We start from the raw sequence: 288,358 nt of genomic DNA, 5'->3' as shown, positions 1-288,358 counted from the left end.
CCGACATTTAACACATTTTGAAAACTGCAGGGGGGTTTGGGCAAAATATGACCCATCGCCGTTTACAGTAATTGGCATATTTTCGATATGAAACGTCGTAATTTGAAACAGAAAATAGGTGCAGAGAGTCAGAATTCGGCTCAAAAATCACGCTCAGGAGTAAAATTTCCGACATTTCAGACATTTTAAAAACTGCAGGGGGGTTTGGGGCAAAATATGACCCATCGCTGTTTTCAATAATTGGCATATTTTCGGTATAAAAAGTCGTAATATGAAACAGAAAATAGGTGCAGAGAGTCAGAATTTGGCTCAAAAATCACGCTCAGGAGTCAAATTTCCGACATTTCAGACATTTTGAAAACTGCAGAGGGGTTTGGGCAAAATATGACCCATCGCCGTTTTCAGTAATTGGCATATTTTCGGTATGAAACGTCGTAATTTGAAACTGAAAATAGGTGCAGAGAGTAAGAATTTGGCTCAAAAATCACGTTCAGGAGTCAAATTATCGACATTTCAGACATTTTGAAAACAGCAGGGGGGTTTGGGCAAAATATGACCCAGCGCTGTTTTCAGTAATTGGCATATTTTCGGTATAAAAAGTCGTAATTTGAAACTGAAAATAGGTGCAGAGAGTCAGAATTCGGCTCAAAAATCACGCTCATTAGTCAAATTTCCGACATTTCAGACATTTTGAAAACTGCAGGGGGGTTAAGGCAAAATATGACCCATCGCTGTTTACAGTAATTGGCATATTTTGGTATGAAACGTCGTAATTTGAAACTGAAAATAGGTGCAGAGAGTCAGAATTCGGCTCAAAAATCACGCTCAGGAGTCAAATATCCGACACTTCAGACATTTTAATAACTGCAGGGAGGTTTGGGCAAAATATGACTCATCGCCGTTTTCTGTAATTGGCATATTTTCTTTATAAAATTCGTAATTTGAAACTGAAAATAGGTGCAGAGAGTCAGAATTCGGCTCAAAAATCATGCTCAGGAGTCAAATTTCCGACATTTCAGACATTTTGAAAACTGCAGGGGGGTTTGGGCAAAAAATGACCCATCTCAGTTTACAGTAATTGGCATATTTTCGGTATGAAACGTCGTAATTTGAAACTGAAAATAGGTGCAGAGAGTCAGAATTCTGCTCAAAAATCACGATCGGGAGTCAAATTTCCGACATTTCAGACATTTTGCAAACTGCAGGGGGGGGGGGGGGTTTGGGCAAAATATGACCCACCACCGTTTTCAGTAATTGGCATATTTTTATTATGAAACGTCGTAATTTGAAACGGAAAATAGGTGCAGAGAGTAAGAATTAGGCTCAGAAATCACGTTCAGGAGTCAAATTTCCGACATTTCAGACATTTTGAAAACTGCAGGGGGGTTTGGGCAAAATATGACCCATCGCTGTTTACAGTAATTGGCATATTTTCGGTATGAAACGTCGTAATTTGAAACTGAAAATAGGTGCTGAGAGTCAGAATTCGGATAAAAAATCACGCTCAGGAGTCAAATTTCTGATATTTCAGACATTTTAAAAACTGCAGGGGGGTTTGGGCAAAATATGATCCATCGTTGTTTTAAGTAATTGGCATATTTTCGGTATGAAACGTCGTAATTTGAAACTGAAAATAGGTGCAGAGAGTCACAATTCGGCTCAAAAATCACGCTCATGAGTCAAATTTCCGACATTTCAGACATTTGGAAAACTGCAGGGAGGTTTGGGCAAAATATGACCCATCGCCGTTTTCAGTAATTGGCATATTTTCGGTATAAAAATTCGTAATATGAAACTGAAAATAGGTGCAAAGAGTCAGAATTCGGATAAAAAATCATGCTCAGGAGTCAAATTTCCGACATTTAAGACATTTTGAAAACTGCAGGGGGGTTTGGGCAAAATATGACCTATCGCTGTTTTCAATAATTGGCATATTTTCGGTATAAAAAGTCGTAATATGAAACAGAAAATAAGTGCAGAGAGTCAGAATTTGGCTCAAAAATCACGCTCAGGAGTCAAATTTCCGACATTTCAGACATTTTGAAAACTGCAGAGGGGTTTGGTTAAAATGTGACCCATCGCCGTTTTAAGTAATTGGCATATTTTCTTTATAAAATTCGTAATTTGAAACTGAAAATAGGTGCAGAGAGTGAGAATTCGGCTCAAAAATCACGATCGGGAGTCAAATTTCCGACATTTCAGACATTTTGAAAACTGCAGGGGGGGGGGGGGTTTGGGCAAAATATGACCCACCACCGTTTTCAGTAATTGGCATATTTTTATTATGAAACGTCGTAATTTGAAACTGAAAATAGGTGCAGAGAGTAAGAATTTGGCTCAAAAATCACATTCAGGAGTCAAATTTCCGACATTTCAGACATTTTAAAAACAGCAGCGGGGTTTGGGCAAAATATGACCCATCGCCGTTTTCAGTAATTGGCATATTTTCGGTATAAAAAGTCGTAATTTGAAACTGAAAATAGGTGCAGAGAGTCATAATTCGGCTCATAAATCACGCTCAGGAGTCAAATTTCCGACATTTCAGACATTTTGAAAACTGCAGGGGGGTTTGGGCAAAATATGACCCATCGCTGTTTACAGTAATTGGCATATTTTCGGTATGAAACGTCGTAATTTGAAACTTAAAAAAGATGCAGAGAGTCAGAATTCGGCTCAAAAATCACGCTCATGAGTCAAATTTCCGACATTTCGGACATTTGGAAAACTGCAGGGAGGTTTGGGCAAAATATGACCCATCGCTGTTTTCAGTAATTTGCATATATTCGGTATAAAAATTCGTAATATGAAACTGAAAATAGGTGCAAAGAGTCAGAATTCGGATAAAAAATCATGCTCAGGAGTCAAATTTCCGACATTTAAGACATTTTGAAAACTGCAGGGGGGTTTGGGCAAAGTATGACCCATCGCCGTTTACAGTAATTGGCATATTTTCGATATGAAACGTCGTAATTTGAAACTGAAAAAAGGCGCAGAGAGTCAGAATTCGGCTCAAAAATCACGCTCAGGAGTCAAATTTCCGACATTTCAGACATTTTGAAAACTGAAGGGGGGTTTGGGCAAAATATGACCCATCGCCGTTTTCAGTAATTGACATATTTTCGGTATGAAACGTCGTAATTTGAAACTGAAAAAAGATGCAGAGAGTCAGAATTCGGCCCAAAAATCACGCTCATGAGTCAAATTTGCAACATTTCAGACATTTGGCAAACTGCAGGGAGGTTTGGGCAAAATATGACCCATCGCCGTTTTCAGTAATTGGCATATTTTCGGTATGAAAAGTCGTAATATGAAACAGAAGGTAGGTGGAAAGAGTCAGAATTCGGATAAAAAATCACGCTCAGGAGTCAAATTTCCGACATTTCAGACATTTTGAAAACTGCAGGGGGGTTTGGGCAAAATATGACCCATCGCAGTTTACAGTAATTGGCATATTTTCGGTATGAAACGTCGTAATTTGAAACAGAAAATAGGTGCAGAGAGTTAGAATTCGGCTCAAAAATCACGCTCAGGAGTCAAATTTCCGACATTTCAGACATTTTGAAAACAGCAGGGGGGTTTGGGTAAAATATGACCCATCGCCGTTTTCAGTAATTGGCATATTTTCGGGATAAAAAGTCGTAATATGAAACAGAAAATAGGTGCAGAGAGTCAGAATTTGGCTCAAAAATCACGCTCATTAGTCAAATTTCCGACATTTCAGACATTTTGAAAACTGCAGGGGGGTTAAGGCAAAATATGACCCATCGCTGTTTAAAGTAATTGGCATATTTTGGTATGAAACGTCGTAATTTGAAACTGAAAATAGGTGCAGAGAGTCAGAATTCGGCTCAAAAATCACGCTCAGGAGTCAAATTTCCGACATTTCAGACATTTTAAAAACTGCAGGGAGGTTTGGGCAAAATATGACTCATCGCCGTTTTCTGTAATTGGCATATTTTCTTTATAAAATTCGTAATTTGAAACTGAAAATAGGTGCAGAGAGTCAGAATTCGGCTCAAAAATCACGCTCAGGAGTCAAATTTCCGACATTTCAGACATTTTGAAAACTGCAGGGGGGTTTGGGCAAAAAATGACCCATCGCAGTTTACAGTAATTGGTATATTTTCGGTATGAAACGTCGTAATTTGAAACTGAAAATAGGTGCAGAGAGTCAGAATTCTGCTCAAAAATCACGATCGGGAGTCAAATTTCCGACATTTCAGACATTTTGAAAACTGCAGGGGGGGGGGGGGGCAAAATATGACCCACCACCGTTTTCAGTAATTGGCATATTTTTATTATGAAACGTCGTAATTTGAAACTAAAAATAGGTGCAGAGAGTAAGAATTTGGCTCAGAAATCACGTTCAGGAGTCAAATTTCCGACATTTCAGACATTTTAAAAACAGCAGCGGGGTTTGGGCAAAATATGACCCATCGCCGTTTTCAGTAATTGGCATTTTTTCGGTATAAAAAGTCGTAATTTGAAACTGAAAATAGGTGCAGAGAGTCAGAATTCGGCTCAAAAATCACGCTCAGGAGTCAAATTTCCGACATTTCAGACATTTTGAAAACTGCAGGGGGGTTTGGGCAAAATATGACCCATCGCTGTTTACAGTAATTGGCATATTTTCGGTATGAAACGTCGTAATTTGAAACTGAAAAATGATGCAGAGAGTCAGAATTCGGCTCAAAAATCACGCTCATGAGTCAAATTTCCGACATTTCAGACATTTGGAAAACTGCAGGGAGGTTTGGGCAAAATATGACCCATCGCCGTTTTCAGTAATTGGCATATTTTCGGCATAAAAATTCGCAATATGAAACTGAAAATAGGTGCAAAGAGTCAGAATTCGGATAAAAAATCATGCTCAGGAGTCAAATTTCCGACATTTAGGACATTTTGAAAACTGCAGGGGGGTTTGGGCAAAATATGACCCATCGCCGTTTACAGTAATTGGCATATTTTCGGTATAAAAAGTCGTAATATGAAACAGAAAATAGGTGCAGAGAGTCAGAATTTGGCTCAAAAATCACGCTCAGGAGTCAAATTTCCGACATTTCAGACATTTGGAAAACTGCAGGGAGGTTTGGGCAAAATATGACCCATCGCCGTTTTCAGTAATTGGCATATTTTCGGTATAAAAAGTCGTAATTTGAAACTGAAAATAGGTGCAGAGAGTCAGAATTCGGATAAAAAATCACGCTCAGGAGTCAAATTTCCGACATTTCAGGCATTTTGAAAACTGCAGGGGGGTTTGGGCAAAATATGACCCATCACCGTTTTCAGTAATTGGCATATTTTCATTATGAAACGTCGTAATTTGAAACTGAAAATAGGTGCAGAGAGTCATAATTCGGCTCAAAAATCACGCTCAGGAGTCAAATTTCCGACATTTCAGACATTTTGAAAACTGCAGGGGGGTTTGGGCAAAATATGACCCATCGCTGTTTACAGTAATTGGCATATTTTCGGTATGAAACGTCGTAATTTGAAACTTAAAAAAGATGCAGAGAGTCAGAATTCGGCTCAAAAATCACGCTCATGAGTCAAATTTCCGACATTTCAGACATTTGGAAAACTGCAGGGAGGTTTGGGCAAAATATGACCCATCGCCGTTTTCAGTAATTGGCATATATTCGGTATAAAAATTCGTAATATGAAACTGAAAATAGGTGCAAAGAGTCAGAATTCGGATAAAAAATCATGCTCAGGAGTCAAATTTCCGACATTTAAGACATTTCGAAAACTGCAGGGGGGTTTGGTCAAAATATGACCCATCGCTGTTTACAGTAATTGGCATATTTTCGGTATGAAACGTCGTAATTTGAAACTGAAAAAAGATGCAGAGAGTCAGAATTCGGCTCAAAAATCACGCTCATGAGTCAAATTTCCGACATTTCAGACATTTGGAAAACTGCAGGGAGGTTTGGGCAAAATATGACCCATCGCCGTTTTCAGTAATTGGCATATTTTCGGTATAAGAATTCGTAATATGAAACTAAAAATAGGTGCAAAGAGTCAGAATTCAGATAAAAATCATGCTCAGGAGTCAAATTTCCGACATTTAAGACATTTTGAAAACTGCAGGGGGGTTTTGGCAAAATATGACCCATCGCCGTTTACAGTAATTGGCATATTTTCGATATGAAACGTCGTAATTTGAAACAGAAAATAGGTGCAGAGAGTCAGAATTCGGCTCAAAAATCACGATCAGGAGTAAAATTTCCGACATTTCAGACATTTTGAAAACTGCAGGGGGGTTTGGGAAAAATATGACCCATCGCTGTTTTCAATAATTGGCATATTTTCGGTATAAAAAGTCGTAATATGAAACAGAAAATAGGTGCAGAGAGTCAGAATTTGGCTCAAAAATCACGCTCAGGAGTCAAATTTCCGACATTTTAGACATTTTGAAAACTGCAGAGGGGTTTGGGCAAAATATGACCCATCGCCGTTTTCAGTAATTGGCATATTTTCGGTATGAAACGTCGTAATTTGAAACTGAAAATAGGTGCAGAGAGTAAGAATTTGGCTCAAAAATCATGTTCAGGAGTCAAATTTCTGACATTCAGACATTTTGAAAACAGCAGGGGGGTTTGGGCAAAATATGACCCATAGCCGTTTTCAGTAATTGGCATATTTTCGGTATAAAAAGTCGTAATTTGAAACTGAAAATAGGTGCAGAGAGTCAGAATTCGGATAAAAAATCACGCTCAGGAGTCAAATTTCCGACATTTCAGACATTTTGAAAACTGCAGGGGGGTTTGGGCAAAATATGACCCATCACCGTTTTCAGTAATTGGCATATTTTCATTATGAAACGTCGTAATTTGAAACTGAAAATAGGTGCAGAGAGTAAGAATTTGGCTCAAAAATCACATTCAGGAGTCAAATTTCCGACATTTCAGACATTTTAAAAACAGCAGCGGGGTTTGGGCAAAATATGACCCATCGCCGTTTTCAGTAATTGGCATATTTTCGGTATAAAAAGTCGTAATTTGAAACTGAAAATGGGTGCAGAGAGTCATAATTCGGCTCAAAAATCACGCTCAGGAGTCAAATTTCCGACATTTCAGACATTTTGAAAACTGCAGGGGGGTTTGGGCAAAATATGACCCATCGCTGTTTACAGTAATTGGCATATTTTCGGTATGAAACGTCGTAATTTGAAACTTAGAAAAGATGCAGAGAGTCAGAATTCGGCTCAAAAATCACGCTCATGAGTCAAATTTCCGACATTTCAGACATTTGGAAAACTGCAGGGAGGTTTGGGCAAAATATGACCCATCGCCGTTTTCAGTAATTGGCATATATTCGGTATAAAAATTCGTAATATGAAACTGAAAATAGGTGCAAAGAGTCAGAATTCGGATAAAAAATCACGCTCAGGAGTCAAATTTCCGACATTTCAGACATTTTGAAAACTGCAGGGGGGTTTAGGCAAAATATGACCCATCGCCGTTTACAGTAATTGGCATATTTTCGGTATGAAACATCATAATTTGAAACGGAAAATAGGTACAGAGAGTCAGAATTCGGCTCAAATATCACGCTCATTAGTCAAATTTCTGATATTTCAGACATTTTAAAAACTGCAGGGGGGTTTGGGCAAAATATGATCCATCGCCGTTTTAAGTAATTGGCATATTTTCGGTATGAAACGTCGTAATTTGAAACTGAAAATAGGTGCAGAGAGTCACAATTCGGCTCAAAAATCACGCTCAGAAGTCAAATTTCCGACATTTCCGACATTTTGAAAACAGCAGGGGGGTTTGCGCAAAATATGACCTATCGCCGTTTTCAGTAATTGGCATATTTTCGGTATAAAAAGTCGTAATATGAAACTGAAAATAGGTGCAGAGAGTAAGAATTTGGCTCAAAAATCACGTTCAGGAGTCAATTTTCCGACATTTCAGACATTTTGAAAACAGCAGGGGGGTTTGGGCAAAATATGACCCATCGCCGTTTTTTGTAATTGGCATATTTTCGGTATGAAACGTCGTAATTTGAAACTGAAAATAGGTGCAGAGAGTAAGAATTTGGCTCAAAAATCACGTTCAGGAGTCAAATTTCCGACATTTCAGACATTTTGAAAACAGCAGGGGGGTTTGGGCAAAATATGACCCATAGCCGTTTTCAGTAATTGGCATATTTTCGGTATAAAAAGTCGTAATTTGAAACTGAAAATAGGTGCAGAGAGTCAGAATTCGGATAAAAAATCACGCTCAGGAGTCAAATTTCCGACATTTCAGACATTTTGAAAACTGCAGGGGGGTTTGGGCAAAATATGAACCATCGTTGTTTTAAGTAATTGGCATATTTTCGGTATGAAACGTCGTAATTTGAAACGGAAAATAGGTACAGAGAGTCAGAATTCGGCTCAAATATCACGCCCAGGAGTCAAATTTCTGATATTTCAGACATTTTAAAAACTGCATGGGGGTTTGGGCAAAATATGATCCATCGTTGTTTTAAGTAATTGGCATATTTTCGGTATGAAACGTCGTAATTTGAAACTGAAAATAGGTGCAGAGAGTCACAATTCGGCTCAAAAATCACGCTCATGAGTCAAATTTCCGACATTTCAGGCATTTGGAAAACTGCAGGGAGGTTTGGGCAAAATATGACCCATCGCCGTTTTCAGTAATTGGCATATTTTCGGTATAAAAATTCGTAATATGAAACTGAAAATAGGTGCAAAGAGTCAGAATTCGGATAAAAAATCATGCTCAGGAGTCAAATTTCCGACATTTAAGACATTTTGAAAACTGCAGGGGGGTTTGGGCAAAATATGACCCATCGCTGTTTTCAATAATTGGCATATTTTCGGTATAAAAAGTCGTAATATGAAACAGAAAATAGGTGCAGAGAGTCAGAATTTGGCTCAAAAATCACGCTCAGGAGTCAAATTTCCGACATTTCAGACATTTTGAAAACTGCAGAGGGGTTTGGTTAAAATATGACCCATCGCCGTTTTCAGTAATTGGCATATTTTCGGTATGAAACGTCGTAATTTGAAACTGAAAATAGGTGCAGAGAGTAAGAATTTGGCTCAAAAATCATGTTCAGGAGTCAAATTTCTGACATTCAGACATTTTGAAAACAGCAGGGGGGTTTGGGCAAAATATGACCCATAGCCGTTTTCAGTAATTGGCATATTTTCGGTATAAAAAGTCGTAATTTGAAACTGAAAATAGGTGCAGAGAGTCAGAATTCGGATAAAAAATCACGCTCAGGAGTCAAATTTCCGACATTTCAGACATTTTGAAAACTGCAGGGGGGTTTGGGCAAAATATGACCCATCACCGTTTTCAGTAATTGGCATATTTTCATTATGAAACGTCGTAATTTGAAACTGAAAATAGGTGCAGAGAGTAAGAATTTGGCTCAAAAATCACATTCAGGAGTCAAATTTCCGACATTTCAGACATTTTAAAAACAGCAGCGGGGTTTGGGCAAAATATGACCCATCGCCGTTTTCAGTAATTGGCATATTTTCGGTATAAAAAGTCGTAATTTGAAACTGAAAATGGGTGCAGAGAGTCATAATTCGGCTCAAAAATCACGCTCAGGAGTCAAATTTCCGACATTTCAGACATTTTGAAAACTGCAGGGGGGTTTGGGCAAAATATGACCCATCGCTGTTTACAGTAATTGGCATATTTTCGGTATGAAACGTCGTAATTTGAAACTTAGAAAAGATGCAGAGAGTCAGAATTCGGCTCAAAAATCACGCTCATGAGTCAAATTTCCGACATTTCAGACATTTGGAAAACTGCAGGGAGGTTTGGGCAAAATATGACCCATCGCCGTTTTCAGTAATTGGCATATATTCGGTATAAAAATTCGTAATATGAAACTGAAAATAGGTGCAAAGAGTCAGAATTCGGATAAAAAATCACGCTCAGGAGTCAAATTTCCGACATTTCAGACATTTTGAAAACTGCAGGGGGGTTTAGGCAAAATATGACCCATCGCCGTTTACAGTAATTGGCATATTTTCGGTATGAAACATCATAATTTGAAACGGAAAATAGGTACAGAGAGTCAGAATTCGGCTCAAATATCACGCTCATTAGTCAAATTTCTGATATTTCAGACATTTTAAAAACTGCAGGGGGGTTTGGGCAAAATATGATCCATCGCCGTTTTAAGTAATTGGCATATTTTCGGTATGAAACGTCGTAATTTGAAACTGAAAATAGGTGCAGAGAGTCACAATTCGGCTCAAAAATCATGCTCAGAAGTCAAATTTCCGACATTTCCGGCATTTTGAAAACAGCAGGATGGTTTGCGCAAAATATGACCTATCGCCGTTTTCAGTAATTGGCATATTTTCGGTATAAAAAGTCGTAATATGAAACTGAAAATAGGTGCAGAGAGTAAGAATTTGGCTCAAAAATCACGTTCAGGAGTCAATTTTCCGACATTTCAGACATTTTGAAAACAGCAGGGGGGTTTGGGCAAAATATGACCCATCGCCGTTTTTTGTAATTGGCATATTTTCGGTATGAAACGTCGTAATTTGAAACTGAAAATAGGTGCAGAGAGTAAGAATTTGGCTCAAAAATCACGTTCAGGAGTCAAATTTCCGACATTTCAGACATTTTGAAAACAGCAGGGGGGTTTGGGCAAAATATGACCCATAGCCGTTTTCAGTAATTGGCATATTTTCGGTATAAAAAGTCGTAATTTGAAACTGAAAATAGGTGCAGAGAGTCAGAATTCGGATAAAAAATCACGCTCAGGAGTCAAATTTCCGACATTTCAGACATTTTGAAAACTGCAGGGGGGTTTGGGCAAAATATGAACCATCGTTGTTTTAAGTAATTGGCATATTTTCGGTATGAAACGTCGTAATTTGAAACGGAAAATAGGTACAGAGAGTCAGAATTCGGCTCAAATATCACGCCCAGGAGTCAAATTTCTGATATTTCAGACATTTTAAAAACTGCAGGGGGGTTTGGGCAAAATATGATCCATCGTTGTTTTAAGTAATTGGCATATTTTCGGTATGAAACGTCGTAATTTGAAACTGAAAATAGGTGCAGAGAGTCACAATTCGGCTCAAAAATCACGCTCATGAGTCAAATTTCCGACATTTCAGGCATTTGGAAAACTGCAGGGAGGTTTGGGCAAAATATGACCCATCGCCGTTTTCAGTAATTGGCATATTTTCGGTATAAAAATTCGTAATATGAAACTGAAAATAGGTGCAAAGAGTCAGAATTCGGATAAAAAATCATGCTCAGGAGTCAAATTTCCGACATTTAAGACATTTTGAAAACTGCAGGGGGGTTTGGGCAAAATATGACCCATCGCTGTTTTCAATAATTGGCATATTTTCGGTATAAAAAGTCGTAATATGAAACAGAAAATAGGTGCAGAGAGTCAGAATTTGGCTCAAAAATCACGCTCAGGAGTCAAATTTCCGACATTTCAGACATTTTGAAAACTGCAGAGGGGTTTGGTTAAAATATGACCCATCGCCGTTTTCAGTAATTGGCATATTTTCGGTATGAAACGTCGTAATTTGAAACTGAAAATAGGTGCAGAGAGTAAGAATTTGGCTCAAAAATCACGTTCAGGAGTCAAATTTCCGACATTTCAGACATTTTGAAAACAGCAGGGGGGTTTGGGCAAAATATGACCCATCGCCGTTTTCAGTAATTGGCATATTTTCGGTATAAAAAGTCGTAATTTGAAACTGAAAATAGGTGCAGAGAGTCAGAATTCGGATAAAAAATCACGCTCAGGAGTCAAATTTCCGACATTTCAGACATTTTGAAAACTGCAGGGGGGTTTGGGCAAAATATGACCCATCGCTGTTTACAGTAATTGGCATATTTTCGGTATGAAACGTCGTAATTTGAAACTGAAAATAGGTGCAGAGAGTCAGAATTCGGATAAAAAATCACGCTCAGGAGTCAAATTTCCGACATTTCAGACATTTTAAAAACTGCAGGGGGGTTTGGGCAAAATATGACCCATCGCCGTTTACAGTAATTGGCATATTTTCGGTATGAAACATCGTAATTTGAAACGGAAAATAGGTACAGAGAGTCAGAATTCGGCTCAAATATCACGCTCATTAGTCAAATTTCTGATATTTCAGACATTTTAAAAACTGCAGGGGGGTTTGGGCAAAATATGATCCATCGCCGTTTTAAGTAATTGGCATATTTTCGGTATGAAACGTCGTAATTTGAAACTGAAAATAGGTGCAGAGAGTCACAATTCGGCTCAAAAATCACGCTCAGAAGTCAAATTTCCGACATTTCCGACATTTTGAAAACAGCAGGGGGGTTTGGGCAAAATATGACCTATCGCCGTTTTCAGTAATTGGCATATTTTCGGTATAAAAAGTCGTAATATGAAACTGAAAATAGGTGCAAAGAGTCAGAATTCGGATAAAAAATCACGCTCAGGAGTCAAATTTATGACATTTCAGACATTTTGAAAACTGCAGGGGGGTTTGGGCAAAATATGACCCATGGCTGTTTACAGTAATTGGCATATTTTCGGTATGAAACGTCGTAATTTGAAACAGAAAAAAGGCGCAGAGAGTCAGAATTCGGCTCAAAAATCACGCTCAGGAGTCAAATTTCCGACATTTCAGACGTTTGGAAAACTGCAGGGAGGTTTGGGCAAAATATGACCCATCGCCGTTTTCAGTAATTGGCATATATTCGGTATAAAAATTCGTAATATGAAACTGAAAATAGGTGCAAAGAGTCAGAATTCGGATAAAAAATCATGCTCAGGAGTCAAATTTCCGACATTTAACACATTTTGAAAACTGCAGGGGGGTTTGGGCAAAATATGACCCATCGCCGTTTACAGTAATTGGCATATTTTCGATATGAAACGTCGTAATTTGAAACAGAAAATAGGTGCAGAGAGTCAGAATTCGGCTCAAAAATCACGCTCAGGAGTAAAATTTCCGACATTTCAGACATTTTAAAAACTGCAGGGGGGTTTGGGGCAAAATATGACCCATCGCTGTTTTCAATAATTGGCATATTTTCGGTATAAAAAGTCGTAATATGAAACAGAAAATAGGTGCAGAGAGTCAGAATTTGGCTCAAAAATCACGCTCAGGAGTCAAATTTCCGACATTTCAGACATTTTGAAAACTGCAGAGGGGTTTGGGCAAAATATGACCCATCGCCGTTTTCAGTAATTGGCATATTTTCGGTATGAAACGTCGTAATTTGAAACTGAAAATAGGTGCAGAGAGTAAAAATTTGGCTCAAAAATCACGTTCAGGAGTCAAATTATCGACATTTCAGACATTTTGAAAACAGCAGGGGGGTTTGGGCAAAATATGACCCAGCGCTGTTTTCAGTAATTGGCATATTTTCGGTATAAAAAGTCGTAATTTGAAACTGAAAATAGGTGCAGAGAGTCAGAATTCGGATAAAAAATCACGCTCAGGAGTCAAATTTCCGACATTTCAGACATTTTGAAAACTGCAGCGGGGTTTGGGCAAAATATGACCCATCGTTGTTTTAAGTAATTGGCATATTTTCGGTATGAAACGTCGTAATTTGAAACGGAAAATAGGTACAGAGAGTCAGAATTCGGCTCAAATATCACGCCCAGGAGTCAAATTTCTGATATTTCAGACGTTTTAAAAACTGCAGGGGGGTTTGGGCAAAATATGATCCATCGTTGTTTTAAGTAATTGGCATATTTTCGGTATGAAACGTCGTAATTTGAAACTGAAAATAGGTGCAGAGAGTCACAATTCGGCTCAAAAATCACGCTCATGAGTCAAATTTCCGACATTTCAGACATTTGGAAAACTGCAGGGAGGTTTGGGCAAAATATGACCCATCGCCGTTTTCAGTAATTGGCATATTTTCGGTATAAAAATTCGTAATATGAAACTGAAAATAGGTGCAAAGAGTCAGAATTCGGATAAAAAATCATGCTCAGGCGTCAAATTTCCGACATTTAAGACATTTTGAAAACTGCAGGGGGGTTCGGGCAAAATATGACCCATCGCTGTTTTCAATAATTGGCATATTTTCGGTATAAAAAGTCGTAATATGAAACAGAAAATAGGTGCAGAGAGTCAGAATTTGGCTCAAAAATCACGCTCAGGAGTCAAATTTCCGACATTTCAGACATTTTGAAAACTGCAGAGGGGTTTGGTTAAAATATGACCCATCGCCGTTTTCAGTAATTGGCATATTTTAGGTATGAAACGTCGTAATTTGAAACTGAAAATAGGTGCAGAGAGTAAGAATTTGGCTCAAAAATCACGTTCAGGAGTCAAATTTCCGACATTTCAGACATTTTGAAAACAGCAGGGGGGTTTGGGCAAAATATGACCCATCGCCGTTTTCAGTAATTGGCATATTTTCGGTATAAAAAGTCGTAATTTGAAACTGAAAATAGGTGCAGTGAGTCAGAATTCGGATAAAAAATCACGCTCAGGAGTCTAATTTCCGACATTTCAGACATTTTGAAAACTGCAGGGGGGTTTGGGCAAAATATGACCCATCGCTGTTTACAGTAATTGGCATATTTTCGGTATGAAACGTCGTAATTTGAAACTGAAAATAGGTGCAGAGAGTCAGAATTCGGATAAAAAATCATGCTCAGGAGTCAAATTTCCGACATGTCAGACATTTTGAAAACTGCAGGGGGGTTTGGGCAAAATATGACCCATCGCCGTTTACAGTAATTGGCATATTTTCGGTATGAAACATCGTAATTTGAAACGGAAAATAGGTACAGAGAGTCAGAATTCGGCTCAAATATCACGCTCATTAGTCAAATTTCTGATATTTCAGACATTTTAAAAACTGCAGGGGGGTTTGGGCAAAATATGATCCATCGCCGTTTTAAGTAATTGGCATATTTTCGGTATGAAACGTCGTAATTTGAAACTGAAAATAGGTGCAGAGAGTCACAATTCGGCTCAAAAATCACGCTCAGAAGTCAAATTTCCGACATTTCCGACATTTTGAAAACAGCAGGGGGGTTTGGGCAAAATATGACCTATCGCCGTTTTCAGTAATTGGCATATTTTCGGTATAAAAAGTCATAATATGAAACTAAAAATAGGTGCAAAGAGTCAGAATTCGGATAAAAAATCACGCTCAGGAGTCAAATTTATGACATTTCAGACATTTTGAAAACTGCAGGGGGGTTTGGGCAAAATATGACCCATGGCTGTTTACAGTAATTGGCATATTTTCGGTATGAAACGTCGTAATTTTAAACAGAAAAAAGGCGCAGAGAGTCAGAATTCGGCTCAAAAATCACGCTCAGGAGTCAAATTTCCGACATTTCAGACATTTTGAAAACTGCAAGGACGTTTGGTCAAAATATGACCCATCGCCGTTTTCAGTAATTGGCATATTTTCGGTATGAAACATCGTAATTTGAAACTGAAAAAAGATGCAGAGAGTCAGAATTCGGCTCAAAAATCACGCTCATGAGTTAAATTTTCGATATTTCAGACATTTTGAAAACTGCAAGGAGGTTTGAGCAAAATATGACCCAACGCCGTTTTCAGTAATTGGCATATTTTCGGTATAAAAAGTCGTAATATGAAACTGAAAATAGGTGCAAAGAGTCAGAATTCGGATAAAAAATCACGCTCAGGAGTCAAATTTCCGGCATTTCAGACATTTTGAAAACTGCAGGGGGGTTTGGGCAAAATATGACCCATCGCCGTTTACAGTAATTGACATATTTTCGGTATGAAAAGTCGTAATTTGAAACAGAAAAAAGGCGCAGAGAGTCAGAATTCGGCTCAAAAATCACGCTCAGGAGTCAAATTTCCGACATTTCAGACTTTTTGAAAACTGCAGGGGGGTTTGGGCAAAATATGACCTATCGCCGTTTTCAGTAATTGACATATTTTCGGTATGAAACGTCGTAATTTGAAACTGAAAAAAGATGCAGAGAGTCAGAATTCGGCTCAAAAATCACGCTCATAAGTCAAATTTGCAACATTTCAGACATTTGGCAAACTGCAGGGAGGTTTGGGCAAAATATGACCCATCGCCGTTTTCAGTAATTGGCATATTTTCGGTATGAAAAGTCGTAATATGAAACTGAATGTAGGTGGAAAGAGTCAGAATTCGGATAAAAAATCACGCTCAGGAGTCAAATTTCCGACATTTCAGACATTTTGAAAACTGCAGGGGGGTTTGGGCAAAATATGACCCATCGCAGTTTACAGTAATTGGCATATTTTCGGTATGAACCGTCGTAATTTGAAACAGAAAATAGGTGCAGAGAGTTAGAATTCGGCTCAAAAATCACGCTCAGGAGTCAAATTTCCGACATTTCAGACATTTTGAAAACTGCAGGGGGGGTTTGGGTAAAATATGACCTATCGCCGTTTTCAGTAATTGGCATATTTTCGGTATAAAAAGTCGTAATATGAAACAGAAAATAGGTGCAGAGAGTCAGAATTCGGCTAAAAAATCACGCTCATTAGTCAAATTTCCGACATTTCAGACATTTTGAAAACTGCAGGGGGGTTAAGGCAAAATATGACCCATCGCTGTTTACAGTAATTGGCATATTTTGGAATGAAACGTCGTAATTTGAAACTGAAAATAGGTGCAGAGAGTAGGAATTTGGCTCAAAAATCACGTTCAGGAGTCAAATTTCCGACATTTCAGACATTTTGAAAACAGCAGGGGGGTTTGGGCAAAATATGACCCATCGCCGTTTTCAGTAATTGGCATATTTTCGGTATATAAAGTCGTAATTTGAAACTGAAAATAGGTGCAGAGAGTCAGAATTCGGATAAAAAATCACGCTCAGGAGTCAAATTTCCGACATTTCAGACATTTTGAAAACTGCAGGGGGGTTTGGGCAAAATATGACCCATCGCTGTTTACAGTAATTGCCATATTTTCGGTATGAAACGTCGTAATTTGAAACTGAAAATAGGTGCAGAGAGTCAGAATTCGGATAAAAAATCACGCTCAGGAGTCAAATTTCCGACATTTCAGACATTTTGAAAACTGCAGGGGTGTTTGGGCAAAATATGACCAATCGCCGTTTACAGTAATTGGCATATTTTCGGTATGAAACGTCGTAATTTGAAACTGAAAATAGGTGCAGAGAGTCAGAATTCGGCTAAAAAATCACGCCAGGAGTCAAATTTCCGACATTTCGGACATTTTAAAAACTGCAGGGGGGTTTGGGCAAAATATGACCCATCGCCGTTTTTAGTAATTGGCATATTTTCGGTATGAAACGTCGTAATTTGAAACTGAAAATAGGTGCAGAGTCAGAATTCGGCTCACAAATCACGCTCATTAGTCAAATTTCCGACATTTCAGACATTTTGAAAACTGCAGGGGGGTTTGGGCAAAATATGACCCATCGCCGTTTACAGTAATTGGCATATTTTCGGTATGAAACGTCGTAATTTGAATCTGAAAATAGGTGCAGAGAGTCAGAATTCGGTTCAAAAATCACGCTCAGGAGTCAAATTTCCGACATTTCCGACATTTTGAAAACAGCAGGGGGGTTTGGTCAAAATATGGCCCAACGCCGTTTTCAGTAATTGGCATATTTTCGGTATAAAAAGTCGTAATTTGAAACTGAAAATAGGTGCAGAGAATCAGAATTCGGATAAAAAATCACGCTAAGGAGTCAAATTTCCGACATTTCAGACATTTTGAAAACTGCAGGGGGGTTTGGGCAAAATATGACCCATCGCCGTTGACAGTAATTGGCATATTTTCGGTATGAAACGTCGTAATTTGAAACTGAAAATAGGTGCAGAGAGTCAGAATTCGGCTCAAAAATCACGCTCAGGGTCAAATTTCCGACATTTAAGATATTTTAAAAACTGCAGGGGGGTTTGGGCAAAATATGACCCATCGCTGTTTTTAGTAATTGGCATATTTTCGGTATGAAACGTCGTAATTTGAAACTGAAAATAGGTGCAGAGAGTCAGCATTCGGCTCACAAATCACGATCAGGAGTCAAATTTCCGACATTTCAGACATTTTGAAAACTGCAGGGGGGTTTGGGCAAAATATGAGCCATCGCTGTTTAGAGTAATTGGCATATTTTCGGTATGAAACGTCGTAATTTGAAACTGAAAATAGGTGCAGAGAGTCAGAATTCGGATAAAAAATCACGCTGAGGAGTCAAATTTCCGACATTTCAGACATTTTGAAAATTGCAGGGGGGTTTGGGCAAAATATGACCCATCGCCGTTTACAGTAATTGGCATATTTTCGGTATGAAACGTCGTAATTTGAAACTGAAAATAAGTGCAGAGAGTCAGAATTCGGCTAAAAAATCACGCCAGGAGTCAAATTTCCAACATTTCGGACATTTTAAAAACTGCAGGGGGGTTTGGGCAAAATATGACCCATCGCCGTTTTAAGTAATTGGCATATATTCGGTATGAAACGTCGTAATTTGAAACTGAAAATAGGTGCAGAGAGTCAGAATTCGGCTCAAAAATCACGCTCAGGAGTCAAATTTCCGACATTTCCGACATTTTGAAAACAGCAGGGGGGTTTGGTCAAAATATGACCCATCGCCGTTTTCAGTAATTGGCATATTTTCGGTATAAAAAGTCGTAATTTGAAACTGAAAATAGGTGCAGAGAATCAGAATTCGGATAAAAAATCACGCTAAGGAGTCAAATTTCCGACATTTCAGACATTTTGATAACTGCAGGGGGGTTTGGGCAAAATATGACCCATCGCCGTTTCCAGTAATTGGCATATTTTCGGTACGAAACGTCGTAATTTGAAACTGAAAATAGGTGCAGAGAGTCAGAATTCGGCTCAAAAATCACGCTCAGGGTCAAATTTCCGACATTTCAGACATTTTAAAAACTGCAGGGGGGTTTGGGCAAAATATGACCCATCGCCGTTTTTAGTAATTGGCATATTTTAGGTATGAAACGTCGTAATTTGAAACTGAAAATAGGTGCAGAGAGTCAGAATTCGGCTCACAAATCACGCTCAGGAGTCAAATTTCCGACATTTCAAACATTTTGAAAACTGCAGGGGGGTTTGGGCAAAATATGACCCATCGCCGTTTTCAGTAATTGGCATATTTTCGGTATGAAACGTCGTAATTTGAAACTGAAAAAAGATGCAGAGAGTCAGAATTCGGCTCAAAAATCACGCTCATGAGTCAAATTTCCGATATTTCAGACATTTGGAAAACTGAAGGGGGATTTGGGCAAAATATGACCCATCGCCGTTTTCAGTAATTGGCATATTTTCGGTATGAAACGTCGTAGTTTGAAACTGAAAATAGGTGCAAAGAGTCAGAATTCGGCTCAAAAATCACGCTCAGGGTCAAATTTCCGACATTTCAGACATTTTAAAACCTGCAGGGGGGTTTGGGCAAAATATGACCCATCGCCGTTTACAGTAATTGGCATATTTTGGTATGAGACGTCGTAATTTGAAACTGAAAATAGGTGCAGAGAGTCAGAATTCGGCTCAAAAATCACGCACAGGAGTCAAATTTCCGACGTTCCAGACATTTTGAGAAAAGCAGGGGGGTTTGGTCAAAATATGACCGATCGCCGTTTTCAGTAATTGGCATATTTTCGGTATAAAAAGTCGTATTTTGAAACTGAAAATAGGTGCAGAGAGTCAGAATTTGGATAAAAAATCACGCTCAGGAGTCAAATTTCCGACATTTCAGACATTTTGAAAACTGCAGTGGGGTTTGGGCCAAATATGACCCATCGATGTTTACAGTAATTGGCATATTTTCGGTATGAAACGTCGTAATTTGAAACTGAAAATAGGTGCAGAGAGTCAGAATTCGGCTAAAAAATCACGCCAGGAGTCAAATTTCCAACATTTCGGACATTTTAAAAACTGCAGGGGGGTTTGGGCAAAATATGACCCATCGCCGTTTTTAGTAATTGGCATATTTTCGGTATGAAACGTCGTAATTTGAAACTGAAGATAGGTGCAGAGAGTCAGAATTCGGCTCACAAATCACGCTCAGGAGTCAAATTTCCGACATTTCAGACATTTTGAAAACTGCAGGGGGGTTTGGGCAAAATATGATCCATCGCCGTTTTCAGTAATTGGCATATTTTCGGTATGAAACGTCGTAATTTGAAACTGAAAAAAGATGCAGAGAATCAGAATTCGGCTCAAAAATCACGCTCTTGAGTCAAATTTCCGATATTTCAGACATTTGGAAAACTGCAGGAGGGTTTGGGCAAAATATGACCCATCGCCGTTTTCAGTAATTGGCATATTTTCGGTATAAAAAGTCGTAATTTGAAACTGAAAATAGGTGCAGAGAATCAGAATTCAGATAAAAAATCACGCTCAGGAGTCAAATTTCTGACATTTCAGACATTTTGAAAACTGCAGGGGGGTTTGGGCAAAATATGACCCATCGCCGTTTACAGTAATTGGCATATTTTCGGTATGAAACGTCGTAAATTGAAACTGAAAATAGGTGCAGAGAATCAGAATTCGGATAAAAAATCACGCTCAGGAGTCAAATTTCCGACATTTCCGACATTTTGAAAACAGGAGGGGGGTTTGGGCAAAATATGACCCATCGCCGTTTTCAGTAATTGGCATATTTTCGGTATACAGAGTCGTAATATGAAACAGAAAATATGTGCAGAGTGTCAGAATTCGGCTCAAAAATCACGCTCAGGAGTCAAATTTCCGACATTTCCGACATTTTGAAAACTGCAGGGGGGGTTTGGGCAAAATATGACCCATCGCTGTTTACAGTAATTGGCATATTTTAGTATGAAACGTCGTAATTTGAAACTGAAAATAGGTGCAGATAGTCAGAATTCGGCTCAAAAATCACGCTCAGGAGTCAAATTTCCGACACTTCAGACATTTTAAAAACTGCAGGGAGGTTTGGGCAAAATATGACCCATCGCCGTTTTCAGTAATTGGCATATTTTCTTTATAAAATTCGTAATTTGAAACTGAAAATAGGTGCAGAGAGTCAGGTTTCAGATAAAAAATCACGCTCAGGAGTCAAATTTCCGACATTTCAGACATTTTAAAAACAGCAGGCAGGGTTTTAGCAAAATATGACCCATCGCCGTTTTCAGTGATTGGCATATTTTCGGTACGAAACTTCGTAATTTGAAACTGAAAATAGGTGCAGAGAATCAGAATTCGGCTCAAAAATCACGCTCAGGAGTCAAATTTCCGAAGTTTCAGACATTTTGAAAACTGCAGGGGGGTTTGGGCAAAATATGACCCATCGCAGTTTTCAGTAATTGGCATATTTTCGGTATGAAACGTAATTTGAAACTGAAAATAGGTGCAGAGAGTCAGAATTCGGCTCAAAAATCATGCTCAGGAGTCAAATTTCCGACAGTTCAGACATTTTAAAAACTGAAGGGGGGTTTGAGCAAAATATGACCGATCGTTGTTTTCAGTAATTGGCATATTTTCGGTATAAAAAGTCGTATTTTGAAACTGAAAATAGGTGCAGAGAGTCGGAATTTGGATAAAAAATCACGCTCAGGAGTCAAATTTCCGACATTTCAGACATTTTGAAAACTGCAGGGGGGTTTGGGCAAAATATGACCCATCGCTGTTTTCAGTAATTGGCATATTTTCGGTATGAAACGTCGTAATTTGAATTTGAAAATAGGTGCAGAGAGTAAGAATTTGGCTCAAAAAACACGTTCAGGATTCAAATTTCCGACATTTCAGACATTTTGAAAACAGCAGGGGGGTTTCTGCAAAATATGACCCATCGCCGTTTTCAGTAATTGGCATATTTTCGGTATAAAAAGTCGTAATTTGAAACTGAAAAAAAGGTGCAGAGAGTCAGAATTCGGATAAAAAATCACGCTCAGGAGTAAAATTTCCGACATTTCAGACATTTTAAAAACAGCAGGGGTGTTTGGGCAAAATAAGACCCATCGCTGTTTACAGTAATTGGCATATTTTTGGTATGAAACGTCGTAATTTGAAACTGAAAATAGGTGCAGAGAGTCAAAATACGGATAAAAAATCACGCTCAGGAGTCAAATTTCCGACATTTCAGACATTTTGAAAACTGCAGGGGGGTTTGGGCAAAATATGACCCATCGCCGTTTACAGTAATTGGCATATTTTCGGTATGAAACGTCGTAAATTGAAACTGAAAATAGGTGCAGAGAGTCAGAATTCGGCTCAAAAATCACGCTCAGGGGTAAAATTTCCGACATTTCAGACATTTTAAAAACTGCAGGGGGGTTTGGGCAAAATATGACCCATCGCCGTTTTAAGTAATTGGCATATTTTCGGTATGAAACGTCGTAATTTGAAATTGAAAATAGGTGCAGAGAATCAGAATTCGGATAAAAAATCACGCTCAGGAGTCAAATTTCCGACATTTCCGACATTTTGAAAACAGCAGGGGGGTTTGAGCAAAATATGACCCTTCGCCGTTTTCAGTAATTGGCATATTTTCGGTATAAAAAGTCGTAATTTGAAACTGAAAATTGGTGCAGAGAATCAGAATTCGGATAAAAAATCACGCTAAGGAGTCAAATTTCCGACATTTCAGACATTTTGAAAACTGCAGGGGGGTTTGGGCAAAATATGACCCATTGCTGTTGACAGTAATTGGCATATTTTGGTATGAAACGTTGTAATTTGAATCTGAAAATAGGTGCAGAGAATCAGAAATTGGCTCAAAAATCACGCTCAGGAGTCAAATTTCCGACATTTCAGACATTTTGAAAACTGCAGGGAGGTTTGGGCAAAATATGACCCATCGCAGTTTTCAGTAATTGGCATATTTTCGGTATGAAACGTAATTTGAAACTGAAAATAGGTGCAGAGAGTCAGAATTCGGCTCAAAAATCATGCTCAGGAGTCAAATTTCCGACAGTTCAGACATTTTAAAAACTGAAGGGGGGTTTGAGCAAAATATGACCGATCGTTGTTTTCAGTAATTGGCATATTTTCGGTATAAAAAGTCGTATTTTGAAACTGAAAATAGGTGCAGAGAGTCGGAATTTGGATAAAAAATCACGCTCAGGAGTCAAATTTCCGACATTTCAGACATTTTGAAAACTGCAGTGGGGTTTGGGCCAAATATGACCCATCGATGTTTACAGTAATTGGCATATTTTCGGTATGAAACGTCGTAATTTGAAACTGAAAATAGGTGCAGAGAGTCAGAATTCGGCTAAAAAATCACGCCAGGAGTCAAATTTCCAACATTTCGGACATTTTAAAAACTGCAGGGGGGTTTGGGCAAAATATGACCCATCGCCGTTTTTAGTAATTGGCATATTTTCGGTATGAAACGTCGTAATTTGAAACTGAAGATAGGTGCAGAGAGTCAGAATTCGGCTCACAAATCACGCTCTGGAGTCAAATTTCCGACATTTCAGACATTTTGAAAACTGCAGGGGGGTTTGGGCAAAATATGATCCATCGCCGTTTTCAGTAATTGGCATATTTTCGGTATGAAACGTCGTAATTTGAAACTGAAAAAAGATGCAGAGAATCAGAATTCGGCTCAAAAATCACGCTCTTGAGTCAAATTTCCGATATTTCAGACATTTGGAAAACTGCAGGAGGGTTTGGGCAAAATATGACCCATCGCCGTTTTCAGTAATTGGCATATTTTCGGTATAAAAAGTCGTAATTTGAAACTGAAAATAGGTGCAGAGAATCAGAATTCAGATAAAAAATCACGCTCAGGAGTCAAATTTCTGACATTTCAGACATTTTGAAAACTGCAGGGGGGGTTTGGGCAAAATATGACCCATCGCCGTTTACAGTAATTGGCATATTTTCGGTATGAAACGTCGTAAATTGAAACTGAAAATAGGTGCAGAGAATCAGAATTCGGATAAAAAATCACGCTCAGGAGTCAAATTTCCGACATTTCCGACATTTTGAAAACAGGAGGGGGGTTTGGGCAAAATATGACCCATCGCCGTTTTCAGTAATTGGCATATTTTCGGTATACAGAGTCGTAATATGAAACAGAAAATATGTGCAGAGTGTCAGAATTCGGCTCAAAAATCACGCTCAGGAGTCAAATTTCCGACATTTCCGACATTTTGAAAACTGCAGGGGGGGTTTGGGCAAAATATGACCCATCGCTGTTTACAGTAATTGGCATATTTTAGTATGAAACGTCGTAATTTGAAACTGAAAATAGGTGCAGATAGTCAGAATTCGGCTCAAAAATCACGCTCAGGAGTCAAATTTCCGACACTTCAGACATTTTAAAAACTGCAGGGAGGTTTGGGCAAAATATGACCCATCGCCGTTTTCAGTAATTGGCATATTTTCTTTATAAAATTCGTAATTTGAAACTGAAAATAGGTGCAGAGAGTCAGGTTTCAGATAAAAAATCACGCTCAGGAGTCAAATTTCCGACATTTCAGACATTTTAAAAACAGCAGGCAGGGTTTTAGCAAAATATGACCCATCGCCGTTTTCAGTGATTGGCATATTTTCGGTACGAAACTTCGTAATTTGAAACTGAAAATAGGTGCAGAGAGTCAGAATTCGGCTCAAAAATCACGCTCAGGAGTCAAATTTCCGAAGTTTCAGACATTTTGAAAACTGCAGGGGGGTTTGGGCAAAATATGACCCATCGCAGTTTTCAGTAATTGGCATATTTTCGGTATGAAACGTAATTTGAAACTGAAAATAGGTGCAGAGAGTCAGAATTCGGCTCAAAAATCATGCTCAGGAGTCAAATTTCCGACAGTTCAGACATTTTAAAAACTGAAGGGGGGTTTGAGCAAAATATGACCGATCGTTGTTTTCAGTAATTGGCATATTTTCGGTATAAAAAGTCGTATTTTGAAACTGAAAATAGGTGCAGAGAGTCGGAATTTGGATAAAAAATCACGCTCAGGAGTCAAATTTCCGACATTTCAGACATTTTGAAAACTGCAGGGGGGTTTGGGCAAAATATGACCCATCGCTGTTTTCAGTAATTGGCATATTTTCGGTATGAAACGTCGTAATTTGAATTTGAAAATAGGTGCAGAGAGTAAGAATTTGGCTCAAAAAACACGTTCAGGATTCAAATTTCCGACATTTCAGACATTTTGAAAACAGCAGGGGGGTTTCTGCAAAATATGACCCATCGCCGTTTTCAATAATTGGCATATTTTCGGTATAAAAAGTCGTAATTTGAAACTGAAAAAAAGGTGCAGAGAGTCAGAATTCGGATAAAAAATCACGCTCAGGAGTAAAATTTCCGACATTTCAGACATTTTAAAAACAGCAGGGGTGTTTGGGCAAAATAAGACCCATCGCTGTTTACAGTAATTGGCATATTTTTGGTATGAAACGTCGTAATTTGAAACTGAAAATAGGTGCAGAGAGTCAAAATACGGATAAAAAATCACGCTCAGGAGTCAAATTTCCGACATTTCAGACATTTTGAAAACTGCAGGGCGGTTTGGGCAAAATATGACCCATCGCCGTTTACAGTAATTGGCATATTTTCGGTATGAAACGTCGTAAATTGAAACTGAAAATAGGTGCAGAGAGTCAGAATTCGGCTCAAAAATCACGCTCAGGGGTAAAATTTCCGACATTTCAGACATTTTAAAAACTGCAGGGGGGTTTGGGCAAAATATGACCCATCGCCGTTTTAAGTAATTGGCATATTTTCGGTATGAAACGTCGTAATTTGAAATTGAAAATAGGTGCAGAGAATCAGAATTCGGATAAAAAATCACGCTCAGGAGTCAAATTTCCGACATTTCCGACATTTTGAAAACAGCAGGGGGGTTTGAGCAAAATATGACCCATCGCCGTTTTCAGTAATTGGCATATTTTCGGTATAAAAAGTCGTAATTTGAAACTGAAAATTGGTGCAGAGAATCAGAATTCGGATAAAAAATCACGCTAAGGAGTCAAATTTCCGACATTTCAGACATTTTGAAAACTGCAGGGGGGTTTGGGCAAAATATGACCCATTGCTGTTGACAGTAATTGGCATATTTTGGTATGAAACGTTGTAATTTGAAACTGAAAATAGGTGCAGAGAATCAGAAATTGGCTCAAAAATCACGCTCAGGAGTCAAATTTCCGACATTTCAGACATTTTGAAAACTGCAGGGAGGTTTGGGCAAAATATGACCCATCGCAGTTTTCAGTAATTGGCATATTTTCGGTATGAAACGTAATTTGAAACTGAAAATAGGTGCAGAGAGTCAGAATTCGGCTCAAAAATCATGCTCAGGAGTCAAATTTCCGACAGTTCAGACATTTTAAAAACTGAAGGGGGGTTTGAGCAAAATATGACCGATCGTTGTTTTCAGTAATTGGCATATTTTCGGTATAAAAAGTCGTATTTTGAAACTGAAAATAGGTGCAGAGAGTCGGAATTTGGATAAAAAATCACGCTCAGGAGTCAAATTTCCGACATTTCAGACATTTTGAAAACTGCAGGGGGGTTTGGGCAAAATATGACCCATCGCTGTTTTCAGTAATTGGCATATTTTCGGTATGAAACGTCGTAATTCGAAACTGAAAATAGGTGCAGAGAGTAAGAATTTGGCTCAAAAAACACGTTCAGGATTCAAATTTCCGACATTTCAGACATTTTGAAAACAGCAGGGGGGTTTCTGCAAAATATGACCCATCGCTGTTTTCAGTAATTGGCATATTTTCGGTATAAAAAGTCGTAATTTGAAACTGAAAAAAAGGTGCAGAGAGTCAGAATTCGGATAAAAAATGACGCTCAGGAGTAAAATTTCCGACATTTGAGACATTTTAAAAACTGCAGGGGGGTTTGGGCAAAATATGACCCATCGCTGTTTACAGTAATTGGCCTATTTTCGGTATGAAACGTCGTAATTTGAAACTGAAAATAGGTGGAGAGAGTCAGATTTCGGATAGAAAATCACGCTCATTAGTCAAATTTCTGACATTTCAGACATTTTGAAAACTGCAGGGGGGTTTGGGCAAAATATGACCCATCGCCGTTTACAGTAATTGGCATATTTTCGGTGTGAAACGTCGTAATTTGAAACTGAATATAGGTGCAGAGAGTCAGAACTCGGCTCGCAAATCACGCTCAGGAGTCAAATTTCCGACATTTCAGACATTTTGAAAACTGCAGGGGGGTTTGGGCAAAATATGACCCATCGTTGTTTTCAGTAATTGGCATATTTTCGGTATACAAATTCGTAATATGAAACTGAAAATAGAAGCAAAGAGTCAGAATTCGGATAAAAAATCACGCTCAGGAGTCAAATTTCCGACATTTCAGACATTTTGAAAACTGCAGAGGGGTTTGGGCAAAATATGACCCATCGCTGTTTACAGTAATTGGCATATTTTGGTATGAAACGTCGTAATTTGAAACTGAAAATAGGTGCAGAGAGTCAGAATGCGGCACAAAAATCACGCTAAGGAGTCAAATTTCCGACACTTCAGACATTTTAAAAACTGCAGGGAGGTTTGGGCAAAATATGACCCATGGCCGTTTTCAGTAATTGGCATATTTTCGGTATAAAAAGTCGTAATATGAAACAGAAAATAGGTGCAGAGAGTCAGAATTCGGCTCAAAAATCACGCTCAGGAGTCAAATTTCCGACATTTCTGACATTTTGAAAACTGCAGAGGGGTTTGGGCAAAATATGGCCCATCGCTGTTTACAGTAATTGGCATATTTTGGTATGAAACGTCGTAATTTGAAACTGAAAATAGGTGCAGAGAGTCAGAATTCGGCTCAAAAATCACGCTCAGGAGTCAAATTTCCGACACTTCAGACATTTTAAAAACTGCAGGGAGGTTTGGGCAAAATATGACCCATCGCCGTTTTCAGTAATTGGCATATTTTCTTTATAAAATTCGTAATTTGAAACTGAAAATAGGTGCAGAGAGTCAGAATTCGGCTCAAAAATCACGCTCAGGAGTCAAATTTCCGACATTTCAGACATTTTGAAAACTGCAGGGGGGTTTGGGCAAAATATGACCCATCGCCGTTTACAGTAATTGGCATATTTTCGGTATGAAACGTCGTAATTTGAAACTGAAAATAGGTGCAGAGAGTCAGAATTCGGCTAAAAAATCACGCCAGGAGTCAAATTTCCAACATTTCGGACATTTTAAAAACTGCAGGGGGGTTTGGGCAAAATATGACCCATCGCTGTTTTAAGTAATTGGCATATTTTCGGTATGAAACGTCGTAATTTGAAACTGAAAATAGGTGCAGAGAGTCAGAATTCGGCTCAAAAATCACGCTCAGGAGTCCAATTTCCGACATTTCCGACATTTTGAAAACAGCAGGGGGGTTTGGTCAAAATATGACCCATTGCCGTTTTCAGTAATTGGCATATTTTCGGTATAAAAAGTCGTAATTTGAAACTGAAAATAGGTGCAGAGAATCAGAATTCGGATAAAAAATCACGCTAAGGATTCAAATTTCCGATATTTCAGACATTTTGAAAACTGCAGGGGGGTTTGGGCAAAATATGACCAATCGCAGTTTACAGTAATTGGCATATTTTCGGTATGAAACGTCGTAATTTGAAACTGAAAATAGGTGCAGAGAGTCAGAATTCGGCTAAAAAATCACGCTCAGGGTCAAATTTCCGACATTTCAGATATTTTAAAAACTGCAGGCGGGTTTGGGCAAAATATGACCCATCGCCGTTTTTTGTAATTGGCATATTTTCGGTATGAAACGTCGTAATTTGAAACTGAAAATAGGTGCAGAGAGTCAGAATTCGGCTCACACATCACGCTCAGGAGTCAAATTTCCGACATTTCAGACATTTTGAAAACTGCAGGGGGGTTTGGGCAAAATATGACCCATCGCCGTTTTCAGTAATTGGCATATTTTCGGTATACAAATTCGTAATATGAAACTGAAAATAGGTGCAAAGAGTCAGAATTCGGATAAAAAATCACGCTCAGGAGTCAAATTACCGACATTTCAGACATTTTGAAAACTGCAGAGGGGTTTGGGCAAAATATGACCCATCGCTGTTTACAGTAATTGGCATATTTTGGTATGAAACGTCGTAATTTGAAACTGAAAATAGGTGCAGAGAGTCAGAATTCGGCACAAAAATCACGCTAAGGAATCAAATTTCCGACACTTCAGACATTTTAAAAACTGCAGGGAGGTTTGGGCAAAATATGACCCATCGCCGTTTTCAGTAATTGGCATATTTTCGGTATAAAAAGTCGTAATATGAAACAGAAAATAGGTGCAGAGAGTCAGAATTCGGCTCAAAAATCACGCTCAGGAGTCAAATTTCCGACATTTCTGACATTTTGAAAACTGCAGAGGGGTTTGGGCAAAATATGACCCATCGCTGTTTACACTAATTGGCATATTTTGGTATGAAACGTCGTAATTTGAAACTGAAAATAGGTGCAGAGAGTCAGAATTCGGCTCAAAAATCACGCTCAGGAGTCAAATTTCCGACACTTCAGACATTTTAAAAACTGCAGGGAGGTTTGGGCAAAATATGACCCATCGCCGTTTTCAGTAATTGGCATATTTTCTTTATAAAATTCGTAATTTGAAACTGAAAATAGGTGCAGAGAGTCAGAATTCGGCTCAAAAATCACGCTCAGGAGTCAAATTTCCGACATTTCAGACATTTTGAAAACTGCAGGGGGGTTTGGGCAAAATATGACCCATCGCTGTTTACAGTAATTGGCATATTTTGGTATGAAACGTCGTAATTTGAAACTGAAAATAAGTGCAGAGAGTCAGAATTCGACTCAAAAATCACGCTCAGGAGTCAAATTCCCGACGTTCCAGACATTTTGAAAACTGCAGGGGGGTTTGGTCAAAATATGACCGATCGCCGTTTTCAGTAATTGGCATATTTTCGGTATAAAAAGTCGTATTTTGAAACTGAAAATAGGTGCAGAGAGTCAGAATTTGGATAAAAAATCATGCTCAGGAGTCAAATTTCCGACATTTCAGACATTTTGAAAACTGCAGTGGGGTTTGGGCCAAATATGACCCATCGATGTTTACAGTAATTGGCATATTTTCGGTATGAAACGTCGTAATTTGAAACTGAAAATAGGTGCAGAGAGTCAGAATTCGGCTAAAAAATCACGCCAGGAGTCAAATTTCCGACATTTCCGACATTTTGAAAACAGCAGGGGGGTTTGGTCAAAATATGACCCATTGCCGTTTTCAGTAATTGGCATATTTTCGGTATGAAACGTCGTAATTTGAAACTGAATATAGGTGCAGAGAGTCAGAACTCGGCTCGCAAATCACGCTCAGGAGTCAAATTTCCGACATTTCAGACATTTTGAAAACTGCAGGGGGGTTTGGGCAAAATATGACCCATCGCCGTTTTCATTAATTGGCATATTTTCGGTATACAAATTCGTAATATGAAACTGAAAATAGGAGCAAAGAGTCAGAATTCGGATAAAAAATCACGCTCAGGAGTCAAATTTCCGACATTTCAGACATTTTGAAAACTGCAGAGGGGTTTGGGCAAAATATGACCCATCGCTGTTTACAGTAATTGGCATATTTTGGTATGAAACGTCGTAATTTGAAACTGAAAATAGGTGCAGAGAGTCAGAATTCGGCACAAAAATCACGCTAAGGAGTCAAATTTCCGACACTTCAGACATTTTAAAAACTGCAGGGAGGTTTGGGCAAAATATGACCCATGGCCGTTTTCAGTAATTGGCATATTTTCGGTATAAAAAGTCGTAATATGAAACAGAAAATAGGTGCAGAGAGTCAGAATTCGGCTCAAAAATCACGCTCAGGAGTCAAATTTCCGACATTTCTGACATTTTGAAAACTGCAGAGGGGTTTGGGCAAAATATGACCCATCGCTGTTTACAGTAATTGGCATATTTTGGTATGAAACGTCGTAATTTGAAACTTAAAATAGGTGCAGAGTGTCAGAATTCGGCTCAAAAATCACGCTCAGGAGTCAAATTTCCGACACTTCAGACATTTTAAAAACTGCAGGGAGGTTTGGGCAAAATATGACCCATCGCCGTTTTCAGTAATTGGCATATTTTCTTTATAAAATTCGTAATTTGAAACTGAAAATAGGTGCAGAGAGTCAGAATTCGGCTCAAAAATCACGCTCAGGAGTCAAATTTCCGACATTTCAGACATTTTGAAAACTGCATCGGGGTTTTGGCAAAATATGACCCATCGCTGTTTATAGTAATTGGCATATTTTGGTATGAAACGTCGTAATTTGAAACTGAAAATAGGTGCAGAGAGTCAGAATTCGGCTCAAAAATCACGCTCAGGAGTCAAATTTCCGACGTTCCAGACATTTTGAGAAAAGCAGGGGGGTTTGGTCAAAATATGACCGATCGCCGTTTTCAGTAATTGGCATATTTTCGGTATAAAAAGTCGTATTTTGAAACTGAAAATAGGTGCAGAGAGTCAGAATTTGGATAAAAAATCACGCTCAGGAGTCAAATTTCCGACATTTCAGACATTTTGAAAACTGCAGTGGGGTTTGGGCCAAATATGACCCATCGATGTTTACAGTAATTGGCATATTTTCGGTATGAAACGTCGTAATTTGAAACTGAAAATAGGTGCAGAGAGTCAGAATTCGGCTAAAAAATCACGCCAGGAGTCAAATTTCCAACATTTCGGACATTTTAAAAACTGCAGGGGGGTTTGGGCAAAATATGACCCATCGCTGTTTTAAGTAATTGGCATATTTTCGGTATGAAACGTCGTAATTTGAAACTGAAAATAGGTGCAGAGAGTCAGAATTCGGCTCAAAAATCACGCTCAGGAGTCAAATTTCCGACATTTCCGACATTTTGAAAACAGCAGGGGGGTTTGGTCAAAATATGACCCATTGCCGTTTTCAGTAATTGGCATATTTTCGGTATAAAAAGTCATAATTTGAAACTGAAAATAGGTGCAGAGAATCAGAATTCGGAAAAAAATCACGCTAAGGATTCAAATTTCCGATATTTCAAACATTTTGAAAACTGCAGGGGGGTTTGGGCAAAATATGACCAATCGTTGTTTACAGTAATTGGCATATTTTCGGTATGAAACGTCGTAATTTGAAACTGAAAATAGGTGCAGAGCGTCAGAATTCGGCTCAAAAATCACGCTCAGGGTCAAATTTCCGACATTTCAGACATTTTAAAAACTGCAGGCGGGTTTGGGCAAAATATGACCCATCGCCGTTTTTTGTAATTGGCATATTTTCGGTATGAAACGTCGTAATTTGAAACTGAAAATAGGTGCAGAGAGTCTGAATTCGGCTCACAAATCACGCTCAGGAGTCAAATTTCCGACATTTCAGACATTTTGAAAACTGCAGGGGGGTTTTGGCAAAATATGACCCATCGCCGTTTTCAGTAATTGGCATATTTTCGGTATACAAATTCGTAATATGAAACTGAAAATAGGTGCAAAGAGTCAGAATTCGGATAAAAAATCACGCTCAGGAGTCAAATTTCCGACATTTCAGACATTTTGAAAACTGCAGAGGGGTTTGGGCAAAATATGACCCATCGCTGTTTACAGAAATTGGCATATTTTGGTATGAAACGTCGTAATTTGAAACTGAAAATAGGTGCAGAGAGTCAGAATTCGGCACAAAAATCACGCTAAGGAATCAAATTTCCGACACTTCAGACATTTTAAAAACTGCAGGGAGGTTTGGGCAAAATATGACCCATCGCCGTTTTCAGTAATTGGCATATTTTCGGTATAAAAAGTCGTAATATGAAACAGAAAATAGGTGCAGAGAGTCAGAATTCGGCTCAAAAATCACGCTCAGGAGTCAAATTTCCGACATTTCTGACATTTTGAAAACTGCAGAGGGGTTTGGGCAAAATATGACCCATCGCTGTTTACACTAATTGGCATATTTTGGTATGAAACGTCGTAATTTGAAACTGAAAATAGGTGCAGAGAGTCAGAATTCGGCTCAAAAATCACGCTCAGGAGTCAAATTTCCGACACTTCAGACATTTTAAAAACTGCAGGGAGGTTTGGGCAAAATATGACCCATCGCCGTTTTCAGTAATTGGCATATTTTCTTTATAAAATTCGTAATTTGAAACTGAAAATAGGTGCAGAGAGTCAGAATTCGGCTCAAAAATCACGCTCAGGAGTCAAATTTCCGACATTTCAGACATTTTGAAAACTGCAGGGGGGTTTGGGCAAAATATGACCCATCGCTGTTTACAGTAATTGGCATATTTTGGTATGAAACGTCGTAATTTGAAACTGAAAATAGGTGCAGAGAGTCAGAATTCGCCTCAAAAATCACGCTCAGGAGTCAAATTTCCGACGTTCCAGACATTTTGAAAACTGCAGGGGGGTTTGGTCAAAATATGACCGATCGATGTTTACAGTAATTGGCATATTTTCGGTATGAAACGTCGTAATTTGAAACTGAAAATAGGTGCAGAGAGTCAGAATTCGGCTAAAAAATCACGCCAGGAGTCAAATTTCCGACATTTCCGACATTTTGAAAACAGCAGGGGGGTTTGGGCAAAATATGACCAATCGCCGTTTACAGTAATTGGCATATTTTCGGTATGAAACCTCGTAATTTGAAACTGAAAATAGGTGCAGGGAGTCAGAATTCGGCTCAAGAATCACGCTCAGGGTCAAATTTCCGACATTTCAGACATTTTGAAAACTGCAGGGGGGTTTGGGCAAAATATGATCCATCGCCGTTCAAAGTAATTGGCATATTTTCGGTATGAAACGTCGTAATTTGAAACTGAAAATAGGTGCAGAGAGTCAGAATTCGGCTAAAAAATCACGCCAGGAGTCAAATTTTCGACATTTCGGACATTTTAAAAACTGCAGGGGGGTTTGAGCAAAATATGACCCATCGCCGTTTTAAGTAATTGGCATATTTTCGGTGTGAAACGTCGTAATTTGAAACTGAAAATAGGTGCAGAGAGTCAGAATTCGGCTCACAAATCACGCTCACGCGTCAAATTTCCGACATTTCCGACATTTTGAAAAAAGCAGGGGGGTTTGGTCAAAATATGACCCATCGCCGTTTTCAGTAACTGGCATATTTTCGGTATAAAAAGTCGTAATTTGAAACTGAAAATAGGTGTAGAGAATCAGAATTCGGATAAAAAATCACGCTAAGGAGTCAAATTTCCGACATTTCAGACATTTTGAAAACGGGAGGGGGGTTTGGGCAAAATATGACCCATCGCCATTTACAGTAATTGGCATATTTTCGGTATGAAACGTCGTAATTTGAAACTGAAAATAGGTGCAGAGAGTCAGACTTCGGCTCAAAAATCACGCTCAGGGTCAAATTTTCGACATTTCAGACATTTTAAAAACTGCAGGGGGGTTTGGGCAAAATATGACCCATCGCCGTTTTTAGTAATTGGCATATTTTCGGTATGAAACGTCGTAATTTGAAACTGAAAATAAGTGCAGAGAGTCAGAATTCGGCTCACAAATCACGCTCAGGAGTCAAATTTCCGACATTTCAGACATTTTGAAAACTGCAGGGGGGTTTGGGCAAAATATGACCCATCGCCGTTTTCAGTAATGGGCATATTTTCGGTATGAAACGTCGTAATTTGAAACTGAAAAAAGATGCAGAGAGTCAGGATTCGGCTCAAAAATCACGCTCATGAGTCAAATTTCCGATATTTCAGACAATTGGAAAACTGAAGAGGGGTTTGGGCAAAATATGACCCATCGCCGTTTTCAGTAATTGGCATATTTTCGGTAAGAAACGTCGTAGTTTGAAACTGAAAATAGGTGCAGAGAGTCAGAATTCGGCTCAAAAGTCACGCTCAGGGTCAAATTTCCGACATTTCAGACATTTTAAAACCTGCAGGGGGGTTAGGGCAAAATATGACCCATCGCCGTTTTTAGTAATTGGTATATTTTCGGTATGAAACGTCGTAATTTGAAACTGAAAATAGGTGCAGAGAGTCAGAATTCGGCTCACAAATCACGCTCAGGAGTCAAATTTCCGACATTTCAGACATTTTGAAAACTGCAGGGGGGTTTGGGCAAAATATGATCCATCGCCGTTTTCAGTAATTGGCATATTTTCGGTATGAAACGTCGTAATTTGAAATTGAAAAAAGATGCAGAGATTCAGAATTCGGCTCAAAAATCACGCTCTTGAGTCAAATTTCCGATATTTCAGACATTTGGAAAACTGCAGGGGGGTTTGGGCAAAATATGACCCTTCGCCGTTTTCAGTAATTGGCATATTTTCGGTATAAAAATTCGTAATTTGAAACTGAAAATAGGTGCAGAGAGTCAGAATTCGGCTCAAAAATCACGCTCAGGGTCAAATTTTCGACATTTCAGACATTTTAAAACCTGCAGGGGGGTTTGGGCAAAATATGACCCATCGCCGTTTTTAGTAATTGGCATATTTTCGGTATGAAACGTCGTAATTTGAAACTGAAAATAAGTGCAGAGAGTCAGAATTCGGCTCACAAATCACGCTCAGGAGTCAAATTTCCGACATTTCAGACATTTTGAAAACTGCAGGGGGGTTTGGGCAAAATATGACCCATCGCCGTTTTCAGTAATTGGCATATTTTCGGTATAAAAATTCGTAATATGAAACAGAAAATAGGTGCAGAGAGTCAGAATTCGGCTCAAAAATCACGCTCAGGAGTCAAATTTCCGACATTTCAGACATTTTGAAAACTGCAAAGGGGTTTGGGCAAAATATGACCCATCGCTGTTTACAGTAATTGGCATATTTTGGTATGAAACGTCGTAATTTGAAACTGAAAATAGGTGCAGAGAGTCAGAATTCGGCTCAAAAATCACGCTCAGGAGTCAAATTTCCGACACTTCAGACATTTTAAAAACTGCAGGGAGGTTTGGGCAAAATGTGACCCATCGCCGTTTTCAGTAATTGGCATATTTTCTTTATGAAATTCGTAATTTGAAACTGAAAATAGGTGCAGAGAGTCAGAATTCGGCTCAAAAATCACGCTCAGGAGTCAAATTTCCGACGTTCCAGACATTTTGAAAACTGCAGGGGGGTTTGGGCAAAATATGACCGATCGCCGTTTTCAGTAATTGGCATATTATCGGTATAAAAAGTCGTATTTTGAAACTGAAAATAGGTGCAGAGAGTCAGAATTTGGATAAAAAATCACGCTCAGGAGTCAAATTTCCGACATTTCAGACATTTTAAAAACTGCCGGGGGGTTAGGGCAAAATATGACCCATCGCCGTTTTAAGTAATTGGCATATTTTCGGTATGAAACGTCGTAATTTGAAACTGAAAATAGGTGCAGAGAGTCAGAATTCGGCTCACAAATCACGCTCAGGAGTCAAATTTCCGATATTTCAGACATTTGGAAAACTGAAGAGGGGTTTGGGCAAAATATGACCCATCGCCGTTTTCAGTAATTGGCATATTTTCGGTAAGAAACGTCGTAGTTTGAAACTGAAAATAGGTGCAGATTCAGAATTCGGCTCAAAAGTCACGCTCAGGGTCAAATTTCCGACATTTCAGACATTTTAAAACCTGCAGGGGGGGTTAGGGCAAAATATGACCCATCGCCGTTTTTAGTAATTGGTATATTTTCGGTATGAAACGTCGTAATTTGAAACTGAAAATAGGTGCAGAGAGTCAGAATTCGGCTCACAAATCACGCTCAGGAGTCAAATTTCCGACATTTCAGACATTTTGAAAACTGCAGGGGGGTTTGGGCAAAATATGATCCATCGCCGTTTTCATTAATTGGCATATTTTCGGTATGAAACGTCGTAATTTGAAACTGAAAAAAGATGCAGAGAGTCAGAATTCGGCTCAAAAATCACGCTCTTGAGTCAAATTTCCGATATTTCAGACATTTGGAAAACTGCAGGGGGGTTTGGGCAAAATATGATCCATCGCCGTTCAAAGTAATTGGCATATTTTCGGTATGAAACGTCGTAATTTGAAACTGAAAATAGGTGCAGAGAGTCAGAATTCGGCTAAAAAATCACGCCAGGAGTCAAATTTTCGACATTTCGGACATTTTAAAAACTGCAGGGGGGTTTGAGCAAAATATGACCCATCGCCGTTTTAAGTAATTGGCATATTTTCGGTGTGAAACGTCGTAATTTGAAACTGAAAATAGGTGCAGAGAGTCAGAATTCGGCTCACAAATCACGCTCACGCGTCAAATTTCCGACATTTCCGACATTTTGAAAAAAGCAGGGGGGTTTGGTCAAAATATGACCCATCGCCGTTTTCAGTAACTGGCATATTTTCGGTATAAAAAGTCGTAATTTGAAACTGAAAATAGGTGTAGAGAATCAGAATTCGGATAAAAAATCACGCTAAGGAGTCAAATTTCCGACATTTCAGACATTTTGAAAACGGGAGGGGGGTTTGGGCAAAATATGACCCATCGCCATTTACAGTAATTGGCATATTTTCGGTATGAAACGTCGTAATTTGAAACTGAAAATAGGTGCAGAGAGTCAGAATTCGGCTCAAAAATCACGCTCAGGGTCAAATTTTCGACATTTCAGACATTTTAAAAACTGCAGGGGGGTTTGGGCAAAATATGACCCATCGCCGTTTTTAGTAATTGGCATATTTTCGGTATGAAACGTCGTAATTTGAAACTGAAAATAAGTGCAGAGAGTCAGAATTCGGCTCACAAATCACGCTCAGGAGTCAAATTTCCGACATTTCAGACATTTTGAAAACTGCAGGGGGGTTTGGGCAAAATATGACCCATCGCCGTTTTCAGTAATGGGCATATTTTCGGTATGAAACGTCGTAATTTGAAACTGAAAAAAGATGCAGAGAGTCAGGATTCGGCTCAAAAATCACGCTCATGAGTCAAATTTCCGATATTTCAGACAATTGGAAAACTGAAGAGGGGTTTGGGCAAAATATGACCCATCGCCGTTTTCAGTAATTGGCATATTTTCGGTAAGAAACGTCGTAGTTTGAAACTGAAAATAGGTGCAGAGAGTCAGAATTCGGCTCAAAAGTCACGCTCAGGGTCAAATTTCCGACATTTCAGACATTTTAAAACCTGCAGGGGGGTTAGGGCAAAATATGACCCATCGCCGTTTTTAGTAATTGGTATATTTTCGGTATGAAACGTCGTAATTTGAAACTGAAAATAGGTGCAGAGAGTCAGAATTCGGCTCACAAATCACGCTCAGGAGTCAAATTTCCGACATTTCAGATATTTTGAAAACTGCAGGGGGGTTTGGGCAAAATATGATCCATCGCCGTTTTCAGTAATTGGCATATTTTCGGTATGAAACGTCGTAATTTGAAATTGAAAAAAGATGCAGAGATTCAGAATTCGGCTCAAAAATCACGCTCTTGAGTCAAATTTCCGATATTTCAGACATTTGGAAAACTGCAGGGGGGTTTGGGCAAAATATGACCCTTCGCCGTTTTCAGTAATTGGCATATTTTCGGTATAAAAATTCGTAATTTGAAACTGAAAATAGGTGCAGAGAGTCAGAATTCGGCTCAAAAATCACGCTCAGGGTCAAATTTTCGACATTTCAGACATTTTAAAAACTGCAGGGGGGTTTGGGCAAAATATGACCCATCGCCGTTTTTAGTAATTGGCATATTTTCGGTATGAAACGTCGTAATTTGAAACTGAAAATAAGTGCAGAGAGTCAGAATTCGGCTCACAAATCACGCTCAGGAGTCAAATTTCCGACATTTCAGACATTTTGAAAACTGCAGGGGGGTTTGGGCAAAATATGACCCATCGCCGTTTTCAGTAATTGGCATATTTTCGGTATAAAAATTCGTAATATGAAACAGAAAATAGGTGCAGAGAGTCAGAATTCGGCTCAAAAATCACGCTCAGGAGTCAAATTTCCGACATTTCAGACATTTTGAAAACTGCAAAGGGGTTTGGGCAAAATATGACCCATCGCTGTTTACAGTAATTGGCATATTTTGGTATGAAACGTCGTAATTTGAAACTGAAAATAGGTGCAGAGAGTCAGAATTCGGCTCAAAAATCACGCTCAGGAGTCAAATTTCCGACACTTCAGACATTTTAAAAACTGCAGGGAGGTTTGGGCAAAATGTGACCCATCGCCGTTTTCAGTAATTGGCATATTTTCTTTATAAAATTCGTAATTTGAAACTGAAAATAGGTGCAGAGAGTCAGAATTCGGCTCAAAAATCACGCTCAGGAGTCAAATTTCCGACGTTCCAGACATTTTGAAAACTGCAGGGGGGTTTGGGCAAAATATGACCGATCGCCGTTTTCAGTAATTGGCATATTATCGGTATAAAAAGTCGTATTTTGAAACTGAAAATAGGTGCAGAGAGTCAGAATTTGGATAAAAAATCACGCTCAGGAGTCAAATTTCCGACATTTCAGACATTTTAAAAACTGCAGGGGGGTTAGGGCAAAATATGACCCATCGCCGTTTTAAGTAATTGGCATATTTTCGGTATGAAACGTCGTAATTTGAAACTGAAAATAGGTGCAGAGAGTCAGAATTCGGCTCACAAATCACGCTCAGGAGTCAAATTTCCGATATTTCAGACATTTGGAAAACTGAAGAGGGGTTTGGGCAAAATATGACCCATCGCCGTTTTCAGTAATTGGCATATTTTCGGTAAGAAACGTCGTAGTTTGAAACTGAAAATAGGTGCAGAGATTCAGAATTCGGCTCAAAAGTCACGCTCAGGGTCAAATTTCCGACATTTCAGACATTTTAAAACCTGCAGGGGGGGTTAGGGCAAAATATGACCCATCGCCGTTTTTAGTAATTGGTATATTTTCGGTATGAAACGTCGTAATTTGAAACTGAAAATAGGTGCAGAGAGTCAGAATTCGGCTCACAAATCACGCTCAGGAGTCAAATTTCCGACATTTCAGACATTTTGAAAACTGCAGGGGGGTTTGGGCAAAATATGATCCATCGCCGTTTTCATTAATTGGCATATTTTCGGTATGAAACGTCGTAATTTGAAACTGAAAAAAGATGCAGAGAGTCAGAATTCGGCTCAAAAATCAAGCTCTTGAGTCAAATTTCCGATATTTCAGACATTTGGAAAACTGCAGGGGGGTTTGGGCAAAATATGACCCTTCGCCGTTTTCAGTAATTGGCATATTTTCGGTATAAAAATTCGTAATTTGAAACTGAAAATAGGTGCAGAGAGTCAGAATTCGGATAAAAAATCACGATCAGGAGTCAAATTTCCGACATTTCAGACATTTTGAAAACTGCAGGGGTGTTTGGGCAAAATAAGACCCATCGCTGTTTACAGTAATTGGCATATTTTCGGTATGAAACGTCGTAATTTGAAACTGAAAATAGGTGCAGAGAGTCAGATTTCGGATAAAAAATCACGCTCAGGAGTCAAATTTCCGACATTTCAGACATTTTGAAAACTGCAGGGGGGTTTTGGCTAAATATGACCCATCGCCGTTTACAGTAATTGGCATATTTTCGGTATGAAACGTCGTAAATTGAAACTGAAAATAGGTGCAGAGAGTCAGAATTCGGCTCAAAAATCACGCTCAGGAGTCAAATTTCCGACATTTCAGACATTTTAAAAACTGCAGGGGGGTTTGGGCAAAATATGACCCATCGCCGTTTTAAGTAATTGGCATATTTTCGGTATGAAACTTCGTAATTTGAAACTGAAAATAGGTGCAGAGAGTCAGAATTCGGATAAAAAATCACGCTCAGGAGTCAAATTTCCGACATTTATGACATTTTGAAAACAGCAGGGGGGTTTGTGCAAAATATGACCCATCGCCGTTTTCAGTAATTGGCATATTTTCGGTATGAAACGTAGTAATTTGAAACTGAAAAAAGATGCAGAGAGTCAGAATTCGGCTCAAAAATCACGCTCTTGAGTCAAATTTCCGATATTTCAGACATTTGGAAAACTGCAGGGGGGTTTGTGCAAAATATGACCCTTCGCCGTTTTCAGTAATTGGCATATTTTCGGTATAAAAATTCGTAATTTGAAACTGAAAATAGGTGCAGAGAGTCAGAATTCGGATAAAAAATCACGATCAGGAGTCAAATTTCCGACATTTCAGACATTTTGAAAACTGCAGGGGTGTTTGGGCAAAATAAGACCCATCGCTGTTTACAGTAATTGGCATATTTTCGGTATGAAACGTCGTAATTTGAAACTGAAAATAGGTGCAGAGAGTCAGATTTCGGATAAAAAATCACGCTCAGGAGTCAAATTTCCGACATTTCAGACATTTTGAAAACTGCAGGGGGGTTTGGGCAAAATATGACCCATCGCCGTTTACAGTAATTGGCATATTTTCGGTATGAAACGTCGTAAATTGAAACTGAAAATAGGTGCAGAGAGTCAGAATTCGGCTCAAAAATCACGCTCAGGAGTCAAATTTCCGACATTTCAGACATTTTAAAAACTGCAGGGGGGTTTGGGCAAAATATGACCCATCGCCGTTTTAAGTAATTGGCATATTTTCGGTATGAAACTTCGTAATTTGAAACTGAAAATAGGTGCAGAGAGTCAGAATTCGGATAAAAAATCACGCTCAGGAGTCAAATTTCCGACATTTATGACATTTTGAAAACAGCAGGGGGGTTTGGGCAAAATATGACCCATCGCCGTTTTCAGTAATTGGCATATTTTCGGTATAAAAAGTCGTAATTTGAAACTGAAAATTGGTGCAGAGAATCAGAATTCGGATAAAAAATCACGCTAAGGAGTCAAATTTCCGACATTTCAGACATTTTGAAAACTGCAGGGGGGTTTGGGCAAAATATGACCCATTGCTGTTGACAGTAATTGGCATATTTTGGAATGAAACGTCGTAATTTGAAACTGAAAATAGGTGCAGAGAGTCAGAATTTGGCTCAAAAATCACGCTCAGGAGTCAAATTTCCGACATTTCAGACATTTTGAAAACTGCAGGGGGGTTTGGGCAAAATATGACCCACTGCCGTTTTCAGTAATTGGCATATTTTCTTTATAAAATTCGTAATTTGAAACTGAAAATAGGTGCAGAGAGTCAGAATTCGGCTCAAAAATCACGCTCAGGAGTCAAATTTCCGACGTTCCAGACATTTTGAAAACTGCAGGGGGGTTTGGGCAAAATATGACCGATCGCCGTTTTCAGTAATTGGCATATTATCGGTAAAAAAAGTCGTATTTTGAAACTGAAAATAGGTGCAGAGAGTCAGAATTTGGATAAAAAATCACGCTCAGGAGTCAAATTTCCGACATTTCAGACATTTTAAAAACTGCAGGGGGGTTAGGGCAAAATATGACCCATCGCCGTTTTAAGTAATTGGCATATTTTCGGTATGAAACGTCGTAATTTGAAACTGAAAATAGGTGCAGAGAGTCAGAATTCGGCTCACAAATCACGCTCAGGAGTCAAATTTCCGATATTTCAGACATTTGGAAAACTGAAGAGGGGTTTGGGCAAAATATGACCCATCGCCGTTTTCAGTAATTGGCATATTTTCGGTAAGAAACGTCGTAGTTTGAAACTGAAAATAGGTGCAGAGATTCAGAATTCGGCTCAAAAGTGACGCTCAGGGTCAAATTTCCGACATTTCAGACATTTTAAAACCTGCAGGGGGGGTTAGGGCAAAATATGACCCATCGCCGTTTTTAGTAATTGGTATATTTTCGGTATGAAACGTCGTAATTTGAAACTGAAAATAGGTGCAGAGAGTCAGAATTCGGCTCACAAATCACGCTCAGGAGTCAAATTTCCGACATTTCAGACATTTTGAAAACTGCAGGGGGGTTTGGGCAAAATATGATCCATCGCCGTTTTCATTAATTGGCATATTTTCGGTATGAAACGTCGTAATTTGAAACTGAAAAAAGATGCAGAGAGTCAGAATTCGGCTCAAAAATCAAGCTCTTGAGTCAAATTTCCGATATTTCAGACATTTGGAAAACTGCAGGGGGGTTTGGGCAAAATATGACCCTTCGCCGTTTTCAGTAATTGGCATATTTTCGGTATAAAAATTCGTAATTTGAAACTGAAAATAGGTGCAGAGAGTCAGAATTCGGATAAAAAATCACGATCAGGAGTCAAATTTCCGACATTTCAGACATTTTGAAAACTGCAGGGGTGTTTGGGCAAAATAAGACCCATCGCTGTTTACAGTAATTGGCATATTTTCGGTATGAAACGTCGTAATTTGAAACTGAAAATAGGTGCAGAGAGTCAGATTTCGGATAAAAAATCACGCTCAGGAGTCAAATTTCCGACATTTCAGACATTTTGAAAACTGCAGGGGGGTTTGGGCAAAATATGACCCATCGCCGTTTACAGTAATTGGCATATTTTCGGTATGAAACGTCGTAAATTGAAACTGAAAATAGGTGCAGAGAGTCAGAATTCGGCTCAAAAATCACGCTCAGGAGTCAAATTTCCGACATTTCAGACATTTTAAAAACTGCAGGGGGGTTTGGGCAAAATATGACCCATCGCCGTTTTAAGTAATTGGCATATTTTCGGTATGAAACTTCGTAATTTGAAACTGAAAATAGGTGCAGAGAGTCAGAATTCGGATAAAAAATCACGCTCAGGAGTCAAATTTCCGACATTTATGACATTTTGAAAACAGCAGGGGGGGTTTGTGCAAAATATGACCCATCGCCGTTTTCAGTAATTGGCATATTTTCGGTATGAAACGTAGTAATTTGAAACTGAAAAAAGATGCAGAGAGTCAGAATTCGGCTCAAAAATCACGCTCTTGAGTCAAATTTCCGATATTTCAGACATTTGGAAAACTGCAGGGGGGTTTGTGCAAAATATGACCCTTCGCCGTTTTCAGTAATTGGCATATTTTCGGTATAAAAATTCGTAATTTGAAACTGAAAATAGGTGCAGAGAGTCAGAATTCGGATAAAAAATCACGATCAGGAGTCAAATTTCCGACATTTCAGACATTTTGAAAACTGCAGGGGTGTTTGGGCAAAATAAGACCCATCGCTGTTTACAGTAATTGGCATATTTTCGGTATGAAACGTCGTAATTTGAAACTGAAAATAGGTGCAGAGAGTCAGATTTCGGATAAAAAATCACGCTCAGGAGTCAAATTTCCGACATTTCAGACATTTTGAAAACTGCAGGGGGGTTTGGGCAAAATATGACCCATCGCCGTTTACAGTAATTGGCATATTTTCGGTATGAAACGTCGTAAATTGAAACTGAAAATAGGTGCAGAGAGTCAGAATTCGGCTCAAAAATCACGCTCAGGAGTCAAATTTCCGACATTTCAGACATTTTAAAAACTGCAGGGGGGTTTGGGCAAAATATGACCCATCGCCGTTTTAAGTAATTGGCATATTTTCGGTATGAAACTTCGTAATTTGAAACTGAAAATAGGTGCAGAGAGTCAGAATTCGGATAAAAAATCACGCTCAGGAGTCAAATTTCCGACATTTATGACATTTTGAAAACAGCAGGGGGGTTTGGGCAAAATATGACCCATCGCCGTTTTCAGTAATTGGCATATTTTCGGTATAAAAAGTCGTAATTTGAAACTGAAAATTGGTGCAGAGAATCAGAATTCGGATAAAAAATCACGCTAAGGAGTCAAATTTCCGACATTTCAGACATTTTGAAAACTGCAGGGGGGTTTGGGCAAAATATGACCCATTGCTGTTGACAGTAATTGGCATATTTTGGTATGAAACGTCGTAATTTGAAACTGAAAATAGGTGCAGAGAGTCAGAATTTGGCTCAAAAATCACGCTCAGGAGTCAAATTTCCGACATTTCAGACATTTTGAAAACTGCAGGGGGGTTTGGGCAAAATATGACCCACTGCCGTTTTCAGTAATTGGCATATTTTCGGTATGAAACGTCGTAATGTGAAACTGAAAAAAGATTCAGAGAGTCAGAATTCGGCTCAAAAATCACGCTCATGAGTCAAATTTGCAACATTTCAGACATTTGGAAAACTGCTGGGAGGTTTGGGCAAAATATGACCCATCGCTGTTTTCAGTAATTGGCATATTTTCGGTATACAGAGTCGTAATATGAAACTGAAAATAGGTGCAAAGAGTCAGAATTCGGATAAAAAATCACGCTCAGGAGTCAAATTTCCGACATTTCAGACATTTTGAAAACTGCAGGGGGTTTGGGCAAAATATGACCCATCACCCTTTACAGTAATTGGCATATTTTCGGTATGAAACTTCGTAATTTGAAACAGAAAATAGGGGCAGAGAGTCAGAATTCGGCTCAAAAATCACGCTCAGGAGTCAAATTTCCAACATTTCAGACATTTTGAAAACTGCAGGGGGGTTTGGGCAAAATATGACCCATCGCCGTTTTCAGTAATTGGCATATTTTCGGTATAAAAATTCGTAATATGAAACAGAAAATAGGTGCAGAGAGTCAGAATTCGGCTCAAAAATCACGCTCAGGAGTCAAATTTCCGACATTTCAGACATTTTGAAAACTGCAAAGGGGTTTGGGCAAAATATGACTCATCGCTGTTTACAGTAATTGGCATATTTTGGTATGAAACGTCGTAATTTGAAACTGAAAATAGGTGCAGAGAGTCAGAATTCGGCTCAAAAATCACGCTCAGGAGTCAAATTTCCGACACTTCAGACATTTTAAAAACTGCAGGGAGGTTTGGGCAAAATGTGACCCATCGCCGTTTTCAGTAATTGGCATATTTTCTTTATAAAATTCGTAATTTGAAACTGAAAATAGGTGCAGAGAGTCAGAATTCGGCTCAAAAATCACGCTCAGGAGTCAAATTTCCGACGTTCCAGACATTTTGAAAACTGCAGGGGGGTTTGGGCAAAATATGACCGATCGCCGTTTTCAGTAATTGGCATATTATCGGTATAAAAAGTCGTATTTTGAAACTGAAAATAGGTGCAGAGAGTCAGAATTTGGATAAAAAATCACGTTCAGGAGTCAAATTTCCGACATTTCAGACATTTTAAAAACTGCAGGGGGGTTAGGGCAAAATATGACCCATCGCCGTTTTAAGTAATTGGCATATTTTCGGTATGAAACGTCGTAATTTGAAACTGAAAATAGGTGCAGAGAGTCAGAATTCGGCTCACAAATCACGCTCAGGAGTCAAATTTCCGATATTTCAGACATTTGGAAAACTGAAGAGGGGTTTGGGCAAAATATGACCCATCGCCGTTTTCAGTAATTGGCATATTTTCGGTAAGAAACGTCGTAGTTTGAAACTGAAAATAGGTGCAGAGAGTCAGAATTCGGCTCAAAAGTCACGCTCAGGGTCAAATTTCCGACATTTCAGACATTTTAAAACCTGCAGGGGGGTTAGGGCAAAATATGACCCATCGCCGTTTTTAGTAATTGGTATATTTTCGGTATGAAACGTCGTAATTTGAAACTGAAAATAGGTGCAGAGAGTCAGAATTTGGCTCACAAATCACGCTCAGGAGTCAAATTTCCGACATTTCAGACATTTTGAAAACTGCAGGGGGGTTTGGGCAAAATATGACCCTTCGCCGTTTTCAGTAATTGGCATATTTTCGGTATAAAAATTCGTAATTTGAAACTGAAAATAGGTGCAGAGAGTCAGAATTCGGATAAAAAATCACGATCAGGAGTCAAATTTCAGACATTTCAGACATTTTGAAAACTGCAGGGGTGTTTGGGCAAAATAAGACCCATCGCTGTTTACAGTAATTGGCATATTTTCGGTATGAAACGTCGTAATTTGAAACTGAAAATAGGTGCAGAGAGTCAGATTTCGGATAAAAAATCACGCTCAGGAGTCAAATTTCCGACATTTCAGACATTTTGAAAACTGCAGGGGGGTTTGGGCAAAATATGACCCATCGCCGTTTACAGTAATTGGCATATTTTCGGTATGAAACGTCGTAAATTGAAACTGAAAATAGGTGCAGAGAGTCAGAATTCGGCTCAAAAATCACGCTCAGGAGTCAAATTTCCGACATTTCAGACATTTTAAAAACTGCAGGGGGGTTTGGGCAAAATATGACCCATCGCCGTTTTAAGTAATTGGCATATTTTCGGTATGAAACTTCGTAATTTGAAACTGAAAATAGGTGCAGAGAGTCAGAATTCGGATAAAAAATCACGCTCAGGAGTCAAATTTCCGACATTTATGACATTTTGAAAACAGCAGGGGGGTTTGGGCAAAATATGACCGATCGCCGTTTTCAGTAATTGGCATATTTTCGGTATAAAAAGTCGTATTTTGAAACTGAAAATAGGTGCAGAGAGTCAGAATTTGGATAAAAAATCATGCTCAGGAGTCAAATTTCCGACATTTCAGACATTTTGAAAACTGCAGTGGGGTTTGGGCCAAATATGACCCATCGATGTTTACAGTAATTGGCATATTTTCGGTATGAAACGTCGTAATTTGAAACTGAAAATAGGTGCAGAGAGTCAGAATTCGGCTAAAAAATCACGCCAGGAGTCAAATTTCCGACATTTCCGACATTTTGAAAACAGCAGGGGGGTTTGGTCAAAATATGACCCATTGCCGTTTTCAGTAATTGGCATATTTTCGGTATGAAACGTCGTAATTTGAAACTGAATATAGGTGCAGAGAGTCAGAACTCGGCTCGCAAATCACGCTCAGGAGTCAAATTTCCGACATTTCAGACATTTTGAAAACTGCAGGGGGGTTTGGGCAAAATATGACCCATCGCCGTTTTCAGTAATTGGCATATTTTCGGTATACAAATTCGTAATATGAAACTGAAAATAGGAGCAAAGAGTCAGAATTCGGATAAAAAATCACGCTCAGGAGTCAAATTTCCGACATTTCAGACATTTTGAAAACTGCAGAGGGGTTTGGGCAAAATATGACCCATCGCTGTTTACAGTAATTGGCATATTTTGGTATGAAACGTCGTAATTTGAAACTGAAAATAGGTGCAGAGAGTCAGAATTCGGCACAAAAATCACGCTAAGGAGTCAAATTTCCGACACTTCAGACATTTTAAAAACTGCAGGGAGGTTTGGGCAAAATATGACCCATGGCCGTTTTCAGTAATTGGCATATTTTCGGTATAAAAAGTCGTAATATGAAACAGAAAATAGGTGCAGAGAGTCAGAATTCGGCTCAAAAATCACGCTCAGGAGTCAAATTTCCGACATTTCTGACATTTTGAAAACTGCAGAGGGGTTTGGGCAAAATATGACCCATCGCTGTTTACAGTAATTGGCATATTTTGGTATGAAACGTCGTAATTTGAAACTTAAAATAGGTGCAGAGTGTCAGAATTCGGCTCAAAAATCACGCTCAGGAGTCAAATTTCCGACACTTCAGACATTTTAAAAACTGCAGGGAGGTTTGGGCAAAATATGACCCATCGCCGTTTTCAGTAATTGGCATATTTTCTTTATAAAATTCGTAATTTGAAACTGAAAATAGGTGCAGAGAGTCAGAATTCGGCTCACAAATCACGCTCAGGAGTCAAATTTCCGACATTTCAGACATTTTGAAAACTGCATCGGGGTTTTGGCAAAATATGACCCATCGCTGTTTATAGTAATTGGCATATTTTGGTATGAAACGTCGTAATTTGAAACTGAAAATAGGTGCAGAGAGTCAGAATTCGGCTCAAAAATCACGCTCAGGAGTCAAATTTCCGACGTTCCAGACATTTTGAGAAAAGCAGGGGGGTTTGGTCAAAATATGACCGATCGCCGTTTTCAGTAATTGGCATATTTTCGGTATAAAAAGTCGTATTTTGAAACTGAAAATAGGTGCAGAGAGTCAGAATTTGGATAAAAAATCACGCTCAGGAGTCAAATTTCCGACATTTCAGACATTTTGAAAACTGCAGTGGGGTTTGGGCCAAATATGACCCATCGATGTTTACAGTAATTGGCATATTTTCGGTATGAAACGTCGTAATTTGAAACTGAAAATAGGTGCAGAGAGTCAGAATTCGGCTAAAAAATCACGCCAGGAGTCAAATTTCCAACATTTCGGACATTTTAAAAACTGCAGGGGGGTTTGGGCAAAATATGACCCATCGCTGTTTTAAGTAATTGGCATATTTTCGGTATGAAACGTCGTAATTTGAAACTGAAAATAGGTGCAGAGAGTCAGAATTCGGCTCAAAAATCACGCTCAGGAGTCAAATTTCCGACATTTCCGACATTTTGAAAACAGCAGGGGGGTTTGGTCAAAATATGACCCATTGCCGTTTTCAGTAATTGGCATATTTTCGGTATAAAAAGTCATAATTTGAAACTGAAAATAGGTGCAGAGAATCAGAATTCGGAAAAAAATCACGCTAAGGATTCAAATTTCCGATATTTCAAACATTTTGAAAACTGCAGGGGGGTTTGGGCAAAATATGACCAATCGTTGTTTACAGTAATTGGCATATTTTCGGTATGAAACGTCGTAATTTGAAACTGAAAATAGGTGCAGAGCGTCAGAATTCGGCTCAAAAATCACGCTCAGGGTCAAATTTCCGACATTTCAGACATTTTAAAAACTGCAGGCGGGTTTGGGCAAAATATGACCCATCGCCGTTTTTTGTAATTGGCATATTTTCGGTATGAAACGTCGTAATTTGAAACTGAAAATAGGTGCAGAGAGTCTGAATTCGGCTCACAAATCACGCTCAGGAGTCAAATTTCCGACATTTCAGACATTTTGAAAACTGCAGGGGGGTTTTGGCAAAATATGACCCATCGCCGTTTTCAGTAATTGGCATATTTTCGGTATACAAATTCGTAATATGAAACTGAAAATAGGTGCAAAGAGTCAGAATGCGGATAAAAAATCACGCTCAGGAGTCAAATTTCCGACATTTCAGACATTTTGAAAACTGCAGAGGGGTTTGGGCAAAATATGACCCATCGCTGTTTACAGAAATTGGCATATTTTGGTATGAAACGTCGTAATTTGAAACTGAAAATAGGTGCAGAGAGTCAGAATTCGGCACAAAAATCACGCTAAGGAATCAAATTTCCGACACTTCAGACATTTTAAAAACTGCAGGGAGGTTTGGGCAAAATATGACCCATCGCCGTTTTCAGTAATTGGCATATTTTCGGTATAAAAAGTCGTAATATGAAACAGAAAATAGGTGCAGAGAGTCAGAATTCGGCTCAAAAATCACGCTCAGGAGTCAAATTTCCGACATTTCTGACATTTTGAAAACTGCAGAGGGGTTTGGGCAAAATATGACCCATCGCTGTTTACACTAACTGGCATATTTTGGTATGAAACGTCGTAATTTGAAACTGAAAATAGGTGCAGAGAGTCAGAATTCGGCTCAAAAATCACGCTCAGGAGTCAAATTTCCGACACTTCAGACATTTTAAAAACTGCAGGGAGGTTTGGGCAAAATATGACCCATCGCCGTTTTCAGTAATTGGCATATTTTCTTTATAAAATTCGTAATTTGAAACTGAAAATAGGTGCAGAGAGTCAGAATTCGGCTCAAAAATCACGCTCAGGAGTCAAATTTCCGACATTTCAGACATTTTGAAAACTGCAGGGGGGTTTGGGCAAAATATGACCCATCGCTGTTTACAGTAATTGGCATATTTTGGTATGAAACGTCGTAATTTGAAACTGAAAATAGGTGCAGAGAGTCAGAATTCGCCTCAAAAATCACGCTCAGGAGTCAAATTTCCGACGTTCCAGACATTTTGAAAACTGCAGGGGGGTTTGGTCAAAATATGACCGATCGATGTTTACAGTAATTGGCATATTTTCGGTATGAAACGTCGTAATTTGAAACTGAAAATAGGTGCAGAGAGTCAGAATTCGGCTAAAAAATCACGCCAGGAGTCAAATTTCCGACATTTCCGACATTTTGAAAACAGCAGGGGGGTTTTGGCAAAATATGACCAATCGCCGTTTACAGTAATTGGCATATTTTCGGTATGAAACCTCGTAATTTGAAACTGAAAATAGGTGCAGAGAGTCAGAATTCGGCTCAAAAATCACGCTCAGGGTCAAATTTCCGACATTTCAGACATTTTAAAAACTGCAGGGGGGTTTGGGCAAAATATGACCCATCGCCGTTTTTAGTAATTGGCATATTTTCGGTATGAAACGTCGTAATTTGAAACAGAAAATAGGTGCAGAGAGTCAGAATTCGGCTCACAAATCACGCTCAGGAGTCAAATTTCCGACATTTCAGACATTTTGAAAACTGCAGGGGGGTTTGGGCAAAAAATGACCCATCGCTGTTTACAGTAATTGGCATATTTTCGGTATGAAACGTCGTAATTTGAAACTGAAAATAGGAGCAGAGAGTCAGAATTCGGATAAAAAATCACGCTCAGGAGTCAAATTTCCGACATTTCAGACATTTTGAAAACTGCAGGGGGGTTTGGGCAAAATATGATCCATCGCCGTTCAAAGTAATTGGCATATTTTCGGTATGAAACGTCGTAATTTGAAACTGAAAATAGGTGCAGAGAGTCAGAATTCGGCTAAAAAATCACGCCAGGAGTCAAATTTTCGACATTTCGGACATTTTAAAAACTGCAGGGGGGTTTGAGCAAAATATGACCCATCGCCGTTTTAAGTAATTGGCATATTTTCGGTGTGAAACGTCGTAATTTGAAACTGAAAATAGGTGCAGAGAGTCAGAATTCGGCTCACAAATCACGCTCACGCGTCAAATTTCCGACATTTCCGACATTTTGAAAAAAGCAGGGGGGTTTGGTCAAAATATAACCCATCGCCGTTTTCAGTAACTGGCATATTTTCGGTATAAAAAGTCGTAATTTGAAACTGAAAATAGGTGTAGAGAATCAGAATTCGGATAAAAAATCACGCTAAGGAGTCAAATTTCCGACATTTCAGACATTTTGAAAACGGGAGGGGGGTTTGGGCAAAATATGACCCATCGCCATTTACAGTAATTGGCATATTTTCGGTATGAAACGTCGTAATTTGAAACTGAAAATAGGTGCAGAGAGTCAGAATTCGGCTCAAAAATCACGCTCAGGGTCAAATTTTCGATATTTCAGACATTTTAAAAACTGCAGGGGGGTTTGGGCAAAATATGACCCATCGCCGTTTTTAGTAATTGGCATATTTTCGGTATGAAACGTCGTAATTTGAAACTGAAAATAAGTGCAGAGAGTCAGAATTCGGCTCACAAATCACGCTCAGGAGTCAAATTTCCGACATTTCAGACATTTTGAAAACTGCAGGGGGGTTTGGGCAAAATATGACCCATCGCCGTTTTCAGTAATGGGCATATTTTCGGTATGAAACGTCGTAATTTGAAACTGAAAAAAGATGCAGAGAGTCAGGATTCGGCTCAAAAATCACGCTCATGAGTCAAATTTCCGATATTTCAGACAATTGGAAAACTGAAGAGGGGTTTGGGCAAAATATGACCCATCGCCGTTTTCAGTAATTGGCATATTTTCGGTAAGAAACGTCGTAGTTTGAAACTGAAAATAGGTGCAGAGAGTCAGAATTCGGCTCAAAAGTCACGCTCAGGGTCAAATTTCCGACATTTCAGACATTTTAAAACCTGCAGGGGGTTAGGGCAAAATATGACCCATCGCCGTTTTTAGTAATTGGTATATTTTCGGTATGAAACGTCGTAATTTGAAACTGAAAATAGGTGCAGAGAGTCAGAATTCGGCTCACAAATCACGCTCAGGAGTCAAATTTCCGACATTTCAGACATTTTGAAAACTGCAGGGGGGTTTGGGCAAAATATGATCCATCGCCGTTTTCAGTAATTGGCATATTTTCGGTATGAAACGTCGTAATTTGAAATTGAAAAAAGATGCAGAGATTCAGAATTCGGCTCAAAAATCACGCTCTTGAGTCAAATTTCCGATATTTCAGACATTTGGAAAACTGCAGGGGGGTTTGGGCAAAATATGACCCTTCGCCGTTTTCAGTAATTGGCATATTTTCGGTATAAAAATTCGTAATTTGAAACTGAAAATAGGTGCAGAGAGTCAGAATTCGGCTCAAAAATCACGCTCAGGGTCAAATTTTCGACATTTCAGACATTTTAAAAACTGCAGGGGGGTTTGGGCAAAATATGACCCATCGCCGTTTTTAGTAATTGGCATATTTTCGGTATGAAACGTCGTAATTTGAAACTGAAAATAAGTGCAGAGAGTCAGAATTCGGCTCACAAATCACGCTCAGGAGTCAAATTTCCGACATTTCAGACATTTTGAAAACTGCAGGGGGGTTTGGGCAAAATATGACCCATCGCCGTTTTCAGTAATTGGCATATTTTCGGTATAAAAATTCGTAATATGAAACAGAAAATAGGTGCAGAGAGTCAGAATTCGGCTCAAAAATCACGCTCAGGAGTCAAATTTCCGACATTTCAGACATTTTGAAAACTGCAAAGGGGTTTGGGCAAAATATGACCCATCGCTGTTTACAGTAATTGGCATATTTTGGTATGAAACGTCGTAATTTGAAACTGAAAATAGGTGCAGAGAGTCAGAATTCGGCTCAAAAATCACGCTCAGGAGTCAAATTTCCGACACTTCAGACATTTTAAAAACTGCAGGGAGGTTTGGGCAAAATGTGACCCATCGCCGTTTTCAGTAATTGGCATATTTTCTTTATAAAATTCGTAATTTGAAACTGAAAATAGGTGCAGAGAGTCAGAATTCGGCTCAAAAATCACGCTCAGGAGTCAAATTTCCGACGTTCCAGACATTTTGAAAACTGCAGGGGGGTTTGGGCAAAATATGACCGATCGCCGTTTTCAGTAATTGGCATATTATCGGTATAAAAAGTCGTATTTTGAAACTGAAAATAGGTGCAGAGAGTCAGAATTTGGATAAAAAATCACGCTCAGGAGTCAAATTTCCGACATTTCAGACATTTTAAAAACTGCAGGGGGGTTAGGGCAAAATATGACCCATCGCCGTTTTAAGTAATTGGCATATTTTCGGTATGAAACGTCGTAATTTGAAACTGAAAATAGGTGCAGAGATTCAGAATTCGGCTCACAAATCACGCTCAGGAGTCAAATTTCCGATATTTCAGACATTTGGAAAACTGAAGAGGGGTTTGGGCAAAATATGACCCATCGCCGTTTTCAGTAATTGGCATATTTTCGGTAAGAAACGTCGTAGTTTGAAACTGAAAATAGGTGCAGAGATTCAGAATTCGGCTCAAAAGTCACGCTCAGGGTCAAATTTCCGACATTTCAGACATTTTAAAACCTGCAGGGGGGGTTAGGGCAAAATATGACCCATCGCCGTTTTTAGTAATTGGTATATTTTCGGTATGAAACGTCGTAATTTGAAACTGAAAATAGGTGCAGAGAGTCAGAATTCGGCTCACAAATCACGCTCAGGAGTCAAATTTCCGACATTTCAGACATTTTGAAAACTGCAGGGGGGTTTGGGCAAAATATGATCCATCGCCGTTTTCATTAATTGGCATATTTTCGGTATGAAACGTCGTAATTTGAAACTGAAAAAAGATGCAGAGAGTCAGAATTCGGCTCAAAAATCACGCTCTTGAGTCAAATTTCCGATATTTCAGACATTTGGAAAACTGCAGGGGGGTTTGGGCAAAATATGACCCTTCGCCGTTTTCAGTAATTGGCATATTTTCGGTATAAAAATTCGTAATTTGAAACTGAAAATAGGTGCAGAGAGTCAGAATTCGGATAAAAAATCTCGATCAGGAGTCAAATTTCCGACATTTCAGACATTTTGAAAACTGCAGGGGTGTTTGGGCAAAATAAGACCCATCGCTGTTTACAGTAATTGGCATATTTTCGGTATGAAACGTCGTAATTTGAAACTGAAAATAGGTGCAGAGAGTCAGATTTCGGATAAAAAATCACGCTCAGGAGTCAAATTTCCGACATTTCAGACATTTTGAAAACTGCAGGGGGGTTTGGGCAAAATATGACCCATCGCCGTTTACAGTAATTGGCATATTTTCGGTATGAAACGTCGTAAATTGAAACTGAAAATAGGTGCAGAGAGTCAGAATTCGGCTCAAAAATCACGCTCAGGAGTCAAATTTCCGACATTTCAGACATTTTAAAAACTGCAGGGGGGTTTGGGCAAAATATGACCCATCGCCGTTTTAAGTAATTGGCATATTTTCGGTATGAAACTTCGTAATTTGAAACTGAAAATAGGTGCAGAGAGTCAGAATTCGGATAAAAAATCACGCTCAGGAGTCCAATTTCCGACATTTATGACATTTTGAAAACAGCAGGGGGGTTTGTGCAAAATATGACCCATCGCCGTTTTCAGTAATTGGCATATTTTCGGTATGAAACGTAGTAATTTGAAACTGAAAAAAGATGCAGAGAGTCAGAATTCGGCTCAAAAATCACGCTCTTGAGTCAAATTTCCGATATTTCAGACATTTGGAAAACTGCAGGGGGGTTTGTGCAAAATATGACCCTTCGCCGTTTTCAGTAATTGGCATATTTTCGGTATAAAAATTCGTAATTTGAAACTGAAAATAGGTGCAGAGAGTCAGAATTCGGATAAAAAATCACGATCAGGAGTCAAATTTCCGACATTTCAGACATTTTGAAAACTGCAGGGGTGTTTGGGCAAAATAAGACCCATCGCTGTTTACAGTAATTGGCATATTTTCGGTATGAAACGTCGTAATTTGAAACTGAAAATAGGTGCAGAGAGTCAGATTTCGGATAAAAAATCACGCTCAGGAGTCAAATTTCCGACATTTCAGACATTTTGAAAACTGCAGGGGGGTTTGGGCAAAATATGACCCATCGCCGTTTACAGTAATTGGCATATTTTCGGTATGAAACGTCGTAAATTGAAACTGAAAATAGGTGCAGAGAGTCAGAATTCGGCTCAAAAATCACGCTCAGGAGTCAAATTTCCGACATTTCAGACATTTTAAAAACTGCAGGGGGGTTTGGGCAAAATATGACCCATCGCCGTTTTAAGTAATTGGCATATTTTCGGTATGAAACTTCGTAATTTGAAACTGAAAATAGGTGCAGAGAGTCAGAATTCGGATAAAAAATCACGCTCAGGAGTCAAATTTCCGACATTTATGACATTTTGAAAACAGCAGGGGGGTTTGGGCAAAATATGACCCATCGCCGTTTTCAGTAATTGGCATATTTTCGGTATAAAAAGTCGTAATTTGAAACTGAAAATTGGTGCAGAGAATCAGAATTCGGATAAAAAATCACGCTAAGGAGTCAAATTTCCGACATTTCAGACATTTTGAAAACTGCAGGGGGGTTTGGGCAAAATATGACCCATTGCTGTTGACAGTAATTGGCATATTTTGGTATGAAACGTCGTAATTTGAAACTGAAAATAGGTGCAGAGAGTCAGAATTTGGCTCAAAAATCACGCTCAGGAGTCAAATTTCCGACATTTCAGACATTTTGAAAACTGCAGGGGGGTTTGGGCAAAATATGACCCACTGCCGTTTTCAGTAATTGGCATATTTTCGGTATGAAACGTCGTAATGTGAAACTGAAAAAAGATTCAGAGAGTCAGAATTCGGCTCAAAAATCACGCTCATGAGTCAAATTTGCAACATTTCAGACATTTGGAAAACTGCTGGGAGGTTTGGGCAAAATATGACCCATCGCCGTTTTCAGTAATTGGCATATTTTCGGTATACAGAGTCGTAATATGAAACTGAAAATAGGTGCAAAGAGTCAGAATTCGGATAAAAAATCACGCTCAGGAGTCAAATTTCCGACATTTCAGACATTTTGAAAACTGCAGGGGGTTTGGGCAAAATATGACCCATCACCGTTTACAGTAATTGGCATATTTTCGGTATGAAACTTCGTAATTTGAGACAGAAAATAGGGGCAGAGAGTCAGAATTCGGCTCAAAAATCACGCTCAGGAGTCAAATTTCCAACATTTCAGACATTTTGAAAACTGCAGGGGGGTTTGGGCAAAATATGACCCATCGCCGTTTTCAGTAATTGGCATATTTTCGGTATAAAAATTCGTAATATGAAACAGAAAATAGGTGCAGAGAGTCAGAATTCGGCTCAAAAATCACGCTCAGGAGTCAAATTTCCGACATTTCAGATATTTTGAAAACTGCAAAGGGGTTTGGGCAAAATATGACTCATCGCTGTTTACAGTAATTGGCATATTTTGGTATGAAACGTCGTAATTTGAAACTGAAAATAGGTGCAGAGAGTCAGAATTCGGCTCAAAAATCACGCTCAGGAGTCAAATTTCCGACACTTCAGACATTTTAAAAACTGCAGGGAGGTTTGGGCAAAATGTGACCTATCGCCGTTTTCAGTAATTGGCATATTTTCTTTATAAAATTCGTAATTTGAAACTGAAAATAGGTGCAGAGAGTCAGAATTCGGCTCAAAAATCACGCTCAGGAGTCAAATTTCCGACGTTCCAGACATTTTGAAAACTGCAGGGGGGTTTGGGCAATATATGACCGATCGCCGTTTTCAGTAATTGGCATATTATCGGTATAAAAAGTCGTATTTTGAAACTGAAAATAGGTGCAGAGAGTCAGAATTTGGATAAAAAATCACGCTCAGGAGTCAAATTTCCGACATTTCAGACATTTTAAAAACTGCAGGGGGGTTAGGGCAAAATATGACCCATCGCCGTTTTAAGTAATTGGCATATTTTCGGTATGAAACGTCGTAATTTGAAACTGAAAATAGGTGCAGAGAGTCAGAATTCGGCTCACAAATCACGCTCAGGAGTCAAATTTCCGATATTTCAGACATTTGGAAAACTGAAGAGGGGTTTGGGCAAAATATGACCCATCGCCGTTTTCAGTAATTGGCATATTTTCGGTAAGAAACGTCGTAGTTTGAAACTGAAAATAGGTGCAGAGAGTCAGAATTCGGCTCAAAAGTCACGCTCAGGGTCAAATTTCCGACATTTCAGACATTTTAAAACCTGCAGGGGGGTTAGGGCAAAATATGACCCATCGCCGTTTTTAGTAATTGGTATATTTTCGGTATGAAACGTCGTAATTTGAAACTGAAAATAGGTGCAGAGAGTCAGAATTCGGCTCACAAATCACGCTCAGGAGTCAAATTTCCGACATTTCAGACATTTTGAAAACTGCAGGGGGGTTTGGGCAAAATATGACCCTTCGCCGTTTTCAGTAATTGGCATATTTTCGGTATAAAAATTCGTAATTTGAAACTGAAAATAGGTGCAGAGAGTCAGAATTCGGATAAAAAATCACGATCAGGAGTCAAATTTCCGACATTTCAGACATTTTGAAAACTGCAGGGGTGTTTGGGCAAAATAAGACCCATCGCTGTTTACAGTAATTGGCATATTTTCGGTATGAAACGTCGTAATTTGAAACTGAAAATAGGTGCAGAGAGTCAGATTTCGGATAAAAAATCACGCTCAGGAGTCAAATTTCCGACATTTCAGACATTTTGAAAACTGCAGGGGGGTTTGGGCAAAATATAACCCATCGCCGTTTACAGTAATTGGCATATTTTCGGTATGAAACGTCGTAAATTGAAACTGAAAATAGGTGCAGAGAGTCAGAATTCGGCTCAAAAATCACGCTCAGGAGTCAAATTTCCGACATTTCAGACATTTTAAAAACTGCAGGGGGGTTTGGGCAAAATATGACCCATCGCCGTTTTAAGTAATTGGCATATTTTCGGTATGAAACTTCGTAATTTGAAACTGAAAATAGGTGCAGAGAGTCAGAATTCGGATAAAAAATCACGCTCAGGAGTCAAATTTCCGACATTTATGACATTTTGAAAACAGCAGGGGGGTTTGGGCAAAATATGACCCATCGCCGTTTTCAGTAATTGGCATATTTTCGGTATAAAAAGTCGTAATTTGAAACTGAAAATTGGTGCAGAGAATCAGAATTCGGATAAAAAATCACGCTAAGGAGTCAAATTTCCGACATTTCAGACATTTTGAAAACTGCAGGGGGGTTTGGGCAAAATATGACCCATTGCTGTTGACAGTAATTGGGATATTTTGGTATGAAACGTCGTAATTTGAAACTGAAAATAGGTGCAGAGAGTCAGAATTTGGCTCAAAAATCACGCTCAGGAGTCAAATTTCCGACATTTCAGACATTTTGAAAACTGCAGGGGGGTTTGGGCAAAATATGACCCACTGCCGTTTTCAGTAATTGGCATATTTTCGGTATGAAACGTCGTAATGTGAAACTGAAAAAAGATGCAGAGAGTCAGAATTCGGCTCAAAAATCACGCTCATGAGTCAAATTTGCAACATTTCAGACATTTGGAAAACTGCTGGGAGGTTTGGGCAAAATATGACCCATCGCCGTTTTCAGTAATTGGCATATTTTCGATATACAGAGTCGTAATATGAAACTGAAAATAGGTGCAAAGAGTCAGAATTCGGATAAAAAATCACGCTCAGGAGTCAAATTTCCGACATTTCAGACATTTTAAAAACTGCAGGGGGGTTAGGGCAAAATATGACCCATCGCTGTTTTAAGTAATTGGCATATTTTCGGTATGAAACGTCGTAATTTGAAACTGAAAATAGGTGCAGAGAGTCAGAATTCGGCTCACAAATCACGCTCAGGAGTCAAATTTCCGATATTTCAGACATTTGGAAAACTGAAGAGGGGTTTGGGCAAAATATGACCCATCGCCGTTTTCAGTAATTGGCATATTTTCGGTAAGAAACTTCGTAGTTTGAAACTGAAAATAGGTGCAGAGAGTCAGAATTCGGCTCAAAAGTCACGCTCAGGGTCAAATTTCCGACATTTCAGACATTTTAAAACCTGCAGGGGGGTTAGGGCAAAATATGACCCATCGCCGTTTTTAGTAATTGGTATATTTTCGGTATGAAACGTCGTAATTTGAAACTGAAAATAGGTGCAGAGTCAGAATTCGGCTCACAAATCACGCTCAGGAGTCAAATTTCCGACATTTCAGACATTTTGAAAACTGCAGGGGGGTTTGGGCAAAATATGATCCATCGCCGTTTTCAGTAATTGGCATATTTTCGGTATGAAACGTCGTAATTTGAAACTGAAAAAAGATGCAGAGAGTCAGAATTCGGCTCAAAAATCACGCTCTTGAGTCAAATTTCCGATATTTCAGACATTTGGAAAACTGCAGGGGGGTTTGGTCAAAATATGACCCTTCGGCTTTTTCAGTAATTGGCATATTTTCTGTATAAAAATTCGTAATTTGAAACTGAAAATAGGTGCAGAGAGTCAGAATTCGGATAAAAAATCACGATCAGGAGTCAAATTTCCGACATTTCAGACATTTTGAAAACTGCAGGGGTGTTTGGGCAAAATAAGACCCATCGCTGTTTACAGTAATTGGCATATTTTCGGTATGAAACGTCGTAATTTGAAACTGAAAATAGGTGCAGAGAGTCAGATTTCGGATAAAAAATCACGCTCAGGAGTCAAATTTCCGACATTTCAGACATTTTGAAAACTGCAGGGGGGTTTGGGCAAAATATGACCCATCGCCGTTTACAGTAATTGGCATATTTTCGGTATGAAACGTCGTAAATTGAAACTGAAAATAAGTGCAGAGAGTCAGAATTCGGCTCAAAAATCACGCTCAGGAGTCAAATTTCCGACATTTCAGACATTTTAAAAACTGCAGGGGGGTTTGGGCAAAATATGACCCATCGCCGTTTTAAGTAATTGGCATATTTTCGGTATGAAACTTCGTAATTTGAAACTGAAAATAGGTGCAGAGAGCCAGAATTCGGATAAAAAATCACGCTCAGGAGTCAAATTTCCGACATTTATGACATTTTGAAAACAGCAGGGGGGTTTGGGCAAAATATGACCCATCGCCGTTTTCAGTAATTGGCATATTTTCGGTATAAAAAGTCGTAATTTGAAACTGAAAATTGGTGCAGAGAATCAGAATTCGGATAAAAAATCAACCTAAGGAGTCAAATTTCCGACATTTCAGACATTTTGAAAACTGCAGGGGGGTTTGGGCAAAATATGACCCATTGCTGTTGACAGTAATTGGCATATTTTGGTATGAAACGTCGTAATTTGAAACTGAAAATAGGTGCAGAGAGTCAGAATTTGGCTCAAAAATCACGCACAGGAGTCAAATTTCCGACATTTCAGACATTTTGAAAACTGCAGGGGGGTTTGGGCAAAATATGACCCACTGCCGTTTTCAGTAATTGGCATATTTTCGGTATGAAACGTCGTAATGTGAAACTGAAAAAAGATTCAGAGAGTCAGAATTCGGCTCAAAAATCACGCTCATGAGTCAAATTTGCAACATTTCAGACATTTGGAAAACTGCTGGGAGGTTTGGGCAAAATATGACCCATCGCCGTTTTCAGTAATTGGCATATTTTCGGTATACAGAGTCGTAATATGAAACTGAAAATAGGTGCAAAGAGTCAGAATTCGGATAAAAAATCACGCTCAGGAGTCAAATTTCCGACATTTCAGACATTTTGAAAACTGCAGGGGGTTTGGGCAAAATATGACCCATCACCATTTACAGTAATTGGCATATTTTCGGTATGAAACTTCGTAATTTGAAACAGAAAATAGGGGCAGAGAGTCAGAATTCGGCTCAAAAATCACGCTCAGGAGTCAAATTTCCAACATTTCAGACATTTTGAAAACTGCAGGGGGGTTTGGGCAAAATATGACCCATCGCCGTTTTCAGTAATTGGCCTATTTTCGGTATAAAAATTCGTAATATGAAACAGAAAATAGGTGCAGAGAGTCAGAATTCGGCTCAAAAATCACGCTCAGGAGTCAAATTTCCGACATTTCAGACATTTTGAAAACTGCAAAGGGGTTTGGGCAAAATATGACCCATCGCTGTTTACAGTAATTGGCATATTTTGGTATGAAACGTCGTAATTTGAAACTGAAAATAGGTGCAGAGAGTCAGAATTCGGCTCAAAAATCACGCTCAGGAGTCAAATTTCCGACACTTCAGACATTTTAAAAACTGCAGGGAGGTTTGGGCAAAATGTGACCCATCGCCGTTTTCAGTAATTGGCATATTTTCTTTATAAAATTCGTAATTTGAAACTGAAAATAGGTGCAGAGAGTCAGAATTCGGCTAAAAAATCACGCTCAGGAGTCAAATTTCTGACGTTCTAGACATTTTGAAAACTGCAGGGGGGTTTGGGCAAAATATGACCGATCGCCGTTTTCAGTAATTGGCATATTATCGGTATAAAAAGTCGTATTTTGAAACTGAAAATAGGTGCAGAGAGTCAGAATTTGGATAAAAAATCACGCTCAGGAGTCAAATTTCCGACATTTCAGACATTTTAAAAACTGCAGGGGGGTTAGGGCAAAATATGACCCATCGCCGTTTTAAGTAATTGGCATATTTTCGGTATGAAACGTCGTAATTTGAAACTGAAAATAGGTGCAGAGAGTCAGAATTCGGCTCACAAATCACGCTCAGGAGTCAAATTTCCGACATTTCAGACATTTTGAAAACTGCAGAGGGGTTTGGGCAAAATATGACCCATTGCCGTTTTTAGTAATTGGCATATTTTCGGTATGAAACGTCGTAATGTGAAACTGAAAAAAGATGCAGAGAGTCAGAATTCGGCTCAAAAATCACGCTCATGAGTCAAATTTGCAACATTTCAGACATTTGGAAAACTGCAGGGAGGTTTGGGCAAAATATGACCCATCGCCCTTTTCAGTAATTGGCATATTTTCGGTATACAAAGTCGTAATATGAAACTGAAAATAGGTGCAAAGAGTCAGAATTCGGATAAAAAATCACGCTCAGGAGTCAAATTTCCGACATTTCAGACATTTTGAAAACTGCAGGGGGGTTTGGACAAAATATGACCCATAGCCGTTTACAGTAATTGGCATATTTTCGGTATGAAACGTCGTAATTTGAAACTGAAAATAGGTGCAGAGAGTCAGAATTCGGATAAAAAATCACGCTCAGGATTCAAATTTCCGACATTTATGACATTTTGAAAACAGCAGGGGGGTTTGGGCAAAATATGACCCATCGCCGTTTTCAGTAATTGGCATATTTTCGGTATAAAAAGTCGTAATTTGAAACTGAAAATTGGTGCAGAGAATCAGAATTCGGATAAAAAATCACGCTAAGGAGTCAAATTTCCGACATTTCCGACATTTTGAAAACTGCAGGGGGGTTTGGGCAAAATATGACCCATTGCTGTTGACAGTAATTGGGATATTTTGGTATGAAACGTCGTAATTTGAAACTGAAAATAGGTGCAGAGAGTCAGAATTTGGCTCAAAAATCACGCTCAGGAGTCAAATTTCCGACATTTCAGACATTTTGAAAACTGCAGGGGGGTTTGGGCAAAATATGACCCACTGCCGTTTTCAGTAATTGGCATATTTTCGGTATGAAACGTCGTAATGTGAAACTGAAAAAAGATGCAGAGAGTCAGAATTCGGCTCAAAAATCACGCTCATGAGTCAAATTTGCAACATTTCAGACATTTGGAAAACTGCTGGGAGGTTTGGGCAAAATATGACCCATCGCCGTTTTCAGTAATTGGCATATTTTCGATATACAGAGTCATAATATGAAACTGAAAATAGGTGCAAAGAGTCAGAATTCGGATAAAAAATCACGCTCAGGAGTCAAATTTCCGACATTTCAGACATTTTGAAAACTGCAGGGGGGTTTGGGCAAAATATGACCCATCACCGTTTACAGTAATTGGCATATTTTCGGTATGAAACGTCGTAATTTGAAACAGAAAATAGGTGCAGAGAGTCAGAATTCGGCTCAAAAATCACGCTCAGGAGTCAAATTTCCAACATTTCAGACATTTTGAAAACTGCAGGGGGGTTTGGGCAAAATATGACCCATCGCCGTTTTCAGTAATTGGCATATTTTCGGTATAAAAATTCGTAATATGAAACAGAAAATAGGTGCAGAGAGTCAGAATTCGGCTCAAAAATCACGCTCAGGAGTCAAATTTCCGACATTTCAGACATTTTGAAAACTACAAAGGGGTTTGGCAAAATATGACCCATCGCTGTTTACAGTAATTGGCATATTTTGGTATGAAACGTCGTAATTTGAAACTGAAAATAGGTGCAGAGAGTCAGAATTCGGCTCACAAATCACGCTCAGGAGTCAAATTTCCGACACTTCAGACATTTTGAAAACTGCAGAGGGGTTTGGGCAAAATATGACCCATTGCCGTTTTTAGTAATTGGCATATTTTCGGTATGAAACGTCGTAATGTGAAACTGAAAAAAGATGCAGAGAGTCAGAATTCGGCTCAAAAATCACGCTCATGAGTCAAATTTGCAACATTTCAGACATTTGGAATACTGCAGGGAGGTTTGGGCAAAATATGACCCATCGCCGTTTTCAGTAATTGGCATATTTTCGGTATACAAAGTCGTAATATGAAACTGAAAATAGGTGCAAAGAGTCAGAATTAGGATAAAAAATCACGCTCAGGAGTCAAATTTCCGACATTTCAGACATTTTGAAAACTGCAGGGGGGTTTGGACAAAATATGACCCATAGCCGTTTACAGTAATTGGCATATTTTCGGTATGAAACGTCGTAATTTGAAACTGAAAATAGGTGCAGAGAGTCAGAATTCAGATAAAAAATCACGGTCAGGAGTCAAATTTCCGACATTTATGACATTTTGAAAACAGCAGGGGGGTTTGGGCAAAATATGACCCATCGCCGTTTTCAGTAATTGGCATATTTTCGGTATAAAAAGTCGTAATTTGAAACTGAAAATTGGTGCAGAGAATCAGAATTCGGATAAAAAATCACGCTAAGGAGTCAAATTTCCGACATTTCCGACATTTTGAAAACTGCAGGGGGGTTTGGGCAAAATATGACCCATTGCTGTTGACAGTAATTGGCATATTTTGGTATGAAACGTCGTAATTTGAAACTGAAAAGAGGTGCAGAGAGTCAGAATTTGGCTCAAAAATCACGCTCAGGAGTCAAATTTCCGACATTTCAGACATTTTGAAAACTGCAGGGGGGTTTGGGCAAAATATGACCCACTGCCGTTTTCAGTAATTGGCATATTTTCGGTATGAAACGTCGTAATGTGAAACTGAAAAAAGATGCAGAGAGTCAGAATTCGGCTCAAAAATCACGCTCATGAGTCAAATTTGCAACATTTCAGACATTTGGAAAACTGCTGGGAGGTTTGGGCAAAATATGACCCATCGCCGTTTTCAGTAATTGGCATATTTTCGGTATACAGAGTCGTAATATGAAACTGAAAATAGGTGCAAAGAGTCAGAATTCGGATAAAAAATCACGCTCAGGAGTCAAATTTCCGACATTTCAGACATTTTGAAAACTGCAGGGGGGGTTGGGCAAAATATGACCCATCACCGTTTACAGTAATTGGCATATTTTCGGTATGAAACGTCGTAATTTGAAACAGAAAATAGGTGCAGAGAGTCAGAATTCGGCTCAAAAATCACGCTCAGGAGTCAAATTTCCAACATTTCAGACATTTTGAAAACTGCAGGGGGGGTTTGGGCAAAATATGACCCATCGCCGTTTTCAGTAATTGGCATATTTTCGGTATAAAAATTCGTAATATGAAACAGAAAATAGGTGCAGAGAGTCAGAATTCGGCTCAAAAATCACGCTCAGGAGTCAAATTTCCGACATTTCAGACATTTTGAAAACTGCAAAGGGGTTTGGCAAAATATGACCCATCGCTGTTTACAGTAATTGGCATATTTTGGTATGAAACGTCGTAATTTGAAACTGAAAATAGGTGCAGAGAGTCAGAATTCGGCTCACAAATCACGCTCAGGAGTCAAATTTCCGACACTTCAGACATTTTGAAAACTGCAGAGGGGTTTGGGCAAAATATGACCCATTGCCGTTTTTAGTAATTGGCATATTTTCGGTATGAAACGTCGTAATGTGAAACTGAAAAAAGATGCAGAGAGTCAGAATTCGGCTCAAAAATCACGCTCATGAGTCAAATTTGCAACATTTCAGACATTTGGAAAACTGCAGGGAGGTTTGGGCAAAATATGACCCATCGCCGTTTTAAGTAATTGGCATATTTTCGGTATACAAAGTCGTAATATGAAACTGAAAATAGGTGCAAAGAGTCAGAATTCGGATAAAAAATCACGCTCAGGAGTCAAATTTCCGACATTTCAGACATTTTGAAAACTGCAGGGGGGTTTGGACAAAATATGACCCATAGCCGTTTACAGTAATTGGCATATTTTCGGTATGAAACGTCGTAATTTGAAACTGAAAATAGGTGCAGAGAGTCAGAATTCGGATAAAAAATCACGCTCAGGAGTCAAATTTCCGACATTTATGACATTTTGAAAACAGCAGGGGGGTTTGGGCAAAATATGACCCATCGCCGTTTTCAGTAATTGGCATATTTTCGGTATAAAAAGTCGTAATTTGAAACTGAAAATTGGTGCAGTGAATCAGAATTCGGATAAAAAATCACGCTAAGGAGTCAAATTTCCGACATTTCCGACATTTTGAAAACTGCAGGGGGGTTTGGGCAAAATATGACCCATTGCTGTTGACAGTAATTGGCATATTTTGGTATGAAACGTCGTAATTTGAAACTGAAAAGAGGTGCAGAGAGTCAGAATTTGGCTCAAAAATCACGCTCAGGAGTCAAATTTCCGACATTTCAGACATTTTGAAAACTGCAGGGGGGTTTGGGCAAAATATGACCCACTGCCGTTTTCAGTAATTGGCATATTTTCGGTATGAAACGTCGTAATGTGAAACTGAAAAAAGATGCAGAGAGTCGGAATTCGGCTCAAAAATCACGCTCATGAGTCAAATTTGCAACATTTCAGACATTTGGAAAACTGCTGGGAGGTTTGGGCAAAATATGACCCATCGCCGTTTTCAGTAATTGGCATATTTTCGGTATACAGAGTCGTAATATGAAACTGAAAATAGGTGCAAAGAGTCAGAATTCGGATAAAAAATCACGCTCAGGAGTCAAATTTCCGACATTTCAGACATTTTGAAAACTGCAGGGGGGTTTGGGCAAAATATGACCCATCACCGTTTACAGTAATTGGCATATTTTCGGTATGAAACGTCGTAATTTGAAACAGAAAATAGGTGCAGAGAGTCAGAATTCGGCTCAAAAATCACGCTCAGGAGTCAAATTTCCAACATTTCAGACATTTTGAAAACTGCAGGGGGGTTTGGGCAAAATATGACCCATCGCCGTTTTCAGTAATTGGCATATTTTCGGTATAAAAATTCGTAATATGAAACAGAAAATAGGTGCAGAGAGTCAGAATTCTGCTCAAAAATCACGCTCAGGAGTCAAATTTCCGACATTTCAGACATTTTGAAAACTGCAAAGGGGTTTGGGCAAAATATGACCCATCGCTGTTTACAGTAATTGGCATATTTTGGTATGAAACGTCGTAATTTGAAACTGAAAATAGGTGCAGAGAGTCAGAATTCGGCTCAAAAATCACGCTCAGGAGTCAAATTTCCGACACTTCAGACATTTTAAAAACTGCAGGGAGTTTTGGGCAAAATGTGACCCATCGCTGTTTTCAGTAATTGGCATATTTTCTTTATAAAATTCGTAATTTGAAACTGAAAATAGGTGCAGAGAGTCAGAATTCGGCTCAAAAATCACACTCAGGAGTCAAATTTCCGACGTTCCAGACATTTTGAAAACTGCAGGGGGGTTTGGGCAAAATATGACCGATCGCCGTTTTCAGTAATTGGCATATTATCGGTATAAAAATTCGTATTTTGAAACTGAAAATAGGTGCAGTCAGAATTTGGATAAAAAATCACGCTCAGGAGTCAAATTTCCGACATTTCAGACATTTTAAAAACTGCAGGGGGGTTAGGGCAAAATATGACCCATCGCCGTTTTAAGTAATTGGCATATTTTCGGTATGAAACGTCGTAATTTGAAACTGAAAATAGGTGCAGAGAGTCAGAATTCGGCTCACAAATCACGCTCAGGAGTCAAATTTCCGACATTTCAGACATTTTGAAAACTGCAGAGGGATTTGGGCAAAATATGACCCATTGCCGTTTTTAGTAATTGGCATATTTTCGGTATGAAACGTCGTAATGTGAAACTGAAAAAAGATGCAGAGAGTCAGAATTCGGCTCAAAAATCACGCTCATGAGTCAAATTTGCAACATTTCAGACATTTGGAAAACTGCAGGGAGGTTTGGGCAAAATATGACCCATCGCCGTTTTCAGTAATTGGCATATTTTCGGTATACAAAGTCGTAATATGAAACTGAAAATAGGTGCAAAGAGTCAGAATTCGGATAAAAAATCACGCTCAGGAGTCAAATTTCCGACATTTCAGACATTTTGAAAACTGCAGGGGGGTTTGGGCAAAATATGATCCATCGCCGTTTTCAGTAATTGGCATATTTTCGGTATAAAAAGTCGTAATATGAAACAGAAAATAGGTGCAGAGAGTCAGAATTCGGCTCAAAAATCACGCTCAGGAGTCAAATTTTCGACATTTCAGACATTTTGAAAACTGCAGAGGGGTTTGGGCAAAATATGACCCATCGCTGTTTACAGTAATTGGCATATTTTGGTATGAAACGTCGTAATTTGAAACTGAAAATAGGTGCAGAGAGTCAAAATTCGGCTCAAAAATCACGCTCAGAAGTCAAATTTCCGACACTTCAGACATTTTAAAAACTGCAGGGAGGTTTGGGCAAAATATGACCCATCGCTGTTTTCAGTAATTGGCATATTTTCTTTATAAAATTCGTAATTTGTAACTGAAAATAGGTGCAGAGAGTCAGAATTCGGCTCAAAAATCACGCTCAGGATTCAAATTTCCGACATTTCAGACATTTTGAAAACTGCAGGGGGGTTTGGGCAAAATAAGACCCATCGCTGTTTACAGTAATTGGCATATTTTCGGTATGAAACGTCGTAATTTGAAACTGAAAACAGGAGCAGAGAGTCAGAATTCGGATAAAAAATCACGCTCAGGAGTCAAATTTCCGACATTTCAGACATTTTGAAAACTGCAGGGGGGTTTGGGCAAAATATGACCCATCGCCGTTTACAGTAATTGGCATATTTTCGGTATGAAACGTCGTAATTTGAAACTGAAAATAGGTGCAGAGAGTCAGAATTCGGCTCAAAAATCACGCTCAGGAGTCAAATTTCCGACATTTCCGACATTTTGAAAACAGCAGGGGGGTTTGGTCAAAATATGACCCATCGCCGTTTTCAGTAACTGGCATATTTTCGGTATAAAAAGTCGTAATTTGAAATTGAAAATAGGTGCAGAGAATCAGAATTCGGATAAAAAATCACGCTAAGGAGTCAAATTTCCGACATTTCAGACATTTTGAAAACGGCAGGGGGGTTTGGGCAAAATATGACCCATCGCCATTTACAGTAATTGGCATATTTTCGGTATGAAACGTCGTAATTTGAAACTGAAAATAGGTGCAGAGAGTCAGAATTCGGCTCAAAAATCACGCTCAGGGTCAAATTTCCGACATTTCAGACATTTTAAAAACTGCAGGGGGGTTTGGGCAAAATATGACCCATCGCCGTTTTTAGTAAATGGCATATTTTCGGTATGAAACGTCGTAATTTGAAACTGAAAATAGGTGCAGAGAGTCAGAATTCGGCTCACAAATCACGCTCAGGAGTCAAATTTCCGACATTTCAGACATTTTGAAAACTGCAGGGGGGTTTGGGCAAAAGTATGACCCATCGCCGTTTTCAGTAATTGGCATATTTTCGGTATGAAACGTCGTAATTTGAAACTGAAAAAAGATGCAGAGAGTCAGGATTCGGCTCAAAAATCACGCTCATGAGTCAAATTTCCGATATTTCAGACATTTGGAAAACTGAAGAGGGGTTTGGGCAAAATATGACCCATCGCCGTTTTCAGTAATTGGCATATTTTCGGTAAGAAACGTCGTAGTTTGAAACTGAAAATAGGTGCAGAGAGTCAGAATTCGGCTCAAAAGTCACGCTCAGGGTCAAATTTCCGACATTTCAGACATTTTAAAACCTGCAGGGGGGTTTGGGCAAAATATGACCCATCGAAGTTTTTAGTAATTGGCATATTTTCGGTATGAAACGTCGTAATTTGAAACTGAAAATAGGTGCAGAGAGTCAGTATTCGGCTCACAAATCACGCTCAGGAGTCAAATTTCCGACATTTCAGACATTTTGAAAACTGCAGGGGGGTTTGGGCAAAATATGATCCATCGCCGTTTTCAGTAATTGGCATATTTTCGGTATGAAACGTCGTAATTTGAAACTAAAAAAAGATGCAGAGAGTCAGAATTCGGCTCAAAAATCACGCTCTTGAGTCAAATTTCCGATATTTCAGACATTTGGAAAACTGCAGGGGGGTTTGGGCAAAATATGACCCATCGCCGTTTTCAGTAATTGGCATATTTTCGGTATAAAAATTCGTAATTTGAAACTGAAAATAGGTGCAGAGAGTCAGAATTCGGATAAAAAATCACGATCAGGAGTCAAATTTCCGACATTTCAGACATTTTGAAAACTGGAGGGGTGTTTAGGCAAAATAAGACCCATCGCTGTTTACAGTAATTGGCATATTTTTGGTATGAAACGTCGTAATTTGAAACTTAAAATAGGTGCAGAGAGTCAGATTTCGGATAAAAAATCACGCTCAGGAGTCAAGTTTCCGACATTTCAGACATTTTGAAAACTGCAGGGGGGTTTGGGCAAAATAAGACCCATCGCCGTTTACAGTAATTGGCATATTTTCGGTATGAAACGTCGTAAATTGAAACTGAAAATAGGTGCAGAGAGTATGAATTCGGCTCAAAAATCACGCTCAGGAGTCAAATTTCCGACATTTCAGACATTTTAAAAACTGCAGGGGGGGTTTGGGCAAAATATGACCCATCGCCGTTTTAAATAATTGGCATATTTTCGGTATGACACTTCGTAATTTGAAACTGAAAATAGGTGCAGAGAGTCAGAATTCGGATAAAAAATCACGCTAAGGAGTCAAATTTCCGACATTTCCGACATTTTAAAAACTGCAGGGGGGTTTGGGCAAAATATGACCCATTGCTGTTGACAGTAATTGTCATATTTTGGTATGAAACGTCGTAATTTGAAACTGAAAATAGGTGCAGAGAGACAGAATTTGGCTCAAAAATCACGCTCAGGAGTCAAATTTCCGACATTTCAGACATTTTGAAAACTGCAGGGGGGTTTGGGCAAAATATGACCCACTGCCGTTTTCAGTAATTGGCATATTTTCGGTATGAAACGTCGTAATGTGAAACTGAAAAAAGATGCAGAGAGTCAGAATTCGGCTCAAAAATCACGCTCATGATTCAAATTTGCAACATTTCAGACATTTGGAAAACTGCAGGGAGGTTTGGGCAAAATATGACCCATCGCCGTTTTCAGTAATTGGCATATTTTCGGTATACAGAGTCGTAATATGAAACTGAAAATAGGTGCAAAGAGTCAGAATTTGGATAAAAAATCACGCTCAGGAGTCAAATTTCCGACATTTCAGACAATTTGAAAACTGCAGGGGGGTTTGGGCAAAATATGACCCATCACCGTTTACAGTAATTGGCATATTTTCGGTATGAAACGTCGTAATTTGAAACAGAAAATAGGTGCAGAGAGTCAGAATTCGGCTCAAAAATCACGCTCAGGAGTCAAATTTCCGACATTTCAGACATTTTGAAAACTGCAGGGGGGTTTGGGCAAAATATGACCCATCGCCGTTTTCAGTAATTGGCATATTTTCGGTATAAAAATTCGTAATATGAAACAGAAAATAGGTGCAGAGAGTCAGAATTCGGCTCAAAAATCACGCTCAGGAGTCAAATTTCCGACATTTCAGACATTTTGAAAACTGCAAAAGGGGTTTGGGCAAAATATGACCCATCGCTGTTTACAGTAATTGGCATATTTTGGTATGAAACGTCGTAATTTGAAACTGAAAATAGGTGCAGAGAGTCAGAATTCGGCTCAAAAATCATGCTCAGGAGTCAAATTTCCAACACTTCAGACATTTTAAAAACTGCAGGGAGGTTTGGGCAAAATGTGACCCATCGCCGTTTTCAGTAATTGGCATATTTTCTTTATAAAATTCGTAATTTGAAACTGAAAATAGGTGCAGAGAGTCAGAATTCGGCTCAAAAATCACGCTCAGGAGTCAAATTTCCGACGTTCCAGACATTTTGAAAACTGCAGGGGGGTTTGGGCAAAATATGACCGATCGCCGTTTTCAGTAATTGGCATATTTTCGGTATAAAAAGTCGTATTTTGAAACTGAAAATAGGTGCAGAGAGTCAGAATTCGCATAAAAAATCACGCTCAGGAGTCAAATTTCCGACATTTCAGACATTTTGAAAACTGCAGGGGGGTTTGGGCAAAATATGACCCATCGATGTTTACAGTAATTGGCATATTTTCGGTATGAAACGTCGTAATTTGAAACAGAAAATAGGTGCAGAGAGTCAGAATTCGGATAAAAAATCATGCTCAGGAGTCAAATTTCCGAAATTTCAGAGATTTTGAAAACTGCAGGGGGGTTTGGACAAAATATGACCCATCGCCGTTTTCAGTAATTGGCATGTTTTCGGTATAAAAAGTCGTAATATGAAACAGAAAATATGTGCTTAGTGTCAGAATTCGGCTCAAAAATCACACTCAGGAGTCACATTTCCGACATTTCCGACATTTTGAAAACTGCAGGGGGGTTTGGGCAAAATATGACCCATCGCCGTTTACAGTAATTGGCATATTTTCGGTATAAAACGTCGTAAATTGAAACTGAAAATTGGTGCAGAGAGTCAGAATTTGGATAAAAAATCACGCTCAGGAGTCAAATTTCCGACATTTCAGACATTTTAAAAACTGCAGGGGGGTTAGGGCAAAATATGACCCATCGCCGTTTTAATTAATTGGCATATTTTTGGTATGAAACGTCGTAATTTGAAACTGAAAATAGGTGCAGAGAGTCAGAATTCGGCTCACAAATCACGCTCAGGAGTCAAATTTCCGACATTTCAGACATTTTGAAAACTGCAGGGGGGTTTGGGCAAAATATGACCCATTGCCGTTTTCAGTAATTGGCGTATTTTCGGTATGAAACGTCGTAATGTGAAACTGAAAAAAAGATGCAGAGAGTCAGAATTAGGCTAAAAAATCACGCTCATGAGTCAAATTTGCAACATTTCAGACATTTGGAAAACTGCAGGGAGGTTTGGGCAAAATATGACCCATCGCCGTTTTCAGTAATTGGCATATTTTCGGTATACAAAGTCGTAATATGAAACTGAAAATAGGTGCAAAGAGTCAGAATTCGGATAAAAAATCACGCTCAGGAGTCAAATTTCCGACATTTCAGACATTTTGAAAACTGCAGGGGGGTTTGGAAAAAATATGACCCATAGCCGTTTACAGTAATTGGCATATTTTCGGTATGAAACGTCGTAATATGAAACAGAAATAGGTGCAGAGAGTCAGAATTCGGCTCAAAAATCACGCTCAGGAGTCAAATTTTCGACATTTCAGACATTTTGAAAACTGCAGAGGGGTTTGGGCAAAATATGACCCATCGCTGTTTACAGTAATTGGCATATTTTGGTATGAAACGTCGTAATTTGAAACTGAAAATAGGTGCAGAGAGTCAGAATTCGGCTCAAAAATCACGCTCAGAAGTCAAATTTCCGACACTTCAAACATTTTAAAAACTGCAGGGAGGTTTGGGCAAAATATGACCTATCGCTGTTTTCAGTAATTGGCATATTTTCTTTATAAAATTCGTAATTTGTAACTGAAAATAGGTGCAGAAAGTCAGAATTCGGCTCAAAAATCACGCTCAGGAGTCAAATTTCCGACATTTCAGACATTTTGAAAACTGCAGGGGGGTTTGGTCAAAATATGACCCATCGCTGTTTACAGTAATTGGCATATTTTGGTATGAAACGTCGTAATTTGAAACTGAAAATAGGTGCAGAGAGTCAGAATTCGGCTCAAAAATCACGCTCAGGAGTCAAATTTCCGACGTTCCAGACATTTTGAAAACTGCAGGGGGGTTTGGTCAAAATATGACCGATCGCCGTTTTCAGTAATTGGCATATTTTCGGTATAAAAAGTCGTATTTTGAAACTGAAAATAGGTGCAGAGAGTCAGAATTCGCATAAAAAATCACGCTCAGGAGTCAAATTTCCGACATTTCAGACATTTTGAAAACTGCAGGGGGGTTTGGGCAAAATATGACCCATCGATGTTTACAGTAATTGGCATATTTTCGGTATGAAACGTCGTAATTTGAAACAGAAAATAGGTGCAGAGAGTCAGAATTCGGATAAAAAATCACGCTCAGGAGTCAAATTTCCGAAATTTCAGAGATTTTGAAAACTGCAGGGGGGTTTGGACAAAATATGACCCATCGCCGTTTTCAGTAATTGTCATGTTTTCGGTATAAAAAGTCGTAATATGAAACAGAAAATATGTGCTTAGTGTCAGAATTCGGCTCAAAAATCACACTCAGGAGTCACATTTCCGACATTTCCGACATTTTGAAAACTGCAGGGGGGTTTGGGCAAAATATGACCCATCGCCGTTTACAGTAATTGGCATATTTTCGGTATAAAACGTCGTAAATTGAAACTGAAAATAGGTGCAGAGAGTCAGAATTTGGATAAAAAATCACGCTCAGGAGTCAAATTTCCGACATTTCAGACATTTTAAAAACTGCAGGGGGGTTAGGGCAAAATATGACCCATCGTCGTTTTAAGTAATTGGCATATTTTCGGTATGAAACGTCGTAATTTGAAACTGAAAATAGGTGCAGAGAGTCAGAATTCGGCTCACAAATCACGCTCAGGAGTCAAATTTCCGACATTTCAGACATTTTGAAAACTGCAGGGGGGTTTGGGCAAAATATGACCCATCGCCGTTTTCAGTAATTGGCATATTTTCGGTATGAAACGTCGTAATGTGAAACTGAAAAAAAGATGTAGAGAGTCAGAATTAGGCTAAAAAATCACGCTCATGAGTCAAATTTGCAACATTTCAGACATTTGGAAAACTGCAGGGAGGTTTGGGCAAAATATGACCCATCGCCGTTTTCAGTAATTGGCATATTTTCGGTATACAAAGTCGTAATATGAAACTGAAAATAGGTGCAAAGAGTCAGAATTCGGATAAAAAATCACGCTCAGGAGTCAAATTTCCGACATTTCAGACATTTTGAAAACTGCAGGGGGGTTTGGACAAAATATGACCCATAGCCGTTTACAGTAATTGGCATATTTTCGGTATGAAACGTCGTAATTTGAAACAGAAAATAGGTGCAGAGAGTCAGAATTCGGCTGAAAAATCACGCTCAGGAGTCAAATTTCTGACATTTCAGACATTTTGAAAACTGCAGGGGGGTTTGGGCAAAATATGATCCATCGCCGTTTTCAGTAATTGGCATATTTTCGGTATAAAAAGTCGTAATATGAAACAGAAAATAGGTGCAGAGAGTCAGAATTCGGCTCAAAAATCACGCTCAGGAGTCAAATTTTCGACATTTCAGACATTTTGAAAACTGCAGAGGGGTTTGGGCAAAATATGACCCATCGCTGTTTACAGTAATTGGCATATTTTGGTATGAAACGTCGTAATTTGAAACTAAAAATAGGTGCAGAGAGTCAGAATTCGGCTCAAAAATCACGCTCAGAAGTCAAATTTCCGACACTTCAAACATTTTAAAAACTGCAGGGAGGTTTGGGCAAAATATGACCTATCGCTGTTTTCAGTAATTGGCATATTTTCCTTATAAAATTCGTAATTTGTAACTGAAAATAGGTGCAGAAAGTCAGAATTCGGCTCAAAAATCACGCTCAGGAGTCAAATTTCCGACATTTCAGACATTTTTAAAACTGCAGGGGGGTTTGGTCAAAATATGACCCATCGATGTTTACAGTAATTGGCATATTTTGGTATGAAACGTCGTAATTTGAAACTGAAAATAGGTGCAGAGAGTCAGAATTCGGCTCAAAAATCACGCTCAGGAGTCAAATTTCCGACGTTCCAGACATTTTGAAAACTGCAGGGGGGTTTGGTCAAAATATGACCGATCGCCGTTTTCAGTAATTGGCATATTTTCGGTATAAAAAGTCGTATTTTGAAACTGAAAATAGGTGCAGAGAGTCAGAATTCGCATAAAAAATCACGCTCAGGAGTCAAATTTCCGACATTTCAGACATTTTGAAAACTGCAGGGGGGTTTGGGCAAAATATGACCCATCGATGTTTACAGTAATTGGCATATTTTCGGTATGAAACGTCGTAATTTGAAACAGAAAATAGGTGCAGAGAGTCAGAATTCGGATAAAAAATCACGCTCAGGAGTCAAATTTCCGAAATTTCAGAGATTTTGAAAACTGCAGGGGGGTTTGGACAAAATATGACCCATCGCCGTTTTCAGTAATTGGCATGTTTTCGGTATAAAAAGTCGTAATATGAAACAGAAAATATGTGCTTAGTGTCAGAATTCGGCTCAAAAATCACACTCAGGAGTCACATTTCCGACATTTCCGACATTTTGAAAACTGCAGGGGGGTTTGGGCAAAATATGACCCATCGCCGTTTACAGTAATTGGCATATTTTCGGTATAAAACGTCGTAAATTGAAACTGAAAATAGGTGCAGAGAGTCAGAATTTGGATAAAAAATCACGCTCAGGAGTCAAATTTCCGACATTTCAGACATTTTAAAAACTGCAGGGGGGTTAGGGCAAAATATGACCCATCGCCGTTTTAAGTAATTGGCATATTTTCGGTATGAAACGTCGTAATTTGAAACTGAAAATAGGTGCAGAGAGTCAGAATTCGGCTCACAAATCACGCTCAGGAGTCAAATTTCCGACATTTCAGACATTTTGAAAACTGCAGGGGGGTTTGGGCAAAATATGACCCATTGCCGTTTTTAGCAATTGGCATATTTTCGGTATGAAACGTCGTAATGTGAAACTGAAAAAAAGATGCAGAGAGTCAGAATTAGGCTCAAAAATCACGCTCATGAGTCAAATTTGCAACATTTCAGACATTTGGAAAACTGCAGGGAGGTTTGGGCAAAATATGACCCATCGCCGTTTTCAGTAATTGGCATATTTTCGGTATACAAAGTCGTAATATGAAACTGAAAATAGGTGCAAAGAGTCAGAATTCGGATAAAAAATCACGCTCAGGAGTCAAATTTCCGACATTTCAGACATTTTGAAAACTGCAGGGGGGTTTGGACAAAATATGACCCATAGCCGTTTACAGTAATTGGCATATTTTCGGTATGAAACTTCGTAATTTGAAACAGAAAATAGGTGCAGAGAGTCAGAATTCGGCTGAGAAATCACGCTCAGGAGTCAAATTTCCGACATTTCAGACATTTTGAAAACTGCAGGGGGGTTTGGGCAAAATATGATCCATCGCCGTTTTCAGTAATTGGCATATTTTCGGTATAAAAAGTCGTAATATGAAACAGAAAATAGGTGCAGAGAGTCAGAATTCGGCTCAAAAATCACGCTCAGGAGTCAAATTTTCGACATTTCAGACATTTTGAAAACTGCAGAGGGGTTTGGGCAAAATATGACCCATCGCTGTTTACAGTAATTGGCATATTTTGGTATGAAACGTCGTAATTTGAAACTGAAAATAGGTGCAGAGAGTCAGAATTCGGCTCAAAAATCACGCTCAGAAGTCAAATTTCCGACACTTCAAACATTTTAAAAACTGCAGGGAGGTTTGGGCAAAATATGACCTATCGCTGTTTTCAGTAATTGGCATATTTTCTTTATAAAATTCGTAATTTGTAACTGAAAATAGGTGCAGAAAGTCAGAATTCGGCTCAAAAATCACGCTCAGGAGTCAAATTTCCGACATTTCAGACTTTTTGAAAACTGCAGGGGGGTTTGGTCAAAATATGACCCATCGCTGTTTACAGTAATTGGCATATTTTGGTATGAAACGTCGTAATTTGAAACTGAAAATAGGTGCAGAGAGTCAGAATTCGGCTCAAAAATCACGCTCAGGAGTCAAATTTCCGACGTTCCAGACATTTTGAAAACTGCAGGGGGGTTTGGTCAAAATATGACCGATCGCCGTTTTCAGTAATTGGCATATTTTCGGTATAAAAAGTCGTATTTTGAAACTGAAAATAGGTGCAGAGAGTCAGAATTCGCATAAAAAATCACGCTCAGGAGTCAAATTTCCGACATTTCAGACATTTTGAAAACTGCAGGGGGGTTTGGGCAAAATATGACCAATCGATGTTTACAGTAATTGGCATATTTTCGGTATGAAACGTCGTAATTTGAAACAGAAAATAGGTGCAGAGAGTCAGTATTCGGATAAAAAATCACGCTCAGGAGTCAAATTTCCGAAATTTCAGAGATTTTGAAAACTGCAGGGGGGGTTTGGACAAAATATGACCCATCGCCGTTTTCAGTAATTGGCATGTTTTCGGTATAAAAAGTCGTAATATGAAACAGAAAATATGTGCTTAGTGTCAGAATTCGGCTCAAAAATCACACTCAGGAGTCACATTTCCGACATTTCCGACATTTTGAAAACTGCAGGGGGGTTTGGGCAAAATATGACCCATCGCCGTTTACAGTAATTGGCATATTTTCGGTATAAAACGTCGTAAATTGAAACTGAAAATAGGTGCAGAGAGTCAGAATTTGGATAAAAAATCACGCTCAGGAGTCAAATTTCCGACATTTCAGACATTTTAAAAACTGCAGGGGGGTTAGGGCAAAATATGATCCATCGCCGTTTTAAGTAATTGGCATATTTTCGGTATGAAACGTCGTAATTTGAAACTGAAAATAGGTGCAGAGAGTCAGAATTCGGCTCACAAATCACGCTCAGGAGTCAAATCTCCGACATTTCAGACATTTTGAAAACTGCAGGGGGGTTTGGGCAAAATATGACACATTGCCGTTTATAGTAATTGGCATATTTTCGGTATGAAACGTCGTAATGTGAAACTGAAAAAAAGATGCAGAGAGTCAGAATTAGGCTCAAAAATCACGCTCATGAGTCAAATTTGCAACATTTCAGACATTTGGAAAACTGCAGGGAGGTTTGGGCAAAATATGACCCATCGCCGTTTTCAGTAATTGGCATATTTTCGGTATACAAAGTCGTAATATGAAACTGAAAATAGGTGCAAAGAGTCAGAATTCGGATAAAAAATCACGCTCAGGAGTCAAATTTCCGACATTTCAGACATTTTGAAAACTGCAGGGGGGTTTGGACAAAATATGACCCATAGCCGTTTACAGTAATTGGCATATTTTCGGTATGAAACGTCGTAATTTGAAACAGAAAATAGGTGCAGAGAGTCAGAATTCGGCTGAGAAATCACGCTCAGGAGTCAAATTTCCGACATTTCAGACATTTTGAAAACTGCAGGGGGGTTTGGGCAAAATATGATCCATCGCCGTTTTCAGTAATTGGCATATATTCGGTATAAAAAGTCGTAATATGAAACAGAAAATAGGTGCAGAGAGTCAGAATTCGGCTCAAAAATCACGCTCAGGAGTCAAATTTTCGACATTTCAGACATTTTGAAAACTGCAGAGGGGTTTGGGCAAAATATGACCCATCGCTGTTTACAGTAATTGGCATATTTTGGTATGAAACGTCGTAATTTGAAACTGAAAATAGGTGCAGAGAGTCAGAATTCGGCTCAAAAATCACGCTCAGAAGTCAAATTTCCGACACTTCAAACATTTTAAAAACTGCAGGGAGGTTTGGGCAAAATATGACCTATCGCTGTTTTCAGTAATTGGCATATTTTCTTTATAAAATTCGTAATTTGTAACTGAAAATAGGTGCAGAAAGTCAGAATTCGGCTCAAAAATCACGCTCAGGAGTCAAATTTCCGACATTTCAGACATTTTGAAAACTGCAGGGGGGTTTGGGCAAAATATGACCCATCGCTGTTTACAGTAATTGGCATATTTTGGTATGAAACGTCGTAATTTGAAACTGAAAATAGGTGCAGAGAGTCAGAATTCGGCTCAAAAATCACGCTCAGGAGTCAAATTTCCGACGTTCCAGACATTTTGAAAACTGCAGGGGGGTTTGGGCAAAATATGACCGATCGCCGTTTTCAGTAATTGGCATATTTTCGGTATAAAAAGTCGTATTTTGAAACTGAAAATAGGTGCAGAGAGTCAGAATTCGCATAAAAAATCACGCTCAGAAGTCAAATTTCCGACATTTCAGACATTTTGAAAACTGCAGGGGGGTTTGGTCAAAATATGACCCATCGATGTTTACAGTAATTGGCATATTTTCGGTATGAAACGTCGTAATTTGAAACAGAAAATAGGTGCAGAGAGTCAGAATTCGGATAAAAAATCACGCTCAGGAGTCAAATTTCCGACATTTCAGACATTTTAAAAACTGCAGGGGGGTTTGGGCAAAATATGACCCATCGCCGTTTTAAGTAATAGGCATATTTTCGGTATGAAACGTCGTAATTTGAAATTAAAAATAGGTGCAGAGAGTCAGAATTCGGATAAAAAATCACGCTCAGGAGTCAAATTTCCGACATTTCCGACATTTTGAAAACAGCAGGGGGGTTTGGGCAAAATATGACCCATCGCCGTTTTCAGTAATTGGCATATTTTCCGTAAAAAAATTCGTAATTTGAAACTGAAAATTGGTGCAGAGAATCAGAATTCGGATAAAAAATCAAGCTAAGGAGTCAAATTTCCGACATTTCAGACATTTTGAAAACTGCAGGGGGGTTTGGGCAAAATATGACCCATTGCTGTTGACAGTAATTGGCATATTTTGGTATGAAACGTCGTAATTTGAAACTGAAAATAGGTGCAGAGAGTCAGAATTTGGATAAAAAATCACGCTCAGGAGTCAAATTTCCGACATTTTAGACATTTTAAAAACTGCAGGGGGGTTAGGGCAAAATATGACCCATCGCCGTTTTAAGTAATTGGCATATTTTCGGTATGAAACGTCGTAATTTGAAACTGAAAATAGGTGCAGAGAGTCAGAATTCGGCTCACAAATCACGCTCAGGAGTCAAATTTCCGACATTTCAGACATTTTGAAAACTGCAGGGGGGTTTGGGCAAAATATGACCCATTGCCGTTTTTAGTAATTGGCATATTTTCGGTATGAAACGTCGTAATGTGAAACTGAAAAAAATGATGCAGAGAGTCAGAATTAGGCTCAAAAATCACGCTCATGAGTCAAATTTGCAACATTTCAGACATTTGGAAAACTGCAGGGAGGTTTGGGCAAAATATGACCCATCGCCGTTTTCAGTAATTGGCATATTTTCGGTATACAAAGTCGTAATATGAAACTGAAAATAGGTGCAAAGAGTCAGAATTCGGATAAAAAATCACGCTCAGGAGTCAAATTTCCGACATTTCAGACATTTTGAAAACTGCAGGGGGGTTTGGACAAAATATGACCCATAGCCGTTTACAGTAATTGGCATATTTTCGGTATGAAACTTCGTAATTTGAAACAGAAAATAGGTGCAGAGAGTCAGAATTCGGCTGAGAAATCACGCTCAGGAGTCAAATTTCCGACATTTCAGACATTTTGAAAACTGCAGGGGGGTTTGGGCAAAATATGATCCATCGCCGTTTTCAGTAATTGGCATATTTTCGGTATAAAAAGTCGTAATATGAAACAGAAAATAGGTGCAGAGAGTCAGAATTCGGCTCAAAAATCACGCTCAGGAGTCAAATTTTCGACATTTCAGACATTTTGAAAACTGCAGAGGGGTTTGGGCAAAATATGACCCATCGCTGTTTACAGTAATTGGCATATTTTGGTATGAAACGTCGTAATTTGAAACTGAAAATAGGTGCAGAGAGTCAGAATTCGGCTCAAAAATCACGCTCAGAAGTCAAATTTCCGACACTTCAAACATTTTAAAAACTGCAGGGAGGTTTGGGCAAAATATGACCTATCGCTGTTTTCAGTAATTGGCATATTTTCTTTATAAAATTCGTAATTTGTAACTGAAAATAGGTGCAGAAAGTCAGAATTCGGCTCAAAAATCACGCTCAGGAGTCAAATTTCCGACATTTCAGACTTTTTGAAAACTGCAGGGGGGTTTGGTCAAAATATGACCCATCGCTGTTTACAGTAATTGGCATATTTTGGTATGAAACGTCGTAATTTGAAACTGAAAATAGGTGCAGAGAGTCAGAATTCGGCTCAAAAATCACGCTCAGGAGTCAAATTTCCGCCGTTCCAGACATTTTGAAAACTGCAGGGGGGTTTGGTCAAAATATGACCGATCGCCGTTTTCAGTAATTGGCATATTTTCGGTATAAAAAGTCGTATTTTGAAACTGAAAATAGGTGCAGAGAGTCAGAATTCGCATAAAAAATCACGCTCAGGAGTCAAATTTCCGACATTTCAGACATTTTGAAAACTGCAGGGGGGTTTGGGCAAAATATGACCAATCGATGTTTACAGTAATTGGCATATTTTCGGTATGAAACGTCGTAATTTGAAACAGAAAATAGGTGCAGAGAGTCAGTATTCGGATAAAAAATCACGCTCAGGAGTCAAATTTCCGAAATTTCAGAGATTTTGAAAACTGCAGGGGGGTTTGGACAAAATATGACCCATCGCCGTTTTCAGTAATTGGCATGTTTTCGGTATAAAAAGTCGTAATATGAAACAGAAAATATGTGCTTAGTGTCAGAATTCGGCTCAAAAATCACACTCAGGAGTCACATTTCCGACATTTCCGACATTTTGAAAACTGCAGGGGGGTTTGGGCAAAATATGACCCATCGCCGTTTACAGTAATTGGCATATTTTCGGTATAAAACGTCGTAAATTGAAACTGAAAATAGGTGCAGAGAGTCAGAATTTGGATAAAAAATCACGCTCAGGAGTCAAATTTCCGACATTTCAGACATTTTAAAAACTGCAGGGGGGTTAGGGCAAAATATGATCCATCGCCGTTTTAAGTAATTGGCATATTTTCGGTATGAAACGTCGTAATTTGAAACTGAAAATAGGTGCAGAGAGTCAGAATTCGGCTCACAAATCACGCTCAGGAGTCAAATCTCCGACATTTCAGACATTTTGAAAACTGCAGGGGGGTTTGGGCAAAATATGACACATTGCCGTTTTTAGTAATTGGCATATTTTCGGTATGAAACGTCGTAATGTGAAACTGAAAAAAAGATGCAGAGAGTCAGAATTAGGCTCAAAAATCACGCTCATGAGTCAAATTTGCAACATTTCAGACATTTGGAAAACTGCAGGGAGGTTTGGGCAAAATATGACCCATCGCCGTTTTCAGTAATTGGCATATTTTCGGTATACAAAGTCGTAATATGAAACTGAAAATAGGTGCAAAGAGTCAGAATTCGGATAAAAAATCACGCTCAGGAGTCAAATTTCCGACATTTCAGACATTTTGAAAACTGCAGGGGGGTTTGGACAAAATATGACCCATAGCCGTTTACAGTAATTGGCATATTTTCGGTATGAAACGTCGTAATTTGAAACAGAAAATAGGTGCAGAGAGTCAGAATTCGGCTGAGAAATCACGCTCAGGAGTCAAATTTCCGACATTTCAGACATTTTGAAAACTGCAGGGGGGTTTGGGCAAAATATGATCCATCGCCGTTTTCAGTAATTGGCATATATTCGGTATAAAAAGTCGTAATATGAAACAGAAAATAGGTGCAGAGAGTCAGAATTCGGCTCAAAAATCACGCTCAGGAGTCAAATTTTCGACATTTCAGACATTTTGAAAACTGCAGAGGGGTTTGGGCAAAATATGACCCATCGCTGTTTACAGTAATTGGCATATTTTGGTATGAAACGTCGTAATTTGAAACTGAAAATAGGTGCAGAGAGTCAGAATTCGGCTCAAAAATCACGCTCAGAAGTCAAATTTCCGACACTTCAAACATTTTAAAAACTGCAGGGAGGTTTGGGCAAAATATGACCTATCGCTGTTTTCAGTAATTGGCATATTTTCTTTATAAAATTCGTAATTTGTAACTGAAAATAGGTGCAGAAAGTCAGAATTCGGCTCAAAAATCACGCTCAGGAGTCAAATTTCCGACATTTCAGACATTTTGAAAACTGCAGGGGGGTTTGGGCAAAATATGACCCATCGCTGTTTACAGTAATTGGCATATTTTGGTATGAAACGTCGTAATTTGAAACTGAAAATAGGTGCAGAGAGTCAGAATTCGGCTCAAAAATCACGCTCAGGAGTCAAATTTCCGACGTTCCAGACATTTTGAAAACTGCAGGGGGGTTTGGGCAAAATATGACCGATCGCCGTTTTCAGTAATTGGCATATTTTCGGTATAAAAAGTCGTATTTTGAAACTGAAAATAGGTGCAGAGAGTCAGAATTCGCATAAAAAATCACGCTCAGAAGTCAAATTTCCGACATTTCAGACATTTTGAAAACTGCAGGGGGGTTTGGTCAAAATATGACCCATCGATGTTTACAGTAATTGGCATATTTTCGGTATGAAACGTCGTAATTTGAAACAGAAAATAGGTGCAGAGAGTCAGAATTCGGATAAAAAATCACGCTCAGGAGTCAAATTTCCGACATTTCAGACATTTTAAAAACTGCAGGGGGGTTTGGGCAAAATATGACCCATCGCCGTTTTAAGTAATAGGCATATTTTCGGTATGAAACGTCGTAATTTGAAATTAAAAATAGGTGCAGAGAGTCAGAATTCGGATAAAAAATCACGCTCAGGAGTCAAATTTCCGACATTTCCGACATTTTGAAAACAGCAGGGGGGTTTGGGCAAAATATGACCCATCGCCGTTTTCAGTAATTGGCATATTTTCCGTATAAAAATTCGTAATTTGAAACTGAAAATTGGTGCAGAGAATCAGAATTCGGATAAAAAATCAAGCTAAGGAGTCAAATTTCCGACATTTCAGACATTTTGAAAACTGCAGGGGGGTTTGGGCAAAATATGACCCATTGCTGTTGACAGTAATTGGCATATTTTGGTATGAAACGTCGTAATTTGAAACTGAAAATAGGTGCAGAGAGTCAGAATTTGGCTCAAAAATCACGCTCAGGAGTCAAATTTCCGACATTTCAGACATTTTGAAAACTGCAGGGGGGTTTGGGCAAAATATGACCCATCGCCGTTTTCAGTAATTGGCATATTTTCGGTATACAGAGTCGTAATATGAAACTGAAAATAGGTGCAAAGAGTCAGATTTCGGATAAAAAATCACGCTCATGAGTCAAATTTCCGACATTTCAGACATTTTGAAAACTGCAGGGGGGTTTGGGCAAAATATGACCCGTCGCCGTTTACAGTAATTGGCATATTTTCGGTATGAAACGTCGTAATTTGAAACAGAAAATAGGTGCAGAGAGTCAGAATTCGGCTCAAAAATCACGCTCAGGAGTCAAATTTCCGACATTTCAGACATTTTGAAAACTGCAGGGGGGTTTGGGCAAAATATGACCCATCGCCGTTTTCAGTAATTGGCATATTTTCGGTATAAAAATTCGTAATATGAAACAGAAAATAGGTGCAGAGAGTCAGAATTCGGCTCAAAAATCACGCTCAGGAGTCAAATTTCCGACATTTCAGACATTTTGAAAACTGCAGAGGGGTTTGGGCAAAATATGACCCATCGCTGTTTACAGTAATTGGCATATTTTGGTATGAAACGTCGTAATTTGAAACTGAAAATAGGTGCAGAGAGTCAGAATTCGGCTCAAAAATCACGCTCAGGAGTCAAATTTCCGACACTTCAGACATTTTAAAAACTGCAGGGAGGTTTGGGCAAAATATGACCCATCGCTGTTTTCAGTAATTGGCATATTTTGGTATGAAACGTCGTAATTTTAAACTGAAAATAGGTGCAGAGAGTCAGAATTCGGCTGAAAAATCACGCTCAGGAGTCAAATTTCCGACATTTCAGACATTTTGAAAACTGCAGGGGGGTTTGGGCAAAATATGACCCATAGCTGTTTACAGTAATTGGCATATTTTGGTATGAAACGTCGTAATTTTAAACTGAAAATAGGTGCAGAGAGTCAGAATTCGGCTGAAAAATCACGCTCAGGATTCAAATTTCCGACGTTCCAGACATTTTGAAAACTGCAGGGGGGTTTGGGCAAAATATGACCCATCGATGTTTACTGTAATTGGCATATTTTCGGTATGAAACGTCGAAATTTGAAACAGAAAATAGGTGCAGAGAGTCAGAATTCGGCTCAAAAATCCCGCTCAGGAGCCAAATTTCCGACACTTCAGACATTTTAAAAACTGCAGGGAGGTTTGGGCAAAATACGCCCCATCGCCGTTTTCAGTAATTGGCATATTTTCTTTATAAAATTCGTAATTTGAAACTGAAAATAGGTGCAGAGAGTCAGGTTTCAGATAAAAAATAACGCTCAGGAGTCAAATTTCCGACATTTCAGACATTTTAAAAATTGCAGGGGGGTTTGAGCAAAATATGACCCATCGCCGTTTTCAGTAATTGGCATATTTTCTTTATAAAATTCGTAATTTGAAACTGAAAATAGGTGCAGAGAGTCAGGTTTCAGATAAAAAATAACGCTCAGGAGTCAAATTTCCGACATTTCAGACATTTTAAAAATTGCAGGGGGGTTTGAGCAAAATATGACCCATCGCCGTTTTCAGTAATTGGCATATTTTCGGTACGAAACTTCGTAATTTGAAACTGAAAATAGGTGCAGAGAGTCAGAATTCGGCTCAAAAATCACGCTCAGGAGTCAAATTTCCGACGTTTCAGACATTTTGAAAACTGCAGGGGGGGTTTGGGCAAAATATGACCCATCGCAGTTTTCAGTAATAGGCATATTTTCGGTATGAAACGTAATTTGAAACTGAAATTAGGTGCAGAGAGTCAGAATTCGGCTCAAAAATCACGCTCAGGAGTCAAATTTCCGACATTTCAGACATTTTAAAAACTGAAGGGGGGGTTTGGGCAAAATATGACCGATCGCCGTTTTCAGTTATTGGCATATTTTCGGTATAAAAAGTCGTATTTTGAAACTGAAAATAGGTGCAGAGAGTCGGAATTTGGATAAAAAATCACGATCAGGAGTCAAATTTCCGACATTTCAGACATTTTGAAAACTGCAGGGGGGTTTGGGCAAAATATGACCCATCGCTGTTTTCAGTAATTGGCATATTTTCGGTATAAAAAGTCAAAATATGAAACAGAAAATAGGTGCAGAGAGTCAGAATTCGGATAAAAAATCACGATCAGGAGTCAAATTTCTGACATTTCAGACATTTTGAAAACTGCAGGGGGGTTTGGGCAAAATATGACCCATCGCCGTTTACAGTAATTGGCATATTTTCGGTGTGAAACGTCGTAATTTGAAACTGAAAATAGGTGCAGAGAGTCAGAATTCGGCTCAAAATCACGCTCAGGAGTCAAATTTCCGACATTTCAGACATTTTAAAAACTGCAGGGGGGTTATGGCAAAATATGACCCATCGCCGTTTTAAGTAATTGGCATATTTTCGGTATGAAACGTAATTTGAAACTGAAAATAGGTGCAGAGAGTAAGAATTTGGCTCAAAAATCACGTTCAGGATTCAAATTTCCGACATTTCCGACATTTTGAAAACAGCAGGGGGGTTTGGGCAAAATATGACCCATCTCTGTTTACAGTAATTGGCCCATTTTCGGTATGAAACGTCGTAATTTGAAACTGAAAATAGGTGGAGAGAGTCAGAATTCGGATAAAAAATCATGCTCAGGAGTCAAATTTCTGACATTTCAGACATTTTGAAAACTGCAGGGGGGTTTGGGCAAAATATGACCCATTGCCGTTTTTAGTAATTGGCATATTTTCGGTATGAAACGTCGTAATGTGAAACTGAAAAAAGATGCAGAGAGTCAGAATTCGGCTCAAAAATCACGCTCATGAGTAAAATTTGCAACATTTCAGACACTTGGAAAACTGCAGGGAGGTTTGGGCAAAATATGACCCATCGCCGTTTTCAGTAATTGGCATATTTTCGGTATACAAAGTCGTAATTTGAAACTGAAAAAAGGTGCAGAGAGTCAGAATTCGGCTCAAAAATCACGCTCAGGAGTCAAATTTCCGACACTTCAGACATTTTAAAAACTGCAGGGAGGTTTGGGCAAAATATGACCCATCGCCGTTTTCAGTAACTGGCATATTTTCTTTATAAAATTCGTAATTTGAAACTGAAAATAGGTGCAGAGAGTCAGAATTCGGCTCAAAAATCACGCTCATGAGACAAATTTCCGACATATCAGACATTTTGAAAACTGCAGGGGGGTTTGGGCAAAATATGACCCATCGTTGTTTACCGTAATTGGCATATTTTGGTATGAAACGTCGTAATTTGAAACTGAAAATAGGTGCAGAGAGTCAGAATTCGGATAAAAAATCACGCTCAGGAGTCAAATTTCCGACATTTCAGACATTTTGAAAACTGCAGGGGGGTTTGGACAAAATATGACCCATCGCCGTTCTCAGTAATTGGCATATTTTCGGTATAAAAAGTCGTAATATGAAACAGAAAATAGGTGCAGAGAGTCAGAATTTGGTTCAAAAATCACGCTCAGGAGTCAAATATCCGACATTTCAGACATTTTGAAAACTGCAGAGGGGTTTGGGCAAAATATGACTCATCGCCGTTTTCAGTAATTGGCATATTTTCGGTATGAAACGTCGTAATTGGAAACTGAAAATAGGTGCAGAGAGTAAGAATTTGGCTCAAAAATCACGTTCAGGATTCAAATTTCCGACATTTCAGACATTTTGAAAACAGCAGGGGGGTTTGGGCAAAATATGACCCATCGCTGTTTTCAGTAATTGGCCTATTTTCGGTATGAAACGTCGTAATTTGAAACTGAAAATAGGTGGAGAGAGTCAGAATTCGGATAAAAAATCACGCTCAGGAGTCAAATTTCTGACATTTCAGACATTTTGAAAACTGCTGGGGGGTTTGGGCAAAATATGACCCATCGCCGTTTACAGTAATTGGCATATTTTCGGTGTGAAACGTCGTAATTTGAAACTGAAAATAGGTGCAGAGAGTCAGAATTCGGCTCAAAAATCACGCTCAGGAGTCAAATTTCCGACATTTCAGACATTTTAAAAACTGCAGGGGGGTTATGGCAAAATATGACCCATCGCCGTTTTAAGTAATTGGCATATTTTCGGTATGAAACGTCGTAATTTGAAACTGAAAATAGGTGCAGAGAGTAAGAATTTGGCTAAAAAATCACGTTCAGGATTCAAATTTCCGACATTTCCGACATTTTGAAAACAGCAGGGGGGTTTGGGCAAAATGTGACCCATCGCTGTTTACAGTAACTGGCCTATTTTCGGTATGAAACGTCGTAATTTGAAACTGAAAATAGGTGGAGAGAGTCAGAATTCGGATAAAAAATCACGCTCAGGAGTCAAATTTCTGACATTTCAGACATTTTGAAAACTGCAGGGGGGTTTGGGCAAAATATGACCCATTGCCGTTTTTAGTAATTGGCATATTTTCGGTATGAAACGTCGTAATGTGAAACTGAAAAAAGATGCAGAGAGTCAGAATTCGGCTCAAAAATCACGCTCATGAGTAAAATTTGCAACATTTCAGACATTTGGAAAACTGCAGGGAGGTTTGGGCAAAATATGACCCATCGCCGTTTTCAGTAATTGGCATATTTTCGGTATACAAATTCGTAATATGAAACTGAAAATAGGTGCAAAGAGTCAGAATTCGGATAAAAAATCACGCTCAGGAGTCAAATTTCCGACATATCAGACATTTTGAAAACTGCAGGGGGGTTTGGGCAAAATATGACCCATCGCCGTTTACAGTAATTGGCATATTTTCGGTATGAAACGTCGTAATTTGAAACAGAAAATAGGTGCAGAGAGTCAGAATTCGGCTCAAAAATCACGCTCAGGAGTCAAATTTCCGACATATCAGACATTTTGAAAACTGCAGGGGGGTTTGGGCAAAATATGACCCATCGCCGTTTTCAGTAATTGGCATATTTTCGGTATAAAAAGTCGTAATATGAAACAGAAAAAAGGTGCAGAGAGTCAGAATTCGGCTCAAAAATCACGCTCAGGAGTCAAATTTCCGACATTTCAGACATTTTGAAAGCTGCAGAGGGGTTTGGGCAAAATATGACCCATCGCTGTTTACAGTAATTGGCATATTTTGGTATGAAACGTCGTAATTTGAAACTGAAAATAGGTGCAGAGAGTCAGAATTCGGCTCAAAAATCACGCTCAGGAGTCAAATTTCCGACACTTCAGACATTTTAAAAACTGCAGGGGGGTTTGGGCAAAATATGACCCATCGCCGTTTTCAGTAATTGGCATATTTTCTTTATAAAATTCGTAATTTGAAACTGAAAATAGGTGCAGAGAGTCAGAATTCGGCTCAAAAATCACGCTCAGGAGTCAAATTTCCGACATTTCAGACATTTTGAAAACTGCAGGGGGGTTTGGGCAAAATATGACCCATCGTTGTTTACAGTAATTGGCATATTTTGGTATGAAACGTCGTAATTTGAAACTGAAAATAGGTGCAGAGAGTCAGAATTCGGCTCAAAAATCACGCTCAGGAGTCAAATTTCCGACGTTCCAGACATTTTGAAAACTGCAGGGGGGTTTGGGCAAAATATGACCGATCGCCGTTTTCAGTAATTGGCATATTTTCGGTATAAAAAGTCGTAATATGAAACAGAAAAAAGGTGCAGAGAGTCAGAATTCGGCTCAAAAATCACGCTCAGGAGTCAAATTTCCGACATTTCAGACATTTTAAAAACTGCAGAGGGGTTTGGGCAAAATATGACCCATCGCTGTTTACAGTAATTGGCATATTTTGGTATGAAACGTCGTAATTTGAAACTGAAAATAGGTGCAGAGAGTCAGAATTCGGCTCAAAAATCACGCTCAGGAGTCAAATTTCCGACACTTCAGACATTTTAAAAACTGCAGGAAGGTTTGGGCAAAATATGACCCATCGCCGTTTTCAGTAATTGGCATATTTTCGGTATAAAAAGTCGTAATATGAAACAGAAAAAAGGTGCAGAGAGTCAGAATTCGGCTCAAAAATCACGCTCAGGAGTCAAATTTCCGACATTACAGACATTTTGAAAACTGCAGAGGGGTTTGGGCAAAATATGACCCATCGCTGTTTACAGTAATTGGCATATTTTGGTATGAAACGTCGTAATTTGAAACTGAAAATAGGTGCAGAGAGTAAGAATTCGGCTCAAAAATCACGCTCAGGAGTAAAATTTCCGACACTTCAGACATTTTAAAAATTGCAGGGAGGTTTGGGCAAAATATGACCCATCGCCGTTTTCAGCAATTGGCATATTTTCTTTATAAAATTCGTAATTTGAAACTGAAAATAGGTGCAGAGAGTCAGAATTCGGCTCAAAAATCACGCTCAGGAGTCAAATTTCCGACATTTCAGACATTTTGAAAACTGCAGGGGGGTTTGGGCAAAATATGACCCATCGTTGTTTACAGTAATTGGCATATTTTGGTATGAAACGTCGTAATTTGAAACTGAAAATAGGTGCAGAGAGTCAGAATTCGGCTCAAAAATCACGCTCAGGAGTCAAATTTCCGACGTTCTAGACATTTTGAAAACTGCAGGGGCGTTTGGGCAAAATATGACCGATCGCCGTTTTCAGTAATTGGCATATTTTCGGTATAAAAAGTCGTATTTTGAAACTGAAAATAGGTGCAGAGAGTCAGAATTTGGATAAAAAATCACGCTCAGGAGTCAAATTTCCGACATTTCAGGCATTTTGAAAACTGCAGGGGGGTTTGGGCAAAATATGACCCATCGATGTTTACAGTAATTGGCATATTTTCGGTATGAAACGTCGTAATTTGAAACAGAAAATAGGTGCAGAGAGTCAGAATTCGGATAAAAAATCACGCTCAGGAGTCAAATTTCCGACATTTCAGACATTTTGAAAACTGCAGGGGCGTTTGGACAAAATATGACCCATCGCCGTTTTCAGTAATTGGCATATTTTCGGTATAAAAAGTCGTAATATGAAACAGAAAATTGGTGCAGAGAGTCAGAATTCGGCTCAAAAATCACGCTCAGGAGTCAAATTTCCGACATTTCAGATATTTTGAAAACTGCAGAGGGGTTTGGGCAAAATATGACTCATCGCCGTTTTCAGTAATTGGCATATTTTCGGTATGAAACGTCGTAATTTGAAACTGAAAATAGGTGCAGAGAGTAAGAATTTGGCTCAAAAATCACGTTCAGGATTCAAATTTCCGACATTTCAGACATTTTGAAAACAGCAGGGGGGTTTGGGCAAAATATGACCCATCGCCGTTTTCAGTAATTGGCCTATTTTCGGTATGAAACGTCGTAATTTGAAACTGAAAAAAGGTGGAGAGAGTCAGAATTCGGATAAAAAATCACGCTCAGGAGTCAAATTTCTGACATTTCAGACATTTTGAAAACTGCAGGGGGGTTTGGGCAAAATATGACCCATCGCCGTTTACAGTAATTGGCATATTTTCGGTGTGAAACGTCGTAATTTGAAACTGAAAATAAGTGCAGAGAGTCAGAATTCGGCTCAAAAATCACGCTCAGGAGTCAAATTTCCGACATTTCAGACATTTTAAAAACTGCAGGGGGGTTATGGCAAAATATGACCCATCGCCGTTTTATGTAATTGGAATATTTTCGGTATGAAACGTCGTAATTTGAAACTGAAAATAGGTGCAGAGAGTAAGAATTTGGCTCAAAAATCACGTTCAGGATTCAAATTTCCGACATTTCCGACATTTTGAAAACAGCAGGGGGGTTTGGGCAAAATATGACCCATCGCTGTTTACAGTAATTGGCCTATTTTCGGTATGAAACGTCGTAATTTGAAACTGAAAATAGGTGGAGAGAGTCAGAATTCGGATAAAAAATCACGCTCAAGAGTCAAATTTCTGACATTTCAGACATTTTGAAAACTGCAGGGGGGTTTGGGCAAAATATGACCCATTGCCGTTTTTAGTAATTGGCATATTTTCGGTATGAAACGTCGTAATGTGAAACTGAAAAAAGATGCAGAGAGTCAGAATTCGGCTCAAAAATCACGCTCATGAGTAAAATTTGCAACATTTTAGACATTTGGAAAACTGCAGGGAGGTTTGGGCAAAATATGACCCATCGCCGTTTTCAGTAATTGGCATATTTTCGGTATACAAAGTCGTAATATGAAACTGAAAATAGGTGCAAAGAGTCAGAATTCGGATAAAAAATCACGCTCAGGAGTCAAATTTCAGACATTTCAGACATTTTGAAAACTGCAGGGGGGTTTGGGCAAAATATGAACCATCGCCGTTTACAGTAATTGGCATATTTTCGGTATGAAACGTCGTAATTTGAAACAGAAAATAGGTGCAGAGAGTCAGAATTCGGCTCAAAAATCACGCTCAGGAGTCAAATTTCCGACATATCAGACATTTTGAAAAGTGCAGGGGGGTTTGGGCAAAATATGACCCATCGCCGTTTTCAGTAATTGGCATATTTTCGGTATAAAAAGTCGTAATATGAAACAGAAAAAAGGTGCAGAGAGTCAGAATTCGGCTCAAAAATCACGCTCAGGAGTCAAATTTCCGACATTTCAGACATTTTGAAAGCTGCAGAGGGGTTTGGGCAAAATATGACCCATCGCTGTTTACACTAATTGGCATATTTTGGTATGAAACGTCGTAATTTGAAACTGAAAATAGGTGCAGAGAGTCAGAATTCGGCTCAAAAATCACGCTCAGGAGTCAAATTTCCGACACTTCAGACATTTTAAAAACTGCAGGGAGGTTTGGGCAAAATATGTCCCATCGCCGTTTTCAGTAATTGGCATATTTTCTTTATAAAATTCGTAATTTGAAACTGAAAATAGGTGCAGAGAGTCAGAATTCGGCTCAAAAATCACGCTCAGGAGTCAAATTTCCGACATTTCAGACATTTTGAAAACTGCAGGGGGGTTTGGGCAAAATATGACCCATCGTTGTTTACAGTAATTGGCATATTTTGGTATGAATCGTCGTAATTTGAAACTGAAAATAGGTGCAGAGAGTCAGAATTCGGCTCAAAAATCACGCTCAGGAGTCAAATTTTCGACGTTCCAGACATTTTGAAATCTGCAGGGGGTTTGTGCAAAATATGACCGATCGCCGTTTTCAGTAATTGGCATATTTTCGGTATAAAAAGTCGTATTTTGAAACTGAAAATAGGTGCAGAGAGTCAGAATTTGGATAAAAAATCACGCTCAGGAGTCAAATTTCCGACATTTCAGACATTTTGAAAACTGCAGGGGGGTTTGGGCAAAATATGACCCATCGATGTTTACAGTAATTGGCATATTTTCGGTATGAAACGTCGTAATTTGAAACAGAAAATAGGTGCAGAGAGTCAGAATTCGGATAAAAAATCACGCTCAGGTGTCAAATTTCCGACATTTCAGACATTTTGAAAACTGCAGGGGGGTTTGGACAAAATATGACCCATCGCCGTTTTCAGTAATTGGCATATTTTCGGTATAAAAAGTCGTAATATGAAACAGAAAATATGTGCAGAGTGTCAGAATTCGGCTCAAAAATCACGCTCAGGAGTCACATTTCCGACATTTCCGACATTTTGAAAACTGCAGGGGGGGTTTGGGCAAAATATGACCCATCGCTGTTTACAGTAATTGGCATATTTTGGTATGAAACGTCGTAATTTGAAACTGAAAATAGGTGCAGATAGTCAGAATTCGGCTCAAAAATCACGCTCAGGAGTCAAATTTCCGACACTTCAGACATTTTAAAAACTGCAGGGAGGTTTGGGCAAAATATGACCCATCGCCGTTTTCAGTAATTGGCATATTTTCTTTATAAAATTCGTATTTTGAAACTGAAAATAGGTGCAGATAGTCAGAATTCGGCTCAAAAATCACGCTCAGGAGTCAAATTTCCGACACTTCAGACATTTTAAAAACTGCAGGGAGGTTTGGGCAAAATATGACCCATCGCCGTTTTCAGTAATTGGCATATTTTCTTTATAAAATTCGTAATTTGAAACTGAAAATTGGTGCAGAGAGCCAGATTTCAGATAAAAAATCACGCTCAGGAGTCAAATTTCCGACATTTCAGACATTTTAATAACTGCAGGGGGGTTTGAGCAAAATATGACCCATCGCCGTTTTCAGTAATTGGCATATTTTCGGTACGAAACTTCGTAATTTGAAAATGAAAATAGGTGCAGAGAGTCAGAATTCGGCTCAAAAATCACGCTCAGGAGTCAAATTTCCGACGTTTCAGACATTTTGAAAACTGCAGGGGGATTTGGGCAAAATATGACCCATCGCAGTTTTCAGTAATTGGCATATTTTCGGTATGAAACGTAATTTAAAACTGAAAATAGGCGCAGAGTCAGAATTCGGCTCAAAAATCACGCTCAGGAGTCAAATTTCCGACACTTCAGACATTTTAAAAACTGCAGGGAGGTTTGGGCAAAATATGACCCATCGCAGTTTTCAGTAATTGGCATATTTTCTTTATAAAATTCGTAATTTGAAACTGAAAATAGGTGCAGAGAGTCAGATTTCAGATAAAAAATCACGCTCAGGAGTCAAATTTCCAACATTTCAGACATTTTAAAAACTGCAGGGGGGTTTGAGAAAAATATGACCCATCGCCGTTTTCAGTAATTGGCATATTTTCGGTACGAAACTTCGTAATTTGAAACTGAAAATAGGTGCAGAGAGTCAGAATTCGGCTCAAAAAATCACGCTCAGGAGTCAAATTTCCGACGTTTCAGACATTTTGAAAACTGCAGGGGGGTTTGGGCAAAATATGACCCATCGCAGTTTTCAGTAATTGGCATATTTTCGGTATAAAAAGTCGTAATTTGAAACTGAAAATAGGTGCAGAGAATCAGAATTCGGATAAAAAATCACGCTAAGGAGTCAAATTTCCGACATTTCAGACATTTTGAAAACTGCAGGGGGGTTTGGGTAAAATATGACCCATCGATGTTTACAGTAATTGGCATATTTTTGGTATGAAACGTCGTAATTTGAAACAGAAAATAGGTGCAGAGAGTCAGAATTTGGATAAAAAATCACGCTCAGGAGTCAAATTTCCGACATTTCAGACATTTTGAAAACTGCAGGGGGGTTTGGACAAAATATGACCCATCGCCGTTTTCAGTAATTGGCATATTTTCGGTATAAAAAGTCGTAATATGAAACAGAAAATATGTGCAGAGTGTCAGAATTCGGCTCAAAAATCACGCTCAGGAGTCACATTTCCGACATTTCCGACATTTTGAAAACTGCAGGGGGGTTTGGGCAAAATATGACCCATCGCCGTTTTCAGTAATTGGCATATTTTCGGTACGAAACTTCGTAATTTGAAACTGAAAATAGGTGCAGAGAGTCAGAATTCGGCTCAAAAATCACGCTCAGGAGTCAAATTTCCGACGTTTCAGACATTTTAAAACCTGCAGGGGGGGTTAGGGCAAAATATGACCCATCGCAGTTTTCAGTAATTGGCATATTTTCGGTATGAAACGTAATTTAAAACTGAAAATAGGTGCAGAGAGTCAGAATTCGGCTCAAAAATCACGCTCAGGAGTCAAATTTCCGACACTTCAGACATTTTAAAAACTGCAGGGAGGTTTGGGCAAAATATGACCCATCGCAGTTTTCAGTAATTGGCATATTTTCTTTATAAAATTCGTAATTTGAAACTGAAAATAGGTGCAGAGAGTCAGTTTTCAGATAAAAAATCACGCTCAGGAGTCAAATTTCCGACATTTCAGAAATTTTAAAAACTGCAGGGTGGTTTGAGCAAAATATGACCCATCGCCGTTTTCAGTAATTGGCATATTTTCGGTACGAAACTTCGTAATTTGAAACTGAAAATAGGTGCAGAGAGTCAGAATTCGGCTCAAAAAATCACGCTCAAGAGTCAAATTTCCGACGTTTCAGACATTTTGAAAACTGCAGGGGGGTTTGGGCAAAATATGACCCATCGCAGTTTTCAGTAATTGGCATATTTTCGGTATAAAAAGTCGTAATTTGAAACTGAAAATAGGTGCAGAGAATCAGAATTCGGATAAAAAATCACGCCAAGGAGTCAAATTTCCGACATTTCAGACATTTTGAAAACTGCAGGGGGGTTTGGGTAAAATTGACCCATCGATGTTTACAGTAATTGGCATATTTTCGGTATGAAACGTCGTAATTTGAAACAGAAAATAGGTGCAGAGAGTCAGAATTCGGATAAAAAATCACGCTCAGGAGTCAAATTTCCGACATTTCAGACATTTTGAAAACTGCAGGGGGGTTTGGACAAAATATGACCCATCGCCGTTTTCAGTAATTGGCATATTTTCGGTATAAAAAGTCGTAATATGAAACAGAAAATATGTGCAGAGTGTCAGAATTCGGCTCAAAAATCACGCTCAGGAGTCACATTTCCGACATTTCCGACATTTTGAAAACTGCAGGGGGGTTTGGGCAAAATATGACCCATCGCTGTTTACAGTAATTGGCATATTTTGGTATGAAACGTCGTAATTTGAAACTGAAAATAGGTGCAGATAGTCAGAATTCGGCTCAAAAATCACGCTCAGGAGTCAAATTTCCGACACTTCAGACATTTTAAAAACTGCAGGGAGGTTTGGGCAAAATATGACCCATCGCCGTTTTCAGTAATTGGCATATTTTCTTTATAAAATTCGTAATTTGAAACTGAAAATTGGTGCAGAGAGTCAGATTTCAGATAAAAAATCACGCTCAGGAGTCAAATTTCCGACATTTCAGACATTTTAAAAACTGCAGGGGGGTTTGAGCAAAATATAACCCATCGCCGTTTTCAGTAATTGGCATATTTTCGGTACGAAACTTCGTAATTTGAAACTGAAAATAGGTGCAGAGTCAGAATTTTGCTCAAAAATCACGCTCAGGAGTCAAATTTCCGACGTTTCAGACATTTTGAAAACTGCAGGGGGATTTGGGCAAAATATGACCCATGGCAGTTTTCAGTAATTGGCATATTTTCGGTATGAAACGTAATTTAAAACTGAAAATAGGTGCAGAGAGTCAGAATTCGGCTCAAAAATCACGCTCAGGAGTCACATTTCCGACATTTCCGACATTTTGAAAACTGCAGGGGGGTTTGGGCAAAATATGACCCATCGCTGTTTACAGTAATTGGCATATTTTGGTATGAAACGTCGTAATTTGAAACTGAAAATAGGTGCAGATAGTCAGAATTCGGCTCAAAAATCACGCTCAGGAGTCACATTTCCGACATTTCCGACATTTTGAAAACTGCAGGGGGATTTGGGCAAAATATGACCCATCGCAGTTTTCAGTAATTGGCATATTTTCGGTATGAAACGTAATTTAAAACTGAAAATAGGTGCAGAGAGTCAGAATTCGGCTCAAAAATCACGCTCAGGAGTCAAATTTCCGACACTTCAGACATTTTGAAAACTGAAAGGGGGGTTTGGGCAAAATATGACCCCTCGATGTTTACAGTAATTGGCATATTTTCGGTATGAAACGTCGTAATTTGAAACAGAAAATAGGTGCAGAGAGTCAGAATTCGGATAAAAAATCACGCTCAGGAGTCAAATTTCCGACGTTTCAGACATTTTGAAAACTGCAGGGGGATTTGGGCAAAATATGACCCATCGCAGTTTTCAGTAATTGGCATATTTTCGGTATGAAACGTAATTTAAAACTGAAAATAGGTGCAGAGAGTCAGAATTCGGCTCAAAAATCACGCTCAGGATTCAAATTTCCGACACTTCAGACATTTTAAAAACTGCAGGGAGGTTTGGGCAAAATATGACCCATCGCAGTTTTCAGTAATTGGCATATTTTCTTTATAAAATTCGTAATTTGAAACTGAAAATAGGTGCAGAGAGTCAGATTTCAGATAAAAAATCACGCTCAGGAGTCAAATTTCCGACATTTCAGACATTTTAAAAACTGCAGGGGGGTTTGAGCAAAATATGACCCATCGCCGTTTTCAGTAATTGGCATATTTTCGGTACGAAACTTCGTAATTTGAAACTGAAAATAGGTGCAGAGAGTCAGAATTCGGCTCAAAAAATCACGCTCAGGAGTCAAATTTCCGACGTTTCAGACATTTTGAAAACTGCAGGGGGGTTTGGGCAAAATATGACCCATCGCAGTTTTCAGTAATTGGCATATTTTCGGTATAAAAAGTCGTAATTTGAAACTGAAAATAGGTGCAGAGAATCAGAATTCGGAAAAAAAATCACGCTAAGGAGTCAAATTTCCGACATTTCAGACATTTTGAAAACTGAAAGGGGGGTTTGGGCAAAATATGACCCATCGATGTTTACAGTAATTGGCATATTTTCGGTATGAAACGTCGTAATTTGAAACAGAAAATAGGTGCAGAGAGTCAGAATTCGGATAAAAAATCACGCTCAGGAGTCAAATTTCCGACGTTTCAGACATTTTGAAAACTGCAGGGGGATTTGGGCAAAATATGACCCATCGCAGTTTTCAGTAATTGGCATATTTTCGGTATGAAACGTAATTTAAAACTGAAAATAGGTGCAGAGAGTCAGAATTCGGCTCAAAAATCACGCTCAGGATTCAAATTTCCGACACTTCAGACATTTTAAAAACTGCAGGGAGGTTTGGGCAAAATATGACCCATCGCAGTTTTCAGTAATTGGCATATTTTCTTTATAAAATTCGTAATTTGAAACTGAAAATAGGTGCAGAGAGTCAGATTTCAGATAAAAAATCACGCTCAGGAGTCAAATTTCCGACATTTCAGACATTTTAAAAACTGCAGGGGGGTTTGAGCAAAATATGACCCATCGCCGTTTTCAGTAATTGGCATATTTTCGGTACGAAACTTCGTAATTTGAAACTGAAAATAGGTGCAGAGAGTCAGAATTCGGCTCAAAAAATCACGCTCAGGAGTCAAATTTCCGACGTTTCAGACATTTTGAAAACTGCAGGGGGGTTTGGGCAAAATATGACCCATCGCAGTTTTCAGTAATTGGCATATTTTCGGTATAAAAAGTCGTAATTTGAAACTGAAAATAGGTGCAGAGAATCAGAATTCGGATAAAAAATCACGCTAAGGAGTCAAATTTCCGACATTTCAGACATTTTGAAAACTGCAGGGGGGTTTGGGCAAAATATGACCCATCGCTGTTTACAGTAATTGGCATAATTTGGTATGAAACGTCGTAATTTGAAACTGAAAATAGGTGCAGATAGTCAGAATTCGGCTCAAAAATCACGCTCAGGAGTCAAATTTCTGACACTTCAGACATTTTAAAAACTGCAGGGAGGTTTGGGCAAAATATGACCCATCGCCGTTTTCAGTAATTGGCATATTTTCTTTATAAAATTCGTAATTTGAAACTGAAAATTGGTGCAGAGAGTCAGATTTCAGATAAAAAATCACGCTCAGGAGTCAAATTTCCGACATTTCAGACATTTTAAAAACTGCAGGGGGGTTTGAGCCAAATATCACCCATCGCCGTTTTCAGTAATTGGCATATTTTCGGTACGAAACTTCGTAATTTGAAACTGAAAATAGGTGCAGAGAGTCAGAATTCGGCTCAAAAATCACGCTCAGGAGTCAAATTTCCGACGTTTCAGACATTTTGAAAACTGCAGGGGGATTTGGGCAAAATATGACCCATCGCAGTTTTCAGTAATTGGCATATTTTCGGTATGAAACGTAATTTAAAACTGAAAATAGGTGCAGAGAGTCAGAATTCGGCTCAAAAATCACGCTCAGGAGTCAAATTTCCGACACTTCAGACATTTTAAAAACTGCAGGGAGGTTTGGGCAAAATATGACCCATCGCAGTTTTCAGTAATTGGCATATTTTCTTTATAAAATTCGTAATTTGAAACTGAAAATAGGTGCAGAGAGTCAGATTTCAGATAAAAAATCACGCTCAGGAGTCAAATTTCCGACATTTCAGACATTTTAAAAACTGCAGGGGGGTTTGAGCAAAATATGACCCATCGCCGTTTTCAGTAATTGGCATATTTTCGGTACGAAACTTCGTAATTTGAAACTGAAAATAGGTGCAGAGAGTCAGAATTCGGCTCAAAAAATCACGCTCAGGAGTCAAATTTCCGACGTTTCAGACATTTTGAAAACTGCAGGGGGGTTTGGGCAAAATATGACCCATCGCAGTTTTCAGTAATTGGCATATTTTCGGTATAAAAAGTCTTAATATGAAACTGAAAATAGGTGCAGAGAATCAGAATTCGGATAAAAAATCACGCTAAGGAGTCAAATTTCCGACATTTCAGACATTTTGAAAAATGCAGGGGGGTTTGGGTAAAATATGACCCATCGATGTTTACAGTAATTGGCATATTTTCGGTATGAAACGTCGTAATTTGAAACAGAAAATAGGTGCAGAGAGTCAGAATTTGGATAAAAAATCACGCTCAGGAGTCAAATTTCCGACATTTCAGACATTTTGAAAACTGCAGGGGGGTTTGGACAAAATATGACCCATCGCCGTTTTCAGTAATTGGCATATTTTCGGTATAAAAAGTCGTAATATGAAACAGAAAATATGTGCAGAATGTCAGAATTCGGCTCAAAAATCACGCTCAGGAGTCACATTTCCGACATTTCCGACATTTTGAAAACTGCAGGGGGGTTTGGGCAAAATATGACCCATCGCTGTTTACAGTAATTGGCATATTTTGGTATGAAACGTCGTAATTTGAAACTGAAAATAGGTGCAGATAGTCAGAATTCGGCTCAAAAATCACGCTCAGGAGTCAAATTTCCGACACTTCAGACATTTTAAAAACTGCAGGGAGGTTTGGGCAAAATATGACCCATCGCCGTTTTCAGTAATTGGCATATTTTCTTTATAAAATTCGTAATTTGAAACTGAAAATTGGTGCAGAGAGTCAGATTTCAGATAAAAATCACGCTCAGGAGTCAAATTTCCGACATTTCAGACATTTTAAAAACTGCAGGGGGGTTTGAGCAAAATATGACCCATCGCCGTTTTCAGTAATTGGCATATTTTCGGTACGAAACTTCGTAATTTGAAACTGAAAATAGGTGCAGAGAGTCAGAATTCGGCTCAAAAATCACGCTCAGGCGTCAAATTTCCGACGTTTCAGACATTTTGAAAACTGCAGGGGGATTTGGGCAAAATATGACCCATCGCAGTTTTCAGTAATTGGCATATTTTCGGTATGAAACGTAATTTAAAACTGAAAATAGGTGCAGAGAGTCAGAATTCGGCTCAAAAATCACGCACAGGAGTCAAATTTCCGACACTTCAGACATTTTAAAAACTGCAGGGAGGTTTGGGCAAAATATGACCCATCGCAGTTTTCAGTAATTGGCATATTTTCTTTATAAAATTCGTAATTTGAAACTGAAAATAGGTGCAGAGAGTCAGATTTCAGATAAAAAATCACGCTCAGGAGTCAAATTTCCGACATTTCAGACATTTTAAAAACTGCAGGGGGGTTTGAGCAAAATATGACCCATCGCCGTTTTCAGTAATTGGCATATTTTCGGTACGAAACTTCGTAATTTGAAACTGAAAATAGGTGCAGAGAGTCAGAATTCGGCTCAAAAAATCACGCTCAGGAGTCAAATTTCCGACGTTTCAGACATTTTGAAAACTGCAGGGGGATTTGGGCAAAATATGACCCATCGCAGTTTTCAGTAATTGGCATATTTTCGGTATAAAAAGTCGTAATTTGAAACTGAAAATAGGTGCAGAGAACCAGAATTCGGATAAAAAATCACGCTAAGGAGTCAAATTTTCGACATTTCAGACATTTTGAAAACTGCAGCGGGGTTTGGGCAAAATATGACCCATCGATGTTTACAGTAATTGGCATATTTTCGGTATGAAACGTCGTAATTTGAAACAGAAAATAGGTGCAGAGAGTCAGAATTCGGATAAAAAATCACGCTCAGGAGTCAAATTTCCGACATTTCAGACATTTTGAAAACTGCAGGGGGGTTTGGACAAAATATGACCCATCGTCGTTTTCAGTAATTGGGATATTTTCGGTATAAAAAGTCGTAATATGAAACAGAAAATATGTGCAGAGTGTCAGAATTCCGCTCAAAAATCACGCTCAGGAGTCACATTTCCGACATTTCCGACATTTTGAAAACTGCAGGGGGGTTTGGGCAAAATATGACCCATCGCTGTTTACAGTAATTGGCATATTTTGGTATGAAACGTCGTAATTTGAAACTGAAAATAGGTGCAGATAGTCAGAATTCGGCTCAAAAATCACGCTCAGGAGTCAAATTTCCGACACTTCAGACATTTTAAAAACTGCAGGGAGGTTTGCGCAAAATATGACCCATCGCCGTTTTCAGTAATTGGCATATTTTCTTTATAAAATTCGTAATTTGAAACTGAAAATTGGTGCAGAGAGTCAGATTTCAGATAAAAAATCACGCTCAGGAGTCAAATTTCCGACATTTCAGACATTTTAAAACTGCAGGGGGGTTTGAGCAAAATATGACCCATCGCCGTTTTCAGTAATTGGCATATTTTCGGTACGAAACTTCGTAATTTGAAACTGAAAATAGGTGCAGAGAGTCAGAATTCGGCTCAAAAATCACGCTCAGGAGTCAAATTTCCGACGTTTCAGACATTTTGAAAACTGCAGGGGGATTTGGGCAAAATATGACCCATCGCAGTTTTCAGTAATTGGCATATTTTCGGTATGAAACGTAATTTAAAACTGAAAATAGGTGCAGAGAGTCAGAATTCAGCTCAAAAATCACGCTCAGGAGTCAAATTTCCGACACTTCAGACATTTTAAAAACTGCAGGCAGGTTTGGGCAAAATATGACCCATCGCAGTTTTCAGTAATTGGCATATTTTCTTTATAAAATTCGTAATTTGAAACTGAAAATAGGTGCAGAGAGTCAGATTTCAGATAAAAAATCACGCTCAGGAGTCAAATTTCCGACATTTCAGACATTTTAAAAACTGCAGGGGGGTTTGAGCAAAATATGACCCATCGCCGTTTTCAGTAATTGGCATATTTTCGGTACGAAACGTAATTTGAAACTGAAAATAGGTGCAGAGAGTCAGAATTCGGCTCAAAATTCACGCTCCGGAGTCAAATTTCCGACATTTCAGACATTTTAAAAACTGAAGGGGGGTTTGGGCAAAATATGACCGATCGCCGTTTTCAGTAATTGGCATATTTTCGGTATAAAAAGTCGTATTTTGAAACTGAAAATAGGTGCAGAGAGTCGGAATTTGGATACAAAATCACGCTCAGGAGTCAAATTTCCGACATTTGCGACATTTTGAAAACTGCAGGGGGGTTTGGGCAAAATATGACCCATCGCCGTTTTAAGTAATTGGCCTATTTTCGGTATGAAACGTCGTAATTTGAAACTGAAAATAGGTGGAGAGAGTCAGAATTCGGATAAAAAATCACGCTCAGGAGTCAAATTTCTGACATTTCAGACATTTTGAAAACTGCAGGGGGGTTTGGGCAAAATATGACCCATCGCCGTTTACAGTAATTGGCATATTTTCGGCGTGAAACGTCGTAATTTGAAACTGAAAATAGGTGCAGAAAGGCAGAATTCGGCTCAAAAATCACGCTCAGGAGTCAAATTTCCGACATTTCAGACATTTTAAAAACTGAAGGGGGGTTTGGGCAAAATATGACCCATCGCCGTTTTAAGTAATTGGCATATTTTCGGTATGAAACGTCGTAATTTGAAACTGAAAATAGGTGCAGAGAGTCAGAATTCGGCTCAAATATCACGCTCAGGAGTCAAATTTCCGACATTTCAGACATTTTGAAAACTGCAGGGGGGTTTGGGCAAAATATGACCCATCGCCGTTTTCAGTAATTGGCATATTTTCGGTATGAAACGTCGTAATTTGAAACTGAAAAAAGATGCAGAGAGTCAGAATTCGGCTCAAAAATCACGCTCATGAGTCAAATTTCCGATATTTCAGACATTTGGAAAACTGCAGGGAGGTTTGGGCAAAATATGACCCATCGCCGCTTTCAGTAATTGGCATATTTTCGGTATAAAAAGTCGTAATATGAAACTGAAAATAGGTGCAAAGAGTCAGAATTCGGATAAAAAATCACGCTCAGGAGTCAAATTTCCGACATTTCAGACATTTTGAAAACTGCAGGGGGGTTTGGGCAAAATATGACCCATCGCCGTTTACAGTAATTGGCATATTTTCGGTATGAAACTTCGTAATTTGAAAAAGAAAAAAGGCGCAGAGAGTCAGAATTTGGCTCAAAAATCACGCTCAGGAGTCAAATTTCCGACATTTCAGACATTTTGAAAACTGCAAGGGGGTTTGGGCAAAATATGACCCATCGCTGTTTTTAGTAATTGGCATATTTTCGGTATAAAAATTCGTAATATGAAACAGAAAATAGGTGCAGAGAGTCAGAATTCGGCTCAAAAATCACGCTCAGGAGTCAAATTTCCGACATTTCAGACATTTTGAAAACTGCAGGGGGGCTTGGGCAAAATATGACCCATCGCTGTTTACAGTAATTGGCATATTTTGGTATGAAACGTCGTAATTTGAAACCGAAAATAGGTGCAGAGTGTCAGAATTTGGCTCAAAAATCACGCTCAGGAGTCAAATTTCCGACATTTCAGACATTTTGAAAACTGCAGTGGGGTTTGGGCAAAACATGACCCATCGCCGTTTTCAGTAATTGCCATATTTTCGGTATGAAACGTCGTAATTTGAAACTGAAAATAGGTGCAGAGAGTAAGAATTTGGCTCAAAAATCACGTTCAGGAGTCAAATTTCCGACATTTTAGACATTTTGAAAACAGCAGGGGGGTTTGGGCAAAATATGACCCATCGCCGTTTTCAGTAATTGGCATATTTTCGGTATAAAAAGTCGTAATTCGAAACTGAAAATAGGTGCAGAGAGTCAGAATTCGGATAAAAAATCACGCTCAGGAGTCAAATTTCCGACATTTCAGACATTTTGAAAACTGCAGTGGGGTTTGGGCAAAATATGACCCATCGCCGTTTTCAGTAATTGGCATATTTTCGGTATAAAAATTCGTAATATGAAACAGAAAATAGGTGCAGAGAGTCAGAATTCGGCTCAAAAATCACGCTCAGGAGTCAAATTTCCGACATTTCAGACATTTTGAAAACTGCTGGGGGGCTTGGGCAAAATATGACCCATCGCTGTTTACAATAATTGGCATATTTTGGTATGAAACGTCGTAATTTGAAACTGAAAATAGGTGCAGAGTGTCAGAATTTGGCTAAAAAATCACGCTCAGGAGTCAAATTTCCGACATTTCAGACATTTTGAAAAGTGCAGGGGGGTTTGGGCAAAATATGACCCATCGCCGTTTTCAGTAATTGGCATATTTTCGGTATAAAAAGTCGTAATATGAAACAGAAAATAGGTGCAGAGAGACAGAATTCGGCTGAAAAATCACGCTCAGGAGTCAAATTTCCGACATTTCAGACATTTTGAAAACTGCAGAGGGGTTTTGGCAAAATATGACCCATCGCCGTTTTCAGTAATTGGCATATTTTCGGTATAAAAAGTCGTAATTTGAAACTGAAAATAGGTGCAGAGAGTCAGAATTCAGATAAAAAATCACGCTCAGGAGTCAAATTTCCGACATTTCAGACATTTTGAAAACAGCAGGGGGGTTTGGGCAAAATATGACCCATCGCCGTTCATAGTAATTGGCATATTTTCGGTATGAAACGTCGTAATTTGAAACTGAAAATAGGTGCAGAGAGTCAGAATTCGGCTCACAAATCACGCTCAGGAGTCAAATTTCTGACATTTCAGACATTTTGAAAACTGCAGGGGGGTTTGGTCAAAATATGACCCATCGCGGTTTTCAGTAATTGGCATATTTTCGGTATGAAACGTCGTAATTTGAAACTGAAAAAAGATGCAGAGAGTCAGAATTCGGCTCAAAAATCACGCTCATGAGTCAAATTTCCGATATTTCAGACATTTGGAAAACTGCAGGGAGGTTTGGGCAAAATATGACCCATCGCCGTTTTCAGTAATTGGCATATTTTCGGTATAAAAATTCGTAATATGAAACAGAAAATAGGTGCAGAGAGTCAGAATTCGGCTCAAAAATCACGCTCAGGAGTCAAATTTCCGACATTTCAGACATTTTGAAAACTGCTGGGGGGCTTGGGCAAAATATGACCCATCGCTGTTTACAATAATTGGCATATTTTGGTATGAAACGTCGTAATTTGAAACTGAAAATAGGTGCAGAGTGTCAGAATTTGGCTAAAAAATCACGCTCAGGAGTCAAATTTCCGACATTTCAGACATTTTGAAAAGTGCAGGGGGGTTTGGGCAAAATATGACCCATCGCCGTTTTCAGTAATTGGCATATTTTCGGTATAAAAAGTCGTAATATGAAACAGAAAATAGGTGCAGAGAGACAGAATTCGGCTGAAAAATCACGCTCAGGAGTCAAATTTCCGACATTTCAGACATTTTGAAAACTGCAGAGGGGTTTTGGCAAAATATGACCCATCGCCGTTTTCAGTAATTGGCATATTTTCGGTATAAAAAGTCGTAATTTGAAACTGAAAAAAGGTGCAGAGAGTCAGAATTCAGATAAAAAATCACGCTCAGGAGTCAAATTTCCGACATTTCAGACATTTTGAAAACAGCAGGGGGGTTTGGGCAAAATATGACCCATCGCCGTTCATAGTAATTGGCATATTTTCGGTATGAAACGTCGTAATTTGAAACTGAAAATAGGTGCAGAGAGTCAGAATTCGGCTCACAAATCACGCTCAGGAGTCAAATTTCTGACATTTCAGACATTTTGAAAACTGCAGGGGGGTTTGGTCAAAATATGACCCATCGCGGTTTTCAGTAATTGGCATATTTTCGGTATGAAACGTCGTAATTTGAAACTGAAAAAAGATGCAGAGAGTCAGAATTCGGCTCAAAAATCACGCTCATGAGTCAAATTTCCGATATTTCAGACATTTGGAAAACTGCAGGGAGGTTTGGGCAAAATATGACCCATCGCCGTTTTCAGTAATTGGCATATTTTCGGTATAAAAATTCGTAATATGAAACAGAAAATAGGTGCAGAGAGTCAGAATTCGGCTCAAAAATCACGCTCAGGAGTCAAATTTCCGACATTTCAGACATTTTGAAAACTGCTGGGGGGCTTGGGCAAAATATGACCCATCGCTGTTTACAATAATTGGCATATTTTGGTATGAAACGTCGTAATTTGAAACTGAAAATAGGTGCAGAGTGTCAGAATTTGGCTAAAAAATCACGCTCAGGAGTCAAATTTCCGACATTTCAGACATTTTGAAAAGTGCAGGGGGGTTTGGGCAAAATATGACCCATCGCCGTTTTCAGTAATTGGCATATTTTCGGTATAAAAAGTCGTAATATGAAACAGAAAATAGGTGCAGAGAGACAGAATTCGGCTGAAAAATCACGCTCAGGAGTCAAATTTCCGACATTTCAGACATTTTGAAAACTGCAGAGGGGTTTTGGCAAAATATGACCCATCGCCGTTTTCAGTAATTGGCATATTTTCGGTATAAAAAGTCGTAATTTGAAACTGAAAAAAGGTGCAGAGAGTCAGAATTCAGATAAAAAATCACGCTCAGGAGTCAAATTTCCGACATTTCAGACATTTTGAAAACAGCAGGGGGGTTTGGGCAAAATATGACCCATCGCCGTTCATAGTAATTGGCATATTTTCGGTATGAAACGTCGTAATTTGAAACTGAAAATAGGTGCAGAGAGTCAGAATTCGGCTCACAAATCACGCTCAGGAGTCAAATTTCTGACATTTCAGACATTTTGAAAACTGCAGGGGGGTTTGGTCAAAATATGACCCATCGCGGTTTTCAGTAATTGGCATATTTTCGGTATGAAACGTCGTAATTTGAAACTGAAAAAAGATGCAGAGAGTCAGAATTCGGCTCAAAAATCACGCTCATGAGTCAAATTTCCGATATTTCAGACATTTGGAAAACTGCAGGGAGGTTTGGGCAAAATATGACCCATCGCCGTTTTCAGTAATTGGCATATTTTCGGTATAAAACGTCGTAATATGAAACTGAAAATAGGTGCAAAGAGTCTGAATTCGGATAAAAAATCACGCTCAGGAGTCAAATATCCGACATTTCAGACATTTTGAAAACTGCAGGGGGGTTTGGGCAAAATATGACCCATCGCCGTTTACAGTAATTGGCATATTTTCGGTATGAAACGTCGTAATTTGAAACAGAAAAAAGGCGCAGAGAGTCAGATTTGGCTCAAAAATCACGCTCAGGAGTCAAATTTCCGACATTTCAGACATTTTGAAAACTGCAGGGGGGTTTGGGCAAAATATGACCCATCGCAGTTTTTAGTAATTGGCATATTTTCTTTATAAAATTCGTAATTTGAAACTGAAAATAGGTTGTGACGATAATCTCCTTCAAGAGATTGAGCCTGCTCTTCCCTCCAAAAATATGTCACAACAAATATATATAACTACTATGGAAGAAATGTCCAACAACGACAACAACACCAGCAAGGTTTGCCAGAGCGCAAAACGTATGCAGCCAAGAACACCTGCTCAGACTCAAACCGCCAAACTACCTGTCTTGCTGCCGGCTCCTCTGATTGGTCGCTGGTCGGGCTGCAACTGCACTCCACCCCCCCATACTACTTGATGTCTGGGGCCGCCACGACCTCAGTCCTCAGAATATTCAGTGTTTTCTCACAGTTAACACTTCTCCGTGCTAGACGTAAGCTTTGGCGTACGTGTAAAAAGAGAAGTGATAGCTTAAAGCCAATATTCCAGCACCTCTCATTTTTGTATATTGCACTTCTTGTTATTTTGCTCACTTGTCTTAACGTAACTTTTCATTGTGTCATTTAATTATTCTTATTATTTTGATTGATCTTATTATACGAATTTGTTTGTCCATTTTATTCATGTTTTGATTTATTTAACGTAATTAAAATTCCAGTGTTAAAGTTTACTTGTGTTTTGTGTGTCTTCTCCTTACCTTACCACAGACGAAGTTCCAGATTTTCTATTTTTTTTTAATACTGTGTGACGAGGCCATACCCCTAGCTTTGAACAGCCGAACACCAACGCGTTACCGTCACATATTATATGGGGGCCTGTCCTAGGAGCTTCACTCAGGTACTGGTGGCAAGTGGTAATTTATGGCAAGCGTATTTAACTTTGTTAACGTAGCTTTTACTATTTTTCATATTCAATTTCATTTTTATATGGTGCGGTGTATTGTGCATTACGAGAGTAACATATAGTGAAGGTGAGACAACTTTGGATTACGTGGTGACTGTAGGCCGCAGTCATACTCTTAATTGGTCATCTCTCCCTCCGTGTTATTACTCGTGTTTACCATCTTTGTCCCTTGGATATTTCTCATTTTTGACAGATCATCATATAGGTACCCTGGTACTGTGGTCTGCCCCGGGTCAAGAGTACCCAATCTTCTGTAATCTGACTGTAGGAGGACAAAGAGGGCCATAGTTCCTCTAGCTCGAACTTTAGTTGCTGAATTGGGACCTCAGCAGCAGTTCTCGTCACCAGTTGACACCTCGCACCCCTACACGTCAGTCAGAGATGATGATACATACAACGGTAGGGAATTAGCTTACTTTTTCAGAGCACAAAAGTTCGCTAATTCTGTAAGTATCATATTAAATTCAGTAGGAAAAACTTGCTTTATGTCCTATAGAGACTTGGCAAGGTATGCCTACATCCTTGGACTACCAATTTTACTTTTGAGGCATTTAACTGTTTCATTTGTTTTCGAAACTCTGTTTCATTTGTTAGTAGGATTTTCTTGCCCTTATCCTCTTACATGAGTACCGGGTACAAGATTTCCTGCGCCCTTGATTTAATTTAATCATTTAACATCTTTTACTTAACTTTAATTGTTAAAGATCCCACAGGATAGGTACCAGTTGCCACGTTGTCCTGTTTCTGACATTCACTATTGAATATTCGTGTACCTTTATTTGCTAATTTCACCATGTTTCGTCTCCAAGCTTTCCGTGCAAATCCAGCAGGTGAAATAGGGACTTTAAGTCGTGCCAAGAAGACTGAATTACAAACTCTTGCACATGAGTATCAACTAGAAGTTCCCTACCAAGCCAACAAAAATGACCTACACAACCTGTTGCTGGATTACTATTTAGAGCAAGGTAAGATAGACTCTGAAACTCATGAAACTTACTATATTGCAGAAAAAACTGATTTGGCAACGATGAAACTCAAATTGGAACTGGCCAAGATTGAACGTGAGCAGCAAAAGGAAGCCCGCGAACAGCAAAGGGAAGCAGCTGCCATACGAAGGGAAGAACAAGAACGAGAAATCACCCTCAGGGAACGTGAAACTGCCTTGAGGAAGGAAGAACAAGAACGTGAGGCTGCCTTAAGAAGGGAAGAAATCGCCCTCAAGGAACGTGAGTTTGCAATGCTCCGTGAGCGGGAACGAGTACAGCTTGAAACCAAACAACGCGAGTTGGAGATGCAACGCGAACATGACAAGCAACAAGCAACTCTGGCTCTAGAGTGTCGTCAACGCGAATACACGTTGGAAACTTCACACTTCGCTCAACGCCAGCAAGCTACTGCCAATCTTCCCGTCAGTTTTAATATATCACATGCAAGTAAGTTAATGCCATCCTTTGTAGAAGCAGAAGTTGATGTGTTCTTTACCACCTTTGAAACCCTTGCTAATCAACTCAGTTGGCCTGTCGACCAATGGGCCACACTTCTCAGAGTCCATCTTACAAGTAGAGCTGCAGTCACACTCAGTACTTTGGCGTCTGAGAATGACTACCACACTCTGAAACAAGCAGTGTTGGACGCCTACCTCCTCTCTACTGAAAGTTATAGAAGGAAATTCCGTGACCACCTGAAGGCAAGTAGCACTACCTTCCTCGAGTTTGCTAACACGAAACGGAGGTATTTCATGAAATGGCTGGAAGCAGCACATGTCTCTACTTTTACAGAACTCGTCAACCTGATGCTTGTTGAAGAATTCTTGAGACGTGTGCCGCCTCCTGTCCGCCTCTACTTAGCAGATAAAGAAGAAACCGACTACCTGAAGTGTGCTAAGTCGGCTGACACTTACAGCCTCATCCACCGGCTGACACCCGAACCATCCTCCAGTAAGAAGTCATGGTACAGTTACGAGAAAGTGAGCCCCGATCAAGCTGGTTCACAACTGTACTGCAAGTATTGTAGACTCTATGGACATACCATAGACAAGTGTGGTAAGTCTCAATACAAGGGAACCACTGAACAACAAAAACCCAAACCAACTCCTCCTAAGTCCGATAAGCCTGTGATGAATGTTGGTGTTAATGTTAATGATCTTTCTCTTTTCAGTAACCACCTGTATACTGGAACTGTCTCTGCCAACGGTTCAAATCCGGAGGGACGTTTCAAATTGAAGATCTTGAGGGACACAGCGGCTCTACAATCGATCATCTTGAAGTCCGCTGTGCTCAACATCACCTACACCGGAGAAACTGTCTTCATCACTGACCTCACTGCTACCACTCCATACCCTCTCGCCAGAGTCCACCTGGATTGTCCCTACGTGAAAGGAGAAGTCCAAGTCGCCGTCAGGGAAAAGCCTTTTCCCATGCCTGGAGTGCAACTTCTCCTAGGCAACGACTTGGCAGAAGACCTGCAACCGACCAACCTGATCGTCATGGACAAACCCCAGGTGTGTAACTCTGTGCCAAGTAACCCTATTCTAGAGTATGTTCCAGCAGAGGTTCAAGAGAGTGATGAAGTTTCTCCTCCGGTTCTCGTGACCACCCGTGCACAAGCCGCACGTCCACAGCCAGCTGACTCTACTGCTACCGCTGTCCCTCAAGACCCTCAGAAACTACCCCCGCATCTGACCAAGTTGGAGTTCCGTAAGTTGCAGAGGGAAGATCTTACTTTAACACCATTGTTTTTCCAGGCTGAGACTCAATCCGACAGTATTCCTGGGTTCTTCCTAGAGAACGACTTGCTCTACCGCAGATATAGACCCAGTAAACTGAAGGAGGAGGACGATTGGGCCAACATCGAACAACTTGTGATTCCTACCAGCCTGCGGCCCACTATTCTACACCTGGCCCACGGAGCACTCTCCCACTACGGCTTCAACAAGACTTACCATGGAATTCGTCAAGACTACTACTGGCCAGGTATGGTAAATAACGTCAAACAGTACGTAAAACAGTGTCATACATCTCAGATGGCAGGCAAACCGAACATCTCCATTCCCAGAGCGCCGCTGATCCCCATACAGGTGCCTGCGGAACCTTTCCACAGACTCATAATAGACTGTGTTGGTCCTTTACCTCGGACCAGTTCAGGTAACGCCTACATCCTAACCATCCTGTGTCCTACCACCAGATTTCCCATAGCAGTTCCAGTGAAGAACATCACGGCTGCTACGGTTATAAAACATCTATTGAAGATCTTCACTCAATACGGATTTCCCAGGGAGATTCAGAGCGACTGTGGTACCAACTTCACCAGTGATCTCTTCAAAAGGACACTGGAGGAGTTCAACATCAAACAGGTATTGTCCAGCCCCTATCATCCTGCTTCACAGGGTTCTCTTGAACGTAGTCATCAGACTATCAAAGCACTCTTGAAAAAGTTTTGTAGTGAAACCTCTAAGGATTGGGATAAGCAGATTGACCTTATAATGTGTATTTTCAGAATTCTCCCCAATGAGTCCCTAGGAGTATCTCCTTATGAGATGCTCTACGGCCGTAAGTGCCGTACTCCCCTTAAGGCTTTCAAAGACTCTCTCCGAGATGCCACCTTCAGTGAGCATCAGAATGTGCCCCAGTTTCTTCAAAACCTTCAACACATTCTAGAGAGAGTCCACCGTTTTGCCCATGATAATCTATTGAATGCCCAGGAGAAGATGAAAACTCATTACAACCAGACCAGCAAAGTACGAAAATTTAAGCCGGGAGACTTCGTGCTTGCATATTTCCCTATCCCAGGTTCACCTTTACAAAACAGGTTTTCAGGACCCTACCGCGTCAAAGAGTGCAGGAATAATAACAACTACGTAATAGAGACTCCAGATAGGCGGCGGAAGACCCAGCTGTGCCACGTCAACCTCCTGAAGCAATATAATGGTACTCCTCCCACTGTCCTAATTAACTGTTCTACCTCCACAGAACCCTACATCCACAGTGAGACCTTCCCAGCTTCTCCTCCCGAAAGCACTGACAAGGAGTCAGCGCTTTCTAATTCCGAAATCCTTAATGATCTTCCCAAATGCTTTCAGGATAATAATCGTGCTCCTTTGCCCTATTCTAATTCCACTCTCACCTCGTCAGATAAGCCCTTCATCCTCCATGTCGAAGCCAGTGGTACCGACGTTGGTGGTGTAGCGATGCAGCAACGAGGCGAGAAGAATACACCTGTCAGCGACTATTGCTACAAGGAACTACGGAACAATTGGCAAGGAGCTACTCTTCCTCATCCTGAAGCTCCAGCACTTCACTCCACACCTGAAAAGTGCTCGGTCCACCATCAACACGGACCACACCACCCTACACCTCCTGCAGCACGCCCACTTCCCATCTCAACGTCGTCTACTATGGGCTTGCTAACTGCAGAAATTCAACCTGGAGACACGCTATACCAAGATTCCGACAACATCTTAGCCCATGATCTCTCCAGAAGTTATGAAGTAGAAGCGACTCCATCTATTACTCCACCACATAACGACGTACTTCTTCCAGAACCGCAGGCTTCGGGGGAGAGTTGTGACGATAATCTCCTTCAAGAGATTGAGCCTGCTCTTCCCTCCAAAAATACGTCGCAACAAATATATATAACTACTATGGAAGAAATGTCCAACAACGACAACAACACCAGCAAGGTTTGCCAGAGTGCAAAACGTATGCAGCCAAGAACACCTGCTCAGACTCAAACCGCCAAACTACCTGTCTTGCTGCCGGCTCCTCTGATTGGTCGCCGGTCGGGCTGCAACTGCACTCCACCCCCCCATACTACTTGATGTCTGGGGCCGCCACGACCTCAGTCCTCAGAATATTCAGTGCTTTCTCACAGTTAACACTTCTCCCTGCTAGACGTAAGCTTTGGCGTACGTGTACAAAGAGAGGTGATAGCTTAAAGCCAATATTCCAGCACCTCTCATTTTTGTATATTACACTTCTTGTTATTTTGCTCACTTGTCTTAACGTAACTTTTCATTGTGTCATTTAATTATTCTTATTATTTTGATTGATCTTATTATACGAATTTTTTTGTCCATTTTATTCATGTTTTGATTTATTTAACGTAATTAAAATTCCATTGTTAAAGTTTACTTGTGTTTTGTGTGTCTTCTCCTGACCTTACCACAGACGAAGTTCCAGATTTTCTATTTTTTTTTAATACTATGTGACGAGGCCATACCCCTAGCTTTGAACAGCCGAACACCAACGCGTTACCGTCACAAGGTGCAGAGAGTCAGATTTTAGATAAAAAATCACGCTCAGGAGTCAAATTTCCGACATTTCAGACATTTTAAAAACTGCAGGGGGGTTTGAGCAAAACATGACCCATCGCCGTTTTCAGTAATTGGCATATTTTCGGTACGAAACTTCGTAATTTGAAACTGAAAATAGGTGCAGAGAGTCAGAATTCGGCTCAAAAAATCACGCTCAGGAGTCAAATTTCCGACGTTTCAGACATTTTGAAAACTGCATTGGGGTTTGGGCAAAATATGACCCATCGCAGTTTTCAGTAATTGGCATTTTTTCGGTATGAAACGAAATTTGAAACTGAAAATAGGTGCAGAGAGTCAGAATTCGGCTCAAAAATCACGCTCCGGAGTCAAATTTCCGACATTTCAGATTTTTTAAAAACTGAAGGGGGGTTTGGGCAAAATATGACCGATCGCCGTTTTCAGTAATTGGCATATTTTCGGTATAAAAAGTCGTATTTTGAAACTGAAAATAGGTGCAGAGAGTAAGAATTTAGCTCAAAAATCACGTTCAGGATTCAAATTTCCGACATTTCAGACTTTTTGAAAACAGCAGGGGGGTTTGGGCAAAATATGACCCATCGCCGTTTTCAGTAATTGGCATATTTTCGGTATAAAAAGTCGTAATTTGAAACTGAAAAAGGTGCAGAGAGTCAGAAATCGGATAAAAAATCACGCTCAGGAGTCAAATTTCCGACATTTCAGACATTTTAAAAACTGCAGGGGGGTTTGGGCAAAATATGACCCATCGCTGTTTACAGTAATTGGCCTATTTTCGGTATGAAACGTCGTAATTTGAAACTGAAAATAGGTGGAGAGAGTCAGAATTCGGATAAAAAATCACGCTCAGGAGTCAAATTTCTGACATTTCAGACATTTTGAAAACTGCAGGGGGGTTTGGGCAAAATATGACCCATCGCCGTTTACAGTAATTGGCATATTTTCGGTGTGAAACGTCGTAATTTGAAACTGAAAATAGGTGCAGAGAGTCAGAATTCGGCTCAAAAATCACGCTCAGGAGTCAAATTTCCGACATTTCCGACATTTTAAAAACTGCAGGGGGGTTTGGGCAAAATATGACCCATCGCCGTTTTAAGTAATTGGCATATTTTCGGTATGAAACGTCGTAATTTGAAACTGAAAATAGGTGCAGAGAGTCAGAATTCGGCTCACAAATCACGCTCAGGAGTCAAATTTCCGACATTTCAGACATTTTGGAAACTGCAGGGGGGTTTGGGCAAAATATGACCCATCGCCGTTTTCAGTAATTGGCATATTTTCGGTATGAAACGTCGTAATTTGAAACTGAAAAAAGATGCAGAGAGTCAGAATTCGGCTCAAAAATCACGCTCATGAGTCAAATTTCCGATATTTCAGACATTTGGAAAACTGCAGGGAGGTTTGGGCAAAATATGACCCATCGCCGTTTTCAGTAATTGGCATATTTTCGGTATAAAAAGTCGTAATATGAAACTGAAAATAGGTGCAAAGAGTCAGAATTCGGATAAAAAATCACTCTCAGGAGTCAAATTTCCGACATTTCAGACATTTTGAAAACTGCAGGGGGGTTTGGGCAAAATATGACCCATCGCCGTTTACAGTAATTGGCATATATTCGGTATGAAACGTTGTAATTTGAAACAGAAAAAAGGCGCAGAGAGTCAGAATTCGGCTCAAAAATCACGCTCAGGAGTCAAATTTCCGACATTTCAGACATTTTGAAAACTGCAAGGGGGTTTGGGCAAAATATGACCCATCGCTGTTTTTAGTAATTGGCATATTTTCGGTATAAAAATTCGTAATATGAAACAGAAAATAGGTGCAGAGAGTCAGAATTCGGCTCAAAAATCACGCTCAGGAGTCAAATCTCCGACATTTCAGACATTTTGAAAACTGCAGGGGGGCTTGGGCAAAATATGACCCATCGCTGTTTACAGTAATTGGCATATTTTGGTATGAAACGTCGTAATTTGAAACTGAAAATAGGTGCAGAGTGTCAGTATTTGGCTCAAAAATCACGCTCAGGAGTCAAATTTCCGACATTTTAGACATTTTGAAAACTGCAGAGGGGTTTGGGCAAAATATGACCCATCGCCGTTTTCAGTAATTGCCATATTTTCGGTATGAAACGTCGTAATTTGAAACTGAAAATAGGTGCAGAGTATCAGAATTTGGCTCAAAAATCACGCTCAGGAGTCAAATTTCCGACATTTCAGACATTTTGAAAACTGCAGGGGGGTTTGGGCAAAATATGACCCATCGCCGTTTTCAGTAATTGGCATATTTTCGGTATAAAAAGTCGTAATATGAAACTGAAAATAGGTGCAAAGAGTCAGAATTCGGATAAAAAATGACGCTCAGGAGTCAAATTTCCGACATTTCAGACATTTTGAAAACTGCAGGGGAGTTTGGGCAAAATATGACCCATCGCCGTTTTCAGTAATTGGCATATTTTCGGTATAAAAATTCGTAATATGAAACAGAAAATAGGTGCAGAGAGTCAGAATTCGGCTCAAAAATCACGCTCAGGAGTCAAATTTCCGACATTTCAGACATTTTGAAAACTGCAGAGGGGTTTTGGCAAAATATGACCCATCGCTGTTTACAATAATTGGCATATTTTGGTATGAAACGTCGAAATTTGAAACTGAAAAAAGGTGCAGAGTGTCAGAATTTGGCTCAAAAATCACGCTCAGGAGTCAAATTTCCGACATTTCAGACATTTTGAAAACTGCAGGGGGGTTTGGGCAAAATATGACCCATCGCTGTTTTCAGTAATTGGCATATTTTCGGTATAAAAAGTCGTAATATGAAACAGAAAATAGGTGCAGAGAGTCAGAAATCGGCTCAAAAATCACGCTCAGGAGTCAAATTTCCGACATTTCAGACATTTTGAAAACTGCAGAGGGGTTTTGGCAAAATATGACCCATCGCCGTTTTCAGTAATTGGCATTTTTTCGGTATAAAAAGTCGTAATTTGAAACTGAAAAAAGGTGCAGAGAGTCAGAATTCAGATAAAAAATCACGCTCAGGAGTCAAATTTCCGACATTTCAGACATTTTGAAAACAGCAGGGGGGTTTGGGCAAAATATGACCCATCGCCGTTTATAGTAATTGGCATATTTTCGGTATGAAACGTCGAAATTTGAAACTGAAAACAGGTGCAGAGAGTCAGAATTCGGCTCACAAATCACACTCAGGAGTCAAATTTCCGACATTTCAGACATTTTGAAAACTGCAGGGGGGTTTGGTCAAAATATGACCCATCTCGGTTTTCAGTAATTGGCATATTTTCGGTATGAAACGTCGTAATTTGAAACTGAAAATAGGTGCAGAGAGTCAGAATTCGGCTCTCAAATCACGGTCAGGAGTCAAATTTCCGACATTTCAGACATTTTGAAAACTGCTGGGGGGCTTGGGGAAAATATGACCCATCGCTGTTTACAGTAATTGGCATATTTTGGTATGAAACGTCGTAATTTGAAACTGAAAATAGGTGCAGAGTGTCAGAATTTGGCTCAAAAATCACGCTCAGGAGTAAAATTTCCGACATTTCAGACATTTTGAAAACTGCAGGGGCGTTTGGGCAAAATATGATCCATCGCAGTTTTCAGTAATTGGCATATTTTCGGTATGAAACGTAATTTAAAACTGAAAATAGGTGCAGAGAGTCAGAATTCGGCTCAAAAATCACGCTCAGGAGTCAAATTTCCGACACTTCAGACATTTTAAAAACTGCAGGGAGGTTTGGGCAAAATATGACCCATCGCAGTTTTCAGTAATTGGCATATTTTCTTTATAAAATTCGTAATTTGAAACTGAAAATAGGTGCAGAGAGTCAGATTTCAGATAAAAAATCACGCTCAGGAGTCAAATTTCCGACATTTCAGACATTTTAAAAACTGCAGGGGGGTTTGAGCAAAATATGACCCATCGCTGTTTTCAGTAATTGGCATATTTTCGGTATAAAAAGTCGTAATATGAAACAGAAAATAGGTGCAGAGAGTCAGAATTCGGCTCAAAAATCACGCTCCGGAGTCAAATTTCCGACATTTCAGACATTTTGAAAACTGCAGAGGGGTTTTGGCAAAATATGACCCATCGCTGTTTACAATAATTGGCATATTTTGGTATGAAACGTCGAAATTTGAAACTGAAAATAGGTGCAGAGTGTCAGAATTTGGTTCAAAAATCACGCTCAGGAGTCAAATTTCCGACATTTCAGACATTTTGAAAACTGCAGGGGGGTTTGGGCAAAATATGACCCATCGCTGTTTTCAGTAATTGGCATATTTTCGGTATAAAAAGTCGTAATATGAAACAGAAAATAGGTGCAGAGAGTCAGAATTCGGCTCAAAAATCACGCTCAGGAGTCAAATTTCCGACATTTCAGACATTTTGAAAACTGCAGAGGGGTTTTGGCAAAATATGACCCATCGCCGTTTTCAGTAATTGGCATATTTTCGGTATAAAAAGTCGTAATTTGAAACTGAAAAAAGGTGCAGAGAGTCAGAATTCAGATAAAAAATCACGCTCAGGAGTCAAATTTCCGACATTTCAGACATTTTGAAAACAGCAGGGGGGTTTGGGCAAAATATGACCCATCGCCGTTTGTAGTAATTGGCATATTTTCGGTATGAAACGTCGTAATTTGAAACTGAAAACAGGTGCAGAGAGTCAGAATTCGGCTCACAAATCACGCTCAGGAGTCAAATTTCCGACATTTCAGACATTTTGAAAACTGCAGGGGGGTTTGGTCAAAATATGACCCATCTCGGTTTTCAGTAATTGGCATATTTTCGGTATGAAACGTCGTAATTTGAAACTGAAAATAGGTGCAGAGAGTCAGAATTCGGCTCTCAAATCACGGTCAGGAGTCAAATTTCCGACATTTCAGACATTTTGAAAACTGCTGGGGGGCTTGGGGAAAATATGACCCATCGCTGTTTACAGTAATTGGCATATTTTGGTATGAAACGTCGTAATTTGAAACTGAAAATAGGTGCAGAGTGTCAGAATTTGGCTCAAAAATCACGCTCAGGAGTAAAATTTCCGACATTTCAGACATTTTGAAAACTGCAGGGGCGTTTGGGCAAAATATGACCCATCGCAGTTTTCAGTAATTGGCATATTTTCGGTATGAAACGTAATTTAAAACTGAAAATAGGTGCAGAGAGTCAGAATTCGGCTTAAAAATCACGCTCAGGAGTCAAATTTCCGACACTTCAGACATTTTAAAAACTGCAGGGAGGTTTGCGCAAAATATGACCCATCGCAGTTTTCAGTAATTGGCATATTTTCTTTATAAATTCGTAATTTGAAACTGAAAATAGGTGCAGAGAGTCAGATTTCAGATAAAAAATCACGCTCAGGAGTCAAATTTCCGACATTTCAGACATTTTAAAAACTGCAGGGGGGTTTGAGCAAAATATGACCCATCGCCGTTTTCAGTAATTGGCATATTTTCGGTACGAAACTTCGTAATTTGAAACTGAAAATAGGTGCAGAGAGTCAGAATTCGGCTCAAAAAATCACGCTCAGGAGTCAAATTTCCGACGTTTCAGACATTTTGAAAACTGCAGGGGGGTTTGGGCAAAATATGACCCATCGCAGTTTTCAGTAATTGGCATATTTTCGGTATGAAACGTAATTTGAAACTGAAAATAGGTGCAGAGAGTCAGAATTCAGCTCAAAAATCACGCTCAGGAGTCAAATTTCCGACACTTCAGACATTTTAAAAACTGCAGGGAGGTTTGCGCAAAATATGACCCATCGCAGTTTTCAGTAATTGGCATATTTTCTTTATAAAATTCGTAATTTGAAACTGAAAATAGGTGCAGAGAGTCAGATTTCAGATAAAAAATCACGCTCAGGAGTCAAATTTCCGACATTTCAGACATTTTAAAAACTGCAGGGGGGTTTGAGCAAAATATGACCCATCGCCGTTTTCAGTAATTGGCATATTTTCGGTACGAAACTTCGTAATTTGAAACTGAAAATAGGTGCAGAGAGTCAGAATTCGGCTCAAAAAATCACGCTCAGGAGTCAAATTTCCGACGTTTCAGACATTTTGAAAACTGCAGGGGGGTTTGGGCAAAATATGACCCATCGCAGTTTTCAGTAATTGGCATATTTTCGGTATGAAACGTAATTTGAAACTGAAAATAGGTGCAGAGAGTCAGAATTCGGCTCAAAAATCACGCTCCGGAGTCAAATTTCCGACATTTCAGACATTTTAAAAACTGAAGGGGGGTTTGGGCAAAAAAAGACCGATCGCCGTTTTCAGTAATTGGCATATTTTCGGTATAAAAAGTCGCATTTTGAAAATGAAAATAGGTGCAGAGAGTAGGAATTTGGATACAAAATCACGCTCAGGAGTCAAATTTCCGACATTTCAGACATTTTGAAAACTGCAGGGGGGTTTGGGCAAAATATGACCCATCGCCGTTTTCAGTAATTGGCATATTTTGGTATGAAACGTCGTAATTTGAAACTGAAAATAGGTGCAGAGTGTCAGAATTTGGCTCAAAAATCACGCTCAGGAGTAAAATTTCCGACATTTCAGACATTTTGAAAACTGCAGGGGGGTTTGGGCAAAATATGACCTATCGCAGTTTTCAGTAATTGGCATATTTTCGGTATGAAACGTAATTTAAAACTGAAAATAGGTGCAGAGAGTCAGAATTCGGCTCAAAAATCACGCTCAGGAGTCAAATTTCCGACACTTCAGACATTTTAAAAACTGCAGGGAGGTTTGGGCAAAATATGACCCATCGCAGTTTTCAGTAATTGGCATATTTTCTTTCTAAAATTCGTAATTTGAAACTGAAAATAGGTGCAGAGAGTCAGATTTCAGATAAAAAATCACGCTCAGGAGTCAAATTTCCGACATTTCAGACATTTTAAAAACTGCAGGGGGGTTTGAGCAAAATATGACCCATCGCCGTTTTCAGTAATTGGCATATTTTCGGTACGAAACTTCGTAATTTGAAACTGAAAATAGGTGCAGAGAGTCAGAATTCGGCTCAAAAATCACGCTCAGGAGTCAAATTTCCGACATTTCAGACATTTTAAAAACTGAAGGGGGGTTTGGGCAAAATAAGACCGATCGCCGTTTTCAGTAATTGGCATATTTTCGGTATAAAAAGTCGTATTTTGAAACTGAAAATAGGTGCAGAGAGTCTGAATTTGGATACAAAATCACGCTCAGGAGTCAAATTTCCGACATTTCAGACATTTTGAAAACTGCAGGGGGGTTTGGGCAAAATATGACCCATCGCCGTTTTCAGTAATTGGCATATTTTCGGTATGAAACGTCGTAATTTGAAACTGAAAATAGGTGCAGAGAGTAAGAATTTAGCTCAAAAATCACGTTCAGGATTCAAATTTCCGACATTTCAGACTTTTTGAAAACAGCAGGGGGGTTTGGGCAAAATATGACCCATCGCCGTTTTCAGTAATTGGCATATTTTCGGTATAAAAAGTCGTAATTTGAAACTGAAAAAGGTGCAGAGAGTCAGAATTCGGATAAAAAATCACGCTCAGGAGTCAAATTTCCGACATTTCAGACATTTTAAAACTGCAGGGGGGTTTGGGCAAAATATGACCCATCGCCGTTTACAGTAATTGGCATATTTTCGGTGTGAAACGTCGTAATTTGAAACTGAAAATAGGTGCAGAGAGTCAGAATTCGGCTCAAAAATCACGCTCAGGAGTCAAATTTCCGACATTTCAGAAATTTTAAAAACTGCAGGGGGGTTTGGGCAAAATATGACCCATCGCCATTTTAAGTAATTGGCATATTTTCGGTATGAAACGTCGTAATTTGAAACTGAAAATAGGTGCAGAGAGTCAGAATTCGGCTCACAAATCACGCTCAGGAGTCAAATTTCCGACATTTCAGACATTTTGAAAACTGCAGGGGGGTTTGGGCAAAATATGACCCATCGCTGTTTTCAGTAATTGGCATATTTTCGGTATGAAACGTCGTAATTTGAAACTGAAAAAAGATGCAGAGAGTCAGAATTCGGCTCAAAAATCACGCTCATGAGTCAAATTTCCGATATTTCAGACATTTGGAAAACTGCAGGGAGGTTTGGGCAAAATATGACCCATCGCCGTTTTCAGTAATTGGCATATTTTCGGTATAAAAAGTCGTAATATGAAACTGAAAATAGGTGCAAAGAGTCAGAATTTGGATAAAAAATCACGCTCAGGAGTCAAATTTCCGACATTTCAGACATTTTGAAAACTGCAGGGGGGTTTGGGCAAAATATGACCCATCGCCGTTTACAGTAATTGGCATATTTTCGGTATGAAACGTCGTAATTTGAAACAGAAAAAAGGCGCAGAGAGTCAGAATTCGGTTCAAAAATCACGCTCAGGAGTCAAATTTCCGACATTTCAGACATTTTGAAAACTGCAAGGGGGTTTGGGCAAAATATGACCCATCGCTGTTTTTAGTAATTGGCATATTTTCGGTATAAAAATTCGTAATATGAAACAGAAAATAGGTGCAGAGAGTCAGAATTCGGCTCAAAAATCACGCTCAGGAGTCAAATTTCCGACATTTCAGACATTTTGAAAACTGCAGGGGGGCTTGGGCAAAATATGACCCATCGCTGTTTACAGTAATTGGCATATTTTGGTATGAAACGTCGTAATTTGAAACTGAAAATAGGTGCAGAGTGTCAGAATTTTGCTCAAAAATCACGCTCAGGAGTCAAATTTCCGACATTTCAGACATTTTGAAAACTGCAGAGGGGTTTGGGCAAAATATGACCCATCGCCGTTTTCAGTAATTGCCATATTTTCGGTATGAAACGTCGTAATTTGAAACTGAAAATAGGTGCAGAGAGTAAGAATTTGGCTCAAAAATCACGTTCAGGAGTCAAATTTCCGATATTTTAGACATTTTGAAAACAGCAGGGGGGTTTGGGCAAAATATGACCCATCGCCGTTTTCAGTAATTGGCATATTTTCGGTATAAAAAGCCGTAATTCGAAACTGAAAATAGGTGCAGAGAGTCAGAATTCGGATAAAAAATCACGCTCTGGAGTCAAATTTCCGACATTTCAGACATTTTGAAAACTGCAGGGGGGTTTGGGCAAAATATGACCCATCGCCTTTTCAGTATTTGGCATATTTTCGGTATAAAAATTCGTAATATGAAACAGAAAATAGGTGCAGAGAGTAAGAATTTAGCTCAAAAATCACGTTCAGGATTCAAATTTCCGACATTTCAGACTTTTTGAAAACAGCAGGGGGGTTTGGGCAAAATATGACCCATCGCCGTTTTCAGTAATTGGCATATTTTCGGTATAAAAAGTCGTAATTTGAAACTGAAAAAGGTGCAGAGAGTCAGAATTCGGATAAAAAATCACGCTCAGGAGTCAAATTTCCGACATTTCAGACATTTTAAAACTGCAGGGGGGTTTGGGCAAAATATGACCCATCGCCGTTTACAGTAATTGGCATATTTTCGGTGTGAAACGTCGTAATTTGAAACTGAAAATAGGTGCAGAGAGTCAGAATTCGGCTCAAAAATCACGCTCAGGAGTCAAATTTCCGACATTTTAGAAATTTTAAAAACTGCAGGGGGGTTTGGGCAAAATATGACCCATCGCCGTTTTAAGTAATTGGCATATTTTCGGTATGAAACGTCGTAATTTGAAACTGAAAATAGGTGCAGAGAGTCAGAATTCGGCTCACAAATCACGCTCAGGAGTCAAATTTCCGACATTTCTGACATTTTGAAAACTGCAGGGGGGTTTGGGCAAAATATGACCCATCGCTGTTTTCAGTAATTGGCATATTTTCGGTATGAAACGTCGTAATTTGAAACTGAAAAAAGATGCAGAGAGTCAGAATTCGGCTCAAAAATCACGCTCATGAGTCAAATTTCCGATATTTCAGACATTTGGAAAACTGCAGGGAGGTTTGGGCAAAATATGACCCATCGCCGTTTTCAGTAATTGGCATATTTTCGGTATAAAAAGTCGTTATATGAAACTGAAAATAGGTGCAAAGAGTCAGAATTTGGATAAAAAATCACGCTCAGGAGTCAAATTTCCGACATTTCAGACATTTTGAAAACTGCAGGGGGGTTTGGGCAAAATATGACCCATCGCTGTTTACAGTAATTGGCATATTTTCGGTATGAAACGTCGTAATTTGAAACAGAAAAAAGGCGCAGAGAGTCAGAATTCGCTTCAAAAATCACGCTCAGGAGTCAAATTTCCGACATTTCAGACATTTTGAAAACTGCAAGGGGGTTTGGGCAAAATATGACCCATCGCTGTTTTTAGTAATTGGCATATTTTCGGTATAAAAATTCGTAATATGAAACAGAAAATAGGTGCAGAGAGTCAGAATTCGGCTCAAAAATCACGCTCAGGAGTCAAATTTCCGACATTTCAGACATTTTGAAAACTGCAGGGGGGCTTGGGCAAAATATGACCCATCGCTGTTTACAGTAATTGGCATATTTTGGTATGAAACGTCGTAATTTGAAACTGAAAATAGGTGCAGAGTGTCAGAATTTTGCTCAAAAATCACGCTCAGGAGCCAAATTTCCGACATTTCAGACATTTTGAAAACTGCAGAGGGGTTTGGGCAAAATATGACCCATCGCCGTTTTCAGTAATTGCCATATTTTCGGTATGAAACGTCGTAATTTGAAACTGAAAATAGGTGCAGAGAGTAAGAATTTGGCTCAAAAATCACGTTCAGGAGTCAAATTTCCGATATTTTAGACATTTTGAAAACTGCAGGGGGGTTTGGGCAAAATATGACCCATCGCCGTTTTCAGTAATTGGCATATTTTCGGTATAAAAAGTCGTAATTCGAAACTGAAAATAGGTGCAGAGAGTCAAAATTCGGATAAAAAATCATGCTCAGGAGTCAAATTTCCGACATTTCAGACATTTTGAAAACTGCAGGGGGGTTTGGGCAAAATATGACCCATCGCCGTTTTCAGTATTTGGCATATTTTCGGTATAAAAATTCGTAATATGAAACAGAAAATAGGTGCAGAGAGTCAGAATTCGGCTCAAAAATCACGCTCAGGAGTCAAATTTCCGACATTTCAGACATTTTGAAAACAGCAGGGGGGTTTGTGCAAAATATGACCCATCGCCGTTTATAGTAATTGGCATATTTTCGGTATGAAACGTCGTAATTTGAAACTGAAAATAGGTGCAGAGAGTCAGAATTCGGCTCACAAATCACGCTCAGGAGTCAAATTTCCGACATTTCAGACATTTTGAAAACTGCAGGGGGGTTTGGTCAAAATATGACCCATCGCGGTTTTCAGTAATTGGCATATTTTCGGTATGAAACGTCGTAATTTGAAACTGAAAATAGGTGCAGAGAGTCAGAATTCGGCTCTCAAATCACGCTCAGGAGTCAAATTTCCGACATTTCAGACATTTTGAAAACTGCTGGGGGGCTTGGGGAAAATATGACCCATCGCTGTTTACAGTAATTGGCATATTTTGGTATGAAACGTCGTGATTTGAAACTGAAAATATGTGCAGAGTGTCAGAATTTGGCTCAAAAATCACGCTCAGGAGTCAAATTTCCGACATTTCAGACATTTTGAAAACTGCAGGGGGGTTTGGGCAAAATATGACCCATCGCTGTTTTCAGTAATTGGCATATTTTCGGTATAAAAAGTCGTAATATGAAACAGAAAATAGGTGCAGAGAGTTAGAATTCGGCTCAAAAATCACGCTCTGGAGTCAAATTTCCGACATTTCAGACATTTTGAAAACTGCAGAGGGGTTTTGGCAAAATATGACCAATCGCCGTTTTCAGTAATTGGCATATTTTCGGTATGAAACGTCGTAATTTGAAACTGAAAATAGGTGCAGAGAGTAGGAATTTGGCTCAAAAATCACGTTCATGAGTCAAATTTCCGACATTTCAGACATTTTGAAAACAGCAGGGGGGTTTGGGCAAAATATGACTTATCGCCGTTTTCAGTAATTGGCATATTTTCGGTATAAAAAGTCGTAATTTGAAACTGAAAATAGGTGCAGAGAGTCAGAATTCGGATAAAAAATCACGCTCAGGAGTCAAATTTCCGACATTTCAGACATTTTGAAAACTGCAGGGGGGTTTGGGCAAAATATGACCCATCGCTGTTTACAGTAATAGGCATATTTTCAGTATGAAACGTCGTAATTTGAAACTGAAAATAGGTGCAGAGAGTCAGAATTCGGATAAAAAATCACGCTCAGGAGTCAAATTTCCGACATTTCAGACATTTTGAAAACTGCAGGGGGGTTTGGGCAAAATATGACCCCTCGCCGTTTACAGTAATTGGCATATTTTCGGTATGAAACGTCGTAATTTGAAACTGAAAATAGGTGCAGAGAGTCAGAATTCGGCTCAAAAATCACGCTCAGGGTCAAATTTCCGACATTTCAGACATTTTTAAAACTGCAGGGGGGTTTGGGCAAAATATGACCCATCGCCGTTTTTAGTAATTGGCATATTTTCGGTATGAAACGTCGTAATTTGAAACTGAAAATAGGTGCCGAGAGTCAGAATTCGGCTCACAAATCACGCTCAGGAGTCAAATTTCCGACATTTCAGACATTTTGAAAACTGCAGGGGGGTTTGGGCAAAATATGACCAATCGCCGTTTTCAGTAATTGGCATATTTTCGGTATGAAACGTCGTAATTTGAAACTGAAAAAAGATGCAGAGAGTCAGAATTCGGCTCAAAAATCACGCTCATGAGTCAAATTTCCGATATTTCAGACATTTGGAAAACTGCAGGGAGGTTTGGGCAAAATATGACCCATCGCCGTTTTCAGTAATTGGCATATTTTCGGTATAAAAAGTCGTAATATGGAACTGAAAATAGGTGCAAAGAGTCAGAATTTGGATAAAAAATCACGCTCAGGAGTCAAATTTCCGACATTTCAGACATTTTGAAAACGGCAGGGGGGTTTGGGCAAAATATGACCCATCGCCGTTTACAGTAATTGGCATATTTTCGGTATGAAACGTCGTAATTTGAAACAGAAAAAAGGCGCAGAGAGTCAGAATTCGCTTCAAAAATCACGCTCAGGAGTCAAATTTCCGACATTTCAGACATTTTGAAAACTGCAAGGGGGTTTGGGCAAAATATGACCCATCGCTGTTTTTAGTAATTGGCATATTTTCGGTATAAAAATTCGTAATATGAAACAGAAAATAGGTGCAGAGAGTCAGAATTCGGCTCAAAAATCACGCTCAGGAGTCAAATTTCCGACATTTCAGACATTTTGAAAACTGCAGGGGGGGCTTGGGCAAAATATGACCCATCGCTGTTTACAGTAATTGGCATATTTTGGTATGAAACGTCGTAATTTGAAACTGAAAATAGGTGCAGAGTGTCAGAATTTTGCTCAAAAATCACGCTCAGGAGCCAAATTTCCGACATTTCAGACATTTTGAAAACTGCAGAGGGGTTTGGGCAAAATATGACCCATCGCCGTTTTCAGTAATTGCCATATTTTCGGTATGAAACGTCGTAATTTGAAACTGAAAATAGGTGCAGAGAGTAAGAATTTGGCTCAAAAATCACGTTCAGGAGTCAAATTTCCGATATTTTAGACATTTTGAAAACAGCAGGGGGTTTGGGCAAAATATGACCCATCGCCGTTTTCAGTAATTGGCATATTTTCGGTATAAAAAGTCGTAATTCGAACTGAAAATAGGTGCAGAGAGTCAGAATTCGGATAAAAAATCACGCTCAGGAGTCAAATTTCCGACATTTCAGACATTTTGAAAACTGCAGGGGGGTTTGGGCAAAATATGACCCATCGCCGTTTTCAGTATTTGGCATATTTTCGGTATAAAAATTTGTAATATGAAACAGAAAATAGGTGCAGAGAGTCAGAATTCGGCTCAAAAATCACGCTCAGGAGTCAAATTTCCGACATTTCAGACATTTTGAAAACAGCAGGGGGGTTTGTGCAAAATATGACCCATCGCCGTTTATAGTAATTGGCATATTTTCGGTATGAAACGTCGTAATTTGAAACTGAAAATAGGTGCAGAGAGTCAGAATTCGGCTCACAAATCACGCTCAGGAGTCAAATTTCCGACATTTCAGACATTTTGAAAACTGCAGGGGGGTTTGGTCAAAATATGACCCATCGCGGTTTTCAGTAATTGGCATATTTTCGGTATGAAACGTCGTAATTTGAAACTGAAAATAGGTGCAGAGAGTCAGAATTCGGCTCTCAAATCACGCTCAGGAGTCAAATTTCCGACATTTCAGACATTTTGAAAACTGCTGGGGGGCTTGGGGAAAATATGACCCATCGCTGTTTACAGTAATTGGCATATTTTGGTATGAAACGTCGTGATTTGAAACTGAAAATATGTGCAGAGTGTCAGAATTTGGCTCAAAAATCATGCTCAGGAGTCAAATTTCCGACATTTCAGACATTTTGAAAACTGCAGGGGGGTTTGGGCAAAATATGACCCATCGCTGTTTTCAGTAATTGGCATATTTTCGGTATAAAAAGTCGTAATATGAAACAGAAAATAGGTGCAGAGAGTTAGAATTCGGCTCAAAAATCACGCTCTGGAGTCAAATTTCCGACATTTCAGACATTTTGAAAACTGCAGAGGGGTTTTGGCAAAATATGACCAATCGCCGTTTTCAGTAATTGGCATATTTTCGGTATGAAACGTCGTAATTTGAAACTGAAAATAGGTGCAGAGAGTAGGAATTTGGCTCAAAAATCACGTTCATGAGTCAAATTTCCGACATTTCAGACATTTTGAAAACAGCAGGGGGGTTTGGGCAAAATATGACTTATCGCCGTTTTCAGTAATTGGCATATTTTCGGTATAAAAAGTCGTAATTTGAAACTGAAAATAGGTGCAGAGAGTCAGAATTCGGATAAAAAATCACGCTCAGGAGTCAAATTTCCGACATTTCAGACATTTTGAAAACTGCAGGGGGGTTTGGGCAAAATATGACCCATCGCTGTTTACAGTAATAGGCATATTTTCAGTATGAAACGTCGTAATTTGAAACTGAAAATAGGTGCAGAGAGTCAGAATTCGGATAAAAAATCACGCTCAGGAGTCAAATTTCCGACATTTCAGACATTTTGAAAACTGCAGGGGGGTTTGGGCAAAATATGACCCCTCGCCGTTTACAGTAATTGGCATATTTTCGGTATGAAACGTCGTAATTTGAAACTGAAAATAGGTGCAGAGAGTCAGAATTCGGCTCAAAAATCACGCTCAGGGTCAAATTTCCGACATTTCAGACATTTTTAAAACTGCAGGGTGGTTTGGGCAAAATATGACCCATCGCCGTTTTTAGTAATTGGCATATTTTCGGTATGAAACGTCGTAATTTGAAACTGAAAATAGGTGCCGAGAGTCAGAATTCGGCTCACAAATCACGCTCAGGAGTCAAATTTCCGACATTTCAGACATTTTGAAAACTGCAGGGGGGTTTGGGCAAAATATGACCAATCGCCGTTTTCAGTAATTGGCATATTTTCGGTATGAAACGTCGTAATTTGAAACAAAAAAAAAGGCGCAGAGAGTCAGAATTCGGCTCAAAAATCACGCTCAGGAGTCAAATTTCCGACATTTCAGACATTTTGAAAACTGCAAGGGGGTTTGGGCAAAATATGACCCATCGCTGTTTTTAGTAATTGGCATATTTTCGGTATAAAAATTCGTAATATGAAACAGAAAAAAGGTGCAGAGAGTCAGAATTCGGCTCAAAAATCACGCTCAGGAGTCAAATTTCCGACATTTCAGACATTTTGAAAACTGCAGGGGGGCTTGGGCAAAATATGACCCATCGCTGTTTACAGTAATTGGCATATTTTGGTATGAAACGTCGTAATTTGAAACTGAAAATAGGTGCAGAGTGTCAGAATTTTGCTCAAAAATCACGCTCAGGAGTCAAATTTCCGACATTTCAGACATTTTGAAAACTGCAGGGGGGTTTGGGCAAAATATGACCCATCGCTGTTTTCAGTAATTGGCATATTTTCGGTATAAAAAGTCGTAATATGAAACAGAAAACAGGTGCAGAGAGTTAGAATTCGGCTCAAAAATCACGCTCAGGAGTCAAATTTCCGACATTTCAGACATTTTGAAAACAGCAGGGGGGTTTGGGCAAAATATGACTTATCGCCGTTTTCAGTAATTGGCATATTTTCGGTATAAAAAGTCGTAATTTGAAACTGAAAATAGGTGCAGAGAGTCAGAATTCGGATAAAAAATCACGCTCAGGAGTCAAATTTCCGACATTTCAGACATTTTGAAAACTGCAGGGGGGTTTGGGCAAAATATGACCCATCGCTGTTTACAGTAATTGGCATATTTTCAGTATGAAACGTCGTAATTTGAAACTGAAAATAGGTGCAGAGAGTCAGAATTCGGATAAAAAATCACGCTCAGGAGTCAAATTTCCGACATTTCAGACATTTTGAAAACTGCAGGGGGGTTTGGGCAAAATATGACCCATCGCCGTTTTTAGTAATTGGCATATTTTCGGTATGAAACGTCGTAATTTGAAACTGAAAATAGGTGCCGAGAGTCAGAATTCGGCTCACAAATCACGCTCAGGAGTCAAATTTCCGACATTTCAGACATTTTGAAAACTGCAGGGGGGTTTGGGCAAAATATGACCAATCGCCGTTTTCAGTAATTGGCATATTTTCGGTATGAAACGTCGTAATTTGAAACAGAAAAAAGGCGCAGAGAGTCAGAATTCGGCTCAAAAATCACGCTCAGGAGTCAAATTTCCGACACTTCAGACATTTTAAAAACTGCAGGGAGGTTTGGGCAAAATATGACCCATCGCAGTTTTCAGTAATTGGCATATTTTCTTTATAAAATTCGTAATTTGAAACTGAAAATAGGTGCAGAGAGTCAGATTTCATATAAAAAATCACGCTCAGGAGTCAAATTTCCGACATTTCAGACATTTTAAAAACTGCAGGGGGGTTTGAGCAAAATATGACCCATCGCCGTTTTCAGTAATTGACATATTTTCGGTACGAAACGTCGTAATTTGAAACTGAAAATAGGTGCAGAGAGTCAGAATTCGGCTCACAAATCACGCTCAGGAGTCAAATTTCCGACATTTCAGACATTTTGAAAACTGCAGGGGGGTTTGGGCAAAATATGACCCATCGCTGTTTTCAGTAATTGGCATATTTTCGGTATGAAACGTCGTAATTTGAAACTGAAAAAAGATGCAGAGAGTCAGAATTCGGCTCAAAAATCACGCTCATGAGTCAAATTTCCGTTATTTCAGACATTTGGAAAACTGCAGGGAGGTTTGGACAAAATATGACCCATCGCCGTTTTCAGTAATTGGCATATTTTCGGTATAAAAAGTCGTAATATGAAACTGAAAATAGGTGCAAAGAGTCAGAATTTGGATAAAAAATCACGCTCAGGAGTCAAATTTCCGACATTTCAGACATTTTGAAAACTGCAGGGGGGTTTGGGCAAAATATGACCCATCGCCGTTTACAGTAATTGGCATATTTTCGGTATGAAACGTCGTAATTTGAAACAGAAAAAAGGCGCAGAGAGTCAGAATTCGGCTCAAAAATCACGCTCAGGAGTCAAATTTCCGACATTTCAGACATTTTGAAAACTGCAAGGGGGTTTGGGCAAAATATGACCCATCGCTGTTTTTAGTAATTGGCATATTTTCGGTATAAAAATTCGTAATATGAAACAGAAAATAGGTGCAGAGTCAGAATTCGGCTCAAAAATCACGCTCAGGAGTCAAATTTCCGACATTTCAGACATTTTGAAAACTGCAGGGGGGCTTGGGCAAAATATGACCCATCGCTGTTTACAGTAATTGGCATATTTTGGTATGAAACGTCGTAATTTGAAACTGAAAATAGGTGCAGAGTGTCAGAATTTTGCTCAAAAATCACGCTCAGGAGTCAAATTTCCGACATTTCAGACATTTTGAAAACTGCAGAGGGGTTTAGGCAAAATATGACCCATCGCCGTTTTCAGTAATTGCCATATTTTCGGTATGAAACGTCGTAATTTGAAACTGAAAATAGGTGCAGAGAGTAAGAATTTGGCTCAAAAATCACGTTCAGGAGTCAAATTTCCGACATTTTAGACATTTTGAAAACAGCAGGGGGGTTTGGCCAAAATATGACCCATCGCCGTTTTCAGTAATTGGCATATTTTCGGTATAAAAAGTCGTAATTCGAAACTGAAAATAGGTGCAGAGAGTCAGAATTCGGATAAAAAATCACGCTCAGGAGTCAAATTTCCGACATTTCAGACATTTTGAAAACTGCAGGGGGGTTTGGGCAAAATATGACCCATCCCCGTTTTCAGTAATTGGCATATTTTCGGTATAAAAATTCGTAATATGAAACAGAAAAAAGGTGCAGAGAGTCAGAATTCGGCTCAAAAATCACGCTCAGGAGTCAAATTTCCGACATTTCAGACATTTTGAAAACAGCAGGGGGGTTTGTGCAAAATATGACCCATCGCCGTTTATAGTAATTGGCATATTTTCGGTATGAAACGTCGTAATTTGAAACTGAAAATAGGTGCAGAGAGTCAGAATTCGGCTCACAAATCACGCTCAGGAGTCAAATTTCCGACATTTCAGACATTTTGAAAACTGCAGGGGGGTTTGGTCAAAATATGACCCATCGCGGTTTTCAGTAATTGGCATATTTTCGGTATGAAACGTCGTAATTTGAAACTGAAAATAGGTGCAGAGAGTCAGAATTCGGCTCTCAAATCACGCTCAGGAGTCAAATTTCCGACATTTCAGACATTTTGAAAACTGCTGGGGGGCTTGGGGAAAATATGACCCATCGCTGTTTACAGTAATTGGCATATTTTGGTATGAAACGTCGTGATTTGAAACTGAAAATATGTGCAGAGTGTCAGAATTTGGCTCAAAAATCATGCTCAGGAGTCAAATTTCCGACATTTCAGACATTTTGAAAACTGCAGGGGGGTTTGGGCAAAATATGACCCATCGCTGTTTTCAGTAATTGGCATATTTTCGGTATAAAAAGTCGTAATATGAAACAGAAAATAGGTGCAGAGAGTTAGAATTCGGCTCAAAAATCACGCTCTGGAGTCAAATTTCCGACATTTCAGACATTTTGAAAACTGCAGAGGGGTTTTGGCAAAATATGACCAATCGCCGTTTTCAGTAATTGGCATATTTTCGGTATGAAACGTCGTAATTTGAAACTGAAAATAGGTGCAGAGAGTCAGAATTCGGATAAAAAATCACGCTCAGGAGTCAAATTTCCGACATTTCAGACATTTTGAAAACTGCAGGGGGGTTTGGGCAAAATATGACCCATCGCTGTTTACAGTAATAGGCATATTTTCAGTATGAAACGTCGTAATTTGAAACTGAAAATAGGTGCAGAGAGTCAGAATTCGGATAAAAAATCACGCTCAGGAGTCAAATTTCCGACATTTCAGACATTTTGAAAACTGCAGGGGGGTTTGGGCAAAATATGACCCCTCGCCGTTTACAGTAATTGGCATATTTTCGGTATGAAACGTCGTAATTTGAAACTGAAAATAGGTGCAGAGAGTCAGAATTCGGCTCAAAAATCACGCTCAGGGTCAAATTTCCGACATTTCAGACATTTTTAAAACTGCAGGGGGGTTTGGGCAAAATATGACCCATCGCCGTTTTTAGTAATTGGCATATTTTCGGTATGAAACGTCGTAATTTGAAACTGAAAATAGGTGCCGAGAGTCAGAATTCGGCTCACAAATCACGCTCAGGAGTCAAATTTCCGACATTTCAGACATTTTGAAAACTGCAGGGGGGTTTGGGCAAAATATGACCAATCGCCGTTTTCAGTAATTGGCATATTTTCGGTATGAAACGTCGTAATTTGAAACAAAAAAAAAGGCGCAGAGAGTCAGAATTCGGCTCAAAAATCACGCTCAGGAGTCAAATTTCCGACATTTCAGACATTTTGAAAACTGCAAGGGGGTTTGGGCAAAATATGACCCATCGCTGTTTTTAGTAATTGGCATATTTTCGGTATAAAAATTCGTAATATGAAACAGAAAAAAGGTGCAGAGAGTCAGAATTCGGCTCAAAAATCATGCTCAGGAGTCAAATTTCCGACATTTCAGACATTTTGAAAACTGCAGGGGGGCTTGGGCAAAATATGACCCATCGCTGTTTACAGTAATTGGCATATTTTGGTATGAAACGTCGTAATTTGAAACTGAAAATAGGTGCAGAGTGTCAGAATTTTGCTCAAAAATCACGCTCAGGAGTCAAATTTCCGACATTTCAGACATTTTGAAAACTGCAGGGGGGTTTGGGCAAAATATGACCCATCGCTGTTTTCAGTAATTGGCATATTTTCGGTATAAAAAGTCGTAATATGAAACAGAAAACAGGTGCAGAGAGTTAGAATTCGGCTCAAAAATCACGCTCAGGAGTCAAATTTCCGACATTTCAGACATTTTGAAAACAGCAGGGGGGTTTGGGCAAAATATGACTTATCGCCGTTTTCAGTAATTGGCATATTTTCGGTATAAAAAGTCGTAATTTGAAACTGAAAATAGGTGCAGAGAGTCAGAATTCGGATAAAAAATCACGCTCAGGAGTCAAATTTCCGACATTTCAGACATTTTGAAAACTGCAGGGGGGTTTGGGCAAAATATGACCCATCGCTGTTTACAGTAATTGGCATATTTTCAGTATGAAACGTCGTAATTTGAAACTGAAAATAGGTGCAGAGAGTCAGAATTCGGATAAAAAATCACGCTCAGGAGTCAAATTTCCGACATTTCAGACATTTTTAAAACTGCAGGGGGGTTTGGGCAAAATATGACCCATCGCCGTTTTTAGTAATTGGCATATTTTCGGTATGAAACGTCGTAATTTGAAACTGAAAATAGGTGCCGAGAGTCAGAATTCGGCTCACAAATCACGCTCAGGAGTCAAATTTCCGACATTTCAGACATTTTGAAAACTGCAGGGGGGTTTGGGCAAAATATGACCAATCGCCGTTTTCAGTAATTGGCATATTTTCGGTATGAAACGTCGTAATTTGAAACAGAAAAAAGGCGCAGAGAGTCAGAATTCGGCTCAAAAATCACGCTCAGGAGTCAAATTTCCGACACTTCAGACATTTTAAAAACTGCAGGGAGGTTTGGGCAAAATATGACCCATCGCAGTTTTCAGTAATTGGCATATTTTCTTTATAAAATTCGTAATTTGAAACTGAAAATAGGTGCAGAGAGTCAGATTTCAGATAAAAAATCACGCTCAGGAGTCAAATTTCCGACATTTCAGACATTTTAAAAACTGCAGGGGGGTTTGAGCAAAATATGACCCATCGCCGTTTTCAGTAATTGACATATTTTCGGTACGAAACGTCGTAATTTGAAACTGAAAATAGGTGCAGAGAGTCAGAATTCGGCTCACAAATCACGCTCAGGAGTCAAATTTCCGACATTTCAGACATTTTGAAAACTGCAGGGGGGTTTGGGCAAAATATGACCCATCGCTGTTTTCAGTAATTGGCATATTTTCGGTATGAAACGTCGTAATTTGAAACTGAAAAAAGATGCAGAGAGTCAGAATTCGGCTCAAAAATCACGCTCATGAGTCAAATTTCCGTTATTTCAGACATTTGGAAAACTGCAGGGAGGTTTGGACAAAATATGACCCATCGCCGTTTTCAGTAATTGGCATATTTTCGGTATAAAAAGTCGTAATATGAAACTGAAAATAGGTGCAAAGAGTCAGAATTTGGATAAAAAATCACGCTCAGGAGTCAAATTTCCGACATTTCAGACATTTTGAAAACTGCAGGGGGGTTTGGGCAAAATATGACCCATCGCCGTTTACAGTAATTGGCATATTTTCGGTATGAAACGTCGTAATTTGAAACAGAAAAAAGGCGCAGAGAGTCAGAATTCGGCTCAAAAATCACGCTCAGGAGTCAAATTTCCGACATTTCAGACATTTTGAAAACTGCAAGGGGGTTTGGGCAAAATATGACCCATCGCTGTTTTTAGTAATTGGCATATTTTCGGTATAAAAATTCGTAATATGAAACAGAAAATAGGTGCAGAGTCAGAATTCGGCTCAAAAATCACGCTCAGGAGTCAAATTTCCGACATTTCAGACATTTTGAAAACTGCAGGGGGGCTTGGGCAAAATATGACCCATCGCTGTTTACAGTAATTGGCATATTTTGGTATGAAACGTCGTAATTTGAAACTGAAAATAGGTGCAGAGTGTCAGAATTTTGCTCAAAAATCACGCTCAGGAGTCAAATTTCCGACATTTCAGACATTTTGAAAACTGCAGAGGGGTTTAGGCAAAATATGACCCATCGCCGTTTTCAGTAATTGCCATATTTTCGGTATGAAACGTCGTAATTTGAAACTGAAAATAGGTGCAGAGAGTAAGAATTTGGCTCAAAAATCACGTTCAGGAGTCAAATTTCCGACATTTTAGACATTTTGAAAACAGCAGGGGGGTTTGGGCAAAATATGACCCATCGCCGTTTTCAGTAATTGGCATATTTTCGGTATAAAAAGTCGTAATTCGAAACTGAAAATAGGTGCAGAGAGTCAGAATTCGGATAAAAAATCACGCTCAGGAGTCAAATTTCCGACATTTCAGACATTTTGAAAACTGCAGGGGGGTTTGGGCAAAATATGACCCATCCCCGTTTTCAGTAATTGGCATATTTTCGGTATAAAAATTCGTAATATGAAACAGAAAAAAGGTGCAGAGAGTCAGAATTCGGCTCAAAAATCACGCTCAGGAGTCAAATTTCCGACATTTCAGACATTTTGAAAACAGCAGGGGGGTTTGTGCAAAATATGACCCATCGCCGTTTATAGTAATTGGCATATTTTCGGTATGAAACGTCGTAATTTGAAACTGAAAATAGGTGCAGAGAGTCAGAATTCGGCTCACAAATCACGCTCAGGAGTCAAATTTCCGACATTTCAGACATTTTGAAAACTGCAGGGGGGTTTGGTCAAAATATGACCCATCGCGGTTTTCAGTAATTGGCATATTTTCGGTATGAAACGTCGTAATTTGAAACTGAAAATAGGTGCAGAGAGTCAGAATTCGGCTCTCAAATCACGCTCAGGAGTCAAATTTCCGACATTTCAGACATTTTGAAAACTGCTGGGGGGCTTGGGGAAAATATGACCCATCGCTGTTTACAGTAATTGGCATATTTTGGTATGAAACGTCGTGATTTGAAACTGAAAATATGTGCAGAGTGTCAGAATTTGGCTCAAAAATCACGCTCAGGAGTCAAATTTCCGACATTTCAGACATTTTGAAAACTGCAGGGGGGTTTGGGCAAAATATGACCCATCGCTGTTTTCAGTAATTGGCATATTTTCGGTATAAAAAGTCGTAATATGAAACAGAAAATAGGTGCAGAGAGTTAGAATTCGGCTCAAAAATCACGCTCAGGAGTCAAATTTCCGACATTTCAGACATTTTGAAAACTGCAGAGGGGTTTTGGCAAAATATGACCAATCGCCGTTTTCAGTAATTGGCATATTTTCGGTATGAAACGTCGTAATTTGAAACTGAAAATAGGTGCAGAGAGTAGGAATTTGGCTCAAAAATCACGTTCATGAGTCAAATTTCCGACATTTCAGACATTTTGAAAACAGCAGGGGGGTTTGGGCAAAATATGACTTATCGCCGTTTTCAGTAATTGGCATATTTTCGGTATAAAAAGTCGTAATTTGAAACTGAAAATAGGTGCAGAGAGTCAGAATTCGGATAAAAAATCACTCTCAGGAGTCAAATTTCCGACATTTCAGACATTTTGAAAACTGCAGGGGGGTTTGGGCAAAATATGACCCATCGCTGTTTACAGTAATTGGCATATTTTCGGTATGAAACGTCGTAATTTGAAACTGAAAATAGGTGCAGAGAGTCAGAATTCGGCTCAAAAATCATGCTCAGGGTCAAATTTCCGACATTTCAGACATTTTTAAAACTGCAGGGGGGTTTGGGCAAAATATGACCCATCGCCGTTTTTAGTAATTGGCATATTTTCGGTATGAAACTTCGTAATTTGAAACTGAAAATAGGTGCCGAGAGTCAGAATTCGGCTCACAAATCACGCTCAGGAGTCAAATTTCCGACATTTCAGACATTTTGAAAACTGCAGGGGGGTTTGGGCAAAATATGACCAATCGCCGTTTTCAGTAATTGGCATATTTTCGGTATGAAACGTCGTAATTTGAAACAGAAAAAAGGCGCAGAGAGTCAGAATTCGGCTCAAAAATCACGCTCAGGAGTCAAATTTCCGACACTTCAGACATTTTAAAAACTGCAGGGAGGTTTGGGCAAAATATGACCCATCGCAGTTTTCAGTAATTGGCATATTTTCTTTATAAAATTCGTAATTTGAAACTGAAAATAGGTGCAGAGAGTCAGATTTCAGATAAAAAATCACGCTCAGGAGTCAAATTTCCGACATTTCAGACATTTTAAAAACTGCAGGGGGGTTTGAGCAAAATATGACCCATCGCCGTTTTCAGTAATTGGCATATTTTCGGTACGAAACTTCGTAATTTGAAACTGAAAATAGGTGCAGAGAGTCAGAATTCGGCTCAAAAATCACGCTCAGGAGTCAAATTTCCGACATTTCAGACATTTTAAAAACTGAAGGGGGGTTTGGGCAAAATAAGACCGATCGCCGTTTTCAGTAATTGGCATATTTTCGGTATAAAAAGTCGTATTTTGAAACTGAAAATAGGTGCAGAGAGTCTGAATTTGGATACAAAATCACGCTCAGGAGTCAAATTTCCGACATTTCAGACATTTTGAAAACTGCAGGGGGGTTTGGGCAAAATATGACCCATCGCCGTTTTCAGTAATTGGCATATTTTCGGTATGAAACGTCGTAATTTGAAACTGAAAATAGGTGCAGAGAGTAAGAATTTAGCTCAAAAATCACGTTCAGGATTCAAATTTCCGACATTTCAGACTTTTTGAAAACAGCAGGGGGGTTTGGGCAAAATATGACCCATCGCCGTTTTCAGTAATTGGCATATTTTCGGTATAAAAAGTCGTAATTTGAAACTGAAAAAGGTGCAGAGAGTCAGAATTCGGCTCAAAAATCACGCTCAGGAGTCAAATTTCCGACATTTCAGACATTTTGAAAACTGCAGGGGGGTTTGGGCAAAATATGACCCATCGCCGTTTACAGTAATTGGCATATTTTCGGTATGAAACGTCGTAATTTGAAACAGAAAAAAGGCGCAGAGAGTCAGAATTCGGCTCAAAAATCACGCTCAGGAGTCAAATTTCCGACATTTCAGACATTTTGAAAACTGCAGGGGGGCTTGGGCAAAATATGACCCATCGCTGTTTACAGTAATTGGCATATTTTGGTATGAAACGTCGTAATTTGAAACTGAAAATAGGTGCAGAGTGTCAGAATTTTGCTCAAAAATCACGCTCAGGAGTCAAATTTCCGACATTTCAGACATTTTGAAAACTGCAGAGGGGTTTAGGCAAAATATGACCCATCGCCGTTTTCAGTAATTGCCATATTTTCGGTATGAAACGTCGTAATTTGAAACTGAAAATAGGTGCAGAGAGTAAGAATTTGGCTCAAAAATCACGTTCAGGAGTCAAATTTCCGACATTTTAGACATTTTGAAAACAGCAGGGGGGTTTGGGCAAAATATGACCCATCGCCGTTTTCAGTAATTGGCATATTTTCGGTATAAAAAGTCGTAATTCGAAACTGAAAATAGGTGCAGAGAGTTAGAATTCGGCTCAAAAATCACGCTCAGGAGTCAAATTTCCGACATTTCAGACATTTTGAAAACTGCAGAGGGGTTTTGGCAAAATATGACCAATCGCCGTTTTCAGTAATTGGCATATTTTCGGTATGAAACGTCGTAATTTGAAACTGAAAATAGGTGCAGAGAGTAGGAATTTGGCTCAAAAATCACGTTCATGAGTCAAATTTCCGACATTTCAGACATTTTGAAAACAGCAGGGGGGTTTGGGCAAAATATGACTTATCGCCGTTTTCAGTAATTGGCATATTTTCGGTATAAAAAGTCGTAATTTGAAACTGAAAATAGGTGCAGAGAGTCAGAATTCGGATAAAAAATCACTCTCAGGAGTCAAATTTCCGACATTTCAGACATTTTGAAAACTGCAGGGGGGTTTGGGCAAAATATGACCCATCGCTGTTTACAGTAATTGGCATATTTTCGGTATGAAACGTCGTAATTTGAAACTGAAAATAGGTGCAGAGAGTCAGAATTCGGCTCAAACATCATGCTCAGGGTCAAATTTCCGACATTTCAGACATTTATAAAACTGCAGGGGGGTTTGGGCAAAATATGACCCATCGCCGTTTTTAGTAATTGGCATATTTTCGGTATGAAACTTCGTAATTTGAAACTGAAAATAGGTGCCGAGAGTCAGAATTCGGCTCACAAATCACGCTCAGGAGTCAAATTTCCGACATTTCAGACATTTTGAAAACTGCAGGGGGGTTTGGGCAAAATATGACCAATCGCCGTTTTCAGTAATTGGCATATTTTCGGTATGAAACGTCGTAATTTGAAACAGAAAAAAGGCGCAGAGAGTCAGAATTCGGCTCAAAAATCACGCTCAGGAGTCAAATTTCCGACACTTCAGACATTTTAAAAACTGCAGGGAGGTTTGGGCAAAATATGACCCATCGCAGTTTTCAGTAATTGGCATATTTTCTTTATAAAATTCGTAATTTGAAACTGAAAATAGGTGCAGAGAGTCAGATTTCAGATAAAAAATCACGCTCAGGAGTCAAATTTCCGACATTTCAGACATTTTAAAAACTGCAGGGGGGTTTGAGCAAAATATGACCCATCGCCGTTTTCAGTAATTGGCATATTTTCGGTACGAAACTTCGTAATTTGAAACTGAAAATAGGTGCAGAGAGTCAGAATTCGGCTCAAAAATCACGCTCAGGAGTCAAATTTCCGACATTTCAGACATTTTAAAAACTGAAGGGGGGTTTGGGCAAAATAAGACCGATCGCCGTTTTCAGTAATTGGCATATTTTCGGTATAAAAAGTCGTATTTTGAAACTGAAAATAGGTGCAGAGAGTCTGAATTTGGATACAAAATCACGCTCAGGAGTCAAATTTCCGACATTTCAGACATTTTGAAAACTGCAGGGGGGTTTGGGCAAAATATGACCCATCGCCGTTTTCAGTAATTGGCATATTTTCAGTATGAAACGTCGTAATTTGAAACTGAAAATAGGTGCAGAGAGTAAGAATTTAGCTCAAAAATCACGTTCAGGATTCAAATTTCCGACATTTCAGACTTTTTGAAAACAGCAGGGGGGTTTGGGCAAAATATGACCCATCGCCGTTTTCAGTAATTGGCATATTTTCGGTATAAAAAGTCGTAATTTGAAACTGAAAAAGGTGCAGAGAGTCAGAATTCGGATAAAAAATCACGCTCAGGAGTCAAATTTCCGACATTTCAGACATTTTGAAAACTGCAGGGGGGTTTGGGCAAAATATGACCCATCGCCGTTTACAGTAATTGGCATATTTTCGGTATGAAACGTCGTAATTTGAAACAGAAAAAAGGCGCAGAGAGTCAGAATTCGGCTCAAAAATCACGCTCAGGAGTCAAATTTCCGACATTTCAGACATTTTGAAAACTGCAAGGGGGTTTGGGCAAAATATGACCCATCGCTGTTTTTAGTAATGGGCATATTTTCGGTATAAAAATTCGTAATATGAAACAGAAAATAGGTGCAGAGTCAGAATTCGGCTCAAAAATCACGCTCAGGAGTCAAATTTCCGACATTTCAGACATTTTGAAAACTGCAGGGGGGCTTGGGCAAAATATGACCCATCGCTGTTTACAGTAATTGGCATATTTTGGTATGAAACGTCGTAATTTGAAACTGAAAATAGGTGCAGAGTGTCAGAATTTTGCTCAAAAATCACGCTCAGGAGTCAAATTTCCGACATTTCAGACATTTTGAAAACTGCAGAGGGGTTTAGGCAAAATATGACCCATCGCCGTTTTCAGTAATTGCCATATTTTCGGTATGAAACGTCGTAATTTGAAACTGAAAATAGGTGCAGAGAGTAAGAATTTGGCTCAAAAATCACGTTCAGGAGTCAAATTTCCGACATTTTAGACATTTTGAAAACAGCAGGGGGGTTTGGGCAAAATATGACCCATCGCCGTTTTCAGTAATTGGCATATTTTCGGTATAAAAAGTCGTAATTCGAAACTGAAAATAGGTGCAGAGAGTCAGAATTCGGATAAAAAATCACGCTCAGGAGTCAAATTTCCGACATTTCAGACATTTTGAAAACTGCAGGGGGGTTTGGGCAAAATATGACCCATCCCCGTTTTCAGTAATTGGCATATTTTCGGTATAAAAATTCGTAATATGAAACAGAAAAAAGGTGCAGAGAGTCAGAATTCGGCTCAAAAATCACGCTCAGGAGTCAAATTTCCGACATTTCAGACATTTTGAAAACAGCAGGGGGGTTTGTGCAAAATATGACCCATCGCCGTTTATAGTAATTGGCATATTTTCGGTATGAAACGTCGTAATTTGAAACTGAAAATAGGTGCAGAGAGTCAGAATTCGGCTCACAAATCACGCTCAGGAGTCAAATTTCCGACATTTCAGACATTTTGAAAACTGCAGGGGGGGTTTGGTCAAAATATGACCCATCGCGGTTTTCAGTAATTGGCATATTTTCGGTATGAAACGTCGTAATTTGAAACTGAAAATAGGTGCAGAGAGTCAGAATTCGGCTCTCAAATCACGCTCAGGAGTCAAATTTCCGACATTTCAGACATTTTGAAAACTGCTGGGGGGCTTGGGGAAAATATGACCCATCGCTGTTTACAGTAATTGGCATATTTTGGTATGAAACGTCGTGATTTGAAACTGAAAATATGTGCAGAGTGTCAGAATTTGGCTCAAAAATCACGCTCAGGAGTCAAATTTCCGACATTTCAGACATTTTGAAAACTGCAGGGGGGTTTGGGCAAAATATGACCCATCGCTGTTTTCAGTAATTGGCATATTTTCGGTATAAAAAGTCGTAATATGAAACAGAAAATAGGTGCAGAGAGTTAGAATTCGGCTCAAAAATCACGCTCAGGAGTCAAATTTCCGACATTTCAGACATTTTGAAAACTGCAGAGGGGTTTTGGCAAAATATGACCAATCGCCGTTTTCAGTAATTGGCATATTTTCGGTATGAAACGTCGTAATTTGAAACTGAAAATAGGTGCAGAGAGTAGGAATTTGGCTCAAAAATCACGTTCATGAGTCAAATTTCCGACATTTCAGACATTTTGAAAACAGCAGGGGGGTTTGGGCAAAATATGACTTATCGCCGTTTTCAGTAATTGGCATATTTTCGGTATAAAAAGTCGTAATTTGAAACTGAAAATAGGTGCAGAGAGTCAGAATTCGGATAAAAAATCACTCTCAGGAGTCAAATTTCCGACATTTCAGACATTTTGAAAACTGCAGGGGGGTTTGGGCAAAATATGACCCATCGCTGTTTACAGTAATTGGCATATTTTCGGTATGAAACGTCGTAATTTGAAACTGAAAATAAGTGCAGAGAGTCAGAATTCGGCTCAAAAATCATGCTCAGGGTCAAATTTCCGACATTTCAGACATTTTTAAAACTGCAGGGGGGTTTGGGCAAAATATGACCCATCGCCGTTTTTAGTAATTGGCATATTTTCGGTATGAAACTTCGTAATTTGAAACTGAAAATAGGTGCCGAGAGTCAGAATTCGGCTCACAAATCACGCTCAGGAGTCAAATTTCCGACATTTCAGACATTTTGAAAACTGCAGGGGGGTTTGGGCAAAATATGACCAATCGCCGTTTTCAGTAATTGGCATATTTTCGGTATGAAACGTCGTAATTTGAAACAGAAAAAAGGCGCAGAGAGTCAGAATTCGGCTCAAAAATCACGCTCAGGAGTCAAATTTCCGACACTTCAGACATTTTAAAAACTGCAGGGAGGTTTGGGCAAAATATGACCCATCGCAGTTTTCAGTAATTGGCATATTTTCTTTATAAAATTCGTAATTTGAAACTGAAAATAGGTGCAGAGAGTCAGATTTCAGATAAAAAATCACGCTCAGGAGTCAAATTTCCGACATTTCAGACATTTTAAAAACTGCAGGGGGGTTTGAGCAAAATATGACCCATCGCCGTTTTCAGTAATTGGCATATTTTCGGTACGAAACTTCGTAATTTGAAACTGAAAATAGGTGCAGAGAGTCAGAATTCGGCTCAAAAATCACGCTCAGGAGTCAAATTTCCGACATTTCAGACATTTTAAAAACTGAAGGGGGGTTTGGGCAAAATAAGACCGATCGCCGTTTTCAGTAATTGGCATATTTTCGGTATAAAAAGTCGTATTTTGAAACTGAAAATAGGTGCAGAGAGTCTGAATTTGGATACAAAATCACGCTCAGGAGTCAAATTTCCGACATTTCAGACATTTTGAAAACTGCAGGGGGGTTTGGGCAAAATATGACCCATCGCCGTTTTCAGTAATTGGCATATTTTCGGTATGAAACGTCGTAATTTGAAACTGAAAATAGGTGCAGAGAGTAAGAATTTAGCTCAAAAATCACGTTCAGGATTCAAATTTCCGACATTTCAGACTTTTTGAAAACAGCAGGGGGGTTTGGGCAAAATATGACCCATCGCCGTTTTCAGTAATTGGCATATTTTCGGTATAAAAAGTCGTAATTTGAAACTGAAAAAGGTGCAGAGAGTCAGAATTCGGATAAAAAATCACGCTCAGGAGTCAAATTTCCGACATTTCAGACATTTTAAAACTGCAGGGGGGTTTGGGCAAAATATGACCCATCGCCGTTTACAGTAATTGGCATATTTTCGGTGTGAAACGTCGTAATTTGAAACTGAAAATAGGTGCAGAGAGTCAGAATTCGGCTCAAAAATCACGCTCAGGAGTCAAATTTCCGAAATTTCAGAAATTTTAAAAACTGCAGGGGGGTTTGGGCAAAATATGACCCATCGCCGTTTTCAGTAATTTGGCATATTTTCGGTATGAAACGTCGTAATTTGAAACTGAAAAAAGATGCAGAGAGTCAGAATTCGGCTCAAAAATCACGCTCATGAGTCAAATTTCCGATATTTCAGACATTTGGAAAACTGCAGGGTGGTTTGGGCAAAATATGACCCATCGCCGTTTTCAGTAATTGGCATATTTTCGGTATAAAAAGTCGTAATATGAAACTGAAAATAGGTGCAAAGAGTCAGAATTTGGATAAAAAATCACGCTCAGGAGTCAAATTTCCGACATATATACATTTTGAAAACTGCAGGGGGGTTTGGGCAAAATATGACCCATCGCCGTTTACAGTAATTGGCATATTTTCGGTATGAAACGTCGTAATTTGAAACAGGAAAAAGGCGCAGAGAGTCAGAATTCGGCTCAAAAATCACGATCAGGAGTCAAATTTCCGACATTTCAGAAATTGTGAAAACTGCAAGGGGGTTTGGGCAAAATATGACCCATCGCTGTTTTTAGTAATTGGCATATTTTCGGTATAAAAATTCGTAATATGAAACAGAAAATAGGTGCAGAGAGTCAGAATTCGGCTCAAAAATCACGCTCAGGAGTCAAATTTCCGACATTTCAGACATTTTGAAAACTGCAGGGGGGCTTGGGCAAAATATGACCCATCGCTGTTTACAGTAATTGGCATATTTTGGTACGAAACGTCGTAATTTGAAACTGAAAATAGGTGCAGAGTGTCAGAATTTTGCTCAAAAATCACGCTCAGGAGTCAAATTTCCGACATTTCAGACATTTTGAAAACTGCAGAGGGGTATGGGCAAAATATGACCCATCGCTGTTTACAGTAATTGCCATATTTTCGGTATGAAACATCGTAATTTGAAACTGAAAATAGGTGCAGAGAGTAAGAATTTGGCTCAAAAATCACGTTCAGGAGTCAAATTTCCGACATTTTAGACATTTTGAAAACAGCAGGGGGGTTTGGGCAAAATATGACCCATCGCTGTTTACAGTAATTGCCGTATTTTCGGTATGAAACGTCGTAATTTGAAACTGAAAATAGGTGCAGAGAGTAAGAATTTGGCTCAAAAATCACGTTCAGGAGTCAAATTTCCGACTTTTAGACATTTTGAAAACAGCAGGGGGGTTTGGGCAAAATATGACCCATCGCCGTTTTCAGTAATTGGCATATTTTCGGTATAAAAAGTCGTAATTCGAAACTGAAAATAGGTGCAGAGAGTCAGAATTCGGATAAAAAATCACGCTCAGTAGTCAAATTTCCGACATTTCAGACATTTTGAAAACTGCAGGGGGGTTTGGGCAAAATATGACCCATCGCCGTTTTCAGTAATTGGCATATTTTCGGTATAAAAATTCGTAATATGAAACAGAAAATAGGTGCAGAGAGTCAGAATTCGGCTCAAAAATCACGCTCAGGAGTCAAATTTCCGACATTTCAGACATTTTGAAAACAGCAGGGGGGTTTGGGCAAAATATGACCCATCGCCGTTTATAGTAATTGGCATATTTTCGGTATGAAACGTCGTAATTTGAAACTGAAAATAGGTGCAGAGAGTCAGAATTCGGCTCACAAATCACGCTCAGGAGTCAAATTTCCGACATTTCAGACATTTTGAAAACTGCAGGGGGGTTTGGTCAAAATATGACCCATCGCGGTTTTCAGTAATTGGCATATTTTCGGTACGAAACTTCGTAATTTGAAACTGAAAATAGGTGCAGAGAGTCAGAATTCGGCTCAAAAATCACGCTCAGGAGTCAAATTTCCGACATTTCAGACATTTTAAAAACTGAAGGGGGGTTTGGGCAAAATATGACCGATCGCCGTTTTCAGTAATTGGCATATTTTCGGTATAAAAAGTCGTATTTTGAAACTGAAAATAGGTGCAGAGAGTCTGAATTTGGATACAAAATCACGCTCAGGAGTCAAATTTCCGACATTTCAGACATTTTGAAAACTGCAGGGGGGTTTGGGCAAAATATGACCCATCGCCGTTTTCAGTAATTGGCATATTTTCGGTATGAAACGTCGTAATTTGAAACTGAAAATAGGTGCAGAGAGTAAGAATTTAGCTCAAAAATCACGTTCAGGATTCAAATTTCCGACATTTCAGACTTTTTGAAAACAGCAGGGGGGTTTGGGCAAAATATGACCCATCGCCGTTTTCAGTAATTGGCATATTTTCGGTATAAAAAGTCGTAATTTGAAACTGAAAAAGGTGCAGAGAGTCAGAATTCGGATAAAAAATCACGCTCAGGAGTCAAATTTCCGACATTTCAGACATTTTAAAACTGCAGGGGGGTTTGGGCAAAATATGACCCATCGCCGTTTACAGTAATTGGCATATTTTCGGTGTGAAACGTCGTAATTTGAAACTGAAAATAGGTGCAGAGAGTCAGAATTCGGCTCAAAAATCACGCTCAGGAGTCAAATTTCCGACATTTCAGAAATTTTAAAAACTGCAGGGGGGTTTGGGCAAAATATGTTCCATCGCCGTTTTAAGTAATTGGCATATTTTCGGTATAAAAATTCGTAATATGAAACAGAAAATAGGTGCAGAGAGTCAGAATTCGGCTCAAAAATCACGCTCAGGACTCAAATTTCCGACATTTCAGACATTTTGAAAACTGCAGGGGGATTTGGGCAAAATATGACCCATCGCCGTTTTCAGTAATTGGCATATTTTCGGTATGAAACGTCGTAATTTGAAACTGAAAAAAGATGCAGAGTCAGAATTCGGCTCAAAAATCACGCTCATGAGTCAAATTTCCGATATTTCAGACATTTGGAAAACTGCAGGGAGGTTTGGGCAAAATATGACCCATCGCCGTTTTCAGTAATTGGCATATTTTCGGTATAAAAAGTCGTAATATGAAACTGAAAATAGGTGCAAAGAGTCAGAATTTGGATAAAAAATCACGCTCAGGAGTCAAATTTCCGACATTTCAGACATTTTGAAAACTGCAGGGGGGTTTGGGCAAAATATGACCCATCGCCGTTTAGAGTAATTGGCATATTTTCGGTATGAAACGTCGTAATTTGAAACAGGAAAAAGGCGCAGAGAGTCAGAATTCGGCTCAAAAATCACGCTCATGAGTCAAATTTCCGATATTTCAGACATTTGGAAAACTGCAGGGAGGTTTGGGAAAAATATGACCCATCGCCGTTTTCAGTAATTGGCATATTTTCGGTATAAAAAGTCGTAATATGAAACTGAAAATAGGTGCAAAGAGTCAGAATTTGGATAAAAAATCACGCTCAGGAGTCAAATTTCCGACATTTCAGACATTTTGAAAACTGCAAGGGGGTTTGGGCAAAATATGACCCATCGCTGTTTTTAGTAATTGGCATATTTTCGGTATAAAAATTCGTAATATGAAACAGAAAATAGGTGCAGAGAGTCAGAATTCGGCTCAAAAATCACGCTCAGGTGTCAAATTTCCGACATTTCAGACATTTTGAAAACTGCAGGGGGGCTTGGGCAAAATATGACCCATCGCTGTTTACAGTAATTGGCATATTTTGGTATTAAACGTCGTAATTTGAAACTGAAAATAGGTGCAGAGTGTCAGAATTTTGCTCAAAAATCACGCTCAGTAGTCAAATTTCCGACATTTCAGACATTTTGAAAACTGCAGAGGGGTTTTGGCAAAATATGACCAATCGCCGTTTTCAGTAATTGGCATATTTTCGGTATGAAACGTCGTAATTTGAAACAGAAAATAGGTGCAGAGAGTCAGAATTCGGCTCAAAAATCACGCTCATGAGTCAAATTTCCGACATTTCAGACATTTTGAAAACAGCAGGGGGGTTTGGGCAAAATATGACTTATCGCCGTTTTCAGTAATTGGCATATTTTCGGTATAAAAAGTCGTAATTTGAAACTGAAAATAGGTGCAGAGAGTCAGCATTCGGATAAAAAATCACGCTCAGGAGTCAAATTTCCGACATTTCAGACATTTTGAAAACTGCAGGGGGGTTTGGGCAAAATATGACCCATCGCTGTTTACAGTAATTGGCATATTTTCAGTATGAAACGTCGTAATTTGAAACTGAAAATAGGTGCAGAGAGTCAGAATTCGGATAAAAAATCACGCTCAGGAGTCAAATTTCCGACATTTCAGACATTTTGAAAACTGCAGGGGGGTTTGGGCAAAATATGACCCCTCGCTGTTTACAGTAATTGGCATATTTTCGGTATGAAACGTCGTAATTTGAAACTGAAAATAAGTGCAGAGAGTCAGAATTCGGCTCAAAAATCACGCTCAGGGTCAAATTTCCGACATTTCAGACATTTTAAAAACTGCAGGGGGGTTTGGGCAAAATATGACCCATCGCCGTTTTTAGTAATTGGCATATTTTCGGTATGAAACGTCGTAATTTGAAACTGAAAATAGGTGCCGAGAGTCAGAATTCGGCTCACAAATCACGCTCAGGAGTCAAATTTCCGACATTTCCGACATTTTGAAAACTGCAGGGGGGTTTGGGCAAAATATGACCAATCGCCGTTTTCAGTAATTGGCATATTTTCGGTATGAAACGTCGTAATTTGAAACAGAAAAAAGGCGCAGAGAGTCAGAATTCGGCTCAAAAATCACGCTCAGGAGTCAAATTTCCGACGTTTCAGACATTTTGAAAACTGCAAGGGGGTTTGGGCAAAATATGACCCATCGCTGTTTTTAGTAATTGGCATATTTTCGGTATAAAAAGTCGTAATATGAAACAGAAAATAGGTGCAGAGAGTCAGAATTCGGCTCAAAAATCAAGCTCAGGAGTCAAATTTCCGACATTTCAGACATTTTGAAAACTGCAGGGGGGCTTGGGCAAAATATGACCCATCGCTGTTTACAGTAATTGGCATATTTTGGTATGAAACGTCGTAATTTGAAACTGAAAATAGGTGCAGAGTGTCAGAATTTGGCTCAAAAATCACGCTCAGGAGTCAAATTTCCTACATTTCAGACATTTTGAAAACTGCAGAGGGGTTTGGGCAAAATATGACCCATCGCTGTTTTCAGTAATTGGCATATTTTCGGTATAAAAAGTCGTAATATGAAACAGAAAATAGGTGCAGAGAGTCAGAATTCGGCTCAAAAATCACGCTCAGGAGTCAAATTTCCGACATTTCAGACATTTTGAAAACTGCAGAGGGGTTTGGGCAAAATATGACCCATCGCCGTTTTCAGTAATTGCCATATTTTCGGTATGAAACGTCGTAATTTGAAACTGAAAATAGGTGCAGAGAGTAAGAATTTGGCTCAAAAATCACGTTCAGGAGTCAAATTTCCGACATTTTAGACATTTTGAAAACAGCAGGGGGGTTTGGGCAAAATATGACCCATCGCCGTTTTCAGTAATTGGCATATTTTCGGTATAAAAAGTCGTAATTCGAAACTGAAAATAGGTGCAGAGAGTCAGAATTCGGATAAAAAATCACGCTCAGGAGTCAAATTTCCGACATTTCAGACATTTTGAAAACTGCAGGGGGGTTTGGGCAAAATATGACCCATCGCCGTTTTCAGTAATTGGCATATTTTCGGTATGAAACGTCGTAATTTGAAACTGAAAATAGGTGCAGAGAGTCAGAATTCGGATAAAAAATCACGCTCAGGAGTCAAATTTCCGACATTTCAGACATTTTGAAAACTGCAGGGGGTTTGGGCAAAATATGACCCATCGCCGTTTACAGTAATTGGCATATTTTCGGTATGAAACGTCGTAATTTGAAACTGAAAATAGGTGCAGAGAGTCAGAATTCGGCTCAAAAATCACGCTCAGGAGTCAAATTTCCGACATTTCAGACATTTTGAAAACTGCAGGGGGGTTTGGGCAAAATATGACCCATCGCCGTTTTCAGTAATTGGCATATTTTCGGTATAAAAATTCGTAATATGAAACAGAAAATAGGTGCAGAGAGTCAGAATTCGGCTCAAAAATCACGCTCAGGAGTCAAATTTCCGACATTTCAGACATTTTAAAAACTGCTGGGGGGCTTGGGCAAAATATGACCCATCGCTGTTTACAATAATTGGCATATTTTGGTATGAAACGTCGTAATTTGAAACTGAAAATAGGTGCAGAGTGTCAGAATTTGGCTCAAAAATCACGCTCAGGATTCAAATTTCTGACATTTCAGACATTTTGAAAACTGCAGGGGGGTTTGGGCAAAATATGACCCATCGCTGTTTTCAGTAATTGGCATATTTTCGGTATAAAAAGTCGTAATATGAAACAGAAAATAGGTGCAAAGAGTCAGAATTCGGCTCGAAAATCACGCTCAGGAGTCAAATTTCCAACATTTCAAACATTTTGAAAACTGCAGAGGGGTTTGGGCAAAATATGACCCATCGCAGTTTTCAGTAATTGGCATATTTTCGATATAAAAAGTCGTAATATGAAACAGAAAATAGGTGAAGAGAGTCAGAATTCAGATAAAAAATCACGCTCAGGAGTCAAATTTCCGACATTTCAGACATTTTGAAAACAGCAGGGGGGTTTGGGCAAAATATGACCCATCGCCGTTTATAGTAATTGGCATATTTTCGGTATGAAACGTCGTAATTTGAAACAGAAAAAAGGCGCAGAGAGTCAGAATTCGGCTCAAAAATCACGCTCAGGAGTCAAATTTCCGACGTTTCAGACATTTTGAAAACTGCAAGGGGGTTTGGGGCAAAATATGACCCATCGCTGTTTTTAGTAATTGGCATATTTTCGGTATAAAAATTCGAAATATGAAACAGAAAATAGGTGCAGAGAGTCAGAATTCGGCTAAAAAATCACGCTCAGGAGTCAAATTTCCGACATTTCAGACATTTTGAAAACTGCAGGGGGGCTTGGGCAAAATATGACCCATCGCTGTTTACAGTAATTGGCATATTTTGGTATGAAACGTCGTAATTTGAAACTGAAAATAGGTGCAGAGTGTCAGAATTTGGCTCAAAAATCACGCTCAGGAGTCAAATTTCCTACATTTCAGACATTTTGAAAACTGCAGAGGGGTTTTGTCAAAATATGACCCATCGCTGTTTTCAGTAATTGGCATATTTTCGGTATAAAAAGTCGTAATATGAAACAGAAAATAGGTGCAAAGAGTCAGAATTCGGCTCGAAAATCACGCTCAGGAGTCAAATTTCCAACATTTCAAACATTTTGAAAACTGCAGAGGGGTTTGGGCAAAATATGACCCATCGCAGTTTTCAGTAATTGGCATATTTTCGATATAAAAAGTCGTAATATGAAACAGAAAATAGGTGAAGAGAGTCAGAATTCAGATAAAAAATCACGCTCAGGAGTCAAATTTCCGACATTTCAGACATTTTGAAAACAGCAGGGGGGTTTGGGCAAAATATGACCCATCGCCGTTTATAGTAATTGGCATATTTTCGGTATGAAACGTCGTAATTTGAAACAGAAAAAAGGCGCAGAGAGTCAGAATTCGGCTCAAAAATCACGCTCAGGAGTCAAATTTCCGACGTTTCAGACATTTTGAAAACTGCAAGGGGGTTTGGGGCAAAATATGACCCATCGCTGTTTTTAGTAATTGGCATATTTTCGGTATAAAAATTCGAAATATGAAACAGAAAATAGGTGCAGAGAGTCAGAATTCGGCTAAAAAATCACGCTCAGGAGTCAAATTTCCGACATTTCAGACATTTTGAAAACTGCAGGGGGGCTTGGGCAAAATATGACCCATCGCTGTTTACAGTAATTGGCATATTTTGGTATGAAACGTCGTAATTTGAAACTGAAAATAGGTGCAGAGTGTCAGAATTTGGCTCAAAAATCACGCTCAGGAGTCAAATTTCCTACATTTCAGACATTTTGAAAACTGCAGAGGGGTTTTGTCAAAATATGACCCATCGCTGTTTTCAGTAATTGGCATATTTTCGGTATAAAAAGTCGTAATATGAAACAGAAAATAGGTGCAAAGAGTCAGAATTCGGCTCGAAAATCACGCTCAGGAGTCAAATTTCCAACATTTCAGACATTTTGAAAACTGCAGAGGGGTTTGGGCAAAATATGACCCATCGCAGTTTTCAGTAATTGGCATATTTTCGATATAAAAAGTCGTAATATGAAACAGAAAATAGGTGAAGAGAGTCAGAATTCAGATAAAAAATCACGCTCAGGAGTCAAATTTCCGACATTTCAGACATTTTGAAAACAGCAGGGGGGTTTGGGCAAAATATGACCCATCGTTGTTTATAGTAATTGGCATATTTTCGGTATGAAACGTCGTAATTTGAAACAGAAAAAAGGCGCAGAGAGTCAGAATTCGGCTCAAAAATCACGCTCAGGAGTCAAATTTCCGACGTTTCAGACATTTTGAAAACTGCAAGGGGGTTTGGGGCAAAATATGACCCATCGCTGTTTATAGTAATTGGCATATTTTCGGTATAAAAATTCGAAATATGAAACAGAAAATAGGTGCAGAGAGTCAGAATTCGGCTCAAAAATCACGCTCAGGAGTCAAATTTCCGACATTTCAGACATTTTGAAAACTGCAGGGGGGCTTGGGCAAAATATGACCCATCGCTGTTTACAGTAATTGGCATATTTTGGTATGAAACGTCGTAATTTGAAACTGAAAATAGGTGCAGAGTGTCAGAATTTGGCTCAAAAATCACGCTCAGGAGTCAAATTTCCTACATTTCAGACATTTTGAAAACTGCAGAGGGGTTTTGGCAAAATATGACCCATCGCTGTTTTCAGTAATTGGCATATTTTCGGTATAAAAAGTCGTAATTTGAAACTGAAAATAGGTGCAGAGAGTCAGAATTCGGATAAAAAATCACGCTCAGGAGTCAAATTTCCGACATTTCAGACATTTTGAAAACTGCAGGGGGGTTTGGGCAAAATATGACCTATCGCTGTTTACAGTAATTGGCATATTTTCGGTATGAAACGTCGTAATTTGAAACTGAAAATAGGCGCAGAAAGTCAGAATTCGGATAAAAAATCACGCTCAGGAGTCAAATTTCCGACATTTCAGACATTTTGAAAACTGCAGGGGGGTTTGGGCAAAATATGACCCCTCGCCGTTTACAGTAATTGGCATATTTTCGGTATGAAACGTCGTAATTTGAAACTGAAAATAGGTGCAGAGAGTCAGAATTCGGCTCAAAAATCACGCTCAGGAGTCAAATTTCCGACATTTCAGACATTTTGAAAACTGCAGGGGGGTTTGGGCAAAATATGACCCATCGCCGTTTTCAGTAATTGGCATATTTTCGGTATAAAAATTCGTAATATGAAACAGAAAATAGGTGCAGAGAGTCAGAATTCGGCTCAAAAGTCACGCTCAGGAGTCAAATTTCCGACATTTCAGACATTTTGAAAACTGCAGGGGGGCTTGGGCAAAATATGACCCATCGCTGTTTACAGTAATTGTCATATTTTGGTATGAAACGTCGTAATTTGAAACTGAAAATAGGTGCAGAGTGTCAGAATTTGGCTAAAAAATCACGCTCAGGAGTCAAATTTCCTACATTTCAGACATTTTGAAAACTGCAGAGGGGTTTGGGCAAAATATGACCCATCGCTGTTTTCAGTAATTGGCATATTTTCGGTATAAAAAGTCGTAATATGAAACAGAAAATAGGTGCAGAGAGTCAGAATTCGGCTCAAAAATCACGCTCAGGAGTCAAATTTCCGACATTTCAGACATTTTGAAAACTGCAGAGGGGTTTGGGCAAAATATGACCCATCGCCGTTTTCAGTAATTGCCATATTTTCGGTATGAAACGTCGTAATTTGAAACTGAAAATAGGTGCAGAGAGTAAGAATTTGGCTCAAAAATCACGTTCAGGAGTCAAATTTCCGACATTTTAGACATTTTGAAAACAGCAGGGGGGTTTGGGCAAAATATGACCCATCGCCGTTTTCAGTAATTGGCATATTTTCGGTATAAAAAGTCGTAATTCGAAACTCAAAATAGGTGCAGAGAGTCAGAATTCGGATAAAAAATCACGCTCAGGAGTCAAATTTCCGACATTTCAGACATTTTGAAAACTGCAGGGGGGTTTGGGCAAAATATGACCCATCGCCGTTTTCAGTAATTGGCATATTTTCGGTATGAAACGTCGTAATTTGAAACTGAAAATAGGTGCAGAGAGTCAGAATTCGGATAAAAAATCACGCTCAGGAGTCAAATTTCCGACATTTCAGACATTTTGAAAACTGCAGGGGGTTTGGGCAAAATATGACCCATCGCCGTTTACAGTAATTGGCATATTTTCGGTATGAAACGTCGTAATTTGAAACTGAAAATAGGTGCAGAGAGTCAGAATTCGGCTCAAAAATCACGCTCAGGAGTCAAATTTCCGACATTTCAGACATTTTGAAAACTGCAGGGGGGTTTGGGCAAAATATGACCCATCGCCGTTTTCAGTAATTGGCATATTTTCGGTATAAAAATTCGTAATATGAAACAGAAAATAGGTGCAGAGAGTCAGAATTCGGCTCAAAAATCACGCTCAGGAGTCAAATTTCCGACATTTCAGACATTTTAAAAACTGCTGGGGGGCTTGGGCAAAATATGACCCATCGCTGTTTACAATAATTGGCATTTTTGGTATGAAACGTCGTAATTTGAAACTGAAAATAGGTGCAGAGTGTCAGAATTTGGCTCAAAAATCACGCTCAGGATTCAAATTTCTGACATTTCAGACATTTTGAAAACTGCAGGGGGGTTTGGGCAAAATATGACCCATCGCTGTTTTCAGTAATTGGCATATTTCGGTATAAAAAGTCGTAATATGAAACAGAAAATAGGTGCAAAGAGTCAGAATTCGGCTCGAAAATCACGCTCAGGAGTCAAATTTCCAACATTTCAGACATTTTGAAAACTGCAGAGGGGTTTGGGCAAAATATGACCCATCGCCGTTTTCAGTAATTGGCATATTTTCGATATAAAAAGTCGTAATATGAAACAGAAAATAGGTGAAGAGAGTCAGAATTCAGATAAAAAATCACGCTCAGGAGTCAAATTTCCGACATTTCAGACATTTTGAAAACAGCAGGGGGGTTTGGGCAAAATATGACCCATCGCCGTTTATAGTAATTGGCATATTTTCGGTATGAAACGTCGTAATTTGAAACAGAAAAAAGGCGCAGAGAGTCAGAATTCGGCTCAAAAATCACGCTCAGGAGTCAAATTTCCGACGTTTCAGACATTTTGAAAACTGCAAGGGGGTTTGGGGCAAAATATGACCCATCGCTGTTTTTAGTAATTGGCATATTTTCGGTATAAAAATTCGAAATATGAAACAGAAAATAGGTGCAGAGAGTCAGAATTCGGCTCAAAAATCACGCTCAGGAGTCAAATTTCCGACATTTCAGACATTTTGAAAACTGCAGGGGGGCTTGGGCAAAATATGACCCATCGCTGTTTACAGTAATTGGCATATTTTGGTATGAAACGTCGTAATTTGAAACTGAAAATAGGTGCAGAGTGTCAGAATTTGGCTCAAAAATCACGCTCAGGAGTCAAATTTCCTACATTTCAGACATTTTGAAAACTGCAGAGGGGTTTTGGCAAAATATGACCCATCGCTGTTTTCAGTAATTGGCATATTTTCGGTATAAAAAGTCGTAATATGAAACAGAAAATAGGTGCAAAGAGTCAGAATTCGGCTCGAAAATCACGCTCAGGAGTCAAATTTCCGACATTTCAGACATTTTAAAAACTGCTGGGGGGCTTGGGCAAAATATGACCCATCGCTGTTTACAATAATTGGCATTCTTTGGTATGAAACGTCGTAATTTGAAACTGAAAATAGGTGCAGAGTGTCAGAATTTGGCTCAAAAATCACGCTCAGGATTCAAATTTCTGACATTTCAGACATTTTGAAAACTGCAGGGGGGTTTGGGCAAAATATGACCCATCGCTGTTTTCAGTAATTGGCATATTTTCGGTATAAAAAGTCGTAATATGAAACAGAAAATAGGTGCAAAGAGTCAGAATTCGGCTCGAAAATCACGCTCAGGAGTCAAATTTCCAACATTTCAGACATTTTGAAAACTGCAGAGGGGTTTGGGCAAAATATGACCCATCGCAGTTTTCAGTAATTGGCATATTTTCGATATAAAAAGTCGTAATATGAAACAGAAAATAGGTGAAGAGAGTCAGAATTCAGATAAAAAATCACGCTCAGGAGTCAAATTTCCGACATTTCAGACATTTTGAAAACAGCAGAGGGGTTTGGGCAAAATATGACCCATCGCCGTTTATAGTAATTGGCATATTTTCGGTATGAAACGTCGTAATTTGAAACAGAAAAAAGGCGCAGAGAGTCAGAATTCGGCTCAAAAATCACGCTCAGGAGTCAAATTTCCGACGTTTCAGACATTTTGAAAACTGCAAGGGGGTTTGGGGCAAAATATGCCCCATCGCTGTTTTTAGTAATTGGCATATTTTCGGTATAAAAATTCGAAATATGAAACAGAAAATAGGTGCAGAGAGTCAGAATTCGGCTCAAAAATCACGCTCAGGAGTCAAATTTCCGACATTTCAGACATTTTGAAAACTGCAGGGGGGCTTGGGCAAAATATGACCCATCGCTGTTTACAGTAATTGGCATATTTTGGTATGAAACGTCGTAATTTGAAACTGAAAATAGGTGCAGAGTGTCAGAATTTGGCTCAAAAATCACGCTCAGGAGTCAAATTTCCTACATTTCAGACATTTTGAAAACTGCAGAGGGGTTTTGGCAAAATATGACCCATGGCTGTTTTCAGTAATTGGCATATTTTCGGTATAAAAAGTCGTAATATGAAACAGAAAATAGGTGCAAAGAGTCAGAATTCGGCTCGAAAATCACGCTCAGGAGTCAAATTTCCAACATTTCAGACATTTTGAAAACTGCAGAGGGGTTTGGGCAAAATATGACCCATCGCAGTTTTCAGTAATTGGCATATTTTCGATATAAAAAGTCGTAATATGAAACAGAAAATAGGTGAAGAGAGTCAGAATTCAGATAAAAAATCACGCTCAGGAGTCAAATTTCCGACATTTCAGACATTTTGAAAACAGCAGGGGGGTTTGGGCAAAATATGACCCATCGCCGTTTATAGTAATTGGCATATTTTCGGTATGAAACGTCGTAATTTTAAACAGAAAAAAGGCGCAGAGAGTCAGAATTCGGCTCAAAAATCACGCTCAGGAGTCAAATTTCCGACGTTTCAGACATTTTGAAAACTGCAAGGGGGTTTGGGGCAAAATATGACCCATCGCTGTTTTTAGTAATTGGCATATTTTCGGTATAAAAATTCGAAATATGAAACAGAAAATAGGTGCAGAGAGTCAGAATTCGGATAAAAAATCACGCTCAGGAGTCAAATTTCCGACATTTCAGACATTTTGAAAACTGCAGGGGGGCTTGGGCAAAATATGACCCATCGCTGTTTACAGTAATTGGCATATTTTGGTATGAAACGTCGTAATTTGAAACTGAAAATAGGTGCAGAGTGTCAGAATTTGGCTCAAAAATCACGCTCAGGAGTCAAATTTCCTATATTTCAGACATTTTGAAAACTGCAGAGGGGTTTTGGCAAAATATGACCCATCGCTGTTTTCAGTAATTGGCATATTTTCGGTATAAAAAGTCGTAATTTGAGACTGAAAATAGGTGCAGAGAGTCAGAATTCGGATAAAAAATCACGCTCAGGAGTCAAATTTCCGACATTTCAGACATTTTGAAAACTGCAGGGGGGTTTGGGCAAAATATGACTCCTCGTTGTTTACAGTAATTGGCATATTTTCGGTATGAAACGTCGTAATTTGAAACTGAAAATAGGTGCAGAGAGTCAGAATTCGGCTCAAAAATCACGCTCAGGGTCAAATTTCCGACATTTCAGACATTTTAAAAACTGCAGGGGGGTTTGGGAAAAATATGACCCATCGCCGTTTTTAGTAATTGGCATATTTTCGGTATGAAACGTCGTAATTTGAAACTGAAAATAGGTGCCGAGAGTCAGAATTCGGCTCACAAATCACGCTCAGGAGTCAAATTTCCGACATTTCACACATTTTGAAAACTGCAGGGGGGTTTGGGCAAAATATGACCAATCGCCGTTTTCAGTTATTGGCATATTTTCGGTATGAAACGTCGTAATTTGAAACAGAAAAAAAGGCGCAGAGAGTCAGAATTCGGCTCAAAAATCACGCTCAGGAGTCAAATTTCCGACGTTTCAGACATTTTGAAAACTGCAAGGGGGTTTGGGCAAAATATGACCCATCGCTGTTTTTAGTAATTGGCATATTTTCAGTATAAAAATTCGTAATATGAAACAGAAAATAGGTGCAGAGAGTCAGAATTCGGCTCAAAAATCACGCTCAGGAGTCAAATTTCCGACATTTCAGACATTTTGAAAACTGCAGGGGGGGCTTGGGCAAAATATGACCCATCGCTGTTTAGAGTAATTGGCATATTTTGGTATGAAACGTCGTAATTTGAAACTGAAAATAAGTGCAGAGTGTCAGAATTTGGCTCAAAAATCACGCTCAGGAGTCAAATTTCCTACATTTCAGACATTTTGAAAACTGCAGAGGGGTTTGGGCAAAATATGACCCATCGCTGTTTTCAGTAATTGGCATATTTTCGGTATAAAAAGTCGTAATATGAAACAGAAAAAAGGTGCAGAGAGTCAGAATTCGGCTCAAAAATCACGCTCAGGAGTCAAATTTCCGACATTTCAGACATTTTGAAAACTGCAGAGGGGTTTGGGCAAAATATGACCCATCGCCGTTTTCAGTAATTGCCATATTTTCGGTATGAAACGTCGTAATTTGAAACTGAAAATAGGTGCAGAGAGTAAGAATTTGGCTCAAAAATCACGCTCAGGAGTCAAATTTCCGACATTTTAGACATTTTGAAAACTGCAGGGGGGTTTGGGCAAAATATGACCCATCGCCGTATTCAGTAATTGGCATATTTACGGTATGAAACGTCGTAATTTGAAACTGAAAATAGGTGCAGAGAGTCAGAATTCGGATAAAAAATCACGCTCAGGAGTCAAATTTCCGACATTTCAGACATTTTGAAAACTGCAGGGGGTTTGGGCAAAATATGACCCATCGCCGTTTACAGTAATTGGCATATTTTCGGTATGAAACGTCGTAATTTGAAACTGAAAATAGGTGCAGAGAGTCAGAATTCGGCTCAAAAATCACGCTCAGGAGTCAAATTTCCGACATTTCAGACATTTTGAAAACTGCAGGGGGGTTTGGGCAAAATATGACCCATCGCCGTTTTCAGTAATTGGCATATTTTCGGTATAAAAATTCGTAATATGAAACAGAAAATAGGTGCAGAGAGTCAGAATTCGGCTCAAAAATCACGCTCAGGAGTCAAATTTCCGACATTTCAGACATTTTGAAAACTGCAGGGGGGCTTGGGCAAAATATGACCCATCGCTGTTTACAGTAATTGGCATATTTTGGTATGAAACGTCGTAATTTGAAACTGAAAATAGGTGCAGAGTGTCAGAATTTGGCTCAAAAATCACGCTCAGGAGTCAAATTTCCTACATTTCAGACATTTTGAAAACTGCAGAGGGGTTTTGGCAAAATATGACCCATCGCTGTTTTCAGTAATTGGCATATTTTCGGTATAAAAAGTCGTAATTTGAAACTGAAAATAGGTGCAGAGAGTCAGAATTCGGATAAAAAATCACGCTCAGGAGTCAAATTTCCGACATTTCGGACATTTTGAAAACTGCAGGGGGGTTTGGGCAAAATATGCAACCTGTCCTCTTAAAAAGAACGTCGCTTTTGGCCGTTTGCCCGTATGGCCGAATTTGGACGTAATTTGAAAATGAAAAAAAAATTAAAATAAATTTGGGATTTCTTTTTTCAACAACAGTAAGTTAAGGGTCCTCTGATAGGTTAGGTGGGCAGGAAATTCTCATAAAGTTTCAAAACGTTATGAAAAACGTGAATTTAAAGTGTCCTCTTATAACCTCTGCGCGTACGCCGGACGACTCAAATAGAAAACGGAACAGAACGTCACTTTTGTGAGTCGATTTCATTTCAAATTACGTCCAAATTTTGCCATATCGCGCATACGGGCCAAAAGTGACGTTCTTTTTAAGAGGACGGGTTGAAATATGACCCATCGCTGTTTACAGTAATTGGCATATTTTCGGTATGAAACGTCGTAATTTGAAACTGAAAATAGGCGCAGAGAGTCAGAATTCGGATAAAAAATCACGCTCAGGAGTCAAATTTCCGACATTTCAGACATTTTGAAAACTGCAGGGGGGTTTGGGCAAAATATGACCCCTCGCCGTTTACAGTAATTGGCATATTTTCGGTATGAAACGTCGTAATTTGAAACTGAAAATAGGTGCAGAGAGTCAGAATTCGGCTCAAAAATCACGCTCAGGGTCAAATTTCCGACATTTCAGACATTTTAAAAACTGCAGGGGGGTTTGGGCAAAATATGACCCATCGCCGTTTTTAGTAATTGGCATATTTTCGGTATGAAACGTCGTAATTTGAAACTGAAAATAGGTGCCGAGAGTCAGAATTCGGCTCACAAATCACGCTCAGGAGTCAAATTTCCGACATTTCACACATTTTGAAAACTGCAGGGGGGTTTGGGCAAAATATGACCAATCGCCGTTTTCAGTAATTGGCATATTTTCGGTATGAAACGTCGTAATTTGAAACAGAAAAAAGGCGCAGAGAGTCAGAATTCGGCTCAAAAATCACGCTCAGGAGTCAAATTTCCGACGTTTCAGACATTTTGAAAACTGCAAGGGGGTTTGGGCAAAATATGACCCATCGCTGTTTTTAGTAATTGGCATATTTTCGGTATAAAAATTCGTAATATGAAACAGAAAATAGGTGCAGAGAGTCAGAATTCGGCTCAAAAATCACGCTCAGGAGTCAAATTTCCGACATTTCAGACATCGCTGTTTACAGTAATTGGCATATTTTGGTATGAAACGTCGTAATTTGAAACTGAAAATAGGTGCAGAGTGTCAGAATTTGGCTCAAAAATCACGCTCAGGAGTCAAATTTCCTACATTTCAGACATTTTGAAAACTGCAGAGGGGTTTGGGCAAAATATGACCCATCGCTGTTTTCAGTAATTGGCATATTTTCGGTATAAAAAGTCGTAATATGAAACAGAAAATAGGTGCAGAGAGTCAGAATTCGGCTCAAAAATCACGCTCAGGAGTCAAATTTCCGACATTTCAGACATTTTGAAAACTGCAGAGGGGTTTGGGCAAAATATGACCCATCGCCGTTTTCAGTAATTGCCATATTTTCGGTATGAAACGTCGTAATTTGAAACTGAAAATAGGTGCAGAGAGTAAGAATTTGGCTCAAAAATCACGTTCAGGAGTCAAATTTCCGATATTTTAGACATTTTGAAAACAGCAGGGGGGTTTGGGCAAAATATGACCCATCGCCGTTTTCAGTAATTGGCATATTTTCGGTATAAAAAGTCGTAATTCGAAACTGAAAATAGGTGCAGAGAGTCAGAATTCGGATAAAAAATCATGCTCAGGAGTCAAATTTCCGACATTTCAGACATTTTGAAAACTGCAGGGGGGTTTGGGCAAAATATGACCCATCGCCGTTTTCAGTAATTGGCATATTTTCGGTATGAAACGTCGTAATTTGAAACTGAAAATAGGTGCAGAGAGTCAGAATTCGGATAAAAAATCACGCTCAGGAGTCAAATTTCCGACATTTCAGACATTTTGAAAACTGCAGGGGGGTTTGGGCAAAATATGACCCATCGCCGTTTAAAGTAATTGGCATATTTTCGGTATGAAACGTCGTAATTTGAAACTGAAAATAGGTGCAGAGAGTCAGAATTCGGCTCAAAAATCACGCTCAGGAGTCAAATTTCCGACATTTCAGACATTTTGAAAACTGCAGGGGGGTTTGGGCAAAATATGACCCATCGCCGTTTTCAGTAATTGGCATATTTTCGGTATAAAAATTCGTAATATGAAACAGAAAATAGGTGCAGAGAGTCAGAATTCGGCTCAAAAACCACGCTCAGGAGTCAAATTTCTGACATTTCAGACATTTTGAAAACTGCAGTGGGGTTTGGGCAAAATATGACCCATCACCGTTTTCAGTAATTGGCATATTTTCGGTATGAAACGTCGTAATTTGAAACTGAAAATAGGTGCAGAGAGTCAGAATTCGGCTCAAAAATCACGCTCAGGAGTCAAATTTCCGACATTTCAGACATTTTGAAAACTGCAGGTGGGTTTGGGCAAAATTTGACCCATCGCCGTTTTCAGTAATTGGCATATTTTCGGTATAAAAATTCGTTATTTGAAACTGAAAATAGGTGCAGAGAGTCAGGATTCGGATAAAAAATAACACTCAGGAGTCAAATTTCCGACATTTCAGACATATGGAAAACTGCAGGGGGGTTTGGGCAAAATATGACCCATCGCCGTTTACAGTAATTGGCATATTTTCGGTATGAAACGTCGTAAATTGAAACTGAAAATAGGTGCAGAGAGTCAGAATTCTGCTCAAAAATCATGCTCAGGAGTCAAATTTCCGACATTTCAGACATTTTAGAAACTGCAGGGGAGTTTGGGCAAAATATGACCCATCGCCGTAGTCAGTAATTGGCATATTTTCGGTATAAAAATTCGTAATTTGAAACTGAAAATTGGTGCAGAGAGTCAGAATTCGGCTCAAAAGTCAAGCTCAGGAGTCAAATTTCCGACATTTCAGACATTTTGAAAACTGCAGGGGGGTTTGGGCAAAACATGACCCATCACCGTTTTCAGTAATTGGCATATTTTCGGTATGAAACGTCGTAAATTGAAACTGAAAATAGGTGCAGAGAGTCAGAATTCGGCTCAAAAATCATGCTCAGGAGTCAAATTTCCGACATTTCAGACATTTTAGAAACTGCAGGGGAGTTTGGGCAAAATATGACCCATCGCCGTTGTCAGTAATTGGCATATTTTCGGTATAAAAATTCGTAATTTGAAACTGAAAATTGGTGCAGAGAGTCAGAATTCGGCTCAAAAGTCAAGCTCAGGAGTCAAATTTCCGACATTTCCGACATTTTAAAAATTGCAGGGGGGTTTGGGCAAAATATGACCCATCGCCGTTTTCAGTAATTGGCATATTTTCGGTATAAAAAGTCGTAATTTGAAACTGAAAATAGGTGCATAGAGTCAGAATTCGGATAAAAAATCACGCTCAGGAGTCAAATTTCCGACATTTCAGACATTTTAAAAACTGCAGGGGGGTGTGGGCAAAATATGACCCATCGCCGTTTACAGTAATTGGCATATTTTCGGTATGAAACGTCGTAATTTGAAACTGAAAATAGGTGCAGAGAGTCAGAATTCGGCTCAAAAATCATGCTCAGGAGTCAAATTTCCGACATTTCATACATTTTAGAAACTGCAGGGGGGTTTGGGCAAAATATGACCCATCGCCGTTTTCAGTAATTGGCATATTTTCGGTATAAAAATTCGTAATTTGAAACTGAAAATTGGTGCAGAGAGTCAGAATTCGGCTCAAAAGTCAAGCTCAGGAGTCAAATTTCCGACATTTCAGACATTTTAAAAATTGCAGGGGGGTTTGGGCAAAATATGACCCATCGCCGTTTTCAGTAATTGGCATATTTACGGTATGAAACGTCGTAATTTGAAACTGAAAATAGGTGCAGAGAGTCAGAATTCAGATAAAAAATCACGCTCAGGAGTCAAATTTCCGACATTTCAGACATTTTGAAAACAGCAGGGGGGTTTGGGCAAAATATGACCCATCGCCGTTTATAGTAATTGGCATATTTTTGGTATGAAACGTCGTAATTTGAAACAGAAAAAAGGCGCAGAGAGTCAGAATTCGGCTCAAAAATCACGCTCAGGAGTCAAATTTCCGACGTTTCAGACATTTTGAAAACTGCAAGGGGGTTTGGGGCAAAATATGACCCATCGCTGTTTTTAGTAATTGGCATATTTTCGGTATAAAAATTCGAAATATGAAACAGAAAATAGGTGCAGAGAGTCAGAATTCGGCTCAAAAATCACGCTCAGGAGTCAAATTTCCGACATTTCAGACATTTTGAAAACTGCAGGGGGGCTTGGGCAAAATATGACCCATCGCTGTTTACAGTAATTGGCATATTTTGGTATGAAACGTCGTAATTTGAAACTGAAAATAGGTGCAGAGTGTCAGAATTTGGCTCAAAAATCACGCTCAGGAGTCAAATTTCCTACATTTCAGACATTTTGAAAACTGCAGAGGGGTTTTGGCAAAATATGACCCATCGCTGTTTTCAGTAATTGGCATATTTTCGGTATAAAAAGTCGTAATTTGAAACTGAAAATAGGTGCAGAGAGTCAGAATTCGGATAAAAAATCACGCTCAGGAGTCAAATTTCCGACATTTCAGACATTTTGAAAACTGCAGGGGGGTTTGGGCAAAATATGACCCATCGCCGTTTTCAGTAATTGGCATATTTTCGGTATAAAAATTCGTAATATGAAACAGAAAATAGGTGCAGAGAGTCAGAATTCGGCTCAAAAATCATGCTCAGGAGTCAAATTTCCGACATTTCAGACATTTTGAAAACTGCAGGGGGGCTTGGGCAAAATATGACCCATCGCTGTTTACAGTAATTGGCATATTTTGGTATGAAACGTCGTAATTTGAAACTGAAAATAGGTGCAGAGTGTCAGAATTTTGCTCAAAAATCACGCTCAGGAGTCAAATTTCCTACATTTCAGACATTTTGAAAACTGCAGAGGGGTTTTGGCAAAATATGACCCATCGCTGTTTTCAGTAATTGGCATATTTTCGGTATAAAAAGTCGTAATTTGAAACTGAAAATAGGTGCAGAGAGTCAGAATTCGGATAAAAAATCACGCTCAGGAGTCAAATTTCCGACATTTCAGACATTTTGAAAACTGCAGGTGGGTTTGGGCAAAATTTGACCCATCGCCGTTTTCAGTAATTGGCATATTTTCGGTATAAAAATTCGTTATTTGAAACTGAAAATAGGTGCAGAGAGTCAGGATTCGGATAAAAAATAACACTCAGGAGTCAAATTTCCGACATTTCAGACATATGGAAAACTGCAGGGGGGTTTGGGCAAAATATGACCCATCGCCGTTTACAGTAATTGGCATATTTTCGGTATGAAACGTCGTAAATTGAAACTGAAAATAGGTGCAGAGAGTCAGAATTCTGCTCAAAAATCATGCTCAGGAGTCAAATTTCCGACATTTCAGACATTTTAGAAACTGCAGGGGAGTTTGGGCAAAATATGACCCATCGCCGTAGTCAGTAATTGGCATATTTTCGGTATAAAAATTCGTAATTTGAAACTGAAAATTGGTGCAGAGAGTCAGAATTCGGCTCAAAAGTCAAGCTCAGGAGTCAAATTTCCGACATTTCAGACATTTTGAAAACTGCAGGGGGGTTTGGGCAAAACATGACCCATCACCGTTTTCAGTAATTGGCATATTTTCGGTATGAAACGTCGTAAATTGAAACTGAAAATAGGTGCAGAGAGTCAGAATTCGGCTCAAAAATCATGCTCAGGAGTCAAATTTCCGACATTTCAGACATTTTAGAAACTGCAGGGGAGTTTGGGCAAAATATGACCCATCGCCGTTGTCAGTAATTGGCATATTTTCGGTATAAAAATTCGTAATTTGAAACTGAAAATTGGTGCAGAGAGTCAGAATTCGGCTCAAAAGTCAAGCTCAGGAGTCAAATTTCCGACATTTCCGACATTTTAAAAATTGCAGGGGGGTTTGGGCAAAATATGACCCATCGCCGTTTTCAGTAATTGGCATATTTTCGGTATAAAAAGTCGTAATTTGAAACTGAAAATAGGTGCATAGAGTCAGAATTCGGATAAAAAATCACGCTCAGGAGTCAAATTTCCGACATTTCAGACATTTTAAAAACTGCAGGGGGGTGTGGGCAAAATATGACCCATCGCCGTTTACAGTAATTGGCATATTTTCGGTATGAAACGTCGTAATTTGAAACTGAAAATAGGTGCAGAGAGTCAGAATTCGGCTCAAAAATCATGCTCAGGAGTCAAATTTCCGACATTTCATACATTTTAGAAACTGCAGGGGGGTTTGGGCAAAATATGACCCATCGCCGTTTTCAGTAATTGGCATATTTTCGGTATAAAAATTCGTAATTTGAAACTGAAAATTGGTGCAGAGAGTCAGAATTCGGCTCAAAAGTCAAGCTCAGGAGTCAAATTTCCGACATTTCAGACATTTTAAAAATTGCAGGGGGGTTTGGGCAAAATATGACCCATCGCCGTTTTCAGTAATTGGCATATTTACGGTATGAAACGTCGTAATTTGAAACTGAAAATAGGTGCAGAGAGTCAGAATTCAGATAAAAAATCACGCTCAGGAGTCAAATTTCCGACATTTCAGACATTTTGAAAACAGCAGGGGGGTTTGGGCAAAATATGACCCATCGCCGTTTATAGTAATTGGCATATTTTTGGTATGAAACGTCGTAATTTGAAACAGAAAAAAGGCGCAGAGAGTCAGAATTCGGCTCAAAAATCACGCTCAGGAGTCAAATTTCCGACGTTTCAGACATTTTGAAAACTGCAAGGGGGTTTGGGGCAAAATATGACCCATCGCTGTTTTTAGTAATTGGCATATTTTCGGTATAAAAATTCGAAATATGAAACAGAAAATAGGTGCAGAGAGTCAGAATTCGGCTCAAAAATCACGCTCAGGAGTCAAATTTCCGACATTTCAGACATTTTGAAAACTGCAGGGGGGCTTGGGCAAAATATGACCCATCGCTGTTTACAGTAATTGGCATATTTTGGTATGAAACGTCGTAATTTGAAACTGAAAATAGGTGCAGAGTGTCAGAATTTGGCTCAAAAATCACGCTCAGGAGTCAAATTTCCTACATTTCAGACATTTTGAAAACTGCAGAGGGGTTTTGGCAAAATATGACCCATCGCTGTTTTCAGTAATTGGCATATTTTCGGTATAAAAAGTCGTAATTTGAAACTGAAAATAGGTGCAGAGAGTCAGAATTCGGATAAAAAATCACGCTCAGGAGTCAAATTTCCGACATTTCAGACATTTTGAAAACTGCAGGGGGGTTTGGGCAAAATATGACCCATCGCCGTTTTCAGTAATTGGCATATTTTCGGTATAAAAATTCGTAATATGAAACAGAAAATAGGTGCAGAGAGTCAGAATTCGGCTCAAAAATCATGCTCAGGAGTCAAATTTCCGACATTTCAGACATTTTGAAAACTGCAGGGGGGCTTGGGCAAAATATGACCCATCGCTGTTTACAGTAATTGGCATATTTTGGTATGAAACGTCGTAATTTGAAACTGAAAATAGGTGCAGAGTGTCAGAATTTTGCTCAAAAATCACGCTCAGGAGTCAAATTTCCTACATTTCAGACATTTTGAAAACTGCAGAGGGGTTTTGGCAAAATATGACCCATCGCTGTTTTCAGTAATTGGCATATTTTCGGTATAAAAAGTCGTAATTTGAAACTGAAAATAGGTGCAGAGAGTCAGAATTCGGATAAAAAATCACGCTCAGGAGTCAAATTTCCGACATTTCGGACATTTTGAAAACTGCAGGGGGGTTTGGGCAAAATATGCAACCTGTCCTCTTAAAAAGAACGTCGCTTTTGGCCGTTTGCCCGTATGGCCGAATTTGGACGTAATTTGAAAATGAAAAAAAAATTAAAATAAATTTGGGATTTCTTTTTTCAACAACAGTAAGTTAAGGGTCCTCTGATAGGTTAGGTGGGCAGGAAATTCTCATAAAGTTTCAAAACGTTATGAAAAACGTGAATTTAAAGTGTCCTCTTATAACCTCTGCGCGTACGCTGGACGACTCAAATAGAAAACGGAACAGAAAGTCACTTTTGTGAGTCGATTTCATTTCAAATTACGTCCAAATTTAGCCATATCGCGCATACGGGCCAAAAGTGACGTTCTTTTTAAGAGGACGGGTTGAAATATGACCCATCGCTCTTTACAGTAATTGGCATATTTTCGGTATGAAACGTCGTAATTTGAAACTGAAAATAGGCGCAGAGAGTCAGAATTCGGATAAAAAATCACGCTCAGGAGTCAAATTTCCGACATTTCAGACATTTTAAAAACTGCAGGGGGGGTTTGGGCAAAATATGACCCATCGCCGTTTTTAGTAATTGGCATATTTTCGGTATGAAACGTCGTAATTTGAAACTGAAAATAGGTGCCGAGAGTCAGAATTCGGCTCACAAATCACGCTCAGGAGTCAAATTTCCGACATTTCACACATTTTGAAAACTGCAGGGGGGTTTGGGCAAAATATGACCAATCGCCGTTTTCAGTAATTGGCATATTTTCGGTATGAAACGTCGTAATTTGAAACAGAAAAAAGGCGCAGAGAGTCAGAATTCGGCTCAAAAATCACGCTCAGGAGTCAAATTTCCGACGTTTCAGACATTTTGAAAACTGCAAGGGGGTTTGGGCAAAATATGACCCATCGCTGTTTTTAGTAATTGGCATATTTTCGGTATAAAAATTCGTAATATGAAACAGAAAATAGGTGCAGAGAGTCAGAATTCGGCTCAAAAATCACGCTCAGGAGTCAAATTTCCGACATTTCAGACATCGCTGTTTACAGTAATTGGCATATTTTGGTATGAAACGTCGTAATTTGAAACTGAAAATAGGTGCAGAGTGTCAGAATTTGGCTCAAAAATCACGCTCAGGAGTCAAATTTCCTACATTTCAGACATTTTGAAAACTGCAGAGGGGTTTGGGCAAAATATGACCCATCGCTGTTTTCAGTAATTGGCATATTTTCGGTATAAAAAGTCGTAATATGAAACAGAAAATAGGTGCAGAGAGTCAGAATTCGGCTCAAAAATCACGCTCAGGAGTCAAATTTCCGACATTTCAGACATTTTGAAAACTGCAGAGGGGTTTGGGCAAAATATGACCCATCGCCGTTTTCAGTAATTGCCATATTTTCGGTATGAAACGTCGTAATTTGAAACTGAAAATAGGTGCAGAGAGTAAGAATTTGGCTCAAAAATCACGTTCAGGAGTCAAATTTCCGATATTTTAGACATTTTGAAAACAGCAGGGGGGTTTGGGCAAAATATGACCCATCGCCGTTTTCAGTAATTGGCATATTTTCGGTATAAAAAGTCGTAATTCGAAACTGAAAATAGGTGCAGAGAGTCAGAATTCGGATAAAAAATCATGCTCAGGAGTCAAATTTCCGACATTTCAGACATTTTGAAAACTGCAGGGGGGTTTGGGCAAAATATGACCCATCGCCGTTTTCAGTAATTGGCATATTTTCGGTATGAAACGTCGTAATTTGAAACTGAAAATAGGTGCAGAGAGTCAGAATTCGGATAAAAAATCACGCTCAGGAGTCAAATTTCCGACATTTCAGACATTTTGAAAACTGCAGGGGGGTTTGTGCAAAATATGACCCATCGCCGTTTAAAGTAATTGGCATATTTTCGGTATGAAACGTCGTAATTTGAAACTGAAAATAGGTGCAGAGAGTCAGAATTCGGCTCAAAAATCACGCTCAGGAGTCAAATTTCCGACATTTCAGACATTTTGAAAACTGCAGGGGGGTTTGGGCAAAATATGACCCATCGCCGTTTTCAGTAATTGGCATATTTTCGGTATAAAAATTCGTAATATGAAACAGAAAATAGGTGCAGAGAGTCAGAATTCGGCTCAAAAACCACGCTCAGGAGTCAAATTTCTGACATTTCAGACATTTTGAAAACTGCAGTGGGGTTTGGGCAAAATATGACCCATCACCGTTTTCAGTAATTGGCATATTTTCGGTATGAAACGTCGTAATTTGAAACTGAAAATAGGTGCAGAGAGTCAGAATTCGGCTCAAAAATCACGCTCAGGAGTCAAATTTCCGACATTTCAGACATTTTGAAAACTGCAGGTGGGTTTGGGCAAAATTTGACCCATCGCCGTTTTCAGTAATTGGCATATTTTCGGTATAAAAATTCGTTATTTGAAACTGAAAATAGGTGCAGAGAGTCAGGATTCGGATAAAAAATAACACTCAGGAGTCAAATTTCCGACATTTCAGACATATGGAAAACTGCAGGGGGGTTTGGGCAAAATATGACCCATCGCCGTTTACAGTAATTGGCATATTTTCGGTATGAAACGTCGTAAATTGAAACTGAAAATAGGTGCAGAGAGTCAGAATTCTGCTCAAAAATCATGCTCAGGAGTCAAATTTCCGACATTTCAGACATTTTAGAAACTGCAAGGGAGTTTGGGCAAAATATGACCCATCGCCGTAGTCAGTAATTGGCATATTTTCGGTATAAAAATTCGTAATTTGAAACTGAAAATTGGTGCAGAGAGTCAGAATTCGGCTCAAAAGTCAAGCTCAGGAGTCAAATTTCCGACATTTCAGACATTTTGAAAACTGCAGGGGGGTTTGGGCAAAACATGACTTATCACCGTTTTCAGTAATTGGCATATTTTCGGTATGAAACGTCGTAAATTGAAACTGAAAATAGGTGCAGAGAGTCAGAATTCGGCTCAAAAATCATGCTCAGGAGTCAAATTTCCGACATTTCAGACATTTTAGAAACTGCAGGGGAGTTTGGGCAAAATATGACCCATCGCCGTTGTCAGTAATTGGCATATTTTCGGTATAAAAATTCGTAATTTGAAACTGAAAATTGGTGCAGAGAGTCAGAATTCGGCTCAAAAGTCAAGCTCAGGAGTCAAATTTCCGACATTTCCGACATTTTAAAAATTGCAGGGGGGTTTGGGCAAAATATGACCCATCGCCGTTTTCAGTAATTGGCATATTTTCGGTATAAAAAGTCGTAATTTGAAACTGAAAATAGGTGCATAGAGTCAGAATTCGGATAAAAAATCACGCTCAGGAGTCAAATTTCCGACATTTCAGACATTTTAAAAACTGCAGGGGGGTGTGGGCAAAATATGACCCATCGCCGTTTACAGTAATTGGCATATTTTCGGTATGAAACGTCGTAATTTGAAACTGAAAATAGGTGCAGAGAGTCAGAATTCGGCTCAAAAATCATGCTCAGGAGTCAAATTTCCGACATTTCATACATTTTAGAAACTGCAGGGGGGTTTGGGCAAAATATGACCCATCGCCGTTTTCAGTAATTGGCATATTTTCGGTATAAAAATTCGTAATTTGAAACTGAAAATTGGTGCAGAGAGTCAGAATTCGGCTCAAAAGTCAAGCTCAGGAGTCAAATTTCCGACATTTCAGACATTTTAAAAATTGCAGGGGGGTTTGGGCAAAATATGACCCATCGCCGTTTTCAGTAATTGGCATATTTACGGTATGAAACGTCGTAATTTGAAACTGAAAATAGGTGCAGAGAGTCAGAATTCGGATAAAAAATCACGCTCAGGAGTCAAATTTCCGACATTTCAGACATTTTGAAAACTGCAGGGGGTTTGGGCAAAATATGACCCATCGCCGTTTACAGTAATTGGCATATTTTCGGTATGAAACGTCGTAATATGAAACAGAAAATAGGTGCAGAGAGTCAGAATTCGGCTCGAAAATCACGCTCAGGAGTCAAATTTCCTACATTTCAGACATTTTGAAAACTGCAGAGGGGTTTGGGCAAAATATGACCCATCGCAGTTTTCAGTAATTGGCATATTTTCGATATAAAAAGTCGTAATATGAAACAGAAAATAGGTGCAGAGAGTCAGAATTCAGATAAAAAATCACGCTCAGGAGTCAAATTTCCGACATTTCAGACATTTTGAAAACAGCAGGGGGGTTTGGGCAAAATATGACCCATCGCCGTTTATAGTAATTGGCATATTTTCGGTATGAAACGTCGTAATTTGAAACAGAAAAAAGGCGCAGAGAGTCAGAATTCGGCTCAAAAATCACGCTCAGGAGTCAAATTTCCGACGTTTCAGACATTTTGAAAACTGCAAGGGGGTTTGGGGCAAAATATGACCCATCGCTGTTTTTAGTAATTGGCATATTTTCGGTATAAAAATTCGAAATATGAAACAGAAAATAGGTGCAGAGAGTCAGAATTCGGCTCAAAAATCACGCTCAGGAGTCAAATTTCCGACATTTCAGACATTTTGAAAACTGCAGGGGGGCTTGGGCAAAATATGACCCATCGCTGTTTACAGTAATTGGCATATTTTGGTATGAAACGTCGTAATTTGAAACTGAAAATAGGTGCAGAGTGTCAGAATTTGGCTCAAAAATCACGCTCAGGAGTCAAATTTCCTACATTTAAGACATTTTGAAAACTGCAGAGGGGTTTTGGCAAAATATGACCCATCGCTGTTTTCAGTAATTGGCATATTTTCGGTATAAAAAGTCGTAATTTGAAACTGAAATTAGGTGCAGAGAGTCAGAATTCGGATAAAAAATCACGCTCAGGAGTCAAATTTCCGACATTTCAGACATTTTGAAAACTGCAGGGGGGTTTGGGCAAAATATGACCCATCGCTGTTTACAGTAATTGGCATATTTTCGGTATGAAACGTCGTAATTTGAAACTGAAAATAGGCGCAGAGAGTCAGAATTCGGATAAAAAATCACGCTCAGGAGTCAAATTTCCGACATTTCAGACATTTTGAAAACTGCAGGGGGGTTTGGGCAAAATATGACCCCTCGCCGTTTACAGTAATTGGCATATTTTCGGTATGAAACGTCGTAATTTGAAACTGAAAATAGGTGCAGAGAGTCAGAATTCGGCTCAAAAATCGCGCTCAGGGTCAAATTTCCGACATTTCAGACATTTTAAAAACTGCAGGGGGGTTTGGGCAAAATATGACCCATCGCCGTTTTTAGTAATTGGCATATTTTCGGTATGAAACGTCGTAATTTGAAACTGAAAATAGGTGCCGAGAGTCAGAATTCGGCTCACAAATCACGCTCAGGAGTCAAATTTCCGACATTTCACACATTTTGAAAACTGCAGGGGGGTTTGGGCAAAATATGACCAATCGCCGTTTTCAGTAATTGGCATATTTTCGGTATGAAACGTCGTAATTTGAAACAGAAAAAAGGCGCAGAGAGTCAGAATTCGGCTCAAAAATCACGCTCAGGAGTCAAATTTCCGACGTTTCAGACATTTTGAAAACTGCAAGGGGGCTTGGGCAAAATATGACCCATCGCTGTTTTTAGTAATTGGCATATTTTCGGTATAAAAATTCGTAATATGAAACAGAAAATAGGTGCAGAGTGTCAGAATTCGGCTCAAAAATCACGCTCAGGAGTCAAATTTCCGACATTTCAGACATCTCTGTTTACAGTAATTGGCATATTTTGGTATGAAACGTCGTAATTTGAAACTTAAAATAGGTGCAGAGTGTCAGAATTTGGCTCAAAAATCACGCTCAGGAGTCAAATTTCCTACATTTCAGACATTTTGAAAACTGCAGAGGGGTTTGGGCAAAATATGACCCATCGCTGTTTTCAGTAATTGGCATATTTTCGGTATAAAAAGTCGTAATATGAAACAGAAAATAGGTGCAGAGAGTCAGAATTCGGCTCAAAAATCACGCTCAGGAGTCAAATTTCCGACATTTCAGACATTTTGAAAACTGCAGAGGGGTTTGGGCAAAATATGACCCATCGCCGTTTTCAGTAATTGCCATATTTTCGGTATGAAACGTCGTAATTTGAAACTGAAAATAGGTGCAGAGAGTAAGAATTTGGCTCAAAAATCACGTTCAGGAGTCAAATTTCCGACATTTTAGACATTTTGAAAACAGCAGGGGGGTTTGGGCAAAATATGACCCATCGCCGTTTTCAGTAATTGGCATATTTTCGGTATAAAAATTCGTAATTCGAAACTGAAAATAGGTGCAGAGAGTCAGAATTCGGATAAAAAATCATGCTCAGGAGTCAAATTTCCGACATTTCAGACATTTTGAAAACTGCAGGGGGGTTTGGGCAAAATATGACCCATCGCCGTTTTCAGTAATTGGCATATTTTCGGTATGAAACGTCGTAATTTGAAACTGAAAATAGGTGCAGAGAGTCAGAATTCGGATAAAAAATCACGCTCAGGAGTCAAATTTCCGACATTTCAGACATTTTGAAAACTGCAGGGGGGTTTGGGCAAAATATGACCCATCGCCGTTTAAAGTAATTGGCATATTTTCGGTATGAAACGTCGTAATTTGAAACTGAAAATAGGTGCAGAGAGTCAGAATTCGGATAAAAAATCACGCTCAGGAGTCAAATTTCCGACATTTCAGACATTTTGAAAACTGCAGGGGGGTTTGGGCAAAATATGACCCATCGCCGTTTTCAGTAATTGGCATATTTTCGGTATAAAAATTCGTAATATGAAACAGAAAATAGGTGCAGAGAGTCAGAATTCGGCTCAAAAATCACGCTCAGGAGTCAAATTTCTGACATTTCAGACATTTTGAAAACTGCAGTGGGGTTTGGGCAAAATATGACCCATCGCCGTTTTCAGTAATTGGCATATTTTCGGTATGAAACGTCGTAATTTGAAACTGAAAGTAGGTGCAGAGAGTCAGAATTCGGCTCAAAAATCACGCTCAGGAGTCAAATTTCCGACATTTCAGACATTTTGAAAACTGCAGGTGGGTTTGGGCAAAATTTGACCCATCGCCGTTTTCAGTAATTGGCATATTTTCGGTATAAAAATTCGTTATTTGAAACTGAAAATAGGTGCAGAGAGTCAGGATTCGGATAAAAAATAACACTCAGGAGTCAAATTTCCGACATTTCAGACATATGGAAAACTGCAGGGGGGTTTGGGCAAAATATGACCCATCGCCGTTTTCAGTAATTGCCATATTTTCGGTATGAAACGTCGTAATTTGAAACTGAAAATAGGTGCAGAGAGTAAGAATTTGGCTCAAAAATCACGTTCAGGAGTCAAATTTCCGACATTTTAGACATTTTGAAAACAGCAGGGGGGTTTGGGCAAAATATGACCCATCGCCGTTTTCAGTAATTGGCATATTTTCGGTATAAAAATTCGTAATTCGAAACTGAAAATAGGTGCAGAGAGTCAGAATTCGGATAAAAAATCATGCTCAGGAGTCAAATTTCCGACATTTCAGACATTTTGAAAACTGCAGGGGGGTTTGGGCAAAATATGACCCATCGCCGTTTTCAGTAATTGGCATATTTTCGGTATGAAACGTCGTAATTTGAAACTGAAAATAGGTGCAGAGAGTCAGAATTCGGATAAAAAATCACGCTCAGGAGTCAAATTTCCGACATTTCAGACATTTTGAAAACTGCAGGGGGGTTTGGGCAAAATATGACCCATCGCCGTTTAAAGTAATTGGCATATTTTCGGTATGAAACGTCGTAATTTGAAACTGAAAATAGGTGCAGAGAGTCAGAATTCGGATAAAAAATCACGCTCAGGAGTCAAATTTCCGACATTTCAGACATTTTGAAAACTGCAGGGGGGTTTGGGCAAAATATGACCCATCGCCGTTTTCAGTAATTGGCATATTTTCGGTATAAAAATTCGTAATATGAAACAGAAAATAGGTGCAGAGAGTCAGAATTCGGCTCAAAAATCACGCTCAGGAGTCAAATTTCTGACATTTCAGACATTTTGAAAACTGCAGTGGGGTTTGGGCAAAATATGACCCATCACCGTTTTCAGTAATTGGCATATTTTCGGTATGAAACGTCGTAATTTGAAACTGAAAGTAGGTGCAGAGAGTCAGAATTCGGCTCAAAAATCACGCTCAGGAGTCAAATTTCCGACATTTCAGACATTTTGAAAACTGCAGGGGGGTTTGGGCAAAATATGACCCATCGCCGTTTTCAGTAATTGGCATATTTTCGGTATAAAAATTCGTAATATGAAACAGAAAATAGGTGCAGAGAGTCAGAATTCGGCTCAAAAATCACGCTCAGGAGTCAAATTTCTGACATTTCAGACATTTTGAAAACTGCAGGTGGGTTTGGGCAAAATTTGACCCATCGCCGTTTTCAGTAATTGGCATATTTTCGGTATAAAAATTCGTTATTTGAAACTGAAAATAGGTGCAGAGAGTCAGGATTCGGATAAAAAATAACACTCAGGAGTCAAATTTCCGACATTTCAGACATATGGAAAACTGCAGGGGGGTTTGGGCAAAATATGACCCATCGCCGTTTACAGTAATTGGCATATTTTCGGTATGAAACGTCGTAAATTGAAACTGAAAATAGGTGCAGAGAGTCAGAATTCGGCTCAAAAGTCAAGCTCAGGAGTCAAATTTCCGACATTTTGAAAACTGCAGGGGGGTTTGGGCAAAACATGACCCATCACCGTTTTCAGTAATTGGCATATTTTCGGTATGAAACGTCGTAAATTGAAACTGAAAATAGGTGCAGAGAGTCAGAATTCGGCTCAAAAATCATGCTCAGGAGTCAAATTTCCGACATTTCAGACATTTTAGAAACTGCAGGGGAGTTTGGGCAAAACATGACCCATCACCGTTTTCAGCAATTGGCATATTTTCGGTATGAAACGTCGTAAATTGAAACTGAAAATAGGTGCAGAGAGTCAGAATTCGGCTCAAAAATCACGCTCAGGAGTCAAATTTCCGACGTTTCAGACATTTTGAAAACTGCAAGGGGGTTTGGGGCAAAATATGACCCATCGCTGTTTTTAGTAATTGGCATATTTTCGGTATAAAAATTCGAAATATGAAACAGAAAATAGGTGCAGAGAGTCAGAATTCGGCTCAAAAATCACGCTCAGGAGTCAAATTTCCGACATTTCAGACATTTTGAAAACTGCAGGGGGGCTTGGGCAAAATATGACCCATCGCTGTTTACAGTAATTGGCATATTTTGGTATGAAACGTCGTAATTTGAAACTGAAAATAGGTGCAGAGTGTCAGAATTTGGCTCAAAAATCACGCTCAGGAGTCAAATTTCCTACATTTCAGACATTTTGAAAACTGCAGAGGGGTTTTGGCAAAATATGACCCATCGCTGTTTTCAGTAATTGGCATATTTTCGGTATAAAAAGTCGTAATATGAAACAGAAAATAGGTGCAGAGAGTCAGAATTCGGCTCAAAAATCACGCTCAGGAGTCAAATTTCTGACATTTCAGACATTTTGAAAACTGCAGTGGGGTTTGGGCAAAATATGACCCATCACCGTTTTCAGTAATTGGCATATTTTCGGTATGAAACGTCGTAATTTGAAACTGAAAATAGGTGCAGAGAGTCAGAATTCGGCTCAAAAATCACGCTCAGGAGTCAAATTTCCGACATTTCAGACATTTTGAAAACTGCAGGTGGGTTTGGGCAAAATTTGACCCATCGCCGTTTTCAGTAATTGGCATATTTTCGGTATAAAAATTCGTTATTTGAAACTGAAAATAGGTGCAGAGAGTCAGGATTCGGATAAAAAATAACACTCAGGAGTCAAATTTCCGACATTTCAGACATATGGAAAACTGCAGGGGGGTTTGGGCAAAATATGACCCATCGCCGTTTACAGTAATTGGCATATTTTCGGTATGAAACGTCGTAAATTGAAACTGAAAATAGGTGCAGAGAGTCAGAATTCGGCTCAAAAATCATGCTCAGGAGTCAAATTTCCGACATTTCAGACATTTTAGAAACTGCAGGGGAGTTTGGGCAAAATATGACCCATCGCCGTAGTCAGTAATTGGCATATTTTCGGTATAAAAATTCGTAATTTGAAACTGAAAATTGGTGCAGAGAGTCAGAATTCGGCTCAAAAGTCAAGCTCAGGAGTCAAATTTCCGACATTTCAGACATTTTGAAAACTGCAGGGGGGTTTGGGCAAAACATGACCCATCACCGTTTTCAGTAATTGGCATATTTTCGGTATGAAACGTCGTAAATTGAAACTGAAAATAGGTGCAGAGAGTCAGAATTCGGCTCAAAAATCATGCTCAGGAGTCAAATTTCCGACATTTCAGACATTTTAGAAACTGCAGGGGAGTTTGGGCAAAATATGACCCATCGCCGTTGTCAGTAATTGGCATATTTTCGGTATAAAAATTCGTAATTTGAAACTGAAAATTGGTGCAGAGAGTCAGAATTCGGCCCAAAAGTCAAGCTCAGGAGTCAAATTTCCGACATTTCAGACATTTTAAAAATTGCAGGGGGGTTTGGGCAAAATATGACCAATCGCCGTTTTCAGTAATTGGCATATTTTCGGTATGAAACGTCGTAATTTGAAACAGAAAAAAGGCGCAGAGAGTCAGAATTCGGCTCAAAAATCACGCTCAGGAGTCAAATTTCCGACGTTTCAGACATTTTGAAAACTGCAAGGGGGTTTGGGCAAAATATGACCCATCGCTGTTTTTAGTAATTGGCATATTTTCGGTATAAAAATTCGTAATATGAAACAGAAAATAGGTGCAGAGAGTCAGAATTCGGCTCAAAAATCACGCTCAGAAGTCAAATTTCCGACATTTCAGACATCGCTGTTTACAGTAATTGGCATATTTTGGTATGAAACGTCGTAATTTGAAACTGAAAATAGGTGCAGAGTGTCAGAATTTGGCTCAAAAATCACGCTCAGGAGTCAAATTTCCTACATTTCAGACATTTTGAAAACTGCAGAGGGGTTTGGGCAAAATATGACCCATCGCTGTTTTCAGTAATTGGCATATTTTCGGTATAAAAAGTCGTAATATGAAACAGAAAATAGGTGCAGAGAGTCAGAATTCGGCTCAAAAATCACGCTCAGGAGTCAAATTTCCGACATTTCAGACATTTTGAAAACTGCAGAGGGGTTTGGGCAAAATATGACCCATCGCCGTTTTCAGTAATTGCCATATTTTCGGTATGAAACGTCGTAATTTGAAACTGAAAATAGGTGCAGAGAGTAAGAATTTGGCTCAAAAATCACGTTCAGGAGTCAAATTTCCGATATTTTAGACATTTTGAAAACAGCAGGGGGGTTTGGGCAAAATATGACCCATCGCCGTTTTCAGTAATTGGCATATTTTCGGTATAAAAAGTCGTAATTCGAAACTGAAAATAGGTGCAGAGAGTCAGAATTCGGATAAAAAATCATGCTCAGGAGTCAAATTTCCGACATTTCAGACATTTTGAAAACTGCAGGGGGGTTTGGGCAAAATATGACCCATCGCCGTTTTCAGTAATTGGCATATTTTCGGTATGAAACGTCGTAATTTGAAACTGAAAATAGGTGCAGAGAGTCAGAATTCGGATAAAAAATCACGCTCAGGAGTCAAATTTCCGACATTTCAGACATTTTGAAAACTGCAGGGGGGTTTGGGCAAAATATGACCCATCGCCGTTTAAAGTAATTGGCATATTTTCGGTATGAAACGTCGTAATTTGAAACTGAAAATAGGTGCAGAGAGTCAGAATTCGGCTCAAAAATCACGCTCAGGAGTCAAATTTCCGACATTTCAGACATTTTGAAAACTGCAGGGGGGTTTGGGCAAAATATGACCCATCGCCGTTTTCAGTAATTGGCATATTTTCGGTATAAAAATTCGTAATATGAAACAGAAAATAGGTGCAGAGAGTCAGAATTCGGCTCAAAAACCACGCTCAGGAGTCAAATTTCTGACATTTCAGACATTTTGAAAACTGCAGTGGGGTTTGGGCAAAATATGACCCATCACCGTTTTCAGTAATTGGCATATTTTCGGTATGAAACGTCGTAATTTGAAACTGAAAATAGGTGCAGAGAGTCAGAATTCGGCTCAAAAATCACGCTCAGGAGTCAAATTTCCGACATTTCAGACATTTTGAAAACTGCAGGTGGGTTTGGGCAAAATTTGACCCATCGCCGTTTTCAGTAATTGGCATATTTTCGGTATAAAAATTCGTTATTTGAAACTGAAAATAGGTGCAGAGAGTCAGGATTCGGATAAAAAATAACACTCAGGAGTCAAATTTCCGACATTTCAGACATATGGAAAACTGCAGGGGGGTTTGGGCAAAATATGACCCATCGCCGTTTACAGTAATTGGCATATTTTCGGTATGAAACGTCGTAAATTGAAACTGAAAATAGGTGCAGAGAGTCAGAATTCTGCTCAAAAATCATGCTCAGGAGTCAAATTTCCGACATTTCAGACATTTTAGAAACTGCAGGGGAGTTTGGGCAAAATATGACCCATCGCCGTAGTCAGTAATTGGCATATTTTCGGTATAAAAATTCGTAATTTGAAACTGAAAATTGGTGCAGAGAGTCAGAATTCGGCTCAAAAGTCAAGCTCAGGAGTCAAATTTCCGACATTTCAGACATTTTGAAAACTGCAGGGGGGTTTGGGCAAAACATGACCCATCACCGTTTTCAGTAATTGGCATATTTTCGGTATGAAACGTCGTAAATTGAAACTGAAAATAGGTGCAGAGAGTCAGAATTCGGCTCAAAAATCATGCTCAGGAGTCAAATTTCCGACATTTCAGACATTTTAGAAACTGCAGGGGAGTTTGGGCAAAATATGACCCATCGCCGTTGTCAGTAATTGGCATATTTTCGGTATAAAAATTCGTAATTTGAAACTGAAAATTGGTGCAGAGAGTCAGAATTCGGCTCAAAAGTCAAGCTCAGGAGTCAAATTTCCGACATTTCCGACATTTTAAAAATTGCAGGGGGGTTTGGGCAAAATATGACCCATCGCCGTTTTCAGTAATTGGCATATTTTCGGTATAAAAAGTCGTAATTTGAAACTGAAAATAGGTGCATAGAGTCAGAATTCGGATAAAAAATCACGCTCAGGAGTCAAATTTCCGACATTTCAGACATTTTAAAAACTGCAGGGGGGTGTGGGCAAAATATGACCCATCGCCGTTTACAGTAATTGGCATATTTTCGGTATGAAACGTCGTAATTTGAAACTGAAAATAGGTGCAGAGAGTCAGAATTCGGCTCAAAAATCATGCTCAGGAGTCAAATTTCCGACATTTCATACATTTTAGAAACTGCAGGGGGGTTTGGGCAAAATATGACCCATCGCCGTTTTCAGTAATTGGCATATTTTCGGTATAAAAATTCGTAATTTGAAACTGAAAATTGGTGCAGAGAGTCAGAATTCGGCTCAAAAGTCAAGCTCAGGAGTCAAATTTCCGACATTTCAGACATTTTAAAAATTGCAGGGGGGTTTGGGCAAAATATGACCCATCGCCGTTTTCAGTAATTGGCATATTTACGGTATGAAACGTCGTAATTTGAAACTGAAAATAGGTGCAGAGAGTCAGAATTCGGATAAAAAATCACGCTCAGGAGTCAAATTTCCGACATTTCAGACATTTTGAAAACTGCAGGGGGTTTGGGCAAAATATGACCCATCGCCGTTTACAGTAATTGGCATATTTTCGGTATGAAACGTCGTAATATGAAACAGAAAATAGGTGCAGAGAGTCAGAATTCGGCTCGAAAATCACGCTCAGGAGTCAAATTTCCAACATTTCAGACATTTTGAAAACTGCAGAGGGGTTTGGGCAAAATATGACCCATCGCAGTTTTCAGTAATTGGCATATTTTCGATATAAAAAGTCGTAATATGAAACAGAAAATAGGTGCAGAGAGTCAGAATTCAGATAAAAAATCACGCTCAGGAGTCAAATTTCCGACATTTCAGACATTTTGAAAACAGCAGGGGGGTTTGGGCAAAATATGACCCATCGCCGTTTATAGTAATTGGCATATTTTTGGTATGAAACGTCGTAATTTGAAACAGAAAAAAGGCGCAGAGAGTCAGAATTCGGCTCAAAAATCACGCTCAGGAGTCAAATTTCCGACGTTTCAGACATTTTGAAAACTGCAAGGGGGTTTGGGGCAAAATATGACCCATCGCTGTTTTTAGTAATTGGCATATTTTCGGTATAAAAATTCGAAATATGAAACAGAAAATAGGTGCAGAGAGTCAGAATTCGGCTCAAAAATCACGCTCAGGAGTCAAATTTCCGACATTTCAGACATTTTGAAAACTGCAGGGGGGCTTGGGCAAAATATGACCCATCGCTGTTTACAGTAATTGGCATATTTTGGTATGAAACGTCGTAATTTGAAACTGAAAATAGGTGCAGAGTGTCAGAATTTGGCTCAAAAATCACGCTCAGGAGTCAAATTTCCTACATTTCAGACATTTTGAAAACTGCAGAGGGGTTTTGGCAAAATATGACCCATCGCTGTTTTCAGTAATTGGCATATTTTCGGTATAAAAAGTCGTAATTTGAAACTGAAAATAGGTGCAGAGAGTCAGAATTCGGATAAAAAATCACGCTCAGGAGTCAAATTTCCGACATTTCAGACATTTTGAAAACTGCAGGGGGGTTTGGGCAAAATATGACCCATCGCCGTTTTCAGTAATTGGCATATTTTCGGTATAAAAATTCGTAATATGAAACAGAAAATAGGTGCAGAGAGTCAGAATTCGGCTCAAAAATCACGCTCAGGAGTCAAATTTCCGACATTTCAGACATTTTGAAAACTGCAGGGGGGCTTGGGCAAAATATGACCCATCGCTGTTTACAGTAATTGGCATATTTTGGTATGAAACGTCGTAATTTGAAACTGAAAATAGGTGCAGAGTGTCAGAATTTGGCTCAAAAATCACGCTCAGGAGTCAAATTTCCTACATTTCAGACATTTTGAAAACTGCAGAGGGGTTTTGGCAAAATATGACCCATCGCTGTTTTCAGTAATTGGCATATTTTCGGTATAAAAAGTCGTAATTTGAAACTGAAAATAGGTGCAGAGAGTCAGAATTCGGATAAAAAATCACGCTCAGGAGTCAAATTTCCGACATTTCGGACATTTTGAAAACTGCAGGGGGGTTTGGGCAAAATATGCAACCTGTCCTCTTAAAAAGAACGTCGCTTTTGGCCGTTTGCCCGTATGGCCGAATTTGGACGTAATTTGAAAATGAAAAAAAAATTAAAATAAATTTGGGATTTCTTTTTTCAACAACAGTAAGTTAAGGGTCCTCTGATAGGTTAGGTGGGCAGGAAATTCTCATAAAGTTTCAAAACGTTATGAAAAACGTGAATTTAAAGTGTCCTCTTATAACCTCTGCGCGTACGCTGGACGACTCAAATAGAAAACGGAACAGAAAGTCACTTTTGTGAGTCGATTTCATTTCAAATTACGTCCAAATTTAGCCATATCGCGCATACGGGCCAAAAGTGACGTTCTTTTTAAGAGGACGGGTTGAAATATGACCCATCGCTGTTTACAGTAATTGGCATATTTTCGGTATGAAACGTCGTAATTTGAAACTGAAAATAGGCGCAGAGAGTCAGAATTCGGATAAAAAATCACGCTCAGGAGTCAAATTTCCGACATTTCAGACATTTTAAAAACTGCAGGGGGGGTTTGGGCAAAATATGACCCATCGCCGTTTTTAGTAATTGGCATATTTTCGGTATGAAACGTCGTAATTTGAAACTGAAAATAGGTGCCGAGAGTCAGAATTCGGCTCACAAATCACGCTCAGGAGTCAAATTTCCGACATTTCACACATTTTGAAAACTGCAGGGGGGTTTGGGCAAAATATGACCAATCGCCGTTTTCAGTAATTGGCATATTTTCGGTATGAAACGTCGTAATTTGAAACAGAAAAAAGGCGCAGAGAGTCAGAATTCGGCTCAAAAATCACGCTCAGGAGTCAAATTTCCGACGTTTCAGACATTTTGAAAACTGCAAGGGGGTTTGGGCAAAATATGACCCATCGCTGTTTTTAGTAATTGGCATATTTTCGGTATAAAAATTCGTAATATGAAACAGAAAATAGGTGCAGAGAGTCAGAATTCGGCTCAAAAATCACGCTCAGGAGTCAAATTTCCGACATTTCAGACATCGCTGTTTACAGTAATTGGCATATTTTGGTATGAAACGTCGTAATTTGAAACTGAAAATAGGTGCAGAGTGTCAGAATTTGGCTCAAAAATCACGCTCAGGAGTCAAATTTCCTACATTTCAGACATTTTGAAAACTGCAGAGGGGTTTGGGCAAAATATGACCCATCGCTGTTTTCAGTAATTGGCATATTTTCGGTATAAAAAGTCGTAATATGAAACAGAAAATAGGTGCAGAGAGTCAGAATTCGGCTCAAAAATCACGCTCAGGAGTCAAATTTCCGACATTTCAGACATTTTGAAAACTGCAGAGGGGTTTGGGCAAAATATGACCCATCGCCGTTTTCAGTAATTGCCATATTTTCGGTATGAAACGTCGTAATTTGAAACTGAAAATAGGTGCAGAGAGTAAGAATTTGGCTCAAAAATCACGTTCAGGAGTCAAATTTCCGATATTTTAGACATTTTGAAAACAGCAGGGGGGTTTGGGCAAAATATGACCCATCGCCGTTTTCAGTAATTGGCATATTTTCGGTATAAAAAGTCGTAATTCGAAACTGAAAATAGGTGCAGAGAGTCAGAATTCGGATAAAAAATCATGCTCAGGAGTCAAATTTCCGACATTTCAGACATTTTGAAAACTGCAGGGGGGTTTGGGCAAAATATGACCCATCGCCGTTTTCAGTAATTGGCATATTTTCGGTATGAAACGTCGTAATTTGAAACTGAAAATAGGTGCAGAGAGTCAGAATTCGGATAAAAAATCACGCTCAGGAGTCAAATTTCCGACATTTCAGACATTTTGAAAACTGCAGGGGGGTTTGTGCAAAATATGACCCATCGCCGTTTAAAGTAATTGGCATATTTTCGGTATGAAACGTCGTAATTTGAAACTGAAAATAGGTGCAGAGAGTCAGAATTCGGCTCAAAAATCACGCTCAGGAGTCAAATTTCCGACATTTCAGACATTTTGAAAACTGCAGGGGGGTTTGGGCAAAATATGACCCATCGCCGTTTTCAGTAATTGGCATATTTTCGGTATAAAAATTCGTAATATGAAACAGAAAATAGGTGCAGAGAGTCAGAATTCGGCTCAAAAACCACGCTCAGGAGTCAAATTTCTGACATTTCAGACATTTTGAAAACTGCAGTGGGGTTTGGGCAAAATATGACCCATCACCGTTTTCAGTAATTGGCATATTTTCGGTATGAAACGTCGTAATTTGAAACTGAAAATAGGTGCAGAGAGTCAGAATTCGGCTCAAAAATCACGCTCAGGAGTCAAATTTCCGACATTTCAGACATTTTGAAAACTGCAGGTGGGTTTGGGCAAAATTTGACCCATCGCCGTTTTCAGTAATTGGCATATTTTCGGTATAAAAATTCGTTATTTGAAACTGAAAATAGGTGCAGAGAGTCAGGATTCGGATAAAAAATAACACTCAGGAGTCAAATTTCCGACATTTCAGACATATGGAAAACTGCAGGGGGGTTTGGGCAAAATATGACCCATCGCCGTTTACAGTAATTGGCATATTTTCGGTATGAAACGTCGTAAATTGAAACTGAAAATAGGTGCAGAGAGTCAGAATTCTGCTCAAAAATCATGCTCAGGAGTCAAATTTCCGACATTTCAGACATTTTAGAAACTGCAAGGGAGTTTGGGCAAAATATGACCCATCGCCGTAGTCAGTAATTGGCATATTTTCGGTATAAAAATTCGTAATTTGAAACTGAAAATTGGTGCAGAGAGTCAGAATTCGGCTCAAAAGTCAAGCTCAGGAGTCAAATTTCCGACATTTCAGACATTTTGAAAACTGCAGGGGGGTTTGGGCAAAACATGACCCATCACCGTTTTCAGTAATTGGCATATTTTCGGTATGAAACGTCGTAAATTGAAACTGAAAATAGGTGCAGAGAGTCAGAATTCGGCTCAAAAATCATGCTCAGGAGTCAAATTTCCGACATTTCAGACATTTTAGAAACTGCAGGGGAGTTTGGGCAAAATATGACCCATCGCCGTTGTCAGTAATTGGCATATTTTCGGTATAAAAATTCGTAATTTGAAACTGAAAATTGGTGCAGAGAGTCAGAATTCGGCTCAAAAGTCAAGCTCAGGAGTCAAATTTCCGACATTTCCGACATTTTAAAAATTGCAGGGGGGTTTGGGCAAAATATGACCCATCGCCGTTTTCAGTAATTGGCATATTTTCGGTATAAAAAGTCGTAATTTGAAACTGAAAATAGGTGCATAGAGTCAGAATTCGGATAAAAAATCACGCTCAGGAGTCAAATTTCCGACATTTCAGACATTTTAAAAACTGCAGGGGGGTGTGGGCAAAATATGACCCATCGCCGTTTACAGTAATTGGCATATTTTCGGTATGAAACGTCGTAATTTGAAACTGAAAATAGGTGCAGAGAGTCAGAATTCGGCTCAAAAATCATGCTCAGGAGTCAAATTTCCGACATTTCATACATTTTAGAAACTGCAGGGGGGTTTGGGCAAAATATGACCCATCGCCGTTTTCAGTAATTGGCATATTTTCGGTATAAAAATTCGTAATTTGAAACTGAAAATTGGTGCAGAGAGTCAGAATTCGGCTCAAAAGTCAAGCTCAGGAGTCAAATTTCCGACATTTCAGACATTTTAAAAATTGCAGGGGGGTTTGGGCAAAATATGACCCATCGCCGTTTTCAGTAATTGGCATATTTACGGTATGAAACGTCGTAATTTGAAACTGAAAATAGGTGCAGAGAGTCAGAATTCGGATAAAAAATCACGCTCAGGAGTCAAATTTCCGACATTTCAGACATTTTGAAAACTGCAGGGGGTTTGGGCAAAATATGACCCATCGCCGTTTACAGTAATTGGCATATTTTCGGTATGAAACGTCGTAATATGAAACAGAAAATAGGTGCAGAGAGTCAGAATTCGGCTCGAAAATCACGCTCAGGAGTCAAATTTCCTACATTTCAGACATTTTGAAAACTGCAGAGGGGTTTGGGCAAAATATGACCCATCGCAGTTTTCAGTAATTGGCATATTTTCGATATAAAAAGTCGTAATATGAAACAGAAAATAGGTGCAGAGAGTCAGAATTCAGATAAAAAATCACGCTCAGGAGTCAAATTTCCGACATTTCAGACATTTTGAAAACAGCAGGGGGGTTTGGGCAAAATATGACCCATCGCCGTTTATAGTAATTGGCATATTTTCGGTATGAAACGTCGTAATTTGAAACAGAAAAAAGGCGCAGAGAGTCAGAATTCGGCTCAAAAATCACGCTCAGGAGTCAAATTTCCGACGTTTCAGACATTTTGAAAACTGCAAGGGGGTTTGGGGCAAAATATGACCCATCGCTGTTTTTAGTAATTGGCATATTTTCGGTATAAAAATTCGAAATATGAAACAGAAAATAGGTGCAGAGAGTCAGAATTCGGCTCAAAAATCACGCTCAGGAGTCAAATTTCCGACATTTCAGACATTTTGAAAACTGCAGGGGGGCTTGGGCAAAATATGACCCATCGCTGTTTACAGTAATTGGCATATTTTGGTATGAAACGTCGTAATTTGAAACTGAAAATAGGTGCAGAGTGTCAGAATTTGGCTCAAAAATCACGCTCAGGAGTCAAATTTCCTACATTTAAGACATTTTGAAAACTGCAGAGGGGTTTTGGCAAAATATGACCCATCGCTGTTTTCAGTAATTGGCATATTTTCGGTATAAAAAGTCGTAATTTGAAACTGAAAATAGGTGCAGAGAGTCAGAATTCGGATAAAAAATCACGCTCAGGAGTCAAATTTCCGACATTTCAGACATTTTGAAAACTGCAGGGGGGTTTGGGCAAAATATGACCCATCGCTGTTTACAGTAATTGGCATATTTTCGGTATGAAACGTCGTAATTTGAAACTGAAAATAGGCGCAGAGAGTCAGAATTCGGATAAAAAATCACGCTCAGGAGTCAAATTTCCGACATTTCAGACATTTTGAAAACTGCAGGGGGGTTTGGGCAAAATATGACCCCTCGCCGTTTACAGTAATTGGCATATTTTCGGTATGAAACGTCGTAATTTGAAACTGAAAATAGGTGCAGAGAGTCAGAATTCGGCTCAAAAATCGCGCTCAGGGTCAAATTTCCGACATTTCAGACATTTTAAAAACTGCAGGGGGGTTTGGGCAAAATATGACCCATCGCCGTTTTTAGTAATTGGCATATTTTCGGTATGAAACGTCGTAATTTGAAACTGAAAATAGGTGCCGAGAGTCAGAATTCGGCTCACAAATCACGCTCAGGAGTCAAATTTCCGACATTTCACACATTTTGAAAACTGCAGGGGGGTTTGGGCAAAATATGACCAATCGCCGTTTTCAGTAATTGGCATATTTTCGGTATGAAACGTCGTAATTTGAAACAGAAAAAAGGCGCAGAGAGTCAGAATTCGGCTCAAAAATCACGCTCAGGAGTCAAATTTCCGACGTTTCAGACATTTTGAAAACTGCAAGGGGGCTTGGGCAAAATATGACCCATCGCTGTTTTTAGTAATTGGCATATTTTCGGTATAAAAATTCGTAATATGAAACAGAAAATAGGTGCAGAGTGTCAGAATTCGGCTCAAAAATCACGCTCAGGAGTCAAATTTCCGACATTTCAGACATCTCTGTTTACAGTAATTGGCATATTTTGGTATGAAACGTCGTAATTTGAAACTTAAAATAGGTGCAGAGTGTCAGAATTTGGCTCAAAAATCACGCTCAGGAGTCAAATTTCCTACATTTCAGACATTTTGAAAACTGCAGAGGGGTTTGGGCAAAATATGACCCATCGCTGTTTTCAGTAATTGGCATATTTTCGGTATAAAAAGTCGTAATATGAAACAGAAAATAGGTGCAGAGAGTCAGAATTCGGCTCAAAAATCACGCTCAGGAGTCAAATTTCCGACATTTCAGACATTTTGAAAACTGCAGAGGGGTTTGGGCAAAATATGACCCATCGCCGTTTTCAGTAATTGCCATATTTTCGGTATGAAACGTCGTAATTTGAAACTGAAAATAGGTGCAGAGAGTAAGAATTTGGCTCAAAAATCACGTTCAGGAGTCAAATTTCCGACATTTTAGACATTTTGAAAACAGCAGGGGGGTTTGGGCAAAATATGACCCATCGCCGTTTTCAGTAATTGGCATATTTTCGGTATAAAAATTCGTAATTCGAAACTGAAAATAGGTGCAGAGAGTCAGAATTCGGATAAAAAATCATGCTCAGGAGTCAAATTTCCGACATTTCAGACATTTTGAAAACTGCAGGGGGGTTTGGGCAAAATATGACCCATCGCCGTTTTCAGTAATTGGCATATTTTCGGTATGAAACGTCGTAATTTGAAACTGAAAATAGGTGCAGAGAGTCAGAATTCGGATAAAAAATCACGCTCAGGAGTCAAATTTCCGACATTTCAGACATTTTGAAAACTGCAGGGGGGTTTGGGCAAAATATGACCCATCGCCGTTTAAAGTAATTGGCATATTTTCGGTATGAAACGTCGTAATTTGAAACTGAAAATAGGTGCAGAGAGTCAGAATTCGGATAAAAAATCACGCTCAGGAGTCAAATTTCCGACATTTCAGACATTTTGAAAACTGCAGGGGGGTTTGGGCAAAATATGACCCATCGCCGTTTTCAGTAATTGGCATATTTTCGGTATAAAAATTCGTAATATGAAACAGAAAATAGGTGCAGAGAGTCAGAATTCGGCTCAAAAATCACGCTCAGGAGTCAAATTTCTGACATTTCAGACATTTTGAAAACTGCAGTGGGGTTTGGGCAAAATATGACCCATCGCCGTTTTCAGTAATTGGCATATTTTCGGTATGAAACGTCGTAATTTGAAACTGAAAGTAGGTGCAGAGAGTCAGAATTCGGCTCAAAAATCACGCTCAGGAGTCAAATTTCCGACATTTCAGACATTTTGAAAACTGCAGGTGGGTTTGGGCAAAATTTGACCCATCGCCGTTTTCAGTAATTGGCATATTTTCGGTATAAAAATTCGTTATTTGAAACTGAAAATAGGTGCAGAGAGTCAGGATTCGGATAAAAAATAACACTCAGGAGTCAAATTTCCGACATTTCAGACATATGGAAAACTGCAGGGGGGTTTGGGCAAAATATGACCCATCGCCGTTTTCAGTAATTGCCATATTTTCGGTATGAAACGTCGTAATTTGAAACTGAAAATAGGTGCAGAGAGTAAGAATTTGGCTCAAAAATCACGTTCAGGAGTCAAATTTCCGACATTTTAGACATTTTGAAAACAGCAGGGGGGTTTGGGCAAAATATGACCCATCGATGTTTTCAGTAATTGGCATATTTTCGGTATAAAAAGTCGTAATTCGAAACTGAAAATAGGTGCAGAGAGTCAGAATTCGGATAAAAAATCATGCTCAGGAGTCAAATTTCCGACATTTCAGACATTTTGAAAACTGCAGGGGGGTTTGGGCAAAATATGACCCATCGCCGTTTTCAGTAATTGGCATATTTTCGGTATGAAACGTCGTAATTTGAAACTGAAAATAGGTGCAGAGAGTCAGAATTCGGATAAAAAATCACGCTCAGGAGTCAAATTTCCGACATTTCAGACATTTTGAAAACTGCAGGGGGGTTTGGGCAAAATATGACCCATCGCCGTTTAAAGTAATTGGCATATTTTCGGTATGAAACGTCGTAATTTGAAACTGAAAATAGGTGCAGAGAGTCAGAATTCGGCTCAAAAATCACGCTCAGGAGTCAAATTTCCGACATTTCAGACATTTTGAAAACTGCAGGGGGGTTTGGGCAAAATATGACCCATCGCCGTTTTCAGTAATTGGCATATTTTCGGTATAAAAATTCGTAATATGAAACAGAAAATAGGTGCAGAGAGTCAGAATTCGGCTCAAAAACCACGCTCAGGAGTCAAATTTCTGACATTTCAGACATTTTGAAAACTGCAGTGGGGTTTGGGCAAAATATGACCCATCACCGTTTTCAGTAATTGGCATATTTTCGGTATGAAACGTCGTAATTTGAAACTGAAAATAGGTGCAGAGAGTCAGAATTCGGCTCAAAAATCACGCTCAGGAGTCAAATTTCCGACATTTCAGACATTTTGAAAACTGCAGGTGGGTTTGGGCAAAATTTGACCCATCGCCGTTTTCAGTAATTGGCATATTTTCGGTATAAAAATTCGTTATTTGAAACTGAAAATAGGTGCAGAGAGTCAGGATTCGGATAAAAAATAACACTCAGGAGTCAAATTTCCGACATTTCAGACATATGGAAAACTGCAGGGGGGTTTGGGCAAAATATGACCCATCGCCGTTTACAGTAATTGGCATATTTTCGGTATGAAACGTCGTAAATTGAAACTGAAAATAGGTGCAGAGAGTCAGAATTCTGCTCAAAAATCATGCTCAGGAGTCAAATTTCCGACATTTCAGACATTTTAGAAACTGCAGGGGAGTTTGGGCAAAATATGACCCATCGCCGTAGTCAGTAATTGGCATATTTTCGGTATAAAAATTCGTAATTTGAAACTGAAAATTGGTGCAGAGAGTCAGAATTCGGCTCAAAAGTCAAGCTCAGGAGTCAAATTTCCGACATTTCAGACATTTTGAAAACTGCAGGGGGGTTTGGGCAAAACATGACCCATCACCGTTTTCAGTAATTGGCATATTTTCGGTATGAAACGTCGTAAATTGAAACTGAAAATAGGTGCAGAGAGTCAGAATTCGGCTCAAAAATCATGCTCAGGAGTCAAATTTCCGACATTTCAGACATTTTAGAAACTGCAGGGGAGTTTGGGCAAAATATGACCCATCGCCGTTGTCAGTAATTGGCATATTTTCGGTATAAAAATTCGTAATTTGAAACTGAAAATTGGTGCAGAGAGTCAGAATTCGGCTCAAAAGTCAAGCTCAGGAGTCAAATTTCCGACATTTCCGACATTTTAAAAATTGCAGGGGGGTTTGGGCAAAATATGACCCATCGCCGTTTTCAGTAATTGGCATATTTTCGGTATAAAAAGTCGTAATTTGAAACTGAAAATAGGTGCATAGAGTCAGAATTCGGATAAAAAATCACGCTCAGGAGTCAAATTTCCGACATTTCAGACATTTTAAAAACTGCAGGGGGGTGTGGGCAAAATATGACCCATCGCCGTTTACAGTAATTGGCATATTTTCGGTATGAAACGTCGTAATTTGAAACTGAAAATAGGTGCAGAGAGTCAGAATTCGGCTCAAAAATCATGCTCAGGAGTCAAATTTCCGACATTTCATACATTTTAGAAACTGCAGGGGGGTTTGGGCAAAATATGACCCATCGCCGTTTTCAGTAATTGGCATATTTTCGGTATAAAAATTCGTAATTTGAAACTGAAAATTGGTGCAGAGAGTCAGAATTCGGCTCAAAAGTCAAGCTCAGGAGTCAAATTTCCGACATTTCAGACATTTTAAAAATTGCAGGGGGGTTTGGGCAAAATATGACCCATCGCCGTTTTCAGTAATTGGCATATTTACGGTATGAAACGTCGTAATTTGAAACTGAAAATAGGTGCAGAGAGTCAGAATTCGGATAAAAAATCACGCTCAGGAGTCAAATTTCCGACATTTCAGACATTTTGAAAACTGCAGGGGGTTTGGGCAAAATATGACCCATCGCCGTTTACAGTAATTGGCATATTTTCGGTATGAAACGTCGTAATATGAAACAGAAAATAGGTGCAGAGAGTCAGAATTCGGCTCGAAAATCACGCTCAGGAGTCAAATTTCCAACATTTCAGACATTTTGAAAACTGCAGAGGGGTTTGGGCAAAATATGACCCATCGCAGTTTTCAGTAATTGGCATATTTTCGATATAAAAAGTCGTAATATGAAACAGAAAATAGGTGCAGAGAGTCAGAATTCAGATAAAAAATCACGCTCAGGAGTCAAATTTCCGACATTTCAGACATTTTGAAAACAGCAGGGGGGTTTGGGCAAAATATGACCCATCGCCGTTTATAGTAATTGGCATATTTTTGGTATGAAACGTCGTAATTTGAAACAGAAAAAAGGCGCAGAGAGTCAGAATTCGGCTCAAAAATCACGCTCAGGAGTCAAATTTCCGACGTTTCAGACATTTTGAAAACTGCAAGGGGGTTTGGGGCAAAATATGACCCATCGCTGTTTTTAGTAATTGGCATATTTTCGGTATAAAAATTCGAAATATGAAACAGAAAATAGGTGCAGAGAGTCAGAATTCGGCTCAAAAATCACGCTCAGGAGTCAAATTTCCGACATTTCAGACATTTTGAAAACTGCAGGGGGGCTTGGGCAAAATATGACCCATCGCTGTTTACAGTAATTGGCATATTTTGGTATGAAACGTCGTAATTTGAAACTGAAAATAGGTGCAGAGTGTCAGAATTTGGCTCAAAAATCACGCTCAGGAGTCAAATTTCCTACATTTCAGACATTTTGAAAACTGCAGAGGGGTTTTGGCAAAATATGACCCATCGCTGTTTTCAGTAATTGGCATATTTTCGGTATAAAAAGTCGTAATTTGAAACTGAAAATAGGTGCAGAGAGTCAGAATTCGGATAAAAAATCACGCTCAGGAGTCAAATTTCCGACATTTCAGACATTTTGAAAACTGCAGGGGGGTTTGGGCAAAATATGACCCATCGCCGTTTTCAGTAATTGGCATATTTTCGGTATAAAAATTCGTAATATGAAACAGAAAATAGGTGCAGAGAGTCAGAATTCGGCTCAAAAATCACGCTCAGGAGTCAAATTTCCGACATTTCAGACATTTTGAAAACTGCAGGGGGGCTTGGGCAAAATATGACCCATCGCTGTTTACAGTAATTGGCATATTTTGGTATGAAACGTCGTAATTTGAAACTGAAAATAGGTGCAGAGTGTCAGAATTTGGCTCAAAAATCACGCTCAGGAGTCAAATTTCCTACATTTCAGACATTTTGAAAACTGCAGAGGGGTTTTGGCAAAATATGACCCATCGCTGTTTTCAGTAATTGGCATATTTTCGGTATAAAAAGTCGTAATTTGAAACTGAAAATAGGTGCAGAGAGTCAGAATTCGGATAAAAAATCACGCTCAGGAGTCAAATTTCCGACATTTCGGACATTTTGAAAACTGCAGGGGGGTTTGGGCAAAATATGCAACCTGTCCTCTTAAAAAGAACGTCGCTTTTGGCCGTTTGCCCGTATGGCCGAATTTGGACGTAATTTGAAAATGAAAAAAAAATTAAAATAAATTTGGGATTTCTTTTTTCAACAACAGTAAGTTAAGGGTCCTCTGATAGGTTAGGTGGGCAGGAAATTCTCATAAAGTTTCAAAACGTTATGAAAAACGTGAATTTAAAGTGTCCTCTTATAACCTCTGCGCGTACGCTGGACGACTCAAATAGAAAACGGAACAGAAAGTCACTTTTGTGAGTCGATTTCATTTCAAATTACGTCCAAATTTAGCCATATCGCGCATACGGGCCAAAAGTGACGTTCTTTTTAAGAGGACGGGTTGAAATATGACCCATCGCTGTTTACAGTAATTGGCATATTTTCGGTATGAAACGTCGTAATTTGAAACTGAAAATAGGCGCAGAGAGTCAGAATTCGGATAAAAAATCACGCTCAGGAGTCAAATTTCCGACATTTCAGACATTTTAAAAACTGCAGGGGGGGTTTGGGCAAAATATGACCCATCGCCGTTTTTAGTAATTGGCATATTTTCGGTATGAAACGTCGTAATTTGAAACTGAAAATAGGTGCCGAGAGTCAGAATTCGGCTCACAAATCACGCTCAGGAGTCAAATTTCCGACATTTCACACATTTTGAAAACTGCAGGGGGGTTTGGGCAAAATATGACCAATCGCCGTTTTCAGTAATTGGCATATTTTCGGTATGAAACGTCGTAATTTGAAACAGAAAAAAGGCGCAGAGAGTCAGAATTCGGCTCAAAAATCACGCTCAGGAGTCAAATTTCCGACGTTTCAGACATTTTGAAAACTGCAAGGGGGTTTGGGCAAAATATGACCCATCGCTGTTTTTAGTAATTGGCATATTTTCGGTATAAAAATTCGTAATATGAAACAGAAAATAGGTGCAGAGAGTCAGAATTCGGCTCAAAAATCACGCTCAGGAGTCAAATTTCCGACATTTCAGACATCGCTGTTTACAGTAATTGGCATATTTTGGTATGAAACGTCGTAATTTGAAACTGAAAATAGGTGCAGAGTGTCAGAATTTGGCTCAAAAATCACGCTCAGGAGTCAAATTTCCTACATTTCAGACATTTTGAAAACTGCAGAGGGGTTTGGGCAAAATATGACCCATCGCTGTTTTCAGTAATTGGCATATTTTCGGTATAAAAAGTCGTAATATGAAACAGAAAATAGGTGCAGAGAGTCAGAATTCGGCTCAAAAATCACGCTCAGGAGTCAAATTTCCGACATTTCAGACATTTTGAAAACTGCAGAGGGGTTTGGGCAAAATATGACCCATCGCCGTTTTCAGTAATTGCCATATTTTCGGTATGAAACGTCGTAATTTGAAACTGAAAATAGGTGCAGAGAGTAAGAATTTGGCTCAAAAATCACGTTCAGGAGTCAAATTTCCGATATTTTAGACATTTTGAAAACAGCAGGGGGGTTTGGGCAAAATATGACCCATCGCCGTTTTCAGTAATTGGCATATTTTCGGTATAAAAAGTCGTAATTCGAAACTGAAAATAGGTGCAGAGAGTCAGAATTCGGATAAAAAATCATGCTCAGGAGTCAAATTTCCGACATTTCAGACATTTTGAAAACTGCAGGGGGGTTTGTGCAAAATATGACCCATCGTCGTTTTCAGTAATTGGCATATTTTCGGTATGAAACGTCGTAATTTGAAACTGAAAATAGGTGCAGAGAGTCAGAATTCGGATAAAAAATCACGCTCAGGAGTCAAATTTCCGACATTTCAGACATTTTGAAAACTGCAGGGGGGTTTGTGCAAAATATGACCCATCGCCGTTTAAAGTAATTGGCATATTTTCGGTATGAAACGTCGTAATTTGAAACTGAAAATAGGTGCAGAGAGTCAGAATTCGGCTCAAAAATCACGCTCAGGAGTCAAATTTCCGACATTTCAGACATTTTGAAAACTGCAGGGGGGTTTGGGCAAAATATGACCCATCGCCGTTTTCAGTAATTGGCATATTTTCGGTATAAAAATTCGTAATATGAAACAGAAAATAGGTGCAGAGAGTCAGAATTCGGCTCGAAAATCACGCTCAGGAGTCAAATTTCCTACATTTCAGACATTTTGAAAACTGCAGAGGGGTTTGGGCAAAATATGACCCATCGCAGTTTTCAGTAATTGGCATATTTTCGATATAAAAAGTCGTAATATGAAACAGAAAATAGGTGCAGAGAGTCAGAATTCAGATAAAAAATCACGCTCAGGAGTCAAATTTCCGACATTTCAGACATTTTGAAAACAGCAGGGGGGTTTGGGCAAAATATGACCCATCGCCGTTTATAGTAATTGGCATATTTTCGGTATGAAACGTCGTAATTTGAAACAGAAAAAAGGCGCAGAGAGTCAGAATTCGGCTCAAAAATCACGCTCAGGAGTCAAATTTCCGACGTTTCAGACATTTTGAAAACTGCAAGGGGGTTTGGGGCAAAATATGACCCATCGCTGTTTTTAGTAATTGGCATATTTTCGGTATAAAAATTCGAAATATGAAACAGAAAATAGGTGCAGAGAGTCAGAATTCGGCTCAAAAATCACGCTCAGGAGTCAAATTTCCGACATTTCAGACATTTTGAAAACTGCAGGGGGGCTTGGGCAAAATATGACCCATCGCTGTTTACAGTAATTGGCATATTTTGGTATGAAACGTCGTAATTTGAAACTGAAAATAGGTGCAGAGTGTCAGAATTTGGCTCAAAAATCACGCTCAGGAGTCAAATTTCCTACATTTAAGACATTTTGAAAACTGCAGAGGGGTTTTGGCAAAATATGACCCATCGCTGTTTTCAGTAATTGGCATATTTTCGGTATAAAAAGTCGTAATTTGAAACTGAAAATAGGTGCAGAGAGTCAGAATTCGGATAAAAAATCACGCTCAGGAGTCAAATTTCCGACATTTCAGACATTTTGAAAACTGCAGGGGGGTTTGGGCAAAATATGACCCATCGCTGTTTACAGTAATTGGCATATTTTCGGTATGAAACGTCGTAATTTGAAACTGAAAATAGGCGCAGAGAGTCAGAATTCGGATAAAAAATCACGCTCAGGAGTCAAATTTCCGACATTTCAGACATTTTGAAAACTGCAGGGGGGTTTGGGCAAAATATGACCCCTCACCGTTTACAGTAATTGGCATATTTTCGGTATGAAACGTCGTAATTTGAAACTGAAAATAGGTGCAGAGAGTCAGAATTCGGCTCAAAAATCGCGCTCAGGGTCAAATTTCCGACATTTCAGACATTTTAAAAACTGCAGGGGGGTTTGGGCAAAATATGACCCATCGCCGTTTTTAGTAATTGGCATATTTTCGGTATGAAACGTCGTAATTTGAAACTGAAAATAGGTGCCGAGAGTCAGAATTCGGCTCACAAATCACGCTCAGGAGTCAAATTTCCGACATTTCACACATTTTGAAAACTGCAGGGGGGTTTGGGCAAAATATGACCAATCGCCGTTTTCAGTAATTGGCATATTTTCGGTATGAAACGTCGTAATTTGAAACAGAAAAAAGGCGCAGAGAGTCAGAATTCGGCTCAAAAATCACGCTCAGGAGTCAAATTTCCGACGTTTCAGACATTTTGAAAACTGCAAGGGGGCTTGGGCAAAATATGACCCATCGCTGTTTTTAGTAATTGGCATATTTTCGGTATAAAAATTCGTAATATGAAACAGAAAATAGGTGCAGAGTGTCAGAATTCGGCTCAAAAATCACGCTCAGGAGTCAAATTTCCGACATTTCAGACATCTCTGTTTACAGTAATTGGCATATTTTGGTATGAAACGTCGTAATTTGAAACTTAAAATAGGTGCAGAGTGTCAGAATTTGGCTCAAAAATCACGCTCAGGAGTCAAATTTCCTACATTTCAGACATTTTGAAAACTGCAGAGGGGTTTGGGCAAAATATGACCCATCGCTGTTTTCAGTAATTGGCATATTTTCGGTATAAAAAGTCGTAATATGAAACAGAAAATAGGTGCAGAGAGTCAGAATTCGGCTCAAAAATCACGCTCAGGAGTCAAATTTCCGACATTTCAGACATTTTGAAAACTGCAGAGGGGTTTGGGCAAAATATGACCCATCGCCGTTTTCAGTAATTGCCATATTTTCGGTATGAAACGTCGTAATTTGAAACTGAAAATAGGTGCAGAGAGTAAGAATTTGGCTCAAAAATCACGTTCAGGAGTCAAATTTCCGACATTTTAGACATTTTGAAAACAGCAGGGGGGTTTGGGCAAAATATGACCCATCGCCGTTTTCAGTAATTGGCATATTTTCGGTATAAAAATTCGTAATTCGAAACTGAAAATAGGTGCAGAGAGTCAGAATTCGGATAAAAAATCATGCTCAGGAGTCAAATTTCCGACATTTCAGACATTTTGAAAACTGCAGGGGGGTTTGGGCAAAATATGACCCATCGCCGTTTTCAGTAATTGGCATATTTTCGGTATGAAACGTCGTAATTTGAAACTGAAAATAGGTGCAGAGAGTCAGAATTCGGATAAAAAATCACGCTCAGGAGTCAAATTTCCGACATTTCAGACATTTTGAAAACTGCAGGGGGGTTTGGGCAAAATATGACCCATCGCCGTTTAAAGTAATTGGCATATTTTCGGTATGAAACGTCGTAATTTGAAACTGAAAATAGGTGCAGAGAGTCAGAATTCGGATAAAAAATCACGCTCAGGAGTCAAATTTCCGACATTTCAGACATTTTGAAAACTGCAGGGGGGTTTGGGCAAAATATGACCCATCGCCGTTTTCAGTAATTGGCATATTTTCGGTATAAAAATTCGTAATATGAAACAGAAAATAGGTGCAGAGAGTCAGAATTCGGCTCAAAAATCACGCTCAGGAGTCAAATTTCTGACATTTCAGACATTTTGAAAACTGCAGTGGGGTTTGGGCAAAATATGACCCATCGCCGTTTTCAGTAATTGGCATATTTTCGGTATGAAACGTCGTAATTTGAAACTGAAAGTAGGTGCAGAGAGTCAGAATTCGGCTCAAAAATCACGCTCAGGAGTCAAATTTCCGACATTTCAGACATTTTGAAAACTGCAGGTGGGTTTGGGCAAAATTTGACCCATCGCCGTTTTCAGTAATTGGCATATTTTCGGTATAAAAATTCGTTATTTGAAACTGAAAATAGGTGCAGAGAGTCAGGATTCGGATAAAAAATAACACTCAGGAGTCAAATTTCCGACATTTCAGACATATGGAAAACTGCAGGGGGGTTTGGGCAAAATATGACCCATCGCCGTTTTCAGTAATTGCCATATTTTCGGTATGAAACGTCGTAATTTGAAACTGAAAATAGGTGCAGAGAGTAAGAATTTGGCTCAAAAATCACGTTCAGGAGTCAAATTTCCGACATTTTAGACATTTTGAAAACAGCAGGGGGGTTTGGGCAAAATATGACCCATCGCCGTTTTCAGTAATTGGCATATTTTCGGTATAAAAATTCGTAATTCGAAACTGAAAATAGGTGCAGAGAGTCAGAATTCGGATAAAAAATCATGCTCAGGAGTCAAATTTCCGACATTTCAGACATTTTGAAAACTGCAGGGGGGTTTGGGCAAAATATGACCCATCGCCGTTTTCAGTAATTGGCATATTTTCGGTATGAAACGTCGTAATTTGAAACTGAAAATAGGTGCAGAGAGTCAGAATTCGGATAAAAAATCACGCTCAGGAGTCAAATTTCCGACATTTCAGACATTTTGAAAACTGCAGGGGGGTTTGGGCAAAATATGACCCATCGCCGTTTAAAGTAATTGGCATATTTTCGGTATGAAACGTCGTAATTTGAAACTGAAAATAGGTGCAGAGAGTCAGAATTCGGATAAAAAATCACGCTCAGGAGTCAAATTTCCGACATTTCAGACATTTTGAAAACTGCAGGGGGGTTTGGGCAAAATATGACCCATCGCCGTTTTCAGTAATTGGCATATTTTCGGTATAAAAATTCGTAATATGAAACAGAAAATAGGTGCAGAGAGTCAGAATTCGGCTCAAAAATCACGCTCAGGAGTCAAATTTCTGACATTTCAGACATTTTGAAAACTGCAGTGGGGTTTGGGCAAAATATGACCCATCACCGTTTTCAGTAATTGGCATATTTTCGGTATGAAACGTCGTAATTTGAAACTGAAAGTAGGTGCAGAGAGTCAGAATTCGGCTCAAAAATCACGCTCAGGAGTCAAATTTCCGACATTTCAGACATTTTGAAAACTGCAGGGGGGTTTGGGCAAAATATGACCCATCGCCGTTTTCAGTAATTGGCATATTTTCGGTATAAAAATTCGTAATATGAAACAGAAAATAGGTGCAGAGAGTCAGAATTCGGCTCAAAAATCACGCTCAGGAGTCAAATTTCTGACATTTCAGACATTTTGAAAACTGCAGGTGGGTTTGGGCAAAATTTGACCCATCGCCGTTTTCAGTAATTGGCATATTTTCGGTATAAAAATTCGTTATTTGAAACTGAAAATAGGTGCAGAGAGTCAGGATTCGGATAAAAAATAACACTCAGGAGTCAAATTTCCGACATTTCAGACATATGGAAAACTGCAGGGGGGTTTGGGCAAAATATGACCCATCGCCGTTTACAGTAATTGGCATATTTTCGGTATGAAACGTCGTAAATTGAAACTGAAAATAGGTGCAGAGAGTCAGAATTCGGCTCAAAAATCATGCTCAGGAGTCAAATTTCCGACATTTCAGACATTTTAGAAACTGCAGGGGAGTTTGGGCAAAATATGACCCATCGCCGTAGTCAGTAATTGGCATATTTTCGGTATGAAACGTCGTAAATTGAAACTGAAAATAGGTGCAGAGAGTCAGAATTCGGCTCAAAAATCATGCTCAGGAGTCAAATTTCCGACATTTCAGACATTTTAGAAACTGCAGGGGAGTTTGGGCAAAACATGACCCATCACCGTTTTCAGTAATTGGCATATTTTCGGTATGAAACGTCGTAAATTGAAACTGAAAATAGGTGCAGAGAGTCAGAATTCGGCTCAAAAATCACGCTCAGGAGTCAAATTTCCGACGTTTCAGACATTTTGAAAACTGCAAGGGGGTTTGGGGCAAAATATGACCAATCGCTGTTTTTAGTAATTGGCATATTTTCGGTATAAAAATTCGAAATATGAAACAGAAAATAGGTGCAGAGAGTCAGAATTCGGCTCAAAAATCACGCTCAGGAGTCAAATTTCCGACATTTCAGACATTTTGAAAACTGCAGGGGGGCTTGGGCAAAATATGACCCATCGCTGTTTACAGTAATTGGCATATTTTGGTATGAAACGTCGTAATTTGAAACTGAAAATAGGTGCAGAGTGTCAGAATTTGGCTCAAAAATCACGCTCAGGAGTCAAATTTCCTACATTTCAGACATTTTGAAAACTGCAGAGGGGTTTTGGCAAAATATGACCCATCGCTGTTTTCAGTAATTGGCATATTTTCGGTATAAAAAGTCGTAATATGAAACAGAAAATAGGTGCAGAGAGTCAGAATTCGGCTCAAAAATCACGCTCAGGAGTCAAATTTCTGACATTTCAGACATTTTGAAAACTGCAGTGGGGTTTGGGCAAAATATGACCCATCACCGTTTTCAGTAATTGGCATATTTTCGGTATGAAACGTCGTAATTTGAAACTGAAAATAGGTGCAGAGAGTCAGAATTCGGCTCAAAAATCACGCTCAGGAGTCAAATTTCCGACATTTCAGACATTTTGAAAACTGCAGGTGGGTTTGGGCAAAATTTGACCCATCGCCGTTTTCAGTAATTGGCATATTTTCGGTATAAAAATTCGTTATTTGAAACTGAAAATAGGTGCAGAGAGTCAGGATTCGGATAAAAAATAACACTCAGGAGTCAAATTTCCGACATTTCAGACATATGGAAAACTGCAGGGGGGTTTGGGCAAAATATGACCCATCGCCGTTTACAGTAATTGGCATATTTTCGGTATGAAACGTCGTAAATTGAAACTGAAAATAGGTGCAGAGAGTCAGAATTCGGCTCAAAAATCATGCTCAGGAGTCAAATTTCCGACATTTCAGACATTTTAGAAACTGCAGGGGAGTTTGGGCAAAATATGACCCATCGCCGTAGTCAGTAATTGGCATATTTTCGGTATAAAAATTCGTAATTTGAAACTGAAAATTGGTGCAGAGAGTCAGAATTCGGCTCAAAAGTCAAGCTCAGGAGTCAAATTTCCGACATTTCAGACATTTTGAAAACTGCAGGGGGGTTTGGGCAAAACATGACCCATCACCGTTTTCAGTAATTGGCATATTTTCGGTATGAAACGTCGTAAATTGAAACTGAAAATAGGTGCAGAGAGTCAGAATTCGGCTCAAAAATCATGCTCAGGAGTCAAATTTCCGACATTTCAGACATTTTAGAAACTGCAGGGGAGTTTGGGCAAAATATGACCCATCGCCGTTGTCAGTAATTGGCATATTTTCGGTATAAAAATTCGTAATTTGAAACTGAAAATTGGTGCAGAGAGTCAGAATTCGGCCCAAAAGTCAAGCTCAGGAGTCAAATTTCCGACATTTCAGACATTTTAAAAATTGCAGGGGGGTTTGGGCAAAATATGACCCATCGCCGTTTTCAGTAATTGGCATATTTTCGGTATAAAAAGTCGTAATTTGAAACTGAAAATAGGTGCATAGAGTCAGAATTCGGATAAAAAATCACGCTCAGGAGTCAAATTTCCGACATTTCAGACATTTTGAAAACTGCAGGGGGGTTTGGGCAAAATATGACCCATCGCCGTTTACAGTAATTGGCATATTTTCGGTATGAAACGTCGTAATTTGAAACTGAAAATAGGTGCAGAGAGTCAGAATTCGGCTCAAAAATCATGCTCAGGAGTCAAATTTCCGACATTTCATACATTTTAGAAACTGCAGGGGGGTTTGGGCAAAATATGACCCATCGCCGTTTTCAGTAATTGGCATATTTTCGGTATAAAAATTCGTAATTTGAAACTGAAAATTGGTGCAGAGAGTCAGAATTCGGCTCAAAAGTCAAGCTCAGGAGTCAAATTTCCGACATTTCAGACATTTTAAAAATTGCAGGGGGGTTTGGGCAAAATATGACCCATCGCCGTTTTCAGTAATTGGCATATTTACGGTATGAAACGTCGTAATTTGAAACTGAAAATAGGTGCATAGAGTCTGAATTCGGCTCAAAAATCACGCTCAGGAGTCAAATTTCCGACATTTCAGACATTTTGAAAACTGCAGGGGGGTTTGCGCAAAATATGACCCATCGCCGTTTTCAGTAATTGGCATATTTTTGGTATAAAAATTCGTAATTTGAAACTGAAAATAGGTGCAGAGAGTCAGAATTCGGCCCAAAAGTCAAGCTCAGGAGTCAAATTTCCGACATTTCAGACATTTTAAAAATTGCAGGGGGGTTTGGGCAAAATATGACCCATCGCCGTTTTCAGTAATTGGCATATTTTCGGTATAAAAAGTCGTAATTTGAAACTGAAAATAGGTGCATAGAGTCAGAATTCGGATAAAAAATCACGCTCAGGAGTCAAATTTCTGACATTTCAGACATTTTGAAAACTGCGGTGGGGCTTGGGCAAAATATGACCCATCACCGTTTTCAGTAATTGGCATATTTTCGGTATGAAACGTCGTAATTTGAAACTGAAAATAGGTGCAGAGAGTCAGAATTCGGCTCAAAAATCACGCTCAGGAGTCCAATTTCCGACATTTCAGACATTTTAGAAACTGCAGGGGGGTTTGGGCAAAATATGACCCATCGCCGTTTTCAGTAATTGGCATATTTTCGGTATAAAAATTCGTAATTTGAAACTGAAAATTGGTGCAGAGAGTCAGAATTCGTCTCAAAAGTAAAGCTCAGGAGTCAAATTTCTGACATTTCAGACATTTTAAAAATTGCAGGGGGGTTTGGGCAAAATATGACCCATCGCCGTTTATAGTAATTGGCATATTTTCGGTATGAAACGTCGTAATTTGAAACAGAAAAAAGGCGCAGAGAGTCAGAATTCGGCTCAAAAATCACGCTCAGGAGTCAAATTTCCGACGTTTCAGACATTTTGAAAACTGCAAGGGGGTTTGGGGCAAAATATGACCCATCGCTGTTTTTAGTAATTGGCATATTTTCGGTATAAAAATTCGAAATATGAAACAGAAAATAGGTGCAGAGAGTCAGAATTCGGCTCAAAAATCACGCTCAGGAGTCAAATTTCCGACATTTCAGACATTTTGAAAACTGCAGGGGGGCTTGGGCAAAATATGACCCATCGCTGTTTACAGTAATTGGCATATTTTGGTATGAAACGTCGTAATTTGAAACTGAAAATAGGTGCAGAGTGTCAGAATTTGGCTCAAAAATCACGCTCAGGAGTCAAATTTCCTACATTTCAGACATTTTGAAAACTGCAGAGGGGTTTTGGCAAAATATGACCCATCGCTGTTTTCAGTAATTGGCATATTTTCGGTATAAAAAGTCGTAATTTGAAACTGAAAATAGGTGCAGAGAGTCAGAATTCGGATAAAAAATCACGCTCAGGAGTCAAATTTCCGACATTTCAGACATTTTGAAAACTGCAGGGGGGTTTGGGCAAAATATGACCCATCGCTGTTTACAGTAATTGGCATATTTTCGGTATGAAACGTCGTAATTTGAAACTGAAAATAGGCGCAGAGAGTCAGAATTCGGATAAAAAATCACGCTCAGGAGTCAAATTTCCGACATTTCAGACATTTTGAAAACTGCAGGGGGGTTTGGGCAAAATATGACCCATCGCCGTTTTCAGTAATTGGCATATTTTCGGTATAAAAATTCGTAATATGAAACAGAAAATAGGTGCAGAGAGTCAGAATTCGGCTCAAAAATCACGCTCAGGAGTCAAATTTCTGACATTTCAGACATTTTGAAAACTGCAGTGGGGTTTGGGCAAAATATGACCCATCACCGTTTTCAGTAATTGGCATATTTTCGGTATGAAACGTCGTAATTTGAAACTGAAAGTAGGTGCAGAGAGTCAGAATTCGGCTGAAAAATCACGCTCAGGAGTCAAATTTCCGACATTTCAGACATTTTGAAAACTGCAGGTGGGTTTGGGCAAAATTTGACCCATCGCCGTTTTCAGTAATTGGCATATTTTCGGTATAAAAATTCGTTATTTGAAACTGAAAATAGGTGCAGAGAGTCAGGATTCGGATAAAAAATAACACTCAGGAGTCAAATTTCCGACATTTCAGACATATGGAAAACTGCAGGGGGGTTTGGGCAAAATATGACCCATCGCCGTTTACAGTAATTGGCATATTTTCGGTATGAAACGTCGTAAATTGAAACTGAAAATAGGTGCAGAGAGTCAGAATTCGGCTCAAAAATCATGCTCAGGAGTCAAATTTCCGACATTTCAGACATTTTAGAAACTGCAGGGGAGTTTGGGCAAAATATGACCCATCGCCGTAGTCAGTAATTGGCATATTTTCGGTATAAAAATTCGTAATTTGAAACTGAAAATTGGTGCAGAGAGTCAGAATTCGGCTCAAAAGTCAAGCTCAGGAGTCAAATTTCCGACATTTCAGACATTTTGAAAACTGCAGGGGGGTTTGGGCAAAACATGACCCATCACCGTTTTCAGTAATTGGCATATTTTCGGTATGAAACGTCGTAAATTGAAACTGAAAATAGGTGCAGAGAGTCAGAATTCGGCTCAAAAATCATGCTCAGGAGTCAAATTTCCGACATTTCAGACATTTTAGAAACTGCAGGGGAGTTTGGGCAAAACATGACCCATCACCGTTTTCAGTAATTGGCATATTTTCTGTATGAAACGTCGTAAATTGAAACTGAAAATAGGTGCAGAGAGTCAGAATTCGGCTCAAAAATCACGCTCAGGAGTCAAATTTCCGACGTTTCAGACATTTTGAAAACTGCAAGGGGGTTTGGGGCAAAATATGACCCATCGCTGTTTTTAGTAATTGGCATATTTTCGGTATAAAAATTCGAAATATGAAACAGAAAATAGGTGCAGAGAGTCAGAATTCGGCTCAAAAATCACGCTCAGGAGTCAAATTTCCGACATTTCAGACATTTTGAAAACTGCAGGGGGGCTTGGGCAAAATATGACCCATCGCTGTTTACAGTAATTGGCATATTTTGGTATGAAACGTCGTAATTTGAAACTGAAAATAGGTGCAGAGTGTCAGAATTTGGCTCAAAAATCACGCTCAGGAGTCAAATTTCCTACATTTCAGACATTTTGAAAACTGCAGAGGGGTTTTGGCAAAATATGACCCATCGCTGTTTTCAGTAATTGGCATATTTTCGGTATAAAAAGTCGTAATATGAAACAGAAAATAGGTGCAGAGAGTCAGAATTCGGCTCAAAAATCACGCTCAGGAGTCAAATTTCTGACATTTCAGACATTTTGAAAACTGCAGTGGGGTTTGGGCAAAATATGACCCATCACCGTTTTCAGTAATTGGCATATTTTCGGTATGAAACGTCGTAATTTGAAACTGAAAATAGGTGCAGAGAGTCAGAATTCGGCTCAAAAATCACGCTCAGGAGTCAAATTTCCGACATTTCAGACATTTTGAAAACTGCAGGTGGGTTTGGGCAAAATTTGACCCATCGCCGTTTTCAGTAATTGGCATATTTTCGGTATAAAAATTCGTTATTTGAAACTGAAAATAGGTGCAGAGAGTCAGGATTCGGATAAAAAATAACACTCAGGAGTCAAATTTCCGACATTTCAGACATATGGAAAACTGCAGGGGGGTTTGGGCAAAATATGACCCATCGCCGTTTACAGTAATTGGCATATTTTCGGTATGAAACGTCGTAAATTGAAACTGAAAATAGGTGCAGAGAGTCAGAATTCGGCTCAAAAATCATGCTCAGGAGTCAAATTTCCGACATTTCAGACATTTTAGAAACTGCAGGGGAGTTTGGGCAAAATATGACCCATCGCCGTTGTCAGTAATTGGCATATTTTCGGTATAAAAATTCGTAATTTGAAACTGAAAATTGGTGCAGAGAGTCAGAATTCGGCCCAAAAGTCAAGCTCAGGAGTCAAATTTCCGACATTTCAGACATTTTAAAAATTGCAGGGGGGTTTGGGCAAAATATGACCCATCGCCGTTTTCAGTAATTGGCATATTTTCGGTATAAAAAGTCGTAATTTGAAACTGAAAATAGGTGCATAGAGTCAGAATTCGGATAAAAAATCACGCTCAGGAGTCAAATTTCCGACATTTCAGACATTTTGAAAACTGCAGGGGGGTTTGGGCAAAATATGACCCATCGCCGTTTACAGTAATTGGCATATTTTCGGTATGAAACGTCGTAATTTGAAACTGAAAATAGGTGCAGACAGTCAGAATTCGGCTCAAAAATCATGCTCAGGAGTCAAATTTCCGACCTTTCATACATTTTAGAAACTGCAGGGGGGTTTGGGCAAAATATGACCCATCGCCGTTTTCAGTAATTGGCATATTTTCGGTATGAAACGTCGTAATTTGAAACTGAAAATAGGTGCATAGAGTCTGAATTCGGCTCAAAAATCACGCTCAGGAGTCAAATTTCCGACATTTCAGACATTTTGAAAACTGCAGGGGGGTTTGCGCAAAATATGACCCATCGCTGTTTTCAGTAATTGGCATATTTTTGGTATAAAAATTCGTAATTTGAAACTGAAAATAGGTGCAGAGAGTCAAAATTCGGCTCAAAAATCACGCTCAGGAGTCAAATTTCTGACATTTCAGACATTTTGAAAACTGCGGTGGGGCTTGGGCAAAATATGACCCATCACCGTTTTCAGTAATTGGCATATTTTCGGTATGAAACGTCGTAATTTGAAACTAAAAATAGGTGCAGAGAGTCAGAATTCGGCTCAAAAATCACGCTCAGGAGTCCAATTTCCGACATTTCAGACATTTTAGAAACTGCAGGGGGGTTTGGGCAAAATATGACCCATCGCCGTTTTCAGTAATTGGCATATTTTCGGTATAAAAATTCGTAATTTGAAACTGAAAATTGGTGCAGAGAGTCAGAATTCGTCTCAAAAGTAAAGCTCAGGAGTCAAATTTCTGACATTTCAGACATTTTAAAAATTGCAGGGGGGTTTGGGCAAAATATGACCCATCGCTGTTTACAGTAATTGGCATATTTTGGTATGAAACGTCGTAATTTGAAACTGAAAATAGGTGCAGAGTGTCAGAATTTGGCTCAAAAATCACGCTCAGGAGTCAAATTTCCTACATTTCAGACATTTTGAAAACTGCAGAGGGGTTTTGGCAAAATATGACCCATCGCTGTTTTCAGTAATTGGCATATTTTCGGTATAAAAAGTCGTAATTTGAAACTGAAAATAGGTGCAGAGAGTCAGAATTCGGATAAAAAATCACGCTCAGGAGTCAAATTTCCGACATTTCAGACATTTTGAAAACTGCAGGGGGGTTTGGGCAAAATATGACCCATCGCTGTTTACAGTAATTGGCATATTTTCGGTATGAAACGTCGTAAATTGAAACTGAAAATAGGTGCAGAGAGTCAGAATTCGGCTCAAAAATCATGCTCAGGAGTCAAATTTCCGACATTTCAGACATTTTAGAAACTGCAGGGGAGTTTGGGCAAAATATGACCCATCGCCGTTGTCAGTAATTGGCATATTTTCGGTATAAAAATTCGTAATTTGAAACTGAAAATTGGTGCAGAGAGTCAGAATTCGGCCCAAAAGTCAAGCTCAGGAGTCAAATTTCCGACATTTCAGACATTTTAAAAATTGCAGGGGGGTTTGGGCAAAATATGACCCATCGCCGTTTTCAGTAATTGGCATATTTTCGGTATAAAAAGTCGTAATTTGAAACTGAAAATAGGTGCATAGAGTCAGAATTCGGATAAAAAATCACGCTCAGGAGTCAAATTTCCGACATTTCAGACATTTTGAAAACTGCAGGGGGGTTTGGGCAAAATATGACCCATCGCCGTTTACAGTAATTGGCATATTTTCGGTATGAAACGTCGTAATTTGAAACTGAAAATAGGTGCAGACAGTCAGAATTCGGCTCAAAAATCATGCTCAGGAGTCAAATTTCCGACATTTCATACATTTTAGAAACTGCAGGGGGGTTTGGGCAAAATATGACCCATCGCCGTTTTCAGTAATTGGCATATTTTCGGTATGAAACGTCGTAATTTGAAACTGAAAATAGGTGCATAGAGTCTGAATTCGGCTCAAAAATCACGCTCAGGAGTCAAATTTCCGACATTTCAGACATTTTGAAAACTGCAGGGGGGTTTGCGCAAAATATGACCCATCGCTGTTTTCAGTAATTGGCATATTTTTGGTATAAAAATTCGTAATTTGAAACTGAAAATAGGTGCAGAGAGTCAAAATTCGGCTCAAAAATCACGCTCAGGAGTCAAATTTCTGACATTTCAGACATTTTGAAAACTGCGGTGGGGCTTGGGCAAAATATGACCCATCACCGTTTTCAGTAATTGGCATATTTTCGGTATGAAACGTCGTAATTTGAAACTAAAAATAGGTGCAGAGAGTCAGAATTCGGCTCAAAAATCACGCTCAGGAGTCCAATTTCCGACATTTCAGACATTTTAGAAACTGCAGGGGGGTTTGGGCAAAATATGACCCATCGCCGTTTTCAGTAATTGGCATATTTTCGGTATAAAAATTCGTAATTTGAAACTGAAAATTGGTGCAGAGAGTCAGAATTCGTCTCAAAAGTAAAGCTCAGGAGTCAAATTTCTGACATTTCAGACATTTTAAAAATTGCAGGGGGGTTTGGGCAAAATATGACCCATCGCTGTTTACAGTAATTGGCATATTTTGGTATGAAACGTCGTAATTTGAAACTGAAAATAGGTGCAGAGTGTCAGAATTTGGCTCAAAAATCACGCTCAGGAGTCAAATTTCCTACATTTCAGACATTTTGAAAACTGCAGAGGGGTTTTGGCAAAATATGACCCATCGCTGTTTTCAGTAATTGGCATATTTTCGGTATAAAAAGTCGTAATTTGAAACTGAAAATAGGTGCAGAGAGTCAGAATTCGGATAAAAAATCACGCTCAGGAGTCAAATTTCCGACATTTCAGACATTTTGAAAACTGCAGGGGGGTTTGGGCAAAATATGACCCATCGCTGTTTACAGTAATTGGCATATTTTCGGTATGAAACGTCGTAATTTGAAACTGAAAATAGGCGCAGAGAGTCAGAATTCGGATAAAAAATCACGCTCAGGAGTCAAATTTCCGACATTTCAGACATTTTGAAAACTGCAGGGGGGTTTGGGCAAAATATGACCCCTCGCCGTTTACAGTAATTGGCATATTTTCGGTATGAAACGTCGTAATTTGAAACTGAAAATAGGTGCAGAGAGTCAGAATTCGGCTCAAAAATCGCGCTCAGGGTCAAATTTCCGACATTTCAGACATTTTAAAAACTGCAGGGGGGTTTGGGCAAAATATGACCCATCGCCGTTTTTAGTAATTAGCATATTTTCGGTATGAAACGTCGTAATTTGAAACTGAAAATAGGTGCCGAGAGTCAGAATTCGGCTCACAAATCGCGCTCAGGAGTCAAATTTCCGACATTTCACACATTTTGAAAACTGCAGGGGGGTTTGGGCAAAATATGACCAATCGCCGTTTTCAGTAATTGGCATATTTTCGGTATGAAACGTCGTAATTTGAAACAGAAAAAAGGCGCAGAGAGTCAGAATTCGGCTCAAAAATCACGCTCAGGAGTCAAATTTCCGACGTTTCAGACATTTTGAAAACTGCAAGGGGGTTTGGGCAAAATATGACCCATCGCTGTTTTTAGTAATTGGCATATTTTCGGTATAAAAATTCGTAATATGAAACAGAAAATAGGTGCAGAGAGTCAGAATTCGGCTCAAAAATCACGCTCAGGAGTCAAATTTCCGACATTTCAGACATCGCTGTTTACAGTAATTGGCATATTTTGGTATGAAACGTCGTAATTTGAAACTGAAAATAGGTGCAGAGTGTCAGAATTTGGCTCAAAAATCACGCTCAGGAGTCAAATTTCCTACATTTCAGACATTTTGAAAACTGCAGAGGGGTTTGGGCAAAATATGACCCATCGCTGTTTTCAGTAATTGGCATATTTTCGGTATAAAAAGTCGTAATATGAAACAGAAAATAGGTGCAGAGAGTCAGAATTCGGCTCAAAAATCACGCTCAGGAGTCAAATTTCCGACATTTCAGACATTTTGAAAACTGCAGAGGGGTTTGGGCAAAATATGACCCATCGCCGTTTTCAGTAATTGCCATATTTTCGGTATGAAACGTCGTAATTTGAAACTGAAAATAGGTGCAGAGAGTAAGAATTTGGCTCAAAAATCATGTTCAGGAGTCAAATTTCCGACATTTTAGACATTTTGAAAACAGCAGGGGGGTTTGGGCAAAATATGACCCATCGCCGTTTTCAGTAATTGGCATATTTTCGGTATAAAAAGTCGTAATTCGAAACTGAAAATAGGTGCAGAGAGTCAGAATTCGGATAAAAAATCATGCTCAGGAGTCAAATTTCCGACATTTCAGACATTTTGAAAACTGCAGGGGGGTTTGGGCAAAATATGACCCATCGCCGTTTTCAGTAATTGGCATATTTTCGGTATGAAACGTCGTAATTTGAAACTGAAAATAGGTGCAGAGAGTCAGAATTCGGATAAAAAATCACGCTCAGGAGTCAAATTTCCGCCATTTCAGACATTTTGAAAACTGCAGGGGGGATTGGGCAAAATATGACCCATCGCCGTTTAAAGTAATTGGCATATTTTCGGTATGAAACGTCGTAATTTGAAACTGAAAATAGGTGCAGAGAGTCAGAATTCGGCTCAAAAATCACGCTCAGGAGTCAAATTTCCGACATTTCAGACATTTTGAAAACTGCAGGGGGGTTTGGGCAAAATATGACCCATCGCCGTTTTCAGTAATTGGCATATTTTCGGTATAAAAATTCGTAATATGAAACAGAAAATAGGTGCAGAGAGTCAGAATTCGGCTCAAAAATCACGCTCAGGAGTCAAATTTCTGACATTTCAGACATTTTGAAAACTGCAGTGGGGTTTGGGCAAAATATGACCCATCACCGTTTTCAGTAATTGGCATATTTTCGGTATGAAACGTCGTAATTTGAAACTGAAAATAGGTGCAGAGAGTCAGAATTCGGCTCAAAAATCACGCTCAGGAGTCAAATTTCCGACATTTCAGACATTTTGAAAACTGCAGGTGGGTTTGGGCAAAATTTGACCCATCGCCGTTTTCAGTAATTGGCATATTTTCGGTATAAAAATTCGTTATTTGAAACTGAAAATAGGTGCAGAGAGTCAGGATTCGGATAAAAAATAACACTCAGGAGTCAAATTTCCGACATTTCAGACATATGGAAAACTGCAGGGGGGTTTGGGCAAAATATGACCCATCGCCGTTTACAGTAATTGGCATATTTTCGGTATAAAAATTCGTAATTTGAAACTGAAAATTGGTGCACAGAGTCAGAATTCGGCTCAAAAGTCAAGCTCAGGAGTCAAATTTCCGACATTTCAGACATTTTGAAAACTGCAGGGGGGTTTGGGCAAAACATGACCCATCACCGTTTTCAGTAATTGGCATATTTTCGGTATGAAACGTCGTAAATTGAAACTGAAAATAGGTGCAGAGAGTCAGAATTCGGCTCAAAAATCATGCTCAGGAGTCAAATTTCCGACATTTCAGACATTTTAGAAACTGCAGGGGAGTTTGGGCAAAATATGACCCATCGCCGTAGTCAGTAATTGGCATATTTTCGGTATAAAAATTCGTAATTTGAAACTGAAAATTGGTGCACAGAGTCAGAATTCGGCTCAAAAGTCAAGCTCAGGAGTCAAATTTCCGACATTTCAGACATTTTGAAAACTGCAGGGGGGTTTGGGCAAAACATGACCCATCACCGTTTTCAGTAATTGGCATATTTTCGGTATGAAACGTCGTAAATTGAAACTGAAAATAGGTGCAGAGAGTCAGAATTCGGCTCAAAAATCATGCTCAGGAGTCAAATTTCCGACATTTCAGACATTTTAGAAACTGCAGGGGAGTTTGGGCAAAATATGACCCATCGCCGTTGTCAGTAATTGGCATATTTTCGGTATAAAAATTCGTAATTTGAAACTGAAAATTGGTGCAGAGAGTCAGAATTCGGCTCAAAAGTCAAGCTCAGGAGTCAAATTTCCGACATTTCAGACATTTTAAAAATTGCAGGGGGATTTGGGCAAAATATGACCCATCGCCGTTTTCAGTAATTGGCATATTTTCGGTATAAAAAGTCGTAATTTGAAACTGAAAATAGGTGCATAGAGTCAGAATTCGGATAAAAAATCACGCTCAGGAGTCAAATTTCCGACATTTCAGACATTTTGAAAACTGCAGGGGGGTTTGGGCAAAATATGACCCATCGCCGTTTACAGTAATTGGCATATTTTCGGTATGAAACGTCGTAATTTGAAACTGAAAATAGGTGCAGAAAGTCAGAATTCGGCTCAAAAATCATGCTCAGGAGTCAAATTTCCGACATTTCATACATTTTAGAAACTGCAGGGGGGTTTGGGCAAAATATGACCCATCGCCGTTTTCAGTAATTGGCATATTTTCGGTATAAAAATTCGTAATTTGAAACTGAAAATTGGTGCAGAGAGTCAGAATTCGGCTCAAAAGTCAAGCTCAGGAGTCAAATTTCCGACATTTCAGACATTTTAAAAATTGCAGGGGGGTTTGGGCAAAATATGACCCATCGCCGTTTTCAGTAATTGGCATATTTACGGTATGAAACGTCGTAATTTGAAACTGAAAATAGGTGCATAGAGTCTGAATTCGGCTCAAAAATCACGCTCAGGAGTCAAATTTCCGACATTTCAGACATTTTGAAAACTGCAGAGGGTTTGCGCAAAATATGACCCATCGCCGTTTTCAGTAATTGGCATATTTTTGGTATAAAAATTCGTAATTTGAAACTGAAAATAGGTGCAGAGAGTCAAAATTCGGCTCAAAAATCACGCTCAGGAGTCAAATTTCTGACATTTCAGACATTTTGAAAACTGCGGTGGGGCTTGGGCAAAATATGACCCATCACCGTTTTCAGTAATTGGCATATTTTCGGTATGAAACGTCGTAATTTGAAACTGAAAATAGGTGCAGAGAGTCAGGATTCGGGTAAAAAATAACACTCAGGAGTCAAATTTCCGACATTTCAGACATATGGAAAACTGCAGGGGGGTTTGGGCAAAATATGACCCATCGCCGTTTTCAGTAATTGGCATATTTTCGGTATAAAATTTCGTAATTTGAAACTGAAAATAGGTGCAGAGAGTCAGAATTCGGCTCAAAAATAACGCTCAGGAGTCAAATTTCTGACATTTCAGACATTTTGAAAACTGCAGTGGGGTTTGGGCAAAATATGACCCATCACCGTTTTCAGTAATTGGCATATTTTCGGTATGAAACGTCGTAATTTGAAACTGAAAATAGGTGCAGAGAGTCAGAATTCGGCTCAAAAATCACGCTCAGGAGTCAAATTTCCGACATTTCAGACATTTTGAAAACTGCAGGTGGGTTTGGGCAAAATTTGACCCATCGCCGTTTTCAGTAATTGGCATATTTTCGGTATAAAAAGTCGTAATTTGAAACTGAAAATAGGTGCAGAGAGTCAGGATTCGGATAAAAAATAACACTCAGGAGTCAAATTTCCGACATTTCAGACATATGGAAAACTGCAGGGGGGTTTGGGCAAAATATGACCCATCGCTGTTTTCAGTAATTGGCATATTTTTGGTATGAAACGTCGTAATTTGAAACTGAAAAAAGGTGCAGAGAGTCAGAATTTGGCTCAAAAATCACGCTCAGGAGTCAAATTTCCGACATTTCAGACATTTTAAAAACTGCAGGGGGGTTTGGGCAAAACATGACCCATCACTGTTTTCAGTAATTGGCATATTTTCGGTATGAAACGTCGTAAATTGAAACTGAAAATAGGTGCAGAGAGTCAGAATTCGGCTCAAAAATCATGCTCAGGAGTCAAATTTCCGACATTTCAGACATTTTAGAAACTGCAGGGGGGTTTGGGCAAAATATGACCCATCGCTGTTTTCAGTAATTGGCATATTTTCGGTATAAAAATTCGTAATTTGAAACTGAAAATTGGTGCAGAGAGTCAAAATTCGGCTCAAAAATCACGCTCAGGAGTCAAATTTCTGACATTTCAGACATTTTGAAAACTGCGGTGGGGCTTGGGCAAAATATGACCCATCACCGTTTTCAGTAATTGGCATATTTTCGGTATGAAACGTCGTAATTTGAAACTGAAAATAGGTGCAGAGAGTCAGAATTCGGCTCAAAAATCACGCTCAGGAGTCAAATTTCCGACATTTCAGACATTTTAGAAACTGCAGGGGGGTTTGGGCAAAATATGACCCATCGCCGTTTTCAGTAATTGGCATATTTTCGGTATAAAAATTCGTAATTTGAAACTGAAAATTGGTGCAGAGAGTCAGAATTCGGCTCAAAAGTCAAGCTCAGGAGTCAAATTTCTGACATTTCAGACATTTTAAAAATTGCAGGGGGGTTTGGGCAAAATATGACCCATCGCCGTTTTCAGTAATTGGCATATTTTCGGTATAAAAAGTCGTATTTTGAAACTGAAAATAGGTGCATAGAGTCAGAATTCGGCTCAAAAATCACGCTCAGGAGTCAAATTTCCGACATTTCAGACATTTTGAAAACAGCAGTGGGGTTTGGGCAAAATATGACCCATCGCCGTTTTCAGTAATTGGCATATTTTTGGTATAAAAAGTCGTAATTTGAAACTGCAAATAGGTGCAGAGAGTCAGAATTCGGCTCAGAAATCACGCTCAGGAGTCAAATTTCTGACATTTCAGACATTTTGAAAACTGCAGTGGGGTTTGGGAAAAATATGACCCATCAGCGTTTTCAGTAATTGGCATATTTTCCGTATAAAAAGTTGTAATTTGAAACTGAAAATAGGTGCAGAGAGTCAGAATTCGGCTCAAAAATCACGCTCAGGAGTCAAATTTCTGACATTTCAGACATTTTGAAAACTGCAGTGGGGTTTGGGCAAAATATGACCAATCACCGTTTTCAGTAATTGGCATATTTTCGGTATAAAAAGTCGTAATTTGAAACTGAAAATAGGTGCATAGAGTCAGAATTCGGATAAAAAATCACGCTCAGGAGTCAAATTTCCGACATTTCAGACATTTTGAAAACTGCAGGGGGGTTTGGGCAAAATATGACCCATCGCCGTTTACAGTAATTGGCATATTTTCGGTATGAAACGTCGTAATTTGAAACTGAAAAAAAGTGCAGAGAGTCAGAATTTGGCTCAAAAATCACGCTCAGGAGTCAAATTTCCGACATTTCAGACATTTTAAAAACTGCAGGGGGGTTTGGGGAAAACATGACCCATCACCGTTTTCAGTAATTGGCATATTTTCGGTATGAAACTTCGTAAATTGAAACTGAAAATAGGTGCAGAGAGTCAGAATTCGGCTCAAAAATCATGCTCAGGAGTCAAATTTCCGACATTTCAGACATTTTTGAAACTGCAGGGGGGTTTGGGCAAAATATGACCCATCACCGTTTTCAGTAATTGGCATATTTTCGGTATAAAAAGTCGTAATTTGAAACTGAAAATAGGTGCATAGAGTCAGAATTCGGCTCAAAAATCACGCTCAGGAGTCAAATTTCCGACATTTCAGACATTTTGAAAACTGCAGGGAGGTTTGAGCAAAATATGACCCATCGCCGTTTTCAGTAATTGGCATATTTTTGGTATAAAAATTCGTAATTTGAAACTGAAAATAGGTGCAGAGAGTCAGAATTCGGCTCAAAAATCACGCCCAGGAGTCAAATTTCTGACATTTCAGACATTTTCAAAACTGCGGTGGGGCTTGGGCAAAATATGACCCATCACCGTTTTCAGTAATTGGCATATTTTCGGTATGAAACGTCGTAATTTGAAACTGAAAATAGGTGCAGAGAGTCAGAATTCGGCTCAAAAATCACGCTCAGGAGTCCAATTTCCGACATTTCAGACATTTTAGAAACTGCAGGGGGGTTTGGGCAAAATATGACCCATCGCCGTTTTCAGTAATTGGCATATTTTCGGTATAAAAATTCGTAATTTGAAACTGAAAATTGGTGCAGAGAGTCAGAATTCGTCTCAAAAGTAAAGCTCAGGAGTCAAATTTCTGACATTTCAGACATTTTAAAAATTGCAGGGGGGTTTGGGCAAAATATGACCCATCGCTGTTTACAGTAATTGGCATATTTTGGTATGAAACGTCGTAATTTGAAACTGAAAATAGGTGCAGAGTGTCAGAATTTGGCTCAAAAATCACGCTCAGGAGTCAAATTTCCTACATTTCAGACATTTTGAAAACTGCAGAGGGGTTTTGGCAAAATATGACCCATCGCTGTTTTCAGTAATTGGCATATTTTCGGTATAAAAAGTCGTAATTTGAAACTGAAAATAGGTGCAGAGAGTCAGAATTCGGATAAAAAATCACGCTCAGGAGTCAAATTTCCGACATTTCAGACATTTTGAAAACTGCAGGGGGGTTTGGGCAAAATATGACCCATCGCTGTTTACAGTAATTGGCATATTTTCGGTATGAAACGTCGTAATTTGAAACTGAAAATAGGCGCAGAGAGTCAGAATTCGGATAAAAAATCACGCTCAGGAGTCAAATTTCCGACATTTCAGACATTTTGAAAACTGCAGGGGGGTTTGGGCAAAATATGACCCCTCGCCGTTTACAGTAATTGGCATATTTTCGGTATGAAACGTCGTAATTTGAAACTGAAAATAGGTGCAGAGAGTCAGAATTCGGCTCAAAAATCGCGCTCAGGGTCAAATTTCCGACATTTCAGACATTTTAAAAACTGCAGGGGGGTTTGGGCAAAATATGACCCATCGCCGTTTTTAGTAATTAGCATATTTTCGGTATGAAACGTCGTAATTTGAAACTGAAAATAGGTGCCGAGAGTCAGAATTCGGCTCACAAATCGCGCTCAGGAGTCAAATTTCCGACATTTCACACATTTTGAAAACTGCAGGGGGGTTTGGGCAAAATATGACCAATCGCCGTTTTCAGTAATTGGCATATTTTCGGTATGAAACGTCGTAATTTGAAACAGAAAAAAGGCGCAGAGAGTCAGAATTCGGCTCAAAAATCACGCTCAGGAGTCAAATTTCCGACGTTTCAGACATTTTGAAAACTGCAAGGGGGTTTGGGCAAAATATGACCCATCGCTGTTTTTAGTAATTGGCATATTTTCGGTATAAAAATTCGTAATATGAAACAGAAAATAGGTGCAGAGAGTCAGAATTCGGCTCAAAAATCACGCTCAGGAGTCAAATTTCCGACATTTCAGACATCGCTGTTTACAGTAATTGGCATATTTTGGTATGAAACGTCGTAATTTGAAACTGAAAATAGGTGCAGAGTGTCAGAATTTGGCTCAAAAATCACGCTCAGGAGTCAAATTTCCTACATTTCAGACATTTTGAAAACTGCAGAGGGGTTTGGGCAAAATATGACCCATCGCTGTTTTCAGTAATTGGCATATTTTCGGTATAAAAAGTCGTAATATGAAACAGAAAATAGGTGCAGAGAGTCAGAATTCGGCTCAAAAATCACGCTCAGGAGTCAAATTTCCGACATTTCAGACATTTTGAAAACTGCAGAGGGGTTTGGGCAAAATATGACCCATCGCCGTTTTCAGTAATTGCCATATTTTCGGTATGAAACGTCGTAATTTGAAACTGAAAATAGGTGCAGAGAGTAAGAATTTGGCTCAAAAATCATGTTCAGGAGTCAAATTTCCGACATTTTAGACATTTTGAAAACAGCAGGGGGGTTTGGGCAAAATATGACCCATCGCCGTTTTCAGTAATTGGCATATTTTCGGTATAAAAAGTCGTAATTCGAAACTGAAAATAGGTGCAGAGAGTCAGAATTCGGATAAAAAATCATGCTCAGGAGTCAAATTTCCGACATTTCAGACATTTTGAAAACTGCAGGGGGGTTTGGGCAAAATATGACCCATCGCCGTTTTCAGTAATTGGCATATTTTCGGTATGAAACGTCGTAATTTGAAACTGAAAATAGGTGCCGAGAGTCAGAATTCGGCTCACAAATCGCGCTCAGGAGTCAAATTTCCGACATTTCACACATTTTGAAAACTGCAGGGGGGTTTGGGCAAAATATGACCAATCGCCGTTTTCAGTAATTGGCATATTTTCGGTATGAAACGTCGTAATTTGAAACAGAAAAAAGGCGCAGAGAGTCAGAATTCGGCTCAAAAATCACGCTCAGGAGTCAAATTTCCGACGTTTCAGACATTTTGAAAACTGCAAGGGGGTTTGGGCAAAATATGACCCATCGCTGTTTTTAGTAATTGGCATATTTTCGGTATAAAAATTCGTAATATGAAACAGAAAATAGGTGCAGAGAGTCAGAATTCGGCTCAAAAATCACGCTCAGGAGTCAAATTTCCGACATTTCAGACATCGCTGTTTACAGTAATTGGCATATTTTGGTATGAAACGTCGTAATTTGAAACTGAAAATAGGTGCAGAGTGTCAGAATTTGGCTCAAAAATCACGCTCAGGAGTCAAATTTCCTACATTTCAGACATTTTGAAAACTGCAGAGGGGTTTGGGCAAAATATGACCCATCGCTGTTTTCAGTAATTGGCATATTTTCGGTATAAAAAGTCGTAATATGAAACAGAAAATAGGTGCAGAGAGTCAGAATTCGGCTCAAAAATCACGCTCAGGAGTCAAATTTCCGACATTTCAGACATTTTGAAAACTGCAGAGGGGTTTGGGCAAAATATGACCCATCGCCGTTTTCAGTAATTGCCATATTTTCGGTATGAAACGTCGTAATTTGAAACTGAAAATAGGTGCAGAGAGTAAGAATTTGGCTCAAAAATCATGTTCAGGAGTCAAATTTCCGACATTTTAGACATTTTGAAAACAGCAGGGGGGTTTGGGCAAAATATGACCCATCGCCGTTTTCAGTAATTGGCATATTTTCGGTATAAAAAGTCGTAATTCGAAACTGAAAATAGGTGCAGAGAGTCAGAATTCGGATAAAAAATCATGCTCAGGAGTCAAATTTCCGACATTTCAGACATTTTGAAAACTGCAGGGGGGTTTGGGCAAAATATGACCCATCGCCGTTTTCAGTAATTGGCATATTTTCGGTATGAAACGTCGTAATTTGAAACTGAAAATAGGTGCAGAGAGTCAGAATTCGGATAAAAAATCACGCTCAGGAGTCAAATTTCCGCCATTTCAGACATTTTGAAAACTGCAGGGGGGTTTGGGCAAAATATGACCCATCGCCGTTTAAAGTAATTGGCATATTTTCGGTATGAAACGTCGTAATTTGAAACTGAAAATAGGTGCAGAGAGTCAGAATTCGGCTCAAAAATCACGCTCAGGAGTCAAATTTCCGACATTTCAGACATTTTGAAAACTGCAGGGGGGTTTGGGCAAAATATGACCCATCGCCGTTTTCAGTAATTGGCATATTTTCGGTATAAAAATTCGTAATATGAAACAGAAAATAGGTGCAGAGAGTCAGAATTCGGCTCAAAAATCACGCTCAGGAGTCAAATTTCTGACATTTCAGACATTTTGAAAACTGCAGTGGGGTTTGGGCAAAATATGACCCATCACCGTTTTCAGTAATTGGCATATTTTCGGTATGAAACGTCGTAATTTGAAACTGAAAATAGGTGCAGAGAGTCAGAATTCGGCTCAAAAATCACGCTCAGGAGTCAAATTTCCGACATTTCAGACATTTTGAAAACTGCAGGTGGGTTTGGGCAAAATTTGACCCATCGCCGTTTTCAGTAATTGGCATATTTTCGGTATAAAAATTCGTTATTTGAAACTGAAAATAGGTGCAGAGAGTCAGGATTCGGATAAAAAATAACACTCAGGAGTCAAATTTCCGACATTTCAGACATATGGAAAACTGCAGGGGGGTTTGGGCAAAATATGACCCATCGCCGTTTACAGTAATTGGCATATTTTCGGTATAAAAATTCGTAATTTGAAACTGAAAATTGGTGCACAGAGTCAGAATTCGGCTCAAAAGTCAAGCTCAGGAGTCAAATTTCCGACATTTCAGACATTTTGAAAACTGCAGGGGGGTTTGGGCAAAACATGACCCATCACCGTTTTCAGTAATTGGCATATTTTCGGTATGAAACGTCGTAAATTGAAACTGAAAATAGGTGCAGAGAGTCAGAATTCGGCTCAAAAATCATGCTCAGGAGTCAAATTTCCGACATTTCAGACATTTTAGAAACTGCAGGGGAGTTTGGGCAAAATATGACCCATCGCCGTAGTCAGTAATTGGCATATTTTCGGTATAAAAATTCGTAATTTGAAACTGAAAATTGGTGCACAGAGTCAGAATTCGGCTCAAAAGTCAAGCTCAGGAGTCAAATTTCCGACATTTCAGACATTTTGAAAACTGCAGGGGGGTTTGGGCAAAACATGACCCATCACCGTTTTCAGTAATTGGCATATTTTCGGTATGAAACGTCGTAAATTGAAACTGAAAATAGGTGCAGAGAGTCAGAATTCGGCTCAAAAATCATGCTCAGGAGTCAAATTTCCGACATTTCAGACATTTTAGAAACTGCAGGGGAGTTTGGGCAAAATATGACCCATCGCCGTTGTCAGTAATTGGCATATTTTCGGTATAAAAATTCGTAATTTGAAACTGAAAATTGGTGCAGAGAGTCAGAATTCGGCTCAAAAGTCAAGCTCAGGAGTCAAATTTCCGACATTTCAGACATTTTAAAAATTGCAGGGGGATTTGGGCAAAATATGACCCATCGCCGTTTTCAGTAATTGGCATATTTTCGGTATAAAAAGTCGTAATTTGAAACTGAAAATAGGTGCATAGAGTCAGAATTCGGATAAAAAATCACGCTCAGGAGTCAAATTTCCGACATTTCAGACATTTTGAAAACTGCAGGGGGGTTTGGGCAAAATATGACCCATCGCCGTTTACAGTAATTGGCATATTTTCGGTATGAAACGTCGTAATTTGAAACTGAAAATAGGTGCAGAAAGTCAGAATTCGGCTCAAAAATCATGCTCAGGAGTCAAATTTCCGACATTTCATACATTTTAGAAACTGCAGGGGGGTTTGGGCAAAATATGACCCATCGCCGTTTTCAGTAATTGGCATATTTTCGGTATAAAAATTCGTAATTTGAAACTGAAAATTGGTGCAGAGAGTCAGAATTCGGCTCAAAAGTCAAGCTCAGGAGTCAAATTTCCGACATTTCAGACATTTTAAAAATTGCAGGGGGGTTTGGGCAAAATATGACCCATCGCCGTTTTCAGTAATTGGCATATTTACGGTATGAAACGTCGTAATTTGAAACTGAAAATAGGTGCATAGAGTCTGAATTCGGCTCAAAAATCACGCTCAGGAGTCAAATTTCCGACATTTCAGACATTTTGAAAACTGCAGGGGGTTTGCGCAAAATATGACCCATCGCCGTTTTCAGTAATTGGCATATTTTTGGTATAAAAATTCGTAATTTGAAACTGAAAATAGGTGCAGAGAGTCAAAATTCGGCTCAAAAATCACGCTCAGGAGTCAAATTTCTGACATTTCAGACATTTTGAAAACTGCGGTGGGGCTTGGGCAAAATATGACCCATCACCGTTTTCAGTAATTGGCATATTTTCGGTATGAAACGTCGTAATTTGAAACTGAAAATAGGTGCAGAGAGTCAGGATTCGGGTAAAAAATAACACTCAGGAGTCAAATTTCCGACATTTCAGACATATGGAAAACTGCAGGGGGGTTTGGGCAAAATATGACCCATCGCCGTTTTCAGTAATTGGCATATTTTCGGTATAAAATTTCGTAATTTGAAACTGAAAATAGGTGCAGAGAGTCAGAATTCGGCTCAAAAATAACGCTCAGGAGTCAAATTTCTGACATTTCAGACATTTTGAAAACTGCAGTGGGGTTTGGGCAAAATATGACCCATCACCGTTTTCAGTAATTGGCATATTTTCGGTATGAAACGTCGTAATTTGAAACTGAAAATAGGTGCAGAGAGTCAGAATTCGGCTCAAAAATCACGCTCAGGAGTCAAATTTCCGACATTTCAGACATTTTGAAAACTGCAGGTGGGTTTGGGCAAAATTTGACCCATCGCCGTTTTCAGTAATTGGCATATTTTCGGTATAAAAAGTCGTAATTTGAAACTGAAAATAGGTGCAGAGAGTCAGGATTCGGATAAAAAATAACACTCAGGAGTCAAATTTCCGACATTTCAGACATATGGAAAACTGCAGGGGGGTTTGGGCAAAATATGACCCATCGCTGTTTTCAGTAATTGGCATATTTTTGGTATGAAACGTCGTAATTTGAAACTGAAAAAAGGTGCAGAGAGTCAGAATTTGGCTCAAAAATCACGCTCAGGAGTCAAATTTCCGACATTTCAGACATTTTAAAAACTGCAGGGGGGTTTGGGCAAAACATGACCCATCACTGTTTTCAGTAATTGGCATATTTTCGGTATGAAACGTCGTAAATTGAAACTGAAAATAGGTGCAGAGAGTCAGAATTCGGCTCAAAAATCATGCTCAGGAGTCAAATTTCCGACATTTCAGACATTTTAGAAACTGCAGGGGGGTTTGGGCAAAATATGACCCATCGCTGTTTTCAGTAATTGGCATATTTTCGGTATAAAAATTCGTAATTTGAAACTGAAAATTGGTGCAGAGAGTCAAAATTCGGCTCAAAAATCACGCTCAGGAGTCAAATTTCTGACATTTCAGACATTTTGAAAACTGCGGTGGGGCTTGGGCAAAATATGACCCATCACCGTTTTCAGTAATTGGCATATTTTCGGTATGAAACGTCGTAATTTGAAACTGAAAATAGGTGCAGAGAGTCAGAATTCGGCTCAAAAATCACGCTCAGGAGTCAAATTTCCGACATTTCAGACATTTTAGAAACTGCAGGGGGGTTTGGGCAAAATATGACCCATCGCCGTTTTCAGTAATTGGCATATTTTCGGTATAAAAATTCGTAATTTGAAACTGAAAATTGGTGCAGAGAGTCAGAATTCGGCTCAAAAGTCAAGCTCAGGAGTCAAATTTCTGACATTTCAGACATTTTAAAAATTGCAGGGGGGTTTGGGCAAAATATGACCCATCGCCGTTTTCAGTAATTGGCATATTTTCGGTATAAAAAGTCGTATTTTGAAACTGAAAATAGGTGCATAGAGTCAGAATTCGGCTCAAAAATCACGCTCAGGAGTCAAATTTCCGACATTTCAGACATTTTGAAAACAGCAGTGGGGTTTGGGCAAAATATGACCCATCGCCGTTTTCAGTAATTGGCATATTTTTGGTATAAAAAGTCGTAATTTGAAACTGCAAATAGGTGCAGAGAGTCAGAATTCGGCTCAGAAATCACGCTCAGGAGTCAAATTTCTGACATTTCAGACATTTTGAAAACTGCAGTGGGGTTTGGGAAAAATATGACCCATCAGCGTTTTCAGTAATTGGCATATTTTCCGTATAAAAAGTTGTAATTTGAAACTGAAAATAGGTGCAGAGAGTCAGAATTCGGCTCAAAAATCACGCTCAGGAGTCAAATTTCTGACATTTCAGACATTTTGAAAACTGCAGTGGGGTTTGGGCAAAATATGACCAATCACCGTTTTCAGTAATTGGCATATTTTCGGTATAAAAAGTCGTAATTTGAAACTGAAAATAGGTGCATAGAGTCAGAATTCGGATAAAAAATCACGCTCAGGAGTCAAATTTCCGACATTTCAGACATTTTGAAAACTGCAGGGGGGTTTGGGCAAAATATGACCCATCGCCGTTTACAGTAATTGGCATATTTTCGGTATGAAACGTCGTAATTTGAAACTGAAAAAAAGTGCAGAGAGTCAGAATTTGGCTCAAAAATCACGCTCAGGAGTCAAATTTCCGACATTTCAGACATTTTAAAAACTGCAGGGGGGTTTGGGGAAAACATGACCCATCACCGTTTTCAGTAATTGGCATATTTTCGGTATGAAACTTCGTAAATTGAAACTGAAAATAGGTGCAGAGAGTCAGAATTCGGCTCAAAAATCATGCTCAGGAGTCAAATTTCCGACATTTCAGACATTTTTGAAACTGCAGGGGGGTTTGGGCAAAATATGACCCATCACCGTTTTCAGTAATTGGCATATTTTCGGTATAAAAAGTCGTAATTTGAAACTGAAAATAGGTGCATAGAGTCAGAATTCGGCTCAAAAATCACGCTCAGGAGTCAAATTTCCGACATTTCAGACATTTTGAAAACTGCAGGGAGGTTTGAGCAAAATATGACCCATCGCCGTTTTCAGTAATTGGCATATTTTTGGTATAAAAATTCGTAATTTGAAACTGAAAATAGGTGCAGAGAGTCAGAATTCGGCTCAAAAATCACGCCCAGGAGTCAAATTTCTGACATTTCAGACATTTTCAAAACTGCGGTGGGGCTTGGGCAAAATATGACCCATCACCGTTTTCAGTAATTGGCATATTTTCGGTATGAAACGTCGTAATTTTTAACTGAAAATAGGTGCAGAGAGTCAGAATTCGGCTCAAAAATCACGCTCAGGAGTCAAATTTCCGACATTTCAGACATTTTGAAAACTGCAGGTGGGTTTGGTCAAAATTTGACCCATCGCCGTTTTCAGTAATTGGCATATTTTTGGTATAAAAAGTCGTAATTTGAAACTGAAAATAGGTGCAGAGAGTCAGGATTCGGATAAAAAATAACACTCAGGAGTCAAATTTCCGACATTTCAGACATATGGAAAACTGCAGGGGGGTTTGGGCAAAATATGACCCATCGCCGTTTTCAGTAATTGGCATATTTTCGGTATAAAAATTCGTAATTTGAAACTGAAAATAGGTGCAGAGAGTCAGAATTCGGCTCAAAAATAACGCTCAGGAGTCAAATTTCTGACATTTCAGACATTTTGAAAACTGCAGTGGGGTTTGGGCAAAATATGACCTATCACCGTTTTCAGTAATTGGCATATTTTCGGTATGAAACGTCGTAATTTGAAACTGAAAATAGGTGCAGAGAGTCAGAATTCGGCTCAAAAATCACGCTCAGGAGTCAAATTTCCGACATTTCAGACATTTTGAAAACTGCAGGTGTTTTTGGGCAAAATTTGACCCATCGCCGTTTTCAGTAATTGGCATATTTTCGGTATAAAAAGTCGTAATTTGAAACTGAAAATAGGTGCAGAGAGTCAGGATTCGGATAAAAAATAACACTCAGGAGTCAAATTTCCGACATTTCAGACATATGGAAAACTGCAGGGGGGTTTGGGCAAAATATGACCCATCGCCGTTTTCAGTAATTGGAATATTTTCGGTATGAAACGTCGTAATTTGAAACTGAAAAAAGGTGCAGAGAGTCAGAATTTGGCTCAAAAATCACGCCCAGGAGTCAAATTTCCGACATTTCAGACATTTTAAAAACTGCAGGGGGGTTTGGGCAAAACATGACCCATCACCGTTTTCAGTTATTGGCATATTTTCGGTATGAAACTTCGTAAATTGAAACTGAAAATAGGTGCAGAGAGTCAGAATTCGGCTCAAAAATCATGCTCAGGAGTCAAATTTCCGACATTTCAGACATTTTAGAAACTGCAGGGGGGTTTGGGCAAAATATGACCCATCGCCGTTTTCAGTAATTGGCATATTTTCGGTATAAAAATTCATAATTTGAAACTGAAAATTGGTGCAGAGAGTCAGAATTCGGTTCAAAAGTCAAGCTCAGGAGTCAAATTTCCGACATTTTAGACATTTTAAAAATTGCAGGGGGGTTTGGGCAAAATATGACCCATCGCCGTTTTCAGTAATTGGCATATTTTTGGTATAAAAATTCGTAATTTGAAACTGAAAATAGGTGCAGAGAGTCAGAATTCGGCTCAAAAATCAGGCTCAGGAGTCAAATTTCCGACATTTCAGACATTTTGAAAACTGCAGGTGGGTTTGGTCAAAATTTGACTCATCGCCATTTTCAGTAATTGGCATATTTTTGGTATAAAAAGTCGTAATTTGAAACTGAAAATAGGTGCAGAGAGTCAGGATTCGGATAAAAAATGACACTCAGGAGTCAAATTTCCGACATTTCAGACATATGGAAAACTGCAGGGGGGTTTGGGCAAAATATGACCCATCGCCGTTTTCAGTAATTGGCATATTTTCGGTATAAAAAATCGTAATTTGAAACTGAAAATAGGTGCAGAGAGTCAGAATTCGGCTCAAAAATAACGCTCAGGAGTCAAATTTATGACATTTCAGACATTTTGAAAACTGCAGTGGGGTTTGGGCAAAATATGACCCATCACCGTTTTCAGTAATTGGCATATTTTCGGTATGAAACGTCGTAATTTGAAACTGAAAAAAAGGTGCAGAGAGTCAGAATTCGGCTCAAAAATCACGCTCAGGAGTCAAATTTCCGACATTTCAGACATTTTGAAAACAGCAGGGGGGTTTGGGCAAAATATGACCCATCGCCGTTTTCAGTAATTGGCATATTTTTGGTATAAAAAGTCGTGATTTGAAACTGAAAATAGGTGCAGAGAGTCAGAATTCGGCTCAAAAATCACGCTCAGGAGTCAAATTTCCGACATTTTAGACATTTTGAAAACTGCAGGTGGGTTTGGGCAAAATTTGACCCATCGCCGTTTTCAGTAATTGGCATATTTTCGGTATAAAAAGTCGTAATTTGAAACTGAAAATAGGTGCAGAGAGTCAGGATTCGGATAAAAAATAACACTCAGGAGTCAAATTTCCGACATTTCAGACATATGGAAAACTGCAGGGGGGTTTGGGCAAAATATGACCCATCGCCGTTTTCAGTAATTGGAATATTTTCGGTATGAAACGTCGTAATTTGAAACTGAAAAAAGGTGCAGAGAGTCAGAATTTGGCTCAAAAATCACGCCCAGGAGTCAAATTTCCGACATTTCAGACATTTTAAAAACTGCAGGGGGGTTTGGGCAAAACATGACCCATCACCGTTTTCAGTAATTGGCATATTTTCGGTATGAAACTTCGTAAATTGAAACTGAAAATAGGTGCAGAGAGTCAGAATTCGGCTCAAAAATCATGCTCAGGAGTCAAATTTCCGACATTTCAGACATTTTAGAAACTGCAGGGGGGTTTGGGCAAAATATGACCCATCGCCGTTTTCAGTAATTGGCATATTTTCGGTATAAAAATTCATAATTTGAAACTGAAAATTGGTGCAGAGAGTCAGAATTCGGTTCAAAAGTCAAGCTCAGGAGTCAAATTTCCGACATTTTAGACATTTTAAAAATTGCAGGGGGGTTTGGGCAAAATATGACCCATCGCCGTTTTCAGTAATTGGCATATTTTTGGTATAAAAATTCGTAATTTGAAACTGAAAATAGGTGCAGAGAGTCAGAATTCGGCTCAAAAATCAGGCTCAGGAGTCAAATTTCCGACATTTCAGACATTTTGAAAACTGCAGGTGGGTTTGGTCAAAATTTGACTCATCGCCATTTTCAGTAATTGGCATATTTTTGGTATAAAAAGTCGTAATTTGAAACTGAAAATAGGTGCAGAGAGTCAGGATTCGGATAAAAAATGACACTCAGGAGTCAAATTTCCGACATTTCAGACATATGGAAAACTGCAGGGGGGTTTGGGCAAAATATGACCCATCGCCGTTTTCAGTAATTGGCATATTTTCGGTATAAAAAATCGTAATTTGAAACTGAAAATAGGTGCAGAGAGTCAGAATTCGGCTCAAAAATAACGCTCAGGAGTCAAATTTATGACATTTCAGACATTTTGAAAACTGCAGTGGGGTTTGGGCAAAATATGACCCATCACCGTTTTCAGTAATTGGCATATTTTCGGTATGAAACGTCGTAATTTGAAACTGAAAAAAAGGTGCAGAGAGTCAGAATTCGGCTCAAAAATCACGCTCAGGAGTCAAATTTCCGACATTTCAGACATTTTGAAAACAGCAGGGGGGTTTGGGCAAAATATGACCCATCGCCGTTTTCAGTAATTGGCATATTTTTGGTATAAAAAGTCGTGATTTGAAACTGAAAATAGGTGCAGAGAGTCAGAATTCGGCTCAAAAATCACGCTCAGGAGTCAAATTTCCGACATTTTAGACATTTTGAAAACTGCAGGTGGGTTTGGGCAAAATTTGACCCATCACCGTTTTCAGTAATTGGCATATTTTCCGTATAAAAAGTTGTAATTTGAAACTGAAAATAGGTGCAGAGAGTCAGGATTCGGATAAAAAATAACACTCAGGAGTCAAATTTCCGACATTTCAGACATATGGAAAACTGCAGGGGGGTTTGGGCAAAATATGACCCATCGCCGTTTACAGTAATTGGCATATTTTCGGTATGAAACGTCGTAATTTGAAACTGAAAAAAAGTGCAGAGAGTCAGAATTTGGCTCAAAAATCACGCTCAGGAGTCAAATTTCCGACATTTCAGACATTTTAAAAACTGCAGGGGGGTTTGGGCAAAACATGACCCATCACCGTTTTCAGTAATTGGCATATTTTCGGTATGAAACTTCGTAAATTGAAACTGAAAATAGGTGCAGAGAGTCAGAATTCGGCTCAAAAATCATGCTCAGGAGTCAAATTTCCGACATTTCAGACATTTTAGAAACTGCAGGGGGGTTTGGGCAAAATATGACCCATCGCCGTTTTCAGTAATTGGCATATTTTCGGTATAAAAATTCGTAATTTGAAACTGAAAATTGGTGCAGAGAGTCAGAATTCGGCTCAAAAGTCAAGCTGAGGAGTCAAATTTCCGACATTTCAGACATTTTAAAAATTACAGGGGGGTTTGGACAAAATATGACCCATCGCCGTTTTCAGTAATTGGCATATTTTCGGTATAAAAATTCGTAATTTGAAACTGAAAATAGGTGCATAGAGTCAGAATTCGGCTCAAAAATCACGCTCAGGAGTCAAATTTCCGACATTTCAGACATTTTGAAAACTGCAGGGGGGTTTGCGCAAAATATGACCCATCGCCGTTTTCAGTAATTGGCATATTTTTGGTAAAAAAATTCGTAATTTGAAACTGAAAATAGGTGCAGAGAGTCAGAATTCGGCACAAAAATCACGCTCAGGAGTCAAATTTCTGACATTTCAGACATTTTGAAAACTGCGGTGGGGCTTGGGCAAAATATGACCCATCACCGTTTTCAGTAATTGGCATCCTTTCGGTATGAAACGTCGTAATTTGAAACTGAAAATAGGTGCAGAGAGTCAGAATTCGGCTCAAAAATCACGCTCAGGAGTCAAATTTCCGACATTTCAGACATTTTGAAAACTGCAGGTGGGTTTGGGCAAAATTTGACCCATCGCCGTTTTCAGTAATTGGCATATTTTCAGTATAAAAAGTCGTAATTTGAAACTGAAAATAGGTGCAGAGAGTCAGGATTCGGATAAAAAATAACACTCAGGAGTCAAATTTCCGACATTTCAGACATATGGAAAACTGCAGGGGGGTTTGGGCAAAATATGACCCATCGCCGTTTTCAGTAATTGGCATATTTTCGGTATGAAACGTCGTAATTTGAAACTGAAAAAAGGTGCAGAGAGTCAGAATTTGGCTCAAAAATCACGCTCAGGAGTCAAATTTCCGACATTTCAGACATTTTAAAAACTGCAGGGGGGTTTGGGCAAAACATGACCCATCACCGTTTTCAGTAATTGGCATATTTTCGGTATGAAACGTCGTAAATTGAAACTGAAAATAGGTGCAGAGAGTCAGAATTCGGCTCAAAAATCATGCTCAGGAGTCAAATTTCCGACATTTCAGACATTTTAGAAACTGCAGGGGAGTTTGGGCAAAATATGACCCATCGCCGTTGTCAGTAATTGGCATATTTTCGGTATAAAAATTTGTAATTTGAAACTGAAAATTGGTGCAGAGAGTCAGAATTCGGCTCAAAAGTCAAGCTCAGGAGTCAAATTTCCGACATTTCAGACATTTTAAAAATTGCAGGGGGGTTTGGGCAAAATATGACCCATCGCCGTTTTCAGTAATTGGCACATTTTCGGTATAAAAAGTCGTAATTTGAAACTGAAAATAGGTGCATAGAGTCAGAATTCGGCTCAAAAATCACGCTCAGGAGTCAAATTTCCGACATTTCAGACATTTTGAAAACTGCAGGGGGGTTTGGGCAAAATATGACCCATCGCCGTTTACAGTAATTGGCATATTTTCGGTATGAAACGTCGTAATTTGAAACTGAAAATAGGTGCAGAGAGTCAGAATTCGGCTCAAAAATCATGCTCAGGAGTCAAATTTCCGACATTTCAGACATTTTAGAAACTGCAGGGGGGTTTGGGCAAAATATGACCCATCGCCGTTTTCAGTAATTTGCATATTTTCGGAATAAAAATTCGTAATTTGAAACTGAAAATTGGTGCAGAGAGTCAGAATTCGGCTCAAAAGTCAAGCTCAGGAGTCAAATTTCCGACATTTCAGACATTTTAAAAATTGCAGGGGGGTTTGGGCAAAATATGACCCATCGCCGTTTTCAGTAATTGGCATATTTTCGGTATAAAAAGTCGTAATTTGAAACTGAAAATAGGTGCATAGAGTCAGAATTCGGCTCAAAAATCACGCTCAGGAGTCAAATTTCCGACATTTCAGACATTTTGAAAACTGCAGGGGGGTTTGTGCAAAATATGACCCATCGCCGTTTTCAGTAATTGGCATATTTTTGGTATAAAAATTCGTAATTTGAAACTGAAAATAGGTGCAGAGAGTAAAAATTCGGCTCAAAAATCACGCTCAGGAGTCAAATTTCTGACATTTCAGACATTTTGAAAACTGCAGTGGGGCTTGGGCAAAATATGACCCATCACCGTTTTCAGTAATTGGCATATTTTCGGTATGAAACGTCGTAATTTGAAACTTAAAATAGGTGCAGAGAGTCAGAATTCGGCTCAAAAATCCCGCTCAGGAGTCAAATTTCCGACATTTCAGACATTTTAGAAACTGCAGGGGGGTTTGGGCAAAATATGACCCATCGCCGTTTTCAGTAATTGGCATATTTTCGGTATAAAAATTCGTAATTTGAAACTGAAAATTGGTGCAGAGAGTCAGAATTCGTCTCAAACGTAAAGCTCAGGAGTCAAATTTCTGACATTTCAGACATTTTAAAAATTGCAGGGGGGTTTGGGCAAAATATGACCCATCGCCGTTTTCAGTAATTGGCATATTTTCGGTATAAAAAGTCGTAATTTGAAACTGAAAATAGGTGCATAGAGTCAGAATTCGGCTCAAAAATCACGCTCAGGAGTCAAATTTCCGACATTTCAGACATTTTGAAAACAGCAGTGGGGTTTGGGCAAAATATGACCCATCGCCGTTTTCAGTAATTGGCATATTTTTGGTATAAAAAGTCGTAATTTGAAACTGAAAATAGGTGCAGAGAGTCAGAATTCGGCTCAAAAATCACGCTCAGGAGTCAAATTTCTGACATTTCAGACATTTTGAAAACTGCAGTGGGGTTTGGGAAAAATATGACCCATCACCGTTTTCAGTATTTGGCATATTTTCCGTATAAAAAGTTGTAATTTGAAACTGAAAATAAGTGCAGAGAGTCAGGATTCGGATAAAAAATAACACTCAGGAGTCAAATTTCCGACATTTCAGACTTATTGAAAACTGCAGGGGGGTTTGGGCAAAATATGACCCATCACCGTTTTCAGTAATTGGCATATTTTCGGTATGAAACGTCGTAATTTGAAACTGAAAATAGGTGCAGAGAGTCAGAATTCGGCTCAAAAATCACGCTCAGGAGTCAAATTTCCGACATTTCAGACATTTTGAAAACTGCAGGTGGGTTTGGGCAAAATTTGACCTATCGCCGTTTTCAGTATTGGCATATTTTCGGTATAAAAATTCGTTATTTGAAACTGAAAATAGGTGCAGAGAGTCAGGATTCGGATAAAAAATAACACTCAGGAGTCAAATTTCCGACATTTCAGACATATGGAAAACTGCAGGGGGGTTTGGGCAAAATATGACCCATCGCCGTTTACAGTAATTGGCATATTTTCGGTATGAAACGTCGTAATTTGAAACTGAAAAAAAGTGCAGAGAGTCAGAATTTGGCTCAAAAATCACGCTCAGGAGTCAAATTTCCGACATTTCAGACATTTTGAAAACTGCAGGGGGGTTTGGGTAAAACATGACCCATCACCGTTTTCAGTAATTGGCATATTTTCGGTATGAAACGTCGTAAATTGAAACTGAAAATAGGTGCAGAGAGTCAGAATTCGGCTCAAAAATCATGCTCAGGAGTCAAATTTCCGACATTTCAGACATTTTAGAAACTGCAGGGGGGTTTGGGCAAAATATGACCCATCGCCGTTTTCAGTAATTGGCATATTTTCGGTATAAAAATTCGTAATTTGAAACTGAAAATTGGTGCAGAGAGTCAGAATTCGGCTCAAAAGTCAAGCTCAGGAGTCAAATTTCCGACATTTCAGACATTTTAAAAATTGCAGGGGGGTTTGGGCAAAATATGACCCATCGCCGTTTTCAGTAATTGGCATATTTTCGGTATAAAAAGTCTTAATTTGAAACTGAAAATAGGTGCATAGAGTCAGAATTCGGCTCAAAAATCACGCTCAGGAGTCAAATTTCCGACATTTCAGACATTTTGAAAACTGCAGGGGGGTTTGCGCAAAATATGACCCATCGCCGTTTTCAGTAATTGGCATATTTTTGGTATAAAAATTCGTAATTTGAAACTGAAAATAGGTGCAGAGAGTCAGAATTCGGCTCAAAAATCACGCTCAGGAGTCAAATTTCTGACATTTCAGACATTTTGAAAACTGCGGTGGGGCTTGGGCAAAATATGACCCATCACCGTTTTCAGTAATTGGCATATTTTCGGTATGAAACGTCGTAATTTGAAACTGAAAATAGGTGCAGAGAGTCAGAATTCGGCTCAAAAATCACGCTCAGGAGTCAAATTTCCGACATTTCAGACATTTTGAAAACTGCAGGTGGGTTTGGGCAAAATTTGACCCATCGCCGTTTTCAGTAATTGGCATATTTTCAGTATAAAAAGTCGTAATTTGAAACTGAAAATAGGTGCAGAGAGTCAGGATTCGGATAAAAAATAACACTCAGGAGTCAAATTTCCGACATTTCAGACATATGGAAAACTGCAGGGGGGTTTGGGCAAAATATGACCCATCGCCGTTTTCAGTAATTGGCATATTTTCGGTATGAAACGTCGTAATTTGAAACTGAAAAAAGGTGCAGAGAGTCAGAATTCGGCTCAAAAATCACGCTCAGGAGTCAAATTTCCGACATTTCAGACATTTTGAAAACTGCAGGGGGGTTTGGGCAAAATATGACCCATCGCCGTTTACAGTAATTGGCATATTTTCGGTATGAAACGTCGTAATTTGAAACTGAAAATAGGTGCAGAGAGTCAGAATTCGGCTCAAAAATCATGCTCAGGAGTCAAATTTCCGACATTTCAGACATTTTAGAAACTGCAGGGGGGTTTGGGCAAAATATGACCCATCGCCGTTTTCAGTAATTTGCATATTTTCGGTATAAAAATTCGTAATTTAAAACTGAAAATTGGTGCAGAGAGTCAGAATTCGGCTCAAAAGTCAAGCTCAGGAGTCAAATTTCCGACATTTCAGACATTTTAAAAATTGCAGGGGGGTTTGGGCAAAATATGACCCATCGCCGTTTTCAGTAATTGGCATATTTTCGGTATAAAAAGTCGTAATTTGATACTGAAAATAGGTGCATAGAGTCAGAATTCGGCTCAAAAATCACGCTCAGGAGTCAAATTTCCGACATTTCAGACATTTTGAAAACTGCAGGGGGGTTTGCGCAAAATATGACCCATCGCCGTTTTCAGTAATTGGCATATTTTTGGTATAAAAATTCGTAATTTGAAACTGAAAATAGGTGCAGAGAGTCAAAATTCGGCTCAAAAATCACGCTCAGGAGTCAAATTTCTGACATTTCAGACATTTTGAAAACTGCAGTGGGGCTTGAGCAAAATATGACCCATCACCGTTTTCAGTAATTGGCATATTTTCGGTATGAAACGTCGTAATTTGAAACTGAAAATAGGTGCAGAGAGTCAGAATTCGGCTCAAAAATCCCGCTCAGGAGTCAAATTTCCGACATTTCAGACATTTTAGAAACTGCAGGGGGGTTTGGGCAAAATATGACCCATCGCCGTTTTCAGTAATTGGCATATTTTCGGTATAAAAATTCGTAATTTGAAACTGAAAATTGGTGCAGAGAGTCAGAATTCGTCTCAAACGTAAAGCTCAGGAGTCAAATTTCTGACATTTCAGACATTTTAAAAATTGCAGGGGGGTTTGGGCAAAATATGACCCATCGCCGTTTTCAGTAATTGGCATATTTTCGGTATAAAAAGTCGTAATTTGAAACTGAAAATAGGTGCATAGAGTCAGAATTCGGCTCAAAAATCACGCTCAGGAGTCAAATTTCCGACATTTCAGACATTTTGAAAACAGCAGTGGGGTTTGGGCAAAATATGACCCATCGCCGTTTTCAGTAATTGGCATATTTTTGGTATAAAAAGTCGTAATTTGAAACTGAAAATAGGTGCAGAGAGTCAGAATTCGGCTCAAAAATCACGCTCAGGAGTCAAATTTCTGACATTTCAGACATTTTGAAAACTGCAGTGGGGTTTGGGAAAAATATGACCCATCACCGTTTTCAGTATTTGGCATATTTTCCGTATAAAAAGTTGTAATTTGAAACTGAAAATAAGTGCAGAGAGTCAGGATTCGGATAAAAAATAACACTCAGGATTCAAATTTCCGACATTTCAGACTTATTGAAAACTGCAGGGGGGTTTGGGCAAAATATGACCCATCACCGTTTTCAGTAATTGGCATATTTTCGGTATGAAACGTCATAATTTGAAACTGAAAATAGGTGCAGAGAGTCAGAATTCGGCTCAAAAATCACGCTCAGGAGTCAAATTTCCGACATTTCAGACATTTTGAAAACTGCAGGTGGGTTTGGGCAAAATTTGACCTATCGCCGTTTTCAGTATTGGCATATTTTCGGTATAAAAATTCGTTATTTGAAACTGAAAATAGGTGCAGAGAGTCAGGATTCGGATAAAAAATAACACTCAGGAGTCAAATTTCCGACATTTCAGACATATGGAAAACTGCAGGGGGGTTTGGGCAAAATATGACCCATCGCCGTTTACAGTAATTGGCATATTTTCGGTATGAAACGTCGTAATTTGAAACTGAAAAAAAGTGCGGAGAGTCAGAATTTGGCTCAAAAATCACGTTCAGGAGTCAAATTTCCGACATTTCAGACATTTTGAAAACTGCAGGGGGGTTTGGGCAAAACATGACCCATCACCGTTTTCAGTAATTGGCATATTTTCGGTATGAAACGTCGTAAATTGAAACTGAAAATAGGTGCAGAGAGTCAGAATTCGGCTCAAAAATCATGCTCAGGAGTCAAATTTCCGACATTTCAGACATTTTAGAAACTGCAGGGGGGTTTGGGCAAAATATGACCCATCGCCGTTTTCAGTAATTGGCATATTTTCGGTATAAAAATTCGTAATTTGAAACTGAAAATTGGTGCAGAGAGTCAGAATTCGGCTCAAAAGTCAAGCTCAGGAGTCAAATTTCCGACATTTCAGACATTTTAAAAATTGCAGGGGGGTTTGGGCAAAATATGACCCATCGCCGTTTTCAGTAATTGGCATATTTTCGGTATAAAAAGTCTTAATTTGAAACTGAAAATAGGTGCATAGAGTCAGAATTCGGCTCAAAAATCACGCTCAGGAGTCAAATTTCCGACATTTCAGACATTTTGAAAACTGCAGGGGGGTTTGCGCAAAATATGACCCATCGCCGTTTTCAGTAATTGGCATATTTTTGGTATAAAAATTCGTAATTTGAAACTGAAAATAGGTGCAGAGAGTCAAAATTCGGCTCAAAAATCACGCTCAGGAGTCAAATTTCTGACATTTCAGACATTTTGAAAACTGCGGTGGGGCTTGGGCAAAATATGACCCATCACCGTTTTCAGTAATTGGCATATTTTCGGTATGAAACGTCGTAATTTGAAACTGAAAATAGGTGCAGAGAGTCAGAATTCGGCTCAAAAATCACGCTCAGGAGTCAAATTTCCGACATTTCAGACATTTTAGAAACTGCAGGGGGGTTTGGGCAAAATATGACCCATCGCCGTTTTCAGTAATTGGCATATTTTCGGTATAAAAATTCGTAATTTGAAACTGAAAATTGGTGCAGAGAGTCAGAATTCGTCTCAAAAGTAATGCTCAGGAGTCAAATTTCTGACATTTCAGACATTTTAAAAATTGCAGGGGGGTTTGGGCAAAATATGACCCATCGCCGTTTTCAGTAATTGGCATATTTTCGGTATAAAAAGTCGTAATTTGAAACTAAAAATAGGTGCATAGAGTCAGAATTCGGCTCAAAAATCACGCTCAGGAGTCAAATTTCCGACATTTCAGACATTTTGAAAACAGCAGTGGGGTTTGGGCAAAATATGACCCATCGCCGTTTTCAGTAATTGGCATATTTTTGGTATAAAAAGTCGTAATTTGAAACTGAAAATAGGTGCAGAGAGTCAGAATTCGGCTCAAAAATCACGCTCAGGAGTCAAATTTCTGACATTTCAGACATTTTGAAAACTGCAGTGGGGTTTGGGAAAAATATGACCCATCACCGTTTCCAGTATTTGGCATATTTTCCGTATAAAAAGTTGTAATTTGAAACTGAAAATAAGTGCAGAGAGTCAGGATTCGGATAAAAAATAACACTCAGGAGTCAAATTTCCGACATTTCAGACTTATTGAAAACTGCAGGGGGGTTTGGTCAAAATATGACCCATCGCCGTTTTCAGTAATTGGCATATTTTCGGTATAAAAATTCGTAATTTGAAACTGAAAATAGGTGCAGAAAGTCAGAATTCGGCTCAAAAATCACGCTCAGGAGTCAAATTTCCGACATTTCAGACATTTTGAAAACTGCAGGGGGGTTTGGGCAAAACATGACCCATCACCGTTTTCAGTAATTGGCATATTTTCGTTATGAAACGTCGTAAATTGAAACTGAAAATAGGTGCAGAGAGTCAGAATTCGGCTCAAAAATCATGCTCAGGAGTCAAATTTCCGACATTTCAGACATTTTAGAAACTGCAGGGGGGTTTGGGCAAAATATGACCCATCGCCGTTTTCAGTAATTGGCATATTTTCGGTATAAAAATTCGTAATTTGAAACTGAAAATTGGTGCAGAGAGTCAGAATTCGGCTCAAAAGTCAAGCTCAGGAGTCAAATTTCCGACATTTCAGACATTTTAAAAATTGCAGGGGGGTTTGGGCAAAATATGACCCATCGCCGTTTTCAGTAATTGGCATATTTTCGGTATAAAAATTCGTAATTTGAAACTGAAAATAGGTGCAGAGAGTCAGAATTCGGCTCAAACATTACGCTCAGGAGTCAAATTTCTGACATTTCAGACATTTTGAAAACTGCAGGGGGGTTTGCGCAAAATATGACCCATCACCGTTTTCAGTAATTGGCATATTTTCGGTATGAAACGTCGTAATTTTTAACTGAAAATAGGTGCAGAGAGTCAGAATTCGGCTCAAAAATCACGCTCAGGAGTCAAATTTCCGACATTTCAGACATTTTGAAAACTGCAGGTGGGTTTGGTCAAAATTTGACCCATCGCCGTTTTCAGTAATTGGCATATTTTTGGTATAAAATTCGTAATTTGAAACTGAAAATAGGTGCAGAGAGTCAGGATTCGGATAAAAAATAACACTCAGGAGTCAAATTTCCGACATTTCAGACATATGGAAAACTGCAGGGGGGTTTGGGCAAAATATGACCCATCGCCGTTTTCAGTAATTGGCATATTTTCGGTATAAAAATTCGTAATTTGAAACTGAAAATAGGTGCAGAGAGTCAGAATTCGGCTCAAAAATAACGCTCAGGAGTCAAATTTCTGACATTTCAGACATTTTGAAAACTGCAGTGGGGTTTGGGCAAAATATGACCCATCACCGTTTTCAGTAATTGGCATATTTTCGGTATGAAACGTCGTAATTTGAAACTGAAAATAGGTGCAGAGAGTCAGAATTCGGCTCAAAAATCACGCTCAGGAGTCAAATTTCCGACATTTCAGACATTTTGAAAACTGCAGGTGGGTTTGGGCAAAATTTGACCCATCGCCGTTTTCAGTAATTGGCATATTTTCGGTATAAAAAGTCGTAATTTGAAACTGAAAATAGGTGCAGAGAGTCAGGATTCGGATAAAAAATAACACTCAGGAGTCAAATTTCCGACATTTCAGACATATGGAAAACTGCAGGGGGGTTTGGGCAAAATATGACCCATCGCCGTTTTCAGTAATTGGCATATTTTCGGTATGAAACGTCGTAATTTGAAACTGAAAAAAGGTGCAGAGAGTCAGAATTCGGCTCAAAAATCCCGCTCAGGAGTCAAATTTCCGACATTTCAGACATTTTGAAAACTGCAGGGGGGTTTGCGCAAAATATGACCCATCGCCGTTTTCAGTAATTGGCATATTTTTGGTATAAAAATTCGTAATTTGAAACTGAAAATAGGTGCAGAGAGTCAAAATTCGGCTCAAAAATCACGCTCAGGAGTCAAATTTCTGACATTTCAGACATTTTGAAAACTGCAGTGGGGCTTGAGCAAAATATGACCCATCACCGTTTTCAGTAATTGGCATATTTTCGGTATGAAACGTCGTAATTTGAAACTGAAAATAGGTGCAGAGAGTCAGAATTCGGCTCAAAAATCCCGCTCAGGAGTCAAATTTCCGACATTTCAGACATTTTAGAAACTGCAGGGGGGTTTGGGCAAAATATGACCCATCGCCGTTTTCAGTAATTGGCATATTTTCGGTATAAAAATTCGTAATTTGAAACTGAAAATTGGTGCAGAGAGTCAGAATTCGTCTCAAACGTAAAGCTCAGGAGTCAAATTTCTGACATTTCAGACATTTTAAAAATTGCAGGGGGGTTTGGGCAAAATATGACCCATCGCCGTTTTCAGTAATTGGCATATTTTCGGTATAAAAAGTCGTAATTTGAAACTGAAAATAGGTGCATAGAGTCAGAATTCGGCTCAAAAATCACGCTCAGGAGTCAAATTTCCGACATTTCAGACATTTTGAAAACAGCAGTGGGGTTTGGGCAAAATATGACCCATCGCCGTTTTCAGTAATTGGCATATTTTTGGTATAAAAAGTCGTAATTTGAAACTGAAAATAGGTGCAGAGAGTCAGAATTCGGCTCAAAAATCACGCTCAGGAGTCAAATTTCTGACATTTCAGACATTTTGAAAACTGCAGTGGGGTTTGGGAAAAATATGACCCATCACCGTTTTCAGTATTTGGCATATTTTCCGTATAAAAAGTTGTAATTTGAAACTGAAAATAAGTGCAGAGAGTCAGGATTCGGATAAAAAATAACACTCAGGATTCAAATTTCCGACATTTCAGACTTATTGAAAACTGCAGGGGGGTTTGGGCAAAATATGACCCATCACCGTTTTCAGTAATTGGCATATTTTCGGTATGAAACGTCATAATTTGAAACTGAAAATAGGTGCAGAGAGTCAGAATTCGGCTCAAAAATCACGCTCAGGAGTCAAATTTCCGACATTTCAGACATTTTGAAAACTGCAGGTGGGTTTGGGCAAAATTTGACCTATCGCCGTTTTCAGTATTGGCATATTTTCGGTATAAAAATTCGTTATTTGAAACTGAAAATAGATGCAGAGAGTCAGGATTCGGATAAAAAATAACACTCAGGAGTCAAATTTCCGACATTTCAGACATATGGAAAACTGCAGGGGGGTTTGGGCAAAATATGACCCATCGCCGTTTACAGTAATTGGCATATTTTCGGTATGAAACGTCGTAATTTGAAACTGAAAAAAAGTGCGGAGAGTCAGAATTTGGCTCAAAAATCACGCTCAGGAGTCAAATTTCCGACATTTCAGACATTTTGAAAACTGCAGGGGGGTTTGGGCAAAACATGACCCATCACCGTTTTCAGTAATTGGCATATTTTCGGTATGAAACGTCGTAAATTGAAACTGAAAATAGGTGCAGAGAGTCAGAATTCGGCTCAAAAATCATGCTCAGGAGTCAAATTTCCGACATTTCAGACATTTTAGAAACTGCAGGGGGGTTTGGGCAAAATATGACCCATCGCCGTTTTCAGTAATTGGCATATTTTCGGTATAAAAATTCGTAATTTGAAACTGAAAATTGGTGCAGAGAGTCAGAATTCGGCTCAAAAGTCAAGCTCAGGAGTCAAATTTCCGACATTTCAGACATTTTAAAAATTGCAGGGGGGTTTGGGCAAAATATGACCCATCGCCGTTTTCAGTAATTGGCATATTTTCGGTATAAAAAGTCTTAATTTGAAACTGAAAATAGGTGCATAGAGTCAGAATTCGGCTCAAAAATCACGCTCAGGAGTCAAATTTCCGACATTTCAGACATTTTGAAAACTGCAGGGGGGTTTGCGCAAAATATGACCCATCGCCGTTTTCAGTAATTGGCATATTTTTGGTATAAAAATTCGTAATTTGAAACTGAAAATAGGTGCAGAGAGTCAAAATTCGGCTCAAAAATCACGCTCAGGAGTCAAATTTCTGACATTTCAGACATTTTGAAAACTGCGGTGGGGCTTGGGCAAAATATGACCCATCACCGTTTTCAGTAATTGGCATATTTTCGGTATGAAACGTCGTAATTTGAAACTGAAAATAGGTGCAGAGAGTCAGAATTCGGCTCAAAAATCACGCTCAGGAGTCAAATTTCCGACATTTCAGACATTTTAGAAACTGCAGGGGGGTTTGGGCAAAATATGACCCATCGCCGTTTTCAGTAATTGGCATATTTTCGGTATAAAAATTCGTAATTTGAAACTGAAAATTGGTGCAGAGAGTCAGAATTCGTCTCAAAAGTAATGCTCAGGAGTCAAATTTCTGACATTTCAGACATTTTAAAAATTGCAGGGGGGTTTGGGCAAAATATGACCCATCGCCGTTTTCAGTAATTGGCATATTTTCGGTATAAAAAGTCGTAATTTGAAACTAAAAATAGGTGCATAGAGTCAGAATTCGGCTCAAAAATCACGCTCAGGAGTCAAATTTCCGACATTTCAGACATTTTGAAAACAGCAGTGGGGTTTGGGCAAAATATGACCCATCGCCGTTTTCAGTAATTGGCATATTTTTGGTATAAAAAGTCGTAATTTGAAACTGAAAATAGGTGCAGAGAGTCAGAATTCGGCTCAAAAATCACGCTCAGGAGTCAAATTTCTGACATTTCAGACATTTTGAAAACTGCAGTGGGGTTTGGGAAAAATATGACCCATCACCGTTTCCAGTATTTGGCATATTTTCCGTATAAAAAGTTGTAATTTGAAACTGAAAATAAGTGCAGAGAGTCAGGATTCGGATAAAAAATAACACTCAGGAGTCAAATTTCCGACATTTCAGACTTATTGAAAACTGCAGGGGGGTTTGGTCAAAATATGACCCATCGCCGTTTTCAGTAATTGGCATATTTTCGGTATAAAAATTCGTAATTTGAAACTGAAAATAGGTGCAGAAAGTCAGAATTCGGCTCAAAAATCATGCTCAGGAGTCAAATTTCCGACATTTCAGACATTTTAGAAACTGCAGGGGGGTTTGGGCAAAATATGACCCATCGCCGTTTTCAGTAATTGGCATATTTTCGGTATAAAAATTCGTAATTTGAAACTGAAAATTGGTGCAGAGAGTCAGAATTCGGCTCAAAAGTCAAGCTCAGGAGTCAAATTTCCGACATTTCAGACATTTTAAAAATTGCAGGGGGGTTTGGGCAAAATATGACCCATCGCCGTTTTCAGTAATTGGCATATTTTCGGTATAAAAATTCGTAATTTGAAACTGAAAATAGGTGCAGAGAGTCAGAATTCGGCTCAAAAATTACGCTCAGGAGTCAAATTTCTGACATTTCAGACATTTTGAAAACTGCAGGGGGGTTTGCGCAAAATATGACCCATCACCGTTTTCAGTAATTGGCATATTTTCGGTATGAAACGTCGTAATTTTTAACTGAAAATAGGTGCAGAGAGTCAGAATTCGGCTCAAAAATCACGCTCAGGAGTCAAATTTCCGACATTTCAGACATTTTGAAAACTGCAGGTGGGTTTGGTCAAAATTTGACCCATCGCCGTTTTCAGTAATTGGCATATTTTTGGTATAAAATTCGTAATTTGAAACTGAAAATAGGTGCAGAGAGTCAGGATTCGGATAAAAAATAACACTCAGGAGTCAAATTTCCGACATTTCAGACATATGGAAAACTGCAGGGGGGTTTGGGCAAAATATGACCCATCGCCGTTTTCAGTAATTGGCATATTTTCGGTATAAAAATTCGTAATTTGAAACTGAAAATAGGTGCAGAGAGTCAGAATTCGGCTCAAAAATAACGCTCAGGAGTCAAATTTCTGACATTTCAGACATTTTGAAAACTGCAGTGGGGTTTGGGCAAAATATGACCCATCACCGTTTTCAGTAATTGGCATATTTTCGGTATGAAACGTCGTAATTTGAAACTGAAAATAGGTGCAGAGAGTCAGAATTCGGCTCAAAAATCACGCTCAGGAGTCAAATTTCCGACATTTCAGACATTTTGAAAACTGCAGGTGGGTTTGGGCAAAATTTGACCCATCGCCGTTTTCAGTAATTGGCATATTTTCGGTATAAAAAGTCGTAATTTGAAACTGAAAATAGGTGCAGAGAGTCAGGATTCGGATAAAAAATAACACTCAGGAGTCAAATTTCCGACATTTCAGACATATGGAAAACTGCAGGGGGGTTTGGGCAAAATATGACCCATCGCCGTTTTCAGTAATTGGCATATTTTCGGTATGAAACGTCGTAATTTGAAACTGAAAAAAGGTGCAGAGAGTCAGAATTTGGCTCAAAAATCACGCTCAGGAGTCAAATTTCCGACATTTCAGACATTTTAAAAACTGCAGGGGGGTTTGGGCAAAACATGACCCATCACCGTTTTCAGTAATTGGCATATTTTCGGTATGAAACTTCGTAAATTGAAACTGAAAATAGGTGCAGAGAGTCAGAATTCGGCTCAAAAATCATGCTCAGGAGTCAAATTTCCGACATTTCAGACATTTTAGAAACTGCAGGGGGGTTTGGGCAAAATATGACCCATCGCCGTTTTCAGTAATTGGCATATTTTCGGTATAAAAATTCGTAATTTGAAACTGAAAATAGGTGCAGAGAGTCAGAATTCGGCTAAAAAATAACGCTCAGGAGTCAAATTTCTGACATTTCAGACATTTTGAAAACTGCAGCGGGGTTTGGGCAAAATATGACCCATCACCGTTTTCAGTAATTGGCATATTTTCGGTATGAAACGTCGTAATTTGAAACTGAAAATAGGTGCAGAGAGTCAGAATTCGGCTCAAAAATCACGCTCAGGAGTCAAATTTCCGACATTTCAGACATTTTGGAAACTGCAGGTGGGTTTGGGCAAAATTTGACCCATCGCCGTTTTCAGTAATTGGCATATTTTCGGTATAAAAAGTCGTAATTTGAAACTGAAAATAGGTGCAGAGAGTCAGGATTCGGATAAAAAATAACACTCAGGAGTCAAATTTCCGACATTTCAGACATATGGAAAACTGCAGGGGGGTTTGGGCAAAATATGACCCATCGCTGTTTTCAGTAATTGGCATATTTTCGGTATAAAAAGTCGTAATTTGAAACTGAAAATAGGTGCAGAGAGTCAGGATTCGGATAAAAAATAACACTCAGGAGTCAAATTTCCGACATTTCAGACATATGGAAAACTGCAGGGGGGTTTGGGCAAAATATGACCCATCGCCGTTTACAGTAATTGGCATATTTTCGGTATGAAACGTCGTAATTTGAAACTGAAAAAAAGTGCAGAGAGTCAGAATTTGGCTCAAAAATCACGCTCAGGAGTCAAATTTCCGACATTTCAGACATTTTGAAAACTGCAGGGGGGTTTGAGCAAAACATGACCCATCACCGTTTTCAGTAATTGGCATATTTTCGGTATGAAACGTCGTAAATTGAAACTGAAAATAGGTGCAGAGAGTCAGAATTCGGCTCAAAAATCATGCTCAGGAGTCAAATTTCCGACATTTCAGACATTTTAGAAACTGCAGGGGGGTTTGGGCAAAATATGACCCATCGCCGTTTTCAGTAATTGGCATATTTTCGGTATAAAAATTCGTAATTTGAAACTGAAAATTGGTGCAGAGAGTCAGAATTCGGCTCAAAAGTTAAGCTCAAGAGTCAAATTTCCGACATTTCAGACATTTTAAAAATTGCAGGGGGGTTTGGGCAAAATATGACCCATCGCCGTTTTCAGTAATTGGCATATTTTCGGTATAAAAAGTCGTAATTTGAAACTGAAAATAGGTGCATAGAGTCAGAATTCGGCTCAAAAATCACGCTCAGGAGTCAAATTTCCGACATTTCAGACATTTTGAAAACTGCAGGGGGGTTTGCGCAAAATATGACCCATCGCCGTTTTCAGTAATTGGCATATTTTTGGTATAAAAATTCGTAATTTGAAACTGAAAATAGGTGCAGAGAGTCAAGATTCGGCTCAAAAATCACGCTCAGGAGTCAAATTTCTGACATTTCAGACATTTTGAAAACTGCGGTGGGGCTTGGGCAAAATATGACCCATCACCGTTTTCAGTAATTGGCATATTTTCGGTATGAAACGTCGTAATTTGAAACTGAAAATAGGTGCAGAGAGTCAGAATTCGGCTCAAAAATCACGCTCAGGAGTCAAATTTCCGACATTTCAGACATTTTAGAAACTGCAGGGGGGTTTGGGCAAAATATGACCCATCGCCGTTTTCAGTAATTGGCATATTTTCGGTATAAAAATTCGTAATTTGAAACTGAAAATTGGTGCAGAGAGTCAGAATTCGTCTCAAAAGTAATGCTCAGGAGTCAAATTTCTGACATTTCAGACATTTTAAAAATTGCAGGGGGGTTTGGGCAAAATATGACCCATCGCCGTTTTCAGTAATTGGCATATTTTCGGTATAAAAAGTCGTAATTTGAAACTGAAAATAGGTGCATAGAGTCAGAATTCGGCTCAAAAATCACGCTCAGGAGTCAAATTTCCGACATTTCAGACATTTTGAAAACAGCAGTGGGGTTTGGGCAAAATATGACCCATCGCCGTTTTCAGTAATTGGCATATTTTTGGTATAAAAAGTCGTAATTTGAAACTGAAAATAGGTGCAGAGAGTCAGAATTCGGCTCAAAAATCACGCTCAGGAGTCAAATTTCTGACATTTCAGACATTTTGAAAACTGCAGTGGGGTTTGGGAAAAATATGACCCATCACCGTTTCCAGTATTTGGCATATTTTCCGTATAAAAAGTTGTAATTTGAAACTGAAAATAAGTGCAGAGAGTCAGGATTCGGATAAAAAATAACACTCAGGAGTCAAATTTCCGACATTTCAGACTTATTGAAAACTGCAGGGGGGTTTGGGCAAAATATGACCCATCGCCGTTTTCAGTAATTGGCATATTTTCGGTATAAAAATTCGTAATTTGAAACTGAAAATAGGTGCAGAGAGTCAGAATTCGGCTCAAAAATCACGCTCAGGAGTCAAATTTCTGACATTTCAGACATTTTGAAAACTGCAGTGGGGTTTGGGCAAAATATGACCCATCACCGTTTTCAGTAATTGGCATATTTTCGGTATGAAACGTCGTAATTTGAAACTGAAAATAGGTGCAGAGAGTCAGAATTCGGCTCAAAAATCACGCTCAGGAGTCAAATTTCCGACATTTCAGACATTTTGAAAACTGCAGGTGGGTTTGGGCAAAATTTGACCTATCGCCGTTTTCAGTATTGGCATATTTTCGGTATAAAAATTCGTTATTTGAAACTGAAAATAGGTGCAGAGAGTCAGGATTCGGATAAAAAATAACACTCAGGAGTCAAATTTCCGACATTTCAGACATATGGAAAACTGCAGGGGGGTTTGGGCAAAATATGACCCATCGCCGTTTACAGTAATTGGCATATTTTCGGTATAAAAATTCGTAATTTGAAACTGAAAATTGGTGCAGAGAGTCAGAATTCGGCTCAAAAGTCAAGCTCAGGAGTCAAATTTCCGACATTTCATACATTTTAAAAATTGCAGGGGGGTTTGGGCAAAATATGACCCATCGCCGTTTTCAGTAATTGGCATATTTTCGGTATAAAAATTCGTAATTTGAAACTGAAAATAGGTGCAGAGAGTCAGAATTCGGCTCAAAAATCACGCTCAGGAGTCAAATTTCTGACATTTCAGACATTTTGAAAACTGCAGGGGGGTTTGCGCAAAATATGACCCATCACCGTTTTCAGTAATTGGCATATTTTCGGTATGAAACGTCGTAATTTTTAACTGAAAATAGGTGCAGAGAGTCAGAATTCGGCTCAAAAATCACGCTCAGGAGTCAAATTTCCGACATTTCAGACATTTTGAAAACTGCAGGTGGGTTTGGTCAAAATTTGACCCATCGCCGTTTTCAGTAATTGGCATATTTTTGGTATAAAATTCGTAATTTGAAACTGAAAATAGGTGCAGAGAGTCAGGATTCGGATAAAAAATAACACTCAGGAGTCAAATTTCCGACATTTCAGACATATGGAAAACTGCAGGGGGGTTTGGGCAAAATATGACCCATCGCCGTTTACAGTAATTGGCATATTTTCGGTATGAAACGTCGTAATTTGAAACTGAAAAAAAGTCCAGAGAGTCAGAATTTGGCTCAAAAATCACGCTCAGGATTCAAATTTCCGACATTTCAGACATTTTAAAAACTGCAGGGGGGTTTGGGCAAAACATGACCCATCACCGTTTGCAGTAATTGGCATATTTTCGGTATGAAACTTCGTAAATTGAAACTGAAAATAGGTGCAGAGAGTCAGAATTCGGCTCAAAAATCATGCTCAGGAGTCAAATTTCCGACATTTCAGACATATGGAAAACTGCAGGGGGGTTTGGGCAAAATATGACCCATCGCCGTTTACAGTAATTGGCATATTTTCGGTATGAAACGTCGTAATTTGAAACTGAAAAAAAGTCCAGAGAGTCAGAATTTGGCTCAAAAATCACGCTCAGGATTCAAATTTCCGACATTTCAGACATTTTAAAAACTGCAGGGGGGTTTGGGCAAAACATGACCCATCACCGTTTTCAGTAATTGGCATATTTTCGGTATGAAACTTCGTAAATTGAAACTGAAAATAGGTGCAGAGAGTCAGAATTCGGCTCAAAAATCATGCTCAGGAGTCAAATTTCCGACATTTCAGACATTTTAGAAACTGCAGGGGGGTTCGGGCAAAATATGACCCATCGCCGTTTTCAGTAATTGGCATATTTTCGGTATAAAAATTCGTAATTTGAAACTGAAAATTGGTGCAGAGAGTCAGAATTCGGCTCAAAAATCACGCTCAGGAGTCAAATTTCTGACATTTCAGACATTTTGAAAACTGCAGTGGGGTTTGGGAAAAATATGACCCATCACCGTTTTCAGTATTTGGCATATTTTCCGTATAAAAAGTTGTAATTTGAAACTGAAAATAAGTGCAGAGAGTCAGGATTCGGATAAAAAATAACACTCAGGAGTCAAATTTCCGACATTTCAGACTTATTGAAAACTGCAGGGGGGTTTGGGCAAAATATGACCCATCGCCGTTTTCAGTAATTGGCATATTTTCGGTATAAAAATTCGTAATTTGAAACTGAAAATAGGTGCAGAGAGTCAGAATTCGGCTCAAAAATCACGCTCAGGAGTCAAATTTCTGACATTTCAGACATTTTGAAAACTGCAGTGGGGTTTGGGCAAAATATGACCCATCACCGTTTTCAGTAATTGGCATATTTTCGGTATGAAACGTCGTAATTTGAAACTGAAAATAGGTGCAGAGAGTCAGAATTCGGCTCAAAAATCACGCTCAGGAGTCAAATTTCCGACATTTCAGACATTTTGAAAACTGCAGGTGGGTTTGGGCAAAATTTGACCTATCGCCGTTTTCAGTATTGGCATATTTTCGGTATAAAAATTCGTTATTTGAAACTGAAAATAGGTGCAGAGAGTCAGGATTCAGATAAAAAATAACACTCAGGAGTCAAATTTCCGACATTTCAGACATATGGAAAACTGCAGGGGGGTTTGGGCAAAATATGACCCATCGCCGTTTACAGTAATTGGCATATTTTCGGTATGAAACGTCGTAATTTGAAACTGAAAAAAAGTGCAGAGAGTCAGAATTTGGCTCAAAAATCACGCTCAGGAGTCAAATTTCCGACATTTCAGACATTTTGAAAACTGCAGGGGGGTTTGGGCAAAACATGACCCATCACCTTTTTCAGTAATTGGCATATTTTCGGTATGAAACGTCGTAAATTGAAACTGAAAATAGGTGCAGAGAGTCAGAATTCGGCTCAAAAATCATGCTCAGGAGTCAAATTTCCGACATTTCAGACATTTTAGAAACTGCAGGGGGGTTTGGGCAAAATAGGACCCATCGCCGTTTTCAGTAATTGGCATATTTTCGGTATAAAAATTCGTAATTTGAAACCGAAAATTGGTGCAGAGAGTCAGAATTCGGCTCAAAAGTCAAGCTCAGGAGTCAAATTTCCGACATTTCAGACATTTTAAAAATTGCAGGGGGGTTTGGGCAAAATATGACCCATCGCCGTTTTCAGTAATTGGCATATTTTCGGTATAAAAAGTCGTAATTTGAAACTGAAAATAGGTGCATAGAGTCAGAATTCGGCTCAAAAATCACGCTCAGGAGTCAAATTTCCGACATTTCAGACATTTTGAAAACTGCAGGGGGGTTTGCGCAAAATATGACCCATCGCCGTTTTCAGTAATTGGCATATTTTTGGTATAAAAATTCGTAATTTGAAACTGAAAATAGGTGCAGAGAGTCAAAATTCGGCTCAAAAATCACGCTCAGGAGTCAAATTTCTGACATTTCAGACATTTTGAAAACTGCGGTGGGGCTTGGGCAAAATATGACCCATCACCGTTTTCAGTAATTGGCATATTTTTGGTATAAAAAGTCGTAATTTGAAACTGAAAATAGGTGCAGAGAGTCAGAATTCGGCTCAAAAATCACGCTCAGGAGTCAAATTTCCGACATTTCAGACATTTTGAAAACAGCAGTGGGGTTTGGGCAAAATATGACCCATCGCCGTTTTTAGTAATTGGCATATTTTTGGTATAAAAAGTCGTAATTTGAAACTGAAAATAGGTGCAGAGAGTCAGAATTCGGCTCAAAAATCACGCTCAGGAGTCAAATTTCTGACATTTCAGACATTTTGAAAACTGCAGTTGGGTTTGGGAAAAATATGACCCATCACCGTTTCCAGTATTTGGCATATTTTCCGTATAAAAAGTTGTAATTTGAAACTGAAAATAAGTGCAGAGAGTCAGGATTCGGATAAAAAATAACACTCAGCAGTCAAATTTCCGACATTTCAGACTTATTGAAAACTGCAGGGGGGTTTGGGCAAAATATGACCCATCGCCGTTTTCAGTAATTGGCATATTTTCGGTATAAAAATTCGTAATTTGAAACTGAAAATAGGTGCAGAGAGTCAGAATTCGGCTCAAAAATCACGCTCAGGAGTCAAATTTCTGACATTTCAGACATTTTGAAAACTGCAGTGGGGTTTGGGCAAAATATGACCCATCACCGTTTTCAGTAATTGGCATATTTTCGGTATGAAACGTCGTAATTTGAAACTGAAAATAGGTGCAGAGAGTCAGAATTCGGCTCAAAAATCACGCTCAGGAGTCAAATTTCCGACATTTCAGACATTTTGAAAACTGCAGGTGGGTTTGGGCAAAATTTGACCTATCGCCGTTTTCAGTATTGGCATATTTTCGGTATAAAAATTCGTTATTTGAAACTGAAAATAGGTGCAGAGAGTCAGGATTCGGATAAAAAATAACACTCAGGAGTCAAATTTCCGACATTTCAGACATATGGAAAACTGCAGGGGGGTTTGGGCAAAATATGACCCATCGCCGTTTACAGTAATTGGCATATTTTCGGTATGAAACGTCGTAATTTGAAACTGAAAAAAAGTGCAGAGAGTCAGAATTTGGCTCAAAAATCACGCTCAGGAGTCAAATTTCCGACATTTCAGACATTTTGAAAACTGCAGGGGGGTTTGGGCAAAATATGACCCATCACCGTTTTCAGTAATTGGCATATTTTCGTTATGAAACGTCGTAAATTGAAACTGAAAATAGGTGCAGAGAGTCAGAATTCGGCTCAAAAATCATGCTCAGGAGTCAAATTTCCGACATTTCAGACATTTTAGAAACTGCAAGGGGGTTTGGGCAAAATATGACCCATCGCCGTTTTCAGTAATTGGCTTATTTTCGGTATAAAAATTCGTAATTTGAAACTGAAAATTGGTGCAGAGAGTCAGAATTCGGCTCAAAAGTCAAGCTCAGGAGTCAAATTTCCGACATTTCAGACATTTTAAAAATTGCAGGGGGGTTTGGGCAAAATATGACCCATCGCCGTTTTCAGTAATTGGCATATTTTCGGTATAAAAATTCGTAATTTGAAACTGAAAATAGGTGCAGAGAGTCAGAATTCGGCTCAAAAATCACGCTCAGGAGTCAAATTTCTGACATTTCAGACATTTTGAAAACTGCAGGGGGGTTTGCGCAAAATATGACCCATCACCGTTTTCAGTAATTGGCATATTTTCGGTATGAAACGTCGTAATTTTTAACTGAAAATAGGTGCAGAGAGTCAGAATTCGGCTCAAAAATTACGCTCAGGAGTCAAATTTCCGACATATCAGACATTTTGAAAACTGCAGGTGGGTTTGGTCAAAATTTGACCCATCGCCGTTTTCAGTAATTGGCATATTTTTGGTATAAAATTCGTAATTTGAAACTGAAAATAGGTGCAGAGAGTCAGGATTCGGATAAAAAATAACACTCAGGAGTCAAATTTCCGACATTTCAGACATATGGAAAACTGCAGGGGGGTTTGGGCAAAATATGACCCATCGCCGTTTTCAGTAATTGGCATATTTTCGGTATAAAAATTCGTAATTTGAAACTGAAAATAGGTGCAGAGAGTCAGAATTCGGCTCAAAAATAACGCTCAGGAGTCAAATTTCTGACATTTCAGACATTTTGAAAACTGCAGTGGGGTTTGGGCAAAATATGACGCATCACCGTTTTCAGTAATTGGCATATTTTCGGTATGAAACGTCGTAATTTGAAACTGAAAATAGGTGCAGAGAGTCAGAATTCGGCTCAAAAATCACGCTCAGGAGTCAAATTTCCGACAAGTCAGACATTTTGAAAACTGCAGGTGGGTTTGGGCAAAATTTGACCCATCGCCGTTTTCAGTAATTGGCATATTTTCGGTATAAAAAGTCGTAATTTGAAACTGAAAATAGGTGCAGAGAGTCAGGATTCGGATAAAAAATAACACTCAGGAGTCAAATTTCCGACATTTCAGACATATGGAAAATGTAGGGGGGTTTGGGCAAAATATGACCCATCGCCGTTTTCAGTAATTGGCATATTTTCGGTATGAAACGTCGTAATTTGAAACTGAAAAAAGGTGCAGAGAGTCAGAATTTGGCTCAAAAATCACGCTCAGGAGTCAAATTTCCGACATTTCAGACATTTTAAAAACTGCAGGGGGGTTTGGGCAAAACATGACCCATCACCGTTTTCAGTAATTGGCATATTTTCGGTATGAAACTTCGTAAATTGAAACTGAAAATAGGTGCAGAGAGTCAGAATTCGGCTCAAAAATCATGCTCAGGAGTCAAATTTCCGACATTTCAGACATTTTAGAAACTGCAGGGGGGTTTGCGCAAAATATGACCCATCGCCGTTTTCAGTAATTGGCATATTTTCGGTATAAAAATTCGTAATTTGAAACTGAAAATTGGTGCAGAGAGTCAGAATTCGGCTCAAAAGTCAAGCTCAGGAGTCAAATTTCCGACATTTCAGACATTTTAAAAATTGCAGGGGGGTTTGGGCAAAATATGACCCATCGCCGTTTTCAGTAATTGGCATATTTTCGGTATAAAAATTCGTAATTTGAAACTGAAAATAGGTGCATAGAGTCAGAATTCGGCTCAAAAATCACGCTCAGGAGTCAAATTTCTGACATTTCTGACATGTTGAAAACTGCGGTGGGGCTTGGGCAAAATATGACCCATCACCGTTTACAGTAATTGGCATATTTTCGGTATGAAACGTCGTAATTTGAAACTGAAAATAGGTGCAGAGAGTCAGAATTCGGCTCAAAAATCACGCTCAGGAGTCAAATTTCCGACATTTCAGACATTTTGAAAACTGCAGGTGGGTTTGGTCAAAATTTGACCCATCGCCATTTTCAGTAATTGGCATATTTTTGGTATAAAAAGTCGTAATTTGAAACTGAAAATAGGTGCAGAGAGTCAGGATTCGGGTAAAAAATAACACTCAGGAGTCAAATTTCCGACATTTCAGACATATGGAAAACTGCAGGGGGGTTTGGGCAAAATATGACCCATCGCCGTTTTCAGTAATTGGCATATTTTCGGTATAAAAATTCGTAATTTGAAACTGAAAATAGGTGCAGAGAGTCAGAATTCGGCTCAAAAATAACGCTCAGGAGTCAAATTTCTGACATTTCAGACATTTTGAAAACTGCAGTGGGGTTTGGGCAAAATATGACCCATCACCGTTTTCAGTAATTGGCATATTTTCGGTATGAAACGTCGTAATTTGAAACTGAAAATAGGTGCAGAGAGTCAGAATTCGGCTCAAAAATCACGCTCAGGAGTCAAATTTCCGACATTTCAGACATTTTGGAAACTGCAGGTGGGTTTGGGCAAAATTTGACCCATCGCCGTTTTCAGTAATTGGCATATTTTCGGTATAAAAAGTCGTAATTTGAAACTGAAAATAGGTGCAGAGAGTCAGGATTCGGATAAAAAATAACACTCAGGAGTCAAATTTCCGACATTTCAGACATATGGAAAACTGCAGGGGGGTTTGGGCAAAATATGACCCATCGCTGTTTTCAGTAATTGGCATATTTTTGGTATGAAACGTCGTAATTTGAAACTGAAAAAAGGTGCAGAGAGTCAGAATTTGGCTCAAAAATCACGCTCAGGAGTCAAATTTCCGACATTTCAGACATTTTAAAAACTGCAGGGGGGTTTGGGCAAAACATGACCCATCACTGTTTTCAGTAATTGGCATATTTTCGGTATGAAACGTCGTAAATTGAAACTGAAAATAGGTGCAGAGAGTCAGAATTCGGCTCAAAAATCATGCTCAGGAGTCAAATTTCCGACATTTCAGACATTTTAGAAACTGCAGGGGGGTTTGGGCAAAATATGACCCATCGCCGTTTTCAGTAATTGGCATATTTTCGGTATAAAAATTCGTAATTTGAAACTGAAAATTGGTGCAGAGAGTCAGAATTCGGCTCAAAAGTAAAGCTCAGGAGTCAAATTTCTGACATTTCAGACATTTTAAAAATTGCAGGGGGGTTTGGGCAAAATATGACCCATCGCTGTTTTCAGTAATAGGCATATTTTCGGTATAAAAAGTCGTAATTTGAAACTGAAAATAGGTGCATAGAGTCAGAATTCGGCTCAAAAATCACGCTCAGGAGTCAAATTTCCGACATTTCAGACATTTTGAAAACAGCAGGGGGGTTTGGGCAAAATATGACCCATCGCCGTTTTCAGTAATTGGCATATTTTTGGTATAAAAAGTCGTGATTTGAAACTGAAAATAGGTGCAGAGAGTCAGAATTCGGCTCAAAAATCACGCTCAGGAGTCAAATTTCCGACATTTTAGACATTTTGAAAACTGCAGGTGGGTTTGGGCAAAATTTGACCCATCACAGTTTTCAGTAATTGGCATATTTTCCGTATAAAAAGTTGTAATTTGAAACTGAAAATAGGTGCAGAGAGTCAGGATTCGGATAAAAAATAACACTCAGGAGTCAAATTTCCGACATTTCAGACTTATTGAAAACTGCAGGTGGGTTTGGGCAAAATATGACCCATCGCCGTTTTCAGTAATTGGCATATTTTCGGTATAAAAATTCGTAATTTGAAACTGAAAATAGGAGCAGAGCGTCAGAATTCGGCTAAAAAATCACGCTCAGGAGTCAAATTTCTGACATTTCAGACATTTTGAAAACTGCAGTGGGGTTTGGGCAAAATATGACCCATCACAGTTTTCAGTAATTGGCATATTTTCGGTATGAAACGTCGTAATTTGAAACTGAAAGTAGGTGCAGAGAGTCAGAATTCGGCTCAAAAATCACGCTCAGGAGTCAAATTTCCGACATTTCAGACATTTTGAAAACTGCAGGTGGGTTTGGGCAAAATTTGACCCATCGCCGTTTTTAGTAATTGGCATATTTTCGGTATAAAAATTCGTTATTTGAAACTGAAAATAGGTGCAGAGAGTCAGGATTCGGATAAAAAAATAACACTCAGGAGTCAAATTTCCGACATTTCAGACATATGGAAAACTGCAGGGGGGTTTGGGCAAAATATGACCCATCGCCGTTTACAGTAATTGGCATATTTTCGGTATGAAACGTCGTAATTTGAAACTGAAAAAAAGTCCAGAGAGCCAGAATTTGGCTCAAAAATCACGCTCAGGATTCAAATTTCCGACATTTCAGACATTTTAAAAACTGCAGGGGGGTTTGGGCAAAACATGACCCATCACCGTTTTCAGTAATTGGCATATTCTCGGTATGAAACTTCGTAAATTGAAACTGAAAATAGGTGCAGAGAGTCAGAATTTGGCTCAAAAATCATGCTCAGGAGTCAAATTTCCGACATTTCAGACATTTTAGAAACTGCAGGGGGGTTCGGGCAAAATATGACCCATCGCCGTTTTCAGTAATTGGCATATTTTCGGTATAAAAATTCGTAATTTGAAACTGAAAATTGGTGCAGAGAGTCAGAATTCGGCTCAAAAGTCAAGCTCAGGAGTCAAATTTCCGACATTTCAGACATTTTAAAAATTGCAAGGGGGTTTGGGCAAAATATGACCCATCGCCGTTTTCAGTAATTGGCATATTTTCGGTATAAAAATTCGTAATTTGAAACTGAAAATAGGTGCATAGAGTCAGAATTCGGCTCAAAAATCACGCTCAGGAGTCAAATTTCCGACATTTCAGACATTTTGAAAACTGCAGGGGGGTTTGCGCAAAATATGACCCATCGCCGTTTTCAGTAATTGGCATATTTTTGGTATAAAAATTCGTAATTTGAAACTGAAAATAGGTGCAGAGAGTCAGAATTCGGCTCAAAAATCACGCTCAGGAGTCAAATTTCTGACATTTCAGACATTTTGAAAACTGAGGTGGGGCTTGGGCAAAATATGACCCATCACCGTTTTCAGTAATTGGCATATTTTCGGTATGAAACGTCGTAATTTGAAACTGAAAATAGGTGCAGAGAGTCAGAATTCGGCTCAAAAATCACGCTCAGGAGTCAAATTTCCGACATTTCAGACATTTTGAAAACTGCAGGTGGGTTTGGGCAAAATTTGACCCATCGCCGTTTTCAGTAATTGGCATATTTTCGGTATAAAAAGTCGTAATTTGAAACTGAAAATAGGTGCAGAGAGTCAGGATTCGGATAAAAAATAACACTCAGGAGTCAAATTTCCGACATTTCAGACATATGGAAAACTGCAGGGGGGTTTGGGCAAAATATGACCCATCGCTGTTTTCAGTAATTGGCATATTTTTGGTATGAAACGTCGTAATTTGAAACTGAAAAAAGGTGCAGAGAGTCAGAATTTGGCTCAAAAATCACGCTCAGGAGTCAAATTTCCGACATTTCAGACATTTTAAAAACTGCAGGGGGGTTTGGGCAAAACATGACCCATCACTGTTTTCAGTAATTGGCATATTTTCGGTATGAAACGTCGTAAATTGAAACTGAAAATAGGTGCAGAGAGTCAGAATTCGGCTCAAAAATCATGCTCAGGAGTCAAATTTCCGACATTTCAGACATTTTAGAAACTGCAGGGGGGTTTGGCCAAAATATGACCCATCGCCGTTTTCAGTAATTGGCATATTTTCGGTATAAAAATTCGTAATTTGAAACTGAAAATTGGTGCAGAGAGTCAGAATTCGGCTCAAAAGTAAAGCTCAGGAGTCAAATTTCTGACATTTCAGACATTTTAAAAATTGCAGGGGGGTTTGGGCAAAATATGACCCATCGCCGTTTTCAGTAATTGGCATATTTTCGGTATAAAAAGTCGTAATTTTAAACTGAAAATAGGTGCATAGAGTCAGAATTCGGCTCAAAAATCACGCTCAGGAGTCAAATTTCCGACATTTCAGACATTTTGAAAGCAGCAGGGGGGTTTGGGCAAAATATGACCCATCGCCGTTTTCAGTAATTGGCATATTTTTGGTATAAAAAGTCGTGATTTGAAACTGAAAATAGGTGCAGAGAGTCAGAATTCGGCTCAAAAATCACGGTCAGGAGTCAAATTTCCGACATTTTAGACATTTTGAAAACTGCAGGTGGGTTTGGGCAAAATTTGACCCATCACCGTTTTCAGTAATTGGCATATTTTCCGTATAAAAAGTTGTAATTTGAAACTGAAAATAGGTGCAGAGAGTCAGGATTCGGATAAAAAATAACACTCAGGAGTCAAATTTCCGACATTTCAGACTTATTGAAAACTGCAGGTGGGTTTGGGCAAAATATGACCCATCGCCGTTTTCAGTAATTGGCATATTTTCGGTATAAAAATTCGTAATTTGAAACTGAAAATAGGAGCAGAGCGTCAGAATTCGGCTAAAAAATCACGCTCAGGAGTCAAATTTCTGACATTTCAGACATTTTGAAAACTGCAGTGGGGTTTGGGCAAAATATGACCCATCACAGTTTTCAGTAATTGGCATATTTTCGGTATGAAACGTCGTAATTTGAAACTGAAAGTAGGTGCAGAGAGTCAGAATTCGGCTAAAAAATCACGCTCAGGAGTCAAATTTCCGACATTTCAGACATTTTGAAAACTGCAGGTGGGTTTGGGAAAAATTTGACCCATCGCCGTTTTCAGTAATTGGCATATTTTCCGTATAAAAAGTTGTAATTTGAAACTGAAAATAGGTGCAGAGAGTCAGGATTCGGATAAAAAATAACACTCAGGAGTCAAATTTCCGACATTTCAGACATATGGAAAACTGAAGGGGGGTTTGGGCAAAATATGACCCATCGCCGTTTACAGTAATTGGCATATTTTCGGTATGAAACGTCGTAATTTGAAACTGAAAATAGGTGCAGAGAGTCAGAATTCGGCTCAAAAATCACGCTCAGGAGTTAAATTTCCGACATTTTAGACATTTTTAAAACTGCAGGTGGGTTTGGGCAAAATTTGACCCATCGCCGTTTTCAGTAATTGGCATATTTTCGGTATAAAAATTCGTAATTTGAAACTGAAAATAGGTGCAGAGAGTCAGGATTCGGATAAAAAATAACACTCAGGAGTCAAATTTCCGACATTTCAGACATATGGAAAACTGCAGGGGGGTTTGGGCAAAATATGACCCATCGCCGTTTACAGTAATTGGCATATTTTCGGTATGAAACGTCGTAATTTGAAACTGAAAAAAAGTGCAGAGAGTCAGAATTTGGCTCAAATATCACGCTCAGGAGTCAAATTTCCGACATTTCAGACATTTTGAAAACTGCAGGGGGGTTTGGGCAAAACATGACCCATCATCGTTTTCAGTAATTGGCATATTTTCGGTATGAAACTTCGTAAATTGAAACTGAAAATAGGTGCAGAGAGTCAGAATTCGGCTCAAAAATCATGCTCAGGAGTCAAATTTCCGACATTTCAGACATTTTAGAAACTGCAGGGGGGTTTGGGCAAAATATGACCCATCGCCGTTTTCAGTAATTGGCATATTTTCGGTATAAAAATTCGTAATTTGAAACTGAAAATTGGTGCAGAGAGTCAGAATTCGGCTCAAAAGTCAAGCTCAGGAGTCAAATTTCCGACATTTCAGAAATTTTAAAAATTGCAGGGGGGTTTGGGCAAAATATGACCCATCGCCGTTTTCAGTAATTGGCATATTTTCGGTATAAAAAGTCGTAATTTGAAACTGAAAATAGGTGCATAGAGTCTGAATTCGGATAGAAAATCACGCTCAGGAGTCAAATTTCCGATATTTCAGACATTTTGAAAACTGCAGGGGGGTTTGGGCAAAATATGACCCATCGCCGTTTACAGTAATTGGCATATTTTCGGTATGAAACGTCGTAATTTGAAACTGAAAAAAAGTGCAGAGAGTCAGAATTTGGCTCAAAAATCACGCTCAGGAGTCAAATTTCCGACATTTCAGACATTTTAAAAACTGCAGGGGGGTTTGGGGAAAACATGACCCATCACCGTTTTCAGTAATTGGCATATTTTCGGTATGAAACGTCGTAAATTGAAACTGAAAATAGGTGCAGAGAGTCAGAATTCGGCTCAAAAATCATGATCAGGAGTCAAATTTCCGACATTTCAGACATTTTAGAAACTGCAGGGGGGTTTGGGCAAAATATGACCCATCGCCGTTTTCAGTAATTGGCATATTTTCGGTATAAAAATTCGTAATTTTAAACTGAAAATTGGTGCAGAGAGTCAGAATTCGGCTCAAAAGTTAAGCTCAGGAGTCAAATTTCCGACATTTCAGACATTTTAAAAATTGCAGGGGGGTTTGGGCAAAATATGACCCATCGCCGTTTTCAGTAATTGGCATATTTTCGGTATAAAATGTCGTAATTTGAAACTGAAAATAGGTGCATAGAGTCAGAATTCGGCTCAAAAATCACGCTCAGGAGTCAAATTTCCGACATTTCAGACATTTTGAAAACTGCAGGGGGGTTTGCGCAAAATATGACCCATCGCCGTTTTCAGTAATTGGCATATTTTTGGTATAAAAAATCGTAATTTGAAACTGAAAATAGGTGCAGAGAGTCAGAATTCGGCTCAAAAATCACGCTCAGGAGTCAAATTTTTGACATTTCAGACATTTTGAAAACTGCGGTGGGGTTTGGGCAAAATATGACCCATCACCGTTTACAGTAATTGGCATATTTTCGGTATGAAACGTCGTAATTTGAAACTGAAAATAGGTGCAGAGAGTCAGAATTCGGCTCAAAAATCACGCTCAGGAATCAAATTTCCGACATTTCAGACATATTGAAAACTGCAGGGGGGTTTGGACAAAATATGACCCATCGCCGTTTTCAGTAATTGGTATATTTTTGGTATAAAAAGTCGTAATTTGAAACTGAAAATAAGTGCAGAGAGTCAAAATTCGGATAAAAAATCACGCTCAGGAGTCAAATTTCCGACATTTCAGACATTTTAAAAACTGCAGGGGGGTTAGGGCAAAATATGACCCATCGCCGTTTTCAGTAATTGGCATATTTTCGGTATAAAAAGTCGTAATTTGAAACTGAAAATAGGTGCAAAGAGTCAGAATTCGGATAAAAAATCACGCTCAGGAGTCAAATTTCCGACATTTCAGACATTTTGAAAACTGCAGGGGGGTTTGGGCAAAATATGACCCATCGCCGTTTACAGTAATTGGCATATTTTCGGTATGAAACGTCGTAATTTGAAACTGAAAATAGGTGCAGAGAGTCAGAATTCGGCTCAATAATCACGCTCAGGAGTCAAAATTCCGACATTTCAGACATTTTAAAAACTGCAGGGGGGTTTGGGCAAATTATGACCCATCACCGTTTTCAGTAACTGGAATATTTTCGGTATGAAACGTCGGAATTTGAAACTGAAAATAGGTGCCGAGAGTCAGATTTCGGCTAAAAAATCACGCTCAGGAGTCAAATTTCCGACATTTCAGACATTTTGAAAACTGCAGGGGGGTTTGGGTAAAAAATGACCCATCACCGTTTACAGTAATTGGCATATTTTCGGTATGAAACGTCGTAATTTGAAACTGAAAATAGGTGCAGAGAGTCAGAATTCGGCTCAAAAATCACGCTCAGGAATCAAATTTCCGACATTTCAGACATATTGAAAACTGCAGGGGGGTTTGGACAAAATATGACCCATCGCCGTTTTCAGTAATTGGCATATTTTTGGTATAAAAAGTCGTAATTTGAAACTGAAAATAGGTGCAGAGAGTCAGAATTCGGCTCAAAAATCACGCTCTGGAGTCAAATTTCTGACATTTCAGACATTCTGAAAACTGCAGGGGGGTTTGGGCAAAATATGACCCATCGCCGTTTACAGTAATTGGCATATTTTCTGTATGAAACGTCGTAATTTGAAACTAAAAATTGGTGCAGAGAGTCAGAATTCGGCTCAAAAATCACACTCAGGAGTCAAATTTCCGACATATCAGACATTTTGAAAACTGCAGGGGGGTTTGGGCAAAACATGACCCATCACCGTTTTCAGTAATTGGCATATTTTCGGTATAAAAAGTTGTAATTTGAAACTGAAAATAGGTGCAGAGAGTCAGAATTCGGATAAAAAATCACGCTCAGGAGTCAAATTTCTGACATTTCAGACATTTTGAAAACTGCTGGGGGGTTTGGGCAAAATATGACCCATCGCCGTTAACAGTAATTGGCATATTTTCAGTATGAAACTCCGTAATTTGAAACTGAAAATCGGTGCAGATTCAGAATTCGGCTCAAAAATCACGCTCAGGAGTGAAATTTCCGATATTTCAGACATTTTAGAAACTGCAGGGGGGTTTGGGCAAAATATGACCCATCGCCGTTTTCAGTAATTGGCATATTTTCGGTATAAAAAGTCGTAATTTGAAACTCAAAATAGTTGCAGAGAGTCAGAATTCGGATAAAAAATCACGCTCAGGAGTCAAATTTCCGACATTTCAGACATTTTGAAAACTGCAGGGGGGTTTGGGCAAAATATGACCCATCACCGTTTACAGTAATTGGCATATTTTCGGTATGAAACGTCGTAATTTGAAACTAAAAATAGGTGCCGAGAGTCAGAATTCGGATAAAAAATCACGCTCAGGAGTGTAATTTCCGACATTTCAGACATTTTAGAAACTGCAGGGGGGTTTGGGCAAAATATGACCCATCGCAGTTTTCAGTAATTGGCATATTTTCGGTATAAAAAGTCGTAATTTGAAACTGAAAATAGGTGCAGAGAGTCAGCATTCGGCTCAAAAGTCAAGCTCAGGAGTCAAATTTCCGACATTTCAGTCATTTTAAAAACTGCAGGGGGGTTAGGGCAAAATATGACCCATCGCCGTTTTCAGTAATTGGCATATTTTCGGTATAAAAAGTCGTAATTTGAAACTGAAAATAGGTGCAGAGAGTCAGAATTCAGATAAAAAAATCACGCTCAGGAGTCAAATTTCTGACATTTCAGACATTTTGAAAACTGCTAGGGGGTTTGGGCAAAATATGACCCATCGCCGGTTACAGAAATTGGCACATTTTCAGTATGAAACTTCGTAATTTGAAACTGAAAATCGGTGCAGAGAGTCAGAATTCGGCTCAAAAATCACGCTCAGGAGTCAAATTTCCGACATTTCAGACATTTTGAAAACTGCAGGGGGGTTTGGGCAAAATATGACCCATCGCCGTTTACAGTAATTGGCATATTTTCGGTATGAAACGTCGTAATTTGAAACTGAAAATAGGTGCAGAGAGTCAGAATTCGGCTCAATAATCACGCTCAGGAGTCAAAATTCCGACATTTCAGACATTTTAAAAACTGCAGGGTGGTTTGGGCAAATTATGACCCATCACCGTTTTCAGTAATTGGCATATTTTCGGTATGAAACGTCGGAATTTGAAACTGAAAATAGGTGCAGAGAGTCAGATTTCGGCTCAAAAATCACACTCAGAAGTCAAATTTCCGACAATTCAGACATTTTGAAAACTGCAGGGGGGTTTGGGCAAAATATGACCCATCGCCGTTTTCAGTAATTGGCATATTTTTGGTATAAAAAGTCGTAATTTGAAACTGAAAATAGGTGCAGAGAGTCAGAATTCGGCTCAAAAATCATGCTCAGGAATCAAATTTCTGACATTTCAGACATTTTGAAAACTGCAGGGGGGGTTTGGGCAAAATATGACCCATTGCCGTTTACAGTAATTGGCATATTTTCGGTATGAAACGTCGTAATTTGAAACTGAAAATTGGTGCAGAGAGTCAGAATTCGGCTCAAAAATCACGCTCAGGAGTCAAATTTCCGACATTTTAGACATTTTGAAAACTGCAGGGGGGTTTGGGCAAAATATGACCCATCACCGTTTTCAGTAACTGGCATATTTTCGGTATAAAAAGTTGTAATTTAAAACTGAAAATAGGTGCAGAGAGTCAGAATTTGGATAAAAAATCACGCTCATGAGACAAATTTCCGACATTTCAGACATTTTGAAAACTGCAGGGCGGTTTGGGCAATATATGACCCATCGCCGTTTACAGTAATTCGCATATTTTCGGTATGAAACGTCGTAAATTGAAACTGAAAATAGGTGCAGAGAGTCAGAATTTGGCTGAAAAATCACGCTCAGGAGTGTAATTTCCGACATTTCAGACATTTTAGAAACTGCAGGGGGGTTTGGGCAAAATATGACCCATCGCAGTTTTCAGTAATTGGCATATTTTCGGTATAAAAAGTCGTAATTTGAAACTGAAAATAGGTGCAGAGAGTCAGCATTCGGCTCAAAAGTCAAGCTCAGGAGTCAAATTTCCGACATTTCAGTCATTTTAAAAACTGCAGGGGGGTTAGGGCAAAATATGACCCATCGCCGTTTTCAGTAATTGGCATATTTTCGGTATAAAAAGTCGTAATTTGAAACTGAAAATAGGTGCAGAGAGTCAGAATTCAGATAAAAAAATCACGCTCAGGAGTCAAATTTCTGACATTTCAGACATTTTGAAAACTGCTAGGGGGTTTGGGCAAAATATGACCCATCGCCGGTTACAGAAATTGGCACATTTTCAGTATGAAACTTCGTAATTTGAAACTGAAAATCGGTGCAGAGAGTCAGAATTCGGCTCAAAAATCACGCTCAGGAGTCAAATTTCCGACATTTCAGACATTTTGAAAACTGCAGGGGGGTTTGGGCAAAATATGACCCATCGCCGTTTACAGTAATTGGCATATTTTCGGTATGAAACGTCGTAATTTGAAACTGAAAATAGGTGCAGAGAGTCAGAATTCGGCTCAATAATCACGCTCAGGTGTCAAAATTCCGACATTTCAGACATTTTAAAAACTGCAGGGTGGTTTGGGCAAATTATGACCCATCACCGTTTTCAGTAATTGGCATATTTTCGGTATGAAACGTCGGAATTTGAAACTGAAAATAGGTGCAGAGAGTCAGATTTCGGCTCAAAAATCACACTCAGAAGTCAAATTTCCGACAATTCAGACATTTTGAAAACTGCAGGGGGGTTTGGGCAAAATATGACCCATCGCCGTTTTCAGTAATTGGCATATTTTTGGTATAAAAAGTCGTAATTTGAAACTGAAAATAGGTGCAGAGAGTCAGAATTCGGCTCAAAAATCATGCTCAGGAATCAAATTTCTGACATTTCAGACATTTTGAAAACTGCAGGGGGGGTTTGGGCAAAATATGACCCATTGCCGTTTACAGTAATTGGCATATTTTCGGTATGAAACGTCGTAATTTGAAACTGAAAATTGGTGCAGAGAGTCAGAATTTGAATAAAAAATCACGCTCATGAGACAAATTTCCGACATTTCAGACATTTTGAAAACTGCAGGGCGGTTTGGGCAATATATGACCCATCGCCGTTTACAGTAATTCGCATATTTTCGGTATGAAACGTCGTAAATTGAAACTGAAAATAGGTGCAGAGAGTCAGAATTTGGCTCAAAAATCACGCTCAGGAGTGTAATTTCCGACATTTCAGACATTTTAGAAACTGCAGGGGGGTTTGGGCAAAATATGACCCATCGCAGTTTTCAGTAATTGGCATATTTTCGGTATAAAAAGTCGTAATTTGAAACTGAAAATAGGTGCAGAGAGTCAGAATTCGGCTCAAAAGTCAAGCTCAGGAGTCAAATTTCCGACATTTCAGTCATTTTAAAAACTGCAGGCGGGTTAGGGCAAAATATGACCCATCGCCGTTTTCAGTAATTGGCATATTTTCGGTATAAAAAGTCGTAATTTGAAACTGAAAATAGGTGCAGAGAGTCAGAATTCGGATAAAAAATCACGCTCAGGAGTCAAATTTCTGACATTTCAGACATTTTGAAAACTGCTGGGGGGTTTGGGCAAAATATGACCCATCGCCGTTTACAGTAATTGGCATATTATCAGTATGAAACTCCGTAATTTGAAACTGAAAATCGGTGCAGAGAGTCAGAATTCGGCTCAAATATCACGCTCAGGAGTGAAATTTCCGACATTTCAGACATTTTAGAAACTGCACCGGGGTTTGGGCAAAATATGACCCATCGCCGTTTTCAGTAATTGGCATATTTTCGGTATAAAAAGTCGTAATTTGAAACTGAAAATAGGTGCAGAGAGTCAGAATTCGGCTCAAAAGTCAAGCTCAGGAGTCAAATTTCCGACATTTCAGACATTTTAAAAACTGCAGGGGGGATTGGGCAAAATATGACCCATCGCCGTTTTCAGTAATTGGCATATTTTCGGTATAAAAAGTCGTAATTTGAAACTCAAAATAGTTGCAGAGAGTCAGAATTCGGATAAAAAATCACACTCAGGAGTCAAATTTCCGACATTTCAGACATTTTGAAAACTGCAGGCGGGTTCGGGCAAAATATGACCCATCGCCGATTTCAGTAATTGGCATATTTTTGGTATAAAAATTCGTAATTTGAAACTGAAAATAGGTGCAGAGAGTCAGAATTCGAAAAAAAAATCATGCTCAGGAGTCAAATTTCTGACATTTCAGACATTTTGAAAACTGCAGGGCGGTTTGGGCAAAATATGACCCATCGCCGTTTACAGTATTTGGCATATTTTCGGTATGAAACGTCGTAAATTGAAACTGAAAATAGGTGCAGAGAGTCAGAATTCGGTTAAAAAATAATGCTAAGGAGTCAAATTTCCGACATTTCAGACATTTTAGAAACTGCAGGGGGGTTTGGGCAAAATATGACCCATCGCCGTTTTCAGTAATTGGCATATTTTCGGTATAAAAATTCGTAATTTGAAACTGAAAATAGGTGCAGAGAGTCAGAATTCGGCTCAAAAATCACGCTCAGGAGTCAAATTTCTGACATTTCAGACATTTTGAAAACTGCAGTGGGGTTTGGGCAAAATATGACCCATCACCGTTTTCAGTAATTGGCATATTTTCGGTGTGAAACGTCGTAATTTGAAACTGAAAATAGGTGCAGAGAGTCAGAATTCGGCTCAAAAATCACGCTCAGGAGTCAAATTTCCGACATTACAGACATTTTGAAAACTGCAGTGGGGTTTGGGCAAAATATGACCCATTACCGTTTTCAGTAATTGGCATATTTTTGGTATGAACCGTAGTAATTTGAAACTGAAAATAGGTGCCGAGAGTCAGAATTCGGATAAAAAATCACGCTCAGGAGTCAAATTTCCGACATTTCAGACATTTTGAAAACTGCAGGGGGGTTCGGGCAAAATATGACCCATCCCCGTTTACAGTAATTGGCATATTTTCGGTATGAAACGTCGTAATTTGAAACTGAAAATAGGTGCAGAGAGTCAGAATTCGGCTCAAAAATCACGCTCAGGAGACAAATTTCCGACATTTCAGACATTTTGAAAACTGCATGGGGGTTTGGGCAAAATATGACCCATCGCCGATTTCAGTAATTGGCATATTTTTGGTATAAAAATTCGTAATTTGAAACTGAAAATAGGTGCAGAGAGTCAGAATTCGAAAAAAAAATCACGCTCAGGAGTCAAATTTCTGACATTTCAGACATTTTGAAAACTGCAGGGCGGTTTGGGCAAAATATGACCCATCGCCGTTTACAGTAATTGGCATATTTTCAGTATGAAACTTCGTAATTTGAAACTGAAAATCGGTGCAGAGAGTCAGAATTCGGCTCAAAAATCACGCTCAGGAGTAAAATTTCCGACATTTCAGACATTTTGAAAACTGCAGGTGGGTTTGGGCAAAATTTGACCCATCGCCGTTTTTAGTAATTGGCATATTTTCGGTATAAAAAGTCGTAATTTGAAACTGAAAATAGGTGCAGAGAGTCAGAATTCAGATAAAAAATAACACTCAGGAGTCAAATTTCCGACATTTCAGACATTTTGAAAACTGCTGGGGGGTTTTGGCAAAATATGACCCATCGCCGTTTACAGTAATTGGAATATTTTCGGTATGAAACGTCGTAATTTGAAACTGAAAATAGGTGCAGAGAGTCAGAATTCGGAAAAAAAATCTCGCTCATGAGTCAAATTTCCGACATTTCAGACATTTTGAAAACTGCAGGGCGGTTTGGGCATAATATGACACATCGTCGTTTACAGTAATTGGCATACTTTCGGTATGAAACGTCGTAAATTGAAACTGACAATAGGTGCAGAGAGTCAGATTTCGGATAAAAAATCACGCTCAGGAGTCAAATTTCCGACATTTCAGACATTTTGAAAACTGCAGGGGGGTTAGGGCAAAATATGACCCATCGCCGATTACAGTAATTGGCATATTTTCGGTATGAAACGTCGTAATTTGAAACTGAAAATAGGTGCCAAGAGTCAGAATTCGGATAAAAAATCACGCTCAGGAGTCAAATTTCCGACATTTCAGACATTTTAAAAACTGCAGGGCGGTTTGGGCAAAATATGACCCATCGCCGTTTACAGTAATTGGCATATTTTCAGTATGAAACTTCGTAATTTGAAACTGAAAATCGGTGCAGAGAGTCAGAATTCGGCTCAAAAATCACGCTCAGGAGTCAAATTTCCGACATTTCAGACATTTTGAAAACTGCAGGGGGGTTTGGGCAAAATATGACCCATCGCCGTTTACAGTAATTGGCATATTTTCGGTATGAAACGTCGTAATTTGAAACTGAAAATAGGTGCAAAGAGTCAGAATTCGGCTCAAAAATCACGCTCAGGAGTCAAATTTCCGACATTTCAGACATTTTGAAAACTGCAGGTGGGTTTGGGCAAAATTTGACCCATCGCCGTTTTCAGTAATTGGCATATTTTCGGTATAAAACGTCGTAATTTGAAACTGAAAATAGGTGCAGAGAGTCAGAATTCGGATAAAAAATAACACTCAGGAGTCAAATTTCCGACATTTCAGACATTTTGAAAACTGCAGGGGGGTTTGGGCAAAATATGACCCATCGCCGTTTACAGTAATTGGAATATTTTCGGTATGAAACGTCGTAATTTGAAACTGAAAATAGGTGCAGAGAGTCAGAATTCGGCGCAAAAATCACGCTCAGGAGTCAAATTTCAGACATTTCAGACATTTTAAAAACTGCAGGGGGGTTTGGGCAAAATATGACCCATCGTCGTGTTCAGTAATTGGCATATTTTTGGTATAAAAAGTAGTAATTTGAAACTGAAAATAGGTGCAGAGAGTCAGAATTCGGCTCAAAAATCACGCTCAGGAGTCAAATTTCCGACATTTCAGACATTTTCTAAACTGCAGGGGGGTTTGGGCAAAATATAACCTATCGCCGTTTTCAGTAATTGGCATATTTTCGGTATAAAAATTCGAAATTTGGAACTGAAAATAGGTGCAGAGAGTCAGAATTCGGCTCAAAAATCACGCTCAGGAGTCAAATTTCCGACATTTCAGACATTTTGAAAACTGCAGGTGGGTTTGGGCAAAATTTGACCCATCGCCGTTTTCAGTAATTGGCATATTTTCGGTATAAAAAGTCGTAATTTGAAACTGAAAATAGGTGCAGAGAGTCAGAATTCGGATAAAAAATAACACTCAGGAGACAAATTTCCGACATTTCAGACATTTTGAAAACTGCTGGGGGGTTTGGGCAAAATATGACCCATCGCCGTTTACAGTAATTGGAATATTTTCGGTATGAAACGTCGTAATTTGAAACTGAAAATAGGTGCAGAGAGTCAGAATTCGTCTCAAAAATCACGCTCAGGAGTCAAATTTCCGACATTTCAGACATTTTAAAAACTGCAGGGGGGTTTGGGCAAAATATGACCCATCGCCGTGTTCAGTAATTGGCATATTTTTGGTATAAAAAGTAGTAATTTGAAACTGAAAATAGGTGCAGAGAGTCAGATTTCGGCTCAAAAATCACGGTAAGGAGTCAAATTTCCGACATTTCAGACATTTTGAAAACTGCAGGGGGGTTTGGGCAAAATATGACCCATCGCCGTTTTCAGTAATTGGCATATTTTTGGTATAAAAAGTCGTAATTTGAAACTGAAAATAGGTGCAGAGAGTCAGAATTCGGCTCAAAAATCATGCTCAGGAATCAAATTTCTGACATTTCAGACATTTTGAAAACTGCAGGGGGGGTTTGGGCAAAATATGACCCATTGCCGTTTACAGTAATTGGCATATTTTCGGTATGAAACGTCGTAATTTGAAACTGAAAATTGGTGCAGAGAGTCAGAATTCGGCTCAAAAATCACGCTCAGGAGTCAAATTTCCGACATTTCAGACATTTTGAAAACTGCAGGGGGGTTTGGGCAAAATATGACCCATCACCGTTTTCAGTAATTGGCATATTTTCGGTATAAAAAGTTGTAATTTAAAACTGAAAATAGGTGCAGAGAGTCAGAATTTGGATAAAAAATCACGCTCATGAGACAAATTTCCGACATTTCAGACATTTTGAAAACTGCAGGGCGGTTTGGGCAATATATGACCCATCGCCGTTTACAGTAATTCGCATATTTTCGGTATGAAACGTCGTAAATTGAAACTGAAAATAGGTGCAGAGAGTCAGAATTTGGCTCAAAAATCACGCACAGGAGTGTAATTTCCGACATTTCAGACATTTTAGAAACTGCAGGGCGGTTTGGGCAAAATATGACCCATCGCAGTTTTCAGTAATTGGCATATTTTCGGTATAAAAAGTCGTAATTTGAAACTGAAAATAGGTGCAGAGAGTCAGAATTCGGCTCAAAAGTCAAGCTCAGGAGTCAAATTTCCGACATTTCAGTCATTTTAAAAACTGCAGGGGGGTTAGGGCAAAATATGACCCATCGCCGTTTTCAGTAATTGGCATATTTTCGGTAAAAAAAGTCGTAATTTGAAACTGAAAATAGGTGCAGAGAGTCAGAATTCGGATAAAAAATCACGCTCAGGAGTCAAATTTCTGACATTTCAGACATTTTGAAAACTGCTGGGGGGTTTGGGCAAAATATGACCCATCGCCGTTTACAGTAATTGGCATATTATCAGTATGAAACTCCGTAATTTGAAACTGAAAATCGGTGCAGAGAGTCAGAATTCGGCTCAAAAATCACGCTCAGGAGTGAAATTTCCGACATTTCAGACATTTTAGAAACTGCACGGGGGTTTGGGCAAAATATGACCCATCGCCGTTTTCAGTAATTGGCATATTTTCGGTATAAAAAGTCGTAATTTGAAAATGAAAATAGGTGCAGAGAGTCAGAATTCGGCTCAAAAGTCAAGCTCAGGAGTCAAATTTCCGACATTTCAGACATTTTAAAAACTGCAGGGGGGATTGGGCAAAATATGACCCATCGCCGTTTTCAGTAATTGGCATATTTTCGGTATAAAAAGACGTAATTTGAAACTCAAAATAGTTGCAGAGAGTCAGAATTCGGATTAAAAATCACACTCAGGAGTCAAATTTCCGACATTTCAGACATTTTGAAAACTGCAGGCGGGTTCGGGCAAAATATGACCCATCGCCGATTTCAGTAATTGGCATATTTTTGGTATAAAAATTCGTAATTTGAAACTGAAAATAGGTGCAGAGAGTCAGAATTCGAAAAAAAAATCATGCTCAGGAGTCAAATTTCTGACATTTCAGACATTTTGAAAACTGCAGGGCGGTTTGGGCAAAATATGACCCATCGCCGTTTACAGTATTTGGCATATTTTTGGTATGAAACGTCGTAAATTGAAACTGAAAATAGGTGCAGAGAGTCAGAATTCGGTTCAAAAATCATGCTAAGGAGTCAAAATTCCGACATTTCAGACATTTTAGAAACTGCAGGGGGGTTTGGGCAAAATATGACCCATCGCCGTTTTCAGTAATTGGCATATTTTCGGTATAAAAATTCGTAATTTGAAACTGAAAATAGGTGCAGAGAGTCAGAATTCGGCTCAAAAATCACGCTCAGGAGTAAAATTTCTGACATTTCAGACATTTTGAAAACTGCAGTGGGGTTTGGGCAAAATATGACCCATCACCGTTTTCAGTAATTGGCATATTTTCGGTATGAAACGTCGTAATTTGAAACTGAAAATAGGTGCAGAGAGTCAGAATTCGGCTCAAAAATCACGCTCAGGAGTCAAATTTCTGACATTTCAGACATTTTGAAAACTGCAGTGGGGTTTGGGCAAAATATGACCCATTACCGTTTTCAGTAATTGGCATATTTTTGGTATGAACCGTAGTAATTTGAAACTGAAAATAGGTGCCGAGAGTCAGAATTCGGATAAAAAATCACGCTCAGGAGTCAAATTTCCGACATTTCAGACATTTTGAAAACTGCAGGGGGGTTCGGGCAAAATATGACCCATCCCCGTTTACAGTAATTGGCATATTTTCGGTATGAAACGTCGTAATTTGAAACTGAAAATAGGTGCAGAGAGTCAGAATTCGGCTCAAAAATCACGCTCAGGAGACAAATTTCCGACATTTCAGACATTTTGAAAACTGCATGGGGGTTTGGGCAAAATATGACCCATCGCCGATTTCAGTAATTGGCATATTTTTGGTATAAAAATTCGTAATTTGAAACTGAAAATAGGTGCAGAGAGTCAGAATTCGAAAAAAAAAATCACGCTCAAGAGTCAAATTTCTGACATTTCAGACATTTTGAAAACTGCAGGGCGGTTTGGGCAAAATATGACCCATCGCCGTTTACAGTAATTGGCATATTTTCAGTATGAAACTTCGTAATTTGAAACTGAAAATCGGTGCAGAGAGTCAGAATTCGGCTCAAAAATCACGCTCAGGAGTAAAATTTCCGACATTTCAGACATTTTGAAAACTGCAGGTGGGTTTGGGCAAAATTTGACCCATCGCCGTTTTTAGTAATTGGCATATTTTCGGTATAAAAAGTCGTAATTTGAAACTGAAAATAGGTGCAGAGAGTCAGAATTCAGATAAAAAATAACACTCAGAAGTCAAATTTCCGACATTTCAGACATTTTGAAAACTGCAGGGGGGTTTTGGCAAAATATGACCCATCGCCGTTTACAGTAATTGGAATATTTTCGGTATGAAACGTCGTAATTTGAAACTGAAAATAGGTGCAGAGAGTCAGAATTCGGAAAAAAAATCTCGCTCATGAGTCAAATTTCCGACATTTCAGACATTTTGAAAACTGCAGGGCGGTTTGGGCATAATATGACACATCGTCGTTTACAGTAATTGGCATACTTTCGGTATGAAACGTCGTAAATTGAAACTGACAATAGGTGCAGAGAGTCAGATTTCGGATAAAAAATCACGCTCAGGAGTCAAATTTCCGACATTTCAGACATTTTGAAAACTGCAGGGGGGTTAGGGCAAAATATGACCCATCGCCGTTTACAGTAATTGGCATATTTTCGGTATGAAACGTCGTAATTTGAAACTGAAAATAGGTGCCAAGAGTCAGAATTCGGATAAAAAATCACGCTCAGGAGTCAAATTTCCGACATTTCAGACATTTTAAAAACTGCAGGGCGGTTTGGGCAAAATATGACCCATCGCCGTTTACAGTAATTGGCATATTTTCAGTATGAAACTTCGTAATTTGAAACTGAAAATAGGTGCAGAGAGTCAGAATTCGGCTCAATAATCACGCTCACGAGTCAAATTTCCGACATTTCAGACATTTTAAAAACTGCAGGGGGGTTTGGGCAAAATATGACCCATCGCCGTTTACAGTAATTGGCATATTTTCGGTATGAAACGTCGTAATTTGAAACTGAAAATAGGTGCAAAGAGTCAGAATTCGGCTCAAAAATCACGCTCAGGAGTCAAATTTCCGACATTTCAGACATTTTGAAAACTGCAGGTGGGTTTGGGCAAAATTTGACCCATCGCCATTTTCAGTAATTGGCATATTTTCGGTATAAAACGTCGTAATTTGAAACTGAAAATAGGTGCAGAGAGTCAGAATTCGGATAAAAAATAACACTCAGGAGTCAAATTTCTGACATTTCAGACATTTTGAAAACTGCAGGGGGGTTTGGGCAAAATATGACCCATCGCCGTTTACAGTAATTGGAATATTTTCGGTATGAAACGTCGTAATTTGAAACTGAAAATAGGTGCAGAGAGTCATAATTCGGCTAAAAAATCACGCTCAGGAGTCAAATTTCCGACATTTCAGACATTTTAAAAACTGCAGGGGGGTTTGGGCAAAATATGACCCATCGTCGTGTTCAGTAATTGGCATATTTTTGGTATAAAAAGTAGTAATTTGAAACTGAAAATAGGTGCAGAGAGTCAGAATTCGGCTCAAAAATCACGCTCAGGAGTCAAATTTCCGACATTTCAGACATTTTCTAAACTGCAGGGGGGTTTGGGCAAAATATAACCTATCGCCATTTTCAGTAATTGGCATATTTTCGGTATAAAAATTCGAAATTTGGAACTGAAAATAGGTGCAGAGAGTCAGAATTCGGCTCAAAAATCACGCTCAGGAGTCAAATTTCCGACATTTCAGACATTTTGAAAACTGCAGGTGGGTTTGGGCAAAATTTGACCCATCGCCGTTTTCAGTAATTGGCATATTTTCGGTATAAAAAGTCGTAATTTGAAACTGAAAATAGGTGCAGAGAGTCAGAATTTGGATAAAAAATAACACTCAGGAGACAAATTTCCGACATTTCAGACATTTTGAAAACTGCTGGGGGGTTTGGGCAAAATATGACCCATCGCCGTTTACAGTAATTGGAATATTTTCGGTATGAAACGTCGTAATTTGAAACTGAAAATAGGTGCAGAGAGTCAGAATTCGTCTCAAAAATCACGCTCAGGAGTCAAATTTCCGACATTTCAGACATTTTAAAAACTGCAGGGGGGTTTGGGCAAAATATGACCCATCGCCGTGTTCAGTAATTGGCATATTTTTGGTATAAAAAGTAGTAATTTGAAACTGAAAATAGGTGCAGAGAGTCAGATTTCGGCTCAAAAATCACGGTCAGGAGTCAAATTTCCGACATTTCAGACATTTTGAAAACTGCAGGGGGGGTTTGGGCAAAATATGACCCATTGCCGTTTACAGTAATTGGCATATTTTCGGTATGAAACGTCGTAATTTGAAACTGAAAATTGGTGCAGAGAGTCAGAATTCGGCTCAAAAATCACGCTCAGGAGTCAAATTTCCGACATTTCAGACATTTTGAAAACTGCAGGGGGGTTTGGGCAAAATATGACCCATCACCGTTTTCAGTAATTGGCATATTTTCGGTATAAAAAGTTGTAATTTAAAACTGAAAATAGGTGCAGAGAGTCAGAATTTGGATAAAAAATCACGCTCATGAGACAAATTTCCGACATTTCAGACATTTTGAAAACTGCAGGGCGGTATGGGCAATATATGACCCATCGCCGTTTACAGTAATTCGCATATTTTCGGTATGAAACGTCGTAAATTGAAACTGAAAATAGGTGCAGAGAGTCAGAATTTGGCTCAAAAATCACGCTCAGGAGTCTAATTTCCGACATTTCAGACATTTTAGAAACTGCAGGGGGGTTTGGGCAAAATATGACCCATCGCAGTTTTCAGTAATTGGCATATTTTCGGTATAAAAAGTCGTAATTTGAAACTGAAAATAGGTGCAGAGAGTCAGAATTTGGCTCAAAAGTCAAGCTCAGGAGTCAAATTTCCGACATTTCAGTCATTTTAAAAACTGCAGGGGGGTTAGGGCAAAATATGACCCATCGCCGTTTTCAGTAATTGGCATATTTTCGGTATAAAAAGTCGTAATTTGAAACTGAAAATAGGTGCAGAGAGTCAGAATTCGGATAAAAAATCACGCTCAGGAGTCAAATTTCTGACATTTCAGACATTTTGAAAACTGCTGGGGGGTTTGGGCAAAATATGACCCATCGCCGTTTACAGTAATTGGCATATTATCAGTATGAAACTCCGTAATTTGAAACTGAAAATCGGTGCAGAGAGTCAGAATTCGGCTCAAAAATCACGCTCAGGAGTGAAATTTCCGACATTTCAGACATTTTAGAAACTGCACGGGGGTTTGGGCAAAATATGACCCATCGCCGTTTTCAGTAATTGGCATATTTTCGGTATAAAAAGTCGTAATTTGAAACTGAAAATAGGTGCAGAGAGTCAGAATTCGGCTCAAAAGTCAAGCTCAGAAGTCAAATTTCCGACATTTCAGACATTTTAAAAACTGCAGGGGGGATTGGGCAAAATATGACCCATCGCCGTTTTCAGTAATTGGCATATTTTCGGTATAAAAAGTCGTAATTTGAAACTCAAAATAGTTGCAGAGAGTCAGAATTCGGATAAAAAATCACACTCAGGAGTCAAATTTCCGACATTTCAGACATTTTGAAAACTGCAGGCGGGTTCGGGCAAAATATGACCCATCGCCGATTTCAGTAATTAGCATATTTTTGGTATAAAAATTCGTAATTTGAAACTGAAAATAGGTGCAGAGAGTCAGAATTCGAAAAAAAAATCATGCTCAGGAGTCAAATTTCTGACATTTCAGACATTTTGAAAACTGCAGGGCGGTTTGGGCAAAATATGACCCATCGCCGTTTACAGTATTTGGCATATTTTCGGTATGAAACGTCGTAAATTGAAACTGAAAATAGGTGCAGAGAGTCAGAATTCGTTTCAAAAATCATGCTAAGGAGTCAAATTTCCGACATTTCAGACATTTTAGAAACTGCAGGGGGGTTTGGGCAAAATATGACCCATCGCCGTTTTCAGTAATTGGCATATTTTCGGTATAAAAATTCGTAATTTGAAACTGAAAATAGGTGCAGAGAGTCAGAATTCGGCTCAAAAATCACGCTCAGGAGTCAAATTTCTGACATTTCAGACATTTTGAAAACTGCAGTGGGGTTTGGGCAAAATATGACCCATCACCGTTTTCAGTAATTGGCATATTTTCGGTATGAAACGTCGTAATTTGAAACTGAAAATAGGTGCAGAGAGTCAGAATTCGGCTCAAATATCACGCTCAGGAGTCAAATTTCCGACATTTCAGACATTTTGAAAACTGCAGTGGGGTTTGGGCAAAATATGACCCATTACCGTTTTCAGTAATTGGCATATTTTTGGTATGAACCGTAGTAATTTGAAACTGAAAATAGGTGCCGAGAGTCAGAATTCGGATAAAAAATCACGCTCAGGAGTCAAATTTCCGACATTTCAGACATTTTGAAAACTGCAGGGGGGTTCGGGCAAAATATGACCCATCCCCGTTTACAGTAATTGGCATATTTTCGGTATGAAACGTCGTAATTTGAAACTGAAAATAGGTGCAGAGAGTCAGAATTCGGCTCAAAAATCACGCTCAGGAGACAAATTTCCGACATTTCAGACATTTTGAAAACTGCATGGGGGTTTGGGCAAAATATGACCCATCGCCGATTTCAGTAATTGGCATATTTTTGGTATAAAAATTCGTAATTTGAAACTGAAAATAGGTGCAGAGAGTCAGAATTCGAAAAAAAAATCACGCTCAGGAGTCAAATTTCTGACATTTCAGACATTTTGAAAACTGCAGGGCGGTTTGGGCAAAATATGACCCATCGCCGTTTTCAGTAATTGGCATATTTTCAGTATGAAACTTCGTAATTTGAAACTGAAAATCGGTGCAGAGAGTCAGAATTCGGCTCAAAAATCACGCTCAGGAGTAAAATTTCCGACATTTCAGACATTTTGAAAACTGCAGGTGGGTTTGGGCAAAATTTGACCCATCGCCGTTTTTAGTAATTGGCATATTTTCGGTATAAAAAGTCGTAATTTGAAACTGAAAATAGGTGCAGAGAGTCAGAATTCAGATAAAAAATAACACTCAGGAGTCAAATTTCCGACATTTCAGACATTTTGAAAACTGCTGGGGGGTTTTGGCAAAATATGACCCATCGCCGTTTACAGTAATTGGAATATTTTCGGTATGAAACGTCGTAATTTGAAACTGAAAATAGGTGCAGAGAGTCAGAATTCGGATAAAAAATCTCGCTCATGAGTCAAATTTCCGACATTTCAGACATTTTGAAAACTGCAGGGCGGTTTGGGCATAATATGACACATCGTCGTTTACAGTAATTGGCATACTTTCGGTATGAAACGTCGTAAATTGAAACTGACAATAGGTGCAGAGAGTCAGATTTCGGATAAAAAATCACGCTCAGGAGTCAAATTTCCGACATTTCAGACATTTTGAAAACTGCAGGGGGGTTAGGGCAAAATATGACCCATCGCCGTTTACAGTAATTGGCATATTTTCGGTATGAAACGTCGTAATTTGAAACTGAAAATAGGTGCCAAGAGTCAGAATTCGGATAAAAAATCACGCTCAGGAGTCAAATTTCCGACATTTCAGACATTTTAAAAACTGCAGGGCGGTTTGGGCAAAATATGACCCATCGCCGTTTACAGTAATTGGCATATTTTCAGTATGAAACTTCGTAATTTGAAACTGAAAATCGGTGCAGAGAGTCAGAATTCGGCTCAAAAATCACGCTCAGGAGTCAAATTTCCGACATTTCAGACATTTTGAAAACTGCAGGGGGGTTTGGGCAAAATATGACCCATCGCCGTTTACAGTAATTGACATATTTTCGGTATGAAACGTCGTAATTTGAAACTGAAAATAGGTGCAGAGAGTCAGAATTCGGCTCAATAATCACGCTCACGAGTCAAATTTCCGACATTTCAGACATTTTAAAAACTGCAGGGGGGTTTGGGCAAAATATGACCCATCGCCGTTTACAGTAATTGGCATATTTTCGGTATGAAACGTCGTAATTTGAAACTGAAAATAGGTGCAAAGAGTCAGAATTCGGCTCAAAAATCACGCTCAGGAGTCAAATTTCCGACATTTCAGACATTTTGAAAACTGCAGGTGGGTTTGGGAAAAATTTGACCCATCGCCGTTTTCAGTAATTGGCATATTTTCGGTATAAAACGTCGTAATTTGAAACTGAAAATAGGTGCAGAGAGTCAGAATTCGGATAAAAAATAACACTCAGGAGTCAAATTTCCGACATTTCAGACATTTTGAAAACTGCAGGGGGGTTTGGGCAAAATATGACCCATCGCCGTTTACAGTAATTGGAATATTTTCGGTATGAAACGTCGTAATTTGAAACTGAAAATAGGTGCAGAGAGTCAGAATTCGGCTCAAAAATCACGCTCAGGAGTCAAATTTCCGACATTTCAGACATTTTAAAAACTGCAGGGGGGTTTGGGCAAAATATGACCCATCGTCGTGTTCAGTAATTGGCATATTTTTGGTATAAAAAGTAGTAATTTGAAACTGAAAATAGGTGCAGAGAGTCAGAATTCGGCTCAAAAATTACGCTCAGGAGTCAAATTTCCGACATTTCAGACATTTTCTAAACTGCAGGGGGGTTTGGGCAAAATATAACCTATCGCCGTTTTCAGTAATTGGCATATTTTCGGTATAAAAATTCGAAATTTGGAACTGAAAATAGGTGCAGAGAGTCAGAATTCGGCTCAAAAATCACGCTCAGGAGTCAAATTTCCGACATTTCAGACATTTTGAAAACTGCAGGTGGGTTTGGGCAAAATTTGACCCATCGCCGTTTTCAGTAATTGGCATATTTTCGGTATAAAAAGTCGTAATTTGAAACTGAAAATAGGTGCAGAGAGTCAGAATTCGGATAAAAAATAACACTCAGGAGACAAATTTCCGACATTTCAGACATTTTGAAAACTGCTGGGGGGTTTGGGCAAAATATGACCCATCGCCGTTTACAGTAATTGGAATATTTTCGGTATGAAACGTCGTAATTTGAAACTGAAAATAGGTGCAGAGAGTCAGAATTCGTCTCAAAAATCACGCTCAGGAGTCAAATTTCCGACATTTCAGACATTTTAAAAACTGCAGGGGGGTTTGGGCAAAATGTGACCCATCGCCGTGTTCAGTAATTGGCATATTTTTGGTATAAAAAGTAGTAATTTGAAACTGAAAATAGGTGCAGAGAGTCAGATTTCGGCTCAAAAATCACGGTCAGGAGTCAAATTTCCGACATTTCAGACATTTTGAAAACTGCAGGGGGGTTTGGGCAAAATATGACCCATCGCTGTTTTCAGTAATTGGCATATTTTCGGTATAAAAAGTCGTAATTGGAAACTGAAAATAGGTGCAGAGAGTCAGAATTTGGATAAAAAATCACGCTCAGGAGTCAAATTTCCGACATTTCAGACATTTTGAAAACTGTAGGGGGATTTTGTCAAAATATGACCTATCGCCGTTTACAGTAATTGGCATATTTTTGGTATGAACCGTCGTAATTTGAAACTGAAAATAGTGCCGAGAGTCAGAATTCGGATAAAAAATCACGCTCAGGAGTCAAATTTCCGACATTTCAGACATTTTGAAAACTGCAGGGGGGTTTGGGCAAAATATGACCCATCCCCGTTTACAGTAATTGGCATATTTTTGGTATAAAAATTCGTAATTTGAAACTGAAAATAGGTGCAGAGAGTCAGAATTTGGATAAAAAATCACGCTCCCCAGCAAACACAAATCATCTACACAACGTTCGCCTATCTCTTCCCATAGGTGTGGGAATGATTTGCATTGAGAATGGTGCAGGAGAGCCTTTGAGAAACTTTTACTCAAAAAATCCAAACACAAAGGTTTAATTATAAATTGTTTTTCTACAATTATTTTCTTCCAAATGTAAAACAAATAGTTTTTACATGTTTAAATATAAAATTTATGGTGTTTTTTTGTAAAATTCATTAATAAATTGTGAATGATATATATTGGCTGAGTGAAACCTTTAAAATCCATTTAGTTATAATTTGAACAGAAAAAAGTATTTTTCCAAATTTTCTAAAAATCGCTCTTTTTAACACAATTTGACTCCTTATGCATTCCACTAAACACTATATCATGTTTAAATATATAATTTATGTATTATTCTCTAAAATAATTTATATAAATTATATAAGGTGCTGGAAAGTGGTGTTAAAGATTCTGAAAACTTTTTGTTGTGTTAATATGTTCTTATTAACTATGTCTCAAGTTCACAGTTTATCAAACAAGAATATTAACATTCGTCAACTCTTAAAATCTTATATGTTATCTTGCTGGTGCAAAAAAGGGTGAATCTTTAGGAACAGCTATAGTATCTATATATCACAAATGGTGTTTTCCCTAACTCAAACAATGTAGGGTTTATTATTCTACACATATTTCTAATGACTCTTAGATGTTTACATTCTCTGAAGTATAATTGTGAAGGCTGTGTCCATCACTCTCAACACAGATTCTTAAACTCGTCTCTGCAGGTTCAACTATATAATTAGTTTCCATTTTGAATCTCCATGGACATTTGTATCCAAAATGAAACCAATGTGGTTTCCTTCAGCGCCTTCAGCCAGCACATTTGCTCATTCATTTCCACAGATTCCAACAAGGTAGGGGATTTACAGAAATTTGTATATTCATATTGTTATATATTAAAAATATGAATGCAGTTCAATATGATAAGACAAATACATGAGTTTATGATAAATTCGTTTTCTGTGATATACCATTGATATGCTCTTTTTTTCTTTAAACGGCAGACTAAACTAAAGTGCTCACATCAACAGATTTGATGTATAAATGGTCAACGCTCAACAGAGTTAGTATAAATGTATTAGGATAAATCTTACTTGTCTCATTGTTAATTCACATTCAATGTCAACTTGTGGTTGCATTGTACAAGGCCAACACAGATGATCGAAGGAAACTAACTCTGCTCTAGTTCCATGAAGTTGCTATTTGGTCTTTATTGAAATTTGACAAGGCAGAGTGGCCTGCAACAACTACACCATCTCCACATCTAGTTCATGCTCCAGACATAAATCATGACACTGGTCCTGTGTATCCTGCTGCTGACCCGTCAACACCTGGCCCGTCGGGTGTGAGGCGCCCTCTCTTCACGTCTACACCTAGTGCTGAAGCTGAATCTGATGAAGATAATTCATATTCCACATTAGTGTTTGAAAACAATAGTGAGAGCGACGATTCAGACAGTAGTTTATTGCCAACCCAGAGACAACAGCGACGTGTTGTTATAGCAGAGACTCGCCTGAACTATAAATTGAAACATGAGCTGGTAAAAATCCCCAAACGTCGCAGGTGTGAAGTGTGTTCGAAGTCGGGTATCAGGAAGGAAACTGGTATAGCGTGCAAGACATGCGATGTTCCACTTTGCGTCATACCTTGTTACACCACTTATCACAGGAAAAGGGTGTATTGGGTGGACAAGAAATAACCACCTACATCAGCTTCACTCCACCTAGGAACATCTGTTGAGCAACTTCAGGAATCAGTACCTGAAGGAGGTGGAGTGGAGATAAAATGCTCAACTTATTTTACTACAATCGTCTTTGCTTTGGTAAGTACACATAATTGTCTTAGATTGTTTCAGTATTGTAGTCTATTTTCTTAGGAATATTTTGATACCTAAATGAGAACTGTAGCACGAAAACTAAAGTAAGTATACATGAAACAAGAGAAACTTTTTTTGTGGGTGTTGCGGGTGTGAGTTGGAGTGTCAAGAGCGGGTTCCGGTTGTGTGTTTTCCGTCATCTCTACAGCTGTGAATTCCAAGGAATTGTATTTGATATGCATATGTCTGTGTAGGGAATTTTATTCCGAACACTATACAAAAAAAACGGTGTGAAACAAGTATAAACTTGAAAAACATGAGCAAAGTAAAAACTTTTGACGCTCACGGGTACAAACACGCGTAAGATTTTATTCGCCGCAAATTTATTTGACGCTGTGTTGGCCAACTCTACCCATGTTCTTATAGAACTTTCTATTGCGAACACATTGCTATAAAAATGAAATACGTAGCTCCAGAAATAATGTCAGGACAGTGAATTAAGTATAAAAATTCAAAGCCCTGCATCACACCAGTGTCGTCCCTGCTGAAATCACGGCTAATGCTTCGCCCAGTTCCCACACTCGTGCGGGTCACCCGATACCATAATTAGACATTGATAGGCATATGTCTGGGTGGGGAATTTTATTGTGAGTTCAGTGATATCAAAATGAGCACTGTAGGATGACTGTGAGGCTGGCAACAAACGAAAGAGTATGAACATTTACTTCCTGTTTGGGTGTCACGGCGAGTCATCTTCGTGTTTATTTACTTCGTAGTGGGATACCAAATGCTTCGGTGACATTTTATGCATATGATCTTGTAGAGAATTTTATTGCCAACGCATTTATACCAAAATGAAAAACGTAGCTCGAGAATTAAGGTTAGCAGCGTGAAAAGATTATAAACTTTTTTGTGTTTACTCCTGAGCACAACCCGCTTGTTTTTCCAGCTAGTGCCGCGCGCACTAAAGTGTGCATTATACACACCATAATGCACCAGTACACACAATAAGGTACCAGTACACACTATAAGGCACCAGTACACGCCATAAGGCACCAGAACACACACCATAAGGCACCACAACACACCATAAGGCACCAGTACACACCATAAGGCACCAGTACACACCATAAGGCACCAGTACACACCATAAGGCACCAGTACACACCATACGGCACCAGTACACACCATAAGGCACCAGTACACACCATAAGGAACCAGTACACACTATAAGGCACCAGTATATACCATAAGGCACCAGTACACACCATAAGGCACCATTACACACCATAAGGCACCAGTACACACCATAGGGCACCAGTACACACCATAATGCACCAGTACACACTATAAGGCACCAGTACACGCCATAAGGCACCAGTATACACAATAAGGTACAAGTACACACCATAAGGCACCAGTACACACCATAATGCACCAGTACACACTATAAGGCACCAGTACACGCCATAATGCACCAGTACACACCATAAGGCACCAGTACACACCATAATGCACCAGTACACATCATATGGCACCAGAACACACACCATAAGGCACCAGTACACACCATAAGGCACCAGAACACACACCATAAGGCACCAGTACACACCATAATGCACCAGTACACACCATAATGCACCAGTACACACCATAATGCACCAGTACACACCATAAGGCACCAGTACACAATAAGGCACCAGTACACACAATAATGCACCAGTACACACCATAAGGCACCAGTACACTCCATACGGCACCAGTACGCACCATAAGGCACTAGAACACACCATAAGGCACCAGTACACACCATAAAGCACCAGTATACACCATAAGGCCCCAGTACACACCATAAGGTACGAGTACACACTATAAGGCACCAGTACACACCTACAGGTATTTGTTTCTGGTGTGGTGCTCATGGGATCTGTTACAACCTTCTAGGAAGCTTTTAGGGTCAGGATTGACATTACAGTGCAGCGTTTTATATATATAAAATACACATGAGAGTATGTGCAGGGACTTAATATCTAACATATTCAGAGATTTGAGTAAGGGGTCCATATATACTGCCCGGTTGCCTGAAATGCTATATGCCTACTATATTGGCTTTAGGTATTGTATGCACTAGCTCTATCTATAAATCCAACATTATGTTTGTAAATCAACTATGTATGTACTTTCCTGAATAAAATTGACTTTACTCTACACTTATATGCTCTGTGGATTTGTTATCCCCTATCGTTTGGGAGAAAAAAAATGACTAATACGTTCGGCGAATGACTTTGACTTCAACTTCACTTTGACTTCGTTCATGTCATCGTAATTTCTGTAATATATAAAGGTTTTGACAATGCAATTATATTATTGTGTGCAAATAAGTTGGAAATTTCATGTACCCTAAAAATAGTAAAATAAAGAATAAGAATAATTAAATAATTGTTGTAGTAAATTGTCACACGTTCATCATACGCAAACGAACACACAGTGTGGAGCGTCAGTAGACCAAGGTCCGCGCCATTTTAAAACACGGCTTCGAATGTAAGTAATGTTTTTCTCGTACTAACACTGTGTTATGCAATAGATTAGGTCTTGAATTCACAAATTTAGTTGTTACATCTGACTGAGTATGTTAGACGGTGTAATGCTGGTCCATGTTGACGTATTTGTGGGCTTGGTTGGTTTACATGTGATGGCACACAATATCGGCACCCCACAACATGCTGTTGAAGTTGGAATGCTGGCATAGGCTCCTCACACAATGTTCTTTATGTGGTCCTCAGGTGATAGTTTTCTATTTAGAACCACCCCTAGATCTCTTTCTTTATCAGAATTCCTTAAAGATTTCTCACATGGTTTTCCTAATGATAGATTGTGGGCTGTAAGGGACAGGTTTGATGTATGGATTAGTTGATAGAAGTTCCAGTCCACCTGTAGACAGGGATCTCACATCAGCTTGTATATTATACAAGGATAAGATTTGATAAATTCAGTTATTTGACTGAACACTGGCTCTAACCTAGCCTAGCCTATAGTCCAACCTAGCTCCATAACTAACAGCCATTAGCCGGCTCTGTTTAAATCAGAGATTTAAACATACATAGTCTAACCTAGCTCCATAACTAACAGCCATTAGCCATCCATGCACAGCCATCAGCCGGGCCATAGACCGGCTATTTTGCTTTTTTCCCAAGCCGGTCTATGTTTTTTTTCGATGCCTCAGTGGCCCATGCACAGGTCCGTTCAAGGGGATTAAATAGCCGTTCTATGGCCCCAGGGTTTGTATTTTATCAAACTCTTATTAGAATAATAGATCTCGTAATAATTTTGCAAAAATAGTGGCATTTACTATTTTAAAAAGCTTGGGTGCAGGGGGGGGGGGGTTGTGTAAAAGCCTGGTTTGTGCCTCGGAGAGGCTATGGGATCCAGTAAGATCGTCCTTCCTTTCCTCCCTAGAATCTGGATGTAGCAGGTGCTCAATTGTCAAAAGTGAAAAATTGGATTTGTCTTCCGAATGCACCATATCTGTAAATTTTCTAATAATCTTTTAAAAATAGTAAATGCCATTATTTTTGCAAAATTATTACGAGATCTATTATACTAATAAGGGTTTGATAAAATACAGTAGACTGCCTACTGGATAATAGTTCCAGTCCACCTGTAGACAGGGATCTCACATCAGCTTGTATAT

This window comes from Procambarus clarkii, chromosome 2 (genome assembly GCF_040958095.1).
Source record: "Procambarus clarkii isolate CNS0578487 chromosome 2, FALCON_Pclarkii_2.0, whole genome shotgun sequence".
Lineage (NCBI taxonomy): Eukaryota > Metazoa > Arthropoda > Malacostraca > Decapoda > Cambaridae > Procambarus > Procambarus clarkii.
Note: the sequence above shows the minus strand (reverse complement) of the source record.